Source organism: Odocoileus virginianus, chromosome X, assembly GCF_023699985.2.
Source record: "Odocoileus virginianus isolate 20LAN1187 ecotype Illinois chromosome X, Ovbor_1.2, whole genome shotgun sequence".
Classification (NCBI taxonomy): Eukaryota; Metazoa; Chordata; class Mammalia; order Artiodactyla; family Cervidae; genus Odocoileus; species Odocoileus virginianus.
The window spans coordinates 30,421,343-30,709,700 of record NC_069708.1 but is presented as its reverse complement, the minus strand read 5'-3'; the positions used below and the strand labels follow the sequence as shown (position 1 = coordinate 30,709,700).

Here is a 288,358-nt window from a genome sequence, read left to right as displayed (position 1 = left end):
GTCCTGAATATTCATTGGAAGGACTGATGCTGAAGCTGAAACTCCAATACTTTGGCCACCTGATGCCAATAACTGACTCACTAGAAAAGACCCTGATGCTGGGAAAGATTGAAGGCATGAGAAGAAGGGGCTGACAGACCATGAGATGGTTAGATGGCATCACTGACTCGATGGACATGAGTTTGAGCAAGCTCCGGGAGTTGGTGGTGGACAGGGAAGGCTGGTGTGCTGCAGTCCATGGGGTCACCAAAAGTCAGACACGACTGAGTGACTGAATTGAACTGAACTATCCTGTACATGTTACTCTTTCAAAAAATTTTTTGTGACATAACAAAAATCATGAGAAAACACAGATTAAAGAGACAGAGAAATCATATGTAACAAAGTCAGATATGGCATTGCTATTAGGATGATCAGCAAAGAAATTTAAAACAACCATGATTAACATGTGGGCTTCCCTGGTGGCTCGGATGGTAAAGGATCTTTCTGCAATGTGGGAGTCCCAGTTTTGATCCCTGGGTCGGAAAGATCCCCTGGAGAAGGGAATGGCAACCCACTCCTGTATTCTGCCTGGAGAATTTCATGGACAAATGAGCCTGGCAGGTTACAGCTCATGGGATCACAAAGAATCGGACACGACTGAGTGACTCTCACTCACTCACTCATTATTAACATGTTTAAGCAGTTTCTCAAAGGGGAGAAACTTTGCTCACAGGGATTATTTGGCAACATCCAGGAGTATATATGATTGCTATAGTGTGTGCTATTGGCTTCTAGTGGGTAGAAACCAAGGATGATGATAAACATCCTATTATACAGTGTACAGAATAGCGCCTTATAATGGAATTATCTGACTGAAAACCTACATTACTCTGAGGTTGGGAAATCATTTGTAGTGTCTGTACTTTTGTCTTTATAGTGTCTGTACTTTCCAAAACTCCCTGGTAACTAAATTTGATTTGAGGCAAATTGTTTATGAAAGTGTTTTGAAAATTAAAAAAAGACTTGAATAAAGCCATCTTTAAAATTATCAAAAAAAAAAAAAACCTTGTGTTTAAAACTTTAATGGAGGTAATTCTCTGGCAGTCCAGTGATTAGGACTCTGCACTTTCACTGCCAAGGGCCTGGGTTCAACCCCTTGTCAGGGAACTAAGATCCCACAAGTTGCACAGTGTGGCCAAAACAAACAAACAAAAACTTTAATGGAAAAAGTAGAATATATGGAAAAATAAATCAATATTTTAAGTATAAAGACAGAAACTCTAAGAAAGAATAAAATAGAAAGCTAGAAATAAAAGACACAAAATCAGAAACTGCATTGTCTTTGATGGGCTCACCAGCACACTTACTAGAGTTGAGAAAAGAATCACTAATCTTGAAGATGTGTTAATGAAAATTACCCAAACTGAAATACTAAGAGGAAAAAGAGGAGGAAAACAGTGCAGAATATGCAAGCACTGTGGGACAATAAGAATGAAGTTATAAACATGCCATTTGAGTTCTATAAGTACAAGAGAGAAAGCAAAACAGAAGACATATTTGACCAAATAATGACTGAGAATTTTCCAAAATTGCTAACAAACACTACAGACTCAAGAATTTCAGAGAACATCAAGCAGGATAAATGTAAAACAAAATAAAAATATATACACACCTAAGCCCGTGATATTCACACTCCTAAAAACTAATAGCAATGAGAAAATCTCGCAGTCAGCTCAGAGTGATGTAAGGGGAACACATTGCCTACAGTAGAAAAGGAATAAGAATCATAAAAGACATCTTCAGAAACTATGAAAGCAAGACTGTATCTTTTAAGTGTTGAATGGGAAAAAACTTATAACCTAGTATTCTATTTATATACCAAGTGAAAATATCCTTCAAAATCAACCACTGTGTCCTAATTGACTTTCATAGAACTCTGTTTGAGCAACAGATACATATTCTTCTTAAATAAATGTAAAACATTGATCAACACAGGCCCTATCCTGAGCCATAAAACAAACTTTAAAACATTTAAAAGAACAGAAATCATATGAAGTATGTTCTCTGGCCATAACATGATTTAACTAAAATCAATAACAGAAAGACATCTGCGAAAACTCTAATGTTGTTGTTAAGTCATGCCTGACTCTTGCGACCCCATGGACAGTAGTCTGCCAGGCTCCTCTGCCCATGGGATTCTCCAGGCAAGAACACTGGAGTGGGTTGCCATTTCCCTCTCCAGGGGATCTTCCCAACCCAGGAATCAAACCCGGGTCTCCTGTGTTGCAGGCAGATGCTTTACCAACTGAGCTATGAGGAAAGTCCTACATATTTGAAAATTAAACCTTTACATATTTGAAACCTCTACATATTTGGAAATAAACACATGAGCAAAAAAGAAAGTCTCCAGAGAAATTAAATTATATTTTCAACTAAATGAAAATTAAGATACAATATATAAAATTTTGTGATATTCAGCTAAGGCTCTGCTTACAGGAAAATTAAATCCATGTATTATGGCTCAGTGGGTAAAGGATCTGGGAGACACAGTAGATGCGACTTCAATCCCTGGATCAAGAATTCCTTCTCCCCAGGAAATGGCAACCCACTCCAGTATACTTTGCTTGGGAAATCCCAGGGACAGAAGAGCCTGGCTGGCTCCTCTACGGGGTCGCAAAGAGTCAAAAACAACTAAGTTACAAAGCACAAGATTATAAAATAAGAAATATCTAAAATTAATAGGATAAAGTTCTATCTTAACTACACTAAGAAAAGTAAACCTAAAGCAAGCAGAATAAAATAAAAATTAAAACACAAAATTTCATTTATTTTTAAAAATTAGTTAATCTTAATTGGAGGCTAATTACTTTACAATATTGTGGTGGTTTTTGCCAAGAACACAAAATTTTAAATGAGAAAACAATAGAACAAATCAACCTAAAAAAAAACTGGTTTCATGAACAGGGCAATAAAATTGATAAACTTCTAGCGAGGGTGAGATTAAGAGAGAGACAGGTTACCTTAATATTTGTTTCTGTATATTTGAAAGTTGCTCAGTCGTGCTTGACTCTTTAAGACCCCATTGACTATAGAGTCCATGGAATTCTCCAGCCCAGAATACTGGAGTGGGTAGCCTTTCCCTTCTCCAGGGGATCTTCCCAACCCAGGGATTGAACCCAGGTCTCCCACATTGCAGGTGGATTCTTTACCAGTTGAACCACCAGGGAAGCCCAAGAATACTGGAGTGGTTAGCCTATCCCTGCATTGCAGGCAGATTCTTCACCTACTGAGCTATCAGGGAATCCCCCTTGTTTCTATATAGGTAAGGTCTTTTTCTCTTTAGCTTCTTTCAGGAATTTTTCTTTATCTTTGCATTTCTGTTGAAAATAATATACCTAGGTGCAGTTTTTTGAAATTATCCTACCTGGTGTTCACAGAACTTCTTGGATCTGTGATTTGGTGTTTGATATTCGGTTCAGTTCAGTTCAGTCGCTCAGTCGTGTCTGACTCTTTGCGACCCCATGGACTGCAACACGCCAGGTCTCCCTGTTCATCACCAACTCCCGGAGTTTACCCAAACTCATGTCCATTGAGTCGGTGATGCCGTCCAATCATCTCATCCTCTGTCGTCCCCTTCTTCTCCCGCCTTCAATCTTCCCCAGCATCAGGGTCTTTTCAAATGAGTCAGCTCTTTGTATCTAGGTGTTTGATATTAGTTTGGGGAAAATTCTCAGTCGTTATTGTTTCAAATATTTCTTCTATTCCTTTTTCTCATTCTTCTTCTGGTATTCCCATTACACTAATTTACAACTTTTATAGTTGTCCCTATGTCCTTGGATATTCTGGGTTTCTTTTTCAGTCCCTGTTCTCTGCTTTATGAGAATTGTATTGATATATTCTCTAGCTCAGATATTCTTTCCTCATCTATTTCAGTGTACTAACAGGCCCATCAAAAGCATTCCTCATTTCAGTTATAGTGTTTCTATCTCTGGCATTTTTATTTTGTTTTATTCTCAGGATTTCCATTTCTCTGCTTGCATTGCCTATCTGTTTTTGTATGCTATCTACTTTATCCATTAGAGCCCTTAGCATATTATTTGTTTTAAATTAATATAAATATTAATTATATAATTAATTATAAATTAATATAAATTTAAATTAAATTAGCATCATAATTGTTTTAAATTCCCAGTTTGATAATTCCAACATCCCTGCCATGTCTGATTGTGATGTTTATGCTGTCTTTTCTAATTGTATTTTTTGCCTTGCAATTTTTTCTTGATAGCTGTATATGATCTCCATAAAAGAAATTGCTATAAATAAGCCTTTCTTAGTGAGATGGTGAGATATGGGAGGAAAGGACGTTTTCTACATTCTTATTATTAGGTCTCAGTCTATTAGTGAGTCTATGCTTCTGGAATGTGGACTTCACAAGTGTTGCTTAAAAATCCAACCCCCACCCCCCACCACCAACTGGGACGGATGGCTAGAGAAGGTTGAGGCTGTTTTTCCCTTTCTCCCACATGGAAGGCTAGAGCCATCTGGAGTTGAGTGTTTCTCTCCTCGAGGTTAGTTAGGTTCTGATAACAACCCAGCTCTAGTTATAATAATAACTAGAAGTTAGGTTCTAGTTAAACTAGTTTCTCCTCAGGGCATTCCTTGTTAAGAAGAGCAGAATTTTCTTGCATATTTCAAAATGTTTTTTTCAAAATTTTCTTCCCCCTGCTGGGATCACAATGGAATTTTTCTCTAATATTTACTGTTGGAACTCAATCAAGCTCCTGGAGATATATTTTACAATATTGTTGCCCCCTTATGACTGGGTCCCCTGGAATTTTTGACTCTTAAACTTTGTTTTTGCTGAGGCTTCAATCAATTACAGTTCAAGTTTTCCCACCTCAGCACTGGTTCCCATGGCAGTTTTTGCTTGTGAGTCTCTACTCTGGTAAACAATGACTCCCTGTATCTGTTTTTCTCTCCAATCTTGTGTTCGGGGATTTGTTCTGTGTCCTCCCTTCTCTTATGGATCCAAGAAAAGTTAAAGTTTTTATTTGTTGTTAGGATACAGTGGCAACTTTCCAAGCTCCTTACAGATAGAACAGCTCTAGTTCTATGTATTTTTATTGAGAGTTTAATTTATTTACCTTTAATATAATTGCTTCTAGAAAAGGACTTTGTATTGCCATATTATCAGGTTTTTTTTTCATATGACTTACATCATCTTTATTTCATCTCTTATTGCTTTCATTTCCTTTTGTCTATATTTTACAGATATTTTCTTTGTGGTTAACAGGGAGGTTACATAAAATGCCCTAAGATTAAAATAATCTATTTTGGACTGATACCAACTTAACTTCAACCACATGCAAAAATCTCTTCCTTTACAACACTGCTCACCCTCTGCCACTTCTGTTATTGATGTCATAAGTTACATCCTTAGTGTGGACCCATAAACATAGATGTATAGTTTCATGCTTTTATCTTTTAAATACTCTAAAATAATTAAAAATGTAGTTGTGAAAATTGTCAGTAATATAGGTTTTATATTCATATATTTACCTTTTCTGGGGAATTTTGTATTTTCATGTGACTTTGAGTTATTCTCATATGCTTTCCTGTCAAATTGAAGGAATTCCTTAATCCTTTCTCATAGGACAGTTCTTGTGATAATAAACTCCCTCAGCTTTTCTTTGTCTTAGAATGTCTTAATTCTTCTTCATTTTTAAAGGGCAGTTTTGCTGAATATAGCATTGGGCAACAAAAGTTTTTTGGTTCTTTTGGGACTTTAAATATACCATCCTACTTTCTTGTGGCCTTCAAGATTTCTGCTGAAAAATCTGCTTACAATTTTATTAAGGTTCTCTTGTATGTGATGACTAATTTTCTCTTCCTGGTTTCAAAATCCTGTCTTTGTCTCTGTTTTTTAACAATTTGATTATAATGTGTTTGTAGATTCATGTCTTTCTTCAAACTTAGGAAGTATTTTGCCATAATTTTTCTTTTCAAATAATCTACTTCTCTCCCTCCCTCTCTCTTTTCCTTCTGAAATGCCAACAGTAGACATAGGGTTTCCCATAAAACACTTAGAAACTATTTCTTAATTCTTTTTTTCTTTTTGTTCCTTAGACTTGATGATTTCAATTGATTTACATTCAAATTTAACCCTTCTTTCTACCTGTTCAGTCAACTGTTGAACCTTCTAGTGAATCTTTCAATTCAGGTCTTTCTTATATTTTGCAGCCCCAGTATTTGTTTCTTTTTGTAATTTCCATCTATTTCTAAATTTTCTCATTTTATTCATATATTATTTTTCTGACTTCCTTTCATTGTCTGTTTGTATTCTGCTTTAGGTCACTGAGTGCATTTAAGACAATTGTTTTCAATCATGTATTATAATCACCAAAGTTGCCAAGAGACTAGAATTTAATTATTCCAATCACTAGAAAATGATAAGGCTGTAATATAATAGTAGTGTTAATTATTGCTACAATGGCAATCATATTGCAATATATAAATGTATCAAATTAGCATGTTATATACCTTAAATGTGCACAATGTTATACTTCAAATCTGTTTCAATCCAAAAACAGTTGTCTTAAAAAGTCTTAGCTAAGTAATTCAGAAGCCTCTGGCTTTCATGTATGGTGATATCTCATTCTGGTTTTAATTTGAATTCCCCTAATGAGTAATGATGCCAAGCATTTTGTTCTTATTTCTACTATGTATACCTTTTGGGGGTTAGTTATCTCTCCAAGTATTTTCCAGATTTTTATTGGATTGCAAATAATATCTCCCCATCTATGCCTGTCTTCTCATGGTCTTCACAACACAATTCAAAAATCAGATAAAATAAATTTATCTCTCTTATTGATTGTATTTTTTCATATATAAGAAGTATTTGCCCAATCCAAAGTGAAACAGAGTTTCTGTTTTTTTCTAGATATCTTATGATTTTAGTTTTCACAGTTAAGTCTGTAATCCATGTTGAGATTTTTTTTATATATGGTAAAGAGGAATGGACTGAAATTCATATTTTTTTGTGTATGGATATCCAGTTATTCCAGAACCATTTCTGGAAAACATGACCCTATATTCACTGAATTGTATTTGCACACTTTTCAATAATTAATCATTTATTGTATGTATGTGTATGTGTCTATTTATGCTACACTGCTTTGTCTACCTTCATAAAATACCACAGTAATTTTATTACTATAAATGTACACTAAGTTTTGAAACTAGGTAGTGTTAGTCCTACAACTTTCTTCTTCTAGCTTGAATCTGCTTGGTTATTCTGTACTATACAAATGATTGCATTTATAAATGAATAGCATTTACATACGAATTATGGAACCAGCCTGTCATTTTCTATGTAAACTCTACTGGAATATAATTGGGGCAGAGTTGAAAATATTGGATCATCTGGCCCATGAATTTTGTATATATCTCCATTCATGTTCTGTCCTTTAAATTTTCTCTCAACAAATTTGTGTGACCTAAAAATCTATGTAAAGAAGACTTAATGCCAAAGAATTGATGCTTTTGAACTGTGGTGTTGGAGACTACTCTTGAAGGTTCCTTGGACTGCAAGGAGATCAAAAGGAAATCAATCATCATAAAGGAAATATAAAGGAAATCAATCCTGAGTATGCATTAGAAGGACAGATGCTGAAGCTGAAGCTCCAACACTTTGGCCACCTGATGTGAAGAGCCAACTCATTAGAAAAGACCCTGATGCTGGGAAAGATTGAAGGCAGAAGGAGAAGGGGATGACAGGGGAGATGGTTGGATGGCATCATTGACTGAATGGACATGAGTTTGAGCAAGCTCCGAGAGATGCTGAAGGACAGGGAAGACCGGCATGCTGGATTCCATGGGGTTGCAAAGACTCAGACACGACTGAGTGACTGAACAACAACAACAGCAACAACAAATTGATGTACAAGATTGTATCTTTTGTCAGATACATCGCCTAGGTATTTTATATTTTTGATACTACTAATGTGTTCAATTATTCCTTGCTGGTATATGCAAATCAGTTGATTTTCTATATTGATTTGATATCCTTCAAACTTCACAATTTACTTATTATTCTTTGTTGCCTTTTTGTAGATTGCATGGGATTTTCTATGTACACAATCATGATATTTGTAACTAAAGAGATTACTATTTTTCCTCTCCTTTTTCCATGTGTTTTATTTCTTTTTATTGCTATATTGCATGAACTCACACCACCAGTACAATATTGAATAAAAGCCATGAAAGAGAGCATCCTTGCCTAGTTTATAATCTCGGAGTGTAAACATTCCGTTTCTCACCATTAAGTATGATGTTAGCTTTAGGTTATTATAGATGCCTTTTATCAAATTGAGGCAGTTATGGTCTACTCCTCATCTTTTGAGGCTTTTATCAGAGGTGGATATTACCAAATGATTTTTCTCCCTCTATTGATCTACATGATCCACTGGAGGAGGGAATGGCAAACCACTCCAGTATACTGGCTGTGAGAAACTCATAAACTGTATAAAAAGGCACAAACGTGTGACACTAAAAGATGAAACCCTCCCCCGCCCCACGTTGGAAGGTGTTCAATATGCTACTGGGGAAGAACAGAGGACAACAACTAATAGCTCCAGAAAGAATGAAGCAGCTTGGACAAAGCAGAAAAGACACTCAATTGTGGATGTGTCTGGTGATGAAAGTAAACTATGATAGTGTAAAGAACAGTATTGCATAGGAATCTGGAATGTTAGGTACATAAATCAAGGTAAACTTGATGTGGTCAAATCGAAGATGGCAAGAGTAAACATTGGCATCTTAGGAATCAATGAACTAAAATGGTTGCGAACGGGTGAATTTAATTCAGACAACCATTATAACTACTACTGTGGGCAAGAATCTCATAGAAGAAATGGAGTAGCCCTCATAGTCAACAAAAGAGTCCAAAATGCAGTACTTGGATACAACCTTTAAAATGACAGAATGATCTCATTCATTTCCATGGCAAACCATTCAGCATCACAGTAATCCAAGTCTATGCCACAAACACCGATGTTGAAGAAGCTGAAGTTGATCAGCGCTATGAAGACCTAGATGACCTCCTAGAAATAATGCCCAAAAAAGATGTCCTATTCATCATAGGGGATGAATAGTGAGTCAAGAGATACCTGAAATAATAGGCAAGTTTGGCCTTGGAGTACAAAATGAAGCAGGGCAAATGCTAACAGAATTCTGCCAAAAGAATGCACTGATCATAGCAAACACCCTTTTTCAACAACACAAGAGATGACTTTACACATGGACGTCAACAAATGGTCAATACTGAAATCAGATTGATTACATTCTCTGTAAGTAAAGATAAAGAAGCTGTATACAGTCAGCACAAATAAGACTGGGAGCTGACTGTGGTTCAGATTATCAGCTCCTCATAGCAAAATTCAGGTTTAAATTAAAGAAAGCAGGGGAAACCACTAGGCCAGTTAGGTATGACTTAAATCGAATCCCCTGTGAATTGAATGTGATGAATAGATTCAAGGGATAGATCTAGTAAACAGAATGCCTGAATAACTATGGACAGAGGTCTGTAACATTGTACAAAAGGCAGCAAGCAAAACCATCCCAAAGAAAAAGAAATGCAAGAAGGCAAAGTAGTTGTCTGAGGAGTCATTATAAATAGCTGAGGAAAGAAGAGAAGTGAAGAGCAAGGGAGAAAGGGAAAGGTACACCCAACTAAATGCAGAAATCCAGAGAATAGCAAGGATAGATAAGAAGGCCTTCTTCAATGAACAATGCAAAGAAATAGAGGAAAACAACAGAAAGGGTAAAATTAGAGATCTATTCAAGAATACTGGGAATATCAAAGGAATATTTCATCCATATATGGACACAATAAAGGACAGAAATGGTAAAGACCAAACAGAAGAAGAGATCAAGAGAGATGTAAAGAATACTCAGAAGAACTGTACAAAAAAGATCTTAATGACTGAGATAACCACATGATATAATCTCTCACTCAGAGCCAGACATCCTACAGTATGAAGTCAAGTGGGCAATGGAATCCCAGCTGAGCTATTTAAAATCCTAAAAGATGATGCTATTGAAGTGTGGCACTCAATATGTCAATATGTCAGCAAATTTGGAAAATCTAGCAGTGGCCACAGGACTGGAAAAGTCCTCATCCCACTTCCCAAGAAGGGCAGTACTAAAGAATTTTCAAACACACTGGACAATTACACTCTTCTCTCATGCAAGTAAGGTTATGCTCAAAACCCTCCAAACTAGGCTTCAGCATTACTTGAACAAAGCACTTCCAGATGCTCAAGCTGGGTTTAGAAAAGACAGAGGGATCAGATATCAAATTGACAACATTCGCTGGATCATAGAGAAAGAAAGGGAATTCCAGAAAAACATCTACATCTGTTTCATTGGCTACGCTAAAGGCTTTGACTGTGTGGATCACAACAAACTGCGGAAAACACTTAAGGAGATGGGAATACCAGATTATCTTACCTGTTTCCTGGGGAACCTGTATGTGGGTCAGGAAACAACAGTTAGAACCCCAACTGGAACAAGTAACTGGTTTAGGATTGAGAAAGGAGTGCAACAAAGCTGTTTATTGTCACCCTGCTTATTTAACTTATATGCAGAGCACATCATACAAGATACCAGGCTGGATGAGTTACAAGCTGGAGTATAGGTGGGAGAAACACCAACAACCTCAGATATCTGGATGATACCACTCTAATGGCAGGAAGTGAAGAAAAATTAAAGAGTCTCTTGATGAAGGTGAAGGTGGAGAGTGAAAAAGCTGGCTTAAAACTCAGTGTGCATAAATATGTATATATATTGCCAACAGTCCAAGGGGAAAAGATGCTGGATGAGGCCACCTCAACTGGCCTTGACTCAAATACCACAAAGTAGATACTTCATGCCTTTATGTACCAGTGCCTCGGCCATTCGGTCCATAAACATCTAGTTCCCTTAGACAACAGGATGGCCTTCCTTCATGTTATACGTGGTCAAAGGAAACAATCATACCTTATACCAGGCAGGAGCTGGCAACCTGTGGCCCGTGAACTAAACTCAGCCCATCGCCTTCTTCTGTACAGCCCAGGAGCTAAGAGTGGTGGTTATATTTTTTTTGAATGGTTGGGGAGAAAAAAAAAAAGACAAAAGAATAACATTTTGTGACACAAAATTTACAGGAAATTCAGATGTCAGCATCCATAAATAAAAGTGTTGTGGGAACATGAAAAAAAAAAAAAACCTCAATGTTAAAAAAAAACTAAGATCATGGCATCTGATCCCATCACTTCATGACAAATAGAAGGGGAAAAGGTGGAAGCAGTGACAAATTTCCTCTTCTTGGGGTCTAAATTAACTGCAGATGGTGATTGCAGTCATGAAATTAGAAGATGATTGCTTCTTGGCAGGAAAGCTATGGCAAATCTAGACAGTAGTTTAAAAAGAAAAGACATCACTTTGCTGAGAGAGGTCTATATAATCAAGGCAATGGTCTTTCCAGTAGTCATGTATGGATATGAGAGCTGGGCAATAAAGAAGGCAGAGCACCGAAGTATTGAGGCTTTAGAACTATGGTGCTTGAGAGTCCCTTGGAAGGCAAGGAGATCAAACCAGTCAATCTTAAAGGAAATCAACCTTGAATACTCTTTGGAAGGACTGATACTAAAACTGAAGCTCCAATACTTTGGCCACCTCATGGGAATGGCTGTCTCACTGGAAAAGGCTCTGATGCTGGCAAAGATGGGGGCCAGAAGGAGAAGTGACAGAGGAAGAGATGGTTGGATGGCATCACCAATTCAATGGACATGAACTTGGGGAAACTCTGGAAGATGGTGAGGGACAGGGAGGCCTGTCATGAGGCAGTCCATAGGGTCACTAAGAGTTGGACATGACTTGGAAACTGAACACAACAACAACATTGATCTGATCTCACATTTTAAAATTTTTAAATGTTTAATTATATATAAAAATTTTGTACATTAAACCCATTTTTCATTACTGAAGTGAACTCTTAGTCATCTTATCTTTATATAGTAGAAAATGGCAACCCACTCCAGTATTCTTGCCTGGAAAATTTCACGGACAGAGAGGCCTGGCAGGCTACAGTCCATAGGGTTGCAAAGAGTCAGACAAGATTGAACATGCATGCATATACATATCATATATTCATTATTCATTTTACATATTGTTGGGTTCATTTTGCTAAAATTCTATTTAGAATTTTTACATCATTGTTTACGACAGATATTGGCCTCAGTTTTCTAGTAATGTTATCTGGTTTTGAATAATAGGACAATGTAGGCCTCACAGAATGAGTTAGGAAATATTTTCCCCTTGAATTTTTGATTTGGGGTTATTTTTGTATCATTTTAATTAAATATTTGGTATAATTTACCAGTGATGCCAAATGAGCTGGGAGTTTTTTTGTGTGTGGTAATATTATTATTTGTACATTCAATATTCTTTTTAGATACAGTACTATACAGGTTATTTATTTCCTGTGGGGAGATGATGGTAGTTTGCATCTTTCAGAGAAATTGTTCATTTTATCTAAGTTGAATTTATAGTCATAAGGTTGTTTATAATATTCCCTTATGATTTATTTAACATATGTAGAATCTGCAGAGGTGATATTTCTTGTCACCTTTCATTGTTTCTAATCAATCTGCCTAGAGATTTATCTCTTGTTGCTATTCACTGGAACTCTGCATTCAGTTAGGTATATCTTTCCCTTTCTCCTTTGTCTTTTGCTTCTTTTTCTCAGCTTCTTTTATCAGGCCTACTCAGACAACTATTATGCCTTCTTGCATTTCTTTTCCTTTGGGATGGTTTTGATCACTGCCTCCTATGCAATGTCATGAACCTTCATCATAGTTCTTCAGGCACTCTGTCTACCAGATCTAATCCCTTGATCTATTTGTCACTTCCACTGTATAATTATAAGGGATTTGATTTAGGTCATACCTGAGTGGCCCAGTGGTTTTCCCTACTTTCTTCATTTAAGTCTGAATTTTGCAATTAGGAGTTCATGATCTGAGCCATAGTCAGCTCCCAATCTTGTTTATGCTGACTTTATAGTTTCTCCATTTTTATCTGCAAAGAATATAATCAGTCTGATTTTGTTATTGACCATCCGGTGATGCCCATGTGTAGAGTCATCCCTTGTGTTGTTGGAAGAGAGGGTTTACTATGACCAGTGCATTTTCTTTGCAAAACTCTGTTAACCTTTGCCCTGCTTCATTTTGTACTCCAAGGCCAAACTTGCCTGTTACTCCAGGTATCTCTTGACATCCTACTTTTGCATTCCAGTCACCTATAATGAAAAGGACATCTTTTTTGGTTGTTGGTTCTAGAAAGTCTTGTAGGTCTTCATAGAATCATTCAGTTTCATCTTCCTTGGTATTAGTGGTTGGTGCATAGAATTGGATTACTCTGATGATGAATGGTTTGCCTTGGAAACGAACTGAGATCATTCCGTCATTTTTGAGATTGCACCTGACTACTGCATTTCAGACTCTTTTCTTGAGTATGAGGGCTACTCCATTTCTTCTAAGGGATTCTTGCCCACAATAGTAGATATAACAGTCATCTGAATTAAATTCTTCCATTCCCATCCATTTTGGTTCACTGATTCCTAAAATGTCAATGTTCATTCTTGCCATCTCCTGCTTGACCATGTCCAATTTACCTTGACTCATGGACCTAACATTCCAGGTTCCTATGCAATATTGTTCTTTACAGCATTGGATTTTACTTTCACCACCAGACACATCCACAACTGAGTGTTGTTTCCGTTTTGGCCCAGCCACTTCATTCTTTCTGGTATTTTTCCACTCTTTCCCAGTAACATATTGGACACCTACCGATCTGGGGGGCTCATCTTCTGGTGTCATCTTTTTGCCTTTTCATTCTGGGGTTTTCAAGGCAAGAATAGTGAAGTGGTTTGCCATTCCCTTCTACACTGGACCACATTTTGTCAGAACTCTCCACCATGTCTGTCTTGTGTGGCTCTGCATGGCATGGCTCATAACTTCGAGTTACACAAGGCTGTGATCCATGTGATCACTTGACTGTCACCAAGTGGCCATATTTGAGAATTGCTGGTTTCCCTTGGTACACGGGATTGTCTTCAAGCTTCTCTTGACCTACTGGAGCATACAGCAGTTGGGAGGGTGCTTCTTGTGGATGTAGTTCAGAGACTCCATTTTTACAATGTGCTGCAAAATTGTGTTCTGGAAATGATCAAACACTTGGCACCAGTGGCTCAGTGTCTTGTTCTGGTTCAGCACCACATATTCGATGTGATTCAGACATCCACTTGCCCAGGGGCATGGCAGTGAGTGAGGCTCCAGGCAGTCCATGTGGAACAGGCGAGATCAACAGTCACACTGGATGAGAGGGGCCAGGCGACAACTCTTGTAATGTGTGAAGCAGACTTTAACCGGTAAGGGAACAAGACAATTGTGATCTAACTCATGCTGTGTTTTCTTAACATTTTCCCCTGTGGTTTCCTTCTTTCCTCTCCTCTTGCTAGAAGCTGGTAGTACAGTGGTTCAAGTCACTTCATTTATCAATTTTGTTGATCTTTTCTGAGAAACATTTTTGTTCATTGTTTTTCTTATCATTTTTGGGTTTTAATTTTATTGTCATCTGCTCTGATATGTATTATTTCAATTTTCTGCATACTTTGCAGTTTATTGCCTCTATTTCCTAGCTTCATAAAATGGAGGTTGAGGTCATTTGGTTCAAACCTTTCATCTTTCAAATACACATAGAGGAGAGTGAAAAAAGTTGGCTTAAAACTCAACATTTGGAAAACAAATATGGCATCCAGTCCCATCACTTCATGGCAAATAGATACGGAAACAATGGAAACAGTGGCTGACTTTATTTTGGGGGGCTCCAAAATCACTGCAGATGGTGACTGCAGCCATGAAATTAAAAGACACTTACTCCTTGGAAGGAAAGTTATGACCAATCTAGACAGCATACTAAAAAGAAGAGACTTTGCCAACAAAGGTCCATCTAGTCAAGGCTATGGTTTTTCCAGTGGTCATGTATGGATGTGAGAGTTGGACTATAAAGAAAGCTGAGCACTGAAGAATTGATGTTTTTGAGCTATGGTGTTAGAGAAGACTCTTGAGAGTCCCTTGGACTGCAAGGAGATCCAAACAGTCCATACTAAAGAAGGTCAGTCCTGGTTGTTCATTGGAAGGACTGATGTTGAAGCTGAAATTCCAAAATTTGGCCATGTGATGCAAAGAACTGACTCATTTGAAAAGACTCTGATGGTTGAAAAGATTGAAGGCAGGAGGAGAAGGGGACGGCAGAGGATGAGATGGTTGGATGGCATCACTGCCTCAATGGAGATAAGTTTGAGTAAACTGCGGGAGTTGGTGATGAACAGGGAGGCCTGGTGTGCTGTGGTCCATGGGGTTGCGAAGAGTCAGACACGACTGAGTGACTGAACTGAACTGAATACAGGTATTTAGTGCCGTAAAATTTTCTCTAAGTACTGCCTCAGTGACATCCCACAAATTTTTATGTTTTATTTTTATTTTCTTTCTGCTCAAAATGCTTTCTAATTTCCATTTTGATTTATTCTGTGATTCATGGGTTATATAAAAGTGTTTTATTTACTTTGTAAATATTTGGGAATTTTACAGATATTGAGTTATAATTTAAATCCATTTGGACAAAAAAAATATACCTAGTATAACTTGAACTTTAAAAATTGTTTTGAGCTTGTTTTATGGCCCCAAATATGGTCTTTGTTGGAATATGATCTGTATGAACTTGAAAACAATTTTATTCTGATATTTTTGGGTTTGTTAAGTTGGTTGATAGTACTTTTCAAGTCAACATATTTACTGATATTTCACTACTTGTTACATCAATTATTAAAAGAGTGTTATAAAATTCTCCAATTACAATTCTGACCTTCTCTACTTATTCTTGCAATTATATCAGTTTTTGCCTCATATATTTCATGACTGTATTAATAGGCACATGAAAGTTTATAACTTTATCCTCTTGAATAATTGACAGCTTATTATGAATAGATTATTTTTGATAATTTTCTTTTCTCTAAAATCTAGTTCATATAACATTAATACAGATATTGGTCCTTTTTATTAGTGTTTGCATAGTAAATCTTTTTAAAGTCCTTTAAGTGTTTTGTGTTTTTATTTTTAACCTCTTTCTATTTTATTTATTATTGTTAATTCATAGTAGGCAGCATATGGCTGTTTTTTTTTTTCATTCAATCTGATGGTCTGATTTATTTTGGATATTTGTATCATTTACAATTAGTGTGGATGATGATATGATTGAAATTTCAATTATAGTCTTGATGTTTGTTTTCTAATTTTTCCACTTGTTTATGGGTCACTTTATCCTATTTTTGCCTTCTTATAGATTAATATATGTTATAATTATTTTTTATGCATTGCTGCCTTTTAACTATAACTCTATTGAATTATATTAGTGGTTGCTTCGAGTCTTATGATATATATTTTTGATTTATCATAGTCTAACTTCAAGTGATACTATGCCTATAGTTTCTATAAGAAACTTCAGTTCAGTCGCTCAGTCGTGTCCGACTCTTTGCGACCCCATGAACTGCAGCACACCAGGCCTCCCTGTCCATCACCAACTTCCAGAGTCCACTTAAACTCATGTCCATCCAGTCGGTGATGCCATCCAGCCATCTCATCCTCTGTCGTCCCCTTCTCCTCCTGCCCCCAACCCCTCCCAGCATCAGGGTTTTTTCTAATGAGTCACCTTGGCTGGGCTGAAAGAAGCACAAGCTGGAATCAAGATTGCTGGCCAAATTACTGGATTTTCAGCTTCAGCATCAGTCCTTCCAATGAACACCCAGGACTGATCTCCTTTAGAATGGACAGGTTGGATCTCCTTGCAGTCCAAGGGACTCTCAAGAGTCTTCTCCAACACCACAGTCCAAAAGCATCAGTTTTTCGGTACTCAGCTTTCTTCACAGTCCAACTCTCACATCCATACATGACCACTAGAAAAACCATAGCGTTGACTAGACGGACCTTTGTTGGGAAAGTAGTGTCTCTGCTTTTTAATATGCTATCTAGGTTGGTCATAACTTTCCTTCCAAGGAGGAAGTGTCTTTTAATTTCATGGCTGCAATCACCATCTGCAGTGATTTTGGAGCCCAAAAAAATAAAGTCTGACACTGTTTCCACTGTTTCCCCATCTATTTCCCATGAAGTGATGGGACCAGATGCCATGATCTTAGTTTTTCTGAATGTTGAGTTTTAAGCCAACTTTTTCACTCTCCTCTTTCACTTTCATCAAGAGGCTCTTTAGTTCCTCTTCATTTTCTGCCATAAAGGGTGGTGTTATCTGCATATCTGAGGTTATTGATATTTCTCCTGTCAATGTTGATTCCAGCTTGTGCTTCTTTCAGCCCAGCGTTTCTCATGATGTAGTCTTCATATAAGTTATATAAGCAGGGTGACAAGATACAGCCTTGACATACTACTTCTCCTGTTTGGAACCAGTCTGTTGTTCCATGTCCAGTTCTAACTGTTGCTTCTTGACCTGTATGTAGGTTTCTCAAGAGGCAGGTCAGGTGGTCTGGTATACCTATCTCTTTCAGAATTTTCCACAGTTTATTGTGATCTACACAGTCAAAGGCTTTGGCATAGTCAAGAAAGCAGAAATAGATGTTTTTCTGGAACTCTTTTGCTTTTTTGATGATCCAGCAGATGTTGGCAATTTGATCTCTGGTTCCTCTGCCATTTCTAAAACCATCTTGAACATCTGGAAGTTCACAGTTCACATATTGCTGAAGCTTGAAATTACATCATTTTCTTTCTTTTTCTTCCTCCCTCTGGACTATGAACTACTTTTGTAATGCATTTAGATTTTGTATATGGTATAGACTCCACTCTTGTCATTTATCTGCTGCTGCTGCTAACTTGCTTCAGTCGTGTCTGACTCTGTGCTACCCCATAGATGGCAGCCCACCAGGCTCCCCCATCCCTGTGATTCTCCAGGCAAGAACACTGGAGTGGGTTGCCATTGCTTTCTCCAGTCATTTATCTGGGAATATTTTATTATTTTTGGCTATATTTACATAATAAAATATGTTTATATTTATTCACGTATTTTCCAATTTCTGTGCTTTTCATTCTTTATTTAGATCCAGATTTCTATCTAGTATTTTTTCCCTTGTGCTTGAAGGAATGCATTTCACATTTATTGTGATGAAGACCTGCTGGCAATTAATACTTTGAGATATTTTATTTCTGAGAACATATTTTTTTTTTAAATTTTGCTTTATAATACTGTATTGGTTTTGCCATTCATTGACTTGACTCCTCCATGGGTGTACATGTGTTCCCCATCCTGAAGCCCCTTCCCACCTCCCTCCCCATCCCATCCCTCTGGGTCAGCCCAATGCACCAGCCCTGAGCACCCTGTCTCATGCATCGAACCTCGACTGGCGATTCATTTCACATGATAATTTACATGTTTCAATGCCATTCTCCCATATCATCCTGCCCTCACCCTCTCCCACAGAGTCCAAAATACTGTTCTGTACATCTGTGTATCCCTTGCTGTCTTGCATACAGGGTTATCATTACCATCTTTCTAAATTCCATATATATGCGTTAGTATACTGTATTGGTGTTTTTCTTCTGGCTTACTTCACTCTGTATAATAGGCTCCAGTTTCATCCATCTCATTAGAACTGATTCAAATGCATTCTTTTTAATGGCTGAGTAATATTCCATGGTGTATATGTACCATAGCTTTCTTATCCATTCGTCTGCTGATGGGCATCTAGGTTGCTTCCATGTCCTGGCTATTATAAATAGTGCTGCGATGAACATTGGGGTGCATATGTCTCTTTCAGATCTGGTTTCCTCAGTGTGTATGCCCAGAAGTGTGATTGCTGGGTCATATGGAAGGTCTATTTCCAGTTTTTTAAGAACTCTCCACACTGTTCTCCATAGTGGCTGTACTGGTTTGCATTCCCACCAACAGTGTAAGAGGGTTCCCTTCTCTCCACACCCTCTCCAGGATTTTTTTTAAAACTTTCATTTATTTTTATTACTTGGAAGCTAATTACTTCACAACATTTCAGTGGGTTTTGTCATACATTGACATGAATCTGGCAGCAGCCAGAGCCAGAAAGAGGCAAACTCGTCCCCAGAGACGGTATCCTCTACCAAACTGCGATCAGGTTTCTGGTTGCTAAACAGCTTCCTGGGATTCTTGACGTTTGACATCTGGTGGGAGGGTCGCAGCTAGAGATCAGCTCCCCAGAAGAGACACATGCACCCGCTGCCACCCAGGAAACCAAGTGGCTGGGACCAGGCAGGTGATAAATGGACGCGCCACCTCAGGAGAGTGTGCTCGCCAAGCACCTGGTCACTTGAGCTGCTCGGACCTGGGAAGGGCACAAAACATAGACCCAACCGAGTCTACTCCTTTAGGGAGTACCCAAGGACCTGAACCTGAGTGGCTTAGACCTGGGAAGTGCACACAAGCCAAGGCCTGCTTTAGACAGTTCACATGTAGAGCAACCTGGAACCTGAGCAGTGTAGATTGGGAAAGCACACATGCCATGAGTGGGGGCAAACCCAGTGTGACCGAGACACTGTGAGCATTCCCCACACATGCCAGTGATACTTGTTTGCAGTGTTTCTCCCTCCCCACAGCACGACTGAACAAGTGAGCCTAAATAAGTTACCACCTTTGCCCCCTTGTGTCAGGGTGGGAATTAGACACTGAAGAGACCTGCAAACAGAAGAAGCCAAAATAAATGAGGGAACTGCTTTGGAAGTGAGAGGTGCAACAAATTAAAACCCCATAGTTAGCACCAGCTACACTGGATCTTGAAAAGTATAAGCTGGAACAAGGAACTATCTGAAACTGAACTGACCCTACATTCCCCACAACAGCTCCAGAGTAATTCCTAAATATATTTTTACTATTATCATTTTTTAATTAAAAAATATTTAAGTCCTCTATTACTCCTTTAATTTTCATTTTTATAACCTACTATTACCTTGCCAAAAAAAGATCCTATTTTTAAAACAAACTTCATATATACTTTTTATAATTTTCATGACTTTTTTTTTAGTGTTCTATTTTTGAAAGTCTAACCTCTATTCTAGATTTTTAATCTTTGCTTTGTGGTATTTTTTATTTATTTTGTACCTTTAACAATCTAAACTTCAGTACCCATTTTTACTTAGGAGTATGATTACTGGCTTGATTACTCTCTTCTCCTTTGACTCTCCTTTTTCTCCTCCAGGTCACCTCTATCTCCTTCCTCCCCCTTCTCTTCTCTACCCAACTCTATGAATCTCTGTGTGTGTTCTGGGCTGTGGAGAAAACTGAGGGGACTGATTACTGCCCAGACCTGTCTCTTTCCTTTTGGTCCCCCCTTTTCTCCTCCTGGTCACCTCCATCTCCTTCCTCCCTCTTCTCTTCTCTATGTACCTCCATGAACCTCCCTCAGGGTTCCAGACTGTGGAGAGCACATAGGGAATTGACTACTAGCTAGATTGCTCTCACCTCTTTTGATTCCCCCTCTTCTCCTCCTGGTCACCTCTATATCCCTCCTCCCTCTTCTCTTCTCCATGTAACACTGTGAACATCTCCGGGTGTCCCTTACTGTGGAGAATCTTTTCACCATTAACCTAGATGTTTTATCATTGGTGCTGTATGGATGGAGAAGTCTTGAGGCTACTGTAAGAATAAGACTGAAAACCAGAGGCAAGAGGCTTAAGTCCCAAACCTGAGAACACCAGAGAACTCCTGACTCCAGGGAACATTAATCAATAAGTGATCATCCAAAAGCCTCCATTCCCACACTGAAACCAAGCACCACCCAAGAGCCAACAAGTTCCAGAGCAAGACATACCATGCAAATTCTCCAGCAACGCAGGAACATAGATCTGAGCTTCAATATAAGGGCTGTCCAAAATCACACCAAACCCAAAGACATCTCAAAACTCACTACTGGACACTTCATTGCACTCCAGAGAGAAGAGATCCAGCTCCACCCACCAGAACACAGATGCAAGCTTCCCTAACCAGGAAGGACTTCCACAATAAAGAAGAACCACAAACTGCCAGAAAACAGAGAGGCCACCCCAAACACAGCCATTGAAACAAGATGAAAAGGCAGAGTAATACTCAGCAGGTAAAGGAACATGATAAATGCCCACCAAACCAAACAAAAGAAGAAGAGATAGGGAATCTACCTGAAAAAGAATTCAGAACAATGACAGTAAGAATGATCCAAAACATTGAAAACAAAATGGAGTTACAGATAAATAGCCTGGAGACAAGGACTGGGAAGGTGCAAGAAATGTTTAACTAGGACCTAGAAGAAATAGAAGATCAATCAATAATGAATAATGCAATAAATGAAATAAAAAATACTCTGGAGGGAACCAACAGTAGAATAACAGAGGCAGAAGTGAGGTAGAAGATAGAATGGTAGAAATAAATGAAGCAGAGAGGAATAAAAGAAAAAAAAGAAATGAGGACAACCTCAGGGACCTCTGAGACAATGTCATATTCCTCAACATTCGAATCATAGAAGTCTGAGAAGAAGACAAAAAGAAAGGCAATGAGAAAATACTTGAGGAGTTAATAGTTTAAAACTTCCCTAAAATGGGGAAGGAAATAGTCATCCAAGCCCAAAAAACTCAGAGAGTCCCAAACAGGATAAACCCAAGGCGAAACACCCCAAGACACATATTAATCAAATTAACAAAGATCAAGCACAAAGAACAAATATTAAAAGCAGCAAGGGAAAAACAACAAATAACACACAAGGGGATTCCCATAAGGATAACAGCTGATCTTTCAATAGAAACTCTTCAGGCCAGAAGGGAATGGCAGGACATACTTAAAGTGATCAAAGAGAAAAACCCACAACATAGATTACTGTGCCCAGCAAGGATCTCGTTCAAACATGAAGGAGAAATCAAAAGCTTTCCAGACAAGCAAAAGCTAACAGATATCAGAACCACCAAACCAGCACTCCAACAAATGCTAAAGGATCTTCTCTAGACAGAAAACACAGAAAGAATGTATAAACTCGAACCCAAAATAACAAAGTAAATGGCAACAGGATCATACTTATCAATAATTACCTTAAATGTAAATGGGTTGAATGCCACAACCAAAAGACAAAGACTGGCTGAATGGATACAAAAACAATATCCCTATATATGCTGTCTACAAGAGATCCACCACAAACCTAGGGACACATACAGACTGAAAGTGAAGGGCTGGAAAAAGACATTCCATGCAATTGGAGACCAAAAGAAAGCAGGAGTAGCAATATTCATATCAGATAAAATAGACTTTAAAATAAAGGCTGTGAAAAGAAACAAAGAAGGACACTACATAATGATCAAAGGATCAATCCAAGAAGAAGATATAACAATTATAAATATATATGCACCCAACATTGGTGCACGACAATATGTAAGGCAAATGCTAACAAGTATGAAAGGGGAAATTAACAATAACACAATAGTGGGAGACTTTAATACCCCACTCACACTGATGGATAGAGCAACTAAACAGAAAATTAATAAGGAAACACAAACTTTATTTTTTTATGTTTTTTTCATTTATTTTTATTAGTTGGTGGCTAATTACTTTACAACATTGTAGTGGTTTTTGTCATACACTGACATGAATTAGCCATGGATTTACATGTATTCCTCATCCCGATCCCCCCTCCCACCTCCCTCTCGACCCGATCCCTTTGGCTCTTCCCAGTGCACCAGGTCCGAGCACTTGTCTCATGCATCCAACCTGGGCTGGTGATCTGTTTCACCCTAGATAATACACATGTTTCAATGCTGTTCTCTTGAAACATCCCACCCTCACCTTCTCCCACAGAGTCCAAAACTCTGTTCTATACATCTGTGTCTTTTTCCCATATAGGGTTATCGTTACTATCTTTCTAAATTCCATATATATGTGTTAGTATGCTGTAATGGTCTTTATCTTTCTAGCTTACTTCACTCTGTATAATGGGCTCTAGTTTTATCCATCTCATTAGAACTGATTCAAATGAATTCTTTTTAATGGCTGAGTAAGATTCCATGGTGTGTATGTACCACAGCTTCCTTATCCATTCGTCTGCTGATGGGCTTCTAGGTTGCTTCCATGTCCTGGCTATTATAAACAGTGCTGCAATGAACATTGGGGTGCACGTGTCTTTCAGATCTGGTTTCCTCAGTGTGTATGCCCAGAAGTGGTATTGCTGGGTCATATGGCAGCTCTAATTCCAGTTTTTTAAGAAATCTCCACACTGTTCTCCATAGCGGCTGTACTAGTTTGCATTCCCACCAACAGTGTAAGAGGGTTCCCTTTTCTCCACACCCTTGCATTGGAGTGCATGTATCTTTTCAAATTATACTTTTGTCTTTTTGAGATATATGACCAGGAGTGAGAATGATGTATCATATGGTCTAACAATATTTTTAGTTTCTTAAGGAACTGCCATATTGTTTTTCATAATGGCTGCACAAGTATACATTCCCACCAACAATGTATAAGGGTTTACTTTTCTCCATACCCTCTCCATGATTTTTTATTTGTAATTCTTTGATAGCCTTTCTTACTGGCGTGAGGTGATGCCTGTCTGTGGTTTTGAATTGCATTTCTCTAATAATTGACAACACTGAGCATCTTTACACATGCCTATTGGCTATGTCTTCTTTGGATAAATGTCTATTTAAGTCTCCTGCCCATTTTTTTGATTGGGTTGTTTTTTGAAAAGATTGGTCTTTTGAAAAGATTGGTTAACTTTTGAAAGGATTTTGTTTTTTGAAAATTTGTATTTTTTTTTTGAAAGGATTGGTCTTAACTGGTAGAATGCTTTAAAAACAAAATCTGCTGTATTCCTTTAAGCTACAGGAACTCAGGCTGCCATCTTTAAAACTGCAGATACACTAGGAAGGTAGAGATGGACAAGGGTAAGTTAAAACACCACAAAACACTCCTATTGGGTTTTAGGTGACTTTTTGTTTATTAAACACTTGGTTGGTTGCTGTAAACCTTTCATTATTTTACAGATTCCTGGTAAAATTGAGTATGATATGTTTTGTCAGGTTTCTTGGTGTTTCTGTGGAGAGGCAGTCTCTCAGTGCTCCCTACTCCACTACTTTCACAGAAATTCACCCTTTCCTTTATTTTTATAATTTTGCTTAAATAGAATTCTTGCTTGACTGTCTTTCCCTTTCAATACTTGAATATGTTATCCTATTGCATTCTAACTTTCATGGTTTTTGAGGAGAAATCAGCTGTTAATCTTTAACACCACTTGTAAATGATGATTTTTTTCATTCTTGTTTCTTTCAAGATATTCTTTCTCTTTCTTTGTCTTTCCAGAGATAAATTTCATGGTACCTATGTGTAAATGTCTTTGAATTTATCTTACTTGGATTTCGTTGAGCTTCTTGGTTGTATGGTTTACAATTTTCAAACTTCAGATGCTCTTGCCCAATATTTCTTCATATATTCTTTGTGCACCTTTCTCTCTCTCCTTGTATAGACAGTTGGCTTTTGTTTTTTTTTTTTAAAGGCTTAAAATGCATTTTAATAAGTTGATGTTGCATTAATTCATTTCTCAGAAAAACTTCAAAGGTATTAGGGACAAATCAAACATGGTACACTAATAAAAAATGCACAGCATAACTACCTAAGATAGGCAAAGCTAAGAGCTACTGTCTGACAATCAGCATACAGCAACCCTGTTCTCAAGATTGTACTAGGCCTATCAAGAAAAGCTGTGAATGGCAACATCACAGACACAAAAGGGCCATTTCTGGGTTGTCCTTACCCAAGAAAAAGATGGAGGCAAGTTTAACACAAGATTTTTTAAAGATATACTAAATGAAAATCTCTAAGAGAAAATGTCTCCCTTGGGACATGAAAGGGTAATATATGGGATATAACAGAACCGTATGTATGTTGTCTGTGACCTCTGTGGACATGTGCCTGAATTCCCACCTGGGAGTGAATGGAACAGTGGGGCCAAGGTCATTGGGGGATGTTTGGTTTTTGTGGTATATGTGGCAGGATCTCTGGGGGAGGGGGTGTAAGAACAAGAAAGCAAATAGAACAGGGTGGACAAAGAGTGGAATGATTAAGATTAATGGGGGCTCTAACTGGATCCATTTTGCCATGGCTCCCCGGCCCTCACAGGCTCTCAACAATCACATGAGATTTTAGGAATGCACCACACAGAACTGATTAGTGAAAGGATATACCACATAGAACTGATTTGTTAAATATTGCCCCTCCCTTACCCTCTGCCTCCAACATACTCCCTAGAGTACTACAGGCAGGGAAGACCTAAACTATTGGGAGGAATCCCTAACATTTTTCCAGAGTAGAATTCGGCTAGTCCAAAAAGGGTCTTTCTTTTAAGGGTTTTGGGAAACTAGACACTGCAATTTTATTAGTATCAGTGATGTTTGTTTGGAGCAAATTCAGCTCCAGGAGCTGCACGGTTGAATGCAGGAGGGGTTCCACCAATTGCCCCAATTCCTTCCATTGTAGCAGCTTGGCCAAAGCGTTCAGTTGTTGGTGGGGTCAATCCCAAAGTTCCATCTGGCATCATAGTGGCCGGTCCTGGATGAGCTGGGGTACCAGCTGGCACAGGAGCAGGGGGCATGGCGCCTCTGTTGTTTATGCCCATAGCACCTCCCATAGCCATCTGACCCATCCGTATCTCTTGCTCTCTCGCATCAGGGAAGGTTCCCTTGAATCCTTCCTGCTGCCGTCGCATCATTTCTTCTTGTTGCCGCCGCATCTCTTCCTCATGGTGCCTGCGCTCCTCCTCCTGCCTGAGTTCCAGCTGCTTTCGTTTTTGCACTTCTTGATTGTGCAGCTCTTCCATCCTCCGAAGTTCTTCTTGACGCCTCATCAAATCCTGCCTCATTAGCATGACCTGGTGCTCATGGCGAGCAGCCTCCATCTCCATCTCCAGCTTCTCACGAGCTTCCTTGATGTTTCGGTCCACTTGGTCCTGCTGCTGCTTTTCCATCTCAATAAGTGCCTTCCAGCGCATGGCATACTCATACTCAAAAGACCCAGGCTGTGCAAATCTGGGTGGCTGTTCTCGCTCTTTGTGAAATTGCTGGTTCTTTATAACCAGCTTCTCTGGGAGTCCCTCTTCATCATCTAACTGGTCCATGGGCTCCACAGTCACAGGTCGAGGAAATGTGGTTAGCAGGAAGGAGCCTTCACTGCATCTGTCCAGAGCTTTCCGAGCAGCTGGTTTCCCTGAGAATTCAACAATGCCTTTTCCTGAGGGCCTGCCTCGATCATCCACAATGACTACAGCCCTCTCCACCTGGCCGAACACAGAAAAGGTTTCCTCCAGCAGTTCATTGGACACATACTGAGGAAGGTTTCGGACTGTAAGGGATGCACTATGGCAGGTAAAGCGCACGCGCAGCTGCTTTCCACGGAGCGGCATGTTGTCCAGTTCTACTTTGGCAATCTCCGCTAGGGTTCGTGTTTCCAAGTGGATAAAGCCAAAGCCCTTGTCCTTATGAATGAAGACTTCACCTGCCTTCCCATATTTCTCAAATAGTTTCCTCATTTCCTCCTCAGTGATGTCAGGAGGAAGATTGCCCACAAAAAGCCGGCTACGCTGGGTGAAGGTCTTCTCTCCTGGTTTCCTAAAATTCTTCAGGTCAATAGTCAAGCCTTCATTCTGGCTGCTGGCTTGCTGCCCATTTGCAGGCATTGGTGGAGGCGGTGGCTGCTGCTGTTGCTGCTGGTGGTGCTGCTGATGGTGATGTTGATGATGCTTCCTTGGAGTGTGGTTTTGTTTCTCCAAGTTAAAAGTTTCATTGCTCTGCATCTTTGTACCCCTCTACCGACTGTTTTCTCCTCCGGCTTTTGTTAATATACTTGATGATGGTTCACAGATCTTTTTGGCTCTGTTCAATTTTTTTTTATTGTTTTATATTTCTGCTCCTCAGAAATTGGAGTTCCAATTTTTACCTATCTTCAAATTTGCCTATTTTCTCTTGTGCCATCTCAAATTTTCTGTGGAGCCCATCTAGTAAGCTTTTCATTTCAGGTATTATACTTTCCAATGCTAGAATTTCCATTTGATTTTCTTTACAACTTATGTCTCTGTGTTGATATTCTCCATTAAATGAGGCATTCTTGTTTAATATTTCATTTTATAAGCATGTTTTAAAGTGAATTTGTAAAGACTACCCTGAAATCCTTTTCTCCTTGGTCCACCATCTAGAGCCCTCAAAGGCAACTTCTGTTGTATGCCTGTCTCCCAAGTATATGTATTAGATTTATATGTGTCTTTGAATTTCTCATTGTTTTGTTGAAAATAGGAATTTTGATATGATATTATATATAGCAACTCTGAGTATCATCACTTGGGACTGTTGTTTGTTTGGTTATTTGTTTTTTAGCTTAGTAACTTGTTTGCAGTAACTCTACTAAATCTACTCCTGATGCATGTAGCCTCTGATGTCCCAGCTCAGAGTTTTCCACTTACTACCTTTTAGTCTGTTACATTTTATCCTTTATTCTAACTTCCTAGACTTTGACCTTGAATCAGCATCACCTTTAATTGGGAATAGGTTGTGTTTATGTATCCTTAGTAAGTTAATTTTTTCTAGCCATTTATGGTTGGATATGTGTGGAGCCTGAAGGCTGCTCTAACAGTTCAGGGAGTTGATATATTTTTGGCACATATTCAACCAGGAATTTATAGTATTTAAGTACCCTCTCTGATCACTACTAGCTTCTGATGAGGAATCTGCTATCAATTGTTTTTCCCCTATGTATAATGATTCATTTCTATCTGACTACTATCTAATTTTTTGCCTTTACTTTCTACAAGATTATCTCTGATTTGTCATGGCATATGTTCCTGTTTATTCAGTTTGTAGTTCACTCAAATTCTTGAATCTATAGGTTTACATATTTCAGCAAATATGTAAAAATTCAGTCTTTATTTCTTTGAGTATTTTGCAGTCCCACTCTCTATAGTTTCTCTATCTGAGCATCAGATGACAAGAATATTAGATTTGTTTTTATAGTTCCACAACTTTCTGAGGCCTTTTTTTTTTCAATCCATTTTTTCTTCTGTTGCCCAGTTTGGGAAAATTCTGTTTATGTAGCCTCAGGTTCACTGACTTTTATCTTCTTTCCCCTCCATTCTTGTGTGCAGCCCATTTATTGAGTTTATAAATTCATTATTGTATTTTCAGTTCTAAAATTTTCATTTATTTATTCTTTATATCTTCTATTTCTCTGTTGAATCTGTTTTTCTTTTGTTTCAAAAATGTTTGTCATTGCTTGCTGAATCATTTTTATCCCTTTAAAATTTGTGTCAGATAATGCTAACATTTGGGTTATTTCAGTGTTGGCATGTGTTAATTGCTTTTTCTTAATCATGATGAGATCTCCTTCTTCTGTATCATGTGATTTTCTATTGAAATATGAATATTTGGGTATTATAGCACTGGGTCTTATTTCAATCTTGTATTTATAATAGGCCTCCTCTGTCACCACTGCAGTGAAATAAGGGCAAGATGTTGCCTTTTTACTACATGTGAGACAAGTCCAGGTTTCCCACTTGGCTGGCACTAAAATCTGGGGGAGAAGAGGATCCTTATCCCAATTGAGAATGGTGGGAAATCAAGTTCCCTACTATGTCTCCGCTAATACCACCCTAGCAAAGAGTTATAAGGATGACTCATTACACTGCCCTACTGTGCCTCTACTAACTCCATGGAAAGAGTTGGCCTAATTACTTCTGAGAGATGGTTAAAGCCATTAAACCCCTTTAGGTCTCCTCTGACACAACCTCAATGAGGAGGATAGAATTATCTAATAATCACTGAGTGGGGCTAGTGCAGCAGGCTCCCCACATGATTACCAGTGACACTGTAAGTGACACTTCATACTGATCAGTGAGACTAAAGTCTCTGATCTCCAGTGGGTCTGCTCTAATACCATCCATAATGAGTGGTTAGAGTGCCTCATTATTGCCTGGTAAATGTGGAAGTCTAGGCTCTCCATTCAGTCTGTTCTAGAGGGGTGGTGATGGGATTGCAGCTTTTTTTTTTTTAATGTGTTAGGGACAGTAGAGTGATTGTTTTCTAAAAGTTGTCTGTCATGCTAGGCTGCTGTTTTCCTCATATTTTGACTAGAGGGAATAAGTTTATCTGGAATTTTTATGTTTGTTCTCACTACATTTTCCAGGTTTCTGGTATTACCAGTACCAAAGGAGGTATAAATCAGAAATAAAACAGAGAGAATTCACTTTCATGTTGTTCCACAGGTCCTGGGGTCCCTTGCCAGTCTGCCCTATTTTCTGACTTTACAGAATTCTTTCTGATTGTCTAATTGTAATGTCCAGGCTTTTAAAGCTGAACTTAGAGGCAAAATTATGGAAAAGTAAGTATACTCTACCCACTCTGAAGCAGAAATCTCTGTACAATATAGTTGTAAGAAGTATGAATGAGTAAATGACTAAAGGGAAAGTTAATAGTGGTAAATCTAAGAGCCTGAGGAGAATGGTTCTATTCCTATTGAAAGGTTATATATGATATAGCATAAGTTGTTTATGCACATGTATGTATATTTACATGTACATACACATACAGGAGTTGTATGCAAATTTTAAGTTTTTCCTTGATGTTGTGTGACTGCAGCTGCTTTTTTTTTTCTTCAGTTTAATTATATTTTCTTCTTTTTGCTTATCTTTATTCACTAATTTTAATACAGAAGCTCTAGTATTTGTGAAATGAAAAAGTAAACAAGAAAAGTGCTTAAAGCATTAGATGACTCAGTGCATTTAATAAGTATAGCAAATGTTGTAATACTCAGTATAGGACATAGTGCGAAGAACTGGGCAGTTCCGTCCTAGCCTACATTAGTACAATTTGTCTCATGATATGAAGGGCTACTTATCAGTAATGTTTACATTTTTTGACATTAACATTCTATGTTAATGTTAATTAGCATTCCATGTTAATTCTATGACATTAACATCAAATTTTACTTGTAGAAATATTTGTATTGTAGTATGATTTCCTACCACACTGTCTCACAAGAATTATTAGAATCATAATTGACACTGAGTTGTCTTGAGTAAGTATTAAATGTAAGGAATTCATGTGGAAATATCCAGTAGCCAGTTGGATATGTGAGCCTGGAGCCTCAGAATCGTCCAAAGAATACCAATCAAATGCTGTTTCCGTGCTCTGGCCTCTGCGAACATTACAGATTTATGCTCTTGATGTTTACTTATTTGGGGTTGGTGAATGAGAAGCCAGACATCCTGGAATGTGAAGTCAAGTGGACGTTAGGAAGCATCACTATGAACAAAGCTAGTGGAGGTAATGGAATTCCAGTTGAGCTATTTCAAATCCTAAAAGATGATGCTGTGAAAGTGCTGCACTCAATATGCCAGCAAATTTGGAAAACTCAGCAGTGGCCACAGGACTGGAAAAGGTCCATTTTCATTCCAGTCCCTAAGAAAGGCAATCCTAAAGAATGCTCAAACTACCACACAATTGCACTCATCTCACACACTAGTAAACTAATACTCAAAATTCTCCGAGCCAGTCTTGAACAATACATGAAGCATGAACTTCCAGATGTTCAAGCTGGATTTAGAAAAGGCAGAGGAACCAGAGATCAAATTGCCAACATCCACTGGATCATCAAAAAAGCAAGAGAGTTCCAGAAAAACATCTATTTCTGCTTTCTTGACTATGCCAAAGCCTTTGACTGTGTGGATCACAATAAATTGTGGAAAATTCTGAAAAAAATGGGCATACCAGACCACCTGACCTGCCTCTTTAGAAACCTATATGCAGGTCAGGAAGAAACAGTTAGAACTGGCCATGGAACAACAGACTGGTTCCAAATAGGAAAAGGAGTACGTCAAGGCTGTATATTGTCACCATGCTTATTTAACTTACATGCAGAGTACATCATGAGAAACGCTGGGCTGGATGAAGCACAAGCTGGAATCAAGATCACCGGGAGAAATATCAATAACCTCAGATATGCAGAAGACACCACCCTTATGGCAGAAAGTGAGGAAGAAATAAAGAGCCTCTTGATGAAATTGAAAGGGAAGAGTGAAAAAGTTGGCTTAAAGCTCAACATTCAGAAAACTAAGATCATGGCATCCGGTCCCATCACTTCATGGCATATAGATGGAGAAACAGTGGAAACAGTGGCTGACTATTTTTTGGAGCTCCAAAATCACTGCAGATGGTGATTGCAGCCATGAAATTAAAAGATGCTTAGTCCTTGGAAGGAAAGTTATGACCAACCTAGATAGCATATTAAAAAGCAGAGAGATTACTTTGCCAACAAAGGTCCATCTTGTCAAGGCTACGGTTTTTCCAGTAGTCATACATGGATGTGAGAGATGGACTGTAAAGAACGCTGAGCGCCAAAAAATTGATCGTTTTCAACTGTGGTTTTGGAGGAGACTCTTTAGAGTCCCTTGGACTGCAAGGAGATCCAACCACATCCTAAAGGAGATCAGTCTTGGGTGTTCATTGGAAGGACTGATGTTGAAGCTGAAACTCCAATACTTTGGCCACCTGATGTGAAGAGGTGACTCATTGGAAAAGACCCTGATGCTTGTCAAGATTGAGGACAGGAGGAGAAGGGGACGACAGAGGATGAGATGGTTGGATGGCATCACTGACTCAAAGGACATGGGTTTGGGTATACTCTGGCAGTTGATGATGGACATCAAGGCCTGGTGTGCTGCGGTTGATGGGGTTGCAAAGAGTTGGACACGACTGAGTGACTGAACTGAACTGAACTGAATGAGAAGAGTTTTGAATCAGTCAGGGTTTATTAATCCATCCGTGTTTTCTTGCTTATGCTTTTCTTCCTGTTTTCTTTTGTGCAACCCCTGGGTTAGGAAGGTACCCTGGAGGAGGGCATGGCAACCCACTCCAGTATTCTTCCCTGCAGAATACCATAGACAGAGGAGCCTGGAGGACTACAGTCCACAGAGTTGCAAAGAGTCAGACAAGACTGGAGTGACTTAGCAGACATGCTTGATACACTAATATTTTGTTAACAACTCACTAACTCTCTTTAGTTCATTTATAATGCAACAATGTCATTTGGTGTAAGTTAAAAAAAGACAACACTAAGGATGGAACTATTATGAACAGTAAATACATCAGTCTAGAGGAGTAGGTGCTTTTGAAGATTGGTTTATCCAATGACACATAAATACCATCATATACAGACAACTGCTCTCAGTAAGCGGGTATAACATATTACAGCCAAATTTCCTCTTTGCAAATACATGGGGTTTATTTTTCTTTTCCTCTTCCACATTCCCCTCCTTCTGCTTCTACTTCTTCTTTTACATTTCAACAATGAGATCACCTAAACCAACTTTGGAATATCCATAAGATGTAATAGTACTCAGCAATAAAGGGGAAAAGAATATCAGTGTACACAACAGTGTGTATGAATCTCAATAAAGTCTATGGCAGTGCTAAAAAAAAAAAAGAGTAATAACATAAAAAAAAAAAAACCATTTGCTGAGTGGAAAAAGACAAACACATAAGAGGACAAACCACTCATTAAAAGTTCTAGCAATAACAGAACTAAGCTACAGAAATAGAAAGCTGACCAGTGTTTGCCAGTGAGGGATGAAGGAGCAGATGGATTGGCAAGAGACATGAGAAAACATCTAGAGTGAGGATAATGTTCTATGTACCGATAAGAGGTTGGGGTTACATAGGTGTATGCAATTGTCAAAATTCAATGAATGGTGCAGTTAGGGTTTGTGAATTTTACTCTGTGTAAATTTTACCTCAACAAGGAAAAGAAGGGGGCTTCCCTGGTGGCTCAGTGGTAGAGAATCCACCTGCCAATGCAGGAGACATGAGCTTGATCCCTGGTTTGGGAAGGTCTCACACACCACGGAACAGCTAAGCCCATATGCCACAGCTACTGAGCCCATGCCCTGCAACTACTGAAGCCTGTGCCCTGCAACAAGAGAAACCACCACAATGAGAAGCCTGTGCACTGCAATGAGAGTAGCTACCGCTTGCTGCAACTGGAGAAGGCCTACCCGTAGCAACAAAGACCCAATGCAGCCATAAAACAAATAAATAGCTTTAAAATGTACCACAGTTCATTAAAAAAAAAAAAAAGAAAAATGGAACCACCATAAACAAATATTAAACTCCAGTTAATCATTTGGTGCTGAATTATCTAGGGTTGGGAAGTACTGTTGATTATAGCTCACTTTAAAATGCATCTGGAATAAAACATGAATTGCTGGATAGATTAATGGATGGACAGAGATACATGTGTGATTAAGGAAGGGTAGAAAACCGGTAATGTTGTAGTCTCTGAGTGGTGATCACATGGATTTTCACTGTACAACCTGGCAGACATTTCTGGAAGTTTGATGGATTTCATAACAAAATATCAGGAAAAATGGACTCACTAAGCATAAATTTGTACACAACTTTATTCACTTTTATTACAGCTTGAGCATCACTTCACTTCATTGTATATGCTACTACAACATTTTAAATAGAGGCGTATACTCACATTTTATAGGCATCCTGCCATTTCTGCCTTGTGGTATGTCTTAATAATTTTGTTGGTCATCACTGTGGTAAACAGGATGGGAGTGAAAACTTTGTTTTTGTGAAAAATTATCATCTTTAGAACCATTTCCTTGACACATATCTTCAAGGCCAGAACATATGCCAAGTTTTCAGGTGGGAGTACATATTTCCTAGAGCAACTCCAGGGCAGTTCATATCAATTTGCATTTCTACCAACAGGATGTGAGATGGTCAATTCTTAAGCCAGTAAGTAATGCAAGGGAATACTCTCTATTTCTCACTTGTTTAAGTACCTCTTTGTTGGAACTCTTGATTAGACATCCAAGAGGCAATGCTGAGTAGTCAATTCAATATATGAGCCTGAATTTTAGGGATAAGACTGGACTTGAAATATTAATGTGTGATTCTTCTATTTGTGGGTGGGATCAAAGTGATGGAACTGTGTGTGATTCTGCAGGAAGTGAGCATAGGTGGGGAAGAGGAGAAATCTGAGAGTCAAAATGTAGATCACTTTAATGCAGAGAGGTCAAGAAGTCACCAAGAGACTCACCAGGACACTGAAAATTGGCAGACCCTGAGGCAGAATGACAACCAAGGGACAGAAATATCCTATGAACCAAGTGAAGAAAGTACTGAAGGGAGGAAGAAGTGATCAACAGTGCCAAATGCTACTGATCAGCTAAGTAATATCAGTACTGAGATATGATCACTAGATTTAGCAATGTGCATGTCTTTGGGGACCTTGGGAAGAGCTAGTTCATTGGATTGGTAGGAACAAAAGATCGATTGAGATGGCTTGAGAGAAAATGGGAATAGAGGAAGTAGAGATATCAAAAATAAATAATGACATTTTATGGGAGCTTTGCTGTAAAGGGAAAATAGATGATGATTCTGTATATGGAGGGCATTGTGCAGTAAAGGTGGGGCTTTTGTTTCTTTCTTGTTTTGTTTTTTAAGATGGGGCACTTTGCAGAATGTTTATGTCCTTGTGGGAATCATCCACCCAAGAAGGGCAAGTTGGTGATGTGGGTGAGATCAGTGGGAGCATTGCTGAGGCGATCCATTTACTCACCAAAAGGGGTAGAAAAGTACTGCCCAACTGCAGGGTTTTGATAACTGTGTGGACAGTTCATTCATAGTGACAAGAGGGAAGGCAGAGCATATAGTCTCAGACTCGGAAGGCAGAGCATATAGTCTCAGAGTCAGGTAGATGGAAAATTTCGTGAGATCTTTCCTTCCATGGTTCTCAATGTCATCAACCCAGACTGTGGTTGTTTCAGTAGTGGATTGAAGTTTGAAGAAGGAGGATAAGATGTGAACTGCAATGTCTAAGATGGAGTGGGTAGACTGGGGAAGTATATGAGTTTGCATCAAAAACCCCTACCATATCTCTGAAACTGTTCTAGGCACAAGAAGTGCAGTCATGTGAATGCACATGTGGAACTCATATTCACTCATGAGCGTTTGTTTGGCAACAAGGTGAGGTAAGGGTGGACCTTGTGCCTGATACTATCAACTGAGGCTAGGGCAGAAGATGCATATTCTGGTTCAAACACAGGCCTTGGTCCCCCAAAATGGAACAAAGCTGGCACAAGGATGAAGGATGAGCTGGAAGTTTGTTGGGCCACTCAGAAGCCTAGTGGCTTACTTTTCTCCAGTTAATGGTTAATGTATTTTCCTCCCCAAAGTCAACCCCACTCCATCAGACACTACACTAAGGTTGGCGTCAAGTGACGGCTTCTCACCCTCCTACTCTTTCTGGCTTCTGGTTTCTATGGCAATGCCATCAGAAGCTCTGCTATCTCGGTGAAAATGAGCAGGAACTTGTGAATGTAGAGGGGGATATTGAGAGGGGGGAGGGATTTCTTGCAGGTGGCAATGACCTAATACTCTTACAGCCTTTCATGATTAACAGCTTAATGCCACCCTCACTGCCTCCCCCCTGCCCAACAAAGAGTAACACTATCATAACCAAAAAGGGAGAGGAACCAGACTGTGAACAGGGAGCATTGTATCAGATAGCATAGGTGTTCCATTAGTGTCACAGCCCAGAAAAATTCACTGAGTTAGGAGTCTTCACTAGTCCACAGTCTAAGGTGTTCTCACTGTGCTCTATCTTGTAGGGCTCTGTCTAGTGGGATTGCTGTGCAGCAAGCCCTATGACTACCTACTGTGTGCCAGATAACTTCTTAGGAAGTGAGGATACCCAGGGGGGAGGGCATGCAATGGGTGTGGGTTGGGGGACATGGCAAGGGTTAGCCTAAGGGCATAAACTCTTATGTCCAAACCCAGGTTTTCATTGTTTTCATCCTTGGAGCCAGTCCCCTCTGTCTCCTGCCTCCCTCCTTCTCCTTCCTTAAAGAATTCAGAGGGTAGGGAAAAAAAGAATTCAGGGGGTAAAGATGAATTTAGGGATGGAGGGTAGACTGAAGCCCTGAAGATCTCATCTGCCCCTTCTCTTCAGCCAAGAGTCTCTTTATTTTCATACCAGGAGTCTTGCTCACCTTCAGGTTTCAAGACCTATAATCAATCAGCTTTGAGTCTCAGTGTCCGGATCCTCAATGGCCTAATAGGCCTGGTGGCTTGGTTGCTATGGCAATCCTGCCAAGAGTTTTTCTCCCTAGATAAAATAGAAACGGAGCTAGAAAGGGAAGTGGCCAGACACATGGGGGAGGGAAGAAGAATTGTAATGTGAATATCCTAATTAGACTGATAACCCTTTGTGATTAAAGACCCATAAAAGTAGGCTAGAGAAGCAGGGGCTTTCTTTGGGAAAGGGGAGCCTCAAACAGGAAAAGGCTTTTTCCTAAGAGTCTTTGGAGGATAAGGAAAGCACCACAAAACCAAGGCTCAGGGTGAACTCAGTAAGTGACCCTGCCTGTTACTCTGAATTCTATTAAAAAATCCAGAGCCAGATCCCTGTGTTTGGGGTATATCAACAAAGAGGTATCAAAAATTACTTTTCTGTGCAGGGGAGGGGACCTGGTTGCCCCACCTTCTGGCTTGGTGATTGAGGGGACCAGATGTTGTCCACACCCAGGCCCATAGTCCCCAGGGACTTGAGATGGGGTACGGTTTGTAGCCCTTAGCTACTCAGCTGCCCACTTCTCTCCAGCTAAGACCTGTCTTATTTTCTTTCCTGTTAGCTTCTTTCTTCCATCCAGTTTTCTGGACTCTATAATCAGCTTAGGTGTCTAATGACTCAGTCATGGCTTAATCACCCCTAGCTTCTTGTTGCTATGGTGATACAGCCTGAAGCTCCCCTCACTAATTTAAAATAAGAGGGGACCTGATGTGGGGGGGGCACAACATAGGGAGAGGACCAAGACTGAAGAGGAGAATACTCTAATTGATGGCCTGTCATTTAAAGCCCATAAATACAAGCCTTCAGGGTCCAAAGCAGAGGGAGCTGAAGGCTTACCAGGGAAAGGAGAGCTTTGAACACAAGGGAAAAGACTCTTTGTACTAGAGACATTTCCAAGGAGTAATCTGGAGGCTAAGAAAATGTTACATGTGCTCAGCAACTTGGAATATTGATTTTGGAAAGACACAGGCAGGTTCAGGGCCCAAGTCTTTATTTGCAGAAGCTCAGGAGGTCTCAATGATCAGGAACAGCTGTTTAGATGGGAAACTGAGGTTCATAAGTGGGAAGGGACTAGAACTGCATCACACTCTAGGCTAAATGGCAGAGCTGTGAGTGGCATTCAGGGCTCTTGGTGACCATTCCAGAGCTCTCTCTATGACCTCAGTCAGCTTCTACTTGGAGACCAAAATGGTCAAATCCTTCATTTTACAAATAGGTGAACCAGAGAGGGGAAGCAACCTGCCCAGGTCCACAGTCCCTTTTGGGAGGAGAACACTGCTCTCCTGGCTTTTAATGTAGACCAGGTAAATAGCAAGTGTTTTGGGTATTAGGGCAGGGCCAATTTGAGCAAAGAAGAGAGCACCTGACTTTACAGGGAATTCCACAGGACTTGAGCCAAGATGGGAAAGAGTCTCGGCTAACTTATGAGAGGGGATTGGTGCCCTTAACAGAGAGAGTAACAAAAAGGAACAAGGGAAGAAAGGACAGAGACAAACATCCCCTTGTCTATTGCTGAGACTTTCATTGCAAATAGTCCTTTCCTTGTGCAGTAGCTTGAAATGATATGCAGAGAAAACCAAGGGGAGCATGATACTAATTTGCATGTGTCTAAGAGGCCCCCATCAGTAAGCAGATGGGAAAACTAGGACATCCAGAGTGAGGAAATCATGTCCCCAAAGTCAGAAGCTGGGTTAATGGTAAAACTGTGAGTGGATCTCTGGACTCATGATCACCATACCTAGGCTCTGTCTAGTAAAAGGACTGGGCAGCAATAAGAGCACTTACTATGTACCTGGAATTTCTCAGGAAGCAAACTGTGGGGAGAGTGAGCTCACACCTGGGCATCAGGGGACATGATGGGAAAGAGGTATCCCCCAGGCACTTTCCCGAAGGGTCCTGGTGCCCCCTCTCTCTGACTGTGGGGAAAGGTTACATGGCTTTAATGAGAAAGGTTTAAAGTACAGGAGGAGAAAATGGTGACTGTGGTCAGAATTGACATGCAAACAGTGAAAATCAAAAGGTGGTGGGAAATCAGAGGGGCCTGTAATGAACTTGAATAATTTGTGGAAAGGATCGGAAAGTCTTACAAGGATTTCTTTAGTAACTATATCAAGAATGGGGGTTGGGGGGAATCTCACAAGCTGGATTCAAAGTTAGAACATTTCATGTTGACCAGGGAAATGGTGACAAGAGGAAAGAGAAGGCATGACCAAGGCACTCTGCAATGCTCAGCTGAATATAGGTATCTGGAAAGGAGGGTAAAGGTCAAACCCACGTCTCCTGCATTGCAGGCAGATTCTTTATCATCTGAGTCACCAGGGAAGCCCCTCTTATTATAGAGTGCTCCCCAATCTCCACAGCTACTGTGGAGGGAAATGACAGACAATCTTACCACCAAAGCTAAAGATGACAGAGAATATAGTTTTAGTCTGAAAGAGCACCTGGAAATTTAAGTTGGCAGGGAGGGGACCTGGAAGTTAGAGAAGCTCAGAAGGCATAAGTCATAAAATATGAATATAAACTCTACCTAAATCCCTGGGTGACCAAGAAACATGGGGATCAGGCTACTGCAGACAGACAGACAGATGCACCCTCCATTTCTGGACCTAGGTTCCAGAATCCAAAGGCATCAGTCGTAAGCAAAATATGCTGTTGTATCAATAGGGCTGTTTATTTCCCAGGTGCTTGTGGATGGGCCTCATTTCTTTCCCTATGCACATCTAGGGATGCAAGGGATGCAAGTGGTCAGCCGTCACTAAAAAGACACACTATAACTTCCCCTAACTGTTAAATGATGACAACTAACCTGTCCCCTAAAATCCTTGCCTTGGGACACATCTCCTAGATATCCAGAGCTAAGATGCCACAGTTCAAACTAGGGACTAGAAACAGTGGTTTGAAGGCAATGAAGAGATTCTTGCTGTCCCCCAACATAGCTCCACTCTCCCAATGTTGCATTCTTCCCTGCAGCTGCATACCCAGTGTCTATTTCTTTACTATCATTCTCTTTTGGTATCTCCAAGTCTTGGTTGTTTAACAGGCACCAAGAGAACCAGAGAAAATGGTCACCATCTCTTGGGATACAGCCTTAGCCCAAGAAGCCCAGCCCATCTAAGTGAAACTTGTACTCATATTTCCCCAAGGAAAAGAGGATTTTCATTGGGTGAAATTGCCACTGTAAAGGACTTGTGGTGTGGCAGAGTTATGTGTAACTCTCCCTCACAGACTGCCACCCTTCCTGATGTCCAGCCTATATGTGGTTGACTTTGATACAGTATCATATCCCTGCTCCAGTCCCTTGTAATGAAGTGAAGACAAAGCCAAATACAGTGAAAGAAGGATCTGTGGGGAGCGAGTCCTCCTCAGCACAGAACATTCAATGGTTTTGTGTGAGCTTTCCCTGCTCTCAATTTTATACAGAATTTCAAAAATATAGAAGAGAAGTGAGGGGTCACAGGGATTTCCAAATTCTCCTCTCTTTAAAGTATGCTCTTCACTCCTTCCCCCAACCCTTCCCAAACATTCATAACCATCCCCAGAATCCTCTAATATGGAAACATGCATTGAGAGCTTAAGCCTGCTGAACTAGGTGCCAGGGGGGTCAAAATCCTACTCCTGGAATATTTCTAATCAGTTGCCTGATCTTGGTAGAGTCACCTCACATTTCTGGACCTAATTTTTATTGTAGATTACAAAAAGTAAGTTTGAAGTCCATAAACTCAAGGTTCCCTTACAATTCTCTGTTGGTTGCTCAATCTTGTCTGACTCTTTGCAACCCCATGGACTGTAGCCCACCAGGCTCTTCTGTCCATAGAATTCTCTAGGCAAGAATACTGGAGTGGGTAGCCATTTCTTTCTCCAAGGGATCTTCCTGACCCAGGAATCCACCCTGGGTCTCCTGCATAGCAGGCATATTCTTTACCATCTGAGCCATCAGGCCAATTCTAGGCTACCATAATTCTCTTCTAGTCAAGGAACATTTACTAGAAACTAAGGGACATAATATCTTTTGCTAGGCACAGTAGGGAATACAGAAATGATGGTGATACTGTCTTCCTTCTTCAGAGCCTCAAAATTCAAAGAATTCATTTCTCCACACCTATTCTGGATTTTTTATTATTACTATCGTTTTTTAAAGGAAGCCTGATTGCTTCTGGTGTATTGACATGTACAAGATCTTAAGCAAATGAAGTTGTCCATACTACAAATAAGCATTTTGGTATTTCCATTAGTTATCCATTGCTTCATAACAAAGTGTCTCAAAATATAGCAGCTCAAATCAACAAATTATATATATATATATATATATATATATATATACATACACACACACACACACATATATATACACATACGTGTGTGTGTGTGAGAGAGAACATATATATATATATATTCCCACAGTTTCTGTGGGCCATTGACTCAGGAGCAGCCTAGTTGCCCAGTGGTTCTAGCTTAGGGTATTCATGAAATTGCATTCAGGATGTTGGTCAGAGCTGCGGTTCTAGCTTAGGGTATTCATGAAATTGCATTCAGGATGTTGGTCAGAGCTGCAGTCATCTGAAGACTCGATTGGAGCTGGTTAATACACCTCTAAGATGATTTACCCCTATGGTATATGCAGGAGGTCTCAGTTCCTTGCCATGTGGCCTCACCTTAGGTTACTTGAGTGTCCTTTCAATATGGTACATGGTTTTGTCCGATGCAAGTCATCCAAGTGAGAGACTGACCAAGACAGAAGCCTCAATGCCATTTATGACCTACTCTTGGAAGTGATACACTGGAACCTCGGCTTATTTGAATTCATTGGAAGCAAGTCACTAAGACTAGCTCACACTCAGAGTAGGGGATTAGACTGTACCCTTTGAGGAGATTGTCAAAGAATCAGTGGACACATGTGAAATCATTCAGTTTCTTCCTTGTTTGGATGGGTCTGATTTGGGTTTTGGTTTTGGTTTATATGGACCACAGTAATTTCAAAGGGCCACAATAATGAAACATTTTATCTTGTGTTAAGTTCTTGGTCTTTCAGATTCTGTCTTACCGTGCTCCCCTCTTAATGATAGCAGGGGTATGAGACTGGGCTTATTTGACTTCATTGTATTGGAGGTAGGAGGTCAAACTGGTTTCCTCCTGTTCCCTGGATCATGAATGGACAGCTTTCCCAGTTAGGGGTGAAGTAGTCCCATTTCCTTTCACCCTGTAGTTCCACTGCCATGTCTATTGCTGATAATCTCATGGACAGCATATTCAGGGATCTGTCTGAAACTGATGAATCTTCCTCTTGACCCATGACTTCACTGCAATAAGCAACTTCCAACTATCACTGGCTCTAGGCTTTTGGGTTGTAATATCTTGACTATAACCCAGGCTAGCCTTAAGTTCACTCAAGGTTCTCTCCTCTTCCTTCTCTTCTCCTTTCCTCATGTGAATATTTACAGATGCTTCCCATTCTTTAGGAATAAATCCCTATACATGCCAAATTATACATTCAGGTATATAGCTTCTATTGAAAATTTGACTGGTCTCCCTGAGAGTCCTTCTTCTCAACCTTCAGCTCTATCATCTTGAGTCTATATTACATGAAAGAAGTGCCACGATCAAGATACAGTCCTCATCTAAAAGACCTGGATACAGTCCTCATCTAAAAGATTTGTGCTGTTTGCAGCCTGTCCCTCCTTAAGTCCCCTGCCCCAGAAAAACACCAATCTTTTTCTAAATCACTATAAGTTTGCTGGAAATCTCTAGGATTTTAAATACAAGCATACAGAATCATTACTGTGTTCTGCTTCATTCACACAGTATAATAATTTTGAGTACCAACTGTGTTATTGAATGCATCAGTACTTCATTCCATTTTATTGCTGAGCACTACTCTGTTACATGGATGTCCACCTTTTGTTTATCTCATTATATATTGATGACCTTTGAACTGTTTCCCATTTCAAGTCATATGAATCAAGCCACTATGAATATTCATGTATGTGCCTTTGCATGGACATCTGTTTTCTTTTCTCTTGGGGTGAAATAGGTGGGTTGTATGGTGATAAGTGGGCTTCCCAGGTGGCTCAGTGGGTAAAGAATCCACCCACAATGCAGGAGATACAGGAGACTTCAATACTTTGATTACTGGGTCGGGAAGATCCCTTGGAGGAGGGCACAGCAACCCACTCCAGTATTCTTACCTAGTGAATCCCATGGACAAGCAGAGTCTGGCAGGCTATAGCCCATAGGGTTGAAAAGAATCGGACACAACTGAAGCAACAGGGCACACATGCATGCACATGGAGATAAGTATATGTTCCACTATTTAGAAATCTTTCAAACATTATCAAAAGTGGTTATACAATTTTAGATTTCAACCAGCAGTCTGTGATCATTTTAATGGCTCCATATCATGGTTAAGGATTGGTATAGTAAAACTTTGTTATTTTTAGTCTTTTGAGTATGTTAATAGTGTCACTGAAGGAATGAAATTCTATATTTTAAACAACTCAATTCATTGCACTTTCTTCAATACTTCACTTTTTTGGTCCTGTCTAAGACATCTTGACCTAAGCAAAGGTCACAGAGATATTCTCATATATTCTCTTTTAGAAGAATTATGCTTCCAGTTTTTACATTTAATTTTAGATTCATCTTGAATTATTTTTGTGTATGGACTGATATTGGTTTGGTTGTTTCTTTTTTAGTTTCTTCAGTTGGTTGTAACACTATTTGTAGAAGGAAATTTAACTTATCTTACTGAATTCTTCTAACACCTTGCTCTAGAATCAACTGATCATACTATGTGGTTCTATTTCTGCACTCTCTTTTCTGTCCCTTCAGCACTGGTCTGTCATTATGTCAATATCACACTGTCTAGATTACTGTGCTTTGATTAACCTAAGATGGAAGGGCAGCAAGGAAAGAACCAATACATCACTGTCTTGGTCCTTATCTCTTCTTAGAGAAACACAGACAATGAAATCTGAACATATATAATCAACTGTAGTAGAATTAGGGACGTGCTTGAAATCTGTTTCTACATGTTTCTGTGTATCCCATCAAACCATTTGCAACCTTCACAGTCCCCAGCTTGTCAGATGACTGGTTTACACCCCAAAGCCAAAAGATTTGATTGTGGAAGCAGAGAGTGGCGCATTCTGGAGTTTATTTTGTTTGATTGTTCCACAGTCAACCACTATCTGTGTACACCAAAATTTGCATTTCATATAGCTGTTGAATTTTATGGATTATTCTTTTCATTTGTTTACAGCATGTAAAAAGAAAAAAGTAGCTTTGAGTGCCCAGTGTATACAAAAACAGGTGCTGGGCCAGATTTTGCCCATGGGTTGTAGTTTGGTAACCCAAGATCAAAGTGATCTATACATAGTCCCAATAGCTTTGAACTTATTTTACAAGGCCAGGATCACCTTGTTACAAAAGCCAAAGTTATAAAAACAATGAAAATTATATGCCTATATAACTGATGAACATAGATGTAAAAATCCTCGACCAAGTATTAGCAAACTAAATCCATGAATACATTAAAAAGATCATACACCATGATCAAGTGGGATCATCCCAGGGATGTAAATATGGTTCAATATGTGCAAAAATATCAGTGTGATACATCACATTAACAAACTGAAGAATAAAAATCATATAATCATATAAAGAGATTCAGAAAACAAGCTTCAGATGAAATTCAACATCCATTTATTATAAAAACTCTGAAGAAAGTGAGTATAGAGTGAACTTAGCTAAACACAATAAAGGGCATATATGACAAACCCACAATTAACTGAATTTTCAATGGTGAAAAGCTGAAAGTTTTTCCTCTATCATCAGAAATAAGACAAAAATGCTCACTCTCAACATTCTTATTCAACATAGCATAGGAAATCCTAGCCACAGCAATCTGACAAAAAAAGAAATACAAGGATCCTAAGTAGGAAAGGAAGAAGTCAAATGATCACTTCTTAAAGATGACATGATACTATACATAGAAAATCCTAAATATGCCAACAAAAAACTGTTAAAACTTAGCAAAGATTTCAATAAAATTGCAGGACATGAAATTAATATACAGAATATTGCTGAATTTCTTTACACTATCCACAAGTTATCAGAGAGAGAAATTAAGAAAACAATCCCATTTTCCACGTGCATTAAAAAATACCTAGGGACAAATCTAACATGGTAAAAAATGTGTACTCTGAAAACTATAAAACACTGATGAAAGTAATTGAAAACAACACAAATATATGGGAAGATTTACTCTGTTTATGAATTGGAAAATTTAATATTTAATTGGGAAATTTAAAATTTAATATCATAGCCAAATGACCCAATACAATCAACAGACTCAATGCAATGCCTATAAAATATCAATGTCATTTTCCATAGAACTAGAATAAATAGTTTTAAAGTTTGTGCAGAAATATAAAAGACCATAAATAACCAAAACAAGCTTATGAAATATAAAGAAACCAGGAGGTATCACAGTCCCTGATTTCAAACTATACTACAGAGTTACAGTAATTAAAACAGTATGGTACTGGCACAAAAAAGAGACATATAGATCAATGGAACTAAATAGAGTGAGCGGAAATTAATTACCTCTCATTAGGCAATTAATCTATGATAAAAGATGCAAGAAAATATAACTGGGAAAAGACAGCCTCTTCAGCAAAGATATATAGAAAACTGGACAGCTACACACAAAAGAATCAAAATGTAGTGCTTTCTTACACCATATACAAATATAAACTCAAAATGTATTAAAGGTTTAAGTGTTAGACAGGAAACCATAAAAGTTCTAGAAGACATTATAAGCAGTACGCACTTTTACAATGGTTTTAGTAATATTTTTTGTATATGTCTTATCATGCAAATAAAAGCAAAATTAAACAAGTGGGACTACATGAAATTAAAAAGCCTTTGAACACTGTGGGAAACTATTTTTTAAAAACCCAGAAAGGCTACCTACTGAATGGTAGATAATATTTGTAAACAGTATATCTGATAGCGGTCAATATGGAAAACATAAAAATATTTCATAAGACTCAACATAAAAAATCAAAGAATCCAGTTTAAAAATGGGTAGAGCACCTGGACATGGGACAACAGACTGGTTCTAAATAAGGGAAGGAGTTTGCCAAGGCTGTATATTGTTACCCCGCTTATTTAACTTATATGCAGAGTACATCATGAGAAAGACTGGGCTGGATGAAGCACAAGCTGGAATCAAGATTGCTGGGAGAAATATCAATAACCTCAGATATGCAGATGACACCATGCTTATGGCAGAAAGTGAGGAAGAACTAAAGAAGCTCATGACGAAATTGAAAGACGAGAGTGAAAAAGTTGGTTTAAAGCTCAATATTCAGAAAACTAAGATCACGGCATCAGGTCCCATCACTTCATGGCATATAGATGGGGAAACAGCATCAGACTTTGTTTTGGGGGGCTCCAAAATCACTGCAGATGGTGATTGCAGCCGTGAAATTAACAGATGCTTACTCCTTGGAAGGAAAGTTATGACCAACCTAGACAGCAATGTTAAAAGCAGAGACATTACTTTGCCGACAAAGGTCCGTCTAGTCAAGGCTATGGTTTGCCAGTAGTCATGTATGGATGTGAAAGTTGAACTAGAAAGAAAGCTGAGCACAGAAGAATTGATGATTTTGAAATGTGGTGTTCGAGAAGACTCTTGAGTCCCTTGGACTGCAAGGAGATCCAACCAGTCTATCACAAAGGAAATCAGTCCTGAATATTCATTGGAAGGACTGATGCTGATGCTGAAATTCCAGTACTCTGGCCACCTGATGTGAAGAACTGATTCATTTGAAAAGACCCTGATGCTGGGAAAGATTGAAGCCAGGAGGAGAAGGGGATGACAGATGATGAGATGGTTGGATGGCTTCACAGACTCAATGGACATGTGTTTGAGTAAACTCTGGGAGTTGGAGATGAACAGAGAGGATTGGCATGCTGCAGTCTGTGGGGTCGCAAAGAGTTAGACACGACTGAGCAACTGAACTGAACTAAGAGGAACTGAATAGATATTTTTTCAGAAGAAAATACATAGACAACAGCAAAATGAAAAGATGCTCAATATCAGTAGTCATCAGGGAAATGCAAATCAAACCCACAGTGAGGTATCACCTCTCACATGTCAGAATGGACAGTATCAAAAAGACAACAGATAACAAGTTTTAGCAATGATGTGGTGAAAAGGGGAACTTTGCGCACTATTGGTGAGAACATAAATTGATTCTCCGGGAGAAGGCGAGGGTGGGATGTTCAGAGAGAACAGCATTGAAACAAGTATACTATCAAGGGTGAAACAGATCACCAGGCCAGGTTGGATGCATGAGACAAGTGCTCAGGGCTGGTGCACTGGGAAGACCCAGCGGGATGGGATGGAGAGGGAGGCAGGAGGGGGGATCGGGATGGGGAACACATGTAAATCCATGGCTAATTCATGTCAATGTATGGCAAAAACCACTACAATACTGTAAAGTAATTAGCCTCCAACTAATAAAAATAAATGGGAAAAAAATAAAAATAGAAAAAAATAAATAAATGGATACAAACACTATGGAAAACATTATAAAGATTCCTCCAGAAAAAGTAGAAATGGAACAACCATATGATTAAGCAATTCCTCTTCTGTGTATTTACCAGAAAAAAACAAGAATAAGAAAAGATATGTTCACCTTTATGTTCATTGCATCATTATTTACAGTAGACAAGATACACAGGAAACCAAAGTCTCATCTATAAATGAATAAATAGATAATGATGATGCATACATATATACATATGTATATATATGCATAGAGTATGCATATATATAGAATACTATATATGTATACAATAGAATGAAGATGATGTAATATCTAAATATAATAGAATATTAGTCAACCATTAAGAAGAATGAAATATGGACAAAGAACTATAGAAATTTGAAAATGGTATATTAAAAATAAGAAATCAATAAAGGGATAAATAAAGAGGGACCAAACACAAATTCTGAAGCTTAAAAGTACAATAACTAAAATGAAAATTTCACTATAGAGTTACAGCAGTGGACTTCAGCTGGGAGAATAATCAGCTAACTTGAAGTTATGAAATAGAAATAATCAAATCAGAGAAGCAGAGGAAAACAAATGAAGAGAAGTGAGCAGAGCATAAGGTACTTGTAGGACATCATTAAATGGACCAACATATGCATCATAGCAGTTTCAGAAGAGCGAAAGGGGCACAAGGATTATCTGAAGAAAAAATGACCAAGATTTCCCTTTCTCTTATAATTAGCAATGTTGAGCATCTTTTCATGTCCTTTTGCTCATCTCTATGTCTTCTTTGGAGAAATGTCTATTTAGGTTTTCTGTCCATTTTTTGAATTAATTTATTTTTTTTATTGAGAGATAATTGCTTTACAGAATTTTGTTGTTTTCTGTCAAACCTCAATATGAATCAGCTTTCAGTTCAGTTCAGTTCAGTTCAGTTGCTCAGTCGTGTCTGACACTTTGTGACCCCATGAATCACAGCACACCAGGCCTCCCTGTCCATCACCAACTCCCGGAGTTTACTCAAACTCATGCCCACCGAGTCAGTGATGCCATCCAGCCATCTCATCCTCTGTCGTCTCCTTCTCCTCCTGCCCTCAATCCTTCCCAGCATCAGGGTCTTTGCCAGTGAGTCAACTCTTCGCATCAGGTGGCCAAAGTATTGGAGTTTCAGATTCAGCATCAGTCCTTCCAATGAACACCCAGGACTTATCTCCTTCAGGATGGACTGGTTGGATCTCTTTGCAGTCCAAGGGACTCTCAGGAGTCTTCTCCAACACCACAGCTCAAAAGCATCAATTCTTCCGTGCTCAGCTTTCTTCACAGTCCAACTCTCACACCCATACATGACTACTGGAAAAACCATAGCCTTGACTAGATGGACCTTTGTTGGCAAAGTAATGTCCCTGCTTTTTAATATGCTATCTAAGTTGGTCATAACTTTCCTTCCAAGGAGTAAGCGTCTTTTAATTTCATGGCTGCAATCACCATCTGCAGTGATTTTGGAGCCCCCAGAAATAAAGTCTGATGCTGTTTCCACTGTTTCCCCATCTATTTCCCATGAAGTGATGGGACCATATGCCATGATCTTAGTTTTCTGAATGTTGAGCTTTAAGCCAACTTTTTCACTCTCCTCTTTCACTTTCATCAAGAGGCTTTTTAGTTCCTCTTCACTTTCTGCCATAAGGGTGGTGTCATTTGCATATCTGAGGTTATTGATATGTCTCCCAGCAATCTTGATTCCAGCTTGTGCTTCTTCCAGCCCAGCGTTTCTCATGATGTACTCTGCATGTAAGTTAAATAAGCAGGGTGACAATATACAGTCTTGATGTACTCCTTTTCCTATTTGGAACCAGTCTGTTGTTCCATGGCCAGTTATAATTGTTGCTTCCTGACCTGCATATAGGTTTCTCAAGAGACAGGTCAGGTGGTCTGGTATTCCCATCTCTTTCAGAATTTTCCACAGTTTATTGTGATCCACACAGTCAAAGGCTTTGGCATAGTCAAGAAAGCAGAAATAGATGTTTTTCTGGAACTCTCTTGCTTTTTTGATGATCCAGCGGATGTTGGCAATTTGATCTATGGCTTAGGTACACATATATCCCCTCTCTTTCTAACCTTCTTCCCATCTCCCACCCCATCCCAGCCCTCTACATTTATACGGAGCCCCTGTTTGAGTTTCCTGAGCCATCCAGCAAATTCCCATTGGCTATCTATTTTACATATAGTAATGTAAGTTTCCATGTTACGCTTTCCATACATCTCACCCTCTTCTCTCTTCCCATGTCCATAAGTCTATTCTCTATGTCTGTTTCTCCATTGCTTCCCTGTAAATAAATTATTCAATTCAATTTTTCTAGATTCCAAATATATGTGTTAGAATACAAATTTATCTTTCTCCTTCTGACTCACTTCACTGTATAATAGGTTCTAGGTTCATGTACCTCATCAGAACTGACTCAAATGCATTCCTTTTTATGACTAATATTCCACTGTGTATATGTACTACACCTTCTTTAACCACTCATCTGTCGATGGACATCTAGGTTGCTTCCATGTTCTAGCCATTGTAAATAGTGCTGCAGTGAACAGTGGGATACATGTGTCTTTTTCAACTTTGCTTTCCCTCAGGGTGTATACCTAGGAATGGGATTGTTGGGTTATATGGTGGTTTTCTTCCTAGTTTTTAAAGGAATCTACATATCATCTTCCATAGTGGCTGTATCAATTTACATTCCCACCAACAGTGCCAGAAGGTTCCCTTTTCTCTACATCCTTTCCAGCATTTGTTTTTTGTAAGCTTTTTGATGATGGCCATTCTGACTAGTTTGAGGTGATATCTCATTGTAGTTTTTATTTTCATTTCTCTAATAATGAGTGATGTTGAGCATCTTTTCATGTGTTTGTTAGCCGTCTGTATGTCTTCTCTGGAGAAATGTTTGCTTAGGTCTATTCCCCACTTTTTGATTGGGTTGTTTGTTTTTCTAACATTGAGTTGTATGAGCTCCTTGTATATTTTGGAAATTAATCTTTTGTCAGTTGCTTCATTTGCTATTATTTTCTCCCACTCTGAGGGTTGTCTTTTCACCTTGCTTATAGTTTCCTTAGCTGTGCAAAAGCTTTTAAGTTTAATCAGGTCTTACTTGTTTATTTTGTTTTTACTTCCATTACTCTAGGACGTCAGTCATAGAGGATCTTGCTTTGATTTATGTCATCGAGTGTTCTGCCTATGCTTTCCTCTAAGAGTTTTATATTTTCTGGTCTTGCATCTAGGTCTTCGGTCCATTTTGAGTTTATGTTTGTTATGGTGTTAGGAAGTCTTCTCATTTCATTCTTCTACATGTGACTGTCCCATTTTCCCAGCACCATTTATTGAAGAGACTGTCTTTGCCCCATTGTATGTTCTTGCCTCCTTTGTGAAAAATAAGGTACCCATAGGTGCATGGGTTTATTTCTGGGCTTTCTATCTTGATCCATTGGCCTATATTTCTGCTTTTGTGCCAGTACCATACAGTGTTGATGACTGTAGCTTTGTAGTATAATCTGAAGTCAGGAAGGTTGATTCCTCCAGCTGCATTCTTCATTTTCAAGAGTGCTTTGGCTATTCGAGGTCTCTTATGTTTCCATATGAATTGTGAAATTTTTTGTTCTAGTTCTGTGAAAAGTGCCATTGGTGGTAATTTGATAGGGATCATGCTGAATCTGTAGATTGCATTTGGTAGCATATTCATATTCACAATATTGATTCTTCATACCCAGAAACATGGAATATCTCTTCATTTGTTTATGTCATCTTTGATTTCTTTCATCAGTGTCTTTTAAAATTTATTTATTTATTTATTTATTTATTTGTGAGACTGTATTCTAAACTCATCAGTGTCTTATAAGTTTCTGTGTACAGTTCTGTTGTCTCCTTAGGTAAGTTTATTCCTAGGTATTTAATTCATTTTGTTGCAATGGTGAATGGGATTGATTCCTTAATTTCTCTTTCTGATTTTTAATTGTTAGTATATAGAAAAGCAAGTGATTTCTGCATATTGATTTTATATCCTTCATCTTTGCTAAATTCATTGATTAGCTCTAGTAATTCTTTGATACTATCTTTTGGGTTTTCTATGTACAGTATCATGTCATCTGCAAACAGTGAGCGCTTAACTTCTTTTCTGACCTGGATTCCTTTTATTTTCTTTTTCTTCTCTAATTGCTGTATCTAGGACTTCCAGAACTATGTTGAATAGTAGTGGCAAAAGTGGACACACTTGACTTGTTCCTGGTCTTAGGGTGAGTGCTTTCAGTGTTTTACCACTGAGAATAATGTTTGCTGTAAGCTTATCATATATGGCCTTGACTATGTTGAGGTAGGTTCCTTCTATACCTAGTGTTTGAAGAGTTTCATTCATAAATGAATTTTGTCAAAGGCTTTTTCTGCATCTACTGAGATTGTCATATGGCTTTTATCTTTCAATTTGTTAATATGGTGTATCACATTGTTTAATTTGCATATATTGAAGGATCCTTGCATCCCTGGAATAAACCCACCTTGATCATGGTGTATGAGCTTTTGGATGTGTTGCTGAATTATGTTTGCTAAAGTTTTGTTGAGGATTTTTGCATCGAAGTTCATCAGTGACATTGGCCTGTAGTTTTCTTTTTTAGTGTTGCCTTTGCCTGGTTTTGGTATCAGGGTGATGGTGGTCTTGTAGAATGAGTTTGGAAGTGTTCCTTTCTCTGCAAGTTTTTGAAAGAGTTTTAGAAGGATAGGCATTAGCTCTTCTCTAAATGTTTGATAGAATTCTCCCATGAAGCCAACGGGTCCTGGGCTTTTGGTTTTTGGGAGATTTTTGATCACAGCTTCAATTTCAGTGCTTGTAATTGTGTTGTTCATAATTTCTATTTCTTCCTGGTCCAGTCTTGGAAGATTAAACTTTTCTAAGAATCTGTCTGTTTCCTCCAGGTTATCCATTTTATTGCCATATAGCTGTTCATAATAGTCTCTTATAATCTTTTGTATCTCTGCATTGTCTGTTGTAATCTCTCCTTTTTCATTTCTAATTTTGTTGATTTTTCTCTCATTTCTCTTGATGAGTCTGGCTAAAAGTTTGTAAATTTTGTTTATCTTCTCAAAGAACCAGCTTTTAGCTTTTTTAATCTTTACTATTGGTTCATTTCTTTTAAATTTATTTCTGCTTAGATTTTTATGTTTTTTTTTCCTTCTATTAATTTTGGGGTTTTTATTCTTCTTTTCCAGTTGTTTTAGGTGTAATGTTAGGTTGTCTAGTCAATGTTTTCCTCATTTCTTGAGGTAGGATTTGATTGCTGTAAACTTCCCTCTTAGAACTGCTTTCACTGTATCCCATATGTTTTGAGTTGTCATGTTTTCATTGCCATTTGTTTCAAGAATTCTTTTTATTTCCCTTTTGATTTCTTCAGTAACCTGTTGGTTATTTAGAAATGTGTGGTTTAATCTCCATGTGTTTGTGTTTCTTAAGTTTTTTTTTTCTTGGAATTGATATGCCATCTTATAGCATTGTGGTTGGAGAAGATGCTTGATACAATTTCAATTTTCTTAAATTTACTGAGGCTTGATTTGTGACCCGAGATGTGGTCTATCCTGGAGAATGTTGTACTTGAGAAGAAAGTGTATTCTTCTGCATTTTGATGGAATGTCCTGAAGATATCAATGAGATCCATCTCATCTAATGTATCATTTAAGACTTGTGCTTCCTTATTAATTTTCTGTTTTGATGATCTGTCCATTGCTGTGACTGAGGTGTTAAAGTCTCCCACTATTATTGTGCTACTGTTAATTTCTCCTTTTATGTCTGTTAGTGTTTGTCTTATGTATTGAAGTGCTCCTATATTGGGTGCATATATATTTAGAATTGTTATGTCTTCCTCTTGGATTGATCTCTTGATCATTATGTAGTGTCCTTCCTTATCTCTTGTAATATTCTTTATTTTAAAGTCTATTTTGTCTGATATGAGGATTGCTACTCCAGCTTTCTTTTGCTTCCTGTCTGCATGGAATATATTCCTCCATCCTCTCACTTTCAGTCTATATGTGTCTTGAGGTCTGAAGTGGGTTTCTTGTAGAAAGCATGTATATTGGCCTTGTTTTTGTATCCATTCAGCCTGTCTGTGTTTTTTAGTTGGAGCATTTAATTAATTTCCATTTAAGGTAATTATATATATATATACATATATATATATATATATATATATATATATATGTTTCTATTGCCATTTTCTTAATTGTTTGGGGTTGGTTTTGTAGATCTTTTTTTCCTCTTGTGTTTCTTGACTATATAAATCCTTTTAACATTTATTGTAAGCTGGTTCAGTGGTACCAAATTCTCTTAACTTTTGCTTCTCTGAAAAGCTTTTTATTTCTCTGTCAATTTTGAATGAGATCCTTGCCGCGTACAGTAATCTTGGTTGTAGATTTTTCCCTTTCAGTACTTTAAATATATCCTTCCATTCTCTTGTGGCCTTCAGAGTTTCTGCTGAAAGATCAGCTGTTAAGTGTATGGGGTTTCCCTTGTATGTTACTTGTTGCTTCTCCCTTGCTGCTTTTAATATTTTTTCTTTGTGTTTAGTCCTTGGTAGTTTGATTAGTATGTGTCTTGGCATGTTTCTCCTTGAGTTTATACTGTGTGGGACTCTTTGTACCTCCTGGACTTGACTGACTATTTCCTTTTCCATATTGGGGAAATTTTCAACTATAATCTTTCAAAAAATTTTCTCATACTCTTTATTTTTCTATTCTTCTAGGACCCCTATAATTCGAATGTTGGTGTGTTTGATATTGTTCCAGAGGTCTCTGAGACTACCCTTAGTTCTTTTCATTCTTTCTAGTTTATTCTGCTCTTTAGAAGTTATTTCTACCATTTTATCTTCCAGCTCACAGATTCATTCTTCTGTCCAGATATTCTGCTATTGATTCATTCTAAAGTATTTTTAATATCAGTAATTGTGCTGTTTGTCTCTGTATGTTTATTCTTTAATTCTTCTAGGTCTTTGTTAATTGATTCTTGCATTTTCTCCATTTTGTTTTCAAGGTTTTTGATCATCTTTACTATCATTATTCTGAATTCTTTTTCACTTAGTTTGCCTATTTCCTCTTCATTTATTTGGACTTCTGTGTTTCTAGTTTGTTCCTTCATTTGTGTAGTATTTCTTTGCTTTTTCATTATTTTTTTTTTAGCTTATTATGTTTGAGGTCTCCTTTGCCTAGGCTTGAAGGTTGAATCTTTTCTTTTGTTTTCTGCCCTCTTAAGGTTGGTCCAGTAGCTTGTGTAAGCTTCATATAGGGTGAGAATTGTGCTGAGTTTTTGTTTATTTGTTTGTTTGTTTTTCCTCTGACAGGCAAGGCTGAGTGAGGTGGTTATCCTGTCTGCTGATGATTGCATTTGTATTTTTGTTTTGTTTGTTGTTTAGATGACTCATCTTGCACAGGGTACTACTGGTGTTTGGGTGCTGCTGGGTCTTGTATTCAAGTGGTTTCCTTTCTGTGAGTTCTCACTATTTGATACTCCCTAGGGTTAGTTCTCTGGTAGTCTAGGGTCTTGGAGTCAGTGTTCCCTCTCCAAAGGCTCAGGGCTTGATCTCTCCCTAGAATGCCCTCCAACACTCTGCTGATCTCTGGACCTGCTATGGGGGCTGCTCAGATTCTAATCTGGTCCTACTCCTGTGTGTTCTTGCCTCTAAAGTCCACAGCTATCAGAACTAGTGCATTTTCTTTTGTAGGAGATCTCAATGACCTTGTATATGTTCCACAGACAAAGAGTCTGTCTAGTTGATCATGTGGATTTAGTCTGTAGCTTATAGAGCTGGTGGGAAGGTTTTGGGTCTTCTTCCTTAGCCACGCTGCCCCTGGGTTTCAATTGTGGTTTTATTTCATAACTCTGCAAATGTGTTGTCCACTGGGGTTTACTCCTGAGGCTGCCCTAGAGGACTTGGGTTTGCCCTTGTGAGGGCCAGGTGTGGAGGTGGTGCAGCTTCTTGGGTAGCAGGGGTTCTGGCAGCACCAGCTACTCAGGGGAGTTGGCAGCTAGGGCAGCAAGAAATATAGTGCTTTAGAAGGATATGGCCACCAGTATTGGCCAATACGCTCCAGTACTCTTGCCTGGAGAACCCCCCTCCCTGACAAAAAAGCCTGGCAGCCCACAGTCTACAGGGTCACAAAGAGTCGGACACTACCATAACGACCCTGTGTGCATAGACACAAGACTTTTTTTGTCTGTGGCAGCTCTGCTCCAGTGAGAGTTGAGTGTGAAGGTGGCACAGCTGCTTTTCTTGTGGGGACCCTGGTGGTGACAAGTGTACAGGGGCATGGACTGCCTCTGGTGCAGGAGTTATGACCCTATCAATGTCTTTTTTCAAGCCTCTTAGAGCTGGTGATCAGAAGGCCTCTTCTGATCAGTCTTTCTCCATAGCTCCTCCAGTTCAGGCACTTAGAGAGCTCCCTTGTCTGGGGTCCTTCTTTGTTGTTTGGTGCCCTGGGCACATAGAGGGACTCCCCTGGCTGGGGTCATACTCTATAGATCTGCATGTCAGGCACTTAAAGGGACACTCTGGGTGGAGTCCTGCTCTGTAGTTCAGTGCATCAGGCATTTGATGGGCCAGCCTCTGTATTGTTCAGCTGCCAATGCTGGCATGTAGAAAGAGAGAGGCTCCACCCCTATGTGTGACTCAGCAGTATCACCTTGTTTCAATGGCTCCCTGGCTTTCCTCCGCAGGCCTTTCCCACCATAGTCTCCTCCCTCACATCCCCTCAATCCATCTCTCCACATTCAACAGCAGTCCTAGCCCTGGGATTGTTCCACAGTCCCTAAATTCCAGCTCCCAGCTGCTGCATTTTCCAGGGGACCTGCTTCCCTGTCTGAGGCATGTATTGCTGCTGCAAGGACTGAGTGATTTTCATTCCATTTATGCTGCCACAGATCAGCTGTTTCACTCTCTGCCTTAAATGTTTTTCCTATGACTCAGACAATTTCCCCAATGTGGGGATTGGACCCATGCTTCTGTTCCCCCACCTGCTGAATGCAGGTCCAGTCCTACTAATACTCCTTCCCCCCCCCCCCCCAGTTCCATTATCCTACCGAGTTTTGCATGGTTCTATATATTCTTTTCCTCTGGTCAGGAACTCCTGTTCACTCTCAGCTGGTGATCTGGATGCACTTCTGTGTCTGAAGGTGTATTTCTGATGTATTCGTGGAGAGAGATGTACTCCACATCCACCTACTCCTCCCCTATCTTGTTCTCCCTGCTTATTTTTTCATTGGGTTATTTGCTTATTTTTATTGAGCTGCATGAGCTGTTTGCTTATTATGGAGATTAATCTCTTGCCTAAGTCATCATTTGCAAATACTTCCTCCCATTCTGTGGGTTGTCTTTCTGTTTTGCTTATGGTTTCTATTGTTAGGCAAAAGTTTTTAACTTTAATTATATCTCATTTATTTATTTTTGTTTTAATTTTCATTACTTTAGGAGGTGGATCAAAACTACAATGAGGTAACACATCACACCAATCAGAATGGCCATCATCACAAGGGTTACAAATAAAAATGTTGGAAAGGTTGTGGAGAAAAGGGAATCCTCCTACATTCATGGTGGGAATGTAAATTGATATAACCACATTGGAGAACAGTATGGAGGTTTCTTAAAAAACTAAAAATAGAGTGCGCAGGCGTAGGCGTAGGCGCAGGCGCGCGGCGGGGCTCGAGCCTGTGGGGGCGGGTCACGCAGGGCGTGAGGCCGGGATCGGAGGTGGCGGTCTGGCTGCGGGCGGGGAAGCCGGCGCCAGGCCCCTGGTCCGCGGGACGCCGCGCAGTGCCCGCCGCTTTCCCCCGTGGAGCCATGGAGATCGGCACGGAGATCAGTCGTAAGATCCGGAGTGCCATTAAGGGGAAATTGCAAGAATTAGGAGCTTATGTCGGCTTCACGGTGTATTAGATAAACTTCGTTCTGAAACAACTGACCCCTCTAGTCTGAAGTCTTCTGATACCAACCTCTTTGATGGTAACATACCTTCAAACAAGAGCAGTTTCAGTCGAGGAGATGAGAGAAGGCACGAAGCTACAGTGCCACCTCTTGCAGTTTCGAGCACTAGACCTGAAAAAAGAGAATCTAGAGTTTCTACAAGTTCACAGGAGCAGAAAGCCACTAATATCAGACAGACTTACGATGATGGAGCTGCAACCCGACTAATGTCCACAGTGAAACCTTTGAGGGAGCTAGCACCCTCTGAAGATGTGATTGATATTAAGCCAGAACCAGATGATCTCATTGATGAAGACCTCAATTTTGTGCAGGAGAATCCCTTATCTCAGAAAAAAGCTACAGTGACACTTACGTACAGTTCTTCTCGCCCTTCTATTGAAATTTATCGACCACCTGCAAGTCGAAACGCAGACAGTGGTGCTCATTTAAACAGGTTGCAGTTTCAACAGCAGCAAAACAGTATTCATGCTGCCAAACAGCTTGATGTTCAGAGTAGCCGGGTGTATGAGACAGGACGTCTGTGTGAACCAGAAGTGCTTCACAGCTTAGAAGAGACTTACAGTCCCTTCTTCAGAAGCAACTCAGAAAAGATGAGTATTGAGGAAGAAAACTTTCGGAAGAGAAAGTTGCCTGTGGTAAGTTCAGTTGTTAAAGTAAAAAAGTTCAGTCATGATGGAGAAGAGGAGGAGGAAGACGATGACTGTGGGTCCTGGACCGGAAGCCTCTCCAGCAGCGCGTCGGTGCTGGCAAAGCCTGAACGGAGACCTTCACTTCCACCTTCTAAACAAGCTAACAAGAATCTAATTTTGAAGGCTATTTCTGAAGCTCAAGAATCTGTAACAAAAACAACTAACTATTCTACAGTCTCACAGAAACAGACACTTCCAGTTGCTCCCAGAACTCGAACTTCTCAGGAAGAATTGCTAGCAGAAATGGTCCAGGGACAAGGCAGAGTCCCCAGGATAAGTTCTCCCATTAAAGAAGAGGAAGCAAAAGGAGATAATATAGACAAAAGTCAAGGAACTCAACAGAGGCAGTTGTTATCCTGATTGCAAATTGACCCCATAATGGCAGAAACTCTGCAGATCAGTCAAGCTGAGATGAGTGAGCTGAGCATGGCACAGAAGCCAGAGAAGCTGCTGAAGCGCTGCAAGTACTGGCCTGCCTGCAAGAACGGGGACAAGTGCGCTTACCATCACCCCGTGTCGCCTTGCAAAGCCTTTCCCAATTGTAAATTTGCTGAGAAGTGTCTGTTTGTTCATCCAAATTGTAAATATGATGCAAAATGTACTAAACCAGATTGTCCCTTCACTCACATGAGCCGAAGAACCCCAGGACTGCCTCCAAAACCAGTCACAGCACCAGCACCGCCTTCCAGTAGTCAGCTGTGCTGCTACTTCCCAGCTTGTAAGAAAATGGAGTGTCCCTTCTATCATCCGAAACACTGTAGGTTTAACACGCAGTGTACGCGACCTGACTGTACGTTCTATCACCCCACCATTACTGTGCCACCGCGACATGCCTTGAAATGGATTCGACCTCAGACCAGTGAATGACACCCAGTCCTACCTGACGGAAGACTGTGGCGTTTGAAAGTTTCCATCTACTGATGAAAGACATTCTGCAGAATTTGTCAAACTTGGAATATATTGCTTTCATAATATGAAGTTTATTGCCTATATGAAGTGTCTAATTTTTCAAGTTTGTAAGTTTATTAAGTGATTTTAACATTGGGTCTTTGTTGTTTTGTTTTGACTGTGGAAGGACACTTTAAGGAAAAGCTGAAATCTATTAAAACATTTGAGGCATGTTTGTACACTGCTGTGTTCAAGTATCAGAATTTACACCGTGGTGCTGTCACTGTTGGTACTGATGACCCAGGTGAAGCCCCAGCGGTGCTGTATGAGGGAGGGTCCTTATTCCAGAAGTTGGATGGCTGCTTTCATTTTTTGACTCCCCAGAAAACAGGAGTGGCCCAAAGTGCTGAGGTGGCATAAAATAGTTGTTCAGTCCTACTCTTTAAAGTGAGTTTGGTCTGAAAAGCATGACTATAAACGCTTTTTGAGTTGAGCACTGCTTTGGTAAATGGTTCCCAAATATCTATCCTTGCTTTCTGAGAAAGGATGAGTGAAGTGGGGTGTGCAGGGTGAACAGAGTTGGAATGGCAAAGGCAACAGTTCCTTAAAATGCTTTCATTTACTGTTAACGTATGCCTTTTAAATAAGTATTTTAGGGATCTACATTATCACAAAATTATACAAAAATCTTTTACAAGTATATACATAAGGTATCAGAACAAACTTTAAACTCACAAGATTATAGCTATACATACATATTCTCACATTCTGAAAAATAACATTCTCAGAAATAACTCCACAGAAAATATTACTGAAGATAATTTTTTAAATGTAAAAATTAAATAGTATATTTTAAATGACAGACTATATAATTACAGAGATCAGATGGGTAAACTGCAAAATAGGACTAAACTTTTGGGATACTGAATGAAAATACAGAGTTTTGTGTGTGTGGTTTTAAAATTGTTAAGGCAAGAAGTGTCAAATGCTTTAGAATTAAATAACGGATCACTGATTTTTAAAGACAGTGTAGTTTTTTAAAAAGTCAAGCTAAAAGTTGGTTAGAAAAAAAGAGATTAATGCAAAAAGGATAGTAAAGATCAAAATATTCTAAGGACCAAATTAAACTATATATATAAAAAAAAACTAAAAATAGAGATACCAGCATATCATATGATCCAGCAATCCCACTCGTGGGCACATACACAGAAAAAGCATACTTTGAAAACTTACATGCACCCCAATATTCATTGCAGCATTATTTACAGTAGCCAAGACATAGAAGCAACCTAAATGTCCATCAACAGAGGAATGGATAAAGAAAATGTGATACATATATGCAATGGAGTATTTCTCAGACACAAGAAAAAGAATGAAATAATGCCATTTGCAGCAACATGCATGGATCTAGAGATGACCATACTAAGACAGACAAAGAAAGACAAATATTATATTACATATGTGGAATTTAAACGAAATAATACAAAAAAGAAGCAGATCACAAACTTCAGAAACAAACTATGGTTAGAAAAGGGGAAAGGTGGGGGGAATAAATTACTCATTTTGGATTAACATATATACATTACTAAATATAGATAATCAACAAGGAGCTACTGTATAGCACAGGTAACTCTACTTAATACCCTATAATAACTATATGGGAAAAGAATCTGAAAAAATAGATACATGCATAAATAAACTGCTTTGAAGTGCAACTGAAAGTAACACAACATTGTAAATTAATTATACACCAATATAAAATAAAAATTAAAAAATAATAGAGAATAAATAATGGGATATAATAAAGGAAAATTAAAAATAAGCAAGGTTGAGAAACGATAGAATGAAGAAAAGTAATCTATGTTAAAACTAGGCAAATGAAATAAGATGTAGCTATGTTAATTTCAGACAAAATAGATGGCTAATTAAGGAAACTGCACTCACCTTACACGCTAGAAAAGTAAGGCTTAAAATTCTCCAAGCTAGGCTTCAGCAATACATGAACCATGAACTTCCAGATGTTCAAGTGCGTTTAGAAACCAGCTCTAACTCTTCCAGAATCCTACTCAAACAATTCCAGAAAATTGCAGAGGAAGGAAAACTTCCAAACTCATTCTATGAGGCCACCATCACCCTAATATCAAAATCAGACAAATGTGCCACAAAAAAGAAAATGATAGGCCAATATCACTTATGAACATAGATGCAAAAATGCTTAACAAAATTCTAGCAAACAGAACCCAACCACATATTAAAAAGATCATATATCATGACCAAGTGGGCTTTATCCCAGGGATGCAAAGATTCTTCAATATCCACAAATCAATTAATGTAATACAGCACATTAACATATTGAAAGATAAACTCCATATGATTATCTCAATAGATGCAGAAAAAGCCTTTGACAAAATTAAACATCCATTTATGATAAAAACTGTCCAGAAAGCAGGAATAGAAGGAACATACCTCAACATAATAAAAGCTATATATGACAAACCCACAGCAAACATTATCCTCAATGGTGAAAAATTGAAAGCATTTCCCCTAAAGTCAGGAACAAGACAAGGGTGCCCACTCTCACCACTACTATTCAAAATAGTTTTGGCAGTTTTGGCCACAGCAATCAGAGCAGAAAAAGAAATAAAAGGAATCCAGATCGGAAAAGAATAAGTAAAACTCTGTTTGCAGATGACATGATCCTCTACATAGAGAACCCTAAAGACTCTACCAGAAAATTACTAGAGCTAATCAATGAATACAGTAAAGTTTCAGGATACAAAATTAACACACAGAAATCCCTTGCATTCCTATACACTAACAATGAGAAAACAGAAAGAACTTAAGGGAACAATTCCATTCACCATTGCAATGAAAAGAATAAAATACTTAGGAATGTGAAGTGAAGTGAAGTCACTCAGTCATGTCTGAATCTTTGCGACCCCATGGACTATAGCCTACCAGACTCCTCTGCCAATGGAATTTTCCAGGCAAGAATACTGGAGTGGGTTGAATCTACCTAAATAAACAAAAGACCTATATATAGAAAACTATAAAACACTGATGAAAGAAATCAAAGAGGACAGAAATAGATGGAGAAATATACCATGTTCATGGATTGGAAGAATCAATATTGTGAAAATGAGTATATTACCCAAAGCAATCTATAGATTCAATGCAATCCCTATCAAGCTACCAATGGTATTTTTCACAGAACTAGAACAAATAATTTCACAATTTGTATGGAAATACAAAATACCTCGAATAGCCAAAGCAATCTTGGGAAAGAAGAATGGAACTGGAGGAATCAACCTGCCTGACTTCAGGCTCTACTACGAAGCCACAGTCATCAAGACAGTATGGTACTGGCACAAAGACAGAAATATAGATCAATGGAACAGAATAGAAAGCCCAGAGATAAATCCACACACCTATGGACACCTTATCTTTGAAAAAGAAGACAAGAATATACAATGGAGAAATGAAAATCTCTTTAACAAGTGGTGCTGGGAAAACTGGTCAACCACCTGTAAAAGAATTAAACTAGAACACTTTCTAACAGCATACACAAAAATAAACTCAAAATGGATTAAAGATCTAAATGTAAGACCAGAAACAATAAAACTCCTAGAGGAAACCATAGGCAAAACACTCTCTGACATAAATCACAGCAGGATCCTCTATGACACCTCCAAGAGTAATGGAAATAAAAGCAAAAATAAACAAATGGGACCTAATTAAACTTAAAAGCTTTTGTACAACGAAGGAAACTATAAGCAAGGTGAAAAGACAGCCTTCAGAATGGGAGAAAATAATAACAAACAAAGCAACTGTCAAAGAATTATCTCAGAAATATATAAGCAACTGCTGCAGCACAATTCCAGAAAAATAAACGACCCAATCAAAACATGGTCCAAAGAACTGAACAGAAATTTCTCTGAAGAGGACATACAGATGGCTAACAAACACATGAAAATATGCTCAACATCATTCATTATCAGAGAAATGGAAATCAAAACCACAATAAGTTACCATTTTACACCAGTCAGAATGGCTGCTATCCAAAAGACTATAAGCAATAAATGCTGGAGAGGATGTGGAGGAAAGGGAACCCTGTTACATGTTGGTGGGAATGCAAACTAGTACAACCACTATGGAGAACAGTGTGGAGACTTCTTTAAAAACTGAAAATAGGACTGCCATATGACCCAGCAATCCCACTGCTGGGCATACACACCAAGGAAACCAGAATTGAAAGAGACACTTATAGGTAGAGGATCATCTCATCTTCAGACAGTGAGAGTTTTACTTCTTCTTTTCCAATATGGATTCCTTTTATTTTTTTTCTTCTTCTCTGATTGCTGTGGCTAGGACTTCAAAAACTATTAAATAGTAGTGTTGAGACTGGGCACTCTTGTCTTATTCCTGATTTTAGACGAATTGCTTTCAATTTTTCACTATTGAAGAGAATGATTGCCGTGGATTTTTCGTATATGGTTTTTATTATGTTGAGGTATATTCCTTCTATTCCTATTTTCTGGAGAGTTTTTTTTTTATATCATAAATGGTTGTTGAATTTTGTCAAAAGCTTTCTCTGCATCTATTGATAAATCACATGGTTTTTATTTTTCAGTTTGTTAATATGATTTACCATATTTATTGATTGGCAAGTGTTAAAGAATCATTGCATCCCTGGAATAAAACCCACTTGGTAATGATGTATGATGTTTTTAATATGTCATTGGATTCTGTTTGCTGGAATTTTTTGAGGACTTTTGCACCTACGTTCGTCAGTGATATTGGCCTTTAGTTTTCTTTTCTTCTTCTTCTTTTTTTTTTTTGGTGGCATCTTTGTCTGGTTTTGCTATCAGTGTGATAGTGGTCTCATAGAGTGAGTTTTGGAGTTTTCTTCCTCTACAATTTTCTGGAAGATTTTGAGTAGGATAGGTGGTAACTTCTCTGAAATTTTGTTAGAATTCACCTGTGAAGCCATATGGCCCATGGGCTTTTGTTTGTTGGAAGATTCTTGATTACAGTTCCAATTTCTGTGCTTGTGATGGGTCTGTTAAGATTTTCTATTTCTTCATGGTTCAGTTTTGGAAGGTTATACTTTTCTAAGAATTTGTCCATTTCTTCCAAGTTGTCCATTTTATTGGCATGTGTATAGTTGCTCATAGTAGTCTCTTTTGATTGTATTTCTGTGTTGTCTGTTGTAAATTCTCCATTTTCTTTTCTAATTTTGTTGAGTATTTTTTTTTTTCTTGATGAGTCTGACTAATGGTTTGTCTATTTTGCTTATCTTCTTAAAGAACCAGCTTTTAGTTTTGTTGATCTTTGCAATAGTCTTGTTAATTTCTTTTTCATTAATTTCTCCTCTGATTTTCATGATTTCTTTCCTTCTACTACCTTTGGGATGTTTTTGTTTTTCTTTCTCCTTTTGTTTTTGGTGTGAAGTTAGGTTGTTCTTTTGAGGTTTCTCTTGTTTCTTGAGGTAGGCCTGTATTGCTATCAACTTTCCTCTTAGCACTGCTTTTACAGTGTCTCATAGGTTTTCGGGTGTCATGTTTTCATTTTTATTTGTTTCTATGCATATTTTTATTTCCTTTTTTATTTCTTCAGTTATCTGTTGGTTATTCAGAAACATTTGTTTAGCCTTCATATGTTCGTGTTTTTAATATTTTTTTCATGTGGTTGATGTTTAATGTTACAGCATTGTGACCAGAAAAGATACTTGAAATGATTTCAACTGTTTTAAATTTACCAAAGCTAGATTTTTGACCCAGGATGTGATCTATCCTGGAGAACATTCCATGTATACTTTAAAACAAGATGAAATCCATTGCTTTTGGGTGAAATGCCCTGTAGACATCAATGAGGTCTAACTGGTCTAATGTATCATTTAAACCTTCTGTTTCCTCATTAATTTTTTGTCTGGATGATCTGTCCATTGTTATGAGTGGGGTATTAAAGACTTCCACTATTAATGTGTTACTGTCAATTTCCCCTTTAATAGTCGTTAGCATCTATCTTATGTATTGAGTTGCTCCTATGCTGTGTGCATATATATTTATAACTGTTATATATTCTTCTTGGATTGATCCCTTGATCATTATGTAGTGTCCTTCTTAGCCTCTTATAAGAGTCCTTATTTTAAAGTCTATTTATCTGATATGAGTATTGCTACTCCCACTTCATTTGGTCTCCATTTGCATGAGCTATCTTTTTCCAGCCCCTCACTTTCAGTAAGTTTGTGCCCCTAGGTTTGAGATGGCTCTGTTGTAGACAGCATATATAGGTGTCATGTTTTTGTATCTATTAAGCCGGTCTTTCTGTTTTGGTTGGAGCATTTAGCCCATTTATGTTTAAGGTAACTATTGATAAGTATGATCCTGTTACCATTTACCACTTTTTCTGACTGTGAAGAAGGAGAAACAGGGCCACCAGCCAAAGTATTTGGCAGCGTCTGGGAGTCAGGAAATGCTCTCATCTTATGTTCAGTAAGAAACTGGGGACCTCAGTCCTACAACTGCAAGGAACTGAATTCCACCAAAAACCCCTGTCTCATTGAGAAGAAAACATATTGTCCCCTACAGCTTCCAGAAAAGGCAACTAACTACTATGTTCTCAAGTTTTAAAATTAAAAAAAAATCACATTCTAATAAATAAAGGCCTATGCTAGGAGCCATAATGAAAACACAATTCTTTCATGTTCTTTGGGCATAGAACTTTTCAGGTTTTGACACAGGATTTTAACACAATGAAAAATTATGATTCATCATACAGTTTTCAGATTTAAGTCAGTTCACAGATGGAGTCAATTATTGAAGGGGCAAAGAGACCCTGAAATGCCACAGACTAATGCATGGCAAAATCCGCTTCCTTAATCCTTCCCCTAAAGTGACATATGCCTGTTAGCCAAGGTAACTGAATTGGAGAAGGGCAGTACTCAGACATTTTGATAACTTTAGATGCAGTGTCTAAGCTGACACTGATTCCAGGTGAACCAAAACAGTACTGCGTTCTCCCTGCTAGAAAAGGAATGTATGGAGGCCAAGTGATAAGTGGAGTCTTGCCCAAATCTATGTTACATTGTTCTAATGAGTCCATGAAACCACCCTGTGGTTATTCCCCTGGTCAAGTGTGCAATTAGATTTAGAGATATTCAAAATGTAGAAGAATCTCAACCTCAGTTCTCTGCTCTATAATTTAATGTTATTATAATAGCAAGGACCAAGTGGAAGCTCCTGAAAAAAATAAACCCTTTCATCCCTAATCCTGATAGACAACCTAATCCTGAGAGGAACTGCCCTTAATGTTACCATCAAATACTTACAAAGGGAATTATACAGGATGAAGGGGTGATAGTCTCCACTGCATCTCCATTCAGTTCATCCGTACTGTTTCTGCAAAAGCCATATGAATCATCATAGATGATGGCTAACTATCATAATCTTAATCAGGTGGTAATCACAGTCTTAGCTGAAAAGCTAGATGTGGTATTTGGTATGCACCTACTGATCTGGTATGCACTCATTGAAACCCACAGTTTGGAGGATAAAAGCAGTTTTCTTTTACACACAGAAAAAACTAACATTCAGTTTTGCCATAAACTATGCTAACTCTACAGTGTTCTACTCCAGAACAGCCCACAGTAACCGTAACTGTCTTCACAGTTTACACAATATTGTACTAAGTCCCAGCTAAAATATAGCTCAAAGTGTATCTTACACTTTGTACCATTAACAAAGAGGAACCATTTAGGATTATGTTTAGATCCATTTATTGTGCTACCTAGAAGGCTGCCAGTTTCAACTGGAATCTGAAGCAACAAAGAATTTGCTTCTTTGAAAAAGTGTTCTCCCTAAATGTGACTTTTGCCTTTCTTCTTTTTTTTCATTTACTTTTATTAGTTGGAGGCTAATTACTTTACAATATTGTAGTGGTTTTTGTCATACATTGACATGAATCAGCCATGGATTTACATGTATTCCCCATCCCAATCCCCCCTCTTCTTCTATCTTCAGTATATCTGTCTCTTCTCTCTCTCATTATTTCTGTTTCTTCTAAAGGGCCAAATTTTTATTATTTTAGTTTTCAAAGAATGATTGTGTTTTTAAACTACTAACTTATGCTGTTATATTTAAGAATTCTTTTCATATACTTCATTTGCTTTTACTTATTTCATATGCTTCAAATAGTAAAGCTTAGCTCATTTACTTTGTATTTATTACATAAAGATGGCCCTTTACAGAGGAAGTGTGGCAAACCCTAACGTACATACTAAGTTACTTTAGTCGTGTCTGACTCTTTGCCACCCCATGGACTGTAGCCTGCCAGGCTCCTCTGTTCATGGGATTCTCCAAGCAAGAATACTGGAGTGGGTTGTCACGCTCTCTTACAAGGAATCTTCCCAACCCAGGGACCGAACCTGCATTTCCTAAGTCAACCTGTATTAACAGGTAGGTTATTTACCACTAGCACAACCTGGGAAGCCCAGAGATTCTTGGAGGGCACAAACAAAAACTTGTGTGCACTAGGATCCAGGATAAATGAGCAGTGATCCCCTCAAGAGACTGAGCCAGACCTGCCTGTGAGTGCTTGAGGGTCTCCTGTGGGAAAATGGGTCAGCAGTGGCCTGCTGCAGGAACAGGGGCTCTGGCAGCAGCAGTCCGGGGAGGCTTGGCATGTGGTATACATCCTCTTGCATGAGGTCATTATTAGCACTACTGTAGAGCCGCTGGGTGGGTGATTCTCACACTGTTGTGAAGGTTCTAGGTCCCACACAGACATCCCAACCTGGGAATCCAGCAAAGGGACTAGGAATCCCCAGGGAATCTGACTTTGAAGGTCAGTGAGATTTGGTTACAGAACTGAGGAAACAGAGACACTTGGAGGGCACAAACAAAATGTTGTATGCACCAGGCCCCAGGGGAAAGGAGCAGCGACACCACAACAGACTGAGTCAGACTTGCCCATGTGTGTTTGGGATTCTCAGGCAGAGGTGTGTGTCAACAGTGGTCTGCCACAGGGTTAGGGGCACTGGCAACAGCAGTCGTGGGAGTTGCAGCATTATGGCATAAGTCATCTTGGAGGAGGTCACCATTAGCCCTTCCATAGAGCCTATAACCCTAATATAGAGCCTTCAGACTCCAGGACTGAGCCATCTCAGGCCAAACTACAAGGAGGGAGCAGAGCCCCCACCCATCAGCAGAAAACTGGATGAAAGATTTACTGGGCATGACCCCCCTCCTTGTAGCTCAGTTGGTAAAGAAACTGCCTGCAGTGCAGGAGACCTGTGTTTGATTCCTGGGTTAGGAAGATCCCTTGGAGAAGGAAACACAACCCACTCCAGTATTCTTTCCTGGAGAATCCCATGGACAGATGAACCTTGCAGACTACAGTCCATGGGGTTGCAAGAGTTGGACATGACTTAGTACCTAAAGAGAGACAGCAGGCCCTACACACTAGAGCAAGACCCAGTTTCCCCACAGCCAGTTTCTCCCTTAAGGAAGCTTGCACAAACCTCTTATCATCATCCATCAGAGGGCAGACAGAAGAAGCAGGAACTTCAATCCCATGGCCCCAAGAATGGAAACCATAACCACAGAAAACTAACCAAAATAATCACATGGATCACAACTTTGTGTAACTCAATGAAAGTATGAGCCACACCATGCAGGGCTACCCGAGACTTGACGGGTAATGGTGGAGAGTTCTGGCAAAATGTGGAGAAGGGAATGGCAGATCACTTCAGCATTCTTCCCTTGAGAACCCCATGAACAGCATGAAATGGCAAAAAGACATGATGCTGAAAGATGAGCCTCACAGGTGAGTAGGTATCCAGTATGCTAATGAGGAAAACTGGAGAAATACATCCTGAAAGAATGAAGAGGCTGAGCCAAAGCAGACCATGACCAGTTGTGGATGTATCTGATAGTGAAAGTAAAGTCCAGTGCTGTAAGAACAATATTGCATAGGAAACCATGAATCAAGGTAAACTGGCTGTGGTCAAACAGGAGATGGCAAAAGTGAACATCGACATTTTAGGAATCAGCGAACTAAAATAGACAAGAAACTGTGGATTTAACTCAGATGATGACTATTATACCTACTACTGTGGGCAAGAACCCCTTAGAAGAAATGGAATAGCCCTCATAGTCAAGAAAAGTCTGAAATGTAGTGCAATCTTGGGTGCAATCTCAAAAATGACAGAACAATCTCATTTGTTTCCAAGGTAAACTACTCAACATCATAGTAATCCAAGTCTATGTCCCAACCAGCAATGCTGAAGAAGCTGAAGTTGAGCAGTTCTATGAAGACCTATAACACCTTCAAGAACTAACACCAAAAAAAAAAAAGTCCTTTTCATCATAGGGGATTGGAAGTTAAAAGTAGGAAGTCAAGAGATACCTGGAAAAACAGGCAAGTTTGGCCTCAAGTACAAAATGAAGCAGGGCAAAGGCTAACAGGGTCTTTCCAAGAGAATGCACTGGTCATAACACACATCCTCTTCCAACAACACAAGAGACGACTCTACAAATGGACATCACCAGATGGTCAATACCAAAATTCGACTGATTATATTCTTTGCAGTTGAGGATGGAGAAGTTCTACACAGTCAGTAAAAACAATACTGGGAACTGACTGTGGCTCAGATCAGGTCAGTTCAGTTAAGTCGCTCAGTCGTGTCCGACTCTTTGTGACCCCATGAACCACAGCACACCAGGCCTCCCTGTCCATCACCAACTCCCGAAGTCCACCAAAAGCCATGTCCATTGAGTTCATGATACAATCCAACCATCTCATCCCCTGTCGTCCCCTTCTCCTCCTGCCCTCAATCTTGCCCAGCATCAGAGTCTTTTCAAATGAGTCAGCTCTTCGCATCAGGTGGCCAAAGTATTGGAGTTCAGCTTCAACATCAGTCCTTCCAATGAACACCCAGGACTGATCTCCTTTAGGATGGAGTGCTTGAATCTCCTTGCAGTCCAAGGGACTCTCAAGAGTCTTCTCCAACACCACAGTTCAAAACCATCAGTTCTTCAGTGCTCAGCTTTCTTTATAGCCCAACTCTCACATCCATACATGACCACTGGAAAAACCACAGCCTTGACTAGATGGATTTGTTGGCAAAGTAATGTCTCTGCTTTTTAATATGCTATCTAGGTTGGTCATAACTTTCCTTCAAAGGAGTAAGTGTATTTTAACTTCATGGCTGCAATCACCATCTGCAGTAATTTTGGAGCCCAGAAAAATAAAGTCAGCCACTGTTACCACTGTTTCTCCATCTATTTGCCACGAAGGGATGGGACCGGATGCCATGATCTTAGTTTTCTGAATGGTGAGCTTTAAGCCAACTTTTTCACTCTCCTCTTGCACTTTCATCAAGAGGCTCTTTAGTTCCTCTTCACTTTCTGCCATAAGGGTGGTATCATCTGCATATCTGAGGTTATTGATATTTCTCCCAGCAATCTTGATTCCAGCTTGTGCTTATTCCAGCCCAGCGTTTCTCATGATGTACTCTGCATATAAGTTAAACAAGTAGGGTGACAATATATAGCATTGACGTGCTCCTTTTCCTATTTGAATCAGTCTGTTGTTCCATGTCCAGTTCTAACTGTTGCTTCCTGACCTGCATACAGATTTCTCAAGAGGCAGGTCAGGTGGTCTGGAATTCTCATCTCTTTCAGAATTTTCCACAGTTTATTGTGATCCACACAGTCCAAGGCTTTGGCATAGTCAATAAAGCAGAAATAGATGTTTTTCTGGAACTCTCTTGCTCTTTCAATGATTCAACAGATGTTGGCAATTTGATCTCTGGTTCCTCTGTCTTTTCTAAAACCGGCTTGAACATCTGTAAGTTCACAGTTCACGTATTGCTGAAGCCTGTCTTGGAGAATTTTAAGCATTACTACACTAGCGTGTGAGATGAGTGCAATTTTGCAGTAGTTTGAGCATTCTTTGGCATTGCCTTTCTTTGGGATTGGAATGAAAACTGACATTTTCCAGTCCTGTGCCCACTGCTGGCTTTTCCAAATTTTCTGGCATATTGAGTGCAGCCCTTTCACAGCATCATCTTTTAGGATTTGAAGTAGCTCAACTGGAATTCCATCATCTCCACTAGCTTTGGTCATAGTGATGTTTCCTAAGGCCCACTTGACTTCACATTCCAGGATGTCTGGCTCTAAGTGAGTGATCACACCATCATGATTATCTGGGTCATGAAGATCTTTTTAGTACAGTTCTGTGCATTCTTGCCACGTCTTCTTAATATCTTCTGCTGCTGTTAGATCCCTACCATTTCTGTCCTTTATTGAGCTCATCTTTGCATAAAATGTTCCCTTTGTGTCTAATTTTCATGAAGACATCTCTAATCTTTCCCATTCTGTTGTTTTCCTCTATTTCTTTGCATTGATTCCTGAGGAAGGCTTTCTTATCTCTCCATGCTATTCTTTGGAACTCTGCATTCAAATGGGTATATCTTTCCTTTTCTCCTTTGATTTTCACTTCCCTTCCTTTCACAGTTATTTGTAAGGCCTCCTCAGACAGCCATTTTGCTTTTTTGCATTTCTTTCTCTTGGAGATGGTCTTGATTCTTATCTCCTGTACAATTTCATGAACCTCTGTCCATAGTTCCTCAGGCACTCTATCAGATCTAGTCCCTTAAATCTATTTTTCACTTCCACTGTATAGTCATAAGAGATTTGATTTCGGTCATACCTGAATGGTCTAGTGGTTTTCTCCACTTTCTTCAATTTCAGTGTGAATTTGGCCATAAGGAGTTCATGATCTGAGCCACAGTCTGATCCTGGTCTTGTTTTTGCTGACTGTATAGAGCGTTTCCATCTTTGACTGCAAGAATATAATCAATCTGATTTTGGTGTCGACAATCTGGTGATGTCCATGTGTAGAACCTTCTCTTTTATTGTTGGAAGAGGGTGTTTGCTATGACCAGTGTGTTCTCTTAGCAGAACTCTATTAGCCTTTGCCCTGCTTCATTCTGTACTCCAAGGCCAAATTTGCCTGTTACTGCAGGTGTTTCTTGACTTCCTAATTTTACATTCCAGTCCCCTATAATGAAAAGGACATCTTTTTTAGGTGTTAGTTCTAAAAGGTCTTGTAGGTCTTCATAGACCTGTTCAACTTCAGCTTCTTCAGCATTACTGCTTGGGGCATAAACTTGGATTACCTTTATATCTAATGGTTTGCCTTGGAAACCCACAGAGATCATCCTGTCGTTTTTGAGATTGCACCCAAGATTGCACTACATTTCAGACTGTTGTTGACTATGATGGCTACTCCATTTCTTCTATGAGATTCCTGCCCACAGTAGTGAACTCCTTATTGTAAAATTTAGACTTAAATGGAAGAAAGTAGGAAAACTACTAGGCCATTCAGGTATGACCAAATCAAACCCCTTATGATTATACAGTGGAAGTGACAAATAGATCCAAGGGATTAGATCTGATAGATGGCATGCCTGAAGAACTACAGATGGAGGTTCATAACATTGTACAGGAGGAGGTGACCAAAACCATCCTAAGGAAAAAGAAATGCAAGAAGGCAAAATGGTTGTCTGTGGAGGGTTTAAAAATTGCTGAGAAAAAAAGAAGTGAAAGGCAAAGGAGAAAAACTCAGATAGGGGGAGGGAGCCAAGATGGCGGAGGAATAGGACGGGGAGATCACTTTCTCTCCTACAAATTCATCGAAAGAACAATTGAACGCTGAACAAATTTCACAAAACAACTTCTGATCGCTAGCAGAGGACATCAGGTGCCCAGAAAAGCAACCCATTGTCTTCGAAGGGAGGTGGGACAAAATATAAAAGATAAAAAGGGAGACAAAAGAGCTAGGGACGGAGACCCGTCCCGGGAAGGGAGTCTTAATAGAGGAAGTTTCCAATTACCAGGAAACCCTCGCGCTGGCGGGTCTGAGGGAAGTTTTCAAATCTTGGAGGGCAACCTAACTGGGAGGAAAAATTAAATAAGGCCCACAGATTACGTGCCTAAAAGCAACTCCCAGCAGAAAAGTACCCCAGACGCCCGCAAACGCCACCAGCAAGTGGGGGCGAAACGGAGAGGAGCGGGTGGCATTGCTTAGGGTAAGAACTGGGCCTGAAGGCCCTGAGAGAAGTCGGAGGGAGCTTTTTTAAACTGTGGGATAGCAAGAGAGAAAATTAACCGGCCTGAACACACTGCCGGCGGTTCGCAAAACAAAGGGACTGAGAAACTCCAGAGAAGAGCCGGCCCATCCCTGTTGGAAGTAGGAGGCAGGGGGGAGAGGAAAGGGGCAAACTCAGCCCCAGAGAAGGCACCCCCTCCCACACTGCAAACAGGCCCCAGGTTCCTATCTAAAGACTTCCTGAGATTCTGGATGGTCGACATCTGCCGCCCGGAGGGTCGCGGCTAGAGGCCAGCTCCTCTGAACAAATGCAAGCCGCAGGCACCTGACCGGCGGCACGCGCTGGGGACATGGAGGGAAAAGGCGCGCTGCATCCGGAGAGAGTGCGCCGAAGCCTCTGGCTACCTGAACCGCTCATGCCGGGGAAGGCACAAAATGCAGGCGCAAATGAATCCGCGCTTTTGTGGAGTACCCGAAAACTGGAACTACACTCAACGCAGGGCCTGCTCCATATAGAGCAGCCGGGAGCCTGAGCAGTGTAGACGGTGAAAGCACAGACACCCCTGTACAGGGCAAACCCAGTGTGGCCGGAACACTGTGAGTGCTATCCACACACAGCAATATCTGTCTGTAGCGCCCCGCCCTCCCCGTAGCAGGACTGAACTGAACTAGTGAACCTAAATAAGAGATCACCTCTGCTCGCCTGTGTCAGGGTGGAAATTAGACACCGAAGAGACGGCAAACAGAAGCCAAATAAACAAAGGGAACCGCTTCACAAAGGACCGGTGCAACAGATTAAAATCCCTGAAGGTAACACCAGCTACACCGGAAGGGGCCTATAGATATGGAGAAGTGTAGGCTGGAAAGAGGAGCTATCTGAAATTGAACTGAACCTACACTGACTGCAACAGCTCCAGAGAAATTCCAGATATATATATATATTTTTTGTTAAATTAAAAAAAAATTTTTTTCTTTTCTTTTTTTAAAAAATTTTTTCTCTTTTATTTTCTTTTAAAATTTCCTACTACTCCCCCATTACCCCTCAACTTTCATTTTCATATATTTTTATGATTCTTTTTAATTAGGGAAAACATTTTTTTTCTTTCTTTTTCTTGTTTTTCTCTCCTATTTCCTTTTAAAGTCCTCTAATACTCCTCTATTATTCCTTAATTTTCATTTTCATTTCACTATAACCTTGCACAAAAAAAGAGAGAGAAGCCCTATTTTTAAACTGAACTTCATATATATTTCTAAATTTTGTGTTTTTGTTTTTGTTTTTAAATATTGTATTTCAAAGAGCCTAACCTCTATGCTAGATTTTTAATCTTTGTTTTTCACTATGTGATATAAATTTTGGACATTTAAGAATCCAATATTCAGTTCCCATTTCTATTCAGGAGTGTGTTGATTACTCTCTCCCACTTTTGACTCTCTGTTTTCTACCTCAGAATACCTCTATTTCCTCCTTTCCCCTTCTCTTCCCAATCCAATTCTGTGATTCTTTGTAGGTGTCTGGGCTACGGAGAACACTTTGGGAACAGATAACTGCGTAGATCTGTCTCTCTCCTCTTGAGTCCCCCTTTTTCTCCTCCTGCTCACCTCTATCTCCTTCCTCCCTCTCCTATTCTTCATGTAACTCTGTGAACCTCTCTGATTGTCCCTCACGGTGGAGAATCTTTTCACCATTAACCTAGAAGTTTAATTATCATTGCTGTATAGTTGGAGAAGCCTTGAGACTATTGGAAAAATAAAACTGAAATCTAGAGGCAGGAGAATTAAGCCCCAAACCTGAGAAAACCAGAAAACTCCTGACTACACGGAACATTAAGGAATAAGAGACCATCCAAAAGCCTCCATACCTACACCAAAACCAACCACCACCCAAGAGCCAATAAGCTCCAGAACAAGACATACCACACAAATTCTATAGCAACGCAGGAACGTAGACCTAAGTGTCAACATACAGGCTGTCCAAAGTCACACCTAACACATAGACCCATCGCAAAACTCATTACTGGGCACTCCATTGCACTCCAGAGAGAAGAAATCCACTTCCACGCACCAGAACACTGACACAAACTTCCCTAAACAGGAAACCTTGACAAGCCCATCGTCCAACCCCACCCACTGGGTAAAAGCTCCACAATAAAAAGGAACCACAGACCACCAGAATACAGAAAACCCACTCCAGACACAGCAATCTAAACAAGACGAAAAGGCAGAGAAATACCCATCAGGTAAAGGAACATGAAAAATGCCCACCAAATCAAAAAAAAAAGAGGAGGAGATAGGGAATCTACCTGAAAAAGAATTTAGAATAATGTTAATAAAAATGATCCAAAATCTTGAAAACAAAATGGAGTTACAAATAAATAGCCTGGAGACAAAGATTGAGAAGATGCAAGAAATATTTAACAAGGACCTAGAAGAAATAAAAAAGAGTCAATTAAAAATGAATAATGCAATAAATGAGATCAAAAACACTCTGGAGGGAACCATGAGTAGAATAACAGAGACAGAAGATAGGATAAGTGAGTTATAAGATAAAATGGTGGAAATAAATGAAGCAGAGAGGAAAAAAGAAAAAAGAATCAAAAGAAATGAGGACAACCTCAGGGACCTCTGGGACAATGTGAAACACCCCAACATTTGAATCATAGGATTCCCAGAAGAAGAAGACAAAAAGAAAGGCCATGAGAAGATATTCGAGGAGATAATAGCTGAAAACTTCCCTAAAATGGGGAAGAAAATAGCCACCCAAGTCCAAGAAACCCAGAGAGTCCCAAACAGGATAAACCCAAGGCAAAACACCCCAAGACACATATTAATCAAATTAACAAAGATCAAACACAAAGAATAAATATTAAAAGCAGCAAGGGAAAAACAACAAATAACACACAAAGGGATTCCCATAAGGATAACAGCTAATCTATCAATAGAAACCCTTCAGGCCAGAAGGGAATGGCAGGACATACTTAGAGTAATGAAAGAGAATAACCTACAACCTAGATTACTCTACCCAGCAAGGATCTCATTCAGATATGAAGGAGAACTCAAAAGCTTTACAGACAAGCAAAAGCTGAGAGAATTCAGCACCACCAAATCAGCTCTTCAACAAATGCTAAAGGATCTTCTCTAGACAGGAAACACAGAAAGGTTGTATAAACGCGAACCCCAAACAACAAAGTAAATGGCAACGGGACCATACCCATCAATTATTACCTTAAATGTAAGTGGGTTGAATGCCCCAACCAAAACACAAAGACTGGCTGAATGGATAAAAAAACAAGACCCCTATATATGCTGTCTACAAGAGACCCACCTCAAAACAAGGGACACATACAGACTGAAAGTGAAGGGCTGGAAAAAAATATTTCACGCAAACGGAGACCAAAAGAAAGCAGGAGTCGCAATACTCATATCAGATAAAATAGACTTTCAAATAAAGGCTGTGAAAAGAGACAAAGAAGGACACTACATAATGATCAAAGGATCAATCCAAGAAGAAGATATAACAATTATAAATATATATGCACCCAACATAGGAGCACCCCAATATGTAAGGCAAACACTAGCGAGTATGAAAGAGGAAATTAATAGTAACACAATAATAGTAGGAGACTTTAATACCCCACTCACAACTATGGATAGATCAACTAAACAGAAAATGAACAAGGAAACACGAACTTTAAAGGACACAATGGGCCAGCTAGACCTAATTGACATCTATAGGACGTTTCACCCCAAAACAATCAACTTCACCTTTTTCTCAAGTGCACATGGAATCTTCTCCAGAATAGATCACATCCTGGGCCATAAATCTAGTCTTGGTAAATTCAAAAAGATTGAAATCATTCCAGTCATCTTTTCTGACCACAGTGCAGTAAGATTAGATCTCAATTACAGGAAAAAAATTATTAAAAATTCAAACATATGGAGGCTAAGCAACACGCTTCTGAATAACCAACAAATCATAGAAGAAATCAAAAAAGAAATCAAAATATGCATAGAAATGAATGAAAATGAAAACACAACAACCCAAAACCTATGGGACACTGTGAAAGCAGTGCTAAGGAAAAGATTCATAGCATTACAGGAATACCTCAAGAAACAAGAAAAAAGTCAAATAAACAACCTAACTCTACACCTAAAGCAACTAGAGAAGGAAGAAATGAAGAACCCCAGGGTTAGTAGAAGGAAAGAAATCTTAAAAATTAGGGCAGAAATAAATACAAAAGAAACTAAAGAGACAATAGCAAAAATCAACAAAGCTAAAAGCTGGTTTTTGAAAAAATAAACAAAATTGACAAACCATTAGCAAGACTCATTAAGAAACAAAGGGAGAAGAACCAAATTAACAAAATTAGAAACGAAAATGGAGAGATCACAATAGACAACACTGAAATACAAAGGATCATAAGAGACTACTACCAGCAGCTCTATGCCAATAAAATGGACAACTTGGAAGAAATGGACAAGTTCTTAGAGAAGTATAACTTTCCAAAACTGAACCAGGAAGAAATAGAAGATCTTAACAGACGCATCACAAGCAAGGGAATCGAAACTGTAATCAGAAATCTTCCAGCAAACAAAAGCCCAGGACCAGATGGCTTCACAGCTGAATTCTACCAAAAATTTAGAGAAAAGCTAACACCTATCTTACTCAAACTCTTCCAGAAAATTGCAGAAGAAGGTAAACTTCCAAACTCATTCTATGAGGCCACCATCACCCTAATTGCAAACCAGACAAAGACGCCACAAAAAAAGAAAACTACAGGCCAATATCACTGATGAACATAGATGCAAAAATCCTTAACAAAATTCTAGCAAACAGAATCCAACAACATATTAAAAAAATCATACACCATGACCAACTGGGCTTTATCCCAGGAATGCAAGGATTCTTTAATATCTGCAAATCAATCAATGTGATACACCACATTAACAAATTGAAAGAGAAAAACCATATGATTATCTCAATAGATGCAGAAATAGCCTTTGACAAAATTCAACATCCATTTATGATTAAAACTCTCTAGAAAGCAGGAATAGAAGGAACATACCTCAACATAATAAAAGCTCTATATGACAAACCCACGGCAAGCATTACCCTCAATGGTGAAAAATTGAAAGCATTTCCCCTAAAATCAGGAACAAGACAAGGGTGCCCACTCTCACCACTACTATTCAACATAGTTTTGGAAGTGTTGGCCACAGCAATCAGGGCAGAAAAAGAAGTAAAAGGAATCCAGATAGGAAAAGAAGAAGTGAAACTCTCGCTGTTTGCAGATGACATGGTCCTCTACATAGAAAACCCTAAAGACTCTACCAGAAAATTACTAGAGCTAGTCAATGAATATTATATAAAGTGGCAGGATATAAAATTAACACACAGAAATCCCTTGCATTCCTATACACTAACAATGAGAAAACAGAAAGAGAAATTAAGGAAACAATACCATTCACCATTGCAACAAAAAGAATAAAATACTTAGGAGTATATCTACCTAAAGAAACAAAAGACCTATACATGGAAAACTATAAATCACTGATGAAAGAAATCAAAGAGGACACAAAAAGATGGAGAAATATACCGTGTTCATGGATTGGAAGAATCAATATTGTCAAAATGGCTATACTACCCAAAGCAATCTATAGATTCAATGCAATCCCTATTAAGCTACCAACGGTATTTTTCACAGAGCTAGAACAAATAATTTCACAATTTGTATGGAAATACAAAAAACCTCGAATAGCCAAAGTAATCTTGAGAAAGAAGAATGAAACTGGAGGAATCAACCTGCCTGACTTCAGGCTCTACTACAAAGCCACAGTCATCAAGACAGTATGGTATTGGCACTAAGACAGAAATATAGATCACTGGAACAGAATAGAAAGCCCAGAGATAAATCCACTAACCTATGGACACCTTATCTTTGACAAAGGAGGCAAGAATATACAATGGAAAAAAGACAACCTCTTTAACAAGTGATGTTGGGAAAACTGGTCAACCACTTGTAAAAGAATGAAACTAGAACACTTTCTAACAGCATACACAAAAATAAACTCAAAATGGATTAAAGATCTAAATGTAAGACCAGAAACTATAAAACTCCTAGAGGAGAACATAGGCAAAACACTCTCCGACATAAATCACAGCAGGATCCTCTATGACCCACCTCCCAGAATATTAGAAACAAAAGCAAAGATAAACAAATGGGACCTAATGAACTTAAAAGCTTTTGCACAACAAAGGAAACTATACGCAAGGTGAAAAGACAGCCCTCAGATTGGGAGAAAATAATAGCAAACAAAGCAACAGACAAAGGATTAATCTCAAAAATATACAAGCAACTCCTCCAGCTCAACTCCAGAAAAATAACTGACCCAATCAAAAAATGGGCCAAAGAACTCAACAGACATTTCTCCAAGGGAGACATACAGATGGCTAACAAACACATGAAAAGATGCTCAGCATCACTCGTCATCAGAGAAATGCAAATCAAAACCACAATAAGGTACCATTATACGCCAGTCAAGATGGCTGCTATCCAAAAGTCTACAAGCAATAAATGCTGGAGAGGGTGCAGAGAAAAGGGAACCCTCTTACACTGTTGGTGGGAATGCAAACTAGTACAGCCACTATGGAAAACAGTGTGGAGATTTCTTAAAAAAACTGGAAATAGAACTGCCATATGACCCAGCAATCTCACTCCTGGGCATACACACCGAGGAAACCAGATCTGAAAGAGACACGTGCATCCCAATGTTCATCGCAGCACTGTTTATAATAGCCAGGACATGGAAGCAACCTAGATGCCCATCAGCAAACGAATGGATGAGGAAGCTGTGGTACATATACACCATGGAATATTACTCAGCCATTATAAAGAATTCATTTGAATCAGTTCTAATGAGATGGATGAAACTGGAGCCCATTATACAGAGTGAAGTAAGCCAGAAAGATAAAGACCATTACAGTATACTAACACATATATATGGACTTTAGAAAGATGGTAATGATAACCCTATATGCAAAACAGAAAGAGACACGGATGTATAGAACAGACTTTGGACTCTGTGGGAGAAGGCGAGGGTGGGATGTTTCAAGAGAACAGCCTCGAAACATGTATATTATCTACAGTGAAACAGATCACCGGCCCAGGTTGGATGCATGAGAAAAGTGCTCGGACCTCGTGCACTGGGAAGACCCAGAGGGATCGGGTGGAGAGGGAGGTGGGAGGGGGGATCGGGATGGGGAATACATGTATATCCATGACTGATTCCTGTCAATGTATGACAAAAACCACTACAATATTGTAAAGTAATTAGCCTTCAACTATTAAAAAATGTAAAAAAAAAAAAGTAAAAAAAAAAAAGAAAGAAAGACTCAGATAAACCCAACTGAGTGCAGAGTTTCAAAGACTAACAAGGAGAGATAAGAAAGTCTTGTAAGTGATCAATGCAAAGAAATAGAGGAAAACAAGAGAATGGGAAAGAATAGAGATGTCTCCAAGAAATTAGTGATACCAAGGAAATATTGCATGCAACGATGGGAAAAAATAGAGGATGAAAACATAAGGACCTAACAGAAGCAGAAGAGATTAACAAGAGCTGGCAAGAATACACTGAAGAACTAAAGAAAAAAAAGTCTTAATGACCTGGATAAACGCAATGCTGTGATCACTCACCTAGAGCCAGACATCTTGGAGTGTGAAGTCAAGTGGGCCTTAAGAAGCATTGCCATGAACAGAGTTAGTGGAGGTGATGGAATTCCAGCTGAACCATTTCAAATCCTCAATGATGATGCTGTTACAGTGCTGCAAAAGAAAGTGGATGCCAAAGAATGTTCAAGCTACCATTGAATTGCTGCCACTTCATATGCTAGCAAAGTAATGTTCAAAATACTTCAAGCTAGGCTTCAACAGTACTATGAATCAAGAACTTCCAGATGTACAAGCTGGATTTAGAAAAGGCACAGAAACAAGAGATCAAATTGCCAGCATCTGTTGGATCATTGAGAAAGCAAGGGAATTCCAGAAATAATCTACTTGTGTTTCATTGACTATGCTATAGCCTTTGACTACATGGATCACAACAAACTGTGAAAAATTCTTAAAGAGATGGGAATACCAGACCACCTTATCTGCCTCTTGAGGAACCTGAATGCAGATCAGGAAAAAAAGTGCTAAAACCAGACATGGAACAATGGATTGGTTCAATAGTGGGAAAGGAGTATGTCCAGGCTGTATATTGTACCATGCTTATTTAACTTACATGCAGAGTACACCATACAAATTGCTGGGCTGGATATCAATAAGCTCAGATATGCAGATGACATTACCCTTATGGCAGAAAGTGAAGACGAACTAAAGAACTTCTTGATGAAGGTTAAAGAGGAGAGTGAAAGAGCTGGCTTAAAATGCAACATTCAAAAAGCCAAAATCATGGCATCTAGACCCATCACTTCATGGCAAATAGATGGGTAAAAAAAAAAAGGAAACAGTGACAGATTTTATGCTCTTGGGCTCCAAAATCTCTGCAGATGGTGACTGCAGTCATGAAATTAAAAGATGCTTTCTCCTTGAAAGAAATGCTATGAAAAACCTAGACAGAGACATCAATTTGCTGACAAAAGTCTGATTAGTCAAAGCTATTGTTTTTCCAGTAGTCATGAATGGATATGAGAGTTGGACCATAAAGAAGACTGAGGGCTGAAGAATTGATGCTTTTGAACTGTGGTGTTGGAGAAGACTCTTGAGAGTCCCTTGGACAGAACGATCAAACCATTCAATCCTAAAGGAAATCAATCCTGACTATTCATTGGAAGTACTGGTGCTGAAGCTGAAGCTCTAACACTTTGGCCACCTGATGCAAAGAGCTGACTGTTTGGAAAAGACCCTCATGCTGGGAAAGATTGAAGGCAGGAGGAGAAAGAGGCAACAGAGGATGAGATTGATAGATGGCATCACCAACTCAATGGACATGAGTTTGAAAAAATTCTGGCAGACGGTGAAGGACCAGGAAGCCTGGAGTGCTGCAGTTCATGGGGTCTCAGAGAGTCAAATATGACTGAACAACTGAACAGCAACATTAGACAAGGATATTGATTTTCCTGAAAATCAATTTGATGGCATCATTATTTTGAATTTTTATTTATTTCTTTATAGTCTGTGATTTCCATTTTGGCTTCCTCTCAAACTCAAAATTTTAGAAGAGATCAGTGTGCTTTTGTTGTTAATCTCTAATTAATTGAATTTTATTTATTGACTTATTTATTGGCTATCTTTTGTTGCCACTATATTTATAATTTCATTACATTTTGTAATAAAATATCTTTTAATAGTCTTTCTAGCCTTAGTGTGGATAACTTTAAAACTATTCCATTGATATTACTCAGCCATAAAAAGGAACACATTTGAGTCAGTGTTAAGGAGGTGATGAACCTAGAGCCTATTACACAGTGAAGAAGGTCAGAAAGAGAAAAACAAATATATATTAACTCATATATATGGAATGTAGAAAGATAGTATTAATGAATCTATTTGCAGGGAGGCCATGGAGATGCAGACATAGAGAACAGATTCATGGACTGGTGACCGGGGGAACATGAGGTTGTGACAAATGGAGAGAGTAGCATGGTAAAACTTACACTACTATATGTAAAATAGGTAGAGAGTGGGAATTTGCTGTATGACTCAGGGAACTCAAACTGGGGCTCTGTGACAACCTTGAGGGGTGGGATGGGGTGGTAAGGTGGGAGGGAGGTTCAAGAGGGACAGGACATATGTATATCTATGGCTGATTCACGTTGATGTATGGCAGAAACCAACACAATATTGAAAGCAATTATCTTTTAACTAAAAAGAAATAATTTTAATTAAAAAACTATTCCATATGATTTTAAAACCAATTATATTCTCTCATTATTGAGTAAAATGAAATTAAATCAACTTAATGTATGGTTTCTCCATGTTCTCTGTAACTTTGCATTTATTTGATTCATGTCAATGTATGGCAAAAACCACTACAATATTGTAAAGTAATTAGCCTCCAACTAATAAAAATAATGGAAAAAAGTAATTTATTGGTTTCTGAGACAGGGTGGTCTTTTTCATTGCTTCTATTTCTAATTCCTTTTTCTATATACATTATACATGTGTCTATCTTCTTCTATCACTTATATTCCTCATATGTATTCTTATAAGTAAGCATAAATACTTACAGTACATTGTAATTTTTACCTATAGAAATCATTATGTTTTACAGTATGATATTTTTCACTTTGGATTCTATTTTGTCACATATGTCACCATTCTTTTTGTTAATATTTTCACAAAATATCAGTCATGTATTTTACTTTTTATCATTTTATTTTTCTTTTGCATATGTGTCTCATACAGAGAATATAACTGAATTTGATGGATTTATTTACCTAACACAAAAATCTTGAATTCATCAATTTTATCTTCTATCTTGTATACTACTCAATGAACCTATTAAGTTTTTATTTCATCATTTCTGTTTTTAATTATAAAGACTGACTATTCCTGTTGCAGGAATCCGTTTTTGTTGATTTTTAAGAATGGGTTACTCTCTCAAATATTTACACAATAATTATTTATACCTCTTTTTATATTTCCTTTTGCTTTCTATGCTAAATCTGTTTCCTTTTAAATTTTTAATTAGCGGAAAATTACTTTACAATATTTTAATGGTTTCTGCCATACATCAAATGAATCGGCCATAGGTCCCCTCCCTACAATCCCACCCCTCTAGGTTGTCACAAAGCACTGGCTTTGGGTTCCATGTGCCATGTAGAGAATTCCCACGGGCTATATATTTTACATATGGCAATGTGTACATTCCAATGCTACTTTCTCAAAGCATCCCACCCTCTCCTACATCACTGTGCCCAAAATTCTGTTCTTTACATCTCCTTTGTTGCCCTACAAGTAGGATCATCAGTACTATCTTTTAAATCCCATATATATACCTTAATATATAATACTTTTCTTTCACTTTCTGACTTACTTCTGTTTAATAGGCTCTAGGTTCATCCACCTCATTAGAACTGACTTAAATGCATTCCTTTTAATGGCTGAGTAACATTTCATTGTGTATATGTACAACAACTTTATCTACTCATCTGTCAATGGACCTCTAGGTTGCTTTCATGTCCTAGCTATTGTGAATAGTTCTGCAGTGAACATTGGGGTACATGTGTCTTTTTCAATTATGATTTTTCTCAGGGTATATGCCCAGTAGTGGGATTCCTTAGTCAAATGATAGCTTTATTCCTAGTTTATTAAGGAATATCCATACTGTTCTCCATAGTGGCTGTATCAATTTGCATTCCCACCAACAGTGCAAGAGGTTTCCCTTTTCTTTACACCCTCTCCAGCATTTACTGTTTTGTTAACTTTTTGATGACGGCCATTCTGACCAGTGTTAGATGATACCTTATTCTGGTTTTGATTTGCAGTTCTCTAATAGTGAGGGGTGTTGAGTATCTTCTCATATGTTTATTATCAATCTGTAGGTCTTCATTGGAGAAGACCTTTGCCTTGAGGACATCCCCCTCTCCTTTTACCCTTTATGATCTGAACTTCCTGCTCTGAGAAGATATTTTGAGGAAGGGTAAAGCTGATTTTAGAAAAGGCAGAGGAACCAGAGATCAAATTGCCAACATCCGCTGGATCATCTAAAAGGTAAGAGAGATCCAGAAAAACATCTATTTCTGCTTTATTGACTATGCCAAAGCCTTTGACTGTGTGGATCACAATAAACTGTGGGAAATTCTGAAAGAGATGGGAATACCAGACCACCTGACTTGCCTCTTGAAAAACCTGTATGCAGGTCAGGAAGCAACAGTTAGAACTGGCCATGGAACAGCAGACTGGTTCCAAATAGGAAAAGGAGCATGTCAAGGCTGTATATTGTCACCCTGCTTATTTAACTTATATGCAGAGTACATCATGAGAAACGCTGGGCTGGAGGAAGCACAACCTGGATTGAAGATTGCCGGGAGAAATATCAATAACCTTAGATATGCAAATGACACCACCCTTATGGCAGAAAGTGAAGAAGAACTAAAAAGCCTCTTGATGAAAGTGCAAGAGGAGAGTGAAAAAGTTGGCTTAAAGCTCACCATTCAGAAAACTAAGATCATGACATCCGATCCCATCATTTTGTGGTAAATAGATGGGGAAACAGTGGTAACAGTGGCTGACTTTATTTTTCTGGGCTCCAAAATCACTGCAGATGGTGATTGCAGCCATGAAATTAAAAGACACTTACTCCTTGGAAGGAAAGTTATGACCAACCTAGATAGCATATTAAAAAGCAGAGACATTACTTTGCCAACAAAGGTCCGTCTAGTCAAGGCTGTGGTTTTCCAGTGGTCGTGTATGGATGTGAGAGTTGGACTATAAAGAAAGCTGAGCACTGAAGAACTGATGGTTTTGAACTGTGGTGTTGGAGAAGACTCCTGAGAGTCCCTTGGACTGCAAGGAGATCCAACTAGTCCATCCTAAAGGAGATCAGTCCTGGGTGTTCATTGGAAGGACTGATGTTGAAGCTGAAACTCCAATACTTTGGCCACCTGATGTGAAGAGGTGACTCATTTGAAAAGACCCTGATGCTGGGCAAGATTTAGGGCAGGAGGAGAAGGGGATGACAGAGGATGAGATGGTTGGATGGCATCACCGATTTGATGGACATGGGTTTGGGTGAACTCTCGGAGTTGGTGTTGGACAGGGAAGCCTGGGGTGCTGCGGTCTCAAAGAGTCAGACACGACTGAGCAACTGAACTGAACTGAAGTGAACTGAAAGGTAGTGTTTGGGACGTCATGACGTCTCTGCCAGCACTTCCATAAGTCTCCCCCAGCCTATATTTTGAGGTACCTTGACCTTACCTGTTTGGAGCACCTTATGCTTCCTTTTGGGGACGTTTTAGATTCCATTTGTAAGGACTTGGACTAAGGCTATGCATTGGCTTAGCAGGACTTGGATTCCAAGTTGAGCCTTGGGCTATTTAGGTTTTCTGTTTGTTTTGTTTGTTTGTGGATTTACATCAGACTGGTGAGAATTTGGTTTGCCTTTGGTTTTGCCAGCAAATGCTTAATTTGACTCAACATTGGAGGCGCTTCTTCTTCAATTCCATCTGACAGCCCTCTAGGGAAAATGTTGGCAGACTGGGAAACCTATAATTATAAACCTATAAATAAGGAAAATTTAGTTTAACATCACATGGTCACAATATTCTTTAGATTCTGGAAAAAACTGGTTGAGATGAAACTTTTGAAATTTCAAAACTGATTCATTTTGCATGTGCAATTAGAGATAGTACTTGATAAAATATGTTTTCAGAACATTGACCCCGAGAGAACAAAAATAGTCTTAGGAGAAAACCTGAAGTTAGCTCTTACCATGTCTTTGAAGTACAAACAGAGTCCACTTTGCCTGAGACTTCAGTCTTGGGTTAATTAATAGAACTTCAAGCCAAGTCGGTAAAAGGAGGAAAGAAAAAGGCTTTTAAAATCAAATGTGCATATATTGAAGAATCTGCAAACACAATTCTATAATTATCTGTCAACTAAAAAATAAATTAAAAAAATCAAATGTGTACCCTGCCTCAGCTCCGCCCCAGTGTGGGTATTATCACATGTGATGTCTCTAGCCTACATTAAGAAATACTTCAAGAATTTTAAAGTGTTTATGGAGCCCTTGAAGGGAATTGGCTGGAAACAGTGCTCCCTTCAGACTATGAGGAAATAGGCATTCCTATACATTGATTGTAGGAAGGCAAATTGTTACAATTCTTCTAGTGATAAGTCTGAAAATTCTAACGAATCTATTTTATTTAACAGCATCCTTACTTTAAAGAAACAGTTACATACATACATTTCATACATTTAAAATGTAAAATTCAATGTTTTTTTTATTAGAAAATCCAGAACATTTTTATCATGTCCAAAAGAAACTCCAACATATTAGCAGCCAATCATGTCTGTAATAAACTAAATGGGAAAAGAAGTTGAAAAAGAGTGGATATATGTATATGTGTAACTGAATCACTTTATTTTATTTTATTTTTTTGAGGATTTAAAATCCATTTTATTTTCAGATTTTTTTTTATTAGTTGGAGGCTAATTACTTTACAATATTGTAGTGGTTTTTGTCATACATTGACAAGAATCAGCCATGGTTTTACATGTATTCCCCATCCCGATCCCCCCTCCCACCTCCCTCTCTGCCCGATCCCTCTGGGTCTTCCCAGTGCACCAGGTCCGAGCACTTGTCTCATGCATCCAACCTGGGCTGGTGATCTGTTTCACCCTAGATAATATACATGTTTCAATGCTGTTCTCTTGAAACATCCCACCCTCGCCTTCTCCCACAGAGTCCAAAAGCCTGTTCTATACATTTGTGTCTCTTTAATGTACATCAGAAACTAACATTATTAATCAGCTATATTCCAATTAAAATAAAAAAGTTTAAAAATTAACAGCAATGTTTAACCATCACCAAAATCAATTTTAGAACATTTTCATCACCCCAAAAAGAAACTCCATACACATTAGCAGTCACTCATTTCCCATCATGCCTCTCCCCCCATTAGCAGCCACTGTTGTTCAGTCACTCAGTTCAATTCAATTTAGTCGTTCAGTCAGGTCCAACTCTGCAACCCCAGGGACTGCAGCACACCAGGCTTCCCTGTCCATCACCGACTCCCAGAGCTTACTCACACTCACATCCATCAAGTCAGTGATACCATCCAACCATCTCATCCTCTGTCTACCCCTTCTCTTCCCACCTTCAATCTTTCCCAGAATCAGGGTCTTTTCCATTGAGTCAGTTCTTCACATCAGGTGGCCAAAGTATGGGAGTTTCAGTTTTAGCATCAGTCCTTTCAATGAATATTCAGGACTGATTTCCTTTAGGATGGACTGGTTGGATCTCCTTGCAGTCCTAGAGACTCTCTATAGACTCTTTATTAGATCTGATAGACACAGTACCTGAAGAGCTATGGACAGAGGTTCGTGACATTGTACCGGAGGCAGTGATCAAGACCATCCCCAAGAAAAAGAAATGCAAAAAGGCAAAATGGTTATCTGAGGAGGCATTACAAATAGCTGAAAAAAAGAAGAGAAATGAAAGGCAAAGGAGGAAAAGAAAGATACACCCGTTTGAATGCAGAGTTCCAAAGAATAGCAAGGAGAGATAAAGTCTTCCTAAGTGATCAATGCAAAGAAATAGAGGAAAACCATAGAATATGAAAGACTAGAGATCTATTCAAGAAAATTAGAGATACCAATGGAACATTTCATGCAAGATGAGGACAGAATAAATGAGGACAAGATGAGGTCAATAAAGGATAGAAATCGTATTAACCTAACAGAAGCAGAAGATATTAAGAAGAGTCACTCTGTCATGTCAAACTCTTTGCAAGTCCATGAACTGCAGCACACCAGGCTTCCCCATCCTTTAAAATTTCCTTGAATTTGCCCAAACCCATGTCCATCGAGTTGTGATGCCATCCAACCATTTCATCCACTGTCGCCCCCTTCTCCTCCTGCCCTCAATCTTTCCTGGGATCAAGGTCTTTTCCAATGAGTTGGCTCTTTGCATCAGGTGGCCAAAGTATTGGAGCTTCAGCTTCAGCCTCAGTCCTTCCAATTAATATTCAGGGTTGATTTTCTTTAAGATTGACTGATTTGATCTCCTTGCAGTTCAAGGACTGTCAAGAGTCCACTCCAGCACCACTGTTGAAAAGCATCAATTCTTTGGTGCTCAGCCTTCTTTATGGTCCAACCCTCATATCCATACATAACTACTGGAAAAACTATAGCTTTGACCATACAGACTTGTCAGCAAAGTGATGTCTCTGCTTTTTAATATGCTGTCTAGGTTTGTCATAGTTTTTCTTCCAAAGAGCAAGCATATTTTAATTTCATGGCTACAGTCACCATCCACAGTGACATTGGAGCCCAAGAAAATAGTCTGTCACTCTTTCAATTTTTCCTCATCTATTTGCCATGAAGTGTTGGGACCAGATGCCATGGTCTTAGCTTTTTGAATGTTGAGTTTTAAGCCAGGTTTTTCACTTTAATCTTTCATCTTCATCAAGAGACTCATTAGTACCTCATCACTTTCTGTCATTAGGGTGGTGACATCTGCATATCTTGAGGTCATTGATATTTCTCCCCAGCTCTCAACAATCACTAATATCTACTTTATATCATTAAACAGCAAAGAGGCATATATGAGAATAGAAGATTGAACATTCACAGAAATAATGAGGAGAATGCTGGACTTGCCCAGATTGTAAAATTGAGGATTCAAGATACATTTACCTAAATGCTCAAGGAAAAGGAAGCTCTGAGTGACATCTGTGTTAAAAATGAATAACATCCTTGCACTGTTGGTGGGAATGTAAATTGATACAGCCACTATAGAGAACAGTATGGAGATTTCTCTAGTGGGAAGCTACTATACAATACAGGAAGCCCAGCCTGGAGCTCTGTGATGACTTAGAAGGATGGGATAGGAGGGGGTAGGGAGGCTCAAGAGGCTCATAATTTTATATAAAGATGATTGATTTGCATTGTTGTACAGCAGAAACCAACACAACAATGTAAAGCAATTATTCTCCAAATAAAAACAAACAGGCGCAGTCCCAAGATGGTGGAGGAATAGGACGAGGAGACCACTTTTTCCCCACAAAATTCATCAAAAGATCATTTGAATGCTGAACAACTTCCACAAAACAACTTCTGAACACTGGTGGATGACACCAGGCACCCAGAATGGCAGCCCAATCTCTTCAAAGGAAGGTAGGACAAAATATAAAAGACAAAAACTGAGACAAAAGATTTAGGGACAGAGCCCCATCCTGGGGAGGGAGTCAGGAAGGAGGAGAAGTCCCCACACAATAGGAAACCTTCTCACAGGTGTGTCTGTGGGGAATTTTGGAATCTCAGAGGGCAACATAAACAGGAGAAAAAAAAAAGTCACAGAATATGTGCCTAACCGCAACTGCCAGCAGAGAAGTGGCCCAGACGCTTGTGTCCACCACCAGCGAGTAGTGCAGCGAGAGGTGCAGACTGTAAAGACCAGGCCTGAATGCCCTAAGGACAGCCTGAGGGAGCTAATGTGAGATAGCAACCCAAACTATGGGTTCGCCAGAGACAAAACAAAAACAAAAACAAAAACCTTTCCCACAAAAGGCTCTATCATCACAGGTGACCCCTGGCATGCTCACAGAACAAAAGATTGAGCGAACCAAAGGAGAGCAAGCCGGCAGCATATAGGGCCCTCCCTCCCCAGAGGCAAAGAGGGAGGTGATCGACAGACAGAGCTGAAAGGCTAGGGGCTGCTGCAATCTCAGCCCCAGAGACGGCATCTTCTTCCAAACTATGAGCAGGCTCCCAGTTTGTAAACTCATCTTCCTGGGATCCTGGATGGTTGACATCTGCCAGGAATGTCACAGCCTGAGATCAGCTCCGCAGAGGAGACACACAGAAACACTGGGGACTGTGCTCTCACAGTGCACCCTGGAAACCAAGTGGCAGGGACCCGGGAGGTGAATAAGATGCACAGCCCACCTGGGACAGTACGCTCACCAAGCACCTGGTCACCTGAGTTGCTCGGACCTGGAAAGGGCACTAAAAGCACAGCCCATCCGAGTCTGTGCCCTTTCAGAGCACATAAGACCCTGAGTGACTTAGAGCTGGAGAGTGCATGAAATGCAGGGTCCACTTGGGACAGTGCCCTTGCAGAGCACTGTGGAAACTGAGCAGTGTGGACCCAGGAAGCACAAGCTGCCTTGGGCTGGGGCAAACCCAGTGTGGTCCATCCACTGCGAGCACTCCCAACACACGCCAGCGGTATTTGTTTTGCAGTGTCCCTCCCTCCCCACAACACAACTGCAGAACTGAACCTCAACAAGTGGCCACCTTCGCCCCCTTGTGTCAGGGGGGAAATTAGACACCGAAGAGTCTTGCAAACAGAGGAAGCCAAAATAAACAAAGAAGGGGGAACTGCTCTGGAAGTAACAGGTGCAACAGATAAAAATCCTGACATTAATCCTGGAGACATTCGAGGGGCACCTATAAATCTTGAGAACAAGTACCAGCCAGAACAAGGGACTATCTGACACTGAACTGACCCCACACTACCCACAACAGCTCCAGAGAAATTCCTAGATATATTTTTACTATTATAACTTTTTTATTTTTTTTTTAAATTAGTTCTATACTATACCTTTAACATTCATTTTTTTCATTTATTTTTATTAGTTGGAGGCTAATTACATAACATTCATTTTTATAGCCTACTATTACCTTTCAAAAAACCCCTATTTTTAAAAAAATTAAATTCCATATACATTTTAAAATTATTGTGATTGTTTTGTATTTTTATATTGTATTTTGGAGAGTCTAACCTCTATTCTAGGTTTATAACCTTCACAGGAGGCTTAACTCCAAAACTTTAGAACATCAGAGAACTCCAGACTCCAGAGAACCTTAATAGACAAGAGCTCACCCAAAAGTCTCTACACCTACACTGAAATGAAGCTCCACTCCAAAGCCAACAAGATCCAGTGCAAGACATGCCATGATAATTCTCCAGCAAAACAGGAACACAACCCTGAACATTAAAAGACAAGCTGCCCAAAGCCATGCTAAGCACATAGACACTCAAAAACTCAGAACTGGAAACTTCATTGCACTCCAGAGAGACAAGATCCAGTTCTATGCACCAGAACACAGACACAAGCCTCCATAACCAGGAAACCTTGACAAGCCTTTAGTCCAACTCCACCCACAAGGAGCGGACTCCACAATTAAGAGGAAAGGAAATGGCAACCCACTCCAGTACTCTTGCCTAGAAAATCCCATGGATGGAGGAGCCTGGTTTCCATGGGGTCACAAAGAGTTGGACACTACTGAGCTACTTCACTTTTCACTTTCACTATGAACTTCCAGCTTGCAGAAAGGACACCCCAAACACAGCAATATAAATAAAATGAAAAAGCAGGGAAATATTCAGCAGGTGAAGAAACATGATAAAAACCCACCAAACCATGCATGAGACAAGTGCTCGGGCCTGGTGCACTGGGAAGACCCAGAGGGATCGGGTAGAGAGGGAGGTGGGAAGGGAGATCGGGATGGGGAATACATGTAAATCCATGGCTGATTCATGTCATGTATGACAAAAACCACTACAATATTGTAAAGTAATTAGCCTCCAACTAATAAAAATTTAAAAAAATGTGGTATATAGTATAGTAGCATGCAATATTACACCAATTCTATTTTTAAAAAAACATATATATTAAGGAAATACTGGAAGTAATGGGGAAAAATGCTTTAACAGTAGTCATCTCTGAGCAGTGGGAAATAAAGATATTTCTACTTAAAAAAAAATAAAATAAATGAAAAAAAGAGGGTAAAAAACCCCACCAAACCAAACAAAAGAGGACAAGATAAGGAGTCTACCTGAAAAAGAATTCAGAATAATGATAGTAAAATGATCCAAAATCTTCAAAACAAAATGGAGCTACAGATAAATAGACTAGACACAAGAATTGAGGAGATACAAGAAATGTTTAACAAGGACCTAGAAGAAATAAAGAAGAACCGATCAATAATGAATAATGCAATAACTGAGATAAAAGGATTCTGGAGAGAACCAACAGTAGAATGAGGCAGAAGAGAGGATATGTGAGGTGGAAGATAGAATGGTGCGAATAAATGAAGCAGAGAGGAAAAAAGAAAAAAAAAGAATTAAATGAAATGATGACAACCTCAGAGACCTCTGGAACAATGTAAGACACCCCAACATTCGATTCATAGATGTCCCATAAGAAGACAAAAAGAAAGGGCATGAGAAAATACTTGGGAAGATAATACTTGAAAACTTCCCTATTATGGGAAAGAAAATAGCCACCCAAGTCCAAGAATCCCAGAGGGTCCCAAATAGGATAAACCCAAGGTGAAACACCCCAAGACACATATTAATCACACTAACAAAGAGCAAATAGTAAAAGCAGCAAGGGAAAAACAACAAATAACACACAAGGGGATCCCCATAAGGATAACAGCTGATCTTTCAATAGAAACTCTCCAGGCCAGAAGGGAATGGCAGGACATACTTAAAGCGATGAAAGAAAAAACCTACAATCAAGGTTACTCTACCCAGCGAGGATCTCATTCAGATATGAAGGAGAAATCAAAACTTTACAGACAAGCAAAAGCTGACAGAATTCAGCACCACCAAACCAGCTCTTCAACAAATGCTAAAGGATCTTCTCTAGAGAGGAAACAAAGTAAAGGTCTATAAAAACGAATCCAAAACAACAAAATAAATGGCAACAGGATCATAAATGGGCTAAATACTCCAACCAAAAGACAAAGTCTGGCTGAATGGAAACAAAAACAAGACCCCTATATATTCTATCTATAAGAGACCCACTTCAAACCTAGGGACACATACAGACTGAGAGTAAAGGGCTGGAAAAAGTTACTTCATGCAAATAGGGACCAAAGAAAGCAGGAGTGGCAATATTCATATCAGATAAAATAGATCTTGAAATAAAGTCTGTGAAAAGAGACAAAGAAAGACACTACATAATGATCAAAGGATCAATCCAGGAAGGAGATATAACAATTATAAATATATGTGCACCTAACATAGGAGCACCTCATTATGTAAGGCAAATGCTAACAAGTATGAAACGGGGAATTAACAGTAACACAATAATAGTGGGGGACTTTAATACCCCACTCACACCTATGGATAGATCAAACAAAGAGAAAATTAGCAAGGAAACCCAAGCTCTAAATAATACAATAGGCCAGTTAGAACTAATTGGTATCTATAGGGCATTTCACCCAAAGAAAACCAGAGTTCAACTTTTTCTCAAGTGCACAAGGAACATTCTCCAGGATAGATCACATCCTGGGCCATAAATCTAGCCTTGGTAAATTTTTTAAAAATTGAAATAATTTCAAGCATCTTTTCTGATCAAAATGTGGTAAGATTAGATGTCAACTACAGGGAAAAATCTATTAGAAATACAAACGTATGGAAGCTAAACAACATGCTTCTGAATAATCAACAGATCACAGAAGAAATCAAAAAAGAAATAAAAATATGCATAGAAGAAATGAACATGAAAATACAACAACCCCAAACCTATGGGATTCAGTAAAAGCAGTGCTAACAGGAAGATTCATGATGAGAGCGTTCTCTTGGCAAAACTGTTAGACTTTGTCCTGCTTCATTTTGTACTGCAAGGCCAAATTTGCCTGTTACTCCAAGTATCTCTTGATTTCCTATTTTTGCATTCCAGCCCCCTATGGTGAAAAGAACATCTTTTTTTGGGTGTTAGTTCTAGAAGGTTTTGTAGGTCTTCATAGAACCGTTCAACTCAGCTTCTGCATCACTTCTGGTGGGGGCATAGACTTGGGTTGCTGTGATATTGAATGGTTTGCCTTGGAAACGAACAGAGATCATTCTTGAGATTGCGGCCAAGTACTGCATTTTGGACTCTTTTGTTGACTATGATGGCTACTCCATTTCTTCTAAGGGATTTATTATACCCCCTCAAACAATATGACTATTTCTACTCTACCACATTTTGCTTATAACAATTCATTAGACTATTTAGCTAAACATTGATCCACAACTGTGGCTTTCATCTCCATAACTTCCTCATACTATTAAGAAAATAACACAACCCAAGCAATTCCCATAATACCCAGAAGAGGGAAAGGCTATTCAAACAGAAGATCTACAAGACAGTATACTACATAGCTCTAGGGGATATATAACAGTGTGACATACTATCTTGCTCTCTTTAAGGCACATCAGCATCATTCAACCTTGAAAATAATATCTGTGGCTATTAAAGACCATACAAGCCTTTCAATTTCCAATTGCTTCCCAAACAAATGGTTTTAACATCTTGTTACCCACTCCCTGCTAGATCCTACCCATAAAAGCAACCCCACCAAAAAAGAGTCAAAAAGCCTCTGTGATTCTTACCCCTTCATATTGGTCTCCACTTATTTGGGAAACTCCATATGGGGAGTCAGAATACATGGTAAGAACAAGTACTAGACTCCCACTAATATTAATCAGTTCCAATACTTGGTGTAGTTGGATTCATATCAGCTAGAAGAGCAGTTTTCATCACCATAAAACACTCCAGAATAAGTCATCATTTTCTTTCAGGCAAACATAGGAAAAGTGTGCCCCGACCCAGGAAAGGGTAGTATCTGTTCTGGCATTGCTCTTTTAATCTAACTGACCCACCAAAATATCACACCTTCAGTTCAGTCAGTCGCTCAGTCATGTCCGACTCTTTGTGACCCCATGAATCGCAGCACATCAGGCCTCCCTCTCCATCACGAACTCCCTGAGTTAACTCATGTCCATTGAGTCAGTGATGCCATCCAGCCATCTCATCCTCTGTCATCCCCTTCTCCTCCTGCCCTCAATCCTTCCCAGCATCAGGGTCTTTTCCAATGAGTCAACTATTCGCATGAGGTGGCCAAAGTATTGGAGTTTCAGCTTCAACATCAGTCCTTCCAATGAACACCCAGGACTGATCTCCTTTAGGATGGACTGCTTGGATCTCCTTGAAGTCCAAGGGACTCTCAAGAGTCTTCTCCAACACCACAGTTCAAAAGCATCAATTCTTTGGTGCAGCTTTCTTCACTGTCCAACTCTCACATCCATACATGACCACAGGAAAAAACATAGACTTGACTAGATGGACCTTTGTTGGCAAAGTAATGTCTCTGCTTTTTAATATGCTATCTAGGTTGGTCATAACTTTCCTTCCAAGGACTAAGCGTCTTTTAATTTCAAGGCTTCAATCACCATCTGCAGTGATTTTGGAGCCCCCAAAAATAAAGTCTGACGCTGTTTCCACTGTTTCCCCATCTATTTGCCATGAAGTGATGGGGCCAGATGCCATGATCTTAGTTTTCTGAAAGTTGAGCTTTAAGCCAAATTTTTCACTCTCCTCTTTCACTTTCATCAAGAGGCTCTTTAGTTCCTTTTCACTTTCTGCCCTAAGGGTGGTGTCATCTGCATATCTGAGTTTATTGATATTTCTCCATGCAATCTTCATTCCACTTTGTGCTTCTTCCAGCCCAGCATTTCTCATGATGTACTCTGCATATAAGTTAAATAAGCACAGTGACAATATACAGCCTTGACGTATACCTTTTCCTATTTGGAACCAGTCTGTGGTTCCACAGCCAGTTCTAACAGTTGCTTCCTGACCTGCATACAGGTTTCTCACGAGGCAGGTCAGGTGATCTGCTATTCCCATCTCTTTCAGAATTTTCCACACTTTATTGTGATCCACACAGTCAAAGGCTTTGGCATAGTCAATAAAGCAGAAATCGATGTTTTTCTGGAACTCTCTTGCTTTTTCGATGATCCAGCGGGTGTTGGCAATTTGATCTCTGGTTCCTTTGCCTTTTCTAAAACCAGCTTGAACATCTGGAATTTCATGGTTCATGTATTGCTAAAGTCTGGCTTGAAGAATTTTGAGCATTACTTTACTAGTGTGTGAGATGAGTGCAATTGTGCGGTAGTTTGAGCATTCTTTGGGATTGCCTTTCTTGGGGACTGGAATGAAAACTGACATTTTCCAGTTCTGTGCCCACTGCTGAGTTTTCCAAATTTGCTGGCATATTGAGTGCAGCACTTTCACAGCATCATCTTTCAGGATTTAGTCAACTCCTAAAACCATGCTGTAGACATTAATAGGCATTCTAGCAATCATCTCAGACCTTCCCCAATACCTCTTAAAACACACTCATTCTGACATTTATTCTGACTACCCCAACCATTTGCCCACCCAACTCACTGCTACTATTGATCCTAACTTACTTGCATTTGGTTTTGCTCTCATATTTTAATTTCCTCATCTCTTGGTATTTGGCTCTGTGTCTCAGCTTCAAGTTCCTACCTCTAGCATTCTTTGACTTGTAATAGTTCCAGTAAATTCTCCCTACTTCTGAGCCCTCATCTTTCCAGATTATTTTCAGCTTAGCTTGTTCTCTGGTTTGGGCATCCCAAGATGCCTTGGCTGAAAACTCCCTTTTCTCATGTTGGGCCCCAGGATGAAACCCCCACCTTGGCCAGTCTCTACTTCCTTCTTTACAAAGGCTGGGTAAGATTTTGATCCTCTAGTTGATATCTGTAGTTGGTCTCGTGTTAGAATCTTATCTTTCTCTTAGACCATGAGATGACAAACTTTTTCCAAAAAGAGCCAGATAGTATAAAATTGTCAGGCTTTGAATGTCATATGATCTCTGTCACAACTATTCAACTGTACTGTTATAGTGGAAAAACAGACATAAACTATAAGAAAACAAATGGACATGAATGTGTTTCAGTAACACTTTATAAAACAAACAGCCTCTGTAACTCCTTCATATTTGTCTGGCTATGAGCTATTCCTATCATAAATTCCTGTCCCAGGCTATTTGATCAGTGTCTAGACTACCACGTGAGAGAAGGACTTAGACAAATTCATCATGTCTAAAAAGTAAAGTTATTATCTTCTCCCACCAAAGCCATTATTCTCATCATAGCCTCTATCATGCTGACTTACATCACTGTTCATCTAGGCAATGAAGTTAAAATATGATTGTTAACTGTGACTTATTCCACATCTCACCTGACAATTGCTCAACAAGTTCTGTTGACTCTTTCTCCCAAACACTCTTACATTTGCCCTATTTTCTGCATCCTTACTGTTCCTGTCTCCTCTTGATTAGACTATTATAATATCTTCCAGCAAGATCAGATTACTTGCAGTCCTCCAAATATGCTGAGATGTTTCACAAATGCACTACATATTTCTTTTTTTCCTGGAATCTCCTTCCCCTTAACTCCTACTCTCACCTTTTATCTTGTTCTTAAACTCCTATTCACTACTCAAAACCCTGCTCAGACTTTCCCTTTCACATTTAATCTTTGCCTCTTCAAGGCTACTTTGTTTAAATAGTATATCCTTGACATTTGCAAGTGATACATTCCAACAGCACAAAATTCGTGAATAATGACAAATTTAGAGCAAGATGGTAGACTAGGAAGACCTCAGCACATATCCCTCCATAGCAACAATAATTTGGCAGCAGTCCACAGACAAAAATGCCTTTGGGAGATGGTAAGAGATTATAAAATCCTAGTAGAGTCCAACATCAAGGAGGGTAATTTTGAGAAAGTAGGCATGCACCCCAATAATGGTGGGAGGTTGAACAAGTGTTATTGTGGCTACCAATACAAAGACAGATCTTGTCCCCTGAGTCAGTTATAGTCCCAGTTGGACTTGGTCCTGACATCAGCACCATCTGCCAACAGAAACAAGGGAGACACACCCATCTATGCCTTGAATGACATACTCACAAACTTTGGTCTGACTATAGATCCTGAAGTAGGATGTGCCTTGTGATTCAGCTCTAGCTCCTCTCAGCCATGGTCTGAGTGTGGTCCTGCTCACCTAGAGATCTGGCAGAATACATACATATTCATACCTAGATACCTATTCATTCTGGCAGAATACATATCTATATTCATCCCCCAGAGGCAGGCCTGAAGACCTTAAATGTTACTATGGATGATGAAGCACCCTGTGACTTTGTTCCAATCCTTCTCAGATGCAGTCTGGAGCTACTCCTGGCTCACCCAGGGAACTATTCAGTGGCCCAGTAGGAGTTACACTTGTCCATATACCTGATAATAAGCCCACCATCTGCAGACCCTGAAGTAAAATGTCCCAGTGTTAGTCCTACAACCAAGGTTTGGGACGCAGTGCCACCAGTGCAGTGACTACACGATCAACACCTGCTGAAGCCCCTGGTAACAAGTCTGACAACTGTGGACCCCACTGTGATCTCAGAAAGATCCATGTGACACACTCCAACTCAACTCACTTGATATTCCAAAAGCAATACTCAGCCCAGAGACCAAATAGGAGAAAATCTTTGCCCACCAAAACCAGTCTGTAGAGAGTGTAAAATGTGTTTCCTCCTTTAAATGCAGAGATACCAACACAAGGCCACATGGATCATGACAAATCAGGCAAATATAACATAATAAAAGGAAACCAAAAAAGCTCCAGAAGTGAAGTGAAAGTCACTTAGTTGTGTCCAACTCTTTGACACCCCATGGATTATACAGACTATGGAATTCTCCAGGCCAGAATACTGGAGTGGATAGCCTTTCCTTTCTCCAGGGGATCTTCCCAACCCAGAGATCAAACCTAGGTCTCCCACATCAGAGGCAGACTCTTTACCAGCTGAGGCACAAGGGAAGCCCAAGAATACTGGAGTGCATAGCCTAGCTCTTTTCCAGTGGATCTTTCCGACCCAGGAATCAAACCAGGGTCTCCTGCATTGCAGGTGGGTTCTTTAGCAACTGGGCTATCAGGGAAGCCCAGAAACTGATCCCAAACAAATGCAGATCTATAAATTGCCTGACAAAGACTCTAAAATCATCATCCTAAAGAAGTGAAAGGAGATGAAAGAGAACACAGACAATTAAAATCAGAAGAAAAAAAATGCGTGACTAATAAAGACCTAGAAACCATAAAAATGAACCAAACAAGAGATCAAATGGCACAGTAGGAAGACATGGAGCTCATCTTGCCCCACAAACACATCAAAATGCTTCTACATTTGGAGCAATTCTCACTGAAAATGAATTGAAGACTGGCAGAAAGACATACAATCAAGGATATAAGAAAGATCCACATGGAATTGGGCAGGAAGGTGGGAAAAGTGATCAGGTTAAGCCGTGCATCCTTAGGAAGAAACATAGAGAAGGAGGGGGATTCGGTGGACCCAGAGATCTTCCCTAGGGAGTGAGCCATTCAAACTATATATTGAGTTCTTCAGACCTGGGAGGATGAGTCTTCTTAATTGGAAAACCAGTGGCACTGATAGCAAGGCTGTGAGAAACCTAGATTGCACTCATGAAGAGTGCACACTCCTAAAACAAGGTGGAGGAAGCAGCTTGAAATTTCATGGGACTGTAACCAGCTTCCTATGACTGCCCCAGAGCACACCCCAACCCAAGGTGAGTGGCTGTACTAGCCCCTTTTGCTGTCTGGCACTGCTCAACACTAGAGTGAGGTCAGCTGTGGCTGAGGAAAGGGCACACTTGTGGAAGACAGAGCAGGCTCAGACCCAGCATAGCATCCTAACAGAGCAAGGGCAGCCATTACTGGCATTCACGGGGGCAGCAGATCAGGAACAGTCTGGAACTCTGGTGTGCCAGGATCACAGCAGTATGCCCCTAGCCTACACTGGATGCCCATTTAAGCCCCTCTTGCTCCAGTACTGCTCCTCTCTGCAATGGAGGTGCCAATGCTGGGAATGCAGAAAACAAACACTGAAAAGGAACAGAACTAGCTCAGACGTGAACCTCAGGGCTTCTGCTCCAACAACTTGAGAACCATCCCACCCATGATAGGGTGGTATTGGCCACTGAGGAGACAAGCTCTGGCTCACATTTGACTCTGGCTCAAGTTACTCCATCTCATGCTCCACCACCTACCAAGATAACAGTAGCCAACACACCCTAGGGGAAGATGTGACTTCTGTTCCCTTCAGATACAGCTCTCCCAAAGACACCAGGCACATACAGACCATATAGGGATACTCCTATATAAGCACACCACTTTAAGACCAGGATAGGTAACAATTTCACTTAACTTCACAGTGATAAAGAAAAAAAAAGTTAAGCCAAATGATAAGATAGAGGAATTTGGTTCAAGTGAAAGAAAAAGGGAAAACATGAAAAAAAAGAATAACTAATGAAACAGATTTACCAGATAAAAAGTTCAAAGCATTAGTAATAAGAATGGTAACTGAACTAGCAAAAATATAGTGAGAATTTTATCAAGGAACTAAAAAAATAAAAACAGCTAGAACTGAAAATACAACAATTGAAAAACATATCAGAAGGAATTAATAGCAGACTAGGTAATACAGAAGAACGCCTAAGTGATCTGGAAAATAGAATAACAGAAATAAAAACAGCAAAAACAAAAAAAAATTAATTAGAACATAGTAAAGGACCTCTGAGACAACATCAAGTGTACCAACATTCACATTATATAGGTTACACAGGGTGACCATTATATAAAGCAAATACGGTACCAAGAAAAGATGAGGCCAAACAGACCCACGCCAAGATACATCATAGTTAAAATGACAAAAGTTTAAAGATAAGAGTATCCTAAAGGGAGCAAATAAAAAATGGAGTCACATACAGGGGAGATCCATAAGGTTATCAGCGGATTTTCCTGCAAAAATATTGCAGCCCAGAAGTGAGTGGCACGATATACTTTAAGTGCTGAAAGAGAAGAACCAAAAACCGAGTATATTCTACCAAGCGAGACTATCATTCAGAATTAAAGAAAAGAAAAAGAACTTCTCAGACAAGTAAATACTAAAAGAGTTCATTGATACTAAACTGATCCTAAAAAAAGTTAAAGAGTTTTCTCTAAGGTGAAAAGAAAAGGATACAAGAAGAAAGAACTTGTGGGAAAGTAAAAATCCCCCTAGGAAAGGAAATATATAGTAAAGGTCTTCATTGAACCATTTAACAAACCAGCACAAAGATTAAAAGACAAAACATTGTGAAATCAAAAGTAACCACAATAAACTGTAAAGGGATACACATGAAGATACAAAGTAGGACATCAAACACACAAAGTGTGGGGGAAGGGAATAAAAAGTGTAATTCTTTTAGAATGGGTTTGTAGAGCCAACATTTCATAATAACTAACATGGAAAGTAATCTTTAAAAACCATATAATAAATTAAATAATATTTTAAAAGAACAGAAAGAATAACATTTACAAATTGTAGAACATGGGGAATATAGACAATATTTTGTAATGACTGTAAATGAAAACTCACCTTTAAAAGTAACCTTCAGTTCAGTTCAGTCTCTCAGTCGTGTCCCATGGACTGAGCACGCCAGTCTTCCCTGACAATCGCCAACTGCCAGAGCTTGCTCAAACTCATGTCAGTTGAATCAGTGATGCCATCCAACCATCTCATCCTCTGTCATCCACTTCTCCTCCTGGCTTCAATCGTTCCCAGCATCAGGGTCTTTCCCAATGAGTTAGTTCTTTGCATCAGGTGGCCAAAGTACTGGAGCTTCAGCCTCAGCATCAGTCCTTCCAATGAATATTCAGGACTGATTTCCTTTAGGAATGACTGGTTGGATCTCCTTGCTGCCCAAGGGACTGTCAGGAGTCTTTTCCAACACCACAGTTCAAAAATATCAGTTCTTTGGCACTCAGCTTTCTTTATAGCTCAACTCTCACATCCATACATGACTATGGGAAAACCATAGCTTTGACTAGACAGGTCTTTGTCAGCCAAGTAATGTCTCTGGATTTTAATACACTGTCTAGGTTGGTAACAGCTTTTCTTCCAAGGAGCAAGCGACTTTTAATTTCATGGCTGCAGTCACCATCTGCAGTGATTCTGGAGCCCAAGAAAAGGAAGTCTATCACTGTTTCCATTGTTTCCCCATCTATTTGCCATGAAGTGATGGGACCAAATACCATAATCTTCGTTTTGTGCATGTTAAGATTTAAGCCAGCTTTTCCACTCTCCTCTTTCACCTTTAAGAGGCTCTTTAGTTCTTCTTCAGCTTCTGCCATAAGGGTGGTGTCATCTGCATATCTGAGGATACTGATGTTTCTCCAGGCAATCTTGACTCCAGGTTGTTCTTCATTCAGCCTGGCATTTCATACGATGCACTCTGCATATAACTTAAATAAGCAGGGAGACAGTATACAGCCTTGACATTCTCTTTTCCTGATTTGGAACCAGTCCGTTGTTCCATGCCCAGTTCTAACTGTTGCTTCTTGACCTGCATACAGATTTCTCAGAAGGCAGGTAAGGTGGTCTGGTATTCCCATCTCTTGAAGAATTTTCCACAGTTTGTTGTGATCCACATAGTCAAAGGCTTTGAAATAGTCAATATAGCAGAAGTAGATGTTTTTCTGGAACTCTCTTGCTTTTTATATGATCCAATGGATGTTAGCAATTTGATTTTTGGTTCCTCTGTCCCATCACTTCATGGCAAATAGATGTGGAAACAGTGGCTGACTTTATTTTTGGGCTCCAAAATCACTGCAGATGGTGACTGCAGCCATGAAATTAAAAGATGCTTACTCATTGGAAGGAAAGTTATGACCAAGCTAGACAGCATATTAAAAAGCAGAAACATTACTTTGACAACAAAGGTCTGTCTAGTCAAGGCTATGGTTTTTCCAGTAGTCATGTATGGATGTGAGAGTTGGACTAGAAAGAAAGCTAAGCATAGAAGAACTGATGATGTTAAACTGTAGTGTTAGAGAAGACTTTTGAGAGTCCCTTGGACTGCAAGGAGATCCAACCAGTCCATCCTAAAGGAGATCAGTCCTGGGTGTTCATTGGAAGGACTGATGCTGAAGCTGAAATTAAATAATTTGGCCACCTGATGTGGAAAGCTGACTCATTTGAAAAGACCCTGATGTTGGGAAAGACTGAGGGCAGGAGGAGAAGGGGACGACAGAGGATGAGACGGTTGGATGGCATCACCGACTCAATGGACATGAGTTTGGGTAAACTCCGGGAGTTGGTGATGGACAGGGAGGCCTGGCGCACTGTAGTCCATGGGGTTTCAAAGAGTCGGACATGACTGAGCGATTGAACTGAACTGAACTGTCTTTTCTAAATCCAGCTGGAAGTTCTCGGTTCACATACTATTGAAGCCTGGCTTGGGGAATTTTGAGCACTACTTCTCTAGCGTGTAAGATGCAATTATGCAGTAGTTTGAACATTCTTTGGCATTGCCTTTCTTTAGGATTGGAATGAAACCTGACTTTTTCTAGTCCTGTGGCCACTGCTAAGTTTTACAAATTTGCTAGCCTATTGAGTGCAGCACTGTAACAGCGTCATCTTTTAGGTTTTGAAATAGCTCAACTGGAATTCCATCACCTCAACTAGCTTTGTTCATAGTGATGCTTCTTAAGGCCCACTACTTCGCATTCCAGGATGTCTGGCTCTAGCTGAGTGTTCACGTCACTGTTGTTATCTGGGTCATGAAGATCTTTTTTGTATGGTTCTTCTGTGTATCCTTGCCACCTCTTCTTAATACCTTGTGCTTCTTTTAGTTCCATACTGTTTCTGTCCTTTATTGTGCCCATTTTTGCATGAAATGTTCCCTTAGTATCTCTAATTTCCTTGAAGACATCTCTAGTTTTTCCCATTCTATTATTTTTCTCTATTTCTTTGCATTGATCACTGAAGAGGGCTTTCTTATCTCTCCTGGCTATTCTTTGGAACTCTGCATTGAAATGGGTATAGCTTTCCTTTTCTCCTTTGCCTTTAGCTTCTCTTCTTTTCTCAGCTATTTATAAGGCCTCCTCAGACAACCATTTTGCCTTTTTGCATTTCTTTTCTTTCCCAAGGAAAAAAATGCAAAAGGAAATGCAAAAATTAACCTTAAAAAGAAGAATAGAATATGTTTCAACCTAAATGGTGATCAATTTAAAACAAGTAGACGTAGGTGAACGTTTATAAACCCTATAGTAACCACAAATCAAATCCCTAAAATAGATATACAAAATACTAGAAAGAACACAAGGATACCACTAAAGAAAATAAAAACCACAAGGTAAGAGAAAATCTGTCTCCAGGATTCAATTCAGTACTGGTGGTATAGCAGCCAAATTTCAGCTACAAATTTAGGGGCTCATCCAGAATCTTACTCAGAAGCAAGTGGCCATGCAGGGGTCCCCTGGTTTGATTGGATGTGCTGAGGTCTTCCTCCATGCCAGCCTCCTTCAGGCAAGTGGAAGGTTGGAGGATTCCTTAGGAGAACACATTGTTTGGGACACTTGTTGAGAGGTCTGAGCTGTACTCATCACAGTTTGCCAATCCAGCATTCAGAACTCTGAGGCAGGAGTGGAGGACAGAAGAGGGGCCATCATAGCAGCTGCTAAGGTGACCTTTGCCTTAAGGACATACCTCTCATCCTCCTGTATACACCAAACTAAAATTATTTTAGGGAAGGAGAAAAGTAGTTACTGGGAGGTCATAACACCTCCATAAGCATCTGCTTCTGGAGGTCAGAAGCCTAGAGCATCTGCTTCTGGAGGTCAGAAGCCTAAAATCAAGGTGTAATCTGGATTGTTTTCCTTCTGGAGTCTCTGGGTGAAGAAAGAAGACTTGTGTTGTCATACTTGGCAGTCTTCAACATGCATCAGGGCAGGAGGGGGAGACAAGATGTTGGAGTAGAAGGATTTGATCCCACCTCTTCTCACAAAAATAACAAAAAGGATTTGATCTCACCTCTTCTCACAAAAATAACAAAATCACAATTAACTGCTGAACAACCATCATCAAAAAAGACTGGAGCCGACTAAAAAGATATTCTACATCCAAAGACAAAGAAGAAGCTACAACAAGCTGGTAGGAGGGGTGCTTTTGCCGTACAATCAAATCCCATGCTCACCAGGTGGGCAACTCACAAACTAGAAAATAATTATATCACAGAGGTTCTCCCAAAGGAGTGAGACTTCTGAGCCCAATGTCAGGCCCCCTAACCTGGGTATCTGGCATCATGAGGAGGCTTCTTCAAAGCATTTAGCTTTGAAGTAGGGTTTGAGTGCAGAAACCCCACAGGATTGGCAGAAATAGAGTCTCCACTCTTGGAGTGTGCACACAAGATTTCACATTTACTGGGACCCAGGGAAAAGCAGTAACTCCATAGAAGCCTAGGTCAGAACTATCTGTGGGTCTTGGGGGCTCTCCTAGGGAGGCTGTGGTCACCTGTGCCTCATTGTGGAGCCAAAGACACTGGTGGCAGAGGCCTCAAGGAATATTCATTTGCACGACTCTCCCAGAGGTTGCCACTTTGGCACTGAGAACTGGCCCCACATATCAGTCTGCAGGATCCAGTGCTGGGATGCCTCAGGCCAAACAACCGATAGGGTGGGATATAGCCTTGCCAATCAGTAAACAGGCTGCCTAAAGATGCCCTGAAACCACAGCCACCAATAAACATGCATGTTGACACAGCTCTGCCCACAAGAGGGACAAGATCTAGGTCTACCCACCAGAGGGCAAGCACCAGTCTCTCCTAACAGAAAGCCTGCACAAGCTCCTGGGCAAACATCACTCACCAGGGGGCCAAGGGGCAAAGACTAGAAGCAAGAGGAACTATGATCCAGCAGCCTGCAGAATGCAGGCTACAAATACAGAAAACTAAATAAATGAGACAGCGTAGAAATATGTTCCAGAAGAAGGAACAAGGTAAAACCACAGAAGAACAACTAAGTGAACTGAAGTAAGCAATCTACCTGAAAAAGAATTAAGAGTAATGATAGTGAACATGATCCAATCTCAGGAAAATAATGAAGGCACAGATGGAGAAGATGCAAGATGTATTTAACAAAGACCTAGAAGAACTAAATAATAAGCAACAGAGATAAACAATACAATAACTAAAATGAAAAATACACTAGAAGGAGTCAATAACAGAATAACTGAGGCAGAAAAATAAGTGAGCTAGAAGACAGATTGGTAGAAATCACTGCCACAGAACAAAATACAGAAAAAAAGAATGAAAAGAAACAAGGACAGTCTCATACATCATGGAAACAATATTAAATTCAGCAATACTGACATTATAGGAGTCCTAGAAGGCGAAGAGAGAGAGAAAGGGCTTGAGAAAATAATTGAAGAGATAAAATGGAAAACTTCCCTACAATGGGAAAGGAAACACTCATTCAAATCCATGAAGCACAGAGTCCCATATAGGATAAACCCTAGGAGGAACATGTCAAGACACATATTAATCAAACTGACAAAAATTAAAGACTAACTGTTAAAAGCAACAAGGGAAAAGCAACAATAACCTACAAAGGAATCCCTATAAGTTTATCAGCTGATTTTTCAGCAGAAATTCTACAGGCCAGAAGGGAGTGTCACGATGCATTTAAAGTGATGAAAGGGAAAAACCTACAACCAAGAATAGCCTACCCAGTCAGGTTCTCATTCAGACTCAACAGAGAAATCAAAAGCTTTATAGACAACCAAAATCTCTCAGCGTCACCAAAGCAGCTTTACAACAAATGCTGAAGGAACTTCTGTAGGCAGAAAAAAAAAAACATCAAAACTAAAAATAAGAAAATTAGGAACAAAAAAGTCCATCATTAATGGCAGACACACAGAAACAATAGGAAACCATCTACTCACAAATATGACATCAAAACCAGCAATAATGAGAAGAGGAGAGTATAAATGCAAATATTGCAAATGCATTTGAAATTAAGAGACTAGCACCTTTAAACAATCTTATATAGACAGCACTTCCATATCAAAACATCATGGAAACCACAAATCAAAAATCTACAATACAAACACACACAAATTGAAAAAGCAATCCAAACACAACAATAAAGATTCAGTTCCGTCGCTCAATCTTGTCTGACTGTTTGCGACCCCATAAACCACAGGACACCAGACCTCCCTGCCCATCACCAACTCTGAGAGTCCACCCAAACCCATGTGCATTGTGTCGGAGATGCCACCCAACAATTTCATCCTCTGTCGTCCCTTCTCCTCCTGCCCTCAATCTTTCCCAGCATCAGGGTCTTTTCAAATAAGTCAGGCTTCCACATCAGGTAGCCAAAGTATTGGAGTTTCAGCTTCAGCATCAGTCCTTCCAATGAACACCCAGGACTGATCTCCTTTAGGATGGACTGCTTGGATCTCCTTGCAGTCCAAGGGACTCTCAAGAGTCTTCTCCAACACCACAGTTCAAAACCATCAATTATTCTGCGCTCAGCTTTCTTTATAGTCCAACTCTCACATCCATACATGACCACTGGAAAAACCATAGCCTTGACTAGATGGACCTTTGTTCACAAAGTAATGTCTCTGTTTTTAATGTGCTGTCTATGTTGGTCACAACTTTCCTTCCAAAGAGTAAGCGTCTTTTAATTTCATGGCTGCACTCATGATCTGCAGTGATTTTGGAGCCAAGAAAAATAAAGTCAACTACTGCTTCCACTTTTTCCCCATTTATTTCCCATGAAGTGATGGGACCGGATGCCATGATCTTAGTTTTAAGCCAAGATCAAAGCTTTAAGCCAACTTTTCCACTTTCCTCTTTCACTTTCATCAAGAGGCTCTTTAGTTGCTCTTCACTTTCTGCCGTAAGGGTGGTGTTATCTGCATACCTGAGGTTATTGATATTTCTCCTGGAAATCTTCATTCCAGCTTGTGCTTCTTCCAGACCAGCGTTTCTCATGATGTACTCTGCATATAAGTGAAATAAGCAGGGTGACAATATACAGCCTTGACATACTCCTTTTCCTATTTGGAACCAGTCTGTTGCTCCATGGTCAGTTCTAACTGTTGCCTCCTTACCTGCATACAGGTTTCTCAAGAGGCAGGTCAGGTGGCCTGCTATCCCCATCTCTTTCAGAATTTTCCACAGTTTATTGTGAACCACACAGTCAAAGGCTTTGGTGTAGTCAATAAAGCAGAAATAGATGTTTTTCTGGAACTCTTTGCTTTTTTGATGATCCAGCGGATATTGGCAATTTGGTCTCTGGTTCCTCTGCCTTTTCTAAAACCAGCTAGAACATCTGGAACCTCACGGTTCATGTATTGCTGAAGCCTGGCTTGGAGAATTTTGAGCATTAGTTTACTAGCGTGTGAGATGATGCAATTGTGTGGTAGTCTGAATATTCTTCGGCATTGCCTTTCTTTGGTATTGGAATGAAAACTGACCTTTTCCAGTCCTGTGGCCAATGCTGAGTTCTCCACATTTGCTGACATATTGAGCGCAGCACTTTCACAACATCATCTTTTAGGATTTGAAATAGGTCAACTGCAATTCCAGCACCTCCACTAGCTTTGTTCGTACTGATGCTTCCTAAGTCCCACCTGACTTCACATTCCAGTATGTCCAGCTCTAGGTGAGTGTGAGTCATCAGACCTTTGGAAATGAACAGAGGTCATTCTGTCATTTTTGAGACCGCATCCAAGTACTGCATTGTGGACTCTTTCACTGATGGCCACTCCATTTCTTCTAAGGAGTTCCTGCCCACAGTAGTAGATATAATGGTCATCTGAGTTAAATTGACCCATTCCAGTCCATCTTAGTTCGCTGATTCCTAGAATGCCAGTGTTCACTCTTGCCATCTCCTGTTTGACCACTTCCAATTTGGCTTGATTCATGGACCTAACATTCCAGGTTTCTATGCAAGATTTCTCTTTACAGCATCGAATCTTGCTTCTATCACCAGTCCCATTCACAACGGGGTCTTGTTTTTGCTTTGGCTCCATCCTTTCATTCTTTCTGGACTTATTTCTCCACTGATCTCCAGTAGCATATTGGGCACCTACTGAAGATAGTCATCATCAAATCACAAAAGGAAAGAACAAAAGAGGAAAGGAAGAAAAAAAAGACCTACAAAAAAGTCCAAAACAATTAAAAAATGGCAATAGGAACATATATATCAATTATTGCCTTAAATGTATATGTATTAAATGCTCCAACCAAAAGACATAGACTGGCTGAATGGATATAAAAACAATACCCAGATATATTCTGTCTACAAGAGACCCACTTCAGATCTAAGGACACATACAGGCTGAAAGATAGGGGATGGGAAGTTATTCCATACAAATGGAGAACAAAAGAAAGCTGGAGTAGCAATACTCATATAAGACAAAATAGAATTTAAGATAAAGACTGTTAAAAGAAAAAAGTAGCACATTAAATAATAATAAAGGGATCAATCCAAGAAGAAAATATAATAATGGTAATATATATATGCACCCAACATAGATGCACTTCAAGATATAAGACAGATAGTAACAGCCATTAAAAGAAAAATGCACAGTAAGACAATAACAGTGTTTAACTATTTGGGGACTTTAATATCTCAATTAAATCAACGGACAGGTTGTCCAGATAGAAAATCAGTAATGAAACATAAGCCTTAAAGGACACATTAGACAATATGGACTTGATATTTATACAAAACTCCATCCAAAAGCAGCAGAATACACAGTTTTCTCAAGTACAAATGGAACAATCTCCAGGATAGATCACATGCTGGGCCATAAATCAAGCCTCATTAAATTTAAGAAAATCGAAATCATATCAAGCATTTTTCTGACCACAAAACTATGAGATTAAAAATAAACTACAAGAAAAAAAAAACAATAAAAACATAGACACATAAAGGCTAACAACATGCTATTGAACAATCAATGGATCACTGAGGAAATCAAATAGGAAAGTATGGGAAAACACAAATACCCCAAACCTATGGGACAGAGCAAAAGCAATTCCAAGAGAGAAGTTTATACCAATACAATCTCACATCAGGGAACAAGAAAAATCTTAAATAAGCAACCTAAACCTACACCAATGCTACTAGAAAAAGAACAAACAAAACTAAAAATTAGTAGAAGGAAAGAAATCATAAAGATCAGAGCAGAAATAAATAGAGAAAACAGTAGAAAATATCAATGAAACTGAACACTGCTTATTTGAAAAGATAAACAAAATTGGTAAAGATTTAGCCAGACTCAATTAAAAGGGGGAGGGATGCTTCCCAGATGGTGCTTATGGTAAAGAATCCAACTGCCAATGCAGGAGACATAAAGATGTGGGTTCTATCCCTGGGTTGGGAACCTCCCCTGGAGGAGCGCATGACAATCCACTCCAGTATTCTTGCCTGAAGAACCCCATGGACAGGGGAGCCTGGTGGACTCTCCGACCTCTCCAAGCGTCGGACACGACTGAAGTGACTTAGCATGTGATAAGAAAAAAAGAAGAGGGTTCAAATCAATAAAATTAGAAATGAAAAAGGAAATGTTACAAGGACACCACAGAAACAGAAAGGATAATAAGAGACTACTACAAGCAACTATATGCCAATAAAAATGGACAAATGTGGATAAACAGACATTTTTAGAAATGTATGATTTTCCAAGACTTAACCAAGAAGAAAGAACAAATATGAACACACCAATCACAAGTACTATAGTTGAAACTGTGATTTAAACTTCCAACAAACAAAAGTCCAGAAATACATGGCTTCATAGGTGAACTCTATCAAACATTTAAGAAGCGTTAACACCTATCCTTCTGAAACTATTACAAAAAATGGCAGAGAAAGGGACATACCCAAATGCATTCTATGAGGCCACCATCACTCTGACATCAAAGCCAGACAAAGATATCACATCACTGATGAACATAGATGCAAAAATCCTCAACAAAATACTGCCAAACCAAATTCAACAACACATTAAAAGAATCATACACCATGATCAAGTGGGATTTATTCCATAGATGCAAGGAATTTTCATATTTGTAAATCAATCACTGTGAAATTCCACATCAACAAATAGAAAATAGAAACCATATGATCATCTCAACAGATACAAAAAAATCTTGACCAACTTCAACACCAATTTATGATTTTAAAAAACTCCAGAAATTGGGCATATAGGGAAGCTAACTCAACATAATAAAGGGCATATATGACAAACCCACAGCAAATATCATTCTCAATGGTGAAAACATGATATCATTTCCTCTAAGATCAGGAACAAGACAAGGATGTCCATTGTTGCCACCTTTAAACAATATAGTATTGGAAGTCCCAGCTACAGCAATCCAAGAAGGAAAAGAAATAAAAGAAATCCAAATTGGAAAAGATGAAGTAAAACTGTCACTATTTACAGATAACATAATATAAATAGAAAATCCTAAATGTACCACCTGAGAAATACTAGAGCTCATTAATGAATTCAGTAAATTTGAAGGATACATAATTAATACATAGAAATCTGTTGCATTTCTATCTATACACTAACAGTGAAAGATCAGAAAGAGAAATTAAAGAAAAAGTACAATTTACCATTTAAAATATATATCAAAATTTAAAATACATATGAAAAAGAATAAAATACTAGGAATAAGCCTACATAATTAGGCAAATACATGTACTCTGAAAACTATGACAGTGACGAAAGAAATTAATGATAACACAAAAGGAAAGATATATCATGTTCTTGGACTGTAAGGATCAATATTGTCAATGTGACCACATTACCCAACACAATCTGTGGATACAATGCAATCCCTATGAAGTTACCAATGTCATTTTTCACTGAACTGGAACAAAAATAATTTTTAATTTGCATGGAAACATAAAAGGCGCTGAATAGCCAAAGCAGTCCTGAGAAAGAAAAACAGAGATGGAGGAAACAGACCCCCTGACTTCAGTACCGTATGGTGCTGGCACAAAAATGGAAATGTAGAACAATGGAATAGGAGAGAAAGCCCAGAAATAAACCCACATACACATGGTCAATTAATCTATGACAAGGAAGCAAGGATATACAATGAAGAAATGACATATCTTATAAGTGATGCTGCTGCAGAAACTGGACAGGTACATTAAAAAGAATGAAATTAGATCATTCCAACACCATATACACAAACTAAAAGTAGATTTTAGACCTAAATATAAGACCAGACACTACAAAACTGGAAGACTGGATACTATAAAACTCTTAGAAGAAAATATAGGCAGAACATTCTTTGACATAAATTGCTGCAATATCTTTCTGAATGCACCTTCTAGAGTAGGGGAACCAGGCCACACAGCAGGAGGTGAGCTGCAGGCCAGCAAGTGAAGCTTCACCTGTATTTACAGATGCTCTACTTGCAGGAAAACAATCTCAGGGTTCATAATGAGTCTGAATTATGGTGAGTTGCATAATTATTTCATTATATATCACATTTTAATAACAATAGAAAAAAGTGCACAAGAAATGTAATGCACTTGAATTATCCTGAAAGCGTTCCCACCCCCAACCCCTGGTCTGTGGAAAAATCATCTTCCACGAAGCCAGTCCTTGGTGCCAAAAATGTTGGGACCGCTGTCCTAGAGTAATACAAATAAAAACAAAAACAAGCAAATGGGACCTAATTAAACTTAAAAAGCTTTTGCACAGCAAAGGAAACCATAAGCAAAACACAAAGACAACCCACACAGTGGGGTTTTCATGTGTTTATTTCATGCCTTCTGTATGTCTTCTTTGGGGAAATGTATGTTTGTATCTTCTTCCCATTTTCTGATTGAGCTATGTTTTTCTGATATTCAGCTGCATGAGCTGCTTGTATATTTTGGAAAATAATCCTTTGTCAGTTGCTTCATATATAATTATATTCTCCCCATTCTGAGGGTTGTCTTTTCACCTTGTTTATAGTTTCCTTTGCTGTGCAAAAGCTTTCATTAGGTCTCATTTGTTTCTTTTTGTTTTTATTTTCATTACTCTACTAGGTGGGTCATAGAGGATCTTGCCCTGATTTATGTCAAGGTGTATACTGCCTTGTTTTCCTCTAAGAGCTTTATAGTTTCTGGCCTTACATTTAAGTCTTTAATCCTTTTTGAGTTTATTTTTGTATATGGTGTTAGGAAGTGTTCTAGTTTCACTCTTTTACATGTAGCTGTCCAGTTTTCCCAGCACCACTTGTTGAAGAGGCCGTCTAGGGTTGTTTTTTCATATTGGTTTATGAGCTGTTTATTTTTTTTGGATGTTAACCCCTTATCAGAAATATCATTTGAAAACATTTTGTCCCACTCAGTAAGGTGTCTTTTTGATTTGCTGATGGATATCCTTGCTGTGCAAAAGCTTTTAAGTTTAGTTAGGTCACATTTGTTTATCATTGCCTTTATTTCCCTTGCTTTAGGAGACAGATCCAAAAATATTGCTATACTTTATGTTAAAGAGTATTCCACCTATTTTTTTTATTTAACATTTTTTTAAAATTATGAATGTATGATAACAGATTTACAGGAGAGTTGGAAAATACAGAACAAGGTTACATACAGTTCTACTATATGTTTCAATTACTTTTTTTTTATTTCTTTTTTTTCCATTTATTTTTATTAGTTGGAGGCTAATTACTTTACATCATTACAGTAGTTTTTGTCATACATTAAAATGAATTAGCCATGGATTTACATGTATTCCCCATCCCGGTCCCCCCTCCCACCTCCCTCTCCACCCGATCCCTCTGGGTCTTCCCAGTGCACCAGGCCCGAGCACTTGTCTCATGCACCCAACCTGGGCTGGTGATCTGTTTCACCCTAGATAATATACATGTTTCAATGCTGTTCTCTTGAAACATCCCACTCTCGCCTTCTCCCAGAGTCCACAAGTCTGTTCTATACATCTGAGTCTCTTTTTCTGTTTTGCATATAGGGTTATCATTACCATCTTTCTAAATTCCATATATATGTGTTAGTATACTGTAATAGTCTTTATCTTTCTGGCTTACTTCGCTCTGTATAATGGGCTCCAGTTTCATCCATCTCATTAGAACTGATTCAAATGAATTCTTTTTAATGGCTGAGGAAGCTGTGGTACATATACACCATGGAATATTACTCAGCCATATGTTTCAATTACTTTTTAAGTAGATAAATTAAGTTTAGTTGGAGTTTCAATATTGAATTCTCAAAAATTAACAGAATGAATATAAAGAGAAGTAGAAGGAAGTAGAAGTAGCTTCTCAGTATACCTGAAAAGTTCTGTGAACCAATTCAACATAATGAAGATTTATACAACTTTCCCACAACAGCAGGATACAAATCATATTCAAGTTTTCATAGACTATAAACTAGGAGACACAGGAACATAACCAGGGACATAAAGCAAAGTGCAAGAATATCATAGTCTAATTGTATTGAGATCATAGTTTGTTCTCTTATCGCTGTGGAATTATGTTAGAAATCAATATAAAAGATATTTGAAAATAACCCACATATTTTCAAGTGCAATATGCATTTACCAAGAGAGATCTTCAACTTAGGCATTTAAAGCCTCAATAATGTTAGTCTGAAAAAAAAACAGAGGGTGATTGCAGAGAAGAAAGTATTTACATGAGAAATTAGTATCAAAATGAAAATTTAATGTTAAATATACTTTAAACAAAACTCCATTTATTTGGAAAATAAATGTCCACTTTTAATTGATGAATGTATCTAAGAAGCCATAACATTGAAAATTAGAAAATATTTGTAATAGAATAAAAATGAAAAGAGAATTTACCGGAATCTGTTGCATGCAGCTGAAACTCCTCAATATAGTTGAATACAACATAGAAGCTTGAATAAGGTATGAAAATAAATACAGACTCTAGCATAAAATTTTGTGAAATTTAAACAAAATCTCTAGTTAATAATACTGGATCACTTGTTAATTTCCTTTTTTTTTTTTTTTAACAACATAGTATCATGAGATCCTGGATCACCTTAACTATCATTATTCTGAATTCTTTTCTGAAAGGTTGCCTAACTTAGTTATTTTTGTGGGGTTTTATCTTGTCCCTTCATCTAGGACATAACCCTCTGCTTTTTCATCCTGATTAGCTTTCTATAATGTTTTTTTCATTCTAGCCACTGTGGGAGTCTGGTTCTTCTCACTTCTTCTGTCTGCACACTGGTGGATGAGACTAAGAGGCTTGTGTAAGCTTCCTGATGGGAAGGACTGGTGGTTGGAAAAACTGGGTCTCTTCTTGTGGACAGGGCCTTGGTCAGTAAAGATATAATCCAATTATCTGCTGATGGGTGGGGTTGCCTGTTAGTTGTTTGGCCTGAGGCCACCCAGTCCTGGGGTCTGTGGGCTCTATGGTAGGGTTAATGGTGACTCCAACAGAACTTTATGCCAAGGGGCCCCTTCCAGAACTGCTGCTGCCAGTGATCTATTCCCTGTGGCGAGGCACTGCTGATTTATACCTCCACAGAATACCCTCCAACACAAGCAGATAGGTCTGGTTCAGTATCCTGTGGGGTCACTGCTCCTTTCCCCTGAGTATTGGTGCATGCAAGATTTTTTTTGTGCTCTCCATGGGTGGAGTCTCTGTTATCCCCAGTCCTGTGGAAGTCCTGTAATCAAATCCCACTGGTCTTCAAAGTGGGAGTGGCCAAAATCCCCAACGTGGCCCTGGGGATTCTCAGTCCCTTTGCCAGATTCCCAGGCTGGGAAGCCTGACATGAGGCTCAGAACTTTCACAACAGTGAGAGAGCTTCTTTGGTATTATTATTCTTCAGTTTGTGGGTCACTTACCCAGTGGGTACAGAATTTGATTTCATCATGTTTGTTCCTCTTCTACCATCTTGTTGCAGCTTCTCCTTTGTCTTTGTGGGGTATCTTTTTTGGTAGATACCACCATCCTCTCATGATGGTTGTTCAATAGCTAGTTGCAATTTTGGTGCTCTTTCAGAAGAAGATGAGTGCACGTCCTTGTATTCCACCATCTTGAAGCAGAACTCCACCTAAACTAAATCCACAAAACCAAACTCCACCTAAACCTTGTGTGGTATGCTCATTTTAACAATATCAATCCTTCCAATCCAAGAACACATCATTCTTTCCATCTCTTTTTGCCATCTTTAATTTTTTCATCAGTGTCTTATAATTTTCTGAGTATGGACCTTTTACCTCCTTAGGTTGGTTTATTCCTAGGTATCTTATTATTTTTTATGTGATTGTAAAAGTATAACTACCATATCACCTGGAAATTCCACTACTTGGTACATATATGAAAAAAACAAAAACAAAAACACTAATCTCAGATATGTCCATAGCAACATTATTTACGATTACATATCGTAAGCAACTTAAATGTTCATCCACAGATGAACTGATAAATAAGATGTGGTATATATACAAAATGGAATATTACTCAGCCACAAAAAGAACAAAATAATGCCATTTGCAGAAACACGGATGGATATGGAGATTGTTATACTGAGTGAAGATAAGCCAGATGTTGTTGTTCAGTCATTCAGTCGTGTCCGACTCTTTGTGACCCCATGGACTGAAGCACACCAGGCTTCCCTGTCCTTCATCATCTCCTGGAGCTTGTTCAAACTCATGTCCACTGAGTCAGTGATGCTATTCAACCATTTCATCCTCGGTCATCCCCTTTTCCTCCTGCCTTTAATCTTTCCCAGTATTAGGGTCTTTTCCAATGAGTAAGCTCTTCGCATCAGATGGCCAAAATATTGGAGCTTCAGCTTCATCATCTGTCCTCCCAATGAATATTCAGGATTGATTTCCTTTAGGATTGACTGGTTTGATCTCCTTGCTGTCTAAGGGACTCTCAAGAGTCTTCTCCAGCATCACAGTTTGAAGGCATCAATCCTTTGTTGCTCAGCCTTTTTTTTTTTTCCAATTGTCCAGCTCTAACATCCATACATGGCTACCGGAAAAACCAGAGCTTTGGCTATACAGACCTTTGTGGGCAAAGTGGTGGCTCAGATAGTAAAGACTCTGCCCGCAATGCACTAAACCTGGGTTCAATCCCTGGGTCAGGAAGATCACCTGAAGAAGGAAATGGCAGCCCACTGTAGTCTTCCTTCTGGGAGAATTCCATGGACAGAGGCACTTCACAGGCTACAGTCCATGGGGTCACAAAGAGGAAGACATGACTGAGCAACTAAGTCAGATAGAGAAAAACAAATATATGATATTTCTTACATGTGGAATGTAAAAAGGGTAGAAATGAACTTATCTACAAATCAGATATAGATTTACAGATACAGAAAACAAACATATGGTTATCAGGGTGTCAGTGAGGGAGGAATAAATTAGGAGATTGGAACTGACATATACACATTACTATTAATATATATATAAAGTAGATAACTAATGAGGATCTGCTATACAGCACAGGAACTCTACTAAGTACTCAGTATTGTCCTATATGGGAAAATATCTAAAAACAAGTAGATATACATATATGTATAACTGATTCACTTTTCTGTACCCCTGAAACACAACATTATAAATCAACTGTACTCCAATAAAAATGTTTAAAAGAGAAATTGTGGTATGTATGTGCACACAATGGAATTCTACTCAGCCATGAAAAAATGAAACTTTGCCATTTGCAATAATATGGATAGACTTGGAGGGTAGAATGCTAAGTGAATAAGTCCGACAGAGACAAATATTATATGTTGTAACTTATATGTGTAACCTTAAAAATAAGTGAATAATTATAACCACAGAGAAGCAGACTTACAGGTATAGAGAACAAACTAGTGGTTATCAGAGGGCAATGGAAGAAGTGTGGCAAGATATAAGTAGGGGATTAAGAGGTACAAACTACTATGTATATGATAAATAAACTACAAGAATATATTGTATGGCACAGGGAATATAGTCAATATTTTATTTAAAAAACAAATGAACCAAGAAGAAATCCTGATGCTGAGGAATGCAATGACAAAATCTGGAAAATTCAATACACAGCTTCAACAACAAGTTCAATTATGCAGAAGTAATAACCAGGAAGGGATTTCCAGGTGGCCCAGTGGTAATGGAACTGCCTGTATATATGTAATTCGGAAAGATGGTAACAATGATCCTATATGCAAAGCAGCAAAAGAGACACAGACATAAAAAACAGACTATTGGACTATGCAGGAGAAGGCGAGGGTGGGATGATTTGAGAGAATAGCATTGAAATATGTATATTACCATATGTAAAATAGATGACCAGTGCAAGTTCGATGCATGAAGCAGGGCACTCAAAGCCAGTGCTCTGGGACAACCCAGAGGGATGGGGTGGGGAGGGAAGTGGGAGTGGGGTTCAGGATGGGGGGACATACACGCACCCATGGCTGATTCATGTCAATGTATGGCTAAAACCATCACAATATTATAAAGTAATTATCCTCCAATTAAAATAATCAATTAAAAATGTTACTGACAATTTATATGCCATTTATGATTACATTATAGTCAGCATTCATACATGTAAATCCATGGCTAATTCATTTCAATGTATGACAAAAACCACTGCAATGATGTAAAGTAACTAGCCTCCAACTAATAAAAATAAATGGAAAAATAAAAAAAAAAGTAAAAAAAAATAAAATAAAATAAAATCTAAAAAAAAAAAAAAATGAGAAAGGTAGGCCTCATTTCTGTCCCATTCTAGTGTCTGAAATGTAAGGCTACTTTCTAAATCTCAAATTTATACTATACTGCTGTGCAGAAAAGGAAATGTTCATCAATTATTTATGTAAAGGCCAGATGTGGAGCTATCCTGCATGCTTTAGACACAATATAAACATCCTTTTATAAAATAATTGAGAGTCAGTCTTGCTTGGCTTGAAAATTCTTTTTTAAAATGGTAAATCATAAATGGCATATAAACAAGCAGTGATATTTTATTTTATTTTTTTTTTTTTAATTTTTATTAGTTGGAGGCTAATTACTTTACATCATTATAGTAGTTTTTGTTATACATTGATATGAATTAGCCATGGATTTACATGTATTCCCCATCCCACTCCCCCCTCCCACCTCCCTCTCCACCTGATCCCTCTGGGTCTTCCCAGTGCACCAGGCCCGAGCACTTGTCTCATGTACCCAACCTGACCTGGTTATCCGTTTCACCCTAGATAATATACATGTTTCAATGCTGTTCTCCTGAAACATCCCACCCTCTCCTTCTCCCAGAGTCCACAAGTCTGTTCCATACATCTGAGTCGCTTTTTCTGTTTTGCATATAGGGTTATCGTTACCATCTTTCTAAAGTCCATATATATGCGTTAGTATACTGTAATGGTCTTTATCTTTCTGGCTTACTTCACTCTGTATAATGGGCTCCAGTTTCATCCATCTCATTAGAACTGATTCAAATGAATTCTTTTTAATGGCTGAGTAGTATTCCATGGTGTATATGTACCACAGCTTCCTCATCCATTCGTCTGCTGATGGGCATCTGGGTTGCTTCCATGTCCTGGCTATTATAAACAGTGCTGCGATGAACATCGGGGTGCATGTGGCTCTTTCAGATCTGGTTTCCTTGGTGTGTATGCCCAGAAGTGGGATTGCTGGGTCATATGGCAGTTCTATTTCCAGCTTTTTAAGAAATCTCCACACTGTTTTCCATAGTGGCTGTACTAATTTGCATTCCCACCAACAGTGTAAGAGGGTTCCCTTTTCTCCACACCCTCTCCAGCATTTATTGCTTGTAGACTTTTGGATAGCAGCCATCCTGACTGGCGTGTAATGGTACCTCATTGTGGTTTTGATTTGCATTTCTCTGATAATGAGTGATGTTGAGCATCTTTTCATGTGTTTGTTAGCCATCTGTATGTCTTCCTTGGAGAAATGTCTGTTGAGTTCTTTGGCCCATTTTTTGATTGGGTCAGTTATTTTTCTGGAGTTGAGCTGGAGGAGTTGCTTGTATATTTTTGAGATTAATCCTTTGTCTGTTGCTTCATTTGCTATTATTTTCTCCCAATCTGAGGGCTGTCTTTTCACCTTGCTTATAGTTTCCTTTGTTGTGCAAAAGCTTTTAAGTTTCATTAGGTCCCATTTGTTTATTTTTGCTTTTATTTCTGAAACTCTGGGATGTGGGTCATAGAGGATCCTGCTGTGATTTATGTCGGAGAGTGTTTTGCCTATGTTCTCCTCTAGGAGTCTTATAGTTTCTGGTCTTACATTTAGATCTTTAATCCATTTTGAGTTTATTTTTGTGTATGGTGTTAGAAAGTGTTCTAGTTTCATTCTTTTACAGGTGGTTGACCAGTTTTCCCAGCACCACTTGTTAAAGAGGTTATCTTTTTTCCATTGTATATCCTTGCCTCCTTTGTCGAAGATAAGGTGACCATAGGTTCGTGGACTTATCTCTGGGCTTTCTATTCTGTTCCATTGATCTATATTTCTGTCTTTGTGCCAGTACCATACTGTCTTGATGACTGTGGCTTTGTAGTAGAGTCTGAAGTCAGGCAGATTGATTCCTCCAGTTCCATTCTTCTTTCTCAGGATTACTTTGGCTATTCGAGGTTTTTTGTATTTCCATACAAATTGTGAAATTATTTGTTCTAGTTCTGTGAAAAATACTGTTGGTAGTTTGATAGGGATTGCATTGAATCTATAGATTACTTTGGGTAGTATAGCCATTTTGACAATATTGATTCTTCCAATCCATGAACATGGTATATTTCTCCATCTGCTTGTGTCCTCTTTGATTTCTTTCATCAGTGTTTTATAGTTTTCTATGTATAGGTCTTTTGTTTCTTTAGGTAGATATACTCCTAAGTATTTTATTCTTTTTGTTGCAATGGTGAATGGTATTGTTTCCTTAATTTCTCTTTCTGTTTTCTCATTGTTAGTGTATAGGAATGCAAGAGATTTCTGTGTGTTAATTTTATATCCTGCAACTTGACTGTATTCATTGATTAGCTCTAGTAATTTTCTGGTAGAGTCTTTAGGGTTTTCTATGTAGAGGATCATGTCATCTGCAAACAGCGAGAGTTTCACTTCTTTTTTTCCTATCTGGATTCCTTTTACTTCTTTTTCTGCCCTGATTGCTGTGGCCAAAACTTCCAAAACTATGTTGAATAGTAGTGGTGAGAGTGGGCACCCTTGTCTTGTTCCTGATTTCAGGGGAAATGCTTTCAATTTTTCACCATTGAGGGTGATGCTTGCTGTGGGTTTGTCATATATAGCTTTTATTATGTTGAGGTATGTTCCTTCTATTCCTGCTTTCTGGAGAGTTTTAATCATAAATGGATGTTGAATTTTGTCAAAGGCTTTTTCTGCATCTATTGAGATAATCATATGGTTTTTATCTTTCAATTTGTTAATGTGGTGTATTACATTGATTGATTTGTGGATATTAAAGAATCCTTGCATTCCTGGGATAAAGCCCACTTGGTCATGATGAATGATTTTTTTAATATGTTGTTGGATTCTGTTTGCTAGAATTTTGTTAAGGATTTTTGCATCTATGTTCATCAGTGATATTGGCCTGTAGTTTTCTTTTTTTGTGGCATCTTTGTCTGGTTTTGGAATTAGGGTGATGGTGGCCTCATAGAATGAGTTTGGAAGTCTACCTTCTTCTGCAATTTTCTGGAAGAGTTTGAGTAAGATAGGTGTTAGCTCTTCTCTAAATTTTTGGTAGAATTCAGCTGTGAAGCCATCTGGTCCTGGGCTTTTGTTTGCTGGAAGATTTCTGATTACAGTTTCGATTTCCTTGCTTGTGATCATTTTGTTAAGATCTTCTATTTCTTCCTGGTTCAGTTTTGGAAAGTTATACTTTTCTAAGAATTTGTCCATTTCTTCCAAGTTGTCCATTTTATTGGCATAGAGCTGCTGGTAGTAGTCTCTTATGATCCTTTGTATTTCAGTGTTGTCTGTTGTGATCTCTCCATTTTCATTTCTAATTTTGTTAATTTGGTTCTTCTCCCTTTGTTTCTTAATGAGTCTTGCTAATGGTTTGTCAATTTTGTTAATTTTTTCAAAAAACCAGCTTTTAGCTTTGTTAATTTTTGCTATGGTCTCTTTAGTTTCTTTTGCATTTATTTCTGCCCTAATTTTTAAGATTTCTTTCCTTCTACTAACCCTGGGGTTCTTCATTTCTTCTTCCTCTAGTTGCTTTAGGTGTAGAGTTAGGTTATTTATTTGACTTTTTTCTTGTTTCTTGAGGTAGGCCTGTAATGCTATGAATCTTCCCCTTAGCACTGCTTTTACAGTGTCCCATAGGTTTTGGGTTGTTGTGTTATCATTTTCATTCATTTCTATGCATATTTTGATTTCTTTTTTGATTTCTTCTACGATTTGTTGGTTATTCAGAAGCGTGTTGTTTAGCCTCCATATGTTTGAATTTTTAATAATTTTTTTCCTGTAATTGAGATCTAATCTTACTGCACTGTGGTCAGAAAAGATGACTGGAATGATTTCAATCTTTTTGAATTTACCAAGACTAGATTTATGGCCCAGGATGTGATCTATTCTGGAGAAGGTTCCGTGTGCACTTGAGAAAAAGGTGAAGTTGATTGTTTTGGGGTGAAACGTCCTATAGATGTCAATTAGGTCTAGCTGGTCCATTGTGTCCGTTAAAGTTTGTGTTTCCTTGTTCATTTTCTGTTTAGTTGATCTATCCATAGTTGTGAGTGGGGTATTAAAGTCTCCTACTATTATTGTGTTACTATTAATTTCCTCTTTCATACTCATTAGCGTTTGCCTTACATATTGCGGTGCTCCTATGTTGGGTGCATAAATATTTATAATTGTTATATCTTCTTCTTGGATTGATCCTTTGATCATTATGTAGTGTCCATCTTTGTCTCTTTTCACAGACTTAATTTGAAAGTCTATTTTATCTGATATGAGTATTGCGACTCCTGCTTTCTTTTGGTCTCCGTTTGCGTGGAATATTTTTTTCCAGCCCTTCACTTTTAGTCTGTATGTGTCCCTTGCTTTGAGGTGGGTCTCTTGTAGACAGCATATATAGGGGTCTTGCTTTTGTATCCATTCAGTCAGCCTTTGTCTTTTGGTTGGGGCATTCAACCCATTTACATTTAAGGTAATTATTGATAGGTATGGTCCCGTTGCCATTTATTCTGTTGTTTGGGGTTCACTTTTATACCACCTTTCTGCGTTTCCTGTCTAGAGAAGATCCTTTAGTATTTGTTGAAGAGCTGGTTTGGTGGTGGTGAATTCTCTCAGCTTTTGCTTGTCTGTAAAGCTTTTGAGTTCTCCTTCATATCTGAATGAGATCCTTGCTGGGTAGAGTAATCTAGGTTGTAGGTTATTCTCTTTCATTACTTTAAGTATGTCCTGCCATTCCCTTCTGGCCTGAAGGGTTTCTATTGATAGATCAGCTGTTATCCTTATGGGAATCCCTTTGTGTGTTATTTGTTGTTTCTCCCTTGCTGCTTTTAATATTTGTTCTTTGTGTTTGATCTTTGTTAATTTGATTAATATGTGTCTTGGGGTGTTTCGCCTTGGGTTTATCCTGTTTGGGACTCTCTGGGAGTCAGTCTTGCTTGGCTTGAAAATTCTTTTTTAAAATGGTAAATCATAAATGGCATATAAACAAGCAGTGATATTTTATTTTAAGCTAAATACAAAAGGCGATTTGACCATCATTTAATACAAGGCTTATTTGCTACTGTCTTTTTTTCTAAATTGTCATCTACACTAATTTTTCAATGCATTGTGTACAATTTTTAGTTTCAGTTTTCTTTGTGAGCCATAGGAATGTAAAGTACTAGATATTACATTTCCAGCCATCCACATTCTGACTTTGGCCATAGCTCCATGGTTAATAGGAAAATGTTGTTGTTGTCTTCATCATTCTTTACGAAACTACTTGCCTCATTCATCAGCTCCCAAGCGGACACATTTTCTTTTTCATAAAAGCAATGAAAGTGAGCATTCAATGTAAAACAAAAGAAAGAAACTGCCTGACAATGCAGGAGATGCTGGATATGCTGGTTTGATCCCTGGGTCAGGAATATTCCCTGCAGGAGGAAAGGGCAATCCATTCCATTATTCTTGCCTGAAACATCCCATGGACAAAGGGGAGCCTGGTGGACTTCAGGCCACCACTGAGCACACACCCATGCACACTAACCAGAAAACCTGAAGAGAAAAGAACTGAAATTAGGCAATTAGAGGAACAATGAAAAAGAGTGAAAAAAACACACAGGAGCTATGCAACAATATCAAGCATGCACATATATGCCTTATAGGATTCAAAGAAGGGGAGAATGAGAAAGGGACAGATAACTCAGTCAAGGAAATAATGGCTGAATATTTCCCAAATCTTGGGATGGTTATGGACATCCAGACTCATGTGATCAAATATTCCCAAGCAACATCCAACTAAAGATTTCCCAAAGGCACATGATCATAAAAATTTAAGACAAAGAGTATTTTGAAGCAGCAAGAGAAATACAATGTGTGACATACAAGGCAACCCCCATAAAACTATCAGTGGATTTCTCTGCAAAAATCTTGCAGGACAGGAAGAAGTCAAATGGTGTTTTCAAAATGCTAAAAGGAAAATATGCTAACTAGAAATACTATTTCATGAAAAGCTTTCATTCAAAAATGAAGTGAAGATAACTGCAGTCCCATAAAAACTAGAGCTGAGGAAGACTTATTACTATTAGATTTCACTCATGAGAAATGCTAAAGGGAGTTCTTCAACTTGAAAGGAACCTAAGAAACAATATGCAAACATATGAAAATACAAAACAGTGGTAAAGGTAAATACATAGTCAGTTCAGAACGCTCTAATATAATAATGGTGGTATATAAATCACTGAACTCTAGAATAAAATTTAAAAGGCAAAAGTAATAAAAATAACTGCAGCTATAATAATTTGTTAATGGATACACAATATAAGAAGAAATGAAAGCTCATATCAGTAGCATAAAATATGGGAGCAGTGTAAAGATATCATATTTTTTCAAATGACTGACATTAAGTTCTTATTATTTTAAAGCAGAAAGTTCAACTATGTTTTTTGTAAGCTTCACAGTAAAAAAATAAAAACCTCTACTGCATGCACAAATGATAAAGAAACCAATGCATACAATGGGAATAATTAATGAATAAAAATGGAAGATAATAAGTGAGGAAAGAAGAACAAACTAAAAAACATTCAGAAAATAATGAACAAATTGGCAATAATAAATACTTATCTGTCAATAATTACTTTAAATGTAATGTATTAAGTTCTTCAATCAGAAGTCATAGAAAGGCTGAATGGATTAAAAAAAAAAAAACAAGATCAAACATTTGTTGGATCATTGAAAAAGCAAGAGAGTTCCAAAAAGACATCTACTTCTGCTTTATTGAGTACGCCAAAGCCTTTGACTGTGTAGATCACAACAAACTGTGGAAAATTCTTCAAGAGATGGGGATACCAGACCACCTGACCTGCCTCCTCGGAAAACTGAACGCAGGTCAAGAAGCAACAGCTAGAACTGGACATGGAACAGCAGACTGATTCCAAATCAGGAAAGGAGTACGTCAAGGATGCATATTGTTACCCTGCTTATTTAACTTATATGCAGAGTACATCATGCGAAATGCCAGGCTGGATAAAGCACAAACTGGAGTCAAGATTGCCAATCAATAACCTCAGATAGGCAGATGACACCACCCTTATGGCAGAAAGTGAAGAGGAACTAAAGAGCCTCTTGATGAGAGTGAAAGAGGAGAGTGAAAAAGTTGGCTTAAAACTCAACGTTCAGAAGACTAAGATCATGGCCTCTGGTCCCATCAGTTCAGCTCAGTTCAGTTCAGTCGCTCAGTCGTGTCCGACTCTTTGTGACCCCATGAATCGCAGCGCGCCAGGCCTCCCTGTCCACCACAAACTCCTGGAGTTTACTCAAACTCATGCCCATAGAGTCGGTGATGCCATCCAGCCATCTCATCCTCTGTCATCCCCTTCTGCTCCTGCCTCCAATCCCTCCCAGCATCAGGGTCTTTTCCAATGAGTCAGCTCTTTGAATCAGGTGGCCAAAGTATTGGAGTTTCAGCTTCAGCATCAGTCCTTCCAATGAACACCCAGGACTGATCTCCTTCAGGATGGACTGCTTGGATCTCCTTGTAGTCCAAGGGACTCTCAAGAGTCTTCTCCAGCACCACAGTTCAAAACCATCAATTTTTTGGCGCTCAGCTTTCTTCACAGTCCAACTCTCACATCCATACATGACCACTGGAAAAACCATAGCCTTGACCAGATGGACCTTTGTTGGCAACATAATGTCTCTGCTTTTTAATATGCTGTCTAGGTTGGCCATAACTTTCCTTCCAAGGAGCAAGGGTCTTTTAATTTCATGGCTGCAGTCACCATCTGCAGTGATTTTGGAGCCCAAAAAAATGAAGTCTATCACTGTTGCCATTATTTCCCCATCTATTTGCCATGAAGTGATGAACTAAAAAGCCTCTTGATGAAAGTGAAAGAGGAGAGTGAAAAAGTTGGCTTAAAGTTCAACATTCAGAAAACTAAGATCATGGGTCCCATCACTTCACTGGGAATATATGGGGAGACAGTGGAAACAGTATCAGACTTTATTTTGGGGGGCTCCAAAATCACTGCAGATGGTGACTGCTGCCATGAAATTAAAAGACACTTACTCCTTGGAAGAAAACCTATGACCAACCCAGACAGTATATTAAAAAGCAGAGACATTACTTTGCCAACAAAGGTCTGTGTAATCAAAGCTATGGTTTTTCCAGTAGTCAGGTATGGATGTGAGAGTTGGACTATCAAGAAAGCTGAGTGCCGAAGAATTGATGCTTTTGAACTATGGTGTTGGAGAAGACTCTTGAGAGTCCCTTGGACTGCAAGGATATCAAGCCTGTCAATCCTAAAGGAAATCAGTCCTGAATATTCATTGGAAGTACTGATGATGAAGCTTAAACTCCAATACTTTGGCCACTTGATGCAAAGAACTGATTCACTGGAAAAGACCCTGATGCTGGGAAAGATTGAGGACAGGAGGAGAAGGGGATGACAAAGGATGAGATGGTTGGATGGCATCACCGACTCAATGGACATGAGTTTGAGCAAGCTCTGGGAGTTGGTGATGGACAGGGAAGCCTGGTGTGCTGCAGTCCATAGGGTTGCAAAGAGTTGGACACAACTGAGTGACTGAACTGAACTGAACAGAACTGAACAATATAGAGCCTATAAAAAAACTCACATAAGATTTAAGGGCACCCACTGACTGCAAGTGAAGGGATAAAAAAAGATATTATGTGTAAATAGTAACCAAAAGGGAGTAGTAGTGGCTATCCTTACAAGAAAGAAAATAGACTTTCATTCAATGTCTGTCATAATAGACAAAGAAGGTCACTATATAATGATAATGTAGTCCATTCATCAAAAGGATATAGCAATTATAAATATAAATACAGTCAACATTTGAGCACTTAATATATATAGGAATTATTAACCAAACTGGATGAGAAATAGAAAACAATATAATAATGGCGAGGACTTCAATAATCCACCTCAGGAAATTTGAACAAATTAAGACCACAGTTAGCAAAAGGAAGAAATTAATGAAAATTAGAACAGAAATAGAGGCATCCCTGATGGCTCAGTGGTAAAGAAATCTGCCTGCAATGCAGGAGACACGGGGGATGTGGGTTTGATCCCTGGGTGAGGAAGATCCCCTAGAGGAAGATATGGCAATCCACCTCAGTATTCTTCCCTAAAAAAACCCACAGAGGAGCCTGGTGGGCTACAGTCTAAAGAGTTGCAAAGAGTTCGACATGACTGAGCTAGCCTGTAATGCCAATGCAGAACAGAAATAGAGACCCAGAACACAAAAATCACAGTTAGCTCTTGACCAACCATGAGCAGAGGATGCTGGAACCCATCAAAAAAAAAAAAAAAAAAAAGGATACCCTATGTCCAAAGACAAAGTAGATGCTGCAATGAGATGGTAGGAGGCCCATTATCAATAAAATCGATACAATCAAATTTCATACCCACTGGTGGGCAACCCACAAATTGGAGAACAATAATAGCAAAGGAGTTCTCCCACTGTTGTGAAGGTTTTGAGCCCCATGTCAGGCTTCACAGCCTTGGGATCTGCCAAAAGGACTGGGACTCCCCAGGGAATCTGACTTTGAAGGCCAGTGGTATTTAATAACAGGACTTCCACAGGACTGGGGAAACAGAGTCTATACCTGTGGAGGGCACAAACAAAATCTTGTATGTGCCAAGCCCAGGGGAAAGGAGCAGTGACCCCATAGGAGACTGAATGAGACCTACCTGCTAGTGTTGGAGGGTCTCCCATGGAGGTGTGGGTCAGTAGAGGCTCTACATGGCAAAGGGGGCACTGGCAGTAGCAGTCCTGGAAGGTGCTCCTTGGCTTAAGTCTTGTTGGGGTCACCATTAACTCTACCATAGAGCCTGTAGACCCCAGGACTGAGTGGCCTCAGGTCAAACAACTAACAGGGAGGGAGTGCAACCCCAACCATCAGCAGATAATTGAATTATATCTTTACTTACCAAGGCCCTGTCCATAAGAGCAAGACCCAGTTTTTCCCACCACCAGTCCTTCCTATCGAGAAGCTTACACAAGCCTCTTAGTCTCATCCACCAGTGTGCAGACAGATAAAGCAAGAAAAACCAGAATTCCACAGTGGCTAAAAGAAAACCACATTATAGAAAGTTAATCAGGATGAAAAAGAGAGGGTTATGTCCTAGATGAAGGGACAAGATAAAACCCCAGGAAAACAACTAAATGAAGTGGAGATATGCACCCTTCCAGAAAAAAAATTCAGAATAATTAGTGAAGATGATCCAGGATCTGGGAAACAGAATGAGATGCAAGAGATGTTTACCAAAGGTGTAGAGGAATTAAAGAATAAACAGAGATGAACAGTACACTAGAAGGATTCAATAGCAGGATAACTGAGGAAGAACAGATAAGTGACCTGGAGGACAGAAGAGTGGGAAACACTGCTGCAGAATAGAATATAGAAAGAAGAATGAAAAAAGTGAAGACAGCCTAAGAGTCCTCTGGGACAACATTAAACATACCAGCATTCACATTACAGGGGTCCCAGAAGGAGAAGAGAAAGAGAAAGGACCCAAGAAAATATTTGAAGAGATAATAGCTGAAACTTCCCTAACATGGGAAAGGAAATAGTCAACCAAGTTCAGGAAGTGCAGAGTCCCCAGCAGATGAACCCAAGGAGGAACACACTGAGACAGATAGTAATCAAAATGATGAAAATTTAAAAAAAGATGAAATATTAAAAGCAACAAGATTAAAAATTGACAAATAACATACAAGGGAACTCCCATCAGGTTATCAACTGATTTCTCAAACAGAAGCTCTACAAGTCAAAAGGGAATGGCACCATATATTTAAAGTGATGAAAGGGAAGAAACTACAACCAGGAATACTCTACCCAGCAAGATTCTCATTCAGATTTGATGGAGAAATCAAAAGCTTTCTAGACAAACAAAAGTTAAGAGAATTCATCATCACCAAACCAGTTTTACAACAAATGCTAACGGAACTTTTCTAGGCAGGAAACAGAAGACAAGGAAAAGACCTACACAAAATAAACCCAAAACAATTAGAAAATGGTTAATAGGATCATACATATTGCTAAGTACCTTAAATGTAAATGAATCAAAAGCATCAACCAAAAGACAGACTGGCTGGGCAGATGAAAACTTGTGCATGTATGCACTTCCAGTTACCATATCACTCTATTTAACCCCCCCCCCCGATTGTATGCAATTCTTTTATATTGTTAGATTAATCATGCTTCTGTTTACTTTTTGTCTGGCTATTGACTGTGAAATTTGATAAACATATTTTATTATTGTGATTATGTAACTATTTCTCACTTAATACCATTGCCTCATGATTGGTCAACAGAAAAGGAATAGAATTCTGTATTGCCAAAACATTTAAGAGAAAAACCTATAATAATTTTTTATAATTCAGATGCATATCAGAATTATCATTGAATATTTTGAAAAATACAAACACCCAGGTATTGCTTTTTTTCTCCAAAGCTCCAGATGTATTTATAATGAACAGTGATGTATAAAAACAGCTGGACTATATAATAATCATTTATTTATATCTAGTTTATTTCACATTTACTATTTCATATTCAGTGCTCCCATTTCATTTAATGATTTCCAATTTCTCTCTTTTTCTTCTGATGTTCTTTCTTAAACTTTTATCAAGTGTCAGTCAGTTCAGTTCAGTTGCTCAGTCGTGTCTGACTTTTTGCGACCCCATGAACCGCAGTACACCAGGCCTCCCTGTCCATCACCAACTCCCGGAGTCCACCCAAACCCATGTCCATTGTGTCGGTGATGCCATCCAACCATCTCATCCTCTGTTGTCCCCTTCTCCTCCTGTCCTCAATCTTTCCCAGCATCAGGGTCTTTTCCAGTGAGTCATCTCTTCACATTAGGTGGCCAAAGTATTGGAATTTCAGCTTCAGCATTAGTCCCTCTGATGAACACCCAGGACTGATCTCCTTTAGGATGGACTGATTGGATCTCCTTGAGAGAGAGACTCTCAAGAGTCTTCTCAAACACCACAGTTCAAAAGCATCAATTTTTTGGCGCTCAGCTTTCTTTATAGTCCAACTCTCACATCCACACATGACTATTGGAAAAACTATATCCTTGACTATACGGACCTTTGTTGGCAAAGTAATGTCTCTGCTTTTTAAAGTGTTGTCTAGGTTGGTCATAACTTTCCTTCCAAGGAGCAAGTATCTTTTAATTTCATGGCTGCAGTCACCATCTGCAGTGATTTTGGAGCCCAGAAAAATAGTCAGCCAGTGCTTTCATTTTTTCCCCATTTATTTCCCACGAAGTGATGGGACCGGATGCCATAATCTTAGCTGTCTGAATGTTGAGCTTTAAGCCAACTTTTTCACTCTCCTCTTTCACTTTCATCAAGAGGCTCTTTAGTTCTTCTTCACTGTCTACCATAAGGGTGGTGTCATCTGCGTATCTGAGGTATTGATATTTCTCCCAGAAATCTTGATTCCAGCTTGTGCTTCCTCCAACCCAGTGTTTCTCGTGATGTACACTGCATATAAGTTAAATAAGCAGGGTGACAATATACAGCCTCAATGTACTCCTTTTCCTATTTGGAACCAGTCTGTTGTTCCATGTCCAGTTCTAACTCTTGCTTCCTGACCTGTAGACAGGTTTCTCAAGAGGCAGGTCAGGCAGTCTGGTGGTTCTTATCTCTGTCAGAATTTTCCACAGTGTAGCAGAAAACTTTTGTATATGTATATAGAGTGTATATAAAATAGCATATATTTTAGAAAACTTATGAATTCTTGCCTAGCTAAAAAGTTTATGACATTTTGAATCCATTTGTTTGACTTAGTATGAATAGAATGCTAGATTTCTAATTCATATTCACTCAAAATTTTGATATAGTTCCATGTATTTTGGCATCTAGTATTACTGTTGAGAGTCTAGAAAGTTTATTAAATCAGTGTTTTAAAAAATTTTGAATGAGACTTAAAAACTTCTAATCCAATTCTAAGACTTAAAAACTTCTAATCCTAGGGTGAAACAGATCACCAGCCCAGGTTGGGTGCATGAGACAAGTGCTCGGGCCTGGTGCACTGGGAAGACCCAGAGGGATCGGGTGGAGAGGGAGGTGGGAGGGGGGACTGGGATGGGGAATACATGTAAATCCATGGCTAATTCATTTCAATGTATGACAAAAACTACTGTAATGATGTAAAGTAATTAGCCTCCAACTAATAAAAATAAATGGAAAAAAAAACTTCTAATCCAACTTTAATCCTATAAATACTATGCTTTTTTAAAAAAGCAGGAAATTAACACATGATACAATATTATTAAAAATGACAGAATGATTTCGGTTGGTTTCCAAGGCAAGCCACACAATATCACAGTAATCCAAGTCTATGCTGCAACCAGTGATGCCAAAGAAGCTAAAAATTACTGGTTCTATGAAGACCTACAAGATGTTCTAGAACTAACACCAAAAACATTGTGTTTTTCATCAAAGAGGATTGGGATGCAAAAGTAGGAAGTCAAGAGATATTTGGAATAACAAGTTTGGCCTTGGAGAAAAAATGAAGCAGAGTAAAAGCTAACAGTTTTGTCAAGAGAACACACTGGTCATAGCAAACACCCTCTTCCAATAACCCAAGAGACAACTCTACATATGGACATCACCAGATGGTCAATACCAAATCAGACTGATTATAGTCTTTGCAGCCGCATAGGGAGAGTCAGCAAAAACAAGATCTGGAGCTGACTGTGGCCCACATCATGAGCTCCTTATTTAAAAATTCTGACTTAAATTGAAGAAAGAAGGGAAAACCATTTAAGTATGACCTAAATCAAATCCCTTATGATTATACAGTGGAGGTAATGAATGTTAAAAGATTCAAGGGATAGATCTGGTAGACAGAGAGCATGGAGAACTATGGGTGGAAGTTCATAACATTGTATAGGAGGCAGTGAACAAAATCATCCCAAAGAAAAATAAATGCAAGAAGGTAATGTAATTTTCTGAGGTTTTACAAACAGCTTAGGAAAGAAGAGAAGTGAAAAGCAAGGGAGAAAGGGAAAGATATATCCAACTGAATGCAGAGTTCCAGAGAATAGCAAGGAGAGATAAGAAGGTCTTGTTAAATGAACAATGTAAAGAAACAGAGGAAAACAACAAATGGGAAAGACAAGAGATCTCTTCAAGAAAACGAGATGTCAAGGGACCATGTCATGCAAAGATGGGCATGATAAAGTACAAAAATTGTAAGGACCTAACAAAAGCAGAAAAGGTTAACAAGAGGTGGCAAGAATACACAGAAGAAGTATACAAAAAAGTCTTAATGACCTGAACAACCATGATGGTGTGGTCAATCACCTAGAGCCAGACGTCCTGGAGTGTGAAGTCAAGTGGGCCTTAGGAAGCATTACTATGAACAAAGCTAGTGAAAGTGATCGGATTCCAGCTGAGCTATTTCAAACCCTAAAAGATGATGCTGTTAAAGTACTGCACTCAGTATGTCAGAAAATTTGGAAAATTCAGCACTAGTCACAGGACTGGAAAAGGTTAGTTTTCATTCCAATCTCAAAGAAGGGCAATGCCAAAGAATGTCCAAACTATTATTAAATTGCACTCATTTCACATACTATTTATAGTAAGGTTATGCTCAAAATTCTTCAAGCTAGGCTTCAGACAGTATACGAGGCCTGTCACCCTGCTTATTTAACTTATATGCAGAGTATATCATGTAAAATGCCAGACTGGATGAAGCACAAGCAGGAATCAAAATTTCTGGAAGAAAAATCAACAACCTCAGATATGCAGATGATACCACTCTAATGGCAGAAAGTGAAGAGGAACGAAAGAGCCTCTTGATGAGGGCAGAGAGGAAAATGAAAAGGCTGATTTGAAACTCAACATTCAAAAAACTAAGGTCATGGCATCTGGTCCCACCAATTCATGGCAAACAGAATGGGAGAAAAGTAGAAGTGACAGATTTTATTTTCTTAGGCTCCAAATTCACTGCAGATGGTGACTGCAGTCCTGAAATTAAATGACACTTGCTCCTTGGAAGGAAAGCAATGACAAACCTAGACAGCATACTAAAAAAACAGAGACATCACTTTACTGTCAAAGGTCCGTATAGTCAAAGCTACTGTTTTTCCTGTAGTCGTGTTCAGATGTGACAGCTGGACTATAAAGAAAGTTGAGCATTGAAGAATTGATGCTTTCAAATTGCAGTGCTGGAGAAGACTCTTGAGAGTCCTTTGGATTGCAAGGAGATCATACTAGTCATTCCTAAAGGAAATCAACCCCAAATATTCATTGGAAGGACTGATGCTGAAGCTGAAGCTCCAACACTTTGGCCACATGATGGGAAGAGCCAACTCATTGGAAAAGACCCTGATGTTGGAAAGATTGAGGGCAGGAGGTGAAAGGGGTGACAGAGAATGAAATGGTTGGATGGCATCACTGACTCAATGGACATGAATTTGAAAACTCTGGGGGATGGTGAAGGACAGGGAAGCCTAGCATGCTGCAGTCCATGGATTGCAAAGAGTCGGACATGACTTAGCAGCTGAACAACAGTATTATTAACTAAAATACAGGTTTCATTCAAATTTAACAACATTTCATGCTAGTGTCCATTATTTGTTTTCATACCTTATTCAAGACTCCACATTGTATTTAATTTAATTGCACTGAGCAGCTTCGGCTATATGCAAGAAATTCTGGTAAATTCTCTTTTCATTTTTCTTCTGTTACAAATATTTTCTAATGTTCTTTGTTGTGGCTTCTTTGATAAATCCATCATTTAAAAGTGGACATTTAATTTCCACATACATAGGATTTTTAAAGTAAAAGAAAAGTCACAGCCCAAATCAGTGTTTTAAAGAAAAGAAATAAATAGAGACTGGAAAGACAATAGAAAAGATCAAGGAAACTAAGTGTTGTGTTTTTGAAATGACAAAGAAAATTGAAAACCTTAGCTATACTGACTATGAAATAAATACAAATAAAATTTTAAATAGAAGACATTTCAACTGAATTGTTGTTCAGTTACTAAGTTGTGTCTGACTGTGATATTAAGAAATAAAAAGTTCATAAGAGACTTTAATAAACAATGAAATGCCAACAAATTGAATTATCTAGAAAAATAAATTCCTAGAAATATATAACCTACTCAGACTGAATCATGCAGAAATAGACAATCTGACCTGACCAATAATGAGTTAGAATTTTGAATCAGTAATCAAAAATCTCCCAACAAATAAAAGTCCAAGGCCAGGTGGTTTCACTAGTGAATTCCAACAAACATTTTAAAAAGAATTACTTCTAATCTTTCTCAAACTCTTTCAAAAAGTTGAACAGAAGGAAACACCTCCAACCCATTTTACAAAACCAACATTACTCTGAAACCAAAGCCAAACAAGAACACTTAAATAAGGAAAACAACAGGACTATATCCCTGATGAACAAAAGTCCTTAACAGATTACTAGCAAACCAAATTCAATAGCACATGAAAAAGATCTTATACCATGATCAAATGAAATTTATACCTGGGATGCAAGAATGGTTCAACATATGCAATTAATAAATGTTACACATCATATTAACAGAACAAAGAATACAAATTAAAAAAAAGAATAAAAATCATATGACCATCTCAATATAAACAGAAAAAGTATTTGACAAAATTCACCATACTTTCATTATTAAAAACTCAACAAATTAGGTATAGAAAAATGTCCCTCAACTTAATAAAGGTCATCATATATGACAAGCCCACATCTAACATCATACTCAATGGTGAAAATCTGAAAGCATTCCTTTAAGATAAGAAACAAGACAATCATGCCCACTCTCACCACTTCTACTCAACATAGACTGAAGTCCTATCTAGAGAGAGTAAAATAAATAAAGAATAAATGAATAAATAAAAGCATCCAAACTACAAAGTAAGAAATAAAATTGTCTGTTGGCAGATGAAAAATTGATCTTATATTTAGAAAACCCTAAAGACTCCACCAAAAACCTGCCAGATCTAATAAATGATTTTGATGAAACTTCAGGAAGCAAACTTATCAAAAATCAGTTCTATCTTTATATTCTTACAGCAAACTACATGAGAGGGAATCTAAGAAAACAACCCCTTTTACATCAGCATGAAAAAAAATACCTAGGAATTAATTTAACTGAAGAGATGAAAAAAAGTCTGCATAAAAAACTATAGGACATTGGTGAAAGAAACTAAAGAAGATACAAATAAATAGAAAGATATCCTATGGTCATGGATTGGAAAAATTAATATTGTTAAAATGTGCATACTACCCAATGTGATCAACAGAGTCAATGCAATCTCTGTCAAAATATGAGTGATATTTTTCATAAAAATAGAAAAAACTACTGCAAAATATATGCTAGTGGTGGTGGTTTAGTCACATCCAACTCTTTGCAACCCCATGGACTATAGCTGCCAGGATCCTCTGTCCATGGGATTTCCCAGGCAAGAATACTGGAGGGGATTGCCATTTCCTTCTCCAGGGGATCTTGCCGACCCAGGAATTGAACCTGAGACTCCTGATTGGCAGGCAGATTTTTTTACCACTGAATCACCTGGGAAGCCCTGCAAAATGTATACAGAACCGCAAAGGATTAAATAGCCAAAGCAATCCTGAGCAAGAAGAACAAAGCTGGAGGCATCATGTTTTCTGATTTTAAACTCTATTACAAAACTATTGTAGTCAAAACAGTGTGGTACTGGCATAAGAACAGACACATAGTCCAATGGAACTGATGAGAGTCTAGAAATAAAGCCACATATAAGCAGTCTATTAATTTTTGACAAGAGTGAATACACAATGGGGAAATGATAGTCTCTTTAATCAATAGTTCTGGAAAATTTGGACATCCACATGCAAAAGAAAGAAACTGGACACTTATCTTACATCATACACAAAAATCAACTCAAAATGCATTGAAGACTTAAACCCAAAACTGTAAAACTCCTAGAAGAAAACAGAGGGAAAACACTCCTTGACATTAGTCTTTGCAATTATCTTCTGGATATAACACCAAAAGCAAATATAAATGTGTGGAATTATATCAGACTAAAAAGCTTTTGCGTAGCACACAATCCACAGAATGAAATAGCAACCCACAGAATGGGGAAAATATTTGCAAATCATATTTCTGATAATAAATTCTCCATAATATATAAGGAACTTATACAGTTAATTAAATAGCATAAAATAAACAATTTGATTTGAAAATGGACAAAGCACTACCTGAATAGTCATTTTTCTGAGGATGACATACAGATTGCCAACAGGTATGCGAAAGGTGCTCAATATAACTAATTATTGGGGAAATACAAATCAAAACCACAACGACATGTCACCTGTTAAATGATTACCATCAAAGAGATAAGAGGTAACAACTGTTTGTGAAGTTGTGGAGAGAAACGGAACCTTGTGCACTGTTGGTGGAACTGTAAACTGGTTCAGCCACTATGGAGAACCCTATGGATGTTACTCAAAAAATTAAACATAGAACAACCACATGTTCCAGCAATCCCACTTCTGGGTGTATATCCACAGGAAATGAAAAAGGTTACTGAGAAAACATATATTTTCCCATGTTTATTTCAGCATTATTCACAATTGCTAGTATACATATAAAATATTATTGTGTCATGAGAAAAAAGGAAATTCTGCCACTTGCAAAAAATATGGATGCACTTTGAGGACATTATGCTAAATGAGATGTCAGAAAGAGAAAGACATATACTGTATGATATCTCTTACATGTGAAATTTTAAAAAAACATATTGTTACCAGGAGCTGCGGGGGTTGGGGTGGGAAAATGAGACAGCGGTTGTTTAAATGTACATATTTGCATTATGTGATGTGTACATAATATACAGATGTTAGCTTAGGGTACAATAGCAATAGTACTTTCAATCAACATGATGTACACCTTAAATTACACAATGTTTGTTGTATATTAAATATACTCAATAAAAAATAATTGTCAAAAATGGTAACTGTGTGAGGTGATAGATGTGTTAATTAGCTTGATTATGGCAATCATTTCACAATGTATATGTATATCAAATCATCACATATATATATATATATATATATATATATATATATATATATATATATATGTGCAGTCAACATATGCAATCTTAGTTCCCCAACCAGGATCAAACCTGCAGCAGAAGCACCATGTCTTAACCACTGGACCACCAGGGAAGTTCCTATACTTTTATTTGTCAATTATATCTCAAAAAGTTGGAAAAATATTTTAAAATCTATGTCAGAACCTTAGGGCACAAGTCTAATCAGGCTCTTAAAAAATAAATAGTGTAATTGAAATGAGCTGCATTTCATTACATCATTTATTTAGTAGTATCAACCATGAATGCAACTTAATCTGAAAAGAAACAACAAAGTTCTTATCAGTTCAAGAAATTTACCACATATGTAACTATGAATAAGAATAGAGAGCAACATGAGTCTTAGCAAAATCACAAATTTCTTCATGTCACAGATCTTCATAAATCTTTGAACCTGCCAGGGTGCTCAGTTGTGTCCAACTTTTGTGAGCCCATGGACTGCAGTCCACCAGGTTCCTCTGTTCATGGGATTTTTTAGGCAAGAAAACTGGATTGGGTTGCCATTTCTTCCTCTAGGGGATCTTCCCAACCCAGCGATGGAACCCGGGTCTCCTATGTCTCCTGCATTGGCAGGTGGGTAACATACCATTGAGTTACTTGGGAATCTTTGAACAGCAGGTATTTATCAAATATATAAATGTACAAAAGCTTGCTATACTTATATTATTGTACTTATGTCATTGAACACCTATTGCTCTGATGAGAACATGAGCTTCTTGGAGACAGGCCCCCTTTTGTCATTCTTTTTATACCAAAGTTAACCTAACACAAAGCAACCACTCTGGAAACACTTGTTGAAATCATTGCCTTCTAATTGATGTCTATTTCTAGACTATTCCCCTTTATAAAATCCTGCCAGTTTTTTACAAAAATACAGTTCTGATAATCTCATTTTCATTGTCCCAAAACAATGAATGGTTGTTCATAATCTGCTTTACAGGATTATGTCCACATACCCTGGCAGGGTGTACTCTACTCACAACTTGTATTCCCAGTCTCATTCCTGGCCTCTCCTCTTCACATACTCTTTCCTCAAGCTGTGCTGACTGTTCCTTGAACACTTTTGTATTTTCATTACTCTCCAGTGTCCAGTGTCTAGTGTTAATCGCTCAGTCCTGTTCAACTCTTTGTGACCCCATGGACTGTGGCCTCCCAGGCTTCTCTGTCCATGGAATTCTCCAGGCAAGAATACTGGATTGGGTTGCCATTTTTTTCTCCAGGTGATCTTCCCCACCCAGGGATCAAACCCGTGTCTCCTGCACTGCAGGCAGAGGCTTTAAGATCTGAGCTACCAGAGAAGCCTGGTACTCTCTGCCTTTGCAAATGCTGTTTCCTCTGTCTGAAAAGTCCTTACCCTCCCTTTTGTCAGGCAAACTCTTATTTATTACTGAAGCTCAGCTTAAATATCACTACCTTGTAGTTTTCTCTCACCTCTCACAGAATTGATATCTCTCCCATTTTTTTCTGTACCAATATATTTATTTATTCTTAAAATAAATGGACTAAGTTGACTCAGGGGGAAGGGAACTAGAGAAAGAAGGAGGGAGCTTCCTGTCAATGGACTTACCCAAGCAGCAACTGCGGCGCTACGTGTTAAGCATATTGTTCAAGCAGCAGTGGGAGTATGGGGCTGGATGATCTTTAAGTCATTAGATGCTACCGTTCGTATCTTTACCACTGCGTGTCTTTGTGCTCGTGTGTGTCAGACAATTGTGTGTGTGTGTGTGTGTGTGTGTGTGTGTGTGTGTGTGTGTGTGGCGTTGGGAGGGAGGAGACAAAGAAACAGAGATCAGAGCGGAGATGAGGGGGACGCAGTGCAGTAAGAGCAGATGGGCGGACCTAAATTTCTTCTGCTTAAGAGTTTTGCAGAGGTCTAGCCCTGCATCAAGTGCTGTGGCAAGGGGTGGGAGAGGAGGAAAGAGGAGGGACTGCACTCTCCACTCCCTCTGAGCGTGCCCAGCCTCGCCAGGCTGACGGATCATCTTCCGCTCCAACACCGCCTGTTCCTCCTCGCCGTGACTCATGCCTATTGTGTGTGGTGCACTCTGGCCTGCAGCCCCACAGGTGGTATCGACTAGGGGAGACTGTTCCCGCCAGGCTAGGCAGTGGAGCGCCGCACAGCGCGTCTTCCCGCCTCTCAGCCGCTGCCCAGCTATTCCGACCCAGCGCCAGCAGGCCTGCTCGGTCGATCTTCGAGCCTAAGATGCGGCGGGGCTGGAAGATGGCTCTGTCCGGGGGGCTACGGTGCTGCCGCCGTGTACTTTCCTGGGTGCCAGTGCTCGTTATCGTCCTCGTCGTGCTCTGGTCCTACTATGCCTACGTCTTTGAACTCTGCCTGGGTAAGTCGAGCTGGCACCTAAGGTGGGGAAATTATGCTCCAGCATAACCGTCTGCCCTACCCTTCACACTGGTGTCCCCTGTGTTCTTAGCCCTCACACTGCGGTTTTCCTTAAGCTCCCTGGAGATCTCTTGATCTCCAACCTATGGCTTCCCATAGTATTTCTTGCACCCTCCCACGAGTGTCCCACCATGTCGCTACCGTCTCCTAGCCAGGGTTTCTTACATTACTTCCTGGCCCTACCCACAAGAATTTCCTTTTCTTTCCCCCACTGGGATCCCCTTTTCTCAAACAGGACAACCACTTGTGCCTTGTGCTCTGGTTCTGGGGGCTGTCATCCTACCGAGTTGAGTAAACAACGTACCCTGTATACTTAAACTGTCCACTTACACTGTGAGTCCCTCCAATTCACCCAACTAAAAGCCCCACATTTTCCAATTTCTTCCTACTAGGAACCCCCAAATATTTCCTGTACTCTCTTACTAGCTCTCCCTTATCTAACACTGGGATTCCTCCTTTTCCAGTGATTCTCTCAAGCCAGCTGAAGTGCATTTTCTGCCACTTGGGACCCCACGGTACACCTTGTTCTATCCCACTGTAGTCTCCCCTTTTCACAAAGTAATGCGCCTTCCATTCCTCTTTCCCTGTGGGACTAAACTAAAAGTTCAATTAGTTTCCCTTCCATTCTCCATTTTCTCATCCTCTCTAATGGAATTGGAATCCTACAATACATCCCATCCTGTCTGCTCATACAGGAAGCCCTGATTTTGTCACACTGAAGCCCCCCTTAGTCTCCTGCCTGCCTGCTTTGAGGTACATTCACTCCTTCCCATTCGTGGCCCCACATAAATTTCTGACACCTCATACTAGCCACCCTGCTTTTTTATCACATTATGGTACTGCTTTGTCCACTGTTTTCTCACACGAGGGTATCCTGTTTACCCTTCCACAAGGGCTTCCCTAGTGGCTCAGATGGTAAAGAATATGCCTGCAATGCAGGAGACTAGGGTTCGGTCCCTGGGTGGGAAAGATCCCCTAGAGAAGGGAATAGCTACTCACTCCAGTATATTTGCCTGGAGGATCCTATGTACAGAGGAGCCTAGTGGGCTACAGTCCATGGGGTTGCAAAAAGTCAGACGCAACTGAGCGACTAACATTTTCACTTTCAAGGTTCCCACAATACCCCCTATACACCTTCCAAAGGCCACTAGTTTTCTAATGATGGTCTCCCCTTGCTATCTTTTCTGAAATATACTCCCCACCTCCTGCAGTCCTCTTCCACTGTTAGCTCCACAATTTGCCATCCTCTTCCTCTAGGGTTTCTTATTATTTTCACTTACTTCCCTCTAGGATTGCACTTGTCCCTTGTCTTCTCAAACTAGGGAAACACCATACTTTCCTTCAGGGGTTTCTAATATTTCCTTTCCTTACAATTGGAGGCTCATTTCTTGTCCCCTCTCATTATACCATACTTTTATAAATCTAGGGTCTCCTCTTGTACCCAGTCCTATAATAAATACCAGGGAGCATTTCATCCCCTCCAGTCTATAAAATGGTTCCCACAGTATATCTCATGCTCTCAAACTCAGAATTTCACAGTATTTACAGATGCAAATCCCAAGATTCTATCCCACTTAGATTACCCCCAGTCCCCTATAGTGTTATCAATTCACAATGGAGTCTTCATAGTATATCCTGTCTCCTCACAAAAGAACCTCTGCTTTTCTCATGGTGAGATCTCCCTTTGCCTCTCATATTGAAGAATCCCCATCTCTTCTCAAAGGAAGTTCCACTAATCTTGTCACTTCAGTATAGAATCCCACTTCTAACATTCTTAAAATTGTGTCCTATAATGTTCCCTATTCATTCAATGTGAGGTCCCAGTATATTTCCAGTCCCCTCACATTAGGACTCCTATTTGTCTCTTTGGACATCCCCTCACTTTCAAATCCCTCCAAGACTCCTATATTCCATTATATCAGATTCTCTTCCTCTTAAAAATTATGGTTGAGGTCCTGCTTTTTCTAACCCTAGGACCTGACTCCACTTATAATTTCTGTTTCTTACGTATTTGACAAAGCAATAGTCTACTCCAGGTAGACTGGAATTAACTAGGGAGACAGAAGATAGCCATCTTTTCTAATACAGAACTTTCTTATAGATTCTGTGCATCAGAGTTTGAATTTTCCAGATCCATTTCTTAGATTTACTAAGGAAAATACAGAAAGGTTGTTACAAATTCAATTAGTTGCCTTCATAGATACTAATTTAGGCTGTATTTCTTTTTTATCACATTCTGATATGCAGTTGCATGGGGATGTACAATGACTGGGAAGTTTTTCTGTTCCCAGAGCTCACCACTTTGCTCTTTTGAATGATTGACTGAAGGGTTAAAAGTTCAGCTCTGTTATTGTTGCTCCTAGGATCAATGCCATATTGTAAATATATCAGACATATTTTGGAGTTTTTCAGTACTGACCTACATGAGCTTTGCCAAGCAATTATTTTAAAAATTAATAATGGCTAACACTTATATAGTGCTTGATCTGTGCCAGGCAATGTTCTAAGTACTGTAGATATATGAACATTTTAATATATTAACTTATTTAATACTAACACTAACCATACAAAACAAATATCATTATTATCCCCATTGTGCAGATGTGCAAAATGATGTAAAGACCAAATTAATGTAAATAATTAGCTTTCTACAAGTTCTTATTAAGTTATATAATATTAAAAGCTGAAAAGAAGCTTATTTATTTTGTTTATTTAACATATGTGCAGGACATTTACTACATTCTAGGCACTGTTTTAAGTGACTACATACACACAAACATACCCAGACACACAAACTTAATCCTTATAACAACCTTATGAGGCACACATTATCATTATAACCATTTTGAAGATAAGAAAATTGAGGCACAGACACATTGTGAAACTTATCTAAGGTCATGGAGCTAGTAAATGCCCAAGCTTGGATGGCAACCCAGGTAGTATAGCTCCTCAGTCCATGCTTTAACCTCCACAGTATCTTACTTAATTCCATCTACTTTCAACCAATACAGAGGTCTAAACTTGTGACTCATAGGCCACATGTAGCCTACAGATGTGTTTCATTTGGCCTGCACAGTGTTTTCTTAACATTTTACATCAGATACTATTATTTAAAAACTAGGAGGGTAAGATAGCTTTTATTTCCAATTCCCGCTCCACCAATCCATCCTGTCATCTCCCCCACCCCCTTTAATAAGTCTTTTATTTTTTTATTTAATTTTTAATTGGAGGGAAATTGCTTTACAAGGTTGTGATGGTTTCTGCTGTACAAAAAATGCAAATCAGCCATAATTATACATATATCATCTCCCTCTTGAGTCTCCCTTCCTTACCCCATCCTACCTGTCTAGATCAGTACAGAGCACCAGGCTGGGCTCCCTGTGTTATATAGAAACTTCCTACTTGCTGTCTGTTTTACACATTATAGTGTGTGTATATCAGTGCTACTTTCTCCATTCTTCCCACTCTCTCCTTCCCCACTGTGTCCACAAGTCTGTTCTCTATGTCTGTCTCCATTCCTTCCCTGCAAGTAGGTTCATTAATACCATTTTTCTAGATTCCATATATATGCTTTAATATATGATACTTATTTTTCTCTTTCTGACTTCACTCTGTATAACAGGCTCTAGTTTCATCCACCTCACTAGGACTGACTCAAATCCATTATTATTTATGGCTGAGTAATATTCCACATCCTCACCAAAGCTTATTTAGCTTTTAAAATTATAGCCATCAGAGTAGCTATGAAGTAGTATCTTATTGTGATTTTAACTCGCATATCCCTGATGACTAGTGAAATAGATTATCTTTTCATATATTTGTTGGCCATTTGTATATCTTCTTTAAAGAAATATCTATTTAAGTTCTTTGCACATTTTTAACTGGGTTATTAATTTTTGAATTATATGATTTCCTTATGTATTTTGAGTATTCAACCCTTATCAGATAAATGATTTGTAGATACTTTCTCCCATTCTGTGTGTTATCTTTTCACTTCTTTGATAGTATAATTTTATATCTGCTCGGTTGCTCAGTTGTATCTGACTCTGCGACCTCATGGACTGTAGCTCGCCAGGCTCCTCTGTCCATGGCATTGTCCCAGCAAGAATACTGGGGTAGGTTGCCATTTCCTCCTCCAGGGGATCTTCCCGACCCAGGGATCAAACCTGCGTCTTCAGCGTCTCCTACATTGGGAGGTGGACTCTTTACCACTGAGCTACCTGGGAAGCCTGTCATTTGATGCATAAAATCTTTAATTTTGGTAAAGTTCAACTTACCTATATTTTTACTTGTTGCCTGCTGTTTGGTATCATACCTAAGCATCCATTGCTAAATGCAAGGCCATAAAGATTTACCCCTGTATTTTCTTCTAAAAGATTTTTATAGTTTTTACTTTTTATTAAATATGATTAGATCTTTGGTCCATTTTGAGTGAATTTTTATACATGGATTGAGGGAGGAATCCAGATTCATTCTTTTGCATGTGGCTATGAACTTGTCCCAGCATCATTTATAGAAGAGACTATTCTTATGCCATTGAATAGCCTTGACATGATTGTCAAAAACCAATTGATCATAGAGGTATGGATTTATTTCTGTACTCTTAATTCTGCCCCACTGATTTGTTTGTCTGTACTTCTGCCAGTACCACACTTGCTTTGATGACCATATCTTTGTTTTAAATTTTGATGTCAAGAGTGTGAGTCCTCCAAATTGATTTTTCTTTCTTATTGTTTGGCATTTTATTTTTTTAAATTTATTTCTTTTAATAGGAGGCTAATTACTTTACAGTATTGTAGTGCTTTTGCCATACATTGACATGAATCAGCCATGGGTGTACATGTGTTCCCCATCCTGAACCCCCCCCACCTCCCTCCCCATCCCATCCCTCTGGGTCATCCCAGTGCACCAGCCCAGTGCACCCTGTCTCATCCATTGAACATGGACTGGCGATATGTTTCACATATGATAATATACATGTTTCAGTGCTGTTTTCTCAAATCATCCCACCCTCGCCTTCTCTCACAGAGTCCAAAAGGCTGTTCTATATATCTGTGTCTCTTTTGCTGTGTCACATATAGGGTTATCGTTATCATCTTTCTAAATTCCATATATATGCATTAGTATACTGTACTGGTGTTTTTCTTTCTGGCTCATTGTGGTTTTGATTTGCATTTCTCTGATAATGAGTGATGTTGAGCATCTTTTCATGTGTTCGTTAGCCATCTGTATGTCTTCTTTGGAGAAATGTCTAGTTCTTTGGCCCACTTTTTGATTGGGTTGTCTATTTTTCTGGAATTGAGCTATAGGAGTTGCTTTTATATTTTTGAGAATAATTCTTTGTCAGTTGCTTCGTTTGCTATTAGTTTCTCCCATTCTGAAGCCTGTCTTTTCACCTTGCTTGTAGTTTCCTTCGTTGTGCAAAAGCTTTTAAATTTAATTAGGTCCCATTTGTTTATTTTTGCTTTTATTTCCATTACTCTGGGAGGTGGGTCATAGAGGATCCTGCTGTGATTTATGTCAGAGAGTGTTTTGCCTATGTTTTCCTCTAGGAGTTTTATAGTTTCTGGTCTTATGTTTAGATCTTTAATCCATTTTGAGTTTATTTTGTGTATGGTGTTAGAAAGTGTTCTAGTTTCATTCTTTTACAAGTGGTTGACCAGTTTTCCCAGCACCACTTATTAAAGAGATTGTCTTTTCTCCATTGTATATTCTTGCCTCCTTTGTCAAAGATAAGGTGTCCCGAACAATACACTTCTGAATAACCAACAAATCACTGTAGAAATAAAAAAGAAATAAAAATATGCATAGAAATGAATGAAAATGAAAACACAACAACCCAAAACCTATGGGACAATTGTAAAAGCAGTGTGAAGGGGAAGGTTCATAGCAATAGAGGCTTACCTCAAGAAACAAGAAAAAAGTCAAATAAATAACCTAACTCTACACCTAAAGCAACTAGAGAAGGAAGAAATGAAGAATCCCAGGGTTAGTAGAAGGAAAGGAATCTTAAAAATTAGGGCAGAAATAAATGCAAAAGAAACAAAAGAGACCATAGCAAAAATCAACAAAGCTAAAAGCTGGTTCTTTGAGAAGATAAATAAAATTGACAAACCATTAGCCAGACTCATCAAGAAACAAAGGGAGAAGAATCAAATCAACACAAAATTAGAAATGAAAATGGAGAGATCACAACAGACAACACTGAAATACAAAGGATCATAAGAGACTACTACCAGCAGCTCTATGCCAATAAAATGAACAACTTGGAAGAAATGGACAAATTCTTAGAAAAGTGTAACTTTCTAAGAAATTTATTTTTCTAAGACTGTTTTGGTTAGTGTCTCTTGGAATTCCATGTGAGTTGTAGGATAAACTTTTCCACCACTGCAAAATGGCCATTGGAATTTTGATAATGATCATCTGAATCTGTATATTGTTTTGAGAAGAGTGCCATCTTAAAATCAAATTTTCCGATCCATAATATGGGATATCTTTTCATTTATTGAGGCCTTCAGTTGCTTTCAGCAATATTTTGGAATTTTCACTGTGTAAGTCCTGAGCTTTCTTGGTTAATATTTTTCCTAAGTATTTTTTTTTCTTTTTGATGCTTTTATAAATGAAATAACCTTCTTAAATTGCTTTCCTGATTGTTTACTGCTGGTGTATGTATTTTTTAAATCTTTTTTAAAATTTTCATTGGCGTATAGTTGCTTTAGAATGTTGTGTTACTTTCTGCTGTACAGCAAAGTGAATCAGTTATACACACACACACACACACACATATATATATATCCCCTCTTCTTTAGATTTCCTTATCAATTTAGTCATTACAGAGCACTGAATAGAGTTCCCTGTGCTGTATATTAGATCCTCATTAACTACCTATTTTATACATAGTAGTGTATATATGTCAATCCCAATCTCCCAATTCATCTGATCTGCTCTTTCTCTCTTTGTATCTATAAGGTTGTTCTCTATATCTGTGTTTCTGTTTTTGCTTTACAAACAAGTTCATCTGTTTGTAACTTTACAAACAAGTTCTCTAGATTCCATATATAAGCACTAATATATGATATACTTTTTCTCTTTCTGACTTAGTTGACTCTGTATGACAGTCTCTAGGTCCATCTACATCTCTCCAAATGACACGATTTTGTTGTTTTATTTTTATAGCTGAGTAATATTCCTTTATACATATGTACCATATCTTCTTTGTCCATTCATCTGTTGATGGACATGTAGATTGCTTTTATAACCTGGCTATTGTAAATAGTGCTGTAATGAATATAAGGATGCATGTATCATTTTGAATTCTGGTTTTCTTCTGGTATATGCCCAGGAGTGAGATTACCAAGTCATATGATAGTTATATTTTTAGTTTTTTGAGGAAACTCCAAGACTGTTCTCCATAGTGGCTATACCAATTTACATTCACACCAACAAAATTGGAGGGTTCCCCTTTCTCCACATCATCTCCAGCATTTACTGTTTGTAGACTTTTTGATGATGGCCATCCTTACCTGTGTGAGGTGATACTTCATTGTACTTTAATTTGCATTTCTCTAATAGTGATGTTGACCATCATTGTAGTTTTAATTTGCATTTCTCTAATAGTGATGTTGACCATCTTTTCATGTGCCTCTTGACCATCTGTATGTCAAAATGTCTGTTTAGGTCTTCTGCCCATTTTTATTGGGTTGTTTGGTATTTTCTTGACAAAATAATGGCTCTGCTTTTCAGTATGCTGTCTAGGTTGGTCATAACTTTCCTTCCAAGGAGTAAGTGTCTTTTAATTTCATGGCTGCACTCATCATCTGCAGTGATTTTTGAGCCAAGAAAAATAAAGTCAGCCACTGTTTCCACTATTTGCCCATCTATTTGTCATGAAATGATGGGACCAGAGGCCATGATATTAGTTTTCTGAATGTTGAACTTTAAGCCAACTTTTTCACTCTCCTCTTTCACTTTCATCAAGAGGCTCTTTAGTTCCTCTTCACTTTCTGCCATAAGCATTTTGTCATCTACATATCTGAGGTTATTGTTATTTTTCCTGGCAATCTTCATTCCAGCTTGTGCCTCCTCCAGCCCAGCATTTCTCATGATGTACTCTGCATATAAGTTAAATAAGCAGGGTGACAATATACAGCCTTGACATGCTCCTTTTCCTATTTGGAACCAGTCTGTTGTTCCATGGCCAGTTCTAACTGTTTCTTCCTGACCTGCATACAGGTTTCTCAAGAGGCAGGTCAGGTGGTCTGGTATGCCCATTTCTTTCAGAATTTTCCACAGTTTATTGTGATCCACACAGTCAAAGGCTTTGGCATAGTCAAGAAAGCAGAAATAGATGTTTTTCTGGAACTTTCTTGCTTTTTTGATGATCCAGTGGATGTTGGCAATTTGATCTCTGGTTCCTCTGCCTTTTCTAAAACCAGCTTGAACATCTGGACCTTCAGGGTTCATGTGCTGCTGAAGCCTGGCTTGGAGAATTTTAAGCATTATTTTACTAGCATAAAGTGCAATTGTGCAGTAGTTTGAGCATTCTTCAGCATTGCCTTTCTTTGGGATTGGAATGAAAACTGACCTTTTCCAGTTCTGTGGCCAATGCTGAGTTTTCCAAATTTGCTGGCATATTGAGTGCAGCACTTTCACAGCATCATCTTTCAGGATTTGAAATAGCTCAACTGGAATTCCATCAGCTCCACTAGCTTTGTTCGTAGTGATGCTTCCTAAGGCCCACTTGACTTCACATTCCAGGATGTCTGGCTCTAAGTGAGTTGTCACACCATCATGATTATCTGGGTCATGAAGATCTTTTTTGTACCATTTTTCTATATATTCTTGCCACCTCTTCTTAATATCTTCTGCTTCTTTTGGGTCCATACCATTTTTGTCCTTTATGGAGCCCATCTTTGCATGAAATGTTCCCTTGGTATCTCTAATTTTCTTGAAGAGATCTCTAGTCTTTCCCATTCTTTTGTTTTCCTCTATTTCTTTGCATTGATCACTGAGGAAGGCTTTCTTATCTCTCCTTGCTATTCTTTGGAACTCTGCATTCAATTGGGTGTATCTTTCCTTTTCTCCTTCGCTTTTCACTTCTCTTCTTTTCACAGCTATCTGTAAGGCCTCCTCAGACAGCCATTTTGCTTTTTTGCATTTCTTTTTCTTGGGGATGGTCTTGATTCCTTTTTCCTGTACAATGTCACAAACCTCCATCCATAGTTCATCAGGGACTCTGTCCATCAGATCTAGTCCATTAAATCTATTTCTCACTTCCACTGTAGAATCATAAGGGATTGATTTAGGTCATACCTGAATGGTCTAATGGTTTTCTCCACTTTGTTCAATTTCAGTTTGAATTTGGCAATAAGGAGTTCATGATCTGAGTCACAGTCTGCTCCCAGTCTTGTTTGTGCTGACTGTATAGAGCTTTCCCATCTTTGGCTGCAGTGAATATAATCAGTCTGATTTTGGTGTCAACCATCTGATGATGTTCATGTGTAGAGTCTGCTCTTGTGTTGTTGGAAGAGGGTGTTTGCTATGACCAGTGCGTTCTCTTGGCAGAACTCTATTAGCCTTTGCCCTTCTTCATTCTGTACTCAAAGGCCAAATTTGCCTGCAAATCAGAGACATTACTTTGTCAACAAAGGTCCGTCTAGTCAAGGTTATGGTTTTTTTCCAGTAGTCATGTATGGATGTGAGAGTTGTACTATAAAGAAAGCTGAGCACTGAAGACTTGATGCTTTTGACTGTGGTGTTGGAGAAGACTCTTGAGAGTCCCTTGGACTGCAAGGAGATCCAACCAGTCCATCTTAAAGGAGATCAGTCTTGGGTGTTCATTGTTAGGACTGATGTTGAAGCTGAAACTCCAATACTTTGGCCACCTTATGCGAAGAGCTGACTCATTGGAAAAGACCCTGATGCTGGGAAAAGATTGAGGGCAGAAGGAGAAGGGCATGACAGAGGATGAGATGGTTGGATGGCATCACCAACTCAATGGACATAGGTTTGGGTGAACTCTGGAGATTGGTGATGGACAGGGAGGCCTGGCATGCTGTGGTTCATGGGGTCACAAAGAGTCAGACACGACTGAGTGACTGAACTGACTGACTGACTTGGTATTTTGATATTGGACTACATGAGCTCTTTCTATATTTTAGAGATTAAACCCTTATTGGTTGCTTCATTTGCAAATATGATCTTACATTCTGAGGGTTGCCTTTTTTTCTTGATTATGATTTCCTTTACTATGCAATAGCTTTTAATGTTAATTAACTCTCAATTGTTTATTTTTGTCTTTATTTTCATTACTCGAGGAGTTGGTCAAAAAAGATCTTGCTGCAATTAAAGTCTGCCTATGTTTTGCTCTAAGAGATTTTATAGAATCCACCCTTACATTTAAATCTTTAATCCATTTTGATTTTATCTTTGTGTATGGTATTAAGGAGCGTTATGCTTTCATTCTTTTACATGTAGCTGTCTAGTTTTCCCAGCACCACTTAGTGAAAGGACTGGCTTTCTCGATTGAATATTCTTACATCCTTTGTCATACATTAGATTGCCATCCATGCTTGGGTTTCTCTCTGGGAGTTCTATCCTGCTCCATTGATCTATGTTTCTGTTTTTGTGCCAGTACCATATTGTCTTGATGACTGTAGCTTTGTAGTGTAGTCTGAAGTCAGGGAGCTTGATTCCTCCAACTGTTTTTCTTTCTAAGGATTGCTTTGGCTACTCAGGATCTTTTGTGTTTCGATACAAATTGTAAATCTTTTTGTTGTAATTCTGTGAAGAATGCCATTGTAATTTGATATGGATTGCATTGAATCTGTAGATTGCCTTGGGTAGTACAGTCTTTTTCACATTGATTCTTCCAATCCAAGAACATGGTATGGCTCTTCACCTGTTTGTGTCATCTTTTATTTCTTTCATCACTATCTTACAGTTTTATGGGTACAGTTCTTTTTCCTCCTTAGGTAGGGTTATTCCTAGGTATTTTATTTTGCTCATTGTGATGGTAAATGGGATTTTTCCCTTAATTTCTCTTTCTAATCTTTTGTTGTTAGTGTATGAGAATGCAAGAGATTTCTGTGTATTTTGTATCCTGCAAGTTTACCAAATTCATTGATAAACTCTAGTAGTTTTCTGGTGGACTCTTTAGGATTTTGTGTGTATAGTATCATGTCATCGGCAGTGACAGTTTTACTTCTTTTTCATTTTGGATTCCTGTTTTTCTGTTCTCTTATTGCCATGGCTAGGCTTCCAAAAATATGTTGAATACAAGTGTTGAGAGTGGACATCTTTTGTCTTGTTCCTGATCTTAGAGGAAATGCTTTCATTTTTTCACCATTGAGAATGATGTTTGCTGTGGGTTTGTCATTTATAGGCTTTATTTTGTTGAGATAGGTTTTCTCTTTGCACAGTTTCTGGAGAGTTTTTATTATAAACGGTTGTTGAATTTTATCAAAAGTTTTTTTTACATCTATTGTGATGATCATATGGTTTTTATTTTTCAGTTTGTTAATATAATGTATAACATTGACTGATTTGTCTATATTGAAGAATTCTTGCATCCCTGGGATAAGTACCACTTGATCATGGTGTATGATTTTTTTAATGTTTTGTTGGATTCTGTTTTCTAGTATTTTGTTGAGGATTTTTGCAACAATGTTAATCAGTGATATTGGCCTATAATTTTCTTTTTTATGGTATCTTTGTCTGGTTTTGGCTTCAGAATGGTTGGCTTCATAGCATGAGCTTTGGAGTGTTCCTCTGTCTGAAATTTTTGGGAAAAGTTTGAGAAGAATAGGTGTTAGTTCTTCTCTAAATGCTTGATAGAATTTGCCTTTGAAGCCATCTGGTCCTGGACTTTTGTTTCTTGGAAGGTTTTTAATCACATTTCAATTTCATTATTTGTGATTGGTCTGTTCATATTTTGTATTTCTTCCAGGTTGTCCATTTTACTGGCATATAGTTGCTCATAGTAGTCTCTTATGACCCTCTGTGTTTCCGTGTTGTCTATTGTAACTTCTCCTTTTTCCTTTTTAATTTTATTGATCTGAGCCCTCTCCCTTTTTTCCTGCTATATTTTGTATATCTTCTCAAAGAACCAGCTTTTAGTTTATTGATATTTCCTATTGGTAGTTTTCATTTGTATTTCATTCGGTTTTTCTCTGATAGTCATAATTTCTTTCATTCTACTAACTTTGGTTTTTGTTTGTTCTTCTTTCTCTAGTTGCCTTAGGTGTAGGGTCAGGTTGTTTGTTTGTTTTTTTTTTTTAAGTTTTTTTAGTTGGAGGCTAATTACTTTACAACATTGCAGTGGTTTTTGTCATACATTGAAATGAATTAGCCATGGATTTATATGTATTCCCCATCCCGGTCCCCCCTCCCACCTCCCTCTCCACCCCATCCCTCTGGGTCTTCCCAGTGCACCAGGCCTGAGCACTTGTCTCATGCATCCAACCTGGGCTGGTGATCTGTTTCACCCTAGATATACATGTTTCGAAGCTGTTCTCTTGAAACATCCCACCCTCGCCTTCTCCCACAGAGTCCACATACACACTGAGGAAACCAGATCCGAAAGAGACACGTGCACCCCAATGTTCATCGCAGCACTGTTTATAATTGCCAGGACATGGAAGCAACCTAGATGTCCATCAGCAGACGAATGGATGAGGAAGCTGTGGTACATATACACCATGGAATATTACTCAGCCATTAAAAAGAATTCATTTGAATCAGTTCTAATGAGATGGGTGAAACTGGAGCCCATTATACAGGGTCAGGTTGTTTATTTGATTTTTTCTTGTTTTGTAAGGTGGAATTTTATTGCCATAAACTCCCTCTTAGGACTGTTTTTTGCTGCATCCCACACGTTTTGGGTCATCATGTTTTGGTTGTCATTTGTTTCTAGTATTTTTAACTTTTCTCTTTGATTTATTCAGTGATCTTCTGAAGATCTTCTGATCTTCTGAAAAATGATTTCTTCAGTGGTTATTTAGTAGCATATTGTTTAACCTCCATGTCTTTATGTTTTTTACAATTTTTTCCCTGAAATTGATTTCTAATGTCATATTGGGTCATTGTGGTTAGAAAAGATGCTTAATGTGATTTCAGTTTTCTTAAATTTACTGAGGTTTGACTTGGGACCAAAGATATGATCTATCCTGGAGAATGTTCCATATGCACTTGAGAAGAAAGTATATTCTGCTGCTTTCAGATGGAATGTCCTATAAATGTCAATTAAGTCTAATATTCTAGTATTTCATTTAATGCTTGTGTTTCCTTCTTAATTTTCAGTCTGAATGATCTGTCTTTTGGTGTAAGTGGGATATTAACATCCCCTGCTATTATTGTGTTACTGTCAATTTCCCCTTTTATGGCTGTTAGCATTTGCCCTACATATTGAAGTGCTCATACATTGGGTGCATATATATTTACAATTGTTATGTCTTCTTCTTGGATTGACTCCTTGATCATTGTGTAGTGTCCTTCCTTGTCTCTTATAACAGTCTTTGTTTTAAAGTCAAATTTTGTATGATATGAGTATTGCTATTCCAGCTTTCTTTTGATTTCCATTAGCTTGGAATATATTTTTCCATCCCCTCACTTTCAGTCTGTATGTGTCCCTAGGTCTGAAGTGATTCTCTTGTAGACAGCATATATATATCTTGTTTCTATATTCCTTCAGCCAGTCAGTGTCTTTTGGTTGGAGTATTTAATCCATCTACATTTAATGAAATTAATGATATGTATGTTCCTATTGCCATTTTCTTAACTATTTTGGGTTTGTTTTTATAGGTCTTTCTTCTTCCCTTCCTCTTTTATTCTCTTCTCTTGTGTTTTTGTTAGAGAAGTTCCATTAGCAAATGAAATCTGGTTTGTGGGTCCTGAATTCTCTTAGGTTTTGCTTGTCTGTAAATCTTTTGATTTTTCCATCAAATCTGAATAAGAGCCTTGCTGGGTAGAGTATTCTTTGTTGTAGGTTTTTCCCATTCATCACTTTAAATGTATCCTGCCAATCCCTTCTGGTCTGCAGAATTTCTGCTGAAAAATCAGCTGATGATAACCTTACAACATAAGAACTTAAGAACATACAACATAAGAACATAACATAAGAACAACATACGAACATAACCTTGTATGTTCTTTGTTGCTTTTCCCTTAATGTTTTTAATATTTTTTTTTTGTATTTAAGTTTTGTTAGTTTGATTAGTATGTGTCTTTGCACGTTTCTCCTTGAGTTTATCCTATATGGGACTCTCTGCTTCCTGAACTTGGTTGACTATTTCTTTTCCCATGTTAAGGATGTTTTTTACTATGATCTCTTAAAAATATTTTCTCAGGCCCTTTCCCTTTTTCTTCTTCTTCTGCAACTCCTAAAATGCCAATCAACATTCCTGTTTGCTATTTCAGAGGTCTCTGACACTCTTCTCATTTCTTTTCATTCTTTTTACTTTATTCTGTTCAGCAGAGATTTCCACCATTTTATCTTCCAGGCCTCAGTTCCATTCTTCTGCCTCAGTTATTCTGCTTTTGATTCCTTCTAGTATATTTTTTATTTGAGTTATTGTATTGTTCATCTCTGTTTGCTTGTTCTTTAGTTCTTCTAGGTCTTTGTTATGCTTTTCTTGTATCTTCTCGATCAATGCCTTCATTATGTTTCCAAGATCTTGGATCATCTTTTCTATCGTTACTCTGAATTCTTTTTCAGATAGACTGCTTATCTCCTCTTCATTTAGTTGTTCTTGTAGGTTTTTATCTTGCTTCTTCATCTGTGTCATATTTGTTTGTCATCTCATTTCATCAAATTTATTCTGTTTGTGATGTCCTTTCCATTGGCTACAGGATTGCCTATGACTTCTGGTTGGTGAGATTGGTTCAGAGGCTTGTGCCATTATCCCCTTTATAGTGGGCTTGATTGGTGTTGTGTTCATCAGAGCTTGCCCTAGATATTGGTGGGGCCTCCCCTTTGCTCTAGTTATGGCTGCCTTGTCAGGGGTGGGGTCTGCTTCTTGGTTGTTGGATTAGAGGCCCCCAGATCTATTTATTAGCTATGATTTTTTACCTGTGGTGTGAGGTAGGCAGGATTGGAGCACTTCCACTGGGAGAGTAGCCACTGAGTTTTCCTCCACTGGAGCTGTTCGCCTGTGATTATGCTCCACTGTGTCCCCTTTCACCTGTTGTGTGGACTCACAAAGTATACTCTTGTTGGAACTGCTCTTGGTCCAGCCTTAACTGTGGATATGCCAATAATTGAATCTGGTTACTCTCAGGCATTGTTATCACCCAGCCATTGACACAGGTCCATTGAGGTTAGGTCCCAGTAATGCAGTAATCATTTACCTAGAACTGCTGTGGGAGCTGTGTAGGCAGCTCAAACTCTGTTCTTGTCCTACCTCCACATGAATGGGCCCACAGAGTCCACAGCTACTAAAGCCAGGCCCATAATAGGAGGTTTGATTGGTGTTTTGGTGACTAGAGCCTGCCCTAGATATTGAACAGGGCCTCCCCTTTGCTCTGTGATTGTCACTACCCTGTCAGAGGTGGGGTCTGTTTGCTAGTTGTTGGAGTAGAGGCCCCTTGACCTGTTATCTGTTTCTTAGCTGTGTTTCAAATCTGTGATGAAAGGTAGGTGGGGTTAGAGCAGTCCTGCTGGGACAGAAGATACTGAGTATTCCTCTTCTTGATCTGTTCACCTGTGAGTGTACTCTGTTGTGTCACCTTTCACCTTTTATGCAAGCTCTCAGATTACCTTAATGTTGGCACTGCTCTTGCCACCCCTGCCCCTTAACTATGAGCATACTGGCAATTGGCCCTTGTTTTTCAGATGTTGCTTTCACCAGGCTGCAAGAGTAGATCCAGTGAAGTCAGGTCTTAGGATTGCAGTAATCATGGATCTGGATCTTTTGTGGGTATTAATGAGGCAGCATAGACTTTAGCCTGGCCCAACCCCCGTATGATGGGCTCATAAAGTCTGCAGCTGCTAAAGATATGTCCATCTTGGCTGCGAGAGCATTCATCCATTCAGATGTTTTATAGGCACTAAAGTTTTACCAAGCTGGTTATGGGGATATCAATTCACAGTTTGCATAGCTGTGAGGAGAGATTTCATCTTTTCTTTCTTAAATGCACAGTCCCTAAGTCTCAGCTGTGGTTTTAGCTCCACCTCTGCATGTGGGCCACCCACAGAGATCTGCTTCCAGGACTGCCCTGGAACATGTGGGTCTGCCCCAGTGAGGACAAGACATGGAGGTGGCATAGATGCTGGGGTCGCAGGAGTCCTGGTGGCAACAGGTACACAGAGGAGTCAGCAGTCAAAAGAAATGCAGCCCCACTGGTGTCAATGCTTGGAGTGAAGCCAGTGGCAATGGGTGCGGGCGATTCAACCCCAACAGGGGCCTTTGCTAGTACCCAGCAGCAGGTGCACATGGGCCAGCCCCATGGGAGCCTTTCCTAGTGTTTGCCTGAAGCCCTGGCAGGGGCTTTCCTTGTATCTGGTAGCAGTCACAGGAGGGTCAGCCCCAGTGGGGGCCTTTCCTAACACCTACGAGTGGAGGCAGGGGCCTGTGACAGTTCATGTTTCCTCCACAAGCATTCTCAGTTGTGAATTTCCTCATTCTAGTCCCCTCAGGCTGTCTTCTCACAGCCAACAGCAGTCCTCTCCCTGGGGTTTCTCTCCAGTCTTCACATTATAGCACTCAGCTCCTGTGCACACCAGTGGACATGCATCCTCAGCCAGGGCTGTGCAGGGCTGTGGCACAGACCACCTGTGTAGGAAACACTATCCTGCTTCCTTTTTTTTTTCCTTTTGTTGGGAGATTTTGATTATTGATTCGATCTTTTACTTGTTAAAAATCTGCTTAGATTTTCTCTTTCTTCTTTGGTCAGTTTTGGTGGTTTCTGTGTTTCTAGGAATTTATCCATTTCATCTAGGTTATCTAATTTGTTAACATAAAATTGTTTCCAGTATTCTATTGTAATCCTTTCCACTTATGAAAGTTCTCTATTAATATCTCCACTTTCATTTATTACGTTAATAATTTGAATCTTTCTTTTTTCTTGTCCAGTCTAGTTAAAGTTTTGTAAATTTTGATTCTTTTCAGGGTCCCAACTTTCAGTTTCCAGAGTTCTGCAAAAGTTGATTCTGACAGTTTTTGCCACTTCATTGATGGATTTTGGAGAATGACAAAGTCTTGGAATTTTCCACTCTGCTATTTTTGGTGATTAACAGTATCAATTTTGAGATTAAAATTAAAAGGTCCAGGAAGTAATTCTACAGAGAAGCTAGAAATTCTTGAAAGAGAGTCAGAAGAAATGAAAACTGATAAGGCAAAAAACCAGAAGGCACAGTATCTGGAACCAAATTTCTATACAAGTAAAAGCTATCCATTTAAGCATATATGAATCATGATATTCTCATATCTAAAATAGCTTTATAACTGATCCATGTATGAAATAGTCAAATGCATCACACTTGAGTAGTAAAATAGCATATGAAATATCCAAAATAATTCCAATGATTCTTAAACCTGGCTGATAATCATAATCACCTGCTGAGTTTTTATAATACAAAGTCCTACACCTCCACCCAGAGATGTGTTATACAAAGGGGGCCCTAGAATCTATATTTTTATCAGTTTCCTAGGTGGATATTAAAATCATCTAGATTTGGGGATGGTTGCCAAAAAAGTAAATGAATGGTTAGTATGAGTAACAGTTTTAGAGGAGTAAATGAACACTGGCATGATTAGTTTGCTTTCAACAAGCAGAACGTAATGAGAAATGTATCTAGCTTCTCCATTTCAAATTCTATTCTTTCTCCTAACCTAAAGTCTGAAACATCTATTGGAAAAAGTGATTATCAAATATATTCATTTTGATATTGAATATGTTATTTTAAAACCATCCTATATTCCCTGGTGGCTCAGATGGTAAAGAATCTGCCTGCAGTGCAGGAGACCCAGCTTTGATTCCTGGGTCAGGAAGATCCCCTGGAGTAAGGGAATGGCTACCCACTCCAGTAGGTCTCTTGCCTGGAGAATTCCATGGACAGTGGAGCCTGGTAGGCTATAGTCCATGGGGTTGCAGATTCAGACATGACTGAGCATCTAATACTTTCATGTTCTTTTAAAACCATCCTATATAACTTTGGGATCAATATAATAATTTTTAAGGACTTTTGTTCCAATCTATTGTAAAACATAATCTTACAGAGCAGTTCAACTTCCTAAGAAAAATAATAAATACATAATGATAAAGTGTGTATTATGCACTAGGCACCCAAGTACTTTGCATATATTTTATAATTTAATTTCTATAGCAACCTTATAACAAATTAATTTATCCTCATTTTACAGATGGAAAAACTGAGGCACAAAGACATTAAATAATTAATCGCAGAACAAGTAAGTGACAGAGCCAGAATATAAATACATATCAAATTACATGCTAAATATTACTACTATAAACTGCCTCCCCAATGAGTCATTAATTAAAAGAGAACTTCATGCTGTAATTGAGCACTAATCTTACTGGACTCATGTTTTCAGCCTCCCTACTCTTTCCACAAGAGCTTCACTGTCTAATTTGGTAGCTACTAGCCACATGTGACTATTAAACACGTGAAAGGTAGCATCTGAGTTGAGACATGCTGGAAAACCTAAAATATGCACCAGATTTCAAAATTTTAATTAAAAAAGAAGTATGAAAAATATATAATTAATTATGTAGATATGTTGAAATTATTTTTTGATATATCAGATTAAATTATTAAATATCATTAAAGTTAGCTTCACTTGGTATATTTTTAACTTTTAAAAATGTTCCTACTAAAAAAAATGTTCCTACTAGAACATTTAAATTACACGGTTCACATTTACATTTCTCATAGACAGCACTGTTGTAGAACCATCCGCATAAGTCCCAAATCAGGATTATTCAACCAATACCCTTCTGTGAATCCTAAAATGTGTCTACTTAAAGGAAGTCATAAGATATGCTTTGGTTTGAACTACTTGTCTATGATAAAAAGCTCTTCCATATACTCTACCCTTCCATACCTCTTCTCCATACTTTGTTGCGAAAAATCAGAAATAGGTAAGAGAAAAGAGGAGAGAGCAAAAAGAGCTGTTTGATGATAACCCCAGCCCCTTAGTGAGCAATTTGCTGGTAATGAGCTGATATTTGAAGGCACAGAGGAAATGTGTAATTACACATATAACCACATCACTCCATAATCAGGCATGACAAGTTACTATGGTATAGCTAAGTGTACACTTACCTAAGAGATTCATGAAAAAGGATTCATTTTGGAAAGTTTCAGGTCAGTTCAGTCGCTCAGTCATGTCCGACTCCGTGACCCCATGAATCGGAGCACACCAGGCCTGCCTGTCCATCACCAGCTCCTGGAATTTACTCAGACTCATGTCCATCGAGTTGGTGATGCCATCCAACCATCTCATCCTCTGCTGTCTTCTTCTCCTCCTGCCTCCAATCCTTCCCAGCATCAGGATCTTTTCCAATGAGTCAGCTTTTCGCATGAGGTGGCCAAAGTATTGGAGTTTCAGCTTCAGCATCAGTCCTTCCAATGAACACCCAGGACTGATCTCCTTTAGGATGGACTGGTTGGATCTCCTTGCAGTCCAAGGGACTCTCAAGAGTCTTTCTCCAACACCACAATTCAAAAACATCAATTCTTCAGTGCTCAGCTTTCTTGATAGTCCAACTCTCACATACATACATGACCATTGGAAAAACCAAAGACTTGACTAGACGGACCTTTGTTGGCAAAGTAATGTCTCTGTTTTTTAATATGCTGTCTAGGTTGGTCATAACTTTCCTTCCAAGGAGGAAGTGTCTTTTAATTTCATGGCTGCAATCACCATCTGCAGTGATTTTGGAGCCCCAAAAAATAAAGTCTGACACTGTTTCCCCATCTATTTCCCATGAAGTGATGGGACCAGATGCCATGATCTTAGTTTTCTGAATGTTGAGCTTTAAGCCAACTTTTTCACTCTCCTCTTTCACTTTCATCAAGAAGCTCTTTAGTTCCTCTTCACATTCTGCCATAAAGGTGGTGTCATCTGCATATCTGAGGTTATTGATATTTCTCCCGGCAATCTTCATTCCAGCTTGTGCTTCCTCCAGCCCAGCGTTTCTCATGATGTACTCTGCATATAAGGTAAATAAGCAGGGTGACAATATACAGCCTTGACGTACTCCTTTTCCTATTTGGAACCAGTCTGTTGTTCCATGGCCAGCTCTAACTGTTGCTTCCTGAGCTGCATACAGGTTTCTCAAGAGGCAGGTCAGGTGGTTTGGTATGCCCATCACTTTCAGAATTTTCCAGTTTGTTGTGATCCACACAGTCAAAGGCTTTGGCATAGTCAATAAAGCAGAAGTAGATGTTTTACTGGAGCTCTCTTGCTGTTTCAATGATCCAGCGGATGTTGGCAATTTGATCTCTGTTCCTCTGCCTTTTCTAAAACCATCTAGAACACCTGGAAGTTTTCGGTTCACGTATTGCTGAAGCCTGACTTGGAGAATTTTGAACATTACTTTACTAGCGTGTGAGATGAGTGCTATTGCGCGGTAGTTTGAGCATTCTTTGGGATTGCCTTTCTTTGGGATTGGAATGAAAGCTGACCTTTTCCAATCCTGTGGCCAATGCTGAGTTTTCCAAATTTGCTAGCATATTGAGTGCAGCACTTTCACAGCATCATCTTTCAGGATTTGAAATAGCTCAACTGGAATTCCATCACCTCCACTAGCTTTGTTCATAGTGATGCTTTCTAAGGCCCACTTGACTTCACATTCCAGGATGTCTGGCTCTAAGTGAGTGATCACACCATCGTGATTATCTGGGTCATGAAAATCTTTTTAGTACAGTCCTTCTGTGTATTCTTACCACCTCTTCTTAATATCTTCTGCTTCTGTTGGGTCCATACCATTTCTGTCCTTTATTGAGCCCATTTTTGCATGAAATGTTCCCTTGGTATCTAATTTTCTTGAACAGATCTCTAGTCTTTCCCATTCTGTTGTTTTCCTCTATTTCTTTGCATTGATTGCTGAGAAAAGCTTTCTTATCTCTCCTTGCTATTCTTTGGAACTCTACATTCAAATGGGAATATCTTTCCTTTTTTCCTTTGCTTTTCACTTCTCTTCTTTTTACAGCTATTTGTAAGGCCTCCTCTGACAGCCATTTTGCTTTTTTTGCAATTCTTTTCCATGGGGATGGTCTTGATCCCTGTCTCCTGTACAGTGTCATGAACCTCCATCCATAGTTCTTCAGGCACTCTATCAGATCTAGTCCCTTAAATCTATTTTTCACTTCCACTGAACAGTCATAAGGGATTTGATTTAGGTCATACCTGAATGGGCTAGTGGTTATCCCTCCTCTCTTCAGTTTAAGTCTGAATTTGGCAATAAGGACTTCATGATCTGAGCCACATTCAGCTCCCAGTCTTGTTTTTGCTGACTGTATAGAAATTCTCCTTTTGGCTGCAAAGAATATAATCAGTCTGGTTTTGGTATTGACCATCTGGTGATTTCCATGTGTAGTCTTCTCTTGTGTTGTTGGAAGAGGGTGTTTTCTATGACCAGTGTGTTCTCTTGGCAAAACTCTATTAGCCTTTACCCTGCTTCATTCCATACTCCAAGGCCAAATTTGCCTGTTACTGCAGGTGTTTCTTGACTTCCTACTTTTGCATTCCAGTCCCCTATAATGAAAAGGACATCTTTTGGGGGTGTTAGTTCTAAAAGGTCTTGTAGGTCGTCATAGAAGCATTCAACTTCAGCTTCTTCCCAGCGTTACTGGTTGGGACATAGGCTTGGATTACCGTGATATTGAATGGTTTGCCTTGGAAATGAACAGAGATCATTCTGTCGTTTCTGAGATTGCATCCAAGTAATGCATTCCGGACTCTTTTGTTGACTCTGATGGCTACTTCATTTCTTCTAAGGGATTCCTGCCCACAGTAGTAGATATAATTGTCATCTGAGTTAAATTCACCCATTCCAGTCCATTTTAGTGCACTGATTCCTAGAATGTCGACATTCACTCTGGCCATCTCTTGTTTGACCATTTCCACTTTGCCTTGATTCATGGACCTAACATTTCAGGTTCCTAGGCAATGTTGCTCTTACAGCATCAGACCTTGCTTCTATCACCAGTCACATCCACAACTAGGTATTGTTTTTGCTTTGGCTCCATCTCTTCATTCTTTCTGGAGTTATTTCTCCACTGATCTCCAGTAGCATATTGGGCACCTACCAACCTGGGGAGTTCCTCTTTCAGTATCCTATCACTTTGCCTTTTCATACTGTTCATGGTGGTTCTCAAGGCAAGAATACTGAAGTGGTTTGCCATTCCCTTCTCCAGTGGACCACATTCTGTCAGACCTCTCCACCATAACTCGTTCGTCTTGGGTGGCCCCACACGGCATGGCTTAGTTTCATTGAGTTAGACAAGGCTGTCTGACTGCGACAGACTGCGCGGAAGTGTGGCGGCTTGGAAAGTTGAGTCATTTTAATTTTAAATGTGACTGAAGTATCTTAGTCTCTTCCTTTAATAATGCAATATTAGAAAAATAAAAGAAAGGCAGAACTGCCAAGATAAGTGCCACAGTGTTTTAGAATAAAGACCACCCTTTTTTTCCCTCAGAAATAGGTAATTTCTAACAGGGAATATTATAAGAAAGTATTTTTTCCCTTGGATTTATTGACTCCATACAGATTTTAGGAGTGAAAGAACTTTAAAAGTCAAGTCTATTATCTAACTAATGTCTGAATGTCCTATAGGACATTTGCAAGTGTTTATTATGGAAAACTTACTCCTTCCCAGTGTTGCTAATCTGGCTCTCATTGTTCTTATCATCATTATCATCACTATTTTCTTCTTTATTGAACTGCAGTGTGTTAACCTGCAGCTTTTCGTCATTGATTCTATTTCTGCCCTCTCTTCTTGGATGATATAAAGCAATCCCACTTGCACATGATGGTCCTAAAATTACTTAGAGTTATCCCCCACTTGGAGACTTCACTGGTTCCCACTCATTTTTCTGTGTATACATTGTCTCATTCCAATATGTATGAAGCACTGGATGATCTCCTTCCCTCACCCACAAATGCTGTAGCAAGTAGCCAAGCAAATGGGAGTTAGGGCCTCCACTTTTTATTTAGCAGTAATTGCTCAGCTATAGAGGTAGAAAGAGATATACCAAATAGCAATTTGTCAGCTACTCTTTATTAATATTAGTCTCCAAGAAACTGTGCTCTCTCTGATTCCATTGTAAAGAGATGTTATTAACCCAATTCAGGGCCTAGTGGAACTGATGTAGTCATATACCATCTTTGTGCAAAATTATGAAGTCCTAGGTTGAACCATCAATACTTCTTATTTCTACTTTCATTTGTCAAAGAAGAGGATGTGCTTCTTTCAATCATTTCTGACCAGGATTCTTTAACAGGGAAGAAATAAAAGAAGTTAGGATCAATCTCCAGGCCAGTGTATAAGAAAAAAGAGGAAATTATTTGGTCAGACTTTTAGAAAAGACAAAATGGAACAGTTTTAACAAAGTCCATTCAGATGATCATTACAAGGGGCATTTTTTAAGACTCAGCAGAACTAGACCCACAATTAAAGAGAAGTTATGACTAATGACACACCTGAGAAAATAAGCCTTAAAATATAATCTCATTCTGTTTGGGTTTTTTCCCTTTTCTGAGCCTTAATAGATTGCCATTGTGTATGAAAACCACTTTAATAGCTTCTCAAGATTGAGAGCCATGCTTTATAATTTCACTTTACCCTAGCAACTAGTGCATATGCACACAGATGGTGGTGGTGAGTAAAGACAGGTTGGCCCCACTTTGTATAAGTGACATTCTGAACAGAAGTTACATATATATCACAGTAAGCCAGCAAGGAGTACACATAGTACATTGGAAAAGCCCTGGAGACTGAAATATAGTCCAGCTCTACCACTAACCTGGTCTATGACCTTGATTGTAGTATCATTTGATATTACTCTGGTCCATTTTTCCCACCTGTAAAATGAGACAGGTATACCAGATAATTGCTAAATTCCCTTCTAGTTCTAATATTCTATGAAATCTTTATTCAAATAAAATAATAATTAGTATTCATTAAGTACTTGTACTAGATACTATCCTAGACAGCATTTACATACATTAAGTCATCCAATTCTCAAGTAACCTTGTGAGGCAGGTAATGTTATGGAAGTTAAGAACTTGCCCAGGGTCACAAAAGAATGCAACTGAGCTTCTAACCCAGAAAATCTGACTCCAGAGCTGGTATGCAACCTCTACACCTTATTACCTCTAAATATTCAAGAGAAACTTGATTTTTAAAGATATTCTATAGTGAATGCTTTGGGAAAATGAATAATCATCTCCTAATTTATCATTTTTTAAGTTCTTCCTACAATATTATATAGATTGTTTCCCATTTGTTGGCTTTTTAAAAGTCAAATTATACTTTTATTTGCTAAATGAATATATATTGTTGTTGCTGCTGTTGTCTAGTCGCTGTCCTGTCTGACTCTAGTTTATTATTTTTAATTGGAAGATAAAGACTTTACAATATTGTGATGATTTCTGCCATACATCAAGATGAATCAGCAATAGGAATACATATGCCCTCTCCCTCTAAAACCTCCCTCCCACCTCTCTCCCCATCCCACCCTCTCTAGGATGTCACAAAGGACAAGCTTTGGGTTCCCTGTGTCATACAGCAAATTCCCACTGGCTATCTACTTTATGTATGGTAATGTATATGTTTCAATGCTGCTCTCTGAAATAAACCTACCTTCTCTCTCCTCTACTGTGTCCAAAAGTCTATGGCTGTGTTTCCATTGCTGCCCTGTCTGTCTTTCTAGATTCCATATATATGTTTTAATATATGACATTTGCCTTTCTCTCTCTGACTTACTTCACTTTGTATAATAGCCTCTAGGTTCGTCCACCTCATTAGAGCTGACTTAAATGCATTCCTATTTATGGCTGAGTAATATTCCATTATATGTATGCACAACTTCCTTATCCATTCATCTGTCAATGGACATCTAGGTTGTTTCCATGCTCTAGATACTGTAAATAGTGATTCAATGAACACTGGGATACATGTGTCTTTTTCAATTTTGGTTTCTTCAGAGTGTATACCTAGGAGTGGGATACCTGGGTCATATGGTGGTTTGATTCCTAGTTTTTTTTAAGGAATCTCCATACCGTCTTCCATAGTGGCTGTATCAATTTATATTCCCACCAACAGTGCCAGGGGGTTCCCTTTTCTCCACACCCTCTCCAGCATTTATTGTTTTTAGACTTTTTGATGATGGCCACTCTGACCAGTGTGAGTTGATATCTCATTGTAGTTTTGATTTGCATTTCTCTAATAATGAAAAATAATGAGCATCTTTTCATGTGTTTATCAGTCATCTGTACGTCTTCTTTAGAGAAGTGTCTGTTTAGGTCTTTTCCCCACTTTTTAATTAGGCTGTTTGTTTTTCTGGTACTGACTTATATGAGATGTTTGTATATTTTGGAAATTAATCATTTGTCAGTTGTTTCATTTGCTATTATTTTCTACCATTCTGAGGGTTGTCTTTTCATGTTGTTTATAGTTTCCTTTCCTGTGCAAAAGTTTTTAAGTTTAATCAGGTCCCACTTCTTTATTTTCATTTTTATTTCCATTGCCCTAGGAGGTGGATCATAGAGGATCTTGCTGTGATTTATGTCAAAGAGTGTTCAGCCTATGTTTTCCTCTAAGAGTTTTATAGTTTCTGGTCTTATATTTAGGTCTTTAATCCATTTTAAGTTTATCTTTGTGTATGGTGTTAGGAAGTGTTCTTTTTGAAAAATTAATTTATTTTAATCAGAGGATAATTACTTTACAATATTGTGGTGGTTTTAATTGTTTTACATGTAGCTGTCCAGTTTTCCCAGCACCACTTATTGAAGAGCTTGCCTTTGCCCCATTGTATATTCTAACTTCCTTTGTCAAAAATAAGGTATCCATAGGTGCATGGGTTTATCTCTGGACTCTCTATCTTGTTCCATTGGTCTATATTTCTGTTTTTGTGCCAGTACCATACTATCTTGATGACTGTAGCTTTGTAGTATAATCTGAAGTCAGGAAAGTGGATTCCTCCATTTCCATTCTTCTTCTCAAGACTGCTTTGACTATTCGAGATCTTTTGAGTTTCCATACAAATTGTGAAATTTTTGTTCTAGTTCTGTGAAAAATGCCATTGTCAATTTGATAGGGGTTGCATTGAATCTGTAAATTGCATTTGGCATTATAGTCATTTTCACATTATTGATTCTTCCAACCCAGGAACATGAAATATCTCTCCATCTGTTTATGTTGTCTTTGATTTCTTTCATCAGTGTCTCATAATTTGCTGTATACAGATCTTTTGTCTCTTTAGGTAGATTTATTCCTAGATATTTTATCATTTTTGTTGCACTGGTGTATGGGATTGGTTCCTTTATTTCTCTTTCTGATTTTTCACTGTTCATATATAGGAATGCAAATGATTTCTGTGTATTGATTTTGTAACTCATGACTTTGCTAAATTCACTCATTATCTCTAGTAATTTTCTTATATTATCTTTAAGATTTTCTGAGTATAGTATCATGTCATCTGTAAACAGTGAGAGCTTTACTTCTTTTCTGTTCTAGATTCCTTTTATTTCTCTCATTGCTGTAGCTAGGACTTTCAAAACTATGTTGAATAATAGTGGTGAAAGTGGACACACTTGTCTTGTCCCTGATCTTAGAGGAATGCTTTCAGTTTTTAACCATTGAGAAGAATGTTTGCTGTGGGCTTATCATATATGGACTTAACACTATGTTAAATAGGTTCCTTCTATGCCCATTTTTTGAAGAATTTTAATCATGAATGGATGCTGAATTTTGTCAAAAGCTTTTTCTGCATCTATTGAGATTATCATATGGTTTTTACCCTTCAATTTGTTAATATGGTATGTCACATCGATTGATTTGCAAATATTGAAGAATCCTTGCATACCTGGAATAAACCCAACCTGATCATGGTGTACGAGCTTTTTGATGTGTTGCTGGATTCTGTTTGCTAGAATTTTGTTGAAGATTTTTGCATCTATGTTCTCCAGTGATGCTGACCTGTAATTTTGTATTTTGCTTTGTCTTTGTCTGGTTTGGTTCAGGGTGATTGTGGCTTCATAGAGTAAGTTTTGGAATGTTCCTTCCTTTGCTGCTTTGTGAAAGTTTTAGAAGGATAGGCATTACTTCTTCTCTAAATATTTGATAGAATTCTTCTATGAAGCCATCTTGTCCTGGGCTTTTGTTTTTGGGGAAACTTTTTATCGCAGCTTCAATTTCAGTGTTTGTAATTGGGTCGTTTATAATTTCTATTTCTTCCTGGTTCAGTCTTGGAAGATTGAACTTTCCTAACAATCTGTTCATTTCTTCCAGGTTATCCATTTTATTGCTATAAAGTTGTTCATAATAGTCTCTTATAATCCTTTGTATTTCTGCATTGTTTGTTGTAAGGTCTCCTTTTTCATTTCTAATCTTGGTGACTTGATTCTTCTCTTTTTTCTTGATGAGTCTGGCTAAAGGCTTGTCAATTTTGTTTATCTTCTCAAAGAACCAGCTTTTAGTTTTATTAATCTTCACTATTGTTTTTTTCATTTCTTTTTCATTTATTTCGTCTTGAATCTTTATTATTTCTTTCTTTCTACTAATTTTTTGACTCTTCTTTTTCCAGTTGTTTTAGGAGTAAACTTAGTTGTCAATTCAGTGTTTTTCTTGTTTCTTGAGGTAGGATTGTATTGCTATATACTTCCTCTTAGAACTACTTTTGCTACATCCCATAGGTTTTGAATTGTTGTGTTTTCATTGTCATTTGTTTCTAGAAATTTTTTGATTTCCCTTTTGATTTCTTCAGTAAGCTGTTGGTTGTTTAAAAATGTGTTGTAGAATCTCCATGTGTTTGTGTTTCTTACAGTTTTTTTCTTGTAATTGATATCTAACCTCATAACGTTGTGGTTGGAGAAGATGCTTGATACAATTTCAGTTTTCTTAAATTTACTGAGGTTTGATTTGTGACCCAAGATGTGGTCTATCCTGGAAGATGTTCCATGTGCACTAGAGAAGGTGTATTCTTCTGCATTTGGATGGAATGTCCTGAAGATATCAATGAGATCCATCTCATCTAATGTATCATTTAAGACTTGTGTTTCCTTATTAATTTTGTTTTGATGATCTGTCCATTGGTGTGAGTGGGGTGTTAAAGTCTCCTACTTCTATTGTGTTACTGTCAATTTCTCCTTTTATGTCTGTTAGTGTTTTTCTTATGTATTGATGTGCTCCTATTTTGGATACATAGATACTTACAATTGTTATGTCTTCCTCTTGGATTGATCCCTTGGTCATTATGTAGCATCCTTCCTTATCTCTTGTTATTTTTTTTATTTTAAGGTCTATTTTGTCTGATATGAGGATTCCTACTTCAGCTCTCCTTTGATTTCCGTTTGCCTGGAATATATTTTTCCATACTCTCATTTTCATTCTTTATGTGTCTTTAGGTCTGAAGTGGATTTCTTGTAGACAGCATAGATATGGGCCTTGTTTCTGTATCTATTCAGCCAGTCTGTGTCTTTTCCTTGGAGCATTTAATCCATTTCCATTTAAAGTAATTATTGATATATATATTCCTGTTGCAATTTTCTTAATTGTTTGGGGTTTGTTTTTGTAGATCTTTTTCTTCTCTTGTATTTCCTGACTTATATAAGTCCCTTTAACATTTGTTGTAAAGCTGGCTTGGTGGTACTAAATTCTCTTAACTTTTGCTTGTCTGTAAAGCTTTTGATTTATTCGTCAGTTTTGAATGAGATCCTTAGCAGGTAGAGTAGTCCTGCTTGTAGATTTTTTTTTTCCCTTTCAGTACTTTAATTATATTCTGCCATTCCCCTCTGGCCTGAAGAATTTCTGCTGAAAGATAAGCTGTTAAACGCATGGGGTTTCCCTTTTATGTTACTTGTTGCTTTTCCCTTGCTACTTTTAATATTCTTTCTTTGTGTTTCATCTGCTAGTTTGATTAGTATGTTTCTTGGAGTGTTTCTCCTTGGGTTTATCCTGCATGGGTCTCTTTGTGCCTCTTGGACTTGACTGACTATTTCCTTTTCCATGTTGAGGAAATTTTCAACTATAAGTTCTTCAAAAATTTTCTCATACCCTTTCTTTTTCTCTTCTTCTTCTGGGACCACTATAATTTGAATGTTGGTGTGCATTTAATATTGTCTGAGAAGTCTCTGAAACTATCCTCAGTTCTTTTCATTCTTTTTACTTTATTCTGCTCTTCAGCAGTTACTTCCAGCATTCTATCTTCCAGCTCACTGATCCGTCCTCCTACTTCAGATATTCTGCTAGTGATTTCTTCTAGAGTGTTTTTAATTTCAATAATTGTGTTGTCTCTCTATGTTTATTCTTTAATTCTTCTAGGTCTTTTTCAATTGATTCTTGCATTTTCTCCATTCTGTTTTCAATGTTTTGGATCATCTTTACTATCATTATTCTGAATTCTTTTTCAGGTAGTTTGCCTATTTGCTCTTCATTTATTTGGACTTGTCTATTTCTGAATTGTTCCTTCATTTATGCAGTATTTCTCTGCCTTTTCATGATTTTTTTTTAGTTCATTATCTCTGATGTTTCCTTTTACTAGGCCTCAAGATTGAATTCTTTCTTCCTTTTGCTTTCTGCCTTAGTAAGGTTGGTTCAGTGGTTTTTGCAATTTTCATGTAATGTGTGACTTGTGCTTCTGTTCTGGTGGGAGGAGGTGAGTTTTTTTCTTCTGATGGGCAGGGTTGAGTGAGGTGGTAATCTTGTCTGCTGCTGACTGGGTTTATATTTTTGTCTTGTTTCTTGTTTGGATGAGGTGTCCTGCACAGTACTACTGGCAGTTGGGTGATGCTGGGTTTTGTATACAAGTGGTTGCCTTTGTGGGAGTTCTCACTATTTGATACTCCCTAGGGTTATGAGCCCTCTGGTAGATGTTGTTTGGCATGTCAGGCACTTAATGGGGCACCCTGGCTGGAGTCCTACTCTTGTTCCTTGCTTCAGGTGCTTGAAGGGCCAGCCTCTCTATTGTTCAGCTGCTGGTGCTGGTGTGTGGGGAAAGAGGCTACAGTGATGGCTCCACCCCCTGTGCATGACTCAACAGTATCACCCTGCTTCCAGGGCTGCCTGATTTTCCTCCAGGCATTTTCCACCATAGTCTCTTCCCTCACGTCCCTTAGGGCTCTTTCCCTTTGGTCAACAGCAGACCTCACCGTGGGATTGCTTCACAATCCCTTTGCTCCATCTCCCAGCCCCTGGTGCCTTCTAGGGGACCCGTGTCCCTGTCCGGTGTATGTACCACTGCTGCAAGGATTGTCTGTGTGATTCTCGTTTCATTTAGGCTGTCACAGATCAGATGTTTTACTCTCAGGCTCAAATGTTTCTCCTCTGACCCAAACAGTTGCTCTGATGGTGGGGGTCAGACCCCTGCTTCAGTTCCCCCACCTGCCAAAGGCAGGTCCAGTCCTACTAACTGTCCTGTTTTTCCCCCTAGTTCCTTTGTCAGATCAAGTTTTGTGTGGTTCTATGTATTCTTCTCTGGTGGTCAGGTACTCCTGCCCACTATCAGCTGTTGTTCTGCAAGCACTTTTGTGTCTTAAGGTATATTCCTGATGTATCCATGGAGAGATGTAGTCCATGTCCACCTAGTCCTCTGCCATCTTGTTCTCATACTCCTAGTTTTTAAATGAATCTCCATACTGTTCTCCACAGTGGCTGTATCAGTTTGCATTCCCACCAACAGTGCAACCCTTTTCTCTACACCCTCTCCAGCATTTATTGTTCTAGCTTTTTAATGATGGCCATTCTGACTGGAAAGATTGAAGGCAGGAGGAGAAGGGGACGACGGAGGATGAGATGGTTGGATGGCATCATCGACTCGATGGACATGAGTTTGAGCAAGCTCCAGGAATTGGTGATGGACAGGGGAGCCTGGGGTCACAAAGAGCTGGACACGACTGACTGACTGAACTGATTCTGACTGGTGTGAGGTGATATCTCATTGTGATTTTGACTTGCATTTCTCTAATAATGAGCATGGTGAAGCATCTTTTGGTGTGTTTATTAGTCATCTGTATGTCATATTTGGAGAAATGTCTGTTTAGGTCTTTTTCCCACTTTTTGATTGGCTTGTTTCTTTTTCTGGTATTGAGTTTCATAAACTGTTTATATATATTTTGAAGATTAATTCTTTGTCATTTGCTTCATTTGCTATTATTCTTGCCATTCTGAGGGTTGTCTCTTTACCTTGTTTATCATTTCCTTCGTTGTGTAAAAGATTTTAAAATTAATTAGCTCCCATTTGTTTTTGTTTTTATATCCATTACTCAAAGAGATGTGTCATAGAGGATCTTGCTGTGATTTATGTCATGGAGTGTTCTGCTTATGTTTTCCTCTAAGTGTTTTATAGTTTCTGGTCTTACCTTTAGGTCTTTAGTCCATTTTGAATTTATTTTTGTGTATAGTATTAGGAAGTGTTCTTTTTTTTTAATATAAATTTGTTTATTTTAATTGGAGGCTGATTACTTCACAATCGGAGAAGGCAATGGCACCCCACTCCAGTACTCTTGCCTGGAAAATCTCATGGATGGAGGAGCCTGGTAGGCTGCAGTCCATGGGGTCGCGAAGAGTCAGACATGACTAAGCGACTTCACTTTCACTTTTCACTTTTCACTTTTATGCATTGGAGAAGGAAATGGCAACCCACTCTAGTGTTCTTGCCTGGAGAATCCCAGGGATGGGGTTGCACAGAGTCAGACATGACTGAAGTGACTTAGCAGAAGCAGTACTTCACAATATTGTTTGCCATACATTGACATGAATCCACCACGGGTGTACATATGTTCCCCATCCTGAGCCCCCCTCCCATCTCCCTCCCCATCCCATCCCTCTGGGTCATCCCAGTGCACCAGCCCTGAGCACCCTGTCTCATGCATCAAACCTGGACTGGCGATTCGTTTCACATATGATAATATACATGTTTCAATGCCATTCTCCCAAATCATCCCACCCTCGCCCTCTCCCACAGAGTCCAAAAGACTGTTCTATACATCTGTGTCTCTTTTGCTGTCTCACATATAGGGTTATTGTTACCATCTTTCTAAATTCCATATATATGCGTTAGCATACTGTATTGGTTTTTCTTTCTGGCTTCGTTTACTCAGTATAATAGGCTCCAGTTTCAGCCACCTCATTAGAACTGATTCAAATGCATTCTTTTTAATGGCTGAATAATATTCCATTGTGTATATGTACTACCGCTTTCTTATCCATTCGTCTGCTGATGGACATCTAGGTTGCTTCCATGTCCTGGCTATTATAAACAGTGCTGCAGTGAACATTGGGGTACACGTGTCTCTTTCAATTCTGGTTTCCTCAGCATATAGGCCCAGTAGTGGGATTGCTGGGTCATATGGCAGTTCTATTTTAATTCTTTTACACATAGTTGACCAATTTTCCCAAAACACTATTTGAAGAGACTGTCTTCTCTGTTGTATATTTTTGCCTCCTTTGTCAAAGATAAGGTGTCCATAGGTGTGTGAATTTATTTCCAGGCTTTCTATCTTATTCCATTGGTCTATATTTCTTTTTTCTGCCAGTATCATACTGTCTTTTTTTATTTTAAATTTATTTTTTTAATTGAAGGATAATTGCTGTACAGAATTGTGTTGGTTTCTGCCAAACATCAACATGAATCAGCCATAGGTATACATATGTCCCCTCCATCTCGAACTTGCCTCCCATCTCCCTCCCCATCCCACCCCTAGGCTGTTACAGAGCCCTGGTTTGAGTTTCCTGAGTCATACAGCAAATTCCCATTTGCTATCTATTTTACATATGGTAATGTAAGTTTCCATGTTACTCTCTCCCTACATCCCACCCTCTCCTTCCGCCCCCCGCCCCCACCATGCCCATAAGTCTGTTGTCTATGTCTGGTTTTCCATTGATGCCCTGCAAATAATTTCATCAGTATCTTCTTTCTAGATTCCATATATATGCTTTAGTATATGACATTTGTTTTTCTCTATCTGACATACTTCACTCTGTGTAATAGGCTCTAGGTTAATCCACCTCAAGAAATGACTCAAGTATGTTCCTTCTTATGGCTGAATAACATTCCATTGTATATAAGTACCTGAACTTCTTTATCCATTCATCTGTCGATGGGCATCTAGGTTGTTTCCATGTTCTAGCTATTGTAAATAGTGCTGCAAGGAACATTGGGGTACATGTGTCTATTTCCATTTTGATTTCCTCAGGGTATATGCCTAGCAGTGGTACTGCTGGGTCTTATGGTGGTTTTATTCCTAGTTTTCTACGGAGTCTCCATACTATCTTCCATAGTGGCTATATCAATTTACATTCCCACCAACAGTGCAAGAGGGTTCCCTTTTCTCCACATCCTCTCCAGCATTTATTGATTGTAGACTTTTTGATGATGGTCATTTTGACCAATGTGAGGTGATATCTCATTGTATTTTTGATTTGCATTTCTCTAATAATGAACAATGTTGAATATCTTTTCATGTGTTTGTTAGCCACCTGTACATCTTCTTTACAGAAGTGTCTGTTTAGGTCTTTTAGCCACTTTTGATTCAGTGGTTTGTTTTTCTTGTATTGACTTGTATAGCTGCTTGTATATTTTGGAAATTAATCCTTTGTCAGTTGTTTCATTTGCTATTATTTTCTTTGATTGTGAAGGTTGTCTTTTCATGTTGTTTATAGTTTCTTTTCCTGTGCAAAAACTTTTAAGTTTAATTAGGTCCTACTGCTTATTTTTGTTTTTATTTCCATTACTCTAGAATCATAGAGGATCTTGCTGTGATTTATGTATTATTTTGTTCTGTCTATGTTTTCCTCTAAGAGTTTTATAGTTTCTGGTCTTACATTTAGGTCTTTAGTCCATTTTGAGTTTATCATTGTGTATGGTGTTAGGAAGTGTTCTAATTTTAATCTTTTACATGTAGCTGTCCAGTTTTGCCAGCACCACTTATTAAATAGACTATTTTTGCCCCATTGTATATTCTAACCTCCTTTGTCAAAAATAAGGTACCCATAAGTACATGGGTTTATCTCTGGTCTCTCTATCTTGTTCTATTGGTCTATATTTCTGTTTTGTATTAGCACCATAGTGTCTTGATGACTGTAGCTTTGTAGTATAGTCTGAAGTCAGGAAGGGTGATTCCTCCATTTCCATTCTTCTTTCTCAAGGTTGCTTTGCTATTCAAATTTTTTTGTGTTTCCATACAAATTTTGAAATTATTTATTCTAGATATGTGAAGAACACCATTGGTAGTTTGATAGGAAATGCATTGAGTCTATAGATTGCTTTAAGTAGTATAAGCATTTTCATAATATTGATTCTTCCAATCAATTCCATCTACTGGTGTTGTCCTTAATTTCTTTCATCAATATCTTACAGTTTTGTGCATAAAGGTCTTTTGTCTATTTCGGTAAAATTATTCCTGAGTATTTTCTTGTTTTTGTTGCAATGGTGAATGGGATTGTTTCTTTAATTTCTCTTTCTGATTTTTCTTTTTTAGTGTATATGAATGCAAAGGATTTCTGTGTATTAATTTTATATCCTGTGACTTTACTATATTAATTGATTAGCACTAGTAATTTTCTGGTGGCATCTTTAGGGTTTTCTATGTAAAGAATCATGTAATCTGCAAAGAGTGAGAGTTTTATTTCTTCTTTTGCAATATGGATTCCTTTTATTTCCTTTTCTTTTCTGATTGTCATGGCTAGGACTTCCAAAACTATGATCAATAATAGTGTTGAGAGTGGGCTCCCTTATTTTGTTCCTGATTTTTAGAGGAAAATGCTTTCTTTTTTTCACCATTGTGAATAATGTTTATCGTATATGGCCTTTATTATGTTGAGGTATGTTCCTTCTATGCTTACTTTCTGGAGAGGTTTTTTTTTTTTTTTTAATCATAAATGGGTGTTGAATTTTGTCAAAAGCTTCCTCTGCATCTATTGAGTTGATCATATCTTTCAGTTTGTTAATCTGGTATATCACATTGATTATTTGTGTATAATGAAGAATGCTTGCGTCCCTGGGATAAAGCCCATTTGATCATGATGTATGATCTTTTTAATGTGTTACTAGATTGTATTTGCTAAGATTTTGTTGAGGACTTTTATGTCTGTGTTCATTAGTGGTTGTCTTTACTCAGTCATGTCCGACTCTTTGTGACCCCATGGGCTGCAGCATGCCAGGCATCCTTGGCCTTCAGCATCTCGCAGGGCTTGCTCAAACTCATGTCCATTGACATGGTGATGCCATCCAACCATCACATCCTCTGTCATCCCCTTCTCCTGCCTTCAATCTCTCCCAGCATCCGGGTCTTTTCCAGTGAGTCAGGTCTTTGCATCAGGGGGCCAGGTCCTGGAGCTTCAGCTTTAGCATCAGTCCTTGCAATGAATATTCAGGACTGATTTTCTTTAGGATTGACTGGTTTGATCTTGAAGTCCAGGAACTCTCAAGAGTCTTCTCTAACACCACACTTGTATATTATCTAGGGTGAAACAGATCACCAGCCCAGGTTGGGTGCATGAGACAAGTGCTCGGGCCTGGTGCACTGGGAAGACCCAGAGGGATCGGGTGGAGAGGGAGGTGGGAGGGGGGACCGGGATGGGGAATACATGTAAATCCATGGCTAATTCATTTCAATGTATGACAAAAACCACTGCAATGATGTAAAGTAATTAGCCTCCAACTAATAAAAATAAATGGAAAAAAAAAAAGCATCAGTTCTTCAGCACTCAACCTTCTTTATGGTCCAAATCTCAGGTCCATACATGACTAATGAAAAAACCATAGCTTTGAATATGTGGACCTTTGTTAACCAAGTAATGTCTCTTTTTAAATATGCTATCTATGTTTGTCATACTTTACCATGGAGTAAGTGTCTTTTAATTTCATGGCTGCTGTCAACATCTGTACTGATTTTGGAGCCCAAGAAAACAAAGTCTATAACTATTTCCATTGTTTCCCCTCTATTTGCCATGAAGTGATGGGATTGGATGCCATGATCTTCATTTTTTTGCATGTTGAGTTTTAAGCCAGCTTTTTTACTCTCCTCTTTCACTTTCATCAAGAGGCTCTTTAGTTCCTCTTCAGTTTCTGCCATAAAGGCAGTGTCCTCCTTATATCTGTTGTTGTTTATATTTCTCCTAGCAATCTTGATTCCAGCTTGTGCTTCATCCAGCCTGGCATTTCACATGATGTACTCTGCATATAAGTTAAATAAGCAGGGTGACAATATACAGCCTTGATGTACTCCTTTTCAAATTTGGAACCAGTCCTTTGTTCTGTGTTCGGTTCTGACTGTTGCTTCTTGCCTTGCATACAGGTTTTTCAGGAGGTAGGTAAGATGCTCTGGTATTGCCATCTCGTTAAGAATTTTCCACAGTTTATTTTGATTCACACAGTCAGAATCTTTAGCTTTGTCAATGAAGCAGAAGTAGATGTTTTTTTCTGGAATTCTCTTGCTTTTTCTGTGATCCAGTGGATATTGGCAATTTGATCTCTGGTTCCTCTGCCTTTTCTAAATCCAGCGTGAACATTTGGAAGTTCTTGGTTCACATACTATTGAAGCCTAACTTTGAGAATTTTGAGCATTACATTGCTAGCGTGTGAAATTAGTGCAACTGTGTCGTAGTTTGAACATTGTTTGGCATTGGTTTTCTTTGAGATTGGAATGAAAACTGATCTTTTCTAGTTCTGGACCACTGCTGAGTTTTCCAAGTTTGCTGGCATATTGAGTACAGCACTTTAACAGCATCATTTTTTAGAATTTGAAATAGGAATTCCATCACCTCCACTAGCTTTCATCATAGTGATACTTCCTAAAGCCCACTTGACTTCACACTCTAGGATGTCTGGCTGTTGATGAGTGATCATACCATCGTTTTATATGGGTCATTAACATCTTTTTTATATAGTTCTTCTTTTTATTCTTTGGGCTTCCCTTGTGGGTCAGCCAGTAAAGATTCCACCTGCAATGCTGGAGACCTGGGTTCTATTCCTGTGTTGGGAAGATACCGTGGAGAAGGGAGAGGCTACCCACTTGAGTTTCTGGCCTGGAGAATTCCATGGACTGTCTAGTTCATGGGATCGCAAAGAGTCAGTCACAACTGAGTGACTTTCACTTTTTTCTTTGTATTCTTGCAGCGTCTTCTTAATATCTTCTGCTTCTGTTAGGTCCATACCATTTGTGTCCTTTATTGTGCCCATCTTTGCATGAAATATTCCCTTGGCGTCTCTAATTTTCTTGAAGTGATCTCTAGTCTTTCCCATTCTATTGTTTTCCTCTATTTCTTTGCATTTTTCACTTAGGAAGGCCTTCTCATCTCTCCATGCTGTTCTTTGGTACTCTCCATTCAGATGGGTATATCTTTCCTTATCTCCTTTGCCTTTCACTTCTTTTCTCAGCTATTTGTAAGGCCTCCTCAGACAACCATTTTGCCTTTTTGCATTTTTTTTTTCTTGGAAATGGTTTTGATCACTGTCTCCTATACAGTGTTTTGAACCCCTATCCATATTTCTTCAGAAACTCTATCAGTTCTAGTCCCTTGAATCTAGCTGTCCCTTTATTGTATGTGTGTGTGTGTGTGTGTTAGTCACTTATTCGTGTCCGACTCTTTGCGACCCCATGGACTGTAGCCTTCTAGCTTCCTCTGTCCATGGGATTCTCCAGGCAATAATACTGGAGTGGGTTGCCATTTCCTTCTCCAGGTGATCTTCCTGACCCAGGGATCAAACCCAGATCTCCTGAATTGCAGGCAGATTCTTTACCATCTGAGCTATAGGGAAGTCCCCTTTACTTTATATCATAAGGAATTTGATTTAGGTGATATCTGAATGGCCTAGTGGTTTTCCCCATTTTTTTTTCAATTCAAGTCTGAATTTTGCAATAAGTTCATGATCTGAGCCACAGTCAGCTCTCAATCTTGCTTTTGCTGACTGTATCGAACTACTCTGTCTCTTGTTGCAAAGAATATAATCAGTCTGATTTTGGTATTGACCATCTGATGATGCCCATGTGTAGAGTCTTCTCTTGTGTTGTTGGAAGAGGGTGTTTGCTATGACCAGTGCATTCTTTTGGCAAAAGTCTACTAGCCTTTTCCTTCCTTCATTTTGTACTCAAAGGCCAAAGTTGCCTGTTACTCCAGTTATTTCTTGACTTCCCACTTTTGTATTCCAGTTCCCTATGATGAAAACAACAGTCTTTTGGGTGTTAATTCTAGAAGGTCTTGTAGGTCTTCATAGAACCATTCAACTTCAGCTTCTTTGGCATTAATGGTTGGGGCATAGGCTTGGATTACTGTGATATTGAATGGTTTGCCTTGGAAACGAACTGAGATCATTCTGTTGTTTTTGAGATTGCACCCAAGTTATGCATTTTGGACTCCTGTTGACTATGAGAGCTACTCCATTTCTTCTAAGGCATTCTTTCCCCCCAGTAGTAGGTAAAATGGTCATGAATTAAATTTGCTCATTCCAGTCCATTTTAGTTCACTGATTCCTAAAATATCGATGTTCACTCTTGCCATCTGTTTGGCCACTTTCAATTTACTTTGATTCATGGACCTAACATTCCAGATTTCTATGCAGTATTGTTCTTACAGCATCAGATGTTACTTTCACCACCAGACAGATCCACACCTGGGCGTTGTTACCACTTTGGCTTAGCCTCTTCATTCCTTCTGGAGCTATTTCTTCACTCTTCTCTAGTAGCATATTGGGCACCTACTGACCTGGGAGTTCATCTTTCAGTGTCATACCTTTTTGCCTTTTCACACTGTTCATAGAGTATGTTCAAAGGGTTCTCAAGGGAAGAACACTGAAGTGGTTTGTCATAAAGATGTTAAGATGGTGGAGTAGAAGGACATGTGTTCAGCTGTTACTGTGAAAACTCCAAAACTGCAACTAGCTGCTGAACAACCATCGACAGGAGAATGTTGGATCCCAGCTAAAAAGGATACCCCGTGTCCAAGGGCAAAGGAGAAGCTACATCATCAGTGATATTGACATGTAATTTTCTTTTTTGTGGTATCTTTGTCTGGTTTTTGTATCAGGGTAATGGTGGCCTCATATAATGAATTTGGATGTTTTCCTTCCTCTGTAGTTTGCTGGAAGAATTTGAGCAAAGTGTCAGCTCTCCTATAGGCTTTTGGTAGAATTCACCTGTGAAGCCATTTGGCACTGGGTTTTTGTTTATTCAAAGATGTTTTATTACAATTTCACTTCAGTGTTTGTGATTGGTCTCATTATATTTTTTATTTCTTCCTGGTTCAGGTTTGGAAGGTTATAGTTTTCTAAGAAATTGTCCATTTTTTCCAGGTTGTCCATTTTATTGACTTATAATTGTTCATTGTAGTCTCTTATAATCCTTTGTGTATCTGTGTTGTCCATTGTAACTTCTCCTTTGTCATTTTTAAGTTTATTGCTTTAAGTCTTCTCCCTTTTTTTCTTAATGAGTCTTAGCTAATGGTTTGTCAGTTTTGTTTTATCTTCTCAAAAAACCAGCTTTTAGTTTTATTTATCTTTGCTATTATCTCCTTTATTTCTTTTTCATTTATTTTTTTCTCAGATTTTTATGATTTCCTTCCATTTACTGACTTTGGGATGATTTTTTTTTTCTTTTTGTAGTTGCTTTAGGTGTAAAGTTAGGGTTTTTTTTTTTTTTTTTTTTTTTTTTTTTTTGATGCCTCTTGTTTCTTGAGGTAGGCTTACATAGCTATAAGCTTCCACCTTAGCATTGATTTACTACATTCCATTGGTCTTGAGTTGTCATGTTTTCATTGTCATTTGTTTCTAGGGATATTTTCTTCAGTGATCTGTTGGTTATTCAGAAGCTTGTTGTTTAGCCTCCATGTGTTTGTGTTTCTATAGTTATTTTCTCAGTAGTTGATGTCTAATCTTACAGTGCTGTGGTCAGAGAAGATACTTGAAGTGATTTCAATTTTTAAAAATTTAACAAGGCTTGGTTTTTGGCCCAAGATATAATATATCCTGGAGAATATTCCATATGCACTTGAGAAAAAAGTGAAGTCCACTGTTTTCAGATGAAATGCCATGTAGGTATCAATTAGGTCCAACTGGTCCAATGTATCATTTAAAGCCTGTGTTTCCTTATTAATTTTTTGTCTGGATGATCTGTCCATTGGTGTGAGTGAAGTATTAAAGTCCTGGAATATTATTGTGTTACTGTAAGTATCGACTTTAATAGATATTAGTATTTGCCTTATGTATTGAGGTGCTCCTACTTGGGGTTTTTATTCAGTCGCTCAGTTGTGTCCGACTCTTTGCGACACTGTGGACTGTGGCAAATTTGCCATGAAGTGATAGGACTGGATCTTAGTTTTCTGAATGTTGAGTTTTAAGCCAGCTTTTTTACTCTCCTCTTTCACCTTCATCAAGGGGCTCTTTAGTTCCTCTTTGCTTTCTGCCATAAGGGTAGTGTCATCTGCATATCTGGACTTATTGATATTTCTTCTGGGAGTCTTGATTCCAGCTTATGCCTCATCCAGCCTAGCGTTTCACTTGATGTACCCTCCATATAAGTTAAATAAGCAGGGTGAGAATATACAGCCTTGATGTACTCCTTTCCCAATTTGGAACCAGTCTGTTCCATGTCCAGTTCGGAATGTTGCTTCTTGACCTGCATATAGGTTTCACAGGAGGTAATACGAGTATTTATAGTTGTTATATCTTCTTGAACTGATCCTTTGATCATTGTTCAGTGTCCTTCTTTGTGTCTTACAACTATCTTTATTTTGAAGTCTATTTTATTTAAGATGAGTACTGCTACTCCTGCTTTCTTTTGATTTCTACTTGTAGCAATTTCTTTTTCCAGGCTCTCACTTTTGGTCTGCATTTTTTCTTTTCATTTTCAAAACCCTTTATTTAAAGAAAAGTTCCTTTTTTTTTTCTTTTTTAAAATTTTTTATTTTTTTTTTCTTCTTTCATTTATTTTTATTAGTTGAAAGCTAATTACTTTACAATATTGAAGTGGTTTTTGCCATACATTGACATGAATCGGCCATGGATTTACATGTGTTCCCCATCCCGATCCCCCCTCCTGCCTCCCTCCCCATCCCATCCCTCTGGGTCTTCCCAGTGCACCAGCCCTGAGCACTGTCTCATGCATCCAACCTGGGCTGGTGATCTGTTTCATCCTTGATAGTATACTTGTTTCAATGCTATTCTCTCAGAACATCCCACCCTCGCCTTCTCTCACAGAGTCCCAAAGTCTGTTCTGTACATCTGTGTCTCTTTTTTTGTTTTGCATATAGGGTTATCATTACCATCTTTTTAAATTCCATATATATGCATTGGTATACTGTATTGGTCTTTATCTTTCTAGCTTACTTCACTCTGTATAATGGGCTCCAGTTTCATCCATCTCATTAGAACTGGTTCAAATAAATTCTTTTTAATGGCTGAGTAATATTCCATTGTGTATATGTGCCATAGCTTCCTTATCCATTCGTTTGCTGATGGGCACTAGGTTGCTTCCATGTCCTGGCAATTATAAACAGTGCTGCGATGAACATTGGGGTGCACATGTCTCTTTCAGATCTAGTTTCCTCGGTGTATATGCCCAGGAGTGGGATTGCTGGGTCGTATGGCAGTTCTATTTCCAGTCAAAGCCACAGTCATCAAGACAGTATGGTACTGGCACAAAGACAGAAATATAGATCAATGGAACAGAATAGAAAGCCCAGAGATAAATCCACGAACCTATGGACACCTTATCTTCAACAAAGGAGGCAAAGATATACAATGGAAAAAAGACAACCTCTTTAACAAGTGGTGCTGGGAAAACTGGTCAACAACTTGTAAAAGAATGAAACTAGAACACCTTCTAACACCATACACAAAAATAAACTCAAAATGGATTAAAGATCTAAATGTAAGACCAAAAACTATAAAACTCTTAGAGGAGAACATAGGCAAAACACTCTCCAACATAAATCACAGCAAGATCCTCTATGACCCACCTCCCAGAATATTGGAAATAAAAGCAAAAATTAAAAAATGGGACCTAATTAAACTTAAAAGCTTTTGCACAACAAAGGAAACTATAAGCAAGGTGAAAAGACAGCCCTCAGACTGGGAGAAAATAATAGCAAATGAAGCAACAGACAAAGGATTAATCTCAAAAATATATAAGCAACTCCCGCAGCTCAATTCCAGAAAAGTAAATGACCCAATAAAAAAATGGGCCAAAGAACTAAACAGACATTTCTCCAAAGAAGACATACAGATAGCTAACAAACACATGAAAAGATGCTCAACATCACTCATTATCAGAGAAATGCAAATCAAAACCACAATGAGGTACCATTACATGCCAGTCAGGATGGCTGCTATCCAAAAGTCTACAAGCAATAAATGCTGGAGAGGGTGTGGAGAAAAGGGAACCCTCATACACTGTTGGTGGGAATGCAAACTAGTACAGCCACTATGGAGAACAGTGTGGAGATTCCTTAAAAAACTGGAAATAGAACTGCCATATGACCCAGCAGTCCCACTTCTGGGCATACACACCGAGGAAACCAGAACTGAAAGAGACACGTGCAACCCAATGTTCATCGCAGCACTATTTATAATAGTCAGCACATGGAAGCAACCTAGATGCCCATCAGCAGACGAATGGATAAGGAAGCTGTGGTACATATACACCATGGAATATTACTCAGCCATTGAAGAGAATTCATTTGAATCAGTTCTAATGAGATGGATGAAACTGGAGCCCATTATACAGAGTGAAGTAAGCTAGAAAGAAAAACACCATTACAGTATACTAACACATATATATGGAATTTAGAAAGATGGTAACAATAACCCTATATGCAAAACAGAAAAAGAGACACAGATGTATAGAACAGACTTTTGGACTCTGTGGGAGAAGGAGAGGGTGTGATGTTTCGAGAGAACAGCATCAAAACATGTATATTATCTAGGGTGAAACAGATCACCAGCCCAGGTTGGATGCATGAGACAAGTGCTCAGACCTGGTGCACTGGGAAGGCCCAGAGGGATCGGGCAGAGAGGGAGGTGGGAGGGGGGATCGGGATGGGGAATACATGTAAATCCATGGCTGATTCATGTCAATGTTTGACAAAACCCACTACAATATTGTAAAGTAATTAGCCTCCAACTAATAATAATAAAAAAAAGAATCCCTTGGACTACAAGATCAAACCAGTCAATGCTAAAGGAAATCAACCCTGAGTATCCATTGGAAGGACTGATGCTGAAGCTGAAGCTCCAATGCTTTGACCACCTGATACGAGGAACCTTTTCAGTGGCAAAGACCCTGATACTGGAAAAGATTGAGGGCAAAAGGGGAAGAGATCGGCAGAGGATGAGTTGATTAGATAGCATCAGTGACTCAGTGGACATGAATTTGATCAAACTCCAGGAGACAATGAAGGACTGGGGAACCTGGTGTGCTGCAGTCCACAGGGTGGCGGAGAATCGGACACGACTTAGCGACAGAATGACAACAAAAGTGAGGGGAATGTCCAAGTAGTTTCTCCATTTTCCAGCTCCAGTTAATTTGCCTACTCAGAAAGTTCTCCAGTATATCAAGGAAGTATCTCTCTGGACATGTTGTGGGCAGTGCAGGGTCTGCTCAGACTCAGGTCTTATCTTGCTCCAGTTTGTACTTCCTCTCAAAGCAGACAATTGACCCTAAAGTCCAGTCTCAGGCTAAATGCTGGAATTTAAACTGCTGCAGCTGTAACTTCTGAAATGGTTTCACCTTCTTTCCTTTGCTCATGGAGCCCCTGATGTTCTGCTTTGGTTTTGGTCCCACCTTTGTTTTTATGTCTTTCTCCCATGTTTGTTCACTTCCCAGATGTGAGGGTGTGAAAGTAGCTCCTTATTCAGGGTCACTTGCTCAATTGTGCTGGGGAGAGGGGTGTGTGGGGAGTGCTCATTGTGGCTGGGCAATGTGGAGGGTTGAGATAGTCTGAGGTGGGCCATGCTTTTCCCCAAGGGAATTAGTCCAGGTCTGTGGGACACTTGGCAGAGCTGAGTCACTCAGGCTTCCAGGAAGACATGGGTGGCAACCTGCAGCTGCTCATTGCTTGGCGGTAGTTGTGCTGTCTTGGACTGAGATTATAGTGGTCCCTTGCCTTCCACCTCTGGCACCATGCCTGCCTCTCTGCCTCTGGAGCCACAGGCCGCAGCTGGATCACACCTCTTCAGAATTCACTTGCATGGGATCCCTTGTTCTGTGAGCACGTGGAATCACAGGGTGGTGTTAGAGTCTTCCTGTGGGAATGATCCTTTTTTTCTCTGGCAGACCCCAAGTTTTTCTGGTCTGTCTCTATTGTGTTGCCTCAGCCCCCTCAGAGTATCTTCCTGGCAGTCAGCCCTGGCCCTCTCTCTGAGGCCTCATCCCCGAACCTAGGCCTCTGCACCTAGCCCACACTCACAGCAAGTGGACACAAGTGTGTGAGCCACTTCTCAGTTTGGAAATGCTGTTGGGCTTAATCTCTGTGGTGAATTTTCTCTGTTTTCATCTCAGAGCACCTGTCTTCCTGTGCTGCATTCTCCTCTGAGTTCTGAAGCTTCCCCTTGACCCCACATGTGAGGGGATTTCCTAGTGTGTGGAAACCTCCCCTCCTTTAGGACGCTCCTGGGGTGCAGGTCCCTGTCCTGACATCCTCTGTCTCCCTTTTAGTCTCTACCTTTTGCCCTACCTCACTCCAGTGAGATTTGTTTGCCTTTCTGGATGTCTGGGATCCTCTGCCAGCATTCAGAAGATGTTCTATGGGAGTTGTTCTACATGCAAGTGATTTTTTTTATATATTTGTGGGAGAGAAGGTGTTCTCTCTGTCCTATTCCTCCGCCATCTTGAAGGTCCCCTCTGTGTCTGACTCTTTTGTGACCCCATGGACTCTAGCCGACCATGCTTCTCTGTCCATGGGATTTTCCAGGCAAGAATACTGGAGTGGATTGCAATTTCCTTCTTCAGGGGATCTTCCTAACCCAAAGATTGAACCCGTGTCTCCTGCATTGGCAGGCAGATTCTTTAACACTGAGTCAGCAGGGAAGCCCATAGAAATTCTCACTCAAGGTTTGAGATGAAGGAAGGTAGCAAAGGATAGAATTTAATCACCCTGCCTTCCTTTATTTTAGCAGGCTGATGGTTTCCTAAAGTATCATTGACTAAATTACTAAAATTGATGCTATGGAAAAACAGATAAGAAAGATAATGTTTCTAAATATCACTAATCTTGATCTTTCTCTCTCTTTTCACAGTGACTGTTTTGAGCCCAGCAGAAAAAGGTAAGTGGGTATTATAAGTTGTTTTTGTCAGGACTATATCCCTCTTTCTGTCTAAAAGTGAATTACATTAAGCCTATAAATTGAGCAACTTTCCCAGGAATACACTGAGGTTAGTGGAAAGTTAAAGATGATATCTTTTAGGAAGATTACCCAGAGATAAAGCAGAACATATTTTCAGTAGCTCCTCTGGAAAAAAAATATGGAGTTTGTTTAAATAAGGTTCTTTTTTAGAAAGGTAATAATGTACTATAAAAATAAAAGTTAAAAGAGTAATAAAGAACTAAAATTTTTTTAATTTAAAAATAATAATAATAATAATATGTCTAGGTATTTCTCTGGAGCTTTTGTGGACAGTGTTGGTGGGGTCAGTTCACTGTCAGATAGTCCTTTGTTTCAACTTATACTTGCTCTTGAAGTCTGCAGTTGCCCCTCAAATGCACAGTCTCAGCTTAACTGCAGAGTTTTAATCTGTTGCACCTGTTACTTCTGGGGCAGTTTCCCCTTCTTTCCTTTGCTTCATTTGGTCTCCTCTGTTTGCAACTCTCTTCAGCGTCTAATTTCCACCCTGACATGAGGGCCAAAAGTGGCCACTTATTTGGCTCACTTGCTCAGCTGTGCTGTGGAGAGGGAGAGACACTGCCAGCAAACACCACTGGCATGTGTGGGGAGTGCTCACAGTGGGTAGATCACACTGGGTTGCCACAGCCCAAGGTGGCATGTACTTTCCAGGTCCAAGCCTCTCAGGCTCTCAGGTGTGCCGTGAGAACACAGTCCCTGGTGAGCCATTGCGTCTCATACACTTCCCAGATCCAAGCCTCTCAGGCTCCAGGTGCACCACGAGGGCACAATCTCAGGTATGCCATGTGTCTTGTGCACCTCCCAGGTTCAAGCAGCTCAGGCTCTCGGGTATGCTGCGAGCACACAGTCCCAGGTGGGCCATGCATCTCATCGGGGAGCTAGTCCCAAGCTCTAACACTCCTAGCCAACATGAACCATCCAGGATTCCAGGAAGATGTGATTAGTGACTGGCAGCCAGCTCACAGCTTGGCAGGAGATGCAGTCTCTGGGGCTGAGATTGCAGCGGCCTATTGCCTTCTGCCTCTCTGCCTTCAAGGAGAGAGGGCATAAATGGCAGCCAACTTGCTCACTAGAGCATGATCCTTTGTTCTGTGAGCACGCCAGGGGTCACAGTGCTGTGTTACAGCCTTCCCGTGGGAAAGGTCCTTTTTTTTTTTCTTTGTTTCTCTGGCGTTCCCATGGTGTAGGTTGCTATGTCACATTAGTCTCCTCAGAGTGTCCTCAGGGCATTCACCCCAGTCTTTACCCTAAGGACTGACAATGTAGCTCATGCCTCTGCACCAGCCCCCACTGACTTTGGTCAAAGGCAAGCATGTGAGCCACTTCTTGGCTAATAATTGCTGTTCATTGTGAATTCTGTAGTGATTTTCTTTTCAGTTGTGCTGCCCTCTAAGATTCCAAAGCTCCCCACTGACCCCACCTCTGAGAGGGTTTTATATTGTGTGGAAACTTCTCCTCCTTCATGACTCCCTCCCCAAGATGGATCTCCATCCCTAAATCTTTCGTCTCTCTTTTCATCTTTATCTCTTGTCCTACCTCATTTTGAAGAGATTGTTTTGTTTTTCTGGGGTATCTGGGTTCAGAAGTTGTTTTGTGGAAGTTACTCCACAGGCAGATGATCTTTTGATGTATTTGTGGGGAAGAGAGTGGTCTCCCCATCCTATTCTTACGCCATCTTGGGACTACCCATGAATGGTTCTTAAGGTCAAAGATTTTCTATATACATATATGAAATATTTATAAATAAATGTCATTTTCCACAATAGCCTTTCAAGAGAAGTGGATGGGGGCTTAGTCGATGCTCCAACGTAATAGTAATAATGACAGTAATATTGTTATTATAATTGGAAACTACAATTTATTGTGCAAGGTACCTCGCTAAGTATTGTATGTATGTATAATTTTTCAATATTTACATCAACACAATGATGTAGACATTCTTATGACATTTTATTGAGAAGAAAACTGAAGTTTAAAGAAGTTAAGCAACTTACACCAGGTCGTCTAGCTAGTAAGTGGTAAGATTCAAACCCAAAACTGCCTGACATTAAAGTCCATGCTATTAAGCAAATGTATACCTGTTCTTTTACTTCTCAATCTACAACTTTATGATTTGCTTAGTTGACCTCCTTACTCAGAAACTTGATGCTCAAATGCTCATTTTTCTAGTGTCCAAAGTAGTATATTTTCATTTTTTGCATGTTATCAATGAACTCAACTACAGACGTGTAGAGTCATTTGTAAGCCCAATTCAGTTCAAAACCTTTCTGGTATCATTAATCCAGTTGTCAGAATTTGAATTCTTTAGGAAACTGTTACCACAATTCATGATTGTTAATGTCCATTTTACTCTAGAATTCTGTATTTCTCAAGCACTTCTCCCCTGGTAGCTCTTATATTCATCAATACACCAAAGAATAACATTAGATTTTGCTTCTTTATTCTGCAATGGGGCATAATGGGACAAAGAACAGGATTTAGGGACAGATGATCTGGGTTGAAGTTCCAGTTCTATTATTTACTAGCTCTATGACTTGCTAAGTAACTTAACTTCTCTGACCGCAATTTCTTTAAAGTAAGTCTAGTTTAATAACATCTTACAGATTTATTATTTTAAGCAAGCAAGAGTAAAAGTATACAGGCATAAAATATGCAGCATTAAACTGCTTTGTAAATGTGAAGTATTAATAATTTCAGTTGTAACATTTTTTATATGTCAGGATTCTCAAGACAGTAGAATCCATAAACTAAAATTAGATTCAATTGTAACCAGAAGTTTGAAAATTAGACTTGAAGATAACTTTCTGAACACTAAGGCAGTTTAGTAGGAGATGCCATAAAACCTATTCAGAAAGGATTAGACACCCAACTGTCTGCCATGAATCAGTGAACCTTCTCTAGAAGCAAACCAATAGGTCTAATAACTATCTGAGGTTATTTCTAACCCTGTAACTCTGTGACTTGTTTAGTGCAAAAATAGAGGGGAACAATAGAGTCAGAAACACTAGAGACCTCTTCAAGAAAATTAGAGATACCAAGGGAACATTTCATTCAAAGATGGGCTCAATAAAGGACAGATAGCGTATGGACATAACAAGCAGAAGATATTAAGAAGAAGTGGCAAGAATACACAGAGGAACTATACAAAAAGTATCTTCATGACCCAGATAATCACAATGGTGTGATCACTCACCTAGAGCCAGATATCCTGGAATGTGAAGTCAAGTGGGCCTTAGAAAGTATCACTACGAACAAAGCTAGTGGAGGTGATCGAATTATAGTTGAGCTATTTCAAATCCTAAATGATGATGCTGTGAAAGTGCTGCACTCAATATGCCAGGAAACTTGGAAAACTCAGCAGTGGTCACAAGACTGGAAAAAGTCAGTTTTCATTCCAATCCCAAAGAAAGGCAATGCCAAAGAATGCTCACACTACCGCACAATTGCACTCATCTCACATGCTAGTAAAGTAATGCTTAAAATTCTCCAAGTCAGGCTTCAAAGTTCTTGAACTGTGAATTTTCAGATGTTCAAGCTGGTTTTAGAAAAGGCAAAGGAACCAGAGATCAAATTGCCAATATCCACTGGGTCATCAAAAAGGCAGGAGAGTTCCAGAAAAACATCTATTTCTGCTTTATTGACTATGCCAAAGCCTTTGACTGTGTGGATCACAATAAAACTGAGGAAAATTCTTCAAAAGATGGGAATAGCAGACCACCTGACCTGCCTCTTGAGAAACCTGTATGCCGGTCAGGAAGCAACAGTGAGAACTGGCCATGGAACAACAGACTGGTTCCAAATAGGAAAAGGAGTATGTCAAGGCTGTATATTGTCACTGTGCTTATTTAACTTATATGCAGAGTACATCATGAGAAATGCAAGGCTGGAGGAAGCACAAGCTGGAATCAAGATCACCGGGAGAAATATCAATAACCTCAGATATGCAGATGACACCACCCTTATGGCAGAAAGCAAAGAAGAATTAAAGAACCTCTTGATGAAAGTGAAAGAGTAGAGTGAAAAAGTTGGCTTAAAGCTCAACATTCAGAAAACTAAGATCATGGCATCCAATCCTATCACTTCATGACAAATAGATGGGGAAACAGTGGAAACAGTGTCAGACTTTATTTTGGGGTGCTCCAAAATCACTGCAGATGGTGACTGCAGCCATGAAATTAAAAGACACTTACTCCTTAGAAGGAAAGCTATGACCAACCTAGACAGCATGTTAAAAGCAGAGGCATTAAAGGTCCGTCTCTCTCCCACTGGTAATCACTAGACTGTTCTCTACACCTGTGAGTTTGTTTCTTTTTTACTATAATCACTAGTTTGTTTTGTTTCCTAGATTCTACATATAAGTGATAACATAAAGTATTTGTCTTCCTCTGTCTGACTTACTTCACTAAGCCTGATACCCTCCAAGCCCATCCCTGTCATTGCAAAAGGCAAAGTTTCATTCTTTTTTATGGCTGAGTAGTATTCCATTATATATATATAATATATGTATATATATATATATATATATATGTATATGTATATATGTATACCATATCTATATCTGTTCTTCTGCTGATGGATACTTAGGTTGCTCCCATATGAACATTGGAGTGCATGTATCTTTTCAAATTAGTGATTTTGTTTTCTATGAATATATACCCAGGAAGTAAAATTGCTAGATCATATGAGGTGATGGGACCAGATGCCATGATCTTAGTTTTCTGAATGTTGAGCTTTAAGCCAACTTTTTCACTCTTCTCTTTCACTTTCATCAAGAGGCTTTTTAGTTCCTCTTCACTTTCTCCCATAAGGGTAGTGTCATCTGCATATCTGAGGTTATTGATATTTCTCCCGGCAATCTTAATTCCAGCCTGTGCTTCTTCCAGCCCAGCGTTTCTCATGATGTACTCTGCATATAAGGTAAATAAGCAGGGTGACAATATACAGCCTTGACGTACTCCTTTTCCTATTTGGAACCAGTCTGTTGTTCCATGGCCAGTTCTCACTGTTGCTTCCTGACCTGCATACAGGTTTCTCAAGAGGCAGATATGGGGAATAGATGGGGAGACAGTGGAAATAGTGTCAGACTTTATTTTTGGGGACTCCAAAATCACTGCAGATGGTGACTGCAGCCATGAAATTAAAAGGTGCTTACTCCTTGGAAGGAAAGTTATGACCAACCTAGATAGCATATTAAAAAGCAGAGACATTACTTTGCCAACAAAGGTCCATCTGGTCAAGGCTATGTTTTTTCCAGTGGTCATGTATGGATGTGAGAGTTGGACTGTGAAGATAGCTGAGCACCAAAAAATTGATGCTTTTGAACTGTGGTGTTGGAGAAGACTCCTGAGAATCCCTTGGGCTGCAAGGAGATCCAACCAGTCCATCCTGAAGGAGATAAGTCCTGGGTGTTCATTGGAATGACTGATGATGAATATGAAACTCCAATACTTTGGCCACCTCATGTGAAGAGTTGACTCATTGGAAAAGACCCTGATGCTTGGAGGGATTGGGGGCAGGAGGAGAAGGGGACGACAGAGGATGAGATGGCTGGATGGCACCACCGACTCGATCGGCATGAGTTTGAGTAAACTCTGGGAGTTTGTGATGTACAGGGAGGCCTGGCATGCTGCGATTCATGGGGTCACAAAGAGTTGGACACGACTGAGCGATTGAACTGACTGACTGATGATAGTTCTAGTTTTAGTTTCTTTGAGAAACCTCCAATCTGTTTTCCACAGTAGATGCACCATTTCACATTCCTACAAACAGTGTATGAAGGTTCCCTTTTTTCCACATCCTTGCCAACATTTATTATTTGTGTTCGTTTTGATGAGAGCCATTCTGGTAGTTGTGAGGTGACATCTCATTGTGGTTTTTATTTTCATTTCTCTAATGATTAGCAGTGTTGAACAGCTTTTCATGTACCTATTGACCACCTGTATGTCTTCTTTGGAAAAAATGAATATTGAAGTCTTCTGCCCATTTTTTTAGTTGGCTGTTTTTTCTGTATGTTGAATCGTATTAGCTATTTACATATTTTGAATATTAACCCTTTATCATTTGCAAATATATTCTCCCATTTGGTAGGTGGTCTTTTCATTTAGTTAGTGATTCATTTGCTCTGCAAAAGTGTATAATTTAAATTAGTTCCCATTTGTTTGTTTTTGCTTTTGTTTTCTTTGCCTTAGGAGACAGATCCAAAAAAATATTACTATGATTTATGTCAGTGTGTTCTGCCTACATTCTCTTTTAGGATTTTTATGGTTTTTAGTCTTACATTTAGGTCTTTAATCCATTTTGAGTTTATTTTCGTATATGACGTGAGAAAATGTTTTAATTTCATTATTTTACATGTTTTTGCCTCCTTTGTTGTAAATTGACTGATTGTAACTGCATGGGTATAACACACTGTTTTATATTTATTATTGTAAAATTACTTTATAAGGAGGATTTGGGGACCAGACAAAAGCTCTCTTTATACACTAACCCACTTCTAAAAGAATATTATGTTGATTTTAATATTAATGTAATTATTATAATTATATATAATAATATCAACACACTGACTTACATTAATATAATTTTGTTACAAAAATAATGTTTATTGAAAATTCAAGCTATAAAAAATATATAAGAAAAAAGTCTTCCTCACATTGGCTCCACCCCTATCAATGTCTATTCACAGTTAACTAGTATATTTGGTTGGATTTATATCTTCTAGATCTTTCTCTGTGTATTTACATACAAACAGATGATTATGGATTTCTATAATTTATATAGGATTGTTTTTTTAATCTGGATTATACTGTGCATATTGTCCTATGATTTAGGTTTTTTCACTTAATAATATATCATAGGTGTCCTTCAATATTAGTATATACAAACATATTCAATTTTTTTTTGTTATCCATAAAAGGCAAAAGTGTCTTTATTACTTTCTTGACTTTTTGTTTAAATTGATGTATAGTGTTTTAAAATATTGTGTTGGTTTCTGCTGTCTAATGAAGTCAATCACTTATATATATTTCATATATCCCCTCCCTCTAGGATCTTCCTACCTCCCTGCTCTATTCCACCCATCTAAGTTAACACAGAGCACAGAGCTGAGCTCCCTGCCCTATACTGCAGGTTCGCAGTAGCTATTTTACATATGGGAGTGGGTATATGTCAGTCCCAATCTCCCAAATCTTTCCATCCTCCCTCCCTCCTGTCCCATGTCTACATGTCTGTTCTTTGCTTCTGTGTCTCTATTCCTACTGTTACTTATTTGCTGGGTTTTTTTTTTTTGTTGTTGTTGTTATTTTTGTTGTTCAGTCCCTAGGTCATGTCGACTCTTTGTGACCCCCTGTCCTTCACAATCTCCCAGAGGTTGCTCAAATTCATGTCCATTGAGTCAGTGATTCCATCCAACCATCTCATCCTCTGCCTCTCTCTTCTCCTTTTGCCTTCAGCCTTTCCAAGAATCAAGGTCTTTTCCAATGAGTCAGTTCTTCGCATCAGGTGGCCAAAGTATTAGAGCTTCAGCTACAGCATCATTCCTTCCAGTGAATATTCAGGACTGATTTCCTTTAGGATGGACTGGTTGGATCTCCTTGAAGTCCAAGGGACTCTCAAGAGTCCTCCAACACCATGGTTCAAAAGCATCAATTCTGTGGCGCTCAGCTTTCTTTATAGTTCAACTCTCACATCCATACATGACTACTGGAAAATTTTTAATTTAATTCCTACTGGAAATATTTAATTTTTTAATGACCTCAAGGTATTCCATGGTGTTGATATGCTATAATTCATTTAATAATTTCTCAAGGATGAACTTAACAAAACTTTATTTTCTCAATTATAAAAGTAATAGAACCTCATAAAATGAAAACAGTGTAGAAGGGGATAAAGAAGAAAGCAGAAGTCCTTTAGTCACTGCAGAGGTTAAGGATGAAACAAGATCTGATAAATTTTTTTAATTAACTTTTTATTGAAGGATAATTGCTTTATAGAATTTTGTTTTTCTATCAAACATCAACATGAATCAGCCATAGGTATACATATATCCCCTCCCTTTTGAACCTCCCTTCCATCTCCCTCCCCATTCCACCCCTCCAAGCTGACACAGAGCCACTGTTTCAGTTTCCTGAGCCATTCAGCACATTCTCATTGGCTATCTATTTTACGTATGGTAATGTAAGTTTCCATGTTACTCTTTCCGTACATTTCACCCTCTCCTCCCCTCTCCCCATGCCCATAAGTCTATTCTCTATGTGTATTTCTCCATTGTTTCCCTGTAAATAAATTCTTCAGTACCATTGTTCTAGATTCCATATATATGCATTAGAATGCATATTTATCTTTGTCTTTCTGACTCACTTCACTCTGTATAACAGGTTCTAGGTTCACCCACCTCATTAGAACTGGCTCAACTGTGTTCCTTTTTATGGCTGAGTAATATTCCATTGTGTATATGTACCACAACTTCTTTATCCATTCATCTGTCAATGGACATCTAGGTTGCTTCCATGTTCTAGCTACTGTAAATAATGCTGCAGTGAACAATGGGATACATGTGTCTTTTTCAATTTTGGTTTCCTCAGGGTATATGCCCAGGAGTGGGATTCCTGGGTCATATGGTGGTTTTTCTTCTGAGTTTTTTATGGAATCTCCATACCATCTTCCATAGTGGCTGTATCAATTTACATTCCCACCAACAGTGCAAGAGTGTTCCCTTTTCTCCACACTCCCTCCAGCATTTATTGTTTGTAGACTTTTTGATGATGGCCATTCTGACTGGTGTGAGGTGATATCTCATTGTAGCTTTGATTTGCATTTCTTGAATAATGAGTGATGTTGAGCATCTTTTCATGTGTTTGTTAGCCATATGTTTGTTTTCTTTGGAAAAATGTCTGTTTAGGTCTTTTCCCCATGTTTTGATTAGGTTGTCTGTTTTTCTGGTATTGAGTTGTATGAGCTCCTTGTATATTTTGGAAATTAATCCTTTGTCAGTTGTTTCATTTGCTATTATTTTCTCGCATTATGAGGGTTGTCTTTTCACCTTGCTTATAGCGTCCTTTGCTGTGCAAAAGCTTTTATGTTTAATCAAGTCCCAGTTAACTTTTGTTTTTATTTCCATTACTCTAGGAGGTGGGTCATAGAGGATCTTGCTTTGATTTATGTTATAGAGTATTCTGCCTATGTTTTCCTCCAAGAGTTTTATAGTTTCTTGTCTTACATTTAGGTCTTTAATCCATTTTGAGTTTATCTCTGTGTTTGGTGATAGGAAGTCTTCTAATTTCGTTCTCTTACATGTAGCTGTCCAGTTTTCCCAGCACCATTTATTGAAGAGGCTGTCTTTGCCCCATTGTGTAGTCTTGCCTCCTTTGTCAAAACTAAGGTACCCATAGGTGCATGGGTTTATTTCTTGGTTTTCTATCTTATTCCATTGGTCTATATTTCTGTTTTTGTGCCCGTACCATACTGTCTTGATGGCCATAGCTTTGTAGTATAATCTGAAGTCAGGAAGGTTGGTTCCTCCAGCTCCATTCTTATTTATCAAGACTGCTTTGGCTATTCAGGGTCTTTTGTGTTTCCATATGAGTTGTGAAAGTTTTTGTTCTAGTTCTGTGAAAAATGCCATTGGTAATTTGGTGGGGATCACATTAAATCTGTAGATTGCATTTGGTAGTATAGTCATTTTTACAATATTAATTCTTCCCACCCAGGAACATGGAATATCTCTCCATGTGTTTATGACATCTTTGATTTCTTTCATTAGTGTCTTATACTTTTCTGTGTACAGTTCTTCTGTCCCTTAGGTAGGACCCTTGTCTTTTTCCTGATCTTAGGAGGAGTGCTTTCAGTTTTTCACCATTGAGAATAATGTTTGCTGTAGACTTATCATATATGACATTTACTATGTTAAGGTAGGTTCCTTCCTTGCACATTTTCTCAAGAGTTTTCATCATGAATGGGTGCTGAATTTTGTCAAAGGATTTTTCAGCATCTGTTGAGATTATCATATGATGTTTATCTTTCAGTTTGTTGATGCAGTGTATCACATTGATTGATTTTCATATATGGAAAAATCCTTGCATCCATGGAATAAATCCAACTTGATCATGGTGTATGAGCTTTTTGATGTGTTGCTGGATTCTGTTTGCTAAAATTTTGTTGAGGATTTTTGCATCTATGTTCATCAGTGATATTGGCCTGTAGTTTTCTTTTTTTGTGTTGTCTTTGTCTGGTTTTGGTATCAGGGTGATGGTGGCCTCATAGAATGAGTTTGGAAATGTTCCTTCCTCTGCAATTTTTTGAAAGAGTTTTAGAAGAATAGGCAATAGCTCTTCTCTAAATGCTTGATAGAATTCTCCTGTGAAGCCATTTGGTCCTGGGCTTTTGGTTTTTGGAAGATTTTTTATCACAGCTTCAATTTCAGTGCTTGCAATTGGGTCATTCGTAATTTCTATTTCTTCCTGTTTCAGTCTTGAAAGATTGAACTTTTCTAAGAATCTGTCCATTTTATTGCCATATAGGTGTTCATAATAGTCTCATAATCCTTTGTAGTTCTGCATTGTCTGTAGTAACTTCTTTATCATTTCTAATTTTGTTGATTTGATTTTTCTCTCTTTTCTTGATGAGTCTGGCTAAAGGCTTGTCAATTTTGTTTATCTTCTCAAAGAACCAGTTTTAGTTTTATTAATCTTTACTATTGTTTCTTTCATTTCTTTTTCATTTATTTCTACTTGGATCTTTATGATTTCTTTCCATCTACTAATTTTTGTGGGTTTTTTGTTCTTTTTCCAGTTGTTTTAGGAGTAAAGTTAGGTTGTCTATTTGGTGTTTTTTTGTTGTTGTTGTTTCTTGGGGTAGGATTGTATTGCTATAAACTTCCCTCTTAGAACTGCTTTCATTGCATCCCATAGGTTTTGAGTTGTTGGGTTTTCATTGTCATTTGTTTCTAGAATTTTTTTTTGATTTCTGTTTTGATTTCTTCAGTAACCTGTTGGTTATTTACAAATGTGTTGTATAATCTCCATATGTTTTTGTTTCTTACCGTTTTTTTCTTGCAATTGATATCTAGTCTTATAGCATTGTGGTCAGAGAAGATGCTTCATACAATTTCAATTTTCTTCTATTTACTGAGGTTTAATTTGTGACCCAAGATGTGGTCTATCCTGGAGAATGTTCCATGTGCACTTGAGGAGAAAGTGTATACTTCTGCATTTGGATGGAATGTCCTGAAGATATCAGTGAGATCCATCTCATCTAATGTACCATTTAAGACTTGTGATTCCTTATTAATTTTCTGTTTTGATGATCTGTCCTTTGATGTGAACGGGGTGTTAAAGTCTCCTAGTATTATTGGGTTACTGTCAGTTTCTCCTTTTATGTCTGTTAGTGTTTGTCTTATGTATTAAGGTGCTCCTATATAGGGTGCTTAGATATTTACAATTGTTATGTCTTCCTCTTGGATTGATCCCTTGATCATTATGTAGTGTCCTTCCTTATCTCTTATAATCTTCTTTATTTTAAGGTCTATTTTGTCTGATATGAGGATTGCTATTCCAGCTTTCTTTTGCTTCCCATTTGTGTGGAATATATTTTTCCATCCTCACTTTCAGTCTATATGTGTCTTTAGGTCTGAAGTGAGTTTCCTGTAGACAGCATATTTATTTCCTCTTCATTTATGTGGACTTCTATGTTTCTAGTTTGTTCCTTCATTTGTGTAGTGTTTCTCTTTTAATTTTTTTTTTTAGCATATTGTGTTTGAGGTCTCCTTTTCCCAGGTTTCAAGGTTGAATTCTTTCTTTCTTTTGGTTTCTGCCCTCCTAAGTTTGGTCCAGTGGTTTGTGTAAGCTTCAATTAAGGTGAGATTTGTTCTGAGCTTTTGTTTGTTTGTTTTTCCTCTGATGGGCAAACTGAGTGAGATGGTTATCCTGCCTGCTGACGATTGCATTTGCTTTTTGTTTTGTTTTGTTTGTTGTTTAGATGAGGCATCCTGCACAGGGTGCTACTGGTGGTTGGGTGATGCCGGGTCTTGTATTCAGTGGTTTCCTTTGTGTGAGTTCTCACTATTTGACATTCCCTAGGGTTAGTTTATGGGGTCGCAAAGAGTCGGATATGACTGAGCGACTGAACTGAACTGAACTGAACTGAGGGTTAGTTCTCTGGCTGTCTATAGTCTAGGAGTCAGTGCTCCCACTCCAAAGACTCAGGGCTTGATCTCTCTCCAAAGACCAGCCTAGGTCCAATCTACCAGGAGGAATTTCACCAGAAATGAAAGAGCCTTAACTTGAGTTCCAAATGCCAGTGCACAAGAACACAGTAGAAGTCTCTGACTCAGTGGAAACTGTTTCTTGAGGGATTCCCTCCTTTTCTGTTTGGTGGCTTTTCTTTGCAAAGAGGTGTCTTTCAGGGAGGTTCTGATAAATCTTAATCCATGCCACTTTTTAAAAGGAAAATAAGGAAGCTCACTCTCTCCAAGTTGTACTAAGTGTAATGCTCTCCAACTCAAAGCAAGTGAAATAGAAGTAGGATGCAAAACAATGCTATTTGTTTGAAAAAAAAAACATTGTTTTGGTGCCTTTATGTGCATAAAACCTGATAGGATGCAGAATAAAGTCATGATAGTATGACATCTGTTGCTTCCGGGGGGGGGGTGGGGGCGGGAATCTGGATGTCTGAAGGACAAGGACAGAAGGGAGACTTTTCACTGTGAACTATTTTCAACCTTTTCAATGTATTACCTTTCAAAATACAATGAAAAAAAATTATTATAACAAAAATTACATATATGTATTGTGTTTGTACATTAATATTTATATAGACATATGAAAATAGAGGATCTGTAAAGATACACATCAAACACAAAATAAGTATTTTGCTTTAGGAAGGAGAGGGAGGAGGTTGTATATGTGTATGTGGTGGACATTTGCTTTCTATTGCTTGAATTTGAAATGAGATTTCACAATTACACAAAACAAGTCATTAAAAAGATCTTGTACCATAGGACTGAGAGCACTGTGCCAGCTTTTTTCCATTCTATTATCAATATGTGAGAGAATCGGCCCTATTACCTTTGTCTCGAGTCACAGCATTCCCTTGAGTCTTCTTCATAGATTGAAGTAATAAAACTTTATCATACAAGGATTCACAATGAAACAGTAAAATGACGTTTAGTCTCAAAATGGCTCTGGAGAATACTGAACTTTCCTGTATCAGAAGAGCTATCTAGGAGGCAAAGAGTATAAAAAGAGATGGGGAGCCACAAATGTCTCAAAAGTACATCACACATTTCAAAATGTGTAGTCGCTGGGGCAACTGAAAAGAAAACTTGTGATTTAGAGTCAGAAGCCCTGTGTTTAAGACCTGGCTACTCTGTATAGTGGAGGCTTCCCAGGTGGCACTCCTGGTAAGAATCCGCCTGCCAATCCAAGAGATGTAAGAGACGCTGGTTTGATCCCTGGATCTGGAAGATCCCCTGGAGGAAGGCATGGGAACCCACTCCAGTATTATCGCCTGGAGAATCCCATGGACAGAGGAGCCTGGAGGGCTACAGTCCAGAGGGTCGCAAAGAGTCAGACATGACAAATGACTTAGCACACACACACACATTGTATAGTAGCTGTGTGACTTCGCATAATCAACTACCCTGATAGTTGATCAACTGTCCTTATTGCTTATCTATTACTTATTATTTAGCTCACAAATGTGTTGAAAAAATAAAATTAGATAACATTATGAAAGCACATTGTAAACTCTATAGCACTGTGCAAATACTATCATTATCTTTCAGTATGCATAGTGGCAGAGAGAATGACAATTGGCAACAGTAGCTCCCCCTCACATTATCATAAGGGACATTTCCCCTTTACTCCCAGGATCATGTGGTAACTTTTAAAATATGCAACTCCCAGAAAGTCTCTGATTCCAAATTTGGCATTATAAATTGTTTCTGTCACTGTATAGGGAAAAGGTAAAAATTAACCTTTCATAATAATACTAGAAAATATTTGGTAATAGGAAAACAAAATAGAGATTTTTTGTTGAGCTTTACATCTTTCTGAACTCTTAGAAATGGGTGAAAATATAACATATATGCTGATTTTTTCCCTTAAATTTCAGTTATCTACCTCATATTCTACCATGCCATCCTTGTGTTCTTTACCTGGACCTACTGGAAGTCTATTTTTACACTACCACAACAGCCAAACCAGAAGGTAAGAATACTGGTTACTTTATAAAGACTAAAGACAGAGGAAAGTAGAAATGCCAATAAGGCAAGAAGAGGGCAAAAAGAGGAGCAAATAACCTTCCATTACAAAAGAGAGATTCAAGGTAATCTTTAAAAAGGACTTGGAGTGATAAATGTAAATTAAAATTAACATAGTCTATTGAAGGAGTTTGTGAAATCACCAGCTATTGATATCTTTAAGACTAGGAAACTACTACCTGCATTGTTGAGATAATGAGCGAAACAAGGAATCACTTGGATTCTGAGGACTCATCTAGTAGAATTCTATGAAACTGTAATAATTTAGAACTCAGTGAAACAATGAGAAAAATTACAATAGTTAAATTGATCATTTTCAAACTGTGTTCCCTTGAATGAACACATGAATGTGTTCCCTCCCATGCAATATTTGGGAGGGTACATGAAAAATTTCTAATCATATCAGGTACTTATAACATGTGATTACTGTAACACAGATTAGTTTCCAAAGTAGGAAATAAAACAATGGAAGAAATTTCAACAGCCTCCCAAAATTAGGAAAAGTACTGATTTTAGTTTTCCCACTTATGGAATAAAAATTGTACACATACAAAATAAAATTAAACACAGAGAAAGACAAATATCATATGATATCTCATATGTGGAATCTAAGTTTTTTAAATGATGCCAAAGAACTTATTTACAAAACAGAAGCAAGCTTACAGATATCAAAAACAAACTTATGGTTGCCAAAGGGGAAACATTGTGGGGATGGATAAATCAGGAGCTTGGGATGAACATACACACATGATTACATACAAGATAGATAACCAGCAAGGACCTACTGTATAGCACAGGGAACTGTATTCAATATTCTATGATAACCTGTATGCCTGTATAAGAAAAGAAATCTAAAAAAGAGTATATATATATATATATATATATATGTGTGTGTGTGTGTGTGTATGCATAACTGAATCACGTTGCTGTATGCCAGAAATTAATACAACATTGTAGATGAATTCTGTTCCAATAAATTTTTATAAAACACAAAGTAAAGTAGCAATGCAAGAATTGAGAAACATGAGATATTACATATATAGAAAGTAGAAAATGGCAAAAGTTCTTTCTTATGAGTAATGATTTGAAATATTTAAGTAAAAGGCAGATATTTGCATAATAGATAAACATTATTATCTATCTTTATGTTGTCTATAAGTGGCTCACTTTAGAACCAAAGACGTAAATAGGTTGAAAGTGAAAGGAAGAAAAAAGGAGAAAGATTTGACTGAGTGATGTCAGAAAGATGGCAGAGTAGAAGATACCAGCCTCTGTCCACCCCCCACAAAAAACAACTGACAGCTATACATAAATGAAAATATCCCTTGGAGGGCTCAAGTGTATAATTTAAGAACCTGAAGCAACACAGTGGAACAAAAATGGAGAATAACCACACAGAAAAGATTGCTGGGGAAATCAGCATGGATGATGATAATCAGCATGGATTGAGCTAATCACTGCAAATGTCTAACATTTAAGGCCACGTGTTCATCATTTTTAATTGGTAAAAAGAAAAAGTGAATATTTTGGCATATGTTTAGCTCAGGTAGATAATGCCAAAGTTTCCCAAAGTGGTTGCATAAATCTACACTCCCATATAAAAAAGGTGAATCATTTGGGCCTATTTGATAGCTGTAATATTAATTTCTCTAAAACCAAATACATCCTGATTTATCACCAATTGTCCTACTTAAAACACATTTTCTGGCTCATTGCATTCTAATCATTAAAAACACTTGGTTAGTGCCAGAAATAGGACATCCAGGCATGACATCTTACTCCAAACCAAAGCCCACTTGTTGTATAACCACAAGGTTTCATCACATACAAGCTGTAACAATATTGTCTCTGTTTTTCAAGCTGGAACAGTATAAGACAACAAAGTCACAGTCCCAAGAACATCCCTGAACTTAAAGAGCTTCCCCAAGGTGCTACTTTTAATTATCCACATTAGCAAGAATTGTTTAAAACTTTATACTTTTAAATCAACTATACTTCAATAAAAAGATAAAAATAAATTAAAAAATAAAACTTTACACTTTCCAATTAATATTTTTCTTATAAGAAAACAATTGCCACTTGTTTTTATATTAAATTTGCATTATTTAGTTAACATTTTATAATATTGATCTATAGACTTCTGGGTGCAAAATTTCTTAGTGTGTGTGTCTGTACGGTTCATCACAGAATCCTTGGCTACCTGGGCCTCCACCTGTTAAATGCCTATAGTGCACTATATTTATTGTGATAGCCAAAAATTCCCCTACACATTTCCACATACTTGTAGGCAGTCAGTCTACTTTAGAATAACATGATACCATAAGGATGCACCACAGGTATGGTTCTTAAAATGGTGTTTGACTCTATACATTTCTAGTTTTTAAAGTTAGATACATTAAATTATCTTAAATGTTTTATTAATTTATTTGTTTTACTATTTTATTGATGTATAAATACATACTCGTTTCCAAGAACTAAGCTGTAAAGTGTATGATTTCATAAATTTTACCTATATTTACACCCATATAATCACTATCCAAGTTAAGATTTTGAATATTTCTAACACCTCAGAAATCTCCTTCATACCCTTTCCAAATCAATTTCCTCTCAGAGGTAACCACCATGGATTAATTTTGCCTATTCTTGAACCTCACACAAAAAAAGAATCATAGTATATACTGTTGTGTGTAATCCTTTCACTCAGTGTAATGTTTTCCAGATTCATTCATACTGATGCATGTTTCAGTTGTTCATTGCCTTTTACTGCTATTAGTTAATCTCTTTTATCACAATTGATTTATCAATTCACCAATTAAGGGACACTTGTTACCATTTTTCCTGTTATGAATAAAGTTGTTATGAACGATCTTATACCTGTCTTTTGGAATACACACAAACATGTAAACACACACACACACTCATTTCTCTTAGGTATATAACTGGGAATGGAATTGCTGAGTTATAGAGCTGGCATATATTTAGCCTACATAGATAATATTAAACAGTTTTCCAAAGTGGTTGCATAACTCTACAGTCCCACCAAGATTTTCTGTTCCTCAAAATGCACCATAAAGGAAGTAAAGGGGAAAGCCACAGACTTTTAGAAAATATTCAACAAAGGACTAGTATCCAAAATATATAAATTACTCAAATCATTACAATACAAATCAATAATTAAAAAAGACATGTAACCCAATTACTTTTAATGGACAAAAGGTTTGAATAGGCATTTCACAGGTAGATACCCAAATGGGCAATAAACTCAAAACAGTGCTGAATGTCATTAGTAGTCAAAATAGTGCAGAATAAGATCACAATAACATAACTACTACATGCTATCTAGAATAGTTAAAAGTTTAGAGATCGGCAATATCAAATATTTGAATGATTTAAGAAATTTTACTTGTAAAAGAGACATTTAGTTACTTGTTATTTATTACCTAGCACTCTTACACCATTCATGTGAAAAGTATTATTTCATCTATTTTACAGATGAGGAAACTTAGGTTGAGAGTGTCTGATTTTCCAAAGTGATTTTTGAACTATTAAATGGCAGAGATGAAGTTGAAACCCAGAAAATCTGATCACAGGTCTTTTTCTTTTTCACCTCTGCTATCGTTTGGCCCAAACAGAAGAAAACTTACAGGTCTGTATTACTTTGGAAAATCATTGCGCCCCCCCCCCCTTTTTTTTGGGCAAGATTAGCAAAATGTGGCACAAACGTTGCAACAAGCTCCATACCAGACTAAAAACTTCTGAAATAGTGAAAATATCCGATTATCTATTCATTTGCAAAATTAGAATACACAAAGTTGCAAGTAGTCTCATCCAACTTCTCCAAGAGGACACCTATGAAGAATACTCACAACTTAATAAAAAGCATAGCTTATCATCAACAGGATCCTGGCAGCAAGGTATCACTTATTAACATGCAACATCATATGGTATAGTGGAGTGGAAATGGCATAAGTCTTGGTGAATTGGTTTGGGTCTTAGTTTTGCTGCTTTTACTAGTTGAGTATAACCATAGACAAGGTACTTAGATTTTATTTTCTTAGGTTATAAAACAATATTACCTATCACATAGAGTTATGAATATTGAGATAAAAGCCAGATAAGATAAATGAGATAATTATCCAGAGAAAGTTATAAGCCAAATTGGTACCTGAATATCAAAGGGTAGGTAACAATTATTTTCATCTAAATAGATGTTGTTGTTGTCTTTAATCTTTTCTGTGAACCTTGGAAAATAAAGTCTTGCCTCTCACTTTTCCTTGCAGTTCCACTTGTCCTATACAGACAAGGAGCGCTATGAAAATGAAGAGAGACCTGAGGTCCAGAAGCAGATGCTTGTTGATATGGCCAAGAAGCTACCAGTTTACACAAGAACTGGGAGTGGAGGTCAGTTCATCCAAAGTCATTTAGGGAGGCGGATCTACAAGGATCTCAGAAAGACTGAGTCATAAATATCCTCAGTCTAGCCCACTTTTCCCTCCTTTCTTCTGAGAACACTGTGGAGTTTTTTCTCAACGTAGTATAAAAAAATGTCAAACATTTATGGAATAATTACCTTATAAACATCTGTATACTCACAACTTGAGTCCACCACTAACATTTAACTATATTACTTTATCATGAATCTCTCTACAAATCCATTCCTCTATCCATCATCCATCAGGTTGTCTTTTTAAATTTTTTTTTTATTGAAGTATAGTTGATTTACAATTTTGTGTTAGTTTCTGATGTATAGCAAAGTGATTCAGTTAAACATATATAAACGTATATATATTCTTTTTCATATTCTTTTCCATTACAGTTTATTACAGGATACTAAATACAGTTCCCTGTGCTATACAGTGGGTCCTTATTGTTTATTTTATATATAGTAGTTTGTATCTGCTAATCCCAAACCCCTAATTTATCTATCCCCCACCTTTCCCTTTGGTAATCATAAATTTGTTTTCTATGACTGTGAGCCTGTTTCTGTTTTGTAAATAAATTCATTTGTATTGTATTTCACATTCCACACGTGTGATATCATGTGGTATTTGTCTTTGTCTGACTTCATTTAGTATGATCATCTCTAGGTCCATCCATGTTGTTGTAATTGGAATTATTTCATTCGTTTTTATGTCTGAGTAGTATTCCATTGTGTGCCACAAGTTCTTTGTTCATTCGTCTATTGATGGACATTTAGGCTGCTTCCATGTCTTGGCTATTGTAAATAGTACTGCAATGAACGTTGGGGTATATGTATCTTTTTGAGGTATGATTTTCTCCAGATATGTGCCCAGGAGTGGGATTGCTGGGTCATATGATAGTTCTATTTTTAGTTTCTTAAGAAACCTCCATACTGCTCTCCATAGTGGCCATACCAATTTACATTCTCACCAACAGAGTAGGAGGGCTCCCTTTTCTCCATACACATCCTCTCCAGCATTTGTTATTTGTAGACTTTTAAATGATGGCAAGCCATCTTATTTTTTTCATATTTATTTATGGCTATTCTGGGTCTTCATTCCTGCATGCAGGCTTTCTCTAGTTGCAGCAAGTGGGAGCCCCTCTTTCTTGCAATGCATGGGCTTCTTATTGCAGTGCCTTCTCTTGTTGAGGAGTGCAAGCTTCAGTAGAGTGCATAGGCTTAGTTGCTCTTCAGCTTGTGGGGTCTTCCTGGACCAAACCCATGTCCCCTGCATTGGCAGGTGTATTCTTAACTGCTGGGCCACCACAGAAGTCCCATCTTATTTTTTGATGCATTCCAAAGTACCCAAGATACACCTAAATATTTTATTATTCTTTTTTGGATGAAATTTACATACAACAAACATGCACAGATCTTACTGTACCATTTAGTGTTTTGACAAATGTATACACCTGTGTAACCAAAATCTCTGTAAACATTACCACACCACAGAAGGTTCTCTCATGCTCCTTCCCAATCAGTCCCACCACCACCACCAAAGACAACCACTATTCTAAGAGTTTTCTACCATTGATTAGTTCTACCTACTCTAGAATTTTGTATAAATGGAATTATACGGTATGTACTGTTGTATCTGGCTTCTTTTATTCAGCATAATGTTCTTGAGATTCATTCACATTCTTGTGTATTTCATTCCTTTTATTGCTGAGTAGTATTTCATTGTATGAATATCATAATTTGTTTATCCATTTACCAGTTGATGCTTTTTTGGATTGTTTCCAGTACTCAGCTATTATGAGTAAATCTGCTATGAAAATTCTTGTACAAGTGTTTGTGCAGAGATATGTCTTCATTTTTCCTTGGTGATATTCACTATGGAGGCTTATTGTTAGTTTTCTTCTGCATGAGTGGAACAATACTAGCTGAATAATTCACCTTTTAAAATTTGAAAACTAAGGCTTTTTGCTCTATGTCTGTATTGCTATTTCTGCTTTACAAATAAGATCATCTATACTATTTTTCAAGATTCAAAATATATAAAATAGCTAGTGAGAACATTAAAAAGTCTTACCTATTCCTCCCTATGTGACATTCAGCAATTGACCTTTCTGAGTCCCCAGTTTCTTCCCCTATTAAATGAGGTTAATACTGCCTGTATCCAAAAGTTACTTTGATGATTAAATGACAAGAATAAATAAATAAATAAAGGTCCTAAAAAGGGAAAAGAAAACCAAGGGTTTTTTTTGGCAAGTAATTCTAATGTTTCTAATAAGGAAGATCATGTTTCAGGGTTTGAGAAGTATACTGTTAGACGTTTATGTTCATCTATTTATCATTTACTTGCTCAACAAATATTTATTAAGATCCCATATGACAACTGGGGATGTTTCAATATAATCTAGATATTAGATGATTAATTAAAGATTTATTGTTTATTTTGTTAGAGGATTAGTGCATGCTGGTTTTTAAAAAGTCTTCATGCATACTGAAATATGGTGAAAAGGAAATAGTCAGGAAATTATCTATATAATTCCAAACAGTAGTAAGCAGAATGGTGTGGTAGAGAATAGATTACAAACTAGAGTTATATGGGATGAATTGGAACCAGAGGTGTCTTCTTTCTGATCTCATATGTCTTTTAAAACTTTGTATTTTTTACTAATTTTTAACAATTTGAATATTTCTTCATGAAAATCCACATTTCTGACTTCTTTTGAAAACTCAGACACTGGCAACATTCGATCTGTATTTCCCAATGGCAAAAATTAGCTAAAGCCAAGTGGTAGTGACTCTTTAAACAAGGCATGAATTCTCAGGTTCTTCACTAATCACTGTTCCCTCAACTGTTGAAGCATTTGTTCACATCCCTGATACACAGTAATAGAGAGGGCTTCTCTTAGGCAATGTCATATGATCTGGGACTCAAATAAGAAAAAATTACTTGCAGAAATTCCCTGGCAGTTCAGTGGTTAGGACTCAGTGCTTTTACTTGCTGGGGCCAGGCTGAGTCCCTGGTTTGGGAACTAAGAGCCTGCAAGCCACACAGTGTGGCCAAAAAACAGGGGGACTTGCCATGCTAAGAGTGTTGGAAATCCACTGAAGGTTTTTAGTGGAGAGTGATAAGATCTGATTGAGATTTTGACAAATCATTTGGCTATTCTGTAAAGAATGTATTGTGAAGGGGCAAGAATGAAAGCAAAGTGAATAATTTGGAATTATTTCAGTCTTCTAAATCAGAAGTGATAGTGGCTTAAACTGGATAGTGGCATTTGACCATATTTTTTAAAACATGCTGAAGGACCTAAACATGCATGTCCCTTGTAGAATGAACACAGAAACTCTGCTGAATTTGAATCAGTTATGTGTGCTTAAGGTACACTTTAGATGGAATTTTTATATTAGCTCAAATTATTCATAATTTTGTTAAACTTAATAGTCACATTAAACAGGCATACTCTATCAATGAACACAGAGAAAGTTAGAAGGAAAGGAAAATATCTTTTATCTAAGGAAATAAAGAAAAGAAGGAAGAAGGTAGAGAGGGAAGGAGAAATATTATTTATATCATATTTACAAAGTGAAGAGAATCCTGAACTAAAGGATCATAAAAACTCTACAAGTCATAGCCCTGCCATTGCTACTTGCTTACTATGTGACTTTGTGTAAGTCACTTGATATAGCTCAGGTCTTTATTTTCTTTATCTGCAGAATGGTCAGTTGAACTAACTGTTCTAGAATGTCTCTTCTATTATTCAAATTCTTATTCTAATGACTAAGAACCACCCTCTTTACCATACCTTAGGAGTTTTATCCTCCTCATACAGTCCAACCTCTGGAGACAGGAGATAAATGATGAATTCTGTTTTCAGATAGGAAACTTGGAGTAAACAGAGGGTAAATGATTTCCCCAAAATAACTCGAGTAATTGACAGTATAGTTTGTTTCATAATACAGAATTTTATGATCAGATATCCAGATATGAAAACTTTCCCCCTTACAATCATCCTCCAAAAGGTGCTTTTACGATTTATCCAACAGGGAAAAAATACATACTACAATTCTCTTATGTGATCTTTTGCTTGTTTACTTGAAGTGAGGTGAGTTTGGATACCTGTAATCAGTGTATAACAAGTCATCTAGATAGGTTAGTAAGATATTTGGTTTCTTATTGATCCCTAACCAATGCTAACTGCCTTATTTTTCCTATAGCTGTAAGATTCTGTGACCGGTGCCATTTGATCAAGCCAGATCGCTGCCACCACTGTTCTGTCTGTGCCATGTAAGTGACAGCCATAATTCCCCTAGGCTGAGCTTGGCCACTGATGGTTGCCTTGACAACCAAGTGACTTATTCTAGTATGTTGATCCTAAAGAGCATTTCCTTTCAATCATGATGAGTACATGCCAAATAGCCTAATAGAGATGATGATGATTCAAACTATTCTAAAGATAAGAAAGAGAACTCAAAACACATTTTTAAAAATAAACATTTTATTTGAGAACAGTTTTAGATTTATAGAATTATTGTAAACATAGTTTTCATATATCCTGCACCATTTTCCCTATTATTATCTTGTGTTAATATGGTACATTTGTGAAAATTAATGAACCAACATTATTTTTTTAATTTTTAACCAAAGTCCATACACTATTTAGATTTCCTCAGTTTTTCTCTAATATCCTTCTTCTGTTCCAGGATACCATTTAATTGTCATGTCTTCATAGGCTCCTCTTAGCTGTGACAGTTTCTCAGACTTTACTTATTTTTGATAACCTTGACAGTTTTTAGAATTGTCAGATATTTTGTAGAATACTCTAAGGATTTGTCTGATATTTTTCTCATGATAAGATTTGAGTAATGTCTTTTGGGAAAGGAAGACTAGAGAGGTTAAGAGTAATTTTCATTGAGTCATATCAAGGGTAAATACTATAGACATAACTTATCACTGCAGTGCTAATCATCTGACTGAGGAGTGTTTGTCAGATTTCTCCACTGTAAAGCTACTCTTCCTCCACCCTGTCTTCCATACTGTACTCTGTAGAAGGAAGTGTCGGTGTGCAGCCAACACTAAAGGAATGTTATCCTCCCCCCACTCCCCACCCTAAAGGCCCAATATCTACAAAAATTATTTGGAATTCCTCTACATGGGAGATTTGTCTCTTCTCCCTCATTTATTTATTCAATCATTTACTTATATCAATATGTGAAAGTTGCTGAGTCGTGTTCGACTCTTTGTGACCCCATGGACTGTACAATCCATGGAATTCTCCAGGCCAGAATACTGGAGTGGGTAGCCTTTCCCTTCTCCAGGGGATCTTCCCAACCCAGGGATCGAACCCAGGTCTCCTGCATTGCAGGCAGATTCTTTACCAGTTGAGCTACAAGGGAAGCCAAGAATATTGGAGTGGGTAGCCTATCCCTTCTCCAGCAGATCTTCCCAACCCAGAAATTGAATCGGGGTCTCCTGCATTGCAGGCAGATTCTTTACCGACTGAGCCATCAGGGAAGCCCATGTGGACATGGATAATAATTTTATCTTTGGGGTTATAAGTCAATGCTACTTAATTTTATTACTCAAATTCCTCCAGCTTTGTAAAATCCCAGTTTTATGCTAATAAATATAATCTTCATGTCCTTCTTAAGTGCTTGTTTCATCCATGTTTCTCTTAACCTTGATTCAAGCATAGGCTGTGGTCATGTTTTATTTTTTACTTTTATTCAACTAAGTAAGTAAAGTGAGGGGAGATATCTTGGACCTATTCTCTGTGTCAATATCCTAGAGTTCCCAATGGCTTTTAAAGGTTGAATTGTAGGCATGTAACTTGCTGCCAACAAGATCCTAAATTTTAGTGATTGGCTTATCCTAGGAACAACTGAGGACACAATAGTTTTGGAGAGGCTGTAGTGTAAATCTAGGAATGAATGTATTGGTACCATGTAAAAATACTGCTGGATAACTTGAATTCAATTCTGAAATTTATCACACTGTATTTTGTTCCTTTTGTAGGTGTGTTTTAAAAATGGACCATCATTGCCCATGGTATGTCCTTTTGATTCATTTCTCTCATCTAATAGGGTCAAAGTTGCTCAATATGCCTACTTTCCTAAACATAGTTGTAAAATGCCTATTTCTGCTACCATAATTCATTGGGATTTGTAGTTATGTAGGTAACAGGGAAGGCATAACATTTTAAAGCAAGAATAAATATACCACCAATGGTGTGACAATGAATTCCTGGTGTCACAGAACTAATGGTCTCTTGTCCATTAGCTATAATAATGAAAGAGAGCACAAATAGTTCTCTTTGACATTACACAATTCAGTTCTGTTTTTAGCATTTTGATGTTTGAAATACTCTAGATTGTTAATGTAAGCAATTCTTTTCTAAATTTTGTATGTCTGACCCAAAGAACCAGTATGAAACCATGATAAAGAGAATATACCATACTATAATAAGTATAGTTGCTGAGATTCTAATAGGTTTTCAGAATCCAAGATCAAGGTTTGCTTGGATGTGTCAGAAACCTATTATATAGGCCAGGTGTTTCTGTGTCTATAAATAAAAGGAAAAACAAGTGAGACATGAACTTATTTTTCCAATCTGTTCCTATTAAGGGACTTCAATTCCTGTTTTCTGTACAGCAGAAAATGAAGCAGCAGGGGTAACATATTTCGCTGTCTCTCAGTGTGTTCTAAATCAATGGATCCTGATTTCAAATGTTTTTCTTTTTTTCCCTTTTTTAGGGTTAATAACTGCATTGGATTTTCCAACTATAAATTCTTCCTTCAGTTCTTAGCTTATTCTGTTCTCTATTGCCTGTACATTGCTACAACGGTCTTCAGCTATTTCATCAAATACTGGAGAGTAAGTTAAATAATCCAGAAGGGTCCCCCCTTCTGGTCCCCCCACCCCGCCAGAATACACACCTGCTCCAATCTGTCACCTTGTTCAACTTACTTTCTTTTTTTACATTTTTAGTAGTTAATACTGAATTAATCAGAAAGGAAGAAACAGTAAATGAGTCTCCCATGTTAAATATTCTGAGATTTAGGAGGCTATTATTTAGATGTCAGTTAAACAATTTACTATTACATGTGAGAACCTTGTTGGGCCTCCATGAACCTAATCTCTTTACTCTTACTGAGTCTTTACAATGTATTTATCTAATCAAGTTTTAAAAATCCACTTCTTACCAATTTTAGGTTTGAAAAATATTGAAACTAATTCTAAATCCCTAGTTTCCTGAGACAAAGGCTGACGAAGTACTCCCTCATTGCCAGAAAATACTTTCTAATTCCCTGTTCAAAGAAGATTTAATTCCTACTTCTATTGGAAAGATTCATTAACTCATCTTCACAAAAGACCAAATGAAAAGGAAGAAACACATGAGACATGAACTTGTTTTTCCAGTCTCTCCTTATTAAGGAACTTATTTGAACTTTGACAAACTCTGGGTTGGCTTTTAGGATAACTGAGTTCTCATACTGGCTCTGCTACCTGCTTCACTGGCTCTTTGCCAAGATCAAATGAAACAGATGTTGAAAGTACTTTACCTTTCAAAACATGATTCCAATAATTATAATGAAATATTTTTTTAAAAAATCCTTTCACGTTTCTTCTGTTTGAAGATATCAGTTATATTCTACCTATTCCCAAAAGAATTGAAGGCAGATTTTCAGTTTGTATATATTTACAGGATCTGGCAGCAGTATAGTGAAATATATATATTTTAAATTTCATGCCAAAGAACTCCAGAATATGTCTTTCCCACAACTATAATTATTAAGACATAACCTTACATGATGAGGGCTTTCCAAAGTGAACTGGTATAGCAAAAAACAGTTGTGGGCAGAGCTACTAGTTATTACTTTAGGAATTGGACAAGAGCCTGTATAACAAGAATATCTCACCTCAAGGTGAGAGGTAAAGCAAGTGACTAGAATCTAGGTTATAAAAAAACTGGAGAAAAAAGGAGAAAGACAAGGCAGTAAGAACCTAAATAGCTGAGAATATATAAATTATTAATTAGTACTTTCTGCTGTACTAGTGTAGAAAATTACAGAGGTATGGACTTTCCATTCTCACCTCAACTTGCTTAATCAATTCCCATATCTAATAACTTTAAGAATCAGTCATTATATAATGCATATCAAAATCTTCAACTCAGGGATATAAAAGTATAAGCAGATGTGAAGTTTTCTCACAAATTTTCCCCAAATACAAAATGCTTCATCATCCTTATGTCTCTTCTTTGGCTGCTTTCCACATCACAGGATCTCTTATCTACTGCCCAGGTTTCTATTGCCTGTTTGGCATTCTCTTCACATACTGAACTACTACCTTGACCATAAAGAAAATCTCCTGCATTCAATTCAGCAGGGAAAGTATCAGCCTTGGTCTTCACTACAGACTTTACTTGGTCCTTGATACAGTAAGCTACTGTTAAAGAACTAGTTGTATTTCATACATTTGCCTTGGGTCCTCCTACCTAGCAAGTAATCAAATACCATAATGCTAGCCCAGTGCAGTATGCTTCTTTTACTCTTAAAAGATAATATCTGGATATGAATTAATCTCCAGAAATGTGCCAGTATTCACAAGCCCTATCAGAGGTAAACATAGCCTTCTCCTTTTCCTATTCCTTCATTTTTTCTCTCTGCAATAGATTAGCTCATACCTGACAGATGAGAGGCAAGGAAACATGCCCTGGCTTGCCCTCATCATGAAAAGGGCACTGACAGTTCAGAGAAATGCTTCTTTGCAGCCTCTCTAGCCAGAGAGCACTTTGGTGTGGTTTAAAGATGGCTTTCTCAGTTTAAATTGAGTCTTCCCCTAAAATGAAAAGTAAACGGTGCCATGTATTTTAAAAGCCATGTATCAAGGAGATTAGCTGTGTTCCTAAGAACAGCAACCTCCATTTGTATGGTACTTTACCATTTTCAAAGCACTTTCATATCTATTATCTCATCTTATCCTCATCACAACCTAGTGAACTAGGTAGAGAAGGAAGTATTAGTCTCATTTAAATATTATAAACTGAGGGTCATAGTAGCTAAGTGACTTGTTCAGGATCACCCAGCTTCTAAGTTTCAAAGAGAGAACTTGAACTGACTCTCAGCCCAGTAATCTTAAATACTGTACCATGTGTTATTGCCCATTGTGGTCCTGCTATAAAGTTCTACCTCTTTTGAAATACATAATTCAGAAGACCATCAGACTGTGGTTCTCCTCTCAATGTTAACTTAAAAAGTAGCTACTTTGATAGCAAACTGATATTTGCTTTATGAAAAAGTAATAATACACACGTCTCACAAGGGGCCAAGAATCTCCTCATAGAGACTTAAGAATTCTTTTAGAACTGAGATGATAGTATTATTCTACCTGTATTCCCCTGAACTGCTTCTGGTGATTATTGCTTTGAGTAATTTAGCTTGGTTATCTCCTGAGAAGTTAATTTTGAACATACGGTCACTTTCTTCTAACAAAAAATCTAAATATCTAAGTAGTTTATCAAAGGACAACACAGTAGATATGCTTTGGCAGACAGAAGAGATTTCTGTAGGAGCAATTCAGGGAGGAAAGACTTTCAACTCGGCTACTCAGAGTGTAAACTGACTTTATATCAGTCCCTGCTACCCAGCCATTTGCTATTGTCCATTTAAACATGAAAGATAAGTAAAATAAATGTGAGCTTTAAAACATAAAAAAGTAGACATTTTGAAAACAAAAGTCCAGCCAGTCAAAAACCACCACAAATTCTTTCCTATAAATTCGAAATGAATGAAAGAAAAATCAATTAAATTCAATTTGAGTGGTTAAGCCAAGATTTTGTAGAGGGATCATTTCAAAAGGGAGCTTCACATAAAAGTTCCTGAAGGTCAAATTTCTTGGTGTTGCCATATCCTGGACTACTCTTCCCCCAGGCAAATTTCACCTAGACCACCCCTCAGCTGAAAGCATCTGACTAGTTTACTTCCACTTATCTTCATCCTTCAAACACATACTCTCTAGAAGACTCCTAGTATTTCCTTACACCAAAATAAATATATATATATATCTCTTCAAAGAGAAGAAAAAAAACTGTACTATCTGAATTTGCCAACTGCTTCTAAGTCTTAATTTTCTCTTTCCAAACTGTAGTAGAACTAGATCCTAATATCAAGGTCCACTTTAACCACCTTTATTACTTAAGAGCATTTGGAAATATTTCAAAGCAATCCATCATACCAAAACAATGATCAGCACAGGAAAGGGGGAAATAAAGAAAAGTCATTCTCCCAACTGCTTACTCCAAAACTGAAAATGTTTTCTAAGGTTCTCTTCAGAAGACAAAATGTTACATTCTGTGCATGCTATAGAACTTTAGAACATTCATTCTAATAGGGCTACATTAAAAAAAAAACTGTTGCCATATGGAAAATAAGATGTCTCAACTAACTATGAAAATCTTTAGCTACCTACTTCTACAATTGCCTGTCAAATCTTGCTTGATTTTACTATCTTAACAGCTGTTTCATAGGATGTAACATACCAGCACATTCAGCTATTTAAAAAACACATAAAATTTGCAGTGGTTTTAAGATCAGGTCATGACTTACAGGTAAAACATTTAAAAATACTACCTATGTATTTTAACTTCATACATATATCACTGTGACATTGTCAACATACATACATCCCAAGAAACATGACATATAAAGTATTCCAGAGTAAGCCACCTTGAGGCAAGAGGATGAACCATATGATATGACCTCAAGATCACCTCTAGCTAATCACTCATAATTTACAAACTAAATGGAGTACAAGCTTTAAGAAATTCCATACGAATTATGTCCTGAGCATACTCTTTTAACATTACTCTTTTCTGACACATCATATACTCTTATTTTACACTGAACTGCGCTTAAGCAAAGATCCATTTAGGCTGTGTTGGACAAAAGCATATCCATAATGTGGAATGGTCAACCACAGAAAGAACTGTTTTGCAAAAATTATACAAAATCTACTTTTAATTATAGCAGACATTTTATATATATGAAAAAAGTACTAACCAATACAGAAAAACTACCCAAACCTTACAACTTTAATCCTTTGTTTCTGTTTGTTTATTATTTCTTTTCTAGGGGGAATTGCCTGGTGTTCGCTCTAAGTTCCATGTCCTTTTTCTCCTCTTTGTGGCCTGCATGTTTTTTGTCAGCCTTGTGATTCTCTTTGGTTACCATTGTTGGCTTGTCAGCAGAAACAAAACTACCTTAGGTAAGATTGGATATTAAGACTAGGGAAAAAAACATATGAATATATATCCCTGTGACTAGTGGTTTGTTCCCAAGGAAGAGAAAAACTTCGAATGAAGCATTTCAGCTGCAATGACGTTTCTTTGCCTCCGAACAGGGACAGATGTAAACACGTTTTACCAAACTGGAAAGCCATAGTAAATGAAACTTACAGACTAAAGAGAACATTAGTGAATAAAACCTCACATAAAAAGCGACCATTGCTTTTTATAGTTCATACCGGGTAAAAGCTGTAGAAGGAAATGGCAACCTACTCCAGTATTCTTGCACTGAGAATCCTATGAACAGAGGAACCTGGTGGGTTACAGTCCATGGGGTCACAAAGGGTCAGACATGACTGAGCGACTAACACACACACACTGGCTAGTAAAGTGTAGTCACTCAATCCTGTCAGACTATTTGCGACTCCATGGACTGTAGCCTACCAGGCTCCTCTGTCCATGGGATTTTCCAGGCAAGAGTACTGGAGTAAGTTGCCATTTCCTTCTCCAGGTAGCTCCCTAGATTTGCAGCTTAAAAATTTCTGAAAGGTGTTCACATAAGGGAGTGCAGGAAAGAATCAGCACAGAAGGGAACATCAGAAGGCAGAGGTCAAGGTCAACAAAGGTAGAAAAATCTCATTGAGCATTTCTAAAAACGTTCTCCTGAGAGAGAATCCAAACCAACAAATCATTGAATATCTACAGTTATCAAGGAGCTGTGTAGGGACTGTGGGAATGAGATAAACACGTTGAACAAGTGAGTCTATAGAAAATGAGCACAAGAAATGAAAAATTTTCCATTACTCTATACTCTGGGCTGTTATTTGTAGAACTATATTTCTGATGGATCTGATACAACAGTTGTTTTCATGGTGAAACAAATATTTATACCGTATACAAATCAATGCATGAGGGTTAAGGAGAAAGTGTCTAAATGTTGAATGTTTAGCTAAGGTGAATTTGAGGAAAGTATAGTGTGAAAGCCACTATGTTTTTGGAATTTATTTGCTAATAATGATGACAGCTAAGAAGTATTTGCACTTATTTTCTAAACCAAATATATATGTAGCACTTAGTTGCTAGGGTGGTAGATTAGCACATTTGGTTTAAAGATTAGCCACAATATAGAAAAGTACTAAAAGCTTCATGATAACAGAATCTGAAAAAAGAACAAAAGGGAAATGGCTAGATGCAGCCAGAGTCCAACAATGAAAATGTTTGCTTAATGGGATAAATGTGTATCTAAAAATAATGTGCACTAACATGGTCCAATTTCTATAGTCATTGAGGTGATTATAGTTCACTCATTGACATTTTTTCTGGAATAAAACTCAGTTTCTTACATTGCAGGCTTCAGTGAGAACATCTTCATTTCTGAAATGTTTCACAACCAAATCAATGCCATTACTATCTCTTTATGTATCATTATTTTGGCACCAGCTCTAAATATAGAGACCATTTGGCTGTTATTACAATTTAGATTCAAATAAAGCACTCAGATTTGGTTTTTCACTCCTTACATGCAGTACAAAATACATACTATTCCATTACTATTCATTGATTTCTATCATCCTGTGTTTCTTCTGCCTTAAAAAAAAGAGTGCCAATTCTTTGCACTTAATAAAAACTTGCCTTGTAGTAAAGTGATTATGCTAGTTTTTACTAAATAATTTAGCAATAACTAAGAAAGAGGGGCCTACGGTACCACAGCAGAATGACACCATAGAAACAAGTCACATTCATGGAGAACTGTAAAATTATAATAGTCCTGATTATTGCTCTCTTCTTTTCTCCAATTTCCCTGCCCTTCCTTAGAGGCCTTCTGTACTCCAGTGTTTATGAGCGGCCCAGAGAAAAATGGGTTCAACCTTGGCTTCGTCAAAAATATCCAGCAAGTGTTTGGCGATAATAAGAAGTTCTGGTTAATACCTATTGGGTCTAGGTAGGTAATTATTACCAGTGAAAGAAGTTGATGTGGGACCATGACTTGAAGTGGCAATCTAATTTTGACTGTATTATGCTGCAGATATCTGTTCAATGTAAAACTCTATTTCCCGAGTTTTTTATTACTAGGTTAGTGAAAGTGAAAGTCGCTCAGTCATATCTGACTCTTTGCGAGAGTCAATCCATGGAATTCTCCAGGCCAGAATACTGGAGTAGGTAGCTGTTCCCTTCTCCAGGGGATCTTCCCAACCCAGGAATCGAACCCAGGTCTCCCACATTGCAGGTGGATTCTTTACCAGCTGAGCCACCAGGGAAGATAAATCAGGAGGTGAGGGTGTGATGAAGTAAGCATTCTTATTCTTTGTGTGCAGTGTAAACTGGTACAAGTCATTTATAAGTGAATTTGGTAAACAACTGATTTTTTCTATATATATTTGTATGTATTTTTAATCACAGTATACATACTATTTTGAATTTTATATTTTTCACTTAAAATACAGTGAACATTTCTCCTTATTGTAACATAGTCTTTATAACCATTACCTTTGACTATGTCATATTCCATCCAGTGGGAAAAAATATACATGTGTATATAAAAATATATATATATATATATATATATATATATATATATATATCCCATGGACAGAGGAGCCTGGTGGGCTACAGTCAATGGGGTCGCAAAGAGTTGGACATGACTGAGTGACTAAAGACACCAAACAACATATATATATATATGTGTGTGTGTGTGTGTGTGTGTATATATATATATTGTTAGATGTTTAGGTTGTTAGATTATTGGCTGGAAATAATAGCATAATGGACATTTTTGTGTCTATCTCTAGCTTTAGCAAAATTCCCAGAAGTGGAATTAGTAGAACAAAAGACATGGAAATTCTTATGTTTTTTGATATATACAAATATAAAGAGAAAAGAAACAACAGAGGGAAAATATACCCCCAAATGCTTTTAGTGCTATGTGTAATATAGTCTTAGGAATTATTTCTCTTTTCTTCACTTTTCATAGTTTTGGATTAAAGTTTTTAATTTAAGTAAAAATAAACAAAGATTGATTTAGAGACTGTAGGTAATTCTTATAATTTCAGCAAGGATGAAGGGAAACCAATAAAGGAGAGGTGAGCTTGTGTCCTCTGAGTGACTTCATGTACCAGATTAACCTACCATCAACAAACTAGCTCTGGCACAAAGCTTATAGCCTTCTTTCAGTCCTCTTTTAGATCCATTCTTCAGATATCCATTTGTTCACTTATTTGAGGAAACTTTGCTAGTAATTGAGATAAAATTCTCATGAAGAGAATTGTCCTAATAGTTCCACTGTACCAGTTAATATTTTACAGGTTCATTTATTTAAGAGCTGTGGTATATCCTACTGCCCTGGCTATAAATCACAAGATAAAATTGTGTTAGTGCATTATGTTGATTAATAACTATTACCAGCAATTATTTACACCCCACTCACACACATAAATACACAAACACACACACAATCACTCCACCAAAGGGAAGTTTCAATGAGTCTTCTTTGAAATAAGGAACGGGAGCAAAAATCAAAGCCCACTCACTTATAATCAGTGTAGTTATATCCTCTGTCAAGAACTATCAATTCTGAGGTAGGATAATAGCCCCCCAGAATCTGAACTCTAAGAAATGCCTCACTCTGCTGCTTTCCCCCCAGCCCTTAATAAATTTTCTGTCATACAAGCCAAACAATAGGGCATTCAGACATCATTATTATTTATTACCAATTAATAGCAGCTTATCTCCAGCAAATTCAGTGACTCTGAATCTGCTAATTTTTCTTGAAAATTTAAAGCCAAAGCAATAATATAATGGGGTATAAATTGGAATCATCATTAAATTATATTTATGAAACTTGCTATATGTGCATTTTGCTATACTGGGCATTGTGGGAAGCAAGTTAAACAGCTGCTTAAAAACAAAAAACAGTCAACACTGATTCAGACAAACAAACGAGATAAAGAAATTGAGAGCAATAGAGTAACTAAATGATGCTATTATAAGAGCCCATTCCAGTTTGACTTTAGCCAATAAGCTAAAGGGTTTCAATATTTCTAAGAACCTTCCTCCTGCTTCTAATAGGGTTATTACCTTCATAAAAAGTCTAGGCTGCAAGATCTCACTGCCTTCATTTTCCCACCAGCCCTGGTGATGGACACTCCTTCCCTATGAGGTCTATGAATGAATCACAGAACCCATTGCTAGCAAACGAAGAGCCCTGGGAAGAAAATGAGGATGACAACCGAGGTAAGTAGGTTGAGAAGGAAGTCTTTTCTCCACTCAGCAGACTAATAAAGACTATGTTAACACAGCTAATGTAGTGTAGAGGGAAAATAGTGTACAGAAAGATTATGCAAGCATGTCAACCTCATAAGTGCCATTTGGCTGGAGAAAGGCAAGTATAGCCAGATTTGTTTAGCAAATATAGTTGGCTTAGGTAGGATTAGATGACAGCTTGAAAGGTTTCTTGCCAGTTTGTGATATTATAACCTATAACCAATCAGATAGATCAGGAAACATAATAAACAGTGCTAAACATGTTTGTGAACAGTTCTGCCAGTGTAACTTGTAGTGCTTTTCTTGAACTGATGCAATCATTGGGCAACAACTCTACCCTGGTTCATGCACATTGGTTAAATTTTCTTTAAAATCTCATTCCCATTCTGCTTTAGAATTGTCTAATGCATGAAAAAATAAATGATAGTATATATGAGCAAGGCTACACATCCATGTAGTATACTTTTCTAAAAGGCAGCCCTCAAAGGAAAAATAAACAGAACTTTACCCTCCATGTTTCTCCCATCAGATTATTGAGTCATCTTGAGATATTTTGGTGAAGAGCTAAAAGTTAAGTTCTCATGTCATGTATTCCATTGCCACCTATTCTTTGTCTCTATGTGATATTATGCTTACTTCTGTGCCTCAACATTTCTTTATGTTGTTAGTACCAGCCTGGTCCCAATAATGCAGTAACTGACAGAGATTTTGAGTGGGAACTTGTCGTAGTTATCACAAACTGTACCTGGAATGAATACAGCTGAATAAGGACCTGGAAAGGCATTGAGGTGGGGAGAAGAGATGGGAAACAAGCCTTTCTAAATGTTTCCCCAGTTAGATATCTAGCTGTTTCTCTACCAGGAAGTCCAGTTTTAGAATGAGGCATTGTGGTGCCAAATCTGTAGATAGAAAAGGAAGGAGCTCTTACCCAATTCAAAGAACTTATTAACACAAGCAACTCCTTTTACCTCCCCCTGCTGACTCTGATTCTTTTCCCTTGTAGGTTATTACAAAATACTGAGTATAGTACCCTGTGCTGTACAGTAGGTATATGCCAGCCTTATTTTAGTACAGAAACATATGAAGTAAAGAAACACCTTTATGAAGTCAAGAGATTAAAGAGATTTCTCTGATGAGATTAATGTATATACTTGCATAGAAAAAAATCTGCAAATGAAAAGTGACAGATTGATGTATTGTTCTGAGAAGATTTTCTGTGGTGCTTATGACTTTTTGTTAATTTTAACAATATAAATAATTCATGAACATATGAATGATTGAAGTAATAAAACATAGAATAAATCCCATTTGACTACTGCAGCAAATTCTGACTACTTCATCACTTATGACCCTAATTTTTCATCTTTTTTTAATTTAATTTTTATTTTATATTGGAGTATAGCTAATTTATGACTTTCCTCATAGCTCAGTCGGTAAAGAATCTGCCTGCAATGCAGGAGACCCGGGTTCGATTCCTGGGTCAGGAAGATCCCCTGGAGAAGGAAATGGCAACCCACTCCAGTATTCTTGCCTGGAAAATCCCATGGACAGAGGAGCCTGGTGGGCTACAGTCCATGGGGTTGCAAAGAGTCAGACATGACTTAGCAACTAAACCACCACCACCATAGCTAATTTACAGTGTTTTGTTACTTTCAGGTATATAGCAAAGTGATTCAGTTATACTAATAACATATATCAATTCTTTTTCAGATTCTTTTCCCATATGGGTTATTACAGAATATTGAGTAGAGTTCCCTGTGCTATATAGTAGTTCCTCACTACTTATCTATTTTATATATGGTAGTTCAGTTCAGTTGCTCAGTCGTGTCCAACTCTTTGCAACACCATGGACTGCAGCATGCCAGGCATCGCTGTCCATCACCAACTCCCAGAGTTTACTCAGACTCACGTCCATTGAGTTGGTGATGCCATCCAACCATCTCATCCTCTGTCATCCCCTTCTCCTCCTGCCTTCAATCTTTCCCAGCATCAGAGTCTTTTCAAATGAGTCAGCTCTTGGCATCAGGAGGCCAAAGTATTGGAGTTTCAGCTTCAGCATCAGTCCTTCCAATGAACATTCAGGACTGATTTCCTTTAGGATGGACTGGTTGGATCTCCTTGCAGTCCAAGGGACTCTCAAGAGTCTTCTCTAACACCACAGTAGTATGTGTATGTTAATCCCAAACTCCTAATTTAAACCTCCCTTCACCTTTCCCCTTTGGTAACCATCAGCTTGTTTTTTAAGTCTGTGAGTCTGTTGTGTAAATAAGTTGATTTTTATCATTTTTTAGATTGCACAAATAAATGATATCACTTGGTATTTGTCATTGTCTGACCTACTTCACTTAATATGATCATCTCTAGATGCCATCTACATCTCTGCAAATGGCATTATTTCATTCCTTTTATGTCTGAGTAATATTCCATTTTATATATATATATATCCCATACCACACCTTCTCTATTCATTCCTCTGTTAATGAATATTTAGGTTGCTTCCATGTCCTGGCTATTCTAAATATTAACAGTGCTGCTATGAACTTTGGGGTGGATGTATCTTTTCAAATTACGGTTTTCTCCAGATATATGCCCAGGAGTGGGATCGCTAGATCTTATGATAACTCTACTTTTAGTTTTTAAAAGAACCTCCGTACTGTTCTCCATAGCGGCTGCACCAGTTTACATTCCCACCAACAGTGTAGTTCCCTTTTCTTCACATCCTCTCTCCAGCATTTATTGTTTGTTGAATTTTTATGATGACCATTCTGACTAGCGTGAGACGATACCTTATTGTAGTTTTGATCTGCATTTGCCTAATAATTAGCAATATTGAGCATTTTTTTCATGTACTTTTTGGCCATTTGTATGCCTTATTGGGAGAAATGTATATTTAGATCTTCTGACTATTTTCTGATTGGGTTGTTTGTTTGTTTGATATTGAGCTACACATGGTGTTTTTATATTTTTTAGATTAATCTGTTGTTGGTCGCTTCATATGCAAATATTTTCTCCTATTCTGTAGGTTGTCTTTTCATTTTCTTTATGGTTTCCTTTGCTGTGCAAAAGCTTTTAAGTTTAGTTAGGTCCAATTTGCTTATTTTTTGCTTTTATTTTTTTATTTTATTAATTTTTATTCAAGTATAGTATTGAACATTGCTTTACAATGTTGTGTTAGTTTCTACTGTACAACAAAGTGAATCAGCTATACATATTGATATATCCCCTCTTTTTTGGATTTCCTTCCCATTTAGATCACCACAGAGCACTGAGTAGAGTTCCCTGAGGTATATAGTATGTTCTCATTAGTTCTCTATTTTATACGTATTATCAATAGTGTCTATATGTCAATCTCAATTCCCCAATTCATCCCATCCCGCCTCCCTCTTGGTGTCCATACCTTTTTTCTCTACAGCTGTGTCTCTACTTCTTTTTGCAAATAAGGTCATCTGTACCATTTTTCTAGATTCCACATAATGCATTAATATATGATAAAGATGTGGTACGTATATACAATGAAATATTACTTGGCCATTTTTTTACTTTTGTTTTAATTTGAATATTCTAGGAGGTATATACAAAAAAGATATTACTGAGATTTATGTCAAAGGGTGTTCTGCCTATGTTTTCTTCTGAGAATTTTATTGTATCTAGTCTTACATTTAGGTCTTTAATCCATTTTTAGTTTATTTTTGTGAATGGTGTTAGAGAATGCTTTAACTTCATTCTTTTATATATAGCTGTTCAGTTTTTCCAGCACCACTTACTGACGAGAATTTCATTTCTCCATTGTATATTCTTTCCTCTTTGTCAGAGATTAATTGACTATAGGTGTGTGGGTTTATTTATAGGCTCTCTATCCTGTTCCATTGATCTATATTACTATTTTTGTGTCAGTATCATACTGTTTTGATGACTGTAGCTTTATAATATAGTTTGAAATCAGGGAGCATGACTCTTCCAGTTCTGTTTTCCTTTTTCAAAACTTCTTTGTCTATTTGGGGTCTTTTGTGTTTCCATACAAATTGTGAACATTTTTGTTCTAGTTCTGTGAAAAATGCCATTGTTAATTTGATAGGGATTGCATTGAATCTGTAGATGGCTGGGATATTGTAGTCATTTTGCCAATATTGATTATTTCAGTCCAAGAACATGGTAAATCTTTCCATCTGTTTGTGTCTTCTTTGATTTCTTTCATTAGTATCTTATAGTTTTCTAAATACAGGTCTTTTCCTTCCCTTAGGTAAGTTTATTCCTAGGTATTTTATTCTTCTTGATGTGATGGTAAATGGGATTAATTCCCTAATTTTTCTTTGTGATCTTTCCTTCTCAGTGTATATAAATGCAGCATATTTCTGCCTATTAATTTTGTATCCTGCAAACTTTACAGAATTCATTGATGAGTTCTAGTAGTTCTCTGGTGGTGCATTTAGGATGTTCTATTCATATTATCATGTCGTCTGCAAACAGTGGCAGTTTTACTTCTTCCTTTCTAATTTGGATTCCTTTTCTTTATTTTCTTCTCTGATTGTTGTGGCTGGAACTTCCAAAATTATGTTGAGTAAAAGTGGCAAGAATGAATATCTTTGTCTTCTTTCTCATCTTTAGAGGAAAAGCTTTCAGCTTTTCACCACTGAGTATGTAAGCTGTGGTTTTGTCATATACGACCTTTATTAGACTGAGGTAGGTACCCTCTAGAGTTTTTGTCATAACTGGGTGTTCACTTTTGTCAGAAGCTTTTTCTGCATCTATTGAGATGATAGTATCATTTTTATTCTTCAATTTGTTCATGTAGTATATCACACCGATTTACAGATGTTGAAAAATCCTTGCACCCCTGGGACAAGTCCCTTTTGATCATGGTGTATGATCATTTTATTTTATTGTTGGATTCAGTTTGCCAGTATTTTGTTGAGAATTTTTGCCTCTATATTCATCAATGATTTTGGCCTGTAATTTTTGTGTGTGATATCTTTATCTAGTTTTAGTGTCAGAGTGATGGTGGTCTCATAGAGTGTGTTTGGGACTGTTCCTTCTGCTGTTGTTTTTTGAAATAGTTTCAGAAGGATAGGTAGTAACTCTTCTGACTGTTTGATAGTATGTGTCTGTGAAGCCATCTGGTCCTGGGTTCTTGTTTGTTGAAAGTTTTTTAATCAGTTTCAATTTCAGTACTTGTGATTGGTCTGTTCATATTTTCTGTTTTTTTTTTCCTGATTCAGTCTTGAGGGGTTGTACATTTCTAAGAATTTGTCCCTCTCTTATAGGTTGTCCATTTTATTGGCATATAGTTGCTTGTAATAGTCTCCTATGATCCATTCTATTTCTCTGGCACTGGATGTAATTTCTTTTTCGTTTCTCATTTTATTGATTTGTGTCCTGTTCCTTTTTTCTTTTAATTGTTTAGCTAAAGGTTTATCAATTTTGTTTATCTTTCCAAAGAACCAGCTTTTTGTTCATTCACATTTGCTATTTTTTCCCATTAGTATTTTGTTTATTTTTTACCTTTATCATTTCTTTCCTTCTACTAATTTTGGGGTTTTTTGCTCTTCTTTTCTCTCATTGCTTTATGTATAAGTTTAGGTTGCTTATTTGAGATTTCCTGTTTCCTGAGGTAAGATTATATTGCTATAAGCTTTCCTCTTAGAACTGATTTTGCTGTGTCCCATAGGTTTTGGGTTTTTTGTCCGTTTATTCATTTTTTGACTGTGCCATGTGGCATGCAGGATCTTAGTTTCCCATCCAGGGATCAAACCTATGCTCTCTGCAATGTAAACATGGAGTCTTAACCACTAGACTACCAGGGAAGTCCCTGTGTCCCATAGGTTTTGGACCATCATGTTTATGTTTTCACTTGCCTCTAGATATTTTTTGATGTCCTCTTTGATTTCTTCAGTGATCAATTGATTGTTCAGTAACATATTGTTTAGCCTCCACATGTTTGTGTTTTTTACATTTTTTTTCTTGTAGTTGATTTCTAATCTCAGAGTGTTATTCTTAGAAAAGATATTTGATGTGATTTCAGTTTTATCAAATTTACCACTGCTTGCTTTGTGCTCCAGCACATGATCTATCTTGGAGAATATTCCATGTGCACTTGAGAAGAATGTGTATTCTGCTGCTTTGAATGAATTTGATATTTAAAGAACATTTCATTCAAAACAGCAGATTAAAACCATCCAGTTTAACATGTCATTTAAGGCACATTAAATGACCTGTGTTTCCTTATTGATTTTCTGTCTGGATGATCTATTGATGTAAATGGGATATTAAAGTCCCCCACTATTATTGCGTTACTGTAGATTTCTCCTTTTATGGCTGTTAGCATTTGCCTTATATATTGAGGTGTTCCTGTGTGGAGTACATATATATTTACAATTGCTATACTTTGTTCATGGATGAACCCTTGATCATTATGTAGTGTCCTTCTTTGTCTCACATAACAGTGTATTTTAAAGTCTATTTTGTCTGATATGAGTATTACTACTCCAGCTTTCTTCTGATTTTCATTTGCACGGAGTACCTTTTTCTGTCCCCTTACTTTCAGTCTGTATGTGTCCCTGGATCTGAAGTGGGTCTCTTGTAGATACAGCATATATGTGGGTCTTGCTTTTGTATCCATTTAGTCAGTCTATGTCTTTTGGTTGAAGCATTTAATCCATTTACATTTAAGGTAATGATCTATATTTTCATTCTTATTGCCATTTTCTTAATTGTTTTGGATTTGTTTTGTATGTCTTTTTCTTCCTGTCCTCTTTTGTTCTCTTCTCTTGTGATCTGATGACTATCCATCAACTATTTCATTAACTATCCATGAGTATCCATCAGCCTGGTTTGAAAATTCAGTAGGTCAGGATCAAGACTTAGGGTACACAATAATTATGTACAGCTGATTCCAGTTATTCTATATCAATGTATTGGCTGTGACAAGAATGACATTTTAAAAGAATCCAGCAGAAAAGAACCAAGTTTTCCTTAACTCACTAAAATTGCTTTCTAAGTCCAGCTAAAGAGAGTGAAAATCATCTCTTTAATTTTTATAATTTAATACTCTAAGTGGGATATTTTTATCAAGTAAAAATCTTTATATGAAAAACAAAATTTGCTTGAATTTGCTAATACAGCTTTCCAGTGTTAATGATAACCAGAGCTCAGAAGTATTATATTCCTTGTCAAACGCTGGACATAGTAAAACATTGACTTCATACTCTAGCATATTATATATAGCCTTATTTCCAACTCCTTTGAGTAAAAATAAAAATTTTTGTATGAGATCATTAGTTACTGCTCAAGGTAGAAGAAGTTTCTGATTTATTTTCAGTCTGATAGTTTCTGCTGCTGTGATAAATAACACATTTGTGAAAAGAGCAGAATAAATAAGCTAGTATTATTTGAGAGCATATTAAGTGTGAGACATTGAATCCTTAAGGGTGATAATGCATTTTTGTCTCTGAACTCAATCGTCTTGAATTTATTTGGGGGAGATGAGATACATACAGTGGAGAAGCTGTCTGAGTCACAAAAACAAGACCTGTTTTTGTCACAGTCAGCAAAAACAAGACCTGGAGCTGACTGTGGCTAAGATTATCAACTTCTCATAGCAAAATTCAGGATTAAACTAAAGAAAACCAGGAAGAACACTAGGCCAGCCAGGTATGACCTAAATCAAATCCCATATGAATTTGCAGTAGAGGTAACAAATAGATTCAAGGGACTATATCTAGTTAACAGTGTGTCTGAAGAACTATGGACAGAGGTCCGTACTATTGTACAGAAGGCAGCAAACAAAATCATCCCAAAGGGAAAGGAAAGCAAGAAGGTAAAATGGTTATCTGAGGAGGCTTTACAAATAGCTGAATGAAGAGAAGTGAAAAGCAAGGGAGAGAGAGAAGATACATCCAGTTAAATGCAGAGTTTCAAAGAATAGCTGGAAGAGACAAGAAGGTCTTCTTCAATGAACAGGATAAAAGGATAACAGGTTTAAAGGATAAAAATAGTAGAGACCTAGTAGAGAAGAGATCAAGATGAGATGAAAAGAATACATGAAAGAACTGTATAAAAAACTATCTTAATGAACCAGATTACTACAGTGGTGTGCTTGGTCACACAGAGCCAGACATTATGGAGTGCAAAGTGAAGAGGGTCTTAAGACGGCCTGCAGTTAATAAAGCTACTGGATGCAATGAAGTTCCAGCAGAACTATTCAAATCTCTAAAGGAGGATGCCATCAAGATTTGCATTCATTGTGTCAGCAAATCTAGAAGACCCATCAGTGGCTACAGGACTGGAAAGGGTCAATCCTCATCCCAATTCCCAAGAAGGGTAGTACCAAAGAATATGCCAACCATTGGACAACCATACTCATCTCCCATGCTACTGAGATCATGCTTAAAATCTTTCATGCTAAGCTTCAGCATTATGCAAGCTAAGAACTTCCAGATGTCCAAGCTGGGTTTAGAAAAGGAAGAGGACCTAGAGATCAACTTGCCAACATTCACTGGATTATAGAGAAAGCAAGGGAATTTCAGGAGAAAAAAAAATCTATCTCTGTTTCATCAACTATGCTAAAGTCTTTGACTATGTGGATCATGACAAACTGTGGAAAGCTCTTAGAGAGATAGGGATACCAGACCATCTTACCTGTCTCCTGAGAAACCTGTATGTGGATCAAGGAGCAACAGTTAGAACCCTGTATTGAACAACTGACTGTTTCAAGATTGAGAAAGGGATAAGACAGGGCTGTCTGCTGTCACCCTATTTGTTTAACCTATATGCTGAGCACATCATGAGAAATGCCAGGCTGGATGAGTTACAAGCTGGAATCAAGATAGGCAGGAGAAACATCGACAACCTCAGATATGCGGATGATACCACTCTAACGGGAGAAAGTGAAGAGGAATTAAAAGAGCCTCTTTATGAGGGTGAAGGAGAAGAGTGAAAGAGCTGACTTAGGACTAAATATTTTAAAAAAATCATGACATCCAGCCCCATTACTACATGGCAAATAGAAGGGTAAAAGGTGGAAGCAGTGACAGATTTCCTCTTCTTGGGCTCCAAAATCACTGTGGATGGTGGCTGCAGCCCTGAAATTAGATGATTGCTTCTTGGCAGGAAAGCAATGACAAACCTAGTCAGTGTGTTGAAAAGCAGAAACATTACACTGCCGACAAAGGTCCATATAGTCAAAGCTATGGTGTTCCCAGTGGTCACATACAGTTATGAGAGCTGGACCATAAAGAAGGCAGAACACCAAAGAATTGATGCCTTCAAACTATGGTGCTGGAGAAGATTCCCAAAAGTCCCTTGGACAGCAAGAACAAACCAGCCAATCTCAAGGAAGATCAACCCTGAATATTCACTGGAAGGAGGTATGCTGAAGTGTGAGAACTTCTTTGATATAATTGTTCTCCAGTTTGTGGGTCGTCTGCTTCGTGGCTCTATGGTGGGGCTAGTGGTGACCTCCTCCAAGAGGATTTATGCCACATGCAGTGACTCCCAGGTCTGGTGTGGCCAGAGCCCGTGCCCTGCAGAAGGCCACTGCTGACCCATGCCTCCACAGGAGACACTCAAACATTCAAAGGCAGGTCCAGCTCAGTTTCTTGTGGGGTCTCTGGGTCATGGTGTGCACAAGATTTTGTTTGAGCCTGCCGAGCATCTCTGGCAGGTATGGGGCTTGATTCTAAATGTGATTTTGCCCCTCCTAGCGTCTTGTTGGAGCTTCTCCTTTGCTCTTGGATGTGGAGTATCTCTTTTTGGTGGGGTCCAACATTCTCCTGTTGATTGTTGTTTAGCAGCGAGTTGCAGTTTTGGAGTTCTCACAGGAGAAGATAAGTGCACATCCTTCTACTCTGCCATCTTTTTGAGCCATGCCAGGTAGAGCCACCCAAGATGGACAGGTCATTGTGGAGAGTTCTAACGTAACGTGGTCCACTGGAGAAGGGAATGGCAAACCACTTCAGTATACTTGCCTTGAGAACACCATGAACAGTATAAAAAGACAAAATGATATGACACTGAAAAATGAACTCCCCAGATGGGTAGGTTCCCAATAAGTTACTGGAAAATGGTGAAGAAATAGCTCCAAAAAGAATGAAGAGGCTGAGCCAAAGCAAAAAAAAACAGTGCCCAGATGTCAAGGGGACTGCTGGTGGAAGTAAATTCCAATGCTGTATAGAATAATATTTCATAGGAACCTGAAATGTTAAGTCCATGAATCAAGGTAAATTGGAAGTGGTCAAACAGGAGATGGAAAGAGTGAATATTGACATTTTAAAATCAGTGAACTGAAATGGAACAGAATGGGTGAATGTTTTTATAAATATATTTATTTTTTAATTGAAGGATAATTGCTTTACATAAATTTGTTATTTTGTTATTTGTTATTTTCTGTCAAACATCAACATGTATCAGCCATAGGTATACATATGTCCCTTCACTCCTGAACCTCCCTCCCACCTCCCTCGCCTTCCAACCCTTCTAGGTTGATACAGAGCCCCTGTTTAATTCGCTGAGTTCAGTTCAGTTCAGTCGCTCAGTTGTGTCTAACTCTTTGTGACCCCTTCGACTGCAGCATGCTAAGTTTACCTGTCCATCACCGACTCCTGGAGTTTACTCAAATTCATGTCGATCGAGTTGGTGATACCATCCAACCATCTCATCCTCTGTCGTCCCCTTCTCCTCCCACATTCAATCTTTCCCAGCATCAGGGTCTTTTCAAATGAGTCACTTCTTCGCATTAGGTGGCCAAAGTATTGCAGTTTAGCTTCAGTGTCAGTCCTTCCAATGAATATTCAGGACTTATTTCCTTTAGAATGGGCTGGTTGGGTCTCCTTGCAGTCCAAGGGACTCCCAAGAGTTCTTGAACACCACAGTTCAAAAGCATGAATTCTTTGACACTCAGCTTTCTTTATAGTTGAACTCTCACATCCATACATGACCACTGGAAAAACCACAGCCTTCACTAGATGGACCTTTGTTGGCAAAGTAATGTCTCTGCTTTTTAATATGCTATCTAGATTGGTCATAACTTTCCTTCCAATAAGTGTCTTTTAATTTCATGGCTGCAGTCATGATCTGCAGTGATTTTGGAGCCTCCCGAAATGTAAAGTCTACCACTGTTTCCACTGTTTCCCCATCTATCTGCCATGAAGTGATGGGACCGGATGCCATGATCTTAGTTTTCGGAGTGTTGAACTTTAAGCCAACTTTTCAACTCTCCTCTTTCGCCTTCATCAAGAGGCTTTTCAGTTCTTCTTCACTTTCTGCCATAAGGGTGGTGTCATCTGCATATCTGAGGTTATTGATATTTCTCCCAGCAATCTTGATTCCAGCTTGTGCTTCCTCCAGTACAGCATTTCTCATGATGTACTCTGCATATAAGTTAAATAAGCAGAGTGACAGTATAGAGCTTTGATGTACTCCTTTCCCGATTTGGAACCAGTCTGTTGTTCCATGTCCAGTTCTAACTGTTGCTTCCTGACCTGCATACAGGATTCTCAAGAGGCAGGTCAGATGATCTGGTATGCCCATCTCTTTCAGAATGTTCCACAGTTTTTTGTGATCCACACGGTCAAAGGCTTTGACATAGTCAATAAAGCAGAAATAGATGTTTTTCTGGAACTCTCTTGCTTTTTTGATCATCCATCAGATGTTGGCAATTTGATCTCTGGTTCCTATGCCATTTCTAACACCAGCTTGAACATCTGTAAGTTCATGGTTCATGTATTGCTGAAGCCTGGTGTGGAGAATTTTAAGCTTTACTTTACTAGCATGTGAGATGAGTGCAATTGTGCTGTCGCTTGAGCATTCTTTAGCAATGCCTTTCTTTGGGATAGGAATGAAAACTGACCTTTTCCAGTCTTGTGGCCACTGCTGAGTTTCCATATTTGCTGGCATATTGAGTGCAGCACTTTCACAGCGTCATCTTTCAGGATTTGAAATAGCTCAGTTGGAATTCCATCACCTCCACTAGCTTTGTTTGTAGTGATGCTTTCTAAGGCCCACTTGACTTCACATTCCAGGATGTCTGGCTCTAGGTGAGTGATCACACCATCGTGATTATCTGGGTTGTGAAGGTCTTTTTTGTACAGTTCTGTGTATTCTTGCCACCTCTTCTTAATATCATCTGCTTCTGTTAGATCCACACCATTTCTTTCCTTTATTGAGCCAATCTTTGCTTGAAATGTTCCCTTGGTATCTCTAATTTTCTTGAAGAGACTTCTAGTCTTTCCCATTCTATTGTTTTCCTCTATTTCTTTGCATTGATCACTGAGGAAGGCTTTCTTCTCTCTCCTTGCTATTCTTTGGAACTCTGCATTCAAATGGTTATATCTTTCCTTTTCTCCTTTGCTTTTTGCTTCCCGTCTTTTCTCAGCTATTTGTAGGGCCTCCTCAGACAGCCATTTTGCTTTTTTCCATTTCTTTTTCTTGGGAATGGTCTTGATTCCTGTCTCCTGTACAACATGAATCTCCATCCATACTTCATCTGGCACTCTGTCTATCAGATCTAGTCCCTTAAATTTATTTCTCACTTCCACTGTGTAGTCATAAGGGATTTGATTTAGGTCATACCTGAATGGTCTAGTAGTTTTCTCCACTTTCTTCAATTTCAGTCTGAATTTGGCAATGAGGAGTTCATGATCCGAGCCACAGTCAGCTCCCGGTCTTGTTTTTGCTGACTGTATAGAGCTTCTCCATTTTGGCTGCAAAGAATATAATCAAATCTGATTTCGGTGTTGACCATCTATTGATGCCCATGTGTAGAGTCTTCTCTTGTGTTGTTGGAAGAGGGTGTTTGCTACAACCAGTGCGTTCTCTTGGCAAAACTCTATTAGCTTTTTCCCTGCTTCATTCTGTACTTCAAGGCCAAATATGCCTGTTAGTCCAGGTGTTTCTTGACTTCCTACTTTTGCATTCCAGTCCCCTATAATGGAAAGGACATCTGTTTTTGGATGTTAGTTCTAAAAGGTCTTGTAGGTCTTCATAGAACCATTTAACTTCAACTTCTTCAGTGTTACTGGTTGGGACATAGGCTTGGACTACCGTGATATTGCATGATTTGCCTTGGAAACGAACAGAGATCATTCTGTAGTTTTTGAGATTGCATCAAGTACTGCATTTCGGACTCTTTTGTTGACTATAATGGCTACTCCATCATTAGTACAGAGTTTAAGGAAAAACATACCCTAGAGTATGATGAGTTGTTTAGTTGTAAAATCATTAGCTCTGGGCTTAAAGAAAGTTAGTCTTAGAATAAATAGATCAATAAATGTGATCATAGATCATAACAACTCAGAGCTTAAGAAAAAACATCTTATGTGATGAAGACAAAGGAATGTAAAAAAAATTAATTTGTCCCTTCCTCCTCCTTGAGAGCCATGGTCTCTTTGTTAACCTACCTTAGAACAAGCTCTCTCACTAGTATGATGAAAATGAAACTGAAAGTCACTCAGTCGTGTCTGACTCTTTGTAACCCCATGGACTATATAGTCCATGGAATTCTCCAGGCCAGAACATTGGAGTGGATAGCTTTTCCCTTCTCCAGGGGATCTCCCAACCCAAGGGTTAAACCCAGGTCTCCCACATTGCAGGCAGATTCTTTGCCAGCTGAGCCACAAGAGGAGCCCAGGAATACTGGAGTGGGTAACTTATCCCTTCTCCATCAGATCTTCCCAACCCAGGAATTAAACCAGAGTCTCTTGAAATGCAGGCAGATTCTTTACCAACTGAGCTATCAGGGAAATCCCTCACTAGTATGCAGAGACTCAAAACAGAAAAAACAACAGATAGTTGAGTTATGTGTCACAGTGGCTTCAGGAGTGGAGTGATACTAGAAATGGAGAGGAAAGATTAAAGCCAGGAGACATTTTAAATAACTGAAATAGTCCCAGTGACTAAAGAACTGGGAGTCAGTCATATAGAGATGGTGGTTAAACCCATGAGTGGTGTAGGAGATATTCAAGGGAGAGAATAAAGCTAGGGAAACAAGATAAACTGTAATATTTGGCATCACCTAAGGTGGCACTCATCCAAGGTAAGGAGCAGTGGCTGCACTTTGCTGGAGCAGCTGTGAAGAGATACCCCACGTCCAAGGTAAGAGAAACCCAAGTAAGAAGGTAGGTGTTGTGAGAGGGCATCTGAGGGCAGACACACTAAAACCATAATCACAGAAAACCAGCCAACTTGATCACAGGACCACAGTCTTGTCTAACTCAATGAAACTAAGCCATGCCGAGTGGGGCCACCCAAGACGGTCGGGTCATGGTAGAGACGCCTAACACATTGTGGTCCACTGGAGAAAGGAATAGCAAACCACTTCAGTACTCTTGCCTTGAGAACCCTATGAACAGTATGAGAAGGCAAAATCATAGGATACTGAAAGAGAAACTCCCCAGGTCTGTAGGTGCCCAATATGCTACTGGAGATCAGTGGAGAAATAACTCCAGAAAGAATGAAGGGATGGAGCCAAAGCAAAAACAATACCCAGCTGTGGATGGGACTGGTGATAGAAGCAAGGTCCAATGCTGTAAAGAGCAATATTGCATAGGAACCTGGATTGTTAGGTCCATGAATCAAGGCAAATTGGAAGTGGTCAAACAGGAGATGGCAAGAGTGAATGTCGACATTCTAGGAATCAGCGGAAATAAAATGGACAGGAATGGGTAAATTTAACCCAGATGATGATTATATCTTCTACTGTGGGCAGGAATCCCTTAGAAGAAATGGAGTAGCCATCATAGTCAACAAAAGAGTCCGAACTGCAGTACTTGGATGCAATCTCAAAAACTACAGAATGATCTCTGTTCGTTTCCAAGGCAAATCATTCAATATCACGGTAATCCAAGCTTTATGCCCTAAACAGTAACGCTGAAGAAGCTGATGTTGAACGGTTCTATGAAGACCTACAAGACCTTTTAGAACTAACTAACACCCAAAAAAGATGTCCTTTTCATTATGAGGACTGGAATGCAAAAGTAGGAAGTCAAGAAACACCTATAGTAACAGGCAAATTTGGCTTTGGATTGCGGAATGAAGCAGGGCAAAGGCTAATAGAGTTTTGCCAAGAGAACCCACTGGTTATAGAAAACACCCTCTTCCAACAACACAAGAGAAGACTCTACACATGGACATCACCAGATGGTCAACATCAAAATCAGATTGATTATATTCTTTGCAGCCAAAATGGAGAAGCTCTATACAGTCAGCAAAAACAAGACCGGGAGCTGACTGTGGCTCAGATCATGAAGTCCTTATTGCCAAATTCAGACTTAAACTGAAGAGAGGAGGGATAACCACTAGCCCATTCAGGTATGACCTAAATCAAATCCCTTATGACTGTTCAGTGGAAGTGAAAAATAGATTTAAGGGACTAGATCTGATAGACAGAGTGCCTGATGAACTATGGATGGAGGTTCATGACATTGTACAGGAAAGAGGCATCAAGACCCTCCCCATGGAAAAGAAATGCAAAAAAGGCAAACTGGTTGTCTCAGGAGGCCTTACAAATAGCTGTGAAAAGAAGAGAAGCAAAAAGGAGAAAAGGAAAGATATGCCCATTTGAATGCAGAGTTCCAAAGAATAGCAAGGAGAGAGAAGAAAGCCTTCCTCAGCGATCAATGCAAAGAATTAGAGGGAAAAAAAACAGAATGGGAAAGACTAGAGATTTCTTCAAGAAAGTTAGAGATACCAAGGTAACATTTCATGCAAAAATGGGCTCAATAAAGGACAGAAATGGTATGGACCTAACAGAAGCAGAAGATATTACGAAGAGGTGGCAAGAATACACAGAAGAACTGTACAAAAAAGATCTTCATGACCCAGATAATCACGATGGTGTGATCACTCACCTAGAGCCAGACATCCTGGAATGCGAAGTCAAGTGGGCCTTAGAAAGCATCACTACAAACAAAGCTAGTGGAGGTGATGGAATTCCAGTTGAGCTATTTCAAATCCTGAAAGATGATGCTGTGAAAGTGCTGCACTCAATATGCCAGCAAATTTGGAAAACTCAGCAGTGGCCATAGGACCGGAAAAGATCCATTTTCATTCCAATCCCAAAGAAAGGCAATCCCAAAGAATGCTCAAACTACCGCACAATAGCACTCATCTCACATGCTAGTAAAGTAATGCTTAAAATTCTACAATCCAGGCTTCAGCAATATGTGAACCGAGAACTTCCAGATGTTCAAGCTGGTTTTAGAAAAGGCAGAGGAACCAGAGATCAAATTGCCAATATCCGCTGGATCATCGAAAAAGCAAGAGAGTTCCAGAAAAGCATCTATTTCTGCTTTATTGACTATTCCAAAGCCTTCGACTGTATGGATCACAATAAACTGTGGAAAATTCTGAAGGAGATGGGAATACCAGACCACCTGACCTGCCTCTTGAGAAACCTGTATGCAGGTCAGGAAGCAACAGTTAGAACTGGACATTGAACAACAGTCTGGTTCCAAATAGGAAAAGGAGTACATCAAGGCTGTATATTGTCACCCTGCTTATTTAACTTATATGCAGAGTACATCATGAGAAACGCTGGGCTGGAAGAAGCACAAGCTGGAATTAAGATCGCTGGTAGAAATATCAATAACCTCAGATATGCAGATGACACCACCCTTATGGCAGAAAGTGAAGAGGAGCTAAAAAGCTTCTTGATGAAAGTGAAAGAGGAGAGTGAAAAAGTTCGCTTAAAGCTCAACATGCAGAAAACTAAGATCATGGCATCTGGTCCCAGCACCTCATGGGAAATAGATGGGGAGACAGTGGAAACAGTGTCAGACTTTATTTTTTTGGACTCCAAAATCACTGCAGATTGTGATTGCAGCCATGAAATTAAAAGACGCTTACTCCTTGGAAGGAACGTTATGACCAACCTAGATAGCATATTAAAAAGCAGAGACATTACGTTGGCAACAAAGGTCCGTCTGGTCAAGGCTATGGTTTTTCCAGTGGTCATGTATGAATGTGAGAGTTGGACTGTGAAGAAAGCTGAGTGCTGAAAAATTGATGGTTTTGAACCGTGGTGTTGGAGAAGACTCTTGAGAGTCCCTTAGACTGCAAGGAGATCCAACCAGTCCATCCTGAAGGAGATAAGTCCTGGGTGTTCATTGGAAGGACTGATGCTGAATCTGAAACTCCAATACTTTGGCCACCTGATGCGAAGAGTTGACTCATTAGAAAAGACCCTGATGCTGGGAGGGATTGGGGGCAGGAGGAGAAGGGGACGACAGAGGATGAGATGTCTGGATGACGTCACTGACTCAATGGGCATGAGTTTGAGTAAACTCCGGGAGTTTGTGATGGACAAGGAGGCCTGGCGTGCTGCGATTCATGGGGTTGCAAAGAGTCGGACACGACTGAGCGACTGAGCTGAACTGAACTGAAGGTGGCAATTGGAGAAGGGAATGGAAACCTACTCCAGTACTCTTGCCTGGAAAATCCCATGGACGGAGGAGCCTGGTAGGCTGCCGTCCATGGGGTTGCTAAGAGTCAGACATGACTGAGCGACTTCACTCACTTTTCACTTTCATGCATTGGAGAAGGAAATGGCAACTGACTCCAGTGTTATTTCTTGGAGAATCCCAGGGATGGGGGAGCCTTGTGGGCTGCAGTCTATGGGGTCACACAGAGTCGGACACGACGGAAGTGACTTAACAGCAGTAGCAGCAAGGTGGCACTAGGGGTAAAGAACACACCTACCAATGTAGGAGACATAAGAGACATGGGTTTGATCCCTAGCTTGGGAAGATTCCCTGGAGGAGGGCATGGAAACCCACTCTAGTATTCTTGCCTGGGGAATTCCATGGACAGAAGAGCCTGGTGGTCTACAGTCCATAGAGTCACACAGAGTCGGACATGACTGAAGCAACTAAACACGCACACAAATGCAATATTCAATTGAATTCAGGTGGACAAGGAAATGAATGGAAAAGGGATATTCAGAGGGTAAATAATAAAACCTTTGAGGACACTCATAATTCAGGGAAGAGCCTTACAAAAATACAGTGAATGAAAGAGTATTGCCCTATTTTACAGATGAAAAAGTTGAAGCTAGGGAGGTAAAGTCACTTATGTAAGGCAACTAAGCGGTCATAACTCAACCTATGTTCTTGGAGATGCCACATTATGTTCATTTCCCTACTCTGCCCAATCTCTCAAAACCGATGGGTACGAAAAAGTATACATATACTCTTGTGGTCACTTCCCATAGTAACAAAGGTTTATGTGGGAACATAGGGTTTTAAAGGAAGGGAGGAGATCTAGGATGAGGCAGGAAGAGAAACAGCTGGGCCAGCATACACTAAGACAAAAATGACATCATTCTTGGTTCAAGTAAACATTTATTGAATAATGGTAAAATCACTACAGCATAGGCAGCAAGAGCAGGTAGGGGTAGTACAAGCAGTATATGTGTAGATGGGAGAAGAAGAAAGTAAATTCTCTTCCTAAATTCTGCATTTGTCTTCTATTATGCAGAGCCTGATATTTTGAAGTATCTGCATTCTTTCAATTTAGTCTTCACCTGACGATGACCCTTTGCAGCCTTAACTTAATCTCCTATGGGAATGAAACTATGGAGGAAGATGATATTTGAGTTTTCTAGCTCAAGTTTCAATGTCTGCAAGCCTGATTTTAATTCAAATGATTGTAGGAAGAAATTGCTCTGGCCAAATCAAGTGTGGATTGCAATGATAAATAGTAAAAGAAACCCATCTAGCAGAATACTAAAAGCCAGTGTCTGAAAAGGTACACTGCCAATCGATACCTAAAAAGTTATGAGACAGTCAACCATCAGAAAGAAACATCAAGGCAAATAATACATTGAAGTTCCAGAATAGCCTTTTACATTGATCAATTGCTTTCTTGATAGAAATGTATAGGTAAGATGAGATGTATGCTCAAGCACTTGCTGCCTCTTTTCCTCTTTGGAGCTGTTTGACAAACATGAGTAATTCTCTGTATATCCTTCACTGAAGAGCTGGGTCAATACAACTGCTTTCTGTTCAGACTTACAGGCAAGAATACCCTAGGTCTGGGATTCCAAATAAGACAGAATGCTGTGCCCACCATAGAGACATGATTCCAAAGACAGACATTAGCAGAGCCACGTTTTACTGTTCCATTCTTCCTGGAAGAAAGCAGATTTGTCTTTGGAATCTGCCTGGTTAATTTAGTGGAATGAGAAGTTGCCATCCTACTGTGCAGGGGTAACCCACCCTGGCTGTCCTCTATTTTCTGGGACCCAGACCTTACACTTATGAGAGCACTATGAAGGCGCATTAAGTTCATAAAAGAGAGCTGTAAGGGAATGTAAGGGACAACCACTGTCAATTTTTTTTTAATCTCAAAGTGCCAAGTACATTATTATGTAGGGAATGTAAAGAAAGTGATCATCTGTACATTAAGCAAGCTGATTCAGAGTATACTTTGCTCCTTAAATGATCAAACAGATGTTGGCAATTTGATCTCTGGTTATTCTGCCTTTTCTAAATCCAGCTTGAACATCTGGAAGTTCTCAGTACATGTACTATTTAAGCCTGGCTTGGAGAATTTTGAACATTACTTTGCTAGAGTGAGATGAGTGCAATTGTGCAGTAGTTAGAACATTCCTTAACATTGCATTTCTTTGGGATTGGAGTGAAAACTGATCTTTCCCAGTCCTGTGGTCACTGCAGAGTTTTCCAAATTTGCTGGCATATTGAGTGCAGCACTGTAACACCATCATCTTTTAGGATTTGAAATAGCTCAACTGGAACTCCATCACCTCCACTAGCTTTGTTCTTAGTGATGCTTCCTAAGGCCCACTACTTCACATTCCAGGATGCCTGGCTCTTGGTGAGTGATCACACCATCATGGTTATATGGGTCATGAAGATCTTTTTTATACAGTTCTTCTGTGTATTTTTCCCACTTCTTCTTAATATCTTCTGCTTCTGTTAGTTCCATACCATTTCTGTCCTTTATCGAGCCCACCTTTGCATGAAATGTTCCCTTGGTATCTCTAATTTTCTAGAAGAGATCTCTAGTCTTTCCCATTCTATCATTTTCCTCTATTTCTTTGCATTGATCACTTAGGAAGGCTTTCTTATTTCTCCTTGCTATTCTTTTGAATTCTGCATTCAAATGGGTATATCTTCCCTTTTCTGCTTTGCCTTTCACTTCTCTTCTTTTCTCAGCTATTTGTAAGACCTTCTCAGACAACCACTTTGCCTTTTATTGTTTCTTTTTCTTGAGGATGGTCTTGATCACTGCCTTCTGTACAATGTCATGAATCTCTGCCCAAAGTTCCTCAGGCACTCTGTCTATCAGATCAAATCCCTTGAATCTATTTGTCACTTCCACTGTATAATCATAAGGGACTTTATTTAGGTCATAACTGAATGGTCTAGTGGTTTTCCCTACTTGCTTCAATTTAAGTCTGAATTTTGCAATAAGGACTTCAAGATCTGAGCCACAGTCAGCTCCCAGTCTTGTTTTTGCTGACTGTATAGAACTTCTCCATCTTTGCCTGCAAAGAATAAAATCGATATGATTTTGCTATTGACCATCTGATGATGGCCATGTGTAGAGTCTTCTCTTGTGCTGTTTGAAGAGGGTGTTTCCTATGACCAGTGCATTCTCTTGGCAAAACTCTGTTAAATTTTGCTCTGCTTCATTTTGTACTCCAAGGCCAAACTTGCCTGTTACTCCAAGTATCTCTTTACTCCATATTTTTGCATTCCAGTCCCCTATGCTGAAAAGGACATCTTTTTTGGTGTTAATTCTAGAAGGTGTTGTAGGTCTTCATAGAACTGTTCAACTTCAGCGTTTTCAGCATTAGTGGTTGGGGCATAGACTTGGATTACCATGATGTTGAATGGTTTGCCTTGGAAATAAACACAGATCATTCAGTCATTTTTGAGACTGCATCCAAGTATTGCATTTCAGACTCTTTTGTTGACTATGAGGTTTACTCCATTCCTTCTCAGGGTTTCTTGCCCACAGTAGTAGATATAATGGTCATCTGAATTAAACTCACTCATTCCAGTACATTTTAGTTCATTGATTCCTAAAATTTCGATGTTCACTCTTGCCATCTGCCATTTGACCACTTCCAATTTACCTTGATTCATAGACCTAACATTTCAGGTTCCTATGCAGTATTGCTCTTTACAGCATCAAACTTTACTTCCATCACCAGTCACATCCACAACTGGGCATTGTTTTCGCTTTGGCTCTGTCTCTTCATTATTTCTGGAGTTATTTCTCCACTCTTCTCCAGTAGCATATTGGGCATCTATTGACCTGGGGAGTTCATCTTTCAGTGTCATATCTTTTTGCCTTTTCGTACTGTTCATGAGGTTCTCAAGGCAAGAATACTGAAGTGGCTTGCCATTCTCTTCTCCAGTGGACCACATTTTTTCAGAACTCTCCACTATGACCCATTCATCTTGAGTAGCCCTAAACGGCATGGCTCATAGTTTCTTTGAGTTAGACAAGGCTGTGGTCCATGTGGTCAGTTTGATTAGTTTTCTGTGATTGTGATTTTCATCCTGTCTTCTGTCTGATAAGGATAAGAGTCTTATGGAAGCTTCCTGTTGAGAGAGACTGACAGTGGGGGAAACTGGGGTTTGTTCATGGGTGGATCCATTCTCAGTAAGTCAGTCTTTAATCAAATTTTCTGTTGAAGGGTGGGACTGTTTTCCCTCCCTGTTGTTTGACCTGAGACAAAACTATTAGGGGTAATGAAGATAATGGCAACCTCCTTTAAAAGGCCTTGTTCATGCACTGTTTTATTCAGTGCCCCTGACCCTGCATCAGGCCACTGTCGACCCACACGTCTACCAGAGACTCCTGGACACTCACAGGCAAGTCTGGGCCAGTCTCTTGTGGGGTCATTGCACCTTTCTCCTGGGTCCTGGTATGCACAAGGTTTTGTTTGTGCCCTCCAAGAGACTGTTTCCCCAGTCCTGTGTAAGTTCTTTAATCAAATCCCACTGGCTTACAAAGTCAAATTCCTGGGGGTTCTCAGTCCCTTTGCCAGATCCCCAGGGTGGGAAATCTGTTGTGGATCCTAGAACTTTCTTAACAATACGAGGATTTATTTCCTATAATTGTTCTGCAGTTTGTGCGTTGTCTGCTCAGTGTTTCTATGGTGGGGTTAATGGCAACCTCCTCCAAGAGGGATTATGCCACATGCTGTGTGACACAGGTCTATTGCACCCAGAGCCCGTGCCCCTGCAGCAGGCCACTGCTGACCCATGCCTCCACAGGAGACAGTCAAACACTCATAGGCAGGTCTGGCTCAGTCTCTGTGGGGTCTCTGGGTCCTGGTGCACACAAGGTTTTGTTTGAGCTCTCTGAGCATCTCTGGCAGGTATTGAGTTTGATTCTAAACATGATTTCACCCCTCCTACAGTCTTGCTTGGGCTTCTCCTTTGCCCTTGGACGTGGGGTATCATTTTTTGGTGAGATCCAACATTCTCCTGTCCATGGTTGTTCAGCAGCGAGTTGAAACTTTGGAATTCTCACAGGAGAAGATGAGTGCATGTCCTTCTACTCCACCATCTTGCTCCACAAGTTGGCTCCAGAGATCAAATTGCCAACATCATTTGGATCATAGAAAAAGTAAGAGAGTTCCAGAAAAACATCTACGTCTGCTTTATTGACTATGCCAAAGCCTTTGACTGTGTGTATTACAATGAACTGTGAACAATTCTTAAAGAGGTGGTGATACCAGACCACCTTACCTGCCTCCTTAGACATCTGTATGCGGGTCAAGAAGCAACAGTTAGAACTGGACATGGAACAACAGACTGGTTCCAAATTGGGAAAGGAGTACATCAGGGCTGTATATCATCACCCTGCTTATTTAACTTATATGCAGAGTGCATCATGCAAAATGCTGGGCTGGATGAAGCACAAGTTAGAATCAAGATTACCAGGAGAAATATCAATAATCTCTGGTATGCAGATGATACCACCCATATGGCAGAGAGCAAAGAGGAACTAAAGAGATCTTGATGAAAATGAAAGAGGAGAGTGAAAAAGTTGACTTAAAACTCAATATTCAGAAAACTAAGATCATGGCATCTGGTCCCATCACTTCATGTCAAATAGATGGGGAAACAATGGAAACACTTACAGACTTAATTTTCTTGGGTTCCAAAATCACAGCAGATGGTGACTCCAGCTATGAAATTTCAAGATGCTTGCTCCTCTGAAGTAAAGCTATGACCAACCTAGATAGCATATTAAAAAGCAGACACATTACTTTGCTGACAAAGGCCCATTTATCAAAGTTATAGTTCTTCCAGTAGTCATGTATGGATGTGAGAGTTGGACTATAAAGAAAGCTGAGTGCTGAAGAATCGCTGCTTTTAAACTGTGGTGTTGGAGAAGACTCTTGAGAGTCCCTTGGACTGCAAGGAAATCCAACCAGTCAATCCTAAAGGAAATCAGTCCTGAATATTCATTGGAAGTACTCATGCTAAAGCGAAGCTCCAATACTTTGGCCACCTGACACAAAGAACTGGCTCATTGGAAAAGACCCTGATGCTGGGGAAGATTGAGGGCAGGAGGAGAAGGGGATGGCAGAGGATGAAATGGTTGGATGGCGTCACCTACTCGATAGACATGAGTTTGAGCAAGCTCCGGGAGTTTGTGATGGACAGGGAGGCCTGGCGTCCATGGGGTGGCAAAGAGTTGGACACAACTGAGTGACTGAACTGAACTTGCTCCTCAATAGGCTGGGGATTGGAAACAAGACATCTCTACTGTAAATGATGTTGCTTGTTGATTTCAAAGCCTCTTATTTTCTATATATATCATTCCTTTTTAAAAACACACCAACACCTAAAGTGCTGTAACAGCTATCTCAATTTATGTCCAGTGGAATAACAAAACAGAGTAATTTTGTTAGTAGCAAGACTGAAATATTCCCTTAAAGCCAAATTATGTTTAGCTGTCATCACAGCTAGTTAAGTCAAATAGTAGCCACTGTTATAGATCATATAATGCTGACAAATAAAATAATCTTAGTGCATAGTACAGCAGGCTGACTACTCTTTAAATGTGGATGCTTGGACTGGTTGCAAGTGCTTCAGTAGATAGCACATCAGTCTTTAGATATTTGCAGATGTCTGCTGCCTCCAGGGATTGCCTGAGAAGGAAGTATGCCAATGAATGAATACCCAGCCATACAAGAGAAAGGACATTTGTTTACCTTCACTTTTCAACCTTACAGATTATCCAGAAGGATCATCATCTCTTGCCGTGGAAACAGAAACATAGCAGCTTTTACATCTCCTGCATCTCTCAAACAGGTCAGTGTTCTGAGGGAGGCACACAGAGAAATACCTGGACTGCTAAGAAGCAGTCTGGGGAGCTGAACTAGAAAAGGAGTAAGTTCTTACCAGGTAAACAAGATGTTAAATTCTTCTGTCTTTTATTATGCACATAAGCAGAAGTTCTATACATATTTTCCCTGTGTAGTGTACTGAAAAAGATGCTCTTACTCCCTGCAAACTCACACTATTCACTTTGCCTAAAAGACCCCAAGGTATTCAGAAACAGTCAAACATCTCGTTTGGATTTTTGCCTTCTTGTCCTGCTGCATTTCAGGTCTCTGAAATGAAAAAGATTACAAATAGTTTTTTGTTTTTTTTTTTTTGCCTGACTCCATTATGTCAGTTAACAACCTACTCTTACCCATAAACAAGCAAAAAGCACAATCCTTACACTCCCACTCTCCCAAAATGCTATTAATTTGTTCATCAGTGGTAGGCAGCCTTACACATGGGATTCTCTTTGACCTAATGAAAAGCTAAACAGCCTTCCCTTTGCAACATTCACAGGTAAATAAACTCAGTGTAATTTAGTATCAAAAGAAAATTTTTAGTAAAAAAAAATACTGTGGAGCTTGAAACTGATCTGATAACCCTCTAATTCTATTCCCATGAAAAATCTGGCAATTATTCAGAGGCCGTCAATCTGTTGGCTCTCAGGTCTTCACTTCTTTACATTAAAGAACCCTGCTGTGAACGAGTATAGGTGCTATATAAGATTTTCTATATGCCAGTGACTTTGCTATGTACTTGACATATGTTATCTCATTTAATGCTCACATCAACTCTTTGAGGTGAATTTTTTTTTATTAACATCTAGGTTTGTAAAATGTAAGTGACTATTGAAGAGACAAGGCTAATTTTTCAGCAAAAATATACATCGTTTTAAATTTCTAAAATTTAGTCATGGAAAGGCAAACATACAATTAACTTACTTCTTTGATCAAATCTTTTTCATTATTTTATCCTTAAAAATAAATTCTACTTGAAAATTAAAAATTCTTTTATTTATTTATTTTTTTATTTTTTTTATTACTTGGAGGCTAATTACTTTACAATATTGTAGTGGTTTTTGTCATACATTGACATGAATCAGCCATGCATATACATGTATTCCCCATCCCGATACCCTCTCCCACCTCCCTCTCCACCCGATCTCTCTGGGTTTCCCAGTGCACCAGGCCCGAGCACTTGTCTCATGCATCCAACCTGGGCTGGTGATCTGTTTCACCCTAGATAATATACATGTTTCGATGCTGTTCTCTTGAAACATCCCACCCTCGCCTTCTCCCACATAGTCCAAAAGTCTGTTCTATACATCTGTGTCTCTTTTTCTGTTTTGCATATAGGGTTATCGTTACCATCTTTCTAAATTCCATATATATGTGTTAGTATACTGAAATAGTGTTTTTCTTTCTACCTTACTTCACTCTGTATAATGGGCTCCAGTTTCATCCATCTCATTAGAATTGATTCAAATGAATTCTTTTTAATGGCTGAGTAATATTCCATGGTGTATATGTACCACAGCTTCCTCATCCATTTGTCTGCTGATGGGCATCTAGGTTGCTTCCATGTCCTGGCTATTATAAACAGTGCTGTGATGAATATTGGGGTGCACGTGTCTCTTTCAGATCTGGTTTCCTCGATGTATATGCCCAGAAGTGGGATTGCTGGGTCATATGGCAGTTCTATTTCCAGTTTTTTAAGAAATCTCCACACTGTTTTCCATAGTGGCTGTACTAGTTTGCATTCCCACCAACAGTGTAAGAGGGTTCCCTTTTCTGCACACCCTCTCCAGCATTTATTGCTTGTAGACTTTTGGATAGCAGCCATCCTGACTGGCATGTAATGGTATAAGGTGAATGTTATTATCCCCATTTTAATGAGAAACCTGAAGTCCAAAGAAGTTAAACCACCTATCTAGCTACTATGTAAATAACCTAACATTGCAACTGAGGTCTGTCTGACTTCAGATTATGCCCTTTCTAATATAGGACTACATTTAAAAACCTGATTTGCTATATTTACTGTGCACCTTCACTTATAATTAAAGGTTTAAAAGAGGAAAGAATTAAATCTATCTTCTTATCCAAAGTCCTAATGAAATGTTTGACACTTGTATGGTACTAGTACTTAGATTTCACTTATCCATGGTGTTTATCTCCATCATTTTCTTATTTTAGCATTTTACTATGGGTATTCTTTGACTACTAATAGATGTTAACAGGAAAAAGTTATTTGGTGAAATAAATTTAGGAAACCATTCATCCATATTAGAGAGTTATCTTTACCATAGGACTTATGCAAATAAGTTTTGTCACTCTCCAAGAGGGGATTGTAGTAGCCCCCTGAAGTTACTTGACTGAACTTATTTTCTTATATGCACATCATGGAACTTTGTCTTTAGTGCAGTACTTGTCAAGACCGATAATATGCTAAGGAATTTTGTAAATCCCCAAAAGTGGAATAAGTTTTTTCAAAATTTATATGATCATGCCCTTTTTTTGTAATATCTCGGGTAAATATGAAGCCATAAAATACATTTTTGATATGATTCTCTAGGTAAGTGAAATTTCCTTTAAGCAATGCTTTTCCCATTGCACCCTATTCAAATAAATTAATTTGATCTATTTTGTGGGAACAACAGAGTCATGTTCTAATAATAATAGAAAAGTGTTTGGGAACATGAGAAGGCAGAATGGTACAATCATTTCAAAGTTTATCAAGATATTAAGAATTACACATAATCACTACAGTGATGTTTGTGAAAGCTCCAAATGGAAAACAACTTGAATGTCTATCAATAGGAGAATGGTTGAATAAGTTATGTATTTCTAAATTATTAGATATTTTATATGTTTTTCTTGTTTTTCTTTTGAAAAGTTTTAAAAATTAAAGTATAAAAGGTTAAAGTGAGTACCTCTCTATTTACAACTTATGATTAACAAATGCTAGCATATTTTTTTCATTTTTCTCAAATTTTTATGCATAGAAAAGAAATTATTGCCATAATTTTTTACACACAAAAACACTGATTCTCAATGAGGATGAAAAGTCAAATTTGGAGAAACATTTGCAAAATATGTAACACAGAAATTTTTTTGTAACACACACAATTTATCATCCTCAGTTTACAAAGATGTTACAAATCAGTAAGAGAAGCAACAACACAACAGTTAGAAATTCTGCAAAGGTTGAGAACAATCAACAAAATAAAAGTTAAAAAAACATGAAAATTACTCAACTTGAGTAGAAAGAAATGCAAATTAAAATAGCCCTAGATATTAATTTTTGTCTACTAAAGAAGCCAATTTTTATAATGTTGGCAAGAACAGGTGCTGATGATGTAAGGTTAAATTCACAGATAATTTTTTGAGGGCAAAATATATAACATATGTAAAAACCTTAAATATTTCATGTAATTTTATCTGATAACTACATTTTAGAAATGTATTTTAATTTTAATGAAGTCATCAGAGATATGCATGACTATTCATCATCAATTTATTATAATACCAGAAAATTAAATATCTAACAATAGAGGAATGGTGAAATAAATTACCAAATCATTATGGTGAACTATTATGTACTGTTAAAAGTAATTATTTTGAAGAATAATTCATAAGATTATGTGGAAAAACTGTATGAGTGCAGTTTAATTCTGAAAAATTTACTGAGATATAGTTCACATACCATGTAATTTGACCACATACAGTGTACAATTCAGTGACTTTTTTTGATATTCATAGTCATATAACCATCACCACAATCAATTTTAGAACATTTTCATTGCCTACAAAAGAAACCCCATACTCATTACCAGTGATTCCCCATGCCTCCACTCCCACCTCTAGGAAACCACTAATCTATTTTCTATCTCTATAGATTTGCCTACTCTGGACATTCCATATAATCCATGATTCCATGGAATCATACAATATATGATCTTTTGGAAGAAAATGTGTAAATCAAATATTTGATAGGAGATTTGTATGCAGAATACATCAATATAAAGAGGTCTTACAATTCTATGGTAAAAAGATGATACATATTTTAATGAGCAAGGGATTTGAATAGACATTTCTCCACATACAAGTGACCAATAAGCACATGAAAAGATGCTTAACATCATTAAGGAATTATTCCTATTAAGGAATGCAAGTCAATACAACAGGATACCATTTAATAATCACTAGAATGGCTATTGTCATTGTTGTTCAATCGCTAAGTCATATCTGACGCTTTTGCAACTCCATGGACCGTACCCCACCAGGCTCCTCCATCCATGGGATTTCCTGGTAGTAAAGAATCAACTTGCCAATGCATTTGATACAGGTTCAACTTCTGGGTCAGGAAGCTCACCTAGAGAAGGAAATGGCAACCTAGTCCAGTATACTTGCCTGGGCAATCCCATGGACAGAGAAGCTTGGTGGGCCACAGTCCATGGGGTTGCAAAAGACTTGGTGACTGAACAACAACAACAGAGGATGGCTATAATCCAGAAGACAGATAATAACAAGTGTTGGTGAGGATTCGGAGAAACTGGAACCTTCATACACTTCTGGTGGCGGTACAGAATGATACAGTCACTTTGGAAAACAGCTTGGAAGTCCTTTAGTATGTTAAGCATAAAATTACCATTATTGTTGTTCAGTTGCCAAATCATGTCCAACTCTTTGTGACCTCATGGACCACAGCACACCAGGCCTCTCTGTCCCTCACCATCTCCCAAAGTTTGCCCAAGTTCATGTCCATTGTTCCTGTCTAAATTTACCATATGCCCTAGCAATTCCACTTCTTTGTATATAACCAACAAAAATGAAAATCATATGTCCAAAAAAAAAACTCCTGCATGAATGCTCACAGCAGCACTATTCATAATACCCCAAAAATGGAAACAACACTAATATCCATCTACTGATGAATAGATAAACAAGATGCAGCATATCTGTACAATGGAATGCCATTTGGCAACCAAAGAAATGCATGCTACAACGTGGGATGGACCTTGAAAATATAGAATAGTATTTTTAATTTAAAATTTTTAAGTATTAAAATATATCTTTATATATAAGGAAACACTGAAAGGAATTATATCAAAATATAAGTAAAAACAAACTTTTTACATGGGTTACTTCCTTCTCTGTCAAGTCTTAACACTTCAACCTCTCTCTCGGCAATATTCTTTTCTCCCTAACTTCAATGCTTTAGCCAGCAAAAATCCAAACTCCAGATCCAATCCAGCCATCTGCCTTCTCCATTTCTATACTCAGGCTGCTGAGAACTACTATAAAAATAATACAACTGGTTATAAATACTCACTGCAACTAATTAGAAATGACACAACTGAGACTACACATTTGTGACCTTCAACATAAACTGATATGGTAAATTTTCACTGTTTACCAGTAGTTCTTTCCTTTGTTAACCACAACTTCATATAGTCTCTCTTTTCACTGTCATTCCACATCATAGGAAAGTCCTAACACATGAAATAGGGCTAAGAAAGGAAATAAAAGTCACTCTAATTGGAAAAGAAGTAAAATTATCTCTATTTGCAGATGTCATGATTGTGTACATAAAGAATCTACAGAAACTCCTAGAATTAATGAGTAAGTTTATCAAGTTCACAGCACACAAGATTAATGGACAAACATCTATTATATTCCTATATACTAGCATTGCACAATTGGGAAACCAAAATCAAAAGCACAATACCATTCACAATAACTCCAAAAAAGTAAACAACTAGATATATATATCTAACAAATCATACATAATATCTATATGCTGAAACTTATAAAACATTGATGAAGAAGCCATGGAAGACCTAAATAAATAGAGACACATACTATGCTTATGGGTCAGAAGATTCAGTATAATTAAGATGTCAATACTCCCAAAATTGATAGACATTTAATATAATCCTAATTAATATTTTAATTTTAATTAAAGTTTTTTGTATAGATAGACAAGCTGACACTACAATTTATATGTAAAGTAAGGGAACTAGAATAGCCAAAACAATTCTGAAAAAAGTACAAAATTGAAGGACTCAAACTTCCAATTTTAAGACATACTATAATGCTATAGTAGTCAAGACAGTGTGATATTAACCAAAGGAACAGACCTATGAACCAATGGAACAGAATAAAAAATAAACTACATAGACAGACACATAAAGATGCTCAACTGATTTTTACACAAAAAGCAATGGTGATTCAGTGGAGAACATACAGTCTTCGACAAACAGTGATAGAATAATTGGACATACCTACACCTACAGCTCACAACATGTACAAAATTTAATTCAAAATGATCATAGACCTAAATGCAAAACTGTAAAAATCTCAGAAGAAAATGTAGGAGAAAATCTTTATTACTTTGATTTAAGTAAATAGTTCTTAGATATGACATCAAAAGTACTATACATGAAAGAAAAAAATTACAAGTTGGACTTCAACAAAATTAAAAATGTATTCTCTGAGAAAATCATTGTTAAGAGAGTAAAAAGACAGGCCACTGACTCAGAGAAAATATTTGCAAAACACATGTCTGATAAAGGATTTGTATCTAGATTACATTAAATGATCTAAAATCTCAAAAGTAAGAAAACAAACACAATAAAATAGTAAGCAAAAAGTTTGAATGGTTATTTAACCAAAAGTAGAAATAACCATAAGAAAAAAATGCTTAAAGGGATGGCAAAAATGACAGAGTAGGAACACCCCGATCTCATCTCTGATGGACACAGCAAAATTACAACTACTTATAGAGTAGCTGTCTCTGAGAATGACCTGAAGATTAACAGAAAAGTTTTCCCACAGCTAAAGACATAAAGAAGGAACCACAATGAGACAGGTGGGAGGAGCAGAGGCAGTATAGTCAGGACCTACACCTTCAGTTGAGTGACCCACAAAGGGGAGGAATATAACAATCATAGAAATTCGCCCCAAGGAGCAAGGGATCTGATTCCCAAATCAGTCTCCCCAGCCTGGAGATCCTACACTGGCAAAATGAGCTCACAGAACATCTAACATTGAAAACTACCAGGACTTAAGGTGAAAGAGCTGGAAAGCTATAGGAAACAGACCTTGCTCTTAAAAGGCACACAAAAAAATCCCACATACCCAAAGTCCCAGGATAGAAGTAGTAGTTTGAAAGGAGCCTGGGTCAGACCTACTTGCTGATCTTGGAAAGACTCCTGGAGGGACATAGGGCAACTGCTACTCACCCTGGGGAATGGAGACAGTGGTGGCAGCAATTTGGAATACCTCATTCTGATAACACCAGCACTGGGAAGCATTATTTTGGAACTCTCCTACCAGCCTGTTTGCACTGGGGACTCAGCCTCACCCAACAACAGGTTGCCACCAGCACCAAGTACCCTCAAGTCACACAAACAATCACAGAGATATCTAACTCCACCTACCAGTAGGCTAGCAGCAGCTCCAACCCCCCCCCCCACCCCGGGCCACAGAGCCAACTATGTGGGAAGCCTATCCCACATTTCAGTAGGCCCACAGCCACTGCACAAGGCATGGCGTCATAGCTAACCATACCAGGATCAACACCTACCCACGAGCACACCCACAGTATTTAGCACTGCCACAAGAGAAGAGCACATGCAGCCCACATAGGAGGCACCCTTAGAACATATAACACTGGTGACCTGAGGGGAGCACGCTGCTGGGCTCCATAGGACGTCTCCTATATAAGGTCACTTCTCCAAGATTAAGAAACATAACCAGCCTATCAAATACATAGAAATAAAACAGCAAATTAGGCAAAATGAAGTGACAGAAGGATTTGTTCCAAACAAAGGAACAAGATAAAACCCAAGAAGAAGAGCTAAATGAAAAGAAAATAAGCAAACTACCTGATAAAGAGTTCAAAGTAATCATCATAAAGATGTTCAACAAATTCATGAGATGAATGGGTTAACACAGTGAAAATTTCAACAAAGGGTTAGAAAATATAAAGGAGAATCCAATACATTCGAAGAATATAATAACTTGAATTAAAAAAAAAAACACTAGAAGGAGCCAATGATATATTAGATGACACAGTGGAATGGATCAGCAATCTGGATGACACATAGTAAAAATCACACAAGCTGAAGGGGAAAAAGAAAAAAGAACTTTAAAAAAGGAGAGAAATTATTTAAAAGACCTCTGAGACAACATCAACATACTACATTTTCATTATGTGGGTCACAGAAAGAAGAGATAAAGGGTTAGAGAACATATTTGAAGAAATAATTCTTGAAAACTTCCCTAACTTGGGAAAGGAAACAGACAACGAGATCCAGAAAGCACAGAGCATCCCAAATGAAATGAATACAAAGAGGTTCACACCAAGACACATTATATTTAAAGGGAAAAATTAAAACAAGAATCTTCAAAGCAGCAAGGGAAAAGCAATGTGCTATAATATAAGGGAACTCACATAAAGCTATCATCTGACTTTTCAGAAGAAACTCTGCAGGCCAAAAGGGATTGGCACAATATATTCAAAGTGATGAAAGGAAAAAAGTTACAACCAAGACTGCTCTACCCTTCAGAGTTCTCATTCAGATTTAAACAAGTGATAAATAATTTTGCAGACAAGCAGAAGTAGAAAGAGTTCAGCACCACCAAACCAGGTTAGGAAGAAATGTTAAAGGCATTCCTCTAAGCAAAAAAAGGAGTGAGGGGACACATGCATGTCTATAACCAATTCATGTTGATGTATGGTAAAAACAATCACAATATTCCACAATATGTAAGGCAAATGCTAACAAGTATGAAAGGAGAAATTAACAGTAACACAATAATAGTGGGAGACTTTAATACCCTACTCACACCTATGGATAGATCAACTAAACAGAAAATTAGCAAGGAAACACAAACTTTAAAAGTTACAATGGACCAGTTACACCTAATTGATATCTATATGACTTTCACCCCAAAACAATGAATTTCACCTTTTTCTTGAGAGCACACGGAAGCTTCTCCAGAATAGATCACACCCTGGGCCATAAATCTTGCCTTGGTAAATTAAAAAAAAAATGAAATCATTCCAAGCATCTTTTCTGATCACAATGTGGTAAGATTAGATGTCAACTACAGGGGGAAAAAAACTGTTAAAAATACAAACATATGGAGGCTAAATGACATGCTTCTGAATAGTCAACAATTCACAGAAGAAATTAAAAAAGAAATCAAAATATGCATAGAAACAAATGAAAATGAGAGCACAACAACCCAAAAACCTATGGATTCAGTAAAAGCAGTGCTAAGGGGAAGGTTCATAGCAATACAAGCTTACCTCAAGAAACAAGAAAAAAGTCAAATAAATAACCTAGCTCTACACCTAAAGCAACTAGGAAAAAAAGAAATGAAGCACCCCAGGGTTAGTACAAGGAAAGAAATCCTAAAAATTAGGGCAGAAATAAATGCAAAAGAAACAAAGGAGAGACCATAGCAAAAATCAACAAAGCTAAAGGCTGCTTCTTTGAGAAGATAAATAAAATAGACAAACCATTAGCCAGACTCAACAAGAAAAAAAGGAGTAGAATAAAATCAAAAAATTAGAAATGAAAATGGAGAAATCACAACAGACAACACACAAATACAAAGGATCATAAGAGAATACTATCAGCAACTATATGCCAATAAAATGGACAACTTGGAAGAAATAGACAAATTCTTAGAAAAGTATAACTTTCCAAAACTGAACCGGGAAGAAATAGAAAATCTTAACAGATGCAGCACAAGCACAGAAATCAAAACTGTAATCAGAAATCTTACAACAAACAAAAGCCCAGGACCAGATGGCTTCACAGTTGAATTCTACCAAAAATTTAGAGAAGAGTTAACACCTATCCTACTTAAACTCTTCCAGAAAATTGCAGAGAAACGTGAACTTCCAAACTCATTCTATGAGGCCACCATCACCATAATACTGAAACCAGAAAGATGCCACAAAAGGAACTACAGGCCAATATCACTGATGAACATAGATGCAAAAATCCTTAACAAAATTCTATCTAACAGAATCCAACCACATATTAAAAAGATCATACATCATGACCAAGTGGGCTTTATCCCAGGGATGCAAGGATTCTTCAATATTCACAAATCAATCAATGTGATACACCACATTAACAAATTGAAAGATAAAAACCATATGATTATCTCAATGCTGCTGCTGCTGCTGCTGCTAAGTCACTTCAGTCATGTCCGACTCATGTGCAACCCCATAGATGGCAGCCCACCAGGCTCCTCTGCCCCTGGAATTCTCCAGGCAAGAACACTGGAGTGGGTTGCCATTTCCTTCTCCAATGCATGAATGCGTGCTGAGTCGCTTCAGTCGTGTCCAACTCTGTGCGACCCTATGGACAGCAGCCCACCAGGCTCCTCTGTCCACGGGACTCTCCAGGCAAGAATACTGGAGTTGGTTGCCATTTCCTTCTCCAGATTATCTCAATAGGTGCAGAGAATGCCTTTGACAAAATTCAACATCCATTTATGATAAAACCCCCCAGAAAGCAGGAATAAAGGGAACATGCCTCAACATAATAAAAGCCATATATGATAAACCACAGCAAACATCATCCTCAGTGGTGAAAAATTGAAAGCATTTCCCCTAAAGTCAGGAACAAGACAAGGGTGCCCACTCTCACCACTATTATTCAACATAGTTTTGGAAGTTTTGGCCACAGCAGTCAGAGCACAAAAAGAAATAAAAGGAATCCAGATAGGAAAAGAAGTGCAACTCTCACTGTCTGCAGATGACATGATCCTCTACATAGAAAACCCTAAAGACTTGACCAGAAAATTACGAGAGCTAATCAGTGAATATAGTAAAGTTGGATATAAAATCAACACACGGAAATCCCTTGCATTCCTATACAGTAACAATGAGAAAACAGAAAGAGAAATTAAGGAAACAATTCCATTCACCATTGCAATGAAAAGAATAAAATACTTAGAAATAAATCTACCTAAAGAAACAAAAGACCTATATATAGAAAACTACAAAACATTGATGAAAGAAATCAAGGATGACACAAATAGATGGAGAAATATACCATGTCCATGGATCAGAAGAATCAATATTGTGAAGATGAGTATACTACCCAAAGGAATCTATAGAGTCAATGCAATCCCTATCAAGCTACCAACGGTATTCTTCACAGAACTAGACAAATAGCCAAAGTAATCTTGAGAAAGAATGGAACTGGAGGAATCAACCTGCCTGACTTCAGGCTCTACTACAAAGTCACAGTCATCAAGACAATATGGTACTTGCACAAAGAGAAATATAGATAATTGGAACAAAATAGAAAGCCCATAGATAAATCCACGCACCTATGGACACCTTATCTTTGACAGAGGAGGCAAGAATATACAATGGAAAAAAGACAAACTCTTTAACAAGTGGTGCTGGGAAAACTGGTCAACCACTTCTAAAAGAATGAAACTAGAACACTTTCTAACATAATACACAAAAATAAACTCAAAATGGATTAAAGATCTAAACATAAGACCAGAAACTATAAAACTCCTAGAGGAAAACATAGACAAAACACTCTCTGACATAAATCACAGCAGTATCCTCTATGACCCACCTCCCAGAGTAATGGAAATGAACACAAAAATAAACAAATGGGATCTAATTAAACTTAAAAGCTTTTGCACAGTGGAGGAAACTATAAGCAAGGTGAAAAGACAGCATTCAGAATGGAAGAAAATAATAGCAAATGAAGCAACTGACAAAGAATTAATCTCAAAAATATACAAGTAACTCCTATGGCTCAGTTCCAGAAAAATAAACAATCCAATCAAATAATGAGCCAAAGAACTAAACAGACATTTCTCCAAAGAAGACATACAGATGGCTAACAAAGACATGAAAAGATGCTCAACATCACTCATTGTCAGAGAAATGCAAGTCAAAACCACAATGAGGTAACATATCATGCCCGTCAGAATGGCTGATATCAAAAAGTCTACAGATAATAAATGCTGGAGAGGGTATGGAGCAAAGGGAATCCTCTTACACTGTTGGTCGGAATGCAAACTAGTACAGCCACTATGGAGAACAGTGTGGAGATTCCTTAAAAAACTGGAAATAGAACTGCCATACGACCCAGCAATCCCTCTGCTGGGCATACATACCGAGGAAACCAGAATTGAAAGAGACCCGTGTGCCCCAGTGTTCATCACAGCACTGTTTACAATAGCCAGGACATGGAAGCAACCTAGATTTCCATCAGCAGACAAATGGATAAGAAAGCTGTGGCACATATACACAATGGAATATTACTCAGCCATTAAAAAGAATGCATTTGAATCAGTTCTAATGAGGTGGATGAAACTGGAGCCTATTATACAGTGTGAAGTAAGCCAGAAAGAAAAACACCAATACAGTATACTAATGCATATATATGGAATTTAGAAAGATGGTAACAATGACCCTATATGCGAGACTGCAAAAGAGACACAGATGTAAAGAACAGACTTTTAGACTCTATGGGAGAAGGCAAGGGTGGGATGGTCTGAGAGAAGAGCATCGAAACGTGTATATTATCAAGTGTGATACAGATCGCCAGTCCAGGTTGGATGCAAGAGACAAATTCTTGCGGCTGGTGCACTGGGATGACCCAGAGGAATGGGATGGGGAGGAAGGTGGGAAGGCGGTTCAGGATGGGGAACACATGTAAATCCATGGCTGATTCATGTCAATGTATGGCAAAAACCACTACAATATTGTAAAGTAATTAGCCTCCAACTAATAAAAATAAATGGGAAAAAAATAAATAAAAGGAGCAAGAAAAACAACAAAAAAAAGATTGCTGGGAGAAATATCAACAACCTCAGATATGCAGATGACACCACTCTAATGGCAGAAAGTAAAGAGGAACTAAAGAGCCTCTTGATGAGGATAAAAGAGGAGAGTGAAAAGACTGGCTTAAAACTCAACATTCAAAAAACTAAGATCATGGCATTTGGTCCCATCATTTAATGGTAACTAGTTGGGGGGAAAATGGAAACAGTGACAGATTTTATTTTCTTGGGCTCCAGGATCACTACGGATGGTGACTGCAGCTATTAAATAAAAAGATGCTTGCTCCTTGGAAGAAAAACTATGACAAACCTAGACAGCATATTAAAGAGCAGAGACATCAATTTGCCAACAAAGGCCCTGATAGCCAAAGCTATGGTTTTCCCAGTAGTTACATACAGATGAGAGAGTTGAACCATAAAGAAGTCTGAGCACTGAAGAATTGATGCTTTTGAATTATGGTGCTGGAGAAGACACTTGAGAGTCCCTTGGACTGCAAGGAGTTCCAACCAGTCTATCCTAAAGGAGATCAGTGCTGGGTTTTCATTGGAAGGACTGATGCTGAAGCTGAAACTCAAATACTTTGGCCACCTTATGTGAAGAGTCGACTCATTGGAAAGACCCTGATGCTAGGAAAGATTGAAGGCGGGCGGAGAAGGAGGTGGCAGAGGATGAGATAGTTAGATAGCATCACCGAATCAATGGACATGAATATGGGCAAACTCCAGGAAATAACGAAGGAAAGGCAAGCCTGGTATGCTGCAGTCCATGGAGTTGCAGAGGGCCAGACAGGACTTAGCAACTGAACAACAGAAATAATGCTATTACTGTTTAGTTGCTAAGTCATGTCCAACTCTTTGTGACCCAATGGATTGTTGCCAGCCAGGCCCCTCTGTTCATGGGATTTTCCAAGCAAGAATACTGGAGTGGATTGCCATTTCCTTCTCCAGGTGATCTTCCCGACCTAAGGACCAAACCTGTGTCTCCTGCTTGGCTGGCGGATTCTTTACCTATCGAACTCATGTCTCCTGCATAGTAGGATTCTTTACCTCTGAGACACCATTTATGAACCTAAAAATGCATTATTCTAAGTGAAAAAACCCAGTTCATAGCACAGAGAATGTAGTCAATAATATTGTAGTATCCTTTGTATCATGTATAACCTATAAAAATTTCAAATTGCTATGTTGTATACCTGAAACTAAGAAGTCAACTATACTTCAATTTTAAAAACAAAAATATTTCTGAAGTCTATGTGCTGTATGATTCCATTTGTATGAAATTTTGGAAAAGGCAAAAAATACATAGAAAACAGATTAGTGGTTCCCAGGTTTAAGGATCAGAAGAAGTTCTGCATTCTATCTGAGATTGTGGTTACAAGATTCTACACATGTATAAAAGTTCACAGAACTGTAAACCCACAAAAGTTAATTTGACTCTATTTAAATTTAAAAATTAAAAACAACCCTTCTCTCATGCTCCTCCACATCTTTCTACACCCTTCTCCCCCTCCCCCCATCCCTACCATCAGACATCTTCTTAAGATGGTGTCTTCCCAAACTTTGCTAGGTTATCTCCGATGCATCACATAAATCTACTCATTCCTTAGGGAATCCGCCCATTTCTTGGCTAAAGGGCATATATATGGTGATAACTACTGCATATGTATCTCCAGCCTAGAACTCTTTCCTGAGTTCCAGACCTGAATAACCAAGTGCCTTTCAACTTCACCCACCTCAAAACTCATTTCCTGTTTTGTTCCTTCTCTTTCAACTGTCATTCACATCTAATTATCCACTTAAGTATAATTTTTCTAGTTAGATTACCATGACTCCAGACCATGTGTTTGTCACCTGTATTACTGCAATAGCTTTTTAACTGATTTTCCTACTTCCAGTTTTGCCCCTTCCAGTCCATTCTCCACATTGCAACTAGAATGATGAAAAGTTTAAGTCTGTATAATGGCTGTTTCATTGGCTTCAGCAGAGTCTGAAATCCTTAACGTAATTTAAAGCCCTTTTATGACCCGGCCCCTGCTCATCTCTCCAGATTCTCAACTCTTAAGCTTCCTCTCCGCTAGTTTTATCCCCAACTCTGCACTTGAACCACATCTCAACTTCCTTCAGCCCCTCAAACATGCCCCTGCTGCTTCTCATGATTGGGATGCTTCTTTAGCAACCTCCACCTCCTCCATTCCAGTCTACTTTAGCTGGATATACAGTACTATTCTCTAGATTTCAGCTTCCACATCATGTACATGGGTTTATCACTGACTAATGTCCCTTTTAGGAGAATTCCGTGGATAGAGGAGCCTGTCAGGCTACAGTTCATGGGGTCACAAAGAGTTGGACGTGACTGAGTAACTAGAGAGAGAGAGATAATGACTTTATGAGAGCCCTTTTATCCCATTCTATAATAGCCTACTTATATTTTGTCTCTCATACTAAATTGTAAGTTCCTTGAGGGCAGTCACTATGTCTTGTTCACATTTTAGTGCACAATGCCTGACACATGGTAAGTATTCAATAAATATATGTCAAGTGAGTGAAGGAGAAGGAGGGGGTGTAGAAAACAGTTTCTAAAATTATAGGTTATTTTTTTCTTTTCTTTTTCTTTTATTTTTTTCATTTATTTTTATTAGTTGGAGGCTAATTACTTTACAATATTGTAGTGGTTTTTGCCATTCATTGAAATGAATCAGCCATGGATTTACATGTGTTCCCCATCCTGAACCGCCTTCCCACCTCCCTCCCCATCCCATTCCTCTGGGTCATCCCAGTGCACCAGCCCCAAGAATTTGTCTCTTGCATCCAACCTGGACAGGCGATCTGTATCACACTTGATAATATACATGTTTCGATGTTCTTCTATCAGACCATTCCACCCTCACCTCCTCCCATAGAGTCCAAACGTCTGTTCTTTACATCTGTGTCTCTTTTTCTGTCTTGCATATAGGGTTATCATTACCATCTCTCTAAATTCTATATATATGCGTTAGTATACTGTATTGGTGTTTATCTTTCTGGCTTACTTCACTCTGTATAATGAGCTCCAGTTTCATCCACCTCATTAGAACTGATTCAAATGCATTCTTTTTAATGGCTGAGTAATATTCCATTGTGTATATGTGCCACAGCTTTCTTATACATTTGTCTGCTGATGGGAATCTAGGTTGCTTCCATGTCCTGGCTGTTATAAACAGTGCTGCAATGAACACTGGGGTACACGGGTCTCTTTCAATTCTGGCTTCCTCAGTGTGTATGCCCAGGAGTGGGATTACTGGGTCATATAGCAGTTCTATTTCCAGTTTTTTAAGGAATCTCCACATTGTTCTCCATAGTGGCTGTACTAGTTTGCATTCCGACCAACAGTGTAAGAGGATTCCCTTTGCTCCATACCCTCTCCAGCACTTATTGTCTGTAGACTTTTTGATATCAGCCATTCTGACGGGCATGATATGGTACCTCATTGTGGTTTTGATTTGCATTTCTCTGACAACGAGTGATGTTGAGCATCTTTTCATGTCTTTGTTAGCCATCTGTATGTCTTCTTTGGAGAAATGTCTCTTTAGTTCTTTGGCCCATTTTTTGATTGGATCATTTAATTTTCTGGAATTGAGCTGCAGGAGTTGCTTGTATATTTTTGAGATTAATCCATTGTTTCTTCGTTTGCTATTATTTTCTCCCATTCTGAGGGCTGTCTTTTCACCTTGCTTATAGTTTCCATTGTTGTACAAAAGCTTTTAAGTTTCATTAGGTCCCATTTGTTTATTTTTGCTTTTATTTCCAATATTCTGGGAGGTGGGTCATAGAGGATCTTGCTGTGATTTGTGTCAAAGAGTGTTTTGCCTATGTTCTCCTCTAGGAGTTTTATAGTTTCTGGTCTTACACTTAAATCTTTAATTCATTTTGAGTTTATTTTTGTGTATTATGTTAGAAAGTGTTCTAGTTTCATTCTTTTAGAAGTGGTTGACCAGTTTTCCCAGCACCACTTGTTAAAGAGTTTGTCTTTTTTCCATTGTATATTCTTGCCTCCTCTGTCAAAGATAAGGTGTCCATAGGTGCGTGGATTTATCTCTGGGCTTTCTATTTTGTTCCAATTATCTATATTTCTCTTTGTGCAAGTACCATACTGTCTTGATGACTGACTTTGTAGTAGAGCCTGAAGTCAGGCAGGTTGATTGCTCCAGTTCCCTTCTTCTTTCTCAAGATTGTTTTGGCTATTCAAGGTTTTTTGTATTTCCATACAAATTGTGAAATTATTTGTTCTAGTTCTGTGAAGAATATCGTTGGTAACTTGATAGGAATTGCACTGAATCTATAGATTCCTTTGGGTAGTATACTCATTTTCACAATATTGATTCTTCTGATCCATGAACAAGGTATAATTCTCCATCTATTTGTGTCCTCTTTCATTTCTTTCATCAGTGTTTTATAGTTTTCTATGTATAGGTCTTTTGTTTCTTTAAGTAGATATACACCTAAGTATTTTACTCTTTTTGTTGCAATGGTGAATGGAATTGTTTCCTTAATTTCTCTTTCTGTTTTCTCATTGTTAGTATATAGGAATGCAAGGGATTTCTGTGTGTTAATTTTATATCCTGAAAATTTACTATACTCATTGATTAGCTCTAGTAATTTTCTGGTCAAGTCTTTAGGGTTTTCTATGTAGAGGGTCATGTCATCTGCAGACAGTGAGAGTTGCACTTCTTCTTTTCCTATCTGGATTCCTTTTATTTCTTTTTCTGCTCTGATTGCTGTGGCCAAAACTTCCAAAACTATGTTGAATAATAGTGGTGAGAGTGGGCACCCTTGTCTTGTTCCTGATTTTAGGGGAAATGCTTTCAATTTTTCAGCATTGAAGATAATGTTTGCTGTGGGTTTGTCACATATACCTTTTATTATGTTGAGGTATGTTCCTTCTATTCCTGCTCTCTGGAGAGTTTTTATCATAAATGGATGTTGAATTTTGCAAAGGCTTTTTCTGCATCTATTGAGACAATCATATGGATTTTATCTTTCAATTTGTTGATGTGGTGTATTACATTGATTGATTTGTGAATATTAAAGAATCCTTGCATTCATGGAATAAAGCCCACTTGGTCATGATGTATGATCTTTTTGATATGTTGTTGGATTCTGTTTGCTAGAATTTTGTTAAGGATTTTTGCATCTATGTTCTTCAGTGATGTTAGCCTGTAGTTTTCTTTTTTTGTGGCATCTCTTTCTGGTTTTGGAATTAGGGTGATGGTGGCTTCATAGAATGAGTTTGGGAGTTTGCCTTCTTCTGCAATTTTCTGGAAGAGTTTGAGTAAGATAGGTGTTAGCTCTTCTCTGAATTTTTGGGAGAATTCAGCTGTGAAGCCATCTGGTCCTGGGCTTTTGTTTGCAGGAAGATTTCTGATTACAGTTTCAATTTCCATGCTTGTGATGGGTCTGTTAAGATTTTCTATTTCTTCCTGGTTCAGTTTTGGAAAGTTATACTTTTCTAAGAATTTGTCCATTTCATCCAAGTTGTCCATTTTATTGGCATAGAGATGCTGGTAGTAGTCTCTTATGATCCTTGGTATTTTAGTGTCTTCTGTTGTGATCTCTCCATTTTCATTTCTAATTTTGTTGATTTGGTTCTGCTCCCTTTGTTTCTTAATGAGTCTTGCTAATGGTTTGTCAGTTTTGTTTATCTTCTCAAAAAACCAGCTTTTAGCTTTGTTGATTTTTGCTATGGTCTCTTCTGTTTCTTTTGCATTTATGTCTGCCCTAATTTTTAGGATTTCTTTCCTCCTACTAATATTGAGGTTCTTCATTTCTTCCTTCTCTAGTTGCTTTAGGTATAGAGTTAGGTTATTTATTTGACTTTTTTCTTGTTTCTTGAGGTAAGCTTGTATTGCTATGAACCTTCCCTTAGCACTGCTTTTATAGTGTCCCATAGGTTTTGGGTTGTTGTGTTTTTATTTTCATTTGTTTCTATGCATATTTTGATTTCTTTTTTTTTATTTCTTCTATGATTTTTTGGTTATTCAGAAGCGTGTTATTTAGCCTCCATATGTTTGGATTTTTAATAGTTTTTTTTTTTTTTCCTGTAATGGAGATTAATCTTACTGCATTGTGGTCAGAAAAGATGACTGGAATGATTTCAATTTTTTTGAATTTACCAAGGCTAGATTTATGGCCCAGGATGTGATCTGGTCTGGAGAAGGCTCCGTGTGCACCTGAGAAAAAGGTGAAATTGATTGTTTTGGGGTGAAATGTCCTATAGATATCAATTAGGTCGAACTGGTCCATTGTGTCACTTAAAGTTTGTGTTCCCTTGTTAATTTTCTGTTTAGTTGATCTATCCATAGGTGTGAGTGGGATATTAATGTCTCCCACTATTATTGTGTTATTGTTAATTTCCACTTTAATACTCGTTACCATTTGCCTTGCATATTGCGGTGATCCTATGTTGGGTGCATATGTATTTATAATTGTTATATCTTCTTCTTGGATTAATCCTTTGATCATTATATAGTGTCCTTTTTTGTCTCTTTTCACACCCTTTATTTTAAAGTCTATTTTATCTGATATGAGTATTCTGACTCCTGCTTTCTTTTGGTGTCTGTTTGTGTGAAATATTTTTTCCAGCCCTTCACTTTCAGTCTGTATGTGTCCCTTGCTTTGAGGTGGGTCTCTTGTAGACAGCATATATAGGGGTCTTGTTTTTGCATCTATTCAGCCACTCTTTGTCTTTTGGTTGGGGCATTCAACCCATTTACATTTAAGGTAATTATTGACAGGTATGGCCCCGTTGCCATTTACTTTATTGTTTTGGATTCGTGTTTATACAGCCTTTCTGTGTTTCCTATCTAGAGAAGATCCTTTAGCATTTGTTGAAGAGCTGGTTTGGTGGTGCTGAATTCTCTCAGCTTTTGCTTGTCTGTAAAGCTTTTAAATTCTCCTTCATATCTGAATGAGATCCTTGCTGGGTACAGTAATGTGGGTTGTAGGTTATTCTCTTTTATTACTCTAGGTATATTCTGACATTCCCTTCTGACCTGAAGCGTTTCTGTTGATAGATCAGCTGTTATCCTTATGGGAATCCCTTTGTGTGTTATTTGTTGTTTCTCCCTTGCTGCTTTTAATATTTGTTCTTTGTGTTTGATCTTTGTTAATTTGATTAATATGTGTCTTGGGGTGTTTCGCCTTGGGTTTATCCTGTTTGGGACTCTCTCAGTTTCTTGGACCTGTGTGACTATTTCCTTCCCCATTTTAGGGAAGTTTTCAGCTATTATCTCCTCGAGTGACTTTCTCATGGCCTTTCTTTTTGTCTTCTTCTTCTGGGACTCCTATGATTCGAATGTTGGGGCTTTTCACATTGTCCCAGAGGTCCCTGAGGTTGTCCTCATTTCTTTTCATTCTTTTTTCTTTTTTCCTCTCTGCTTCATTTTTTTCCACCGTCTTATCTTCTACCTCACTTATCCTATCTTCTGCCTCCATTATTCTACTGTTGGTTCCCTCCAGAGTGTTTTTGATCTCATTTATTGCATTATTCATTTCTAATTGACTCTTTTTTATTTCTTCTAGGTCCTTGTTAAACATTTCTTGCATCTTCTCAATCCTTGTCTCCAGGCTATTTATCTGTAACTCCATTTTGTTTTCAAGATTTTGGATCATTTTTATTATCATTATTCTAAATTCTTTTTCAGGTAGGTTCCCTATCTCCTCCTCTTTTGTTTGGCTTGGTGGGCATTTTTCGTGTTCCTTTACCTGCTGGATATTTCTCTGCCTTTTCATCTTGTTTAGATTGCTGTGTTTGGGGTGGCCTTTCTGTATTCTGGTAGTCTGCAGTTCCTTTTTATTGTGGAGGTTTCCCCAGTGGGTGGGGTTGGACGAATGGCTTGTCAAGGTTTCCTGGTTAGGGAAGCTTGTGTTGATGTTCCAGTGCATCGAGCTGAATTTCTTCTCTCTGGAGTGCAGTGGAGTGTCCAGTAGTGAGTTTTGAAATGGGTCTATGTGTTTCATGTGACTCTGGGCAGCCTGTATGTTGATGCTCAGGGCTATGTTCCTGCGTTGCTGGAGAATTTGTGTGGTATGTCTTGCTCTCGAACTTATTGGCTCTTGGGTGGTGGTTCATTTCAGTGTAGGTATGGAGGCTTTTGAATGATCTCTTATTACTTAATGTTCCCTGTAGTCAGGAGTTCTCTGGTGTTCTCAGGTTTGGGGCTTAAGTCTCCTGCCTCTGGATTTCAGTCTTATTCTTCCAGTAGCGTCGAGACTTCTCCAACTATACAGCACTGATAATAAAACTTCTAGGTTAATGGTGAAAAGATTATCCACAGTGAGGGACAGCCAGAGAGGTTCACAGGTTACATGAGGAAGAGGAGAGGGAGGAAGGAGATAGAGATGAGCAGGAGGAGAAAAAGGGGGACTCAAGAGGAGAGAGACAGATCTACACAGTACTCTGTTCCCTAAGTGTTCTCCATAGCCCAGAACACCCACAGAGATTCACAGAATTGGACTGAGAAGAGAAGGGGGAGGGAGGAAATATAGGTGATTTGGGGGAGAAAAAAAGAGTCAGAAGGGGAAGGGAGTAAACATCACACTCCTGAGTAAAAATGGGTACTGAATATTGGATTCTTATATGTCCAAAATTGATATCAGATACTGAAAAACAAAGATTAAAAATCTAGAGTAGAGGTTAGACTCCTAAAAATACAATATTAAAAACAAAAACAAAAACACAAAAAATTTGAGAAATATATATGAAGTTCACTTTAAAAATAGGGTCATTTTTTTTTGCAAGGTTATAGTTGGTTATGAAAATGGATATTAAAGAGTAATAGAGGAGTAATAGAGGACTTTAAAAAATAAAAGAAAAAAATTTTTTAATTAAAAAAATTTTTAATAAAAAAATAATAGTAAAATTATATCTAGGAATTTCTCTGGAGCTGTTGTGGGCAGTGTGGGTTTGGTTCAGTTTCAGATAGCTCCTTGTTCCAGCTTACACTTCTCAATATCTATAGGCCCCTTCCAGTGTAGTCGGTGTTAACTACAGGGATTTTAATCTGTTGCACCTGTCACTTCTAAAGCGGTTCCCTTTGTTTATTTGGCTTCTGTTTGCAGGTCTCTACAGTGTCTAATTTCCGCCCTGACACAAGTGGGCAGAGGTGGTCTCTTGTTTAGGTTCACTTGTTCAGTCGTGCTGTGAGGAGTGAGGGGAACTGCAGACAAATGTCACTGGCATGTGTGGGGAGTACTTGCAGTGTTCTGGCCACACTGGGTTTGCCCCCGCTCGCGGCTTGTGTGCTTTCCCCGTCTACACTGCTCAGGCTCCAGGCTGCTCTACAGGGAGTGGGCCCTGAGTGTGTGCACTTCCCAGGCCTAAGCCGCTCAGGTTCAGGTTTTTGGGTACTCCACAAAGGTCCAGACTTGGTTGGGCCTGCGTTTTTGCCTTGCCCAGCTCAAGCAGCTCAGGCAGCCAGGAGCTTGACGAGCACACTCTCCCCAGGTGCAGTGCGCCTTATTCCCTTCCTGGTCCCAGCCTCAGTTTCCACGCGCCAGTAGGGTGTGCCCTCTGTCTCTTCTGGGGAGCTGGTCTCTAGCTGCAACCCTCCTGGCGGATGTCAACCATCCAGAATCTCAGGAAGTCTTTGGTTAGAAACTGGAAGCCTGTTTGCAGTTTGGTAGGGGATGCCATCTCTGAGGCCGAGTTTGCCTCTTTCCCCTCCCTCCTGCCTCCTGCCTCCAGCAGGGGATGGGCTGTTCCGCTACCAGCTAGTTCTTCTCTGGAATTGCTCAGTCCTTCCTTTGTTCTGCGAATGGGCCGGCAGTATCTTCAGTTAGGGCTTTTTGCCGGTTAATTTTCTCTCTCTCTCTTGCTATCCCACAGTTTAAGTTGCTGTCTCACATTAGCTCCCTCTGATTGCCCTCAGGGCATTCAGGCCCGGTCCTTACCCTAAGCAATGCCGCCCGCTCATTTCCGTTCAGCCCCCACTTGCTGGTGGCGGATGTGAGCGTCTGGGGTACTTTTCTGCTGGGAGTTGCTTTTAGGCATGTAATCTGTGGGTTTTATTTATTTCTCCTCCCGGTTAGGTTGCCCTCTGAGATTCAAAAACTTCCCACAGACCCGCCGGTGAGAGGGTTTCCTGGTGTTCAGAAACTTCCTCTATTAAGACTCCCTTCCTGGGATGGGTCTCCGTCCCTAACTCTCTTGTCTCTTTTTTTTATCTTTTATATTTTGTTCTACCTCCTTTCAAAGACAATAGGCTCCTTTTCTTGGCGCCTGATGTCCTCTGCTAGCGATCAAAAGTTGTTTTGTGGTGTTTGCTCAGCATTCAAATGTGCTTTTGATGAATTTGTAGGAGAAAAAGTGGTCTCCCCATCCTATTTCTCCGCCATCTTAGCTCCTCCCTCCGTCATTTTTTTCTTAATGCCTTTCTACATTTTCCAGTCATTCTATGATGCACATAAATTGTTTTTATAATATGAACAATATATTAAGGGATTCCCTGGCATTTCAGTGGTTAGGAATAGGTGCTTTCACTGCAGTGGGCCCAGGTTCAATCCCTAGTAGGGAAACTAAGATCCTGCAAGCCATATGGTACAGCAAATATATATATATATGTGTGTGTGTGTGTGTGTGTGTGTGTGTGTGTGAAATAGTTTTGAAAGTATATTAAACATAACAGAAAAGAGAAAAAACTATGAAGAAAGTTTAAATCACGTATAATCCCACCACCTAAAGATAACTATTTTGACATTTTGTTGTATGCCATCCAATATTTTCTATGAATATATTTTTTAAACATTGAGACCATGTTGTGTTCAGTTTTGAATTCTCCTTTTTTCACTAATGCTGCAAGTGATTTTCCATTATATCAAGGTACTTTTGCTTATTTAACCAATTCTCTGCTGTCCAACCTTAAGATTTTATTCAAATTTTCACTATTATGAGTAAGGTTGCCAATATCTTTGAACATAAATCTTTTCCTTCATTTATAATCATTTTCTTTTTGCATGTTGGTTATACATTTTTATATTTTAAATTAATTTCTTTATTTTAATTGAAGGCTAATTACTTTACAATATTTTGGTGGTTTGATAGGATCCTAGAAGCAAAACTACTGGTGTGAACTTTTTAAAAGACTGTTAATATAAGTGACCAAATTGTTTTCCAGAGGGCTTATACTAATAATAGCTGCTTGAGTATGCCAGACACTGTTTTGGTAGATTTTGTTATGCTTGTTTTACAGATGAAGAAATTAATTTGTCCAGAATTATAGAGATAGTAAATGGCAAAGTTAGAATTCAAATACCAGATTGTGCAATTTCAAAGCTTATGTTATTTCTTGAGAATTTCAAAAATAAATATTTTTACATTATCAAATTATGTATATGTACTAGAGAAAATGTGGAAAATATTAGAGAAAATGAAAATAAATTACTCATGAATTCACTACTTTCAACAGCTTAGTGTATTTCATCTGTTTTTTGTTCCAGATAAAAATTCTGGGTTAAAATAGCATTGTATGTATAATTTTACACCCTGCTTTTTTCACTTAACATTTTTCAATGCTGACTCATACTCTTCAACAACATAATTTTAACAGTTGCATATTATTGTCAATGGATGTTACCATGTGAATATTTACACTAGTTCAGCTCACTTGTGAACTTTTTTTTTTCATTCCCAGGACCCTCCATCTCCAATGAAGTTTACAGAGTTCAGTGTTGGAAACCATTCTGATCTTCAAAATAAGTCACCACGGCAGATTGAAACTTCTCAATTTGAAAGCATCCCATCAAATACTTGCTGTGCAGATAGATGTTTCAGAACTTATAAATTATTTAATTTACTAGCTGAACTCATCAATCTGGTAGCAATTAATTCAAGCCAGTCTTCCTCTACTTCTTTCTTCATTTCCTCTCCTCCCCTCAGTGAAAGCCTAAATGTATGTATTTATCTTTCCAGGGGCTCTTTTTATTCCTCTTGTCAGGTAAAGGGGAACTCAAAAGACTCCCTTGGAGTCTTTAACTCTTCTAGAAAGACCGTTAATCATATCTATAGGTCTTTGTTTTGTTGAGGGGAATCAGACAAGTTTGATGCTTGTGCACATGTGCATTTATAAGCATATACATGTGCAACAATTTATACAAAATTCTGCTGCTGTGTTGTGAAAATTGAGGTTTAAAATAATCTGAAGCTTTTCATTCAATCATATCTTTTTCCTAAATAGCAATCTAAATATTCGCTGAGCTGTGAACACCTTTTCCTATATCAAGTACCTAAAATTTAAGAGGGTGATTCAACACTGTGATCAAGGTCTGTGAATTGGGAATTGAACAATGTAAAACCTGCTCTCTGTCATAGATGTGTGGTGTTCCTGAAAGCACCACAGCTAATAGAGATCAGATCAGATTTCCATTTTTAATGCCAGGGTGTGGGGAAATTTGCCAATAACTTTTATTCTTTTCTTTGCTACCTAGCTTTACTTTAACCTTCACGAATTAGTCTTATGATGAAAGAAAAACTATAAGCTCAAGTTATGGACCATTGGTTTTGTTAAGGGGTTTAAGGATGATTTTCAGGTTTAATTACAATACTGTTAACAAGGGCAAAATTTCATATTTGAAATTAGCTTAAGGATTAGCACTGAAGATTTTTTTTCACAACAGGAATTAGTGTACAAATAGAGAAAAATCCAATAGTAATATATCCTTTTTCTTTTTTTCTTTCCTTCTTATTTTGTTTAGTTTCAATAGTAGTGCAGCCATTAAGATAGTTTACAACCATTTCCCAGTTTATTTATAATAAGCCTTTCTTTTAGTTCTAGTTCCTGAATCAATAAGTTTGGACAGTAACACTGCTTCTCTATCATAATAATAATATCTAAGAGTATTGACGGTTTTCATTTCTCAGTCAGTGCCATAGTGCACAGCTGCTAACAATAGAAGTTCCAACTCTTACAGAGATCAGTAAGTTAGAAGCACCGTACTGATAACAAGTTGTTGAAATCCTAGAGGAGTTAGGTTTGCTAAAGTATTCTCTGAAACCTTTTTGAGTAAAAAAGAGTTGCCTGCCACAAACAATTCAGTGTTCAGGCTCCAGTGGAGCTGTGAATGTGCACAGTCCAGCTACTTAAAGCAATGAAAAACCCGTTCATTTGAATTCTCTAGGTAATTCTGGTCAAAAGACTTTCAGCATTAATTAAATGGATTGTGGCCATCATTTCACCTGAGAGAATACTATACATGACTAAATCTATTAGTGCCAGGGACTGTTTTTCAAACTCCAATGGCAAGAACCAGCCTAGAAGACTCTACACACTGAGTTTCATGGTAAAATCATATATGTTCAGATGAGATTTTCCCTCTTCCTCTTTCCCTTCAAAACACTCTCTTGTTTGGGTGTATCTTGAAGACTTATTGATCATCCACATGATACTGTGTTTGACAAGCCTTGCCTTATATTCATGTAAAAATGCACCTTTCCTAAAAGTAGGACTGTTGCTTACTCCAAAGCCAGTAGGCCTCAAAACAATCTATCCAGTCCATCATCTTCTGCCAAGAGTTTAGGCGGAACAGCTGCTAACTGATTCAAAGCCAGGAAGGAATCAATAACTTATTTAATGAATAGAGTGTATCAGCACTCATAGAAATCAGGTCATAAAAGACAATGTCAGGGAACTACGAGAAAGCACTGGAAGGGTAAAGCTCAGGAAAACTGTAATGCAAAGATGATTGTTTATGTCTTACAGACTTACACTGTCTTCGAAAGGCCAAATAAAGCAGGGTTTTACCTGGGGACTTAGGGAAATAAAGAAACCCTATTCCTATCTCTGAACTTTTGTTCTATTAGTTTATAGACTCTGATACTGTCCTCATTATAGGTCATTGTGTATTGATTTCTGTACCTAAACACCCCCCCCCACAGTTGGTTGATTATTTATAAAGAAAACAGAGGGGTTTGTTTGATAATTAGCAGACCCTGATCTGGCTCCTTTGCTTGCTTTTCCTTGGGGCAATTTCCAATAACCTCTGTGGGATCTCATCCCCCAGTCTTTAGTAGCCATCTTCCCCATTTGCAAAACAAAGATGCTCATTGTTAGGCATACAGGTGAAAGGTGCTATGTAATTCCCCAGTGCTCTTATATATCTTTCATTGCAGGGGTAGAATTAAAAGTTTAACCAGAACAGTATTTCTAAACAAATCAGTGTGCTCGATTCTTTCTTCCTTACTCTCATTGATGATTTGTTCTTGCAGAGCTTAGAGTACTTTATTAATGTTATTCTATTCATTCTAACAATGTCCTTGGAAAGAGGCAGAATAGAAATTATTTTCCCCGTGGTACAAACCTGAAAAATTAAGGGCAAAAGAAATGAAGCTCCCTCCAAAACACATAGCTGTCTGGGACAGAATTCACAGTTGCCACGTCCAGTGCACTGTTAAAGTGACTTAGCTTCCCAGTACTGGAATAAACATGGAGCAGCTTAGAACATTGAGAGCAACTAGGGCTGGACCACATTTCTGAAGAGTCTTTTTCCAAAATCTAAAAGTATGCAGTTTGTACAATTCTTATTTTCTATATGATATAAATGTGTTTTGTGCCTCTTTCCCCTTCTGGCACCATATGACACATTTATTTCACACTATGTGGCATCAGCCCAGGTCATTTTGCCCTCTGGCACCCATAGAGCCAATTTTCAGGCCTGTCTTTTCCAGAGAGAAGAAAGTGCTATGTGCTTCCTCATGTTTATGCCAAATTACACAAAGTGTAGATATTGAGATTAATGAAGATTTAAGCACAATCCAAGTAAGTATAAGAATATTGACTATACATTATTTAAACGTGCATCTGAAATTTAATGTGGCCCAAATTCATAAGAATTAATAACTGTCATGCAAAGCCTATTCCTTTCACATATCATCACATACATATATATCTATACATATTTACACACTTGCAGTGCCCCCAAAGCAGGCTGCCTGGTCATTAGGAGCAGATTCTTTAAAGGAATGAGTCTTTGTCCTCTTCCTTTACAAAAAAGTCCAATAGTCACAGCAAGTGAAGAATATTCCATTCATACATTCTAGAACCTCTGCTCCTGGAGTAATTAAGGTACTCAGTTGGCACCAAAGACCTGTTCTGTGCCTCTATCAATCACCAAAGGCACATGACAAGATTGTTAGACCTTTCCACAAGTCTCATGTTCTTAGAAAATTCATGAGTTCCATCCACTCAGTAGAAAATTGTTTATGAGGTATAGTACATCTGCATTTTTTTTAACCAGAGCTGTAATGTACCATATTAAATTGTAGTCTTTTGCATGCAGGTATTATGTAATATAATAATGAACGGATGGCTCCTAGTAGCATGCAACCCATGACTGTTTACTTCCCTAGAAGGGCTAGGGCTGTGTCCCACAGAGTGTCCAAAACTATTAAATGCATTCTTTGTAACAGCCTGATATACGAGCCATCAGCAGATTGAGTTAGACATGAATGTAATGTATTAGGAAATAGATTCTTAGTAGGGTATGGTGTTAAAGTGAAAAAAAAAACAGTAAGATAAGATGCATTTAAGAAATAATGACTGTCATCCTGCTGGCTAAACCAACAAAGGGACACAACAGGAAAGCTGGTCCTGGGTATTGGTAATATGTGAAATGGATTGGCGAGCCAGAAAAAGAAAAGCACTGGAGACTTCAGCAGTTAAGCTCAAGTTGCCAATTTGCTACAAATCCTTTTTTCCACCAATCTGCTCTAAGTAATTATATATAATATTCTTTAAACTATGTGTCTTGCTATAGAAATACCCACAAATACTGACCAGCTTTATCTTCCTAAGTCCTTTATTAAAAGCATATACATAAAATTATCACTTCTTTTGTATATTATGGTGTTGTTAAAGTGGCGGCAAAACTGAAAATTTCAGACCACTTTGATGTACTTCTCATTTCATGGATGTAATAGTAGAGTTTATTTACTCCCAAGTTGATTGGTATGTGTGTGTCAACTTAAAAAAATGCACAATGTGAGAGTCATGAGTTAAGTTTTATTTGGGGTAAAATGAGGATTGCATCCCAGGAGACAGTACTTCAGATAGCTCTGAGAAACTGCCCCAGAGGCAGCAGGGAGGTCAGTATGTGTGTGATTTTGGTAATGGGGAAATATATGCAATCAAGCACATATTTTTCCAAAAGGTTTCTGCTAGTCTGGTGAAGTTTTCAACTAGTCACGAGAAACAGACATCATCATGCAGGATTTTAGTGCTTTTCTAGATATGAGGAAATAAAAGAAATGGACTCATAAAATTGGCTCCTGAAAATATCTATCTGAAGACCTGTCCTTCTAGTTTTCCCAAAGGACAGAGTGGCTCATTTCTGTGGTCCATCATGTACTCCTTTTAGGGTGTGTTGAAGGTCAGCAGCTGCAACAACACATGATTTAATCCTTGTAGAGAAAGTGCCCATGGCAAGTACCAATTTGAAGTTGACAGGGCCCCCTCATGGTAATAAATTTGATACTTTGGGAGGCATTTCATGATCATTTCACTCCCATTGTACTAGGCAGTCTCATTCCTAGGTGTGGTGAAGGTTTTGCTGATAGGCCAGTAAATGTGCTGTTACTAGACTAGGTCTATCAACAGTAATCAAAGAGCTCCGGACCAGCTGTCTAACTCAATCTATTATGGTCCAGAAAAACTTCCCTCTTGTATCTTCCCATAGCTAGATTTACACTACTACAATCATTGATCGCATGCAGGTCTATATATGTGATCAACTGCTTCGAGTCATCTAGTCATCATTATTTTCATCAGAGGTTCAGTCACACATTTGGTAATGCAAGAAATAATAATCTTGTAAAATAGGCAAAGTCTAAATAACATAGCTAGCAGTATTATCAAAGTCATGAATAAGAATTAAACCAAGAAATTCCATTAGGTGTAGCCCTGTATATTCTCAGGTCACTTGAGAGTCTGTCCTGTAAGAATGTTTATCTTTCTGGGAAATTATATATTGTCAATTTATCCATGCAAAGATGGGCACAATAATGAACAGAAAAGGTATGGGCCTAACAGAAGCAGAAGATACTAAGAAGAGGTGGCAAGATTACACAAAAGAACTATACAAAAGAGATCTTAATGACCCAGATAGCCACAATGGTGTGATCACTCACCTGCAGTGAGACATCCTGGAGTACAAAGTCAAGTGGGCCTTAGGAAGCACTATGACAAACAAAGCTAGTGTAGGTGTTGGAATTCCAGTTGAGCTATTTCAAATCCTAAAAGATAATGCTGTTACAGTGCTGCACTCAATATACCAGCAAATTTGAAAAACTCAGCAGTGGCCACAGGACTGGAAAAGGTCAGTTTTCATTCCATTCCCAAAGAAAGGCAATGCCAAAGAGTGTTCAAATGACTGCACAATTGCACTCATTTCACATGCTAGCAAGGTAATGCTCAAAATCCTACAAGCTAGGCTTCAACAGTACATGAGCCAAGAAATTCCAGATGTACAAGCTGGATTTAGAAAAGGCAGGGGAACCAGAGATCTAATTGTCAACATCCACTGGGTCATAGAAAAAGCAAGAGAATTCAAGAAAAACATCTATTTCTGCTTCATTGACTATACTAAAGCCTTTGACTATGTGGATCACAACAAACTGTGGAAAATTCTTAAAGAGATGGGAATACCAGACCACCTTACCTGTTTCCTGAGAAACCTGTATGCAAGTCAAGAAGAAATGTTAGAACCAGACATGGAACAATGGACTGGTTCCAAATTGGGAAAGGAGTATGTCAAGGCTGTATATTGTCACCCTGCTTATTTAACTTATATGCAGAGTACATCATGAGAAACGCTGGACTGGATGAAGCACAAGCTGGAATCAAGATTGCCAGGAGAAATATCAGTAACCTCAGATATGCAGATGACACTACCCTTATGGCAGAAAGTTAAGAGGAACTAAAGAACCTCTTGATGAAAGTGAAAGAAGAGAGTGAAAAAGCTGGCTTAAAACTCAACATGCAAAAAATGAAGATCATGGTATCTGATCCCATCACTTCATGGCAAATAGATGGGGAAACAATGTAAACAATGACAGACTTTATTTCCTGGGGCTCCAAAATCACTGTGGACAGTGACTGCAGCCATGAAATTAAAGACGCTTGCTCCTATGACAAACCTAGACAGTGTATTAAAAAATCAAAGACATTACTTGGCCAACAAAGGTCCATCCAGTCAAAGTTATGATTTTTCCAGTAGTCATGTCCGAATGTGAGAGTTGGACCATAAAGAAGGCTGAGTGCCAAAGAATTGATACTTCTGAACTGTGGTGTTGGAGAAGACTCTTAAGAGTCCCTTGGACAGCTAGGAGATCCAACCAGTCAATCCTAAAGGAAATCAGTCCTGAATATTAATTGGAAGGACTGATGCTGAAGCTCAAGCTCCAGTACTTTGGCCACCATATGTGAAAAGCCGACTCATTGGAAAAGACACTGATAATGGAAAAGATTGAAGGCAGGAGAAGGGGACAATAGAGGGTGAGATGGTTGGATAGCATCACCAACTCATTGACATGAGTTTGAGCAAGCCTTGGGAGATGGTGAAGGACAGGGAAGCCTGGTGTGCTGCAATCCATTGGGTTACAAAGAGTAGGACACGACTGAGTGACTGAACAACAACTGTCCATAAGGCTCCCAGTCCAACTTCCTAGGGTTACTACACTGGCTGTCCTTAGTATGATTTCATTGTTCCCAAGATAAAACAGGTGCTTAAAATGTAAGTGACCACAGCCTGGTGTTAAGCATGTAAATCCCTCCCATAACTGTGGGAAGTTTTATTACTTGTTTGAATGTTTGTGTGTTTCTCTGTCTTAGTTTTGAGTAACTTTAAAGGAAAATTCATATTTATGGCTAGGGTCAGATCAAATATTATTAATTGGCCAGGTGTGATGATCCTACCTGTTAATATCAAGAGTGGCTTGACGAGGACTGAATTTTTTTCTTTAAAATAAATTTTCTAAAGGTCATCCAATTAGAGCCTTGTAGTGGAGAAATTCACCAAGGTGATCTAGAAGTACAAGACACCTGGCATAGGATCATGTCCATGAAAGAAAACTTTTGATTTATATTCAAAGGTCCAAGGACTTGAATTCAAGAATTCAAGAAAACATTAAATGATGTGCAAATCAGGTCCAACATCATGGGTAAGTTGTCTACTTCTCATCCTTGTCTTGTCTTCTTTTCATCTTGTCCTTGTCTAAGTGTAGTTTTTCCTATTGCAGTGTCATTTTAAGGTGAGTTTGAGGTCAGCAGTCCTCTCTGTAGACCAATCTGGGGCATCTGGAAGTTGAAATTAATCCAAGAGTCAATTTCCCTTCAGTTTCACTGTACATGAGCTAGTTAAGAATACCTGATAAAGGTTCTTCCATCTAGGTTGGACACAGTCCTTTAAATTGTAACTTTTCCAGTATACATAATCCTCTGGTTGCAGGTCATGGGGCATCTGATCTTCGCCTAAAGATTACTGAGATAAGCTTCAGAAACAAAACTTAAAATGTCTTTTAATAATCCAATAAACTTTACATTAATATAGCATAACAGCAAGGAACTCTCTGGGAAGTGAGTCAGTATATGCCAAATTCCATTAACAAAACTGAAATTTAACACTCATTGAAAAATATTTTTCCCTCTAAAATTACCCTCATTTCGACCAAATATATCCAAGTGGAATAATTTGTTTTCAAAATAAGTGTGATCTCAAAGAACTTGAGATCCTAAGTGATCAGGGCAAAGAAATAGAGGAAAACAATAGAATGGGAAAAGCTAGAGAGCTCTTCAAGAAAATTACAGATACCAAGGGAACATTTCATGCAAAGATGGGCACAATAAAGGATGGAAAATGGTATGGACCTAACAGTAGCAGAAGATAATAAGGAGAGGTGACAAGAATGCACAGAAGAACTATACAAAACATCTTAATGACCCAGATAATCACGATGGTGTGATCACTCACCTAGAGCCAGACATCCTGGAATGCGAAGTCAAGTGGGCCTTAGGAATCATCTCTCGAACAAAGCTAGTGGAGGTGATGGAATTCCAGCTGAGCTATTTCAAGTCCTAAAAGATGATGCTGTTAAAGTGCTGCAATCAATATGCCAGCAAATCTGGAAAACTCAGCAGTGGCCACAGGACTGGAAAAAGTCAGTTTTCATTCCAATCCCAAAGAAAGACAATGCCAAAGAATGCCCAAACTACCACACAATTGCACTCATCTTACACACTAGCAAACTAATGCTCAAAATTCTCCAAGCCAATGTAATGCACCACATTAACAAATTGAAAGATAAAAATCATATGATTATCTCAATAGATGCAGAAACAGCCTTTGACAAAATTCAACATCCATTTATGATTAAAACTCTCCAGAAAGCAGGAATAGAAGGAACATACCTCAACATAATAAAAGCTATATATGACAAACCCACAGCAAGCATCACCCTCAATGGTGAAATATTGAAAGCATTTCCCCTGAAATCAGGAACAAGACAAGGGTGCCCACTCTCACCACTACTATTCAACATAGTTTTGGAAGTTTTGGCCACAGCAATCAGGGCAGAAAAAGAAGTAAAAGGAATCCAGATAGGAAAAGAAGAAGTGAAACTCTCTCTGTTTGCAGATGACATGATCCTCTACATAGAAAACCCTAAAGACTCTACCAGAAAATTACTAGAGCTAATCAACGAATACAGTAAAGTTGCAGGATATAAAATTAACACACAGAAATCTCTTGCATTCCTATATACTAACAATGAGAAAACAGAAAGAGAAATTAAGGAAACAATACCATTCACCATTGCAACAAAAAGAATAAAATACTTAGGAGTATATCTACCTAAAGAAACAAAAGACCTATACATAGAAAACTATAAAACACTGATGAAAGAAATCAAAGAGGACACAAACAGATAGAGAAATATACCGTGTTCATTGGAAGAATCAATATTGTCAAAATGGCTATACGACCCAAAGCAATCTATAGATTCAATGCAATCCCTATCAAACTACCAACGGTATTTTTCACAGAACTAGAACAAATAATTTCACAATTTGTATGGAAATACAAAAAACCTCGAATAGCCAAAGTAATCCTGAGAAAGAAGAATGGAACTGAAGGAATCAACCTGCCTGACTTCAGACTATACTACAAAGCCACAGTCATCAAGACAGTATGGTACTGGCACAAAAACAGAAATAAAGATCAATGGAACAGAACAGAAAGTCCAGAGATAAATCCACGAACCTATGGTCACCTTATCTTCGACAAAGGAGGCAAGGATATACAATGGAAAAAAGACAACCTCTTTAACAAGTGGTGCTGGGAAAACTGGTCAACCACCTGTAAAAGAATGAAACTAGAACACTTTCTAACACCATACACAAAAATAAACTCAAAATGGATTAAAGATCTAAATGTAAGACCAGAAACTATAAAACTCCTAGAGGAGAACATAGGCAAAACACTCTCCGACATAAATCACAGCAGGATCCTCTATGACCCACATCCCAGAATTGATACTTTTGAACTGTGGTGTTGGAGAAGACTCTTGAGAGTCCCTTGGACAGCTAGGAGATCAAAGCAGTCAGTCCTAAAGGAAATCAGTCCTGAATATTCATTGGAAGGACTGATGCTAAAGCTGAAACTCCAATACTTTGGCCACCTGATGATGCAAAGAGCTGACTCATTGGAAAAGACCTTGATGCTGGGAAAGATTGAGGGCAGGAGGAGAAGGGGACGACAGAGGATGAGATGGTTGGATGGCATCACCGACTCAATGGACGTGAGTTTGAGTAAACTCCAGGAGTTGGTGATGGACAGGGAGGCCTGCAGTGCTGCAGTCCATGGGGTCACAAAGAGTCAGACACGACTGAGCGACTGAACTGAACTGAAGAACACCATCGGTGAACTCAAGCCTGGCTTCCCTGGCTTGGGTCGTTCTCTGTTGCTCGGCACGTCAGGTGCCATATCAAGGGCCATGTCAAGGGCCAACCTCTCTGGGGTCTTTCTGTGTTGTTCAGCTGCTGGTGCTGGCATGTGGGGAGAAAGCGGTTACAGTGATTACTCAGCAGTATCCCCTTTCCTCCATGGCTGCCTGGTTTTCCTCCACAGGCATTTCACACCATGATTTCCTCCCTCACATCCCCTCAGGCTGCCTCCCCACAGTCAACAGTAGACTTTGCCCTGGGATTGCTTTCCAATCTCTATGCTCCAGCTCCCAGCTGCTGCACTTTCTAGGGGATTTGTGTCCCTGTCTGGAGTTTGTAGGTCTGAGGCAAGGATTGTCTCTGTGAGTCTCATTCCATTCAGGCTGTCACACATTAGCTGTTTCACTCCCCAACACCCTCAAGTGCTTCTCTGTCCCAAACAATTGCCCTGTTGTGGGGATCTGACCCCTGCTTCAGTTTCCCCACCCTCTGGGTGCAAGTCCAGTCCTCCTCACTCGCCTCTTTATTCCACTTCTTGCTTCATCCTACTGAGTTTTGTGTGGGTCTGTATGTTCTTTTCCAGTGGTCATGTATTCCTGCCCACTGTTAGCTGGTGTTCTGCAAGACCTTCTGTGTCTGAAGGTATCTGTGGAGAGAGATGTACTCCATGTCTATGTACTCTGCCACCATCTTCAGCCCAAAAAATTGACTTATTTTTGAATATTAAAATGTTCACTCTCACACAGTAGCATAATTTTTAATAAATAAGGGTTCCTTTTCTTTCTTTTTTTAAATTTTATTTTTAATTGGAGGATAATTGCCTTACATGTTGTGTCGGTTTCTGCCATACAACATGAATCAGCCATAAGTATACATGTATCCTCTCCCTCTTAAGCCTACCTAGAATAATGGTTCAGTGTTTAGACTTCCAGTTCTACAGGGTGAAAAATTTATGATAGCAAAAAGTACATTTTAAACAAACTTTTTTTTTTTTTTTTTTGCTATACTGAGTCTTTGCTGTTGTGTATGGACTTTCTCTAGTTGCAGCGAATGGGGTTACTCTTCATTGTGGTGTGTGGGTGTTTCATTGTGGCAGCTTCTCTTGTAGCAGAGCATGGGTTCTAGAGTGTATGGGCTCCAATAGCTGTAGCATGTGGGCTCAAGGGTCGTAGAGCACAGGCTCAGTAGCTACCTAGTTGCCACATGGCATATGGAAGTTTCCGCAACCAGGGATTGAATTTGTGTCCCCTGCATTGGAAGGAGGATTCTAACCACTTGACCCCAGGGAATTCTGTAATCAAACTTTTATTAAATGTATATGAATATGTTAATGGTTTTAAAAGAAATTTTCCTCATAAAACTTAATTGAAGTATTTATATCAATTTTTCAAATTAGCACAATAGACCCGCATCCTGATGATGTTGAGCAAGAAAATAAAAGCACAATGTGAGAGTGATTAGTTCAGTTTTATTTGGGGTTATGGACTGTAGCCCCTTCATGGATCACAGCCTTGTTATGGCGAAGAGGCTTCTGTAACTCAGTGAAACTATGAGCCATACTGTGCAAGGCCATTCAAGATGGATGGGCCATAGAGTTCTGACATAACATGGTCCTCTGGAAGAGGGAACGGCTAACCACTCCAATATTCTTGCTGCAAGAACTCCATGAACAGTATGAAAAGACAAAAAGATATGACACTGAAAGACAAGTCCCTGTAGGTTGGAAGGTTTCCAATATGCTACTGAGGAAGAGTGGAGGGCAATTACTAATAGCTCCAAAAGAATGAAATGGCTGGGCCAAAGTAGAAATGATGCTCAGTTGCTGATATGTGTGGTGGTGAAAGTAAAGTCTGATGTTTGCAAAGAACAATATTGCATAGGAACCTGGAATGTTAAATCAACTAATCACAGTAAATTGGATGTGGTCAAGCACGAGATAGCAAGAGTGAACATTGACATCTTAGGAATCAGTGAACGAAAATGGATTGGAATGGGCAAATTTAAGACCATTATATCTACTCCCTTAGAAGAAATGGAGTAGCCCTCATAGTCAACAACAGAGTCTAAAATGCAGTGACTGGGTACAATCTTAAAAACAACAAAATGATCTTGGTTAATTTCTAAGGCAAACCATTCAACACCACAAAGATCCAAGACAATGCTCCAATCACTGATGCCAAAGAAGCTGAAGGTGACCCTTTCTATGAAGACCTACAGCACCTACTAGAACAAACACCAAAGAAGATGTCCTTTTCATCATAGAGTATTAGAGTGCAAAAGTTGGAAGTCAAAGATACCTGGAGTAACAGGAAAGTTTGGCCTTGGAGTACAAAATGAAGTAGGGCAAAGTCTAACAGAGTTTTTTCAAAAGAACACATTGGTCACAACAAACAACTTTTTCCAACAACACAAGAGATGATTTTACATATGAACATCACCAAATGGTCAATACTGAAATCAGATTGACTATAGTCTTTGCAGCTGAAGATGGAGAAGCCCTTATCAGTCACCAAAATCAAGACCAGGAGTTGACTGTGGCTTTGACCACCAACCCCTTATTGAAAAATTCAGAGAAACACAAATTAAATAAAGTAGGGAAAAACCACTAGGCCATTCTGGTATGACCTAAATCAAATCCCTTCTGATTATACAGTAGAGGTGATGAATAGATTCATGGGATTAGATATGGTAGACAGACTGACTGAAGAACTATAGACCAGGGTTTATAACACTGTACAGTGACCAAAGCCATCTGCAAGAAAAAGAAATTCAAGAAGGCGAAGTGGCAAAGTTGTCTGAGGAGGCTTTACACATAGCTCAGGAAAGAAGAGTAGCAAAAAGCAAGGGGAAGGGGGAAAGATATATCTAACTAAGTGCAGAGTCCCAGAGAATAGCAAGGATAAGAAGGCTCTTTTCAATGAAAAAAACAAAGAAATAAAGGAGAACAATAGAATGGGAGACTAGAGATCTCTTCAAGAAAATTGGAGATAGCAGGGGAATATTTCATGCATGGATGGGCATGATAAAGGACAAAAATGGTAAAGACCTAACAGAGGCAGAAGAGATTAAAAAGAGGTGGCAAGAATAGAAAGAAGAACCACACAAAAAAGGTCTTACTGATCAGGATAACCAAGATGGTGTGGTTAGTCACCTAGAGCCAGACATCCTGGAGTGTGAAGTCAAGTGGGCCTTAGAAAGCATTATTACAAACAAAGCTGGTGGAGATGATGGAATGCCTGCTGAGCCATTTCAAATCCTAAAATATGATGCTGTTAAAGTGCTGCACTCAATATGTCAGCAAATTTGGAAAACTCAGAAGTGGCCACAGGACAATATCGGTTTTTCGTTCCAAGCCCAAAGAATGGCAGTGTCAAAGAATGTTCAGACTACTGTACAATTGCTTTCATTTCGCGTGCTGGTAAAGTTATGCCCAAAATACCTCAAGCTAACCTGCAACAATACATGGACCAAGAACTTCCAGATAGATGTACAAGTTGGATTTAGAAAAGGCAGAAGAAACAGAAATCAAATTGTCGACATTCATTGGATCATAGAGAAAGCAAGGGATGTACAGAAAAACATCTACTTCTGCTTCATTGATTATGTGAAAGCTTTTGACTGTGTAGATCACAACAAATGTGGAAAATCCTATTTATTTTTTTATTGAAGGATAATTGCTTTACATATTTTTGCTGTTTTCTGTCAAACCTCAACATGAATAAGCCATAGGTAAACATATATCCTCTCCCTTTTGAACCTCCCTCCCATCTCCCTCCCCATCCCACCCCTCCAGGCTGACATAGAGCAACTGTTTCAGTTTCCTGAGCCATACAGCAAATTTCCGTTGGCTATCTGTTTTACATACCATATTGTAAGTTTCCATGTTACTCTCTCCATACATATCACCCTCTCCTCCCCTCTCCCCATGTCCATAAGTCTATTCTCTATGTCTTTTTCTCCATTGTTGCCCTGTAAATAAATTCTTCAGTACCAATATTCTAGATTCTGTATGTATTCATTAGAATAAGGTATTTATCTATCTCTTTCTGACTCACTTCACTCTGTATAATAGGTTCTAAGTTCATCCACCTCATTAGAACTGACTTAAATTCACTCCTTTTAATGGCTGGGTAATATTCCATTGTATAGATGCACCACAAATTATCCATCCATTCATCGGTCGATGGACATCTAGGCTGCTTCCATGTTCTAGCTATTGTAAACAGGACTGCAATGAACAATGGGATACATGTGTCTCTTTCAATTTTGGTTTCCTCAGGGTATATGCCTAGGAGTGGGATTGCTGGGTCACATGGTGGTCCTATTTCTAGTTTTTTAAGGAATCTCCATAACATCCTCCATAGTGGCTGTATCAATTTACATTCCCACCAACAGTGCAAGAACGCTCCCCTCTCTCCACACCCCCTCCAGCATTCACCGTCTGTAGGCCCTTTGGATGAGGGCGACTCTGACCAGTGTGAGGTGATATCTCACTGTAGTTTTGATTTGCATTTCTCCAATAATGAATGATGTCGAGCATCCTTTCATGTGCCTGTTAGCCATCTGCATGTCTTCTCTGGAGAAATGTACATCTAGATTTTTTTCCCACTTCTTGATTGGGTTGCCCCTTTCTCTGATATTGAGTTGTATGAGCTGCTTGTATATTTTGGAAATTAATCCTTTGTCAGTTGTTTCATTTGCTATTATTCTCTCCCATTCTGAGTGTTGTCTTTTCGCCTTGCTTATAGTTTCCTTAGCTACCCAAAAGCTTTAAAGTTTACTCAGGTCCCAGTCGTTTACTTTTGTTTTTATTTCCATTACTCTAGGAGGTGGGTCATAGAGGATCTTGCCGTGATTTATGTCAGAGAGTGTTCTGCTATGCTTTCCTCTAAGAGTTTTATAACTTCTGGTCTTACATTTAGGTCTTCATTCCATTTTGAGTTTATCTTTGTGTGTGGTATTAGGAAGTCATCTAATTTTATTCTTTTACATGTAGCTGTCCAGTTTTCCCAGCACCGTTTGTTGAAGAGGCTATCTTTGCCCCCATTGTATAGTCTTGCCTCCTTTGTGAAAAATAAGGTACCCACAGGTTCATAGATTTATTTCTGGGCTTTTTATCTTGTTCCATTGGCCTGTATTTCTGTTTTTGTGCCAGTACCATACTGTCTTGATGACTGTAGCTTTGTAGTGTAATCTGAAGTCAGGAAGGTTGATTCCTCCAGCTCCATTCTTCTTTCTCAAGACTGCTTTGGCTATTCAGGGTCTTTTGTGTTTCCATATGAATTGTGAAATTTTTTGTTCTAGTTATGTGAAAAATGCCATTGATAATTTGATGGGGATCACATTAAATCTGTATATTGCATTTGGTAGTATAGTCATTTTCACAATGTTGATTCTTCCTACCTAGGAACATGGAATATCTTTCCATCTGTTTATGTCCTCCTTGATTTCTTTCATTAGTCTCATAATTTTCTGTGAACAGTACTTTTGTCTCCTTAGGTAAGTTTATTCCTAGATATTTAATTCTTTTTGTTGCAATGGTGAATGGGATTGATTCCTTAATTTCTCTTTATGCTTTTTCATTGTTAGTATATAGAAATGCAAGTGATTTCTGTGTATTGATTTTGTATCCTGCAATTTGGCTAAATTCACTGATTAGTTCTAGTAATTTTCTCATGCTATCTTTAGGGTTTTCTACGTACAGTATCATGTCATCTGCAAACAGTGAGAGCTTAACTTCTTTTTCATTCTGGATTCCTTTTAGTTCTTTTTCTTCTCTGATTTCTGTAAGTAGGACGTCCAGAACGATGTTGAATAATAGTGGCAAAAGTGGATACCCTTGTTTTTTTTTTCCTGATCTTACGAGGAATGCTTTCAGTTTTTCACCATTGAGAATAAAGTTTGCTGTAGGCTTATCATTTGTGGCCTTTACTATGTTGAGGTAAGTTCCTTCCATGCCCATTTTTTGAAGTTTTAATCATAAATGGGTGCTGAATTTTGTCAAAGGCTTTTTCTGAATCTATTGAGATGGCCATATGGTTTTTATCTTTCAATTTGTTAATATGGTATATCACATTGATTGATTTCCATATATTGAAGAATCCTTGCATCCCTGGAATAAGCCCAGGGATGCTGGTTTGATCATGCTGTATGAGCTTTTTGATGTGTTGCTGAATTCTGTTTGATAAAATTTTCTTGAGGATTTTTGCATCTATGTTCAACAGTGATATTGGCCTATAGTTTTCTTTTTGTGTGGTTTCTTTGTCTGGTTTTGGTATCAGGGTGATGGTGGCCTTGTAGAATGACTTTGGAAGTGTACCTTCCTCTGCAATTTTTTGAAAGAGTTTTAGGATAGGCATTAGCTCTTCTCTAAATGTTTGATAGAATTCTCCTGTGAAGCCATCTGGTCCTGGGCTTTTGTTTTTGGGGAGATTTTTGATCACAGCTTCAGTTTCAGTGCTTGTAATTGGGTTGTTCATAATTTCAATTTCTTCCTGGTTCAGTCTTGGAAGATTGAAATTTTCTAAGAATCCATCCATTTATTCCAGTTTATCCATTTTATTGCCATAAAGTTGTTCATAATAGTCTCTTACAATCTTCTGTGTTTCTGCATTGTCTGTTGTAACCTCTCCTTTTTAATTTCTAATTTTGGTGATTTGATTCTTCTCTTTTTTTCTTGATTAGTCTGGCTAGAGGCTTGTCAATTTTGTTTATCTTCTCAAAGAAGCAGTTTTTAGTTTTATTAATCTTTACTATTGTTTCTTTCATTTCTTTTTCATTTATTTCTGCTTGGATCTTTATGATTTCCTTCCTTCTATGAATTTTGGGGGGTTTTTGTTCTTCTTTCTTTCAGTTCTTTTAGGTGTAATGTTAGGCTGTCTATTCGATGTTTTTCTTGTTTCTTGCGGTAGGATTCTATTGCTATAAACTTCCCTCTTAGGACTGCTTTTGCTGCATCCCATAGGCTTTGAGTTGTTGCGTTTTCATTGTTATGTGTTTCTATAAACTTTTTGATTTCTCTTTTGATTTCTTCAGTAACCTGTTGGTTATTTAGAAACGTGTGGTTTAATATCCATGTGTTTGTATTTCTTACAGTTCTTTTTTTCCTTTTAATTGATATCTAGTCTCATTGTGTTGTGGTTGGAGAAGATGGTTGATATGATTTCAATTTTCTTAAATTTACTGAGGTTTGATTTGTGACCCAAGATGTGGTCTATCCTGGAGAATGTTCCATGTGCACTTGAGAAGAAGGTGTATTCTTCTGCATTTGGATGGAATGTCCTGAAGATATCAATGAGATCCGTCTCATCTAATGTATCATTTAAGACTTGTGTTTCCTTATTAATTTTCTGTTTTGATGATCTGTACTTTGGTGTGAGTGGGGTGTTAAAGTCTCCTAGTATTATTGTGTTACTGTCAATTTCTCCTTTTAAGTCTGTTAGTGTTTGTCTTATGTGCTGAGGTGCTCCTATGTTGAGTGCATAGATATTTACAATTGTTATGTCTTCCTCTTGGATTGATCCCTTGATCATTATGTAGTATCCTTCCTTATCACTTGTAATCTTTATTTTAAGGCCTATTTTGTCTGACATGAGGATTGCTACTCCAACTTTCTTTTGCTTCCTATTTGCATGGGATATATTTTTCCATCCTCTCATTTTCAGCCTATATGTGTCTTGAGGTCTGAGGTGGGTTTCTTATAGACACCATATATATGGGTCTTGTTTTTGTATCCATTCAGCCAGTCTGTGTCTTTTGGTTGGAACATTAACTCCATTTCGATTTAAAGTAATTGTTGATATATATGTTCCTATTGCCATTTCCTAATTGTTTAGGTTTGATTTTGTAGATCTTTTTTTCTTCTGTTTATTTCTTGACTATAGAAGTCTGTTTAACATTTGTGAAGCTTGTTTGGTGGTATTGAATTGTCTTAACTTTTGCTTGTATGAAAAGCTTTTAATTTCTCCATCAATTTTGAATGAGATCCTTGCTGGGTACAGTAATCTTGTTTGTACATTTTTCCCTTTCAATACTGCCATTCCCTTCTGCCCTGCAGAGTTTCTGCTGAAAGATCAGCTGTTAAGCACATGGGGTTTCCCTTGTATGTTACTTGTTGCTTCTCCTTTGATTCTTTTAATGTTCTTTCTTTGTGTTTAGTTTTGGTAGTTTGATTAGTATGTGTTTTTGCGTGTTTCTCCTTGGATTTATCCTGTATGGGACTCTTTGTGCCTCTTGGACTTGATGGACTGTTTCGTTTTCCATATTGGGGAAATTTTCAACTGTAATCTCTTCAAAAATTTTCTCATACTTTTTTTTTCTCTTTTTCTTCTGAGACCCCTGTAATTCGAATGTTGATGTGTTTGACATGGTCCCAGAGGTCTCTGAGACTGTCCTCAGCTCTTCCTTATTTTTAGTTTATTCTGCTCTTCAGAAGTTATTTCCACCCTTTTATCTTCCAGCTCATTGATTCATCCTTCTGCTTCAGATATTCTGCTATTGATTCCTTCTAGATTTTTTAATTTCAGTAATTGTGTTGCTTGTCTCTAAATGTTTATTCTTTAATTCTTCTAGGTCTTTGTTAATTGATTCTTGCATTTTCTCCATTTTGTTTTCAAGGATCTTGATCATGTTTACTATCATTATTCTGAATTCTTTTCCAGGTAATTTTCCCATTTCCTCTTTTTATTTGAACTTCTGTGTTTCTAGTTTTTTTCCTTCATTTGTGCAGTATTTCTCTGCCTTTTCTTTTTTTTAAGCTATTGTGTCTGAGGTCTCCTTTTCCCAGACTTCAAGGAAACTTGAATTATTTCTTTGGAGAAGGCTTAATTCCTTCTTCCATTTAGTTTCTCCCCTCCTAAGGTTGGTCCAGTGGTTTGGGCAAGCTTCATATAGAGTGAGATTTGTGCTGAGTTTTTGTTTTTTTCCTCTGATGGGCAGGCTGAGTGAGGTGGTAATCCTGTCTTCTGATGACTGGGTTTGTATTTTTCTTTTGTTTGTTGTTTAGATGAGGCATCCTGCACAGGGAGCTACTGGTGGTTGGGTGATACTGGGTCTTGAATTCAAGTGGTTTCCTTTGTGTGAGTTCTCACTATTTGATATTCACTGGGGTTAGTTCTCAATGGCAGTTACAAAATCAGGCAAATAATAATTAAAATAATGGAATATACACATATACATATACACCCATGAACAAAGTGAAAACAGTCCAGCAAAAATAAAGTACAGTAGATTGATCCGGTGAGTGAAGGAAATAAAAAATTATATTCACCAATTAAGAACAAAACTAACTTAAGCATAAACTGGAAGACAAAACTAATGCAAGGTGCCAAGTGGGGAATAAAGCAATGAAAACAAAACTAACAAATATGTTGAGAGGAAAGGAAAGAAAGGAAGAATAGATATGCAAAGTTACATAGAGGTAGATGAAGAAGGTTTATATACATTAAAGATTAACTGCAAGGGGAAAAA

General features: G+C 38.4%; 1 protein-coding gene and 2 pseudogenes across 3 annotated transcripts; 2 read left to right on the top strand and 1 right to left on the bottom strand.

The window, feature by feature from the left end:
- Positions 1 to 24,822: 24,822 nt before the first annotated feature.
- On the bottom strand, positions 24,823 to 26,928 carry LOC139033176 (non-POU domain-containing octamer-binding protein pseudogene; annotated as a pseudogene).
- Positions 26,929 to 56,600: 29,672 nt separating this feature from the next.
- Positions 56,601 to 58,430, top strand: LOC110144906 (zinc finger CCCH domain-containing protein 14 pseudogene; annotated as a pseudogene).
- An 81,086-nt stretch (positions 58,431 to 139,516) lies between these two features.
- On the top strand, positions 139,517 to 271,111 carry ZDHHC15 (zinc finger DHHC-type palmitoyltransferase 15). 3 transcript variants are annotated; one of them, XM_070462083.1, is made up of 12 exons: positions 139,520 to 139,981; positions 185,457 to 185,483; positions 199,671 to 199,765; positions 204,099 to 204,219; positions 208,451 to 208,520; positions 210,249 to 210,281; positions 210,987 to 211,107; positions 215,367 to 215,499; positions 217,334 to 217,460; positions 219,645 to 219,748; positions 243,993 to 244,071; positions 264,486 to 264,656. In XM_070462083.1, exons 1-11 carry the CDS (start codon positions 139,846 to 139,848, stop codon positions 244,037 to 244,039), a joined length of 1,014 nt encoding a protein of 337 aa, XP_070318184.1. In that variant the 5' UTR covers positions 139,520 to 139,845; the 3' UTR covers positions 244,040 to 244,071; positions 264,486 to 264,656. The 3 variants fall into 3 exon arrangements, with proteins under 3 accessions (XP_070318183.1, XP_070318184.1, XP_020738135.2); XM_020882476.2 differs by lacking the exon at positions 264,486 to 264,656 and adding an exon at positions 268,595 to 271,111 and having other exon boundaries at positions 139,521 to 139,981; XM_070462082.1 differs by lacking the exons at positions 243,993 to 244,071; positions 264,486 to 264,656 and adding an exon at positions 268,595 to 271,111 and having other exon boundaries at positions 139,517 to 139,981.
- Positions 271,112 to 288,358: the final 17,247 nt, after the last annotated feature.

Excerpts from the sequence above, each read along its gene's own strand:
- ZDHHC15 (XM_070462082.1), top strand. The coding sequence starts at position 139,846 with ATGCGGCGGGGCTGGAAGATGGCTCTGTCCGGGGGGCTACGGTGCTGC. Across the intron at positions 204,220-208,450 it reads CACAAGAACTGGGAGTGGAG|CTGTAAGATTCTGTGACCGG; the intron begins GTCAGTTCATCC and ends TTTTTCCTATAG. Across the intron at positions 210,282-210,986 it reads ATGGACCATCATTGCCCATG|GGTTAATAACTGCATTGGAT; the intron begins GTATGTCCTTTT and ends TCCCTTTTTTAG.